The sequence below is a fragment of the Ahaetulla prasina genome, chromosome 3, assembly GCF_028640845.1.
Source record: "Ahaetulla prasina isolate Xishuangbanna chromosome 3, ASM2864084v1, whole genome shotgun sequence".
NCBI lineage: Eukaryota > Metazoa > Chordata > Lepidosauria > Squamata > Colubridae > Ahaetulla > Ahaetulla prasina.
Window position 1 is genome coordinate 230020851 of NC_080541.1, and position 275204 is coordinate 230296054.

The window sequence follows — 275204 nt, forward strand, 5'->3', positions numbered from 1 at the left end:
ACCACAACACCTTGTGTCCAGTTGTTCTGGTGTGCAATGCTCTATAATGTTGTTTGGAGGATAGAAGCTGAAACAATTTATGTTCAGCCTGATATTCGCTCAGCCTGTTGTAGTCCAACATCTGTAAATTGAGCCCGTGTCAACATCTGGCTCCATTTGCTAAAGCGAACCTGAAGTTGAAAGAAATACGATCCATCTGCACTGGGACACGTTTCCTTTCGATGTGGATCTCTGGCAAGGAAAGCTTTGGATTGCCCTGATGAGCTCATGCCGAAACCTGCTCCCAACCAGAGTGGATCAGGACTTCGGTGTCCGGATCCAAGTTTCAGGCGACAAAGTAAACAGCCTCCTAATTCAAGCCACAGCACGCACAAATTTGACCCAGGGCCTCATCTCAGAAGAGCTAAATAAAGGCCTGTCATTTTTTTGGCAAGGAACATCTGGCTCCGAATGGAGGAGCAAATCAAGAATAGACTTTATGTCCACTAAAGAGCTAAACATTAAATAGAATAACAGAATGACAGAGTTGGAAGGGATCTTCTAGTCCAGCCCCTGTTCAAGCAGAAAACATTACTGTATACAGGTAGCCCTTGACGTACAACAGTTCATTTAGTGACTGTTCAAAGTTACAACATCACTGAAAAATGTTATTTATGACCATTTTTCACCTGTCCCTTGCAGCGTCCCCATTGTCACGCAGTCAAGATCCAGACAGCTGGCGACTGACTCATATTTGTGACGGTTGCAGTGTTCCAGGGTCACGCAATCCCCTTTTGCAATCTTCTGACTAACAAAGTCAATGGGAAAACCAGATTCCTCGGACAACGACGTTACTAACTTCACAAGTGCCATGGTTCACTTAACAACGGTGGAAAGAAAGACTGTCAAATGGAGCAAAATTAATTCACTTAACGAATGTCCCACTGAGCAACAAGGCTCAATTGTGGTCATAGGTCAAGAACTCCCTGTAGCATTCTGGACAAATAGTTGTCCAATCTCTTCTTAAAAGCCTCCAGTTTTGGAGCAGCCACAACTTCCGAAGGGAAGCCCTTCCACTGGTTAATTGTTGTAACTTCCAGGAAGTTTCTCCTTAGTTCCAGGTTGTTTCTCCTCTTGGTTAGTTTCCATCTGTTGCTTCTTGTCCTGCCTTCGGGAGCTTTGGAGAATAATTTGACCCCCGCTTCTTTGGGGCAAGCCCTAAGATAATGGAACACTGCAATCATGTCTCCCCAGTCCTTCTTTTCATTAAATTAGACATACCCAGTTCTTGCAATCGTTCTTCATATGTTTTAGCCTCCAGTCCCCTAATCATCTTTGTTGCTCTTCTCTGCACTCTTTCTAGAGCCTCAACATCTTTTTTACATCGTGGTGACAAAACCTGGATGGACCAAACCTGGATTTCTTTGACCCACAGTCACAATGTTTTCGTGCTGACAGCTGACACTTTGAAAGAACGTTGTATAATCCTTGTGGCTAGGATCTGGCAGACAAAATAGGCTGATTTTCCAGGGGGGGCGGGGGCAGCTGGGTGGATCTGTCAGAGCAAAGCACCCACTCACCCACCCCCAACCAGATCGGGAGCATCGTGGCACACTTGAGATGTCGGAAGGAGATACGGAAAGTGTACGTAGCGGATGCCGGAGAAGGAATGTAGCCCCAAATATTGTTTTAAACTGAAGGCTGCTGTGAAAATTGTCCAAGAACAACAGCTTTAGGACAGAGGGACTCTGCTTGAGGTGAGCTGCTGCTGGAAGAGAGTGACAGATGCCCGCGGGAGATACGGTCGGCTTCTCGACAACGCCTAAATCTTGGCCCCGAGCGAGCCAAGATAAATTCCTCCTCCCCAAACAACCGACACCTGATTCCTCAGAGCATTTCCTTGTTCTCTAGAGAAGCACCCAGGGCTGCTGGTTCCTCCCTCGATTGCTGCAGAAAACCATTCTGCTTGGCAGCTCCTGTCTCTCTCCTTTGCAAGCCTTTAGACAGGCCAGCAGAGAAGGGGAAATTAGAAGAGAAGAGAAGAGAAGAGAAGAGAAGAGAAGAGAAGAGAAGAGAAGAGAAGAGAAGAGAAGAGAAGAGAAGAGAAGAGAAGAGAAGAGAAGAGAAGAGAAGAGAAGAGAAGAGAATAACAGAGTTGGAAGGGACCTTGGAGGTCTCCTAGTCCAGCCCCCTGCTTAGGCAGGAAACCCTATACTAATCTGGATAAATGGTTGTCCAATCTCTTCTTAAAAGCCTCCAGTTTTGGAGCACCCACAACCTCTGATGGCAAGCTGTTCCACTGGTTAATCCTTCTTACTGTCAGGAAATTTCTCCTTAGTTCCTTGGGGACTAAGTTATATAATATAACAACAGAGTTGGAAGGGACCTTGGAGGCCTTCTAGTCCAACCCCCTGCCCAGGCAGGAAACTCTACACCATTTCAGACAAATGGCTATCCAACATTTTCTTAAAAATTCCCAGTGTATCAAAATCAAAAGACCTCTTTCAATGACTTGGAAAACCATTATATTAAGCCAGCTTGTTCTTGAGAATTAGCTCATAATTTCTATTCCTTTTTAGATTGGAAATTACACCCAGCAGGCAGAACATATGGTAGATGCGTCTTGCAACTCTTGTTTGTTGCAACGGCTGATCAAAACTGATTCTGCAGCAGTTGCGGCTGCTGTTACCAAATGCTGAAACTTATGAGGGAGAGAAGCAACCTGGAATTAAGGAGAAATTTCTTGGAATCGAGGACAATTAATTGGAGGAACGGTGTTCCAACACTGGAGGTTTTTAAAAAGAGACTGGTATAGGGTCTCCTGCTTGAGCAGGGGGCTGGACTAGAAGACCTCCAAGGTCCCTTCTAGCTCTGTTATTTTATGTTCTGTATTTTCAGCTCAACGGCTTCATTTATATTTTAATCTGGTTACCTACATAAGTTGTGGGTTGTCCATCACTGGGGTTTTTTAAAAGAGATTGGACAGCCATTTGTCCGGAATGGCATAGGAGCAAAGGGTTGGCTTAGAAGATCTCTAAGGTCCCCCATCTCTATTATTCTCTTTTTCTCTTATATTTTCAAGACTAGAACTCGCTCATAATTTTTTCATAGCTGTTTCTCATCAGCCTTGCTGGAAATCAAATCAGGGGCGGTTGTGATATTCAAAAAGAGAAAAGACATGGTGTCTCCATTATTGTTCATTTTAGTGCTGCACGTTTTGAAGATAGAAAAAAACAAGGCGTGCAAAAATGAAAACTGAAACTGTTAAGTTTGGGTATTGACGAGGCAGGAGACCAGGTTAGTGGCAACAGCTCTTTAATATAGTGTGACCCAGCAAAACTCTGGAGAAAAACCTCTCCTTATATACACTTCAGCCAGAGGCTGCATCCAATCAGAAGCGAGATACTTCCCGCCTAAAACTCCCGCCAAAACTTACAGTAATACATTACACTCCTCCCCTCCCAGAAGGCACTTTGCCAATATTTGCATACTACTTCTCTACGTAGTCCTGCAGGTACGTGGGGCGTCTCCTGACTCTCCCGGACCTGCGCAGTTCACTTTCTGGAGTTGAGTCGAGCTTGCCGGAGGGGCTTTTCGTTCCTCTGAGCTCCTCCTCCCGGCCATCCGGCCCTGGATTATTCGCCGGCTCGGACCTGCTGTCCTCTAGAGGGACCTGAGGGTGTCGCTGGACCTCGCCTGGCTCAGATAAGTCTCTGTTTGGTTCTATGCTTTCTGTTTGTTCTCGGCTCCAGTCAGCTGTGGGGTTAATTAAATCATAGTCAGGGCTGGTCTCGCCTAATTCTGCCTTATCGCTCAATCTGTTTCTTAATTGATCTATGTGGCGCCTCCAAATTCTGCCATCGTCTATTTCCACTAGATAAGATTTTGGGCCCGTTTGTCTATGACTATCCCCTCTTCCAGCTTGGGCCGTCGCTGTAATTATGTGCCCACACTGAGTCTCCTATGTTTAATTCCCGGATTCTATCTGGTTTTGTTTTGAACCCGTCCTGCACGTAGTTCGGGTGTAGCCGGTCTAGCGGGCACCGTAGCTTCCGCCCCATTAATAGCTCGGCTGGGCTGCGGCCGGTGGCCACACAGGGGGTCCTGTGTTGGACGGTTAGGAATGCGTCGATCTGTGCCTGCCAATCGCCGGGGCCGCCGTGATAGCGCTTCTTTCGCACCGAACAAACCGTTCAGCAAGGCCGTTCGACGCAGGGTGGAACGGCGCTGAGAGGGCATGTCGGATGCCCTCTTCAGCCAGGTACCCTTCAAATAATGCTGCGGTGAACTGTGGGCCGTTATCGGACACGAGGGTGTCCGGTAGCCCGTGCGTGGCGAAAAGGTGTTTTAGTGCTGCAATGACAGCTCCCGCGGTTGTGGATTTCATTAAGATGATCTCCAGCCATTTGGAGAATGCATCCACCACAATTAGAAATGTTTGGCCGTGGAAGGGCGGCAAAATCAATGTGTATGCGGGACCAAGGGCCTTGGGGTTTCTCCCACTCCAACACTGGGGCCGTAGGTGGTAGTGGTCTGGATTCCTGACATACCTGGCATCGGCCAACCCTGTCACCGATTTCCCTGTCCATTAGGGGCCACCAAACATAGCTCCTGGCTAGCCTTCATCCTTACAATTCCTGGGTGACCCTCATGCAGTAGTTCCAGGACTTTTTCTCAGCTTCTCTGGAACTACCACCCTATCCCCCAGAGCAGGCACCCCTTGCACAGACAATTCCCTCTTTTCTTTAAAACTCTCTAAACAGTGCGCAGCGGGCCATCCCCTTTGAACCCAACCGATTACAGTTCTTAAAACAACGTCCCGGTAGGAGGCCCGAGCCACTTCCTGCGATGTGACTGGGCCAGAGTCCCAAGAGTCAATTAGTAGAACGGGGGCGCCCGGAGTAGGGTCCTCGATTTCCCCGGGCAATGGGCATCTGCTCAATCGTCCGCATGCCCCAGCTCTTTCCAGGTCGATGCTGCAGTTTGTAAGAGTAGGCGGCCAGAAAAATAGTCCATCTGGTCAGCCGGGGTGATAGTGCCACTGGCGTTGGGCGGTCGCCAGCCAGTAATCCCAATAGCGGTCTGTGGTCAGTGATAATTTCAAAGTCTCTCCCAAAAACGTATTCGTGAAATTTTTTCACCCCTGACACTATTGCGAGAGCCTCCCTATCTAGCTGGCTGTAATTCCTCTCAGCCGGGGACATTGTTCGTGAATAGAACGCTATAGGGGCTTCAGTGCCGTTTGGGAGTCTGTGGCTAAGTACAGCTCCTACTCCATAGGGGGACGCATCACAAACCAATACTAACGGCAGTCTGTTGTTGTATTGTATTAACAGGCTATCGCTTGATAGCAAACTTTTTACTGCCTCAAATGCCCTATTCTCTGACTTCCCCCACGACCAAACTGTGTTTTTTCCAAGCAATTTATGCAGCGGTTCAGCAACGGTTGCCTTGTCTTTTAAAAACACGGCGTAAAAGTTTACCAGACCCAGGAAAGCCTGGAGTTCTGTCTTGTTTTTGGGTGCTGGGGCTCTCTTTATCGCCTTGACTTTGCTCTCAGTGGGTGAATCCTTTTGTCTATTCTATAGCCCAAAAATTCAACAGATTCGACCCCTATCTGACACTTGCTTGCTTTGACTTTTAATCCTGCCGACCTAAAAATGGCCAAAACTTTCCTTAACCGCTTCCCCAGTTCTCTTAAATCTTCCCCTGATACCAACACATCATCGAAATAGTCGACTCGGTAACCCTTGTAGGAGCCGCTCCATCAAATTTTGGAATAGCCGCGGGGCCACACTCACCCCGAACTGTAACCGGGTGCACTTAAAGGCACCCCGGTGCGTTACAATGGTCTGGGCTTCAGCTGTGCTAGCATCTACGGGTAGCTGTTGGTACGCTTGTGCCAAGTCTAATTTGGCGAAAACTTGTCCGTGCCCTAGTGAGTGCAATAAGTGTTGCACTACTGGAACTGGGTAGGCGCTCTTTTGCAATGCTTTGTTCAAGGTAGCCTTGTAATCAGCGCAAATTCTTATGGACCCGTCTGGTTTTATAGGGTGACGATTGGCGTCTCCCATTTGGCATGGTCAACTGGCACTAGTATCCCTGGCTGACTAATTTATCTAACTCTTTGTCGATTTTAGGTTTGAGTGCAAAGGAACCCTCCTTGCCTTTAACCTAATGGGAGCTATTTGGGGTCTAAATTGAAGGAGATAGGGGTCCCTTGTACTTGCCTAAACGGTCCTCGAATCGTCTGAATTCCTCCATTAGGGCGTTTTGCAGGTTGCATCCGCTCCAGTGGACGCCAGTCACCCCATTCCCAACGCCCGAACCAGTCTAGCCCCAGCAAGCTTGGCAAGGTTCCTCGACTAACGTGATGGGCAGGGTCTTTTCGTATGTCCCGTACTTGACCTCGACGGTCGTTGTCCCTCGAACAGGGATGCGGTTGCCCTGGTAATCCTGCACCCGGGCCGTTGTTTCTGTAGCTTGCGCTTTGCGATGCGGCAAGGCTTTCACAAAAGTGTCCCAGGACATGATTGTGATAGCTGATCCTGTGTCTACTTCCAGTCGGCACGGTACGCCTTCAATTGTCGGGTTTGTGAAGATCTTTTCTTCGATGCGGGTAGCTGCGTGGTCTATGGTAACAGTCATTCGGTTTGACTTCGCTCTTTCTTTCCTGGCCAATCGCGGGTCGCCTCGCCGATCTCGCTCTGATTGGCTGGTTTGAAATTTCGGAATGTGGGGTTTGCATCTCTGACTCAGAGCCGCTCTGATTGGCCGATTTGAATTTTCGGCGGAAGGTTGGGGTGCTCGGCAGACTTGAGCCAGGTGCCCTTCCTTTCACACCGCAAATGGCGCCCTGAACTTACATCTTTGGCGCTGATGTCGCCCGCAACTTCCGCATTCCTCCGGGTCTTCCTTGTCGATTTTCCGGTGTAGTGGACTTCTTCCTCCTCTTCGCTGGTTGACTCACGATAGGTTTCTTCGTGGTGGACTGTGCTCGGCTTTGCGCCCGCCATCGGCGTGAGTCGCTTTTGTAAGGTGTCTGCTGCATGGTTGGACATCTCATGGGCTCTGGCTTCGTCCAGAGCGTTTGCCAATGTCAGGTTGCTCTTGGCTAGCAACCGTCTCCTCAAACGGATGTCTCTGACCCCCCGTATAAGTTGTTCCAGCAGCTCTTCGTCCAGATCGCGGTACTCGCAATGCTTGGAGGCTTGTCTCAGGGCTGCCATGTAGTCGCTGATAGACTTGCCTTCTTGTTGCCTGCGCTCCCCAAACTTGTACCGTCGAACGTATTTGGACGGGGCTGGTGCGTAGTGATTCTTCAGGAGGGTCTGAAGGGTCTGCCACGATACGGAGTGTAGCGGTGTTGGCTCCGCTAGGGCTTCTGCGACGGCGATGACTGCGGACCCACAGTGGCTTATGAAGTAAGCCCGTTTGCGGTTGTCGGAGACTCCCTGTAGCTCGTTTGCCTCCAGGAAACTTTCGAAACGGGTTATATATATTCCCCATGTCTCCTGGGCAGGGTCAAACGGAGTGGGTGGCGTGTAGCCGGTCATCGCTGCATTCGCCATCACCTTGCTGGGTTTGATTCTCGTAGTGAGTTCAGCTCTGTTCTGGTGCTCTGCCTCAATATCCCACCTTCGTCGCCAATGTTAAGTTTGGGTATTGACGAGGCAGGAGACCAGGTTAGTGGCAACAGCTCTTTAATATAGTGTGACCCAGCAAAACTCTGGAGAAAAACCTCTCCTTATATACACTTCAGCCAGAGGCTGCATCCAATCAGAAACGAGATACTTCCCGCCTAAAACTCCCGCCAAAACTTACAGTAATACATTACAGAAACTTATAAATCGGAAGCTTTTTGCCAATGATTGAGTTATATTTTGACAAGACCCGAAAGTGGTACGGAATGCTTGAGGGAGACGTTCAATGACTTTAAGAGTTTTAAAATAAACAAACGGAAAACAAGAATGCTGCTTAAGGATATGACTGCTCGAGACCATGAAATTTTGATGAAAAAAAAATAATCAGGTTTAAGGAAACCAAATCAGGAGCTTTGGAGAGTAAAAGAGGATGAATCTGCAAAGCGCACGGGGCTAAAATGCAAGCACAGGTAGTCCTTGACTTATGACCACAACTGAGCATCAAATTTCTGCTACTAAGTGAGACGAGTGTTAATTTTACAACCTTTCCTGCCACGGTTGTTAAGTGAATCTGGCTTTCCCCTTTGGCTTTGTTTGTCAGAAGGTCATCAAATGGGATCACGTGACACGCACACCCCAGGACACGACGACCGTCGTAAATATGAATCAGTTGCCAAGTGCCTGAATTTAGATCACATGACCATAGGGATGCTGCAGCGGTCGTAAGTGTGAAAAATGGCCATAAGTCACTTTTTACAGGGCTGTTGTAACTTTGAATGGTCAGTAAATGAGCTGTGTAAGTCAAGGACTACCCGGGAAGAATTTTGGTTATGGGATTGATTTAGAGGTATGGCAAAAATTATGGACATATAATTATAAAATGACAATGTCTACGGCATATGAAGAGAATCTGCATAAGATGTTTTACAGGTGGCATTTACCCCCGACAAGAATTGCCAGAATGTTTAAGGATAAATCCGAAAAATGTTGGAAATGTCATCAGATACCTGGATCATATTACCATATGTGGTGGACATGCGTGGAAGCTAAAAGATACTGGACTAAAATACACACATGGTTGGAAAAAATAATTTAAAAACATATAGATTTTAAACCAGAAGTTTTCTTATTAGGGATCACACCAGAAATATATAGTAGAGAATTGAAATATCTGATGGTGATTATTATAACAGCAGCCAGGATTGTGTTTGCTAAAAATTGGAAAAACGAGAAAATACCTTTGCAAAATGAAATTATTAGGAAAATAATGGAATGTGCAAAAATGAGTAAACTGACATTTGAAATTAGAGAGCAGGAAGAAAAGTTATGTTAGTAAAGATTAGAGGAAGACCGAGGAAGACTTAATGACCTCAAGGGCCCCCTTAGCTCTAGGGTTGCATTCAGTTCTAGGTCTGGGGCCAGGATGTCTTGGAGACCTCCAAGGGGACAAAAAAGTTTTTCTCAACCTCAGTAACTTTAGGACAAGGGTGGGGAACTTCAACTCCCAGAATACCTGAGCCAGCCATGAAGACTATGGCCCCTTTATGACTTGTGGACTTCAACTCCCAGAATTCCTGAGCCAGCCATGCTGCCATGCTGACTCAGGAATTCTGGGAGTTGAAGTCCACAAATCTTTAAGGGGCCATAGTTCCCCAACTCTTCTGTAGGAGGTTCAAAAACACTGAAACAGAAGGTGAGTTGAATAAAGTAGACCACTAGTCACTCCAGGATACCCCAGAAAAGGTTCAGAAAAGTGGATGGAAACTGGAGAAGGACTGGAACCCGTATCCAGGAAAAGGAGGAAGGCGGGACACTGTCCAAGAATCCTTGGTGAGAAGAAATGTGGGGAGAACAGCCACCTGGATGCAAGCCAGAAATCAGAAACAGCAGGATGTGGACAACTTCCTGACCTCGAGAGGCTCTCAAGGTGAAGGAAAACACAGCCAGCAGAATTGCATGAAGACATGAAGCTGAAGGCACCCAGCCAGGAAGAAGCTGTGTGACTGTGCGCCAGGGAGAAGGCCCTGAGTTAGTTTTGGGATGTAGACCAGAAGGCAGCTTTCCCGGTGTTGAGCACTTCCAGATGTTCTGGATGCCTGATCCTCTAAACCTCTGTCAGCCTGACCTGTTCTTGGAGGACATCTGATGGGGAATGGCTGGTGAGAGTGAAAGGATGAGGCTGTTCGGTTGGAGCCCTGATGTGTTGTAAATGTTGTACCTTGATGAAGGTATCTTTTCTTTTATGTACACTGAGAGCATCTGCACCAAGACAAATTCCTTGTGTGTCCAGTCACACTTGGCCAATAAAAAAATCTATTCTATTCTATTCTATTCAGGTGGGACTTTGGTGGCACCCTCCAAAGCCTACGTCTTGGCGAGATCACTCTTAAATGAAGCCAGTCAAGACCACTTCTGATCACCAAGGGCCAAGGCACCCCTCCCTGTAGGTGTCTTTGCAAAGCCACATGTTGGGCAAGACTGAATGGCTCCCAATTCCCCTTGGGCATGGAAGGGGAGAAGGTAGAAACTTGAATCCTAGAATTATCAAAACATACAATCCTAGGGCTGGAAGGGACCTTGGAGGTCTTCTAGCCCAATCCCCTGTTCCAGCAGGAGACCCTACACCATTTCTGACAAATGACAGTCCAATCCCTTCTTGAAAGCTTCCAGTGATGGAGCTCCCACAATTTCTGGAAGCAAGTTTTCCACTGTTAATTGTTTTTACTACTTAGGAAATTTCTCCTAAGTTCTAGTTTGCTTCTCTCCTTGATTCCATCCATTGCTTCTCGCCCTGCCTTTCAAGTGCCTTGGAAAATAGGTTGACCCTCTCTTCTTTGTGGCAGCCCCTCAACTACTGGAACACTGCTTTCATGTCACACGCACACACTCACACACATGCACACACACACACACACACACACACACAGAGTCCTTCTGTTCACTAGACCGCACTCAGTTGCATCCAGTTTTGGTCGCCACGATGTAAAAAAGACGTTGAGGCTCTAGAAAGAGTGCAGAGAAGAGCAACAAAGATGATTAGGGGACTGGAGGCTAAAACATATGAAGAACGGTTGCAGGAACTGGGTATGTCTAGTTTAAGGAAAAGAAGGACCAGGGGAGACATGATAGCAGTGTTTCAGTATTTGAGGAGTTGCCACAAAGAAGAGGGAGTCGGGCTGTTCTCCAAAGCACCTGAGGGCAGGACAAGAAGCAATGGGTGGAAACTGATCAAGGAGAGAAGCAACTTAGAACTAAGGAGAAATTTCCTGACAGTTAGAACAATTAATAAGTGGAACGACTTGCCTGCAGAAATTGTGAATTCTCTAACACTGGAAATTTTTAAGACAATTTTGGATAACCATCCTGTCTGAGATGGTCTAGGGTTTCCTGCCTGGGCAGGGGGTTGGACTAGAAGGCCTCCAAGGTCCCTTCCAACTCTGTTGTTATATATTATATATTATATATATATAGACTAGCCATGCCCAGTTCCTGCAACCATTCTTTATATGTTTTAGCCTTCAGTCCCCTCATCATCTTTGTTGCTCTTCTCTGCACTCTTTCTAGAGTCTCAACATCTTTTTTACATTGTGGTGACCAGAACTGGATGCAGGATTCAAAGTGTGGCCTTACATTATAAAGTGGTATTAACGCTTCACGTGATCTTGATTCTATCCCTCTGTTTATGCAGCCTAGGATTACATTGGCTTTTTTGGCAGCTGCTGCACACTGCTGGCTTATATTCAAATAATCGTCCACTAGGACTCCGAGATCCCTCTCACAGTTACTACTACTGAGCAGTTACAACTATTGAGCAAGGTACAACCTAGACTGTACGTCAGGGTTCCAAGTAATAACTCCATAGAACTCCGAGGCAGAACTCCAAGTTCCTCCAAGAAGAATTTTATTGGCGATAACATATTGGCAAAAAAAATGGTGAAAACCGACTCTGAAATTTCTTGAGGGTTTTCACCTGATTAAAAAGTGAAAGTTCCCCCTTTCCTCAAACAATCAGTCACATTGTCCCATCGAGGTGCTGGCTGGTCGCTTGGTGACTGGGCTCTTCCTCTCCCCAGCCACCTGTCAGAATGTCCTTGGTTCCCACAGGAAACTATATTTTTTTGGCTACAACCCCCCGTCTAACTATGTCCCCACCCCTCCCTATCCCTTCTTCACACTGTGACAACCCTGAAGCCTCCAAAATGGCCCCAGCCAGGGTCGCTTCAGAGCTGTACCTGTGCGTTTGATTTTTCTCGCCTAAATGTAGAACTTTGCCGCTTTCTTTCTAGGCTTCAGCATCCTTGAACCGGTCAGCTTCCCCTTCCCTGGACGGACGGCCTCGGCCATCCAGACCTGCCAGGTGAGGTCGTAGAGGAGGCCTCGGCCAAGCTGCCTCCGGAGAGGGAAGCCGTTGGTCAGCAACGGCGAGGGACAGCCAGCCACTGGACAAGGCAGAGACCGGACGCAGCCTCAGCTGCCAGAGCGAAAGCAAGCTGGGAAGACAGCATTTCTTCACTTCTCTTTCCCGCATCCTGGAACCGTCTTTATTTTTTAATATATATATATATATATATTTCTTTCTTCCTCTGCTTGGATCCGTTCGAGGACTTCCAGCCTCACATGCGATGCTGCCATGATTAATATTTCATTGCCTTTATGTGTAAGCTATCCAGGGAGTTGGTTTTGGGTTTCTGCCTTAAAGGCAGCTTGGAACGATCTTTTTAAAAAGTAGGAATAAATCAATGTCTGAGGTCATTTTCCGAAATTTGATCATCGTTTGTGTGTGTGTGTGTATGTTTGAATCTTGTTGCAAGCGAGGAAAGCTCTCCCCTCCATCCCATAGCGCTCCTCCTCCTCCTCCCCCCACAATTCTGCCCGACCCAAGCAAGCAATGCAGCATGACTGTCTTCACCGGCTTTACTACCATCCATCTTTCTCTCCTTTCGGCTAATAATAGCAAATACAAGGCCAGCTTAAGTCCAGAAACTGGCAGTTGAGTTGCAAAGATTGGTGCCGAAAGAAGCCGGGAATCTGGTTACGATCTTTTCACAAACGGGCACCAAAATGTCTCTTTCGAATGAAAGTTATTTCATGAAGAGGCGCAGGTCACCTTGGCCAATTGGGTGAACTGGTGGGCTCTGCAGGCACTCCTCCCCCCCCCCCCGCCCCCGCCCGACCTGATCAGTTGCCAGCAAAGAGGATCTTGGTTCTCAGGAGAAAGTCCTTTGTGGTGTCTATTTATTTATTTTTATTTATTTATTTATCTGTGTCACAACAGTATATATAAGCATAAGCATGAAAATAACTATATAATATATGAGCATATATATGAGCATAAGTATGTAATAACTATATTAATTGGATATAATGAAAGGAAACAATAGGACAGGAACAGTAGGCACACTTGTGCTCTTATGCACGCCCCTTACAGACCTCTTAGGAATGGGGTGAGGTCAATAGTAGACAGTTTTTGGTTAAAGCTTTGGGGATTTTGGGAAGAGACCACAGAGTCAGGTAGTGTGTTCCAAGTATTAATAACTCTGTTACAGAAGTCATATTTTCTGCAATCAAGATTGAAGCGGTTAACATTAAGTTTAAATCTATTGTTTGCTCTTGTATTGTTGTGATTGAAGCTGAAGTAGTCTTCAACAGGAAGGACATTGCAACAGATGATTCTATGAGTTAAACACAGGTCCTGTCGAAGGCGGCGGAGTTCTAAGTTTTCTAAATTCAAGATTTCAAGTCTGGTGGCATAAGGTATTTTGTTGTATTCAGAGGAGTGGAGAACTCTTCTTGTAAAATATTTCTGGACACGTTCAATTGTATTGCTGTCTGAAATGTGGTATGGGTTCCAGACAGGTGAGCTGTATTCAAGAATTGGTCTAGCAAATGTTTTATAAGCTCTGGTTAGCAGTGTAGTGTTTCTGGAGAAAAAGCTACGTTAAGATTAGGTTTACAACTCTTAAAGCCTTTTTTGCGATGTAGTTGCAGTGGGCTTTGGCACTTAGATCATTGGATATGAAGGTCTTTAACAGGGTGGGGGTCATCTGTAAGGTAATGTCCATCGAGTTTGTATTTAGTGTTCAGATTCTTTTTTCCAATGTGTAAGACAGAGCATTTGCTGGTTGAGATTTGGAGTTGCCAAGTTTTTGACCATTCTGACACAAAATCAAGGTCTTTTTGAAGGGTAGCTGTATTGTTGGTAGTGTTAAATAATTTGACATCGTCAGCGAAGAGAACACAATTACTTTTAATATGGTCGCAGAGATCATTAATGTATAATAAGCCTAGTAAGCCCTTCCAACCTCTGTCCCATCCCCCCCCCCGCCTTCCCTTCCCTTTCTGTGTGGCAGCTGAGGACAGAGAGATAGATGGCTGTGGCTGGGGTCAGTTCAAAGTTGACAATAAGATGATAAGATAAGACGACCTTTATTGTCACTTTTTTCTGTAAACAAACCGGCACACTTTTAAAAAATGAAATTTGGATGCTTGAAAAGAAGATAGATAGATAGATAGATAGATAGATAGATAGATAGATAGATAGATAGATAGATAGATAGATAGATAGATAGATAGATAGATAGATACAGATATACAGATACAGAGAGAGAGAGAGAGAGATTAGATAGAGATAGAGATGATATATAGATACACACACATATATAACCATTCACATATACTATATATATATGTACATAGATACACATAGATACACACAGATACACTATATGTATGTATATATTGTGTATATATATATATTGTGTGTACACAAGCATACAGACACAACACACATATATATTGTGTATATATATGTGTGTGTGTATGTGTTTATGTGTGTATGTGTATGTGTACCTGTGTATTCATATTCTTGTATATTTATATTTTTGTAATATTTAGTTTATATTATTTTATCTTTCATGTTGTAAGCCACCCAGAGTTACCCTGTAGTAATGTGGGAGGCCAAATAATTTTACAAATAAATTTAAAAATGGAGGTACGGAGGAGCGCTGGGCGTAAATTACAAGGAGTTCATTTCAAAAGGAAAAGGCTTTAAAGTATTAAGACCAAGGTACAATTGATTGATTAATTGATTGATTAAATTTAATTTGCCATCCACCTCACTGCAAGGAGACTCTGGGCAGCTTTACAATGAGAAGTTAGGATGCCAAATAAGCAAGGCAGGCAGTCCTCGTCTTACGACCAACAATAGGAACCAGAATTTCTGTGGCTAAGCAAGGCAGTCATTAAGCAAGTCGCCCCTGGTTTTACAACATTTTCCCCCACGGCTTGCTAAGCAAACCGCTGCAGTTGCTAAGTGAATCCTGCGGTCGTTAAGCGAATCTGGCTTCCTTCATTGACATTGACGGCTGGGAAGGTTGCAAATGGCGATTGGGTGACCTGGGACACTGCAACTCTCATCAATACCTGCCTGCTGCCAGGCCCCCAAATTTTGATCTGTGGGGAACGCTGCAGCAGTCGTAAGTGTTGTAGTAAATCTCTCTTTTTAGTACCGTTGCAACTTTAGTCACTAAACGAAGGTCTCAACGAAGATGTTGAGACTCTAGAAAGAGTGCAGAGAAGAGCAACAAAGATGATTAGGGGACTGGAGGCTAAAACATATGAAAAACGATTGCAGGAACTGAGTATGTCTAGTTTAAGGAAAAGAAGGACCAGGGGAGACATGATAGCAGTCTTCCAGTATCTCAGGGGCTGCCACAAAGAAGAGGGAGTCGGGCTGTTCTCCAAAGCACCTGAGGGTAGAACAAGAAGCAATGGGTGGAAACTGATCAAGGAAAGAAGCAACTTAGAACTAAGGAGAAATTTCCTGACAGTTAGAACAATTAATAAGTGGAACGACTTGCCTTCAGAAGTTGTGAATGCTCCAACACTGGAAATTTTTAAGAAAATGTTGGATAACCATCTGACTGAGATTGTGTAGGGTTTCCTGCCTGGGCAGGGGGTTGGACTAGAAGGCCTCCAAGGTCCCTTCCAACTCTGACGTTATGTTATGTTATGTTATGACTGTAAATCAATGAAGATTGAACGGGAGGGAATTAGCTGCGCCAAAACGGGAAAGAGACTTGGAGCACATCCAAAAATGAAATTTCAAGGCCACTCTGGTTATTTACGGAAGATTCTCGTCCTATCCCCTCCCTGCTTTTTTCCTCCCTTACTTGGAAATATTCAATGCCCAAAGGATCCAGCGAGCGCCTCCCTTGGTGTTTAATCTTGCGGAGGGATTACAATTCCACCATCGGGGAATGGAAGAGATTCTCAAGTCCAGCTCTCATTCAGGGCAGGGATCCACTAATGGGGTGCCAAGATCAAACCAGGCATCATTAGATCAATCGATCACCAAAGAGAAGGTTCTTGATAGGGTTGCTCTAGAGCGGTGTTGCTCTTCCTAGCTTTGCTGGCTGGGGAATTCTGGGAGTTGAAGTCCACAGGTGGGACGGGTGCCAAGGTTAAGAAACCCTGCTCTAGATATCCCAAAGGTGGTTTTTTTTTCCAAGAGGCAACTGGACTTGACTTCTTTTGAAGACATTTCGCTTCTCCTCCAAGAAGCTTCTTCAGCTCTGACCGGATGGTGGGGAAGGGAAGGATTTCTACTCCTTGCAGACAGCCGGTCATTTGCATCTTTTCAGAGAGTCGTTGAGGCCACTTGGAGGTTCATCTGTGTCCTCGGGGTCACCTGAGTGGCGCAAATAGTTTCTGTAGTCTGCAATTTTTCCTCTGGAAATCCATTCCTACTCCCACACTGTTCAAAGGATCTTCATCCCAAGTTGTATAGCTAACAGAGAGGGACTCCTTAGGGTGCCGTCCGCCAGGCAGTGCCGGCTGGCGACACCCAGAGGAAGGGCCTTCTCTGTGGGGGCTCCCACTCTCTGGAACGAGCTTCCCCCAGGACTGCGCCAGCTTCCCGACCTCCGAACCTTCCGCCGCGAGCTTAAGACACATCTATTTATTTGCGCAGGGCTAGCCTAGGGTTTTAGTTTTAAATTTAGTTTTAATGGGGTTTTATATTTTAGCGATGTTTTAATTTCGGCCTATTTAATAAGTTTTTTAATTGTTGTTTTTACTTGTATTTTTCTATGTTTTTAATTGGCTGTACACCGCCCTGAGTCCTTCGGGAGATAGGGCGGTATAAAAATTCGAATAAATAAATAAATAATTAATAAATAAAAGTTGAGTTGCCTCTGGAAAAAGCCCCTTTGGGGCAACCATGGCCTGGATGACTAAGAATCTCTACAGACTTCCTGCTCTAGATAGTTGTGAGTCAGAGGTTTATAGACGGTTGCTCAACCTAAGCTACTCAAGAACATAGAATACACAAGTTGGAAGGGACCTTGGAGATCCAACCCACTGCTCAAGCTGGAGACCTTATACCATTTCAGTCAAGTGACTGTCCAGTCTCTTCTTAAAAAGCCTCCAGTGATGGAGCACCCAGAACTTCTAGTGGCAAGCAGTTCCACTGGTTAATTGTCCTCACTGCCAGGAAGTTTCTCCTTAGTTCCAGGTTGCTTCTCTCCTTGATGAGTTTCCATCCGTTGTTTCTTGTCCTGCCTTCAGGTGCCTTGGAGAATAGGTGGACCCACTCTTCTTTTTGGCGGCCCCTCAAGAGCTGAGCACCCAAGACCTAAACCAATCAGTTCAGACACATTTCCAGTGAGTCAGTCAAAGTGATCTTGCAATCATTCATTTAGCAATGGCAAGAAAAAAAATAATTACCTACAACGGATCATAAATCACTGAGGACTGCCACGACATCCTCATAGTCACACAATCAACAGCTCAGAAGCCTGGACTTTACCCTGGTGTCAATTCAGCAGAGGGTGGTAGATCCAGTCCTGCCGATATACATTGACTGGCAAGCCTTCCTCTTCCTCCTTCCTCCTCCTCCTCCTCCACTCCACAACCTCCCTCCCTTCTAGCACCAATGATGTTAGAATGAGGTGATTGTAAGCAGGGATTGCTGGTCCAGGAAAGGACGTAACTGAGGTAGGTTTCCTCCCATGGAACTCACCTGTATTTCTGCCCCCTGGGGGGAAATGCCCAGCCAATGAAATCAGAAGAAGTAGGAAAACGGTATGCAAAATCTTCCCTAACAGAAAAGTGACATGTTGCAAATCTCACAAACATTGCAAGTTTAGACACTGGGAGGAGTTGTGGCTGGAAGCTTCCGCTCAGCGGAAGGACAGGTGCAGAAATACAGGTGAGCTCCCTGGGAGGAAAGCTACCTCAGTTATGTCCTTTCCTGGACCAACAATCCTTGCTCGCAGTCACCCATGCCTTAGTCACCACATCTTAACAACAGCACTACTAGAAGGGGGAGGGGGTTTGCGGAGAGAAGGAGGAAGAGGAAGAAGACAAATGGCTTAACTAGGGAACATCATCAGTGCTAGAAGGGAGGGGAATTTGAGTAGGAGTAGAAGTAGGAGTAGGAGTATGATTGTGATATCCTTGGGTGCCCTCTGTGATTGCTTTCTTGCAGATGTTCCATGACCTGAATATAACTTCATCAACACTAGAAGGTTGCGTAGAACTAAATTGGCTCATAAAACATCTGCAAGAGAACATCCAAGTTCAGAGGGCACCAAAGACTCCATAGCCCTCCTCCTCTTCCTCCTTCCTTCCTTCTCCACCTCCTCCCCTCCACATCCCCAACCCCCTTCTAGCATTGATGATGTCCCCTAGTTGGGTCATGGAACGTCTGCAAGGCAGCCACCCTGCTCAGAGAGCACCAGAAACCCCCTCATCTCAATCCTGACCTCCAAAAAATTATCTTCCATGGACGCCGACTTCCCAGCTCTTTCTTGGCAAGGTAAGGACGCCAACCTTCACACTTTGAGGGCAAGGTTTGCAGGACATTCCCAGGTCTTTCAGGACGGAGCCAGAGGTCCCCAGAGCTGAAAGTGTTTCGTGTTTTTCTGCCGGTGTTTTTTGGGGTCAACTTAGGGGCTGCAAGCAAGGCAGGACCCAGCTGTGGACTTTGGATCCCGAAGCGAAGCTCAGCGAGTCCCTTTGCCTGCTTCACATCGTGGCTTCTGAGTCATCCTCTCCAAGCCGGAATCTAAGTTCTACACGTCCGACTTCTATTGTTCCCAGATTTATGGGCTTTCCTGATGTTTTCCCCATTCAGGCCTTGCCAGCTGCTGTCCTCTCACCCTCTGGCAGCTATTCTTCCACTGGGCTTGTCCCCCTCTCGAATTAACAGCACAGCCACCCACCCCTCCCAGACATAACCTGTTACAACTTAAGTGCTAAACTGGCAGGAATGGGGGTGACTGTTTGGAAATCCCCTCCCTCTGACCCTGAATGCTTTTAAACACCCCTCCCTCCTACACACAAGACTTCCTGGCCCTGTTTCCCCCCCTCCTCTTTCATTGCCTTATCCTGCCTCAGTTTCCCTGCAGGCAGCTAGCAAAATGCTGGAGTGGCCCAGCTGAGGAGCTTCTGCATTAGCAGACTGCCTGCAACATGGAAGATGTTGCTTTAAAGCAGAAATCTTCAAATTTGGCAGCTTTAAGACTTGTTATATTCAGGTCACAGAACATCTGCAAGGAAGCTATCAAAGAGGGCACCAAGGATGTCACAATCATACTCCTACTCCTACTACTCCTATTACTACTCAAACTCCCCTCCCTTCTAGCCCTGGAGAATTCTGGGAGTTGAAGTCCACAAGTCTTAAAGCTGCCAAGTTTGAAGACCCCTGCTTTAAAGCTTTTGAAGGCTGATCTGATGCTGGGGGGAGGAGACTCCTCCCTCAACCCAAAGACCCCCCCAACCCTGGCCTGAAGCAGTAAGAAGCCCTCTCTGAATTGCTCTGTGCAAGAGGAAGAGGGAAGAGCCCTGTCTCACCAAAACAGCCAATTTTAGGCTAGAATACATGCAAGTAGTTAGAAAAGATGATAGGGAATCATGTAGATCTTAAACCTGAACTGTTTTTATTTTAACATTAGAAAAATTCAATAAGCAAAGTATATATTCAATATTGCACATAGCCTCATGGTGCGACCAGAACAATCTGGAACTGAACACACTCAAAACTGTAGATATGGTGGTAGACTTTAGGAGAAACCCTTCCATACTTCCACCTCTCACAATATTAGACAACACAGTATCAACAGTAGAGACCTTCAAATTTCTAGGTTCTATCATATCACGAGATCTAAAATGGACAGCTAACATCAAAAACATCACCAAAAAAGGACAACAAAGAATGTTTTTTCTTCGCCAACTCAGAAAGCTCAAACTGCCCAAGGAGCTACTGATCCAGTTCTACAGAGGAATTATTGATTCTGTTATCTGCACCTCTATAACTGTCTGGTTTGGTTCTGTAACCCAACAAGAAAGACACAGACTTCAGAGGATAATTAGAACTGCAGAAAAAACAATGGCTACCAACCTGCCTTCCATTGAGGACCTGTATACTACAAGAATCAAAAAGAGGGCTGTGAAAATATCTACAGATCCCTTGCATCCTGGACATAAACTGTTTCAACTCCTACCCTCAAAACGATGCTATAGAGCACTGCACACCAGAACAACTAGACACAAGAACAGTTTTTCCCCAAACGCCATCACTCTGCTAAACAAATAATTCTCTCAACATTGTCAAACTATTTACTAAATCTGCACTGTTATTAATCTTCTCATCGTTCCCATCACCAATCTCCTTCCACTTATGACTGTAACTTTGTTGCTGGTATCCTTATGATTTTGTTTCCTGGTTGCTTATTTGTACCCTATGACTATCATTAAGTGTTGTAAGTGATGAACGTATCTTTTCTTTTATGTACTCTGAGAGCATCTGCACCAAGACAAATTCCTTGTGTGTCCAATCACACTTGGCCAATAAAATTCTATTCTATTCTATTCTATTCTATTCTATTCTATTCTATTCTATTCTATTCTATTCTATTCTATAACAGCCGCGAAGATTATATTTGCACAATACTGGTGGGGAAGTGAAGAAATGCCGCGAGACAAAGAGACAATTAGGAAGATACTAGATTGTGCAGAAATGGACAGACTTACGCTGAAGGTTAAACAGAAATATGACACAGAATATGATCAAATGTGGACTTTATTTTTTCCAGCCGTTGGAAAAAAGAGGTGGAGATTAAGAATGTAATCCACATTATTTAAATCACCCAGACAACATGGTGTTTAACAAGCACTAACAAAATGTAAACAATAGAAAATTAATAAAATCTTTAAAAGAGAGAGAGAGAGAGACGCCAACCTTGGCCTGGGGACCCCCTCTCTGAATTGCTCTGTGCAAGAGGGAGGGGGAGGGGGAGGCCCCTCATCACACCAAAGCAAAAAAGGACCCTCGAAATGGCCCCAATCCCTTCATGGAAGCTTATCTGGGTCACTTGACCCAGGCTGGGGACTTTGAAGGAGGGTCACAAAGCAGGGTGGGGGGACATGGTGGCCCTGCCAGCACCCCAAAAGAGGTCTAGGACCACTTGCCACAATCAACTGGCCACGGCCAACTCTCTGTGGCCACGGGACAAAAGTTAAACCAATATCAAAGAATGGTAGACTGGAGCCATTCTTTCTGTCTGGAACCCATACCACATTTCTGATATCAGTACAATTGAGTGTGTCCAGAAATATTTTACAAGAAGAGTTCTCCACTCCTCTGAATATAACAAAATACCTTATACCAACAGACTTGAAATCTTGGGTTTAGAAAATTTAGAACTCCGCCGCCTACGACAGGACCTGAGTTTAACTCATAGAATCATCTATTGCAATGTCCTTCCTGTCAAAGACTACTTCAGCTTCAATTGCAACAATACACGAGTACACAATAGATTTAAGATTAATGTTAACCGCTTCAATCTTGATTGCAGAAAATATGACTTCAGTAACAGAGTTGCTAATGCTTGGAATGCACTACCTGACTCTGTGGTCTCTTCCCAAAATCCCCAAAGCTTTAACCAAAAACTATCTACCATTCACCTCACCCCATTCCTAAGAGGTCTGTAAGGGGCGTGCATAAGAGCACCAGCGTGCCTACCGTTCCTGTCCTATTGTTTCCTTTCGTTATATCCAATTAATATAGTTATTACATACTCATACTTATATATATATGCTTATATATTGTATAGCTATTTTCATGCTTATGCTTATATATACTGTTGTGACAAAATAAATAAAATAAAATAAAAAATAAATAAACCATCAAAGAAAAGGATGCCAAAGGAGAGACCAAATGAAATGTGAATGACAAAAATTAAAATAATTCTTTAATTGTTTTTCATAATTAAATTGAATTGTTGAATTGTCCCGTGGCGAGTTGGCACAAGAGATGTCGACCGAGGCAGTTGCTGCTGGCCTTTGGGGGAAGGCCAGGCCTGAAATGGTGTAGGGTCGTGATGGCGAATCTATGGCATGCACGCGGATACATTTGCACCGCTTTGGGCACTCAGTCTGGAAAATGTTAGCCATCATTGGTGTAAGGTCTCCTGCCTAAGCAGGGGGCTGGACTAGAAGACCTCCAAGGTCCCTTCCAACTCTGTTATTCTGCAAATGCCGACGCTTGTTCTGACCTTGAAGGCCTCCTGTGTCCATCTTGTAGGCTCTACGAGATAAACTGGCCTTTGGTCTGGTGGCAATGTCCTCCAGGGATGTTGGCTCCTCCTGCTCCACCGTTCAAAAGGCAGAATCTTTTGACCCAAGTTGGGGACTTGGAGAAGCCTCCTTTGGTAACACCATTCTAGATTTCTGCTCACCACCTTGGTTCTGGCTGAGAAGTTCAAAAGAACGTCTCCTCCACCAGGAAACCAGGAGAGAAGGAGAGCAAGAAACTCTTGGTGGCACGAGGGACACCCCCCCTCTTGGAGGAAAATTAACAATTAACCAGTGGAACAGAAGTTGCCACCAGAAGCTGTGGGTGCTCCATCATGGAGGTTTTTAAAGAAGAGACTGGGCAGTCATTTCTCTGAAATGGTATGGGGTTTCCTGCTTGAGCCGGGGGGTTGGACTAGAAGACCTCTAGGGTCCCTTCCAACCTGATTATTCTATGTTCTTGAATGTTCTTCACCCTGTGTCCTCCAAAGCACCAGAAAGCAAGACAAGAAGCAACGGATGGAAACTAATCAAGGAGAGAAGCAACCTGGAATTAAGGAGAAACTTCCTGACAGTGAAGACAATTAACCGGTGGAACCGCTTGCCACCAGAAGTCTTGGTTGCTTCATTTCTACAGAGGAATTATTGAGTCTGTCATTTGCACCTCTATAACTGTCTGGTTCAGTTCTGCAACCCAACAAGAAAAACACAGACTTCAGAGGATAATTAGAACTGCAGAAAAAATAATTGCTACCAACCTGCCTTCCATTGAGGACCTGTATACTGCACGAATCAAGAAGAGGGCCGTGAAAATATTTGCAGATCCCTCGCATCCTGGACATAAACTGTTTCAACTCCTACCCTCAAAACGACGCTATAGAGCACTGCACACCAGAACAACTAGACACAAGAACAGTTTTTCCCTGAAGGCCATCACTCTGCTAAACAAATAATTCCCTCAACACTGTCAGACTATTTACTGAATCTGCACTACTATTAATCGTTTCATAGTTCCCATCACCAATCTCTTTCCACTTATGACTGTATGACTATAACTTGTTGCTGGCAATCCTTATGATTTATATTGATATATTGACCATCAATTGTGTTGTAAATGTTGTACCTTGATGAACGTATCTTTTCTTTTATGTACACTGAGAGCATATGCACCAAGACAAATTCCTTGTGTGTCCAATCACACTTGGCCAATAAAATTCTATTCTATTCTATTCTATTACTGGAGGTTTTTAAGAAGAGACTAGACAACCATTTGTCTGAAATGCTTTGGTGTCTCCTGCCTGAGCAGGACTGTAAGACCTCCAAGCTCCCTTCCAGTTCTATTCTGATTGAGGAGAAGAAGGGACCCAGAAGGCTGGCATGTCCTATCTGTGGCTCTGCCACCCCACACTCAAGGCCCTGCTTTTCCTGTTCCTGTCTGGGTCTGGCTTGACTGTCTCTCCCTGATAAGCCTCTGGTGGGGCTTAGCCCTGGGCTTCCTGTGGGAAACTGAGGCACACACACCCTCTTTTCCAGCCCTTGTGCACAAGGACAAGCGCACCCCGAAGGACACCAGGAAACTCGAAAACCTTTCATGTTCCCAGGGAGGTGCAGAAGGCCTTCGTGCCAGCCAAGGCGTTGGCGTGGAGGGAGACGGACAGCTCCAATTCTCAGCCTTTGCTGCACCTGGGACCTGACCAGTAAAAGCCAGCTGGGGGTGCTCTTTCCCCAGGCAGGATCCACCCCCAGCCCGTCGCTCAAATTCCCCCTTCAACACCAGCCCACACCCCTGTCTAACTTAATGCAATTTCTTTTAAAGTGTGCATTTAATTTTTCCCGGAAACCTCCCTCCCCTGCCATTTTACCCCCTCCCAGTCTCCTATTTGTGATGATCTATCCACCCAGCCAAGGGGAGGGGAAGGGAATGACTATAAAGGGAGAGGGCTCCTGGGTCGGAGGTAACCTCGCAGCGTCTGGTGGCTCGTGAGTTGGCAAGGCAAGCAGCGGGAGAGCAGAGCGGAAGGCAGCTTCTCTGCAGGCACCATGGCAGAAGGTAAAAATAATAATAATAACAATAATAATAATCAGAAAGCCCCTGCTCAGGGACTTTGGGGATCTGGGGTTCCCTCCTGATTTTGCAACCTCCAACCCTCCAGAAAAACTTTGCAAAACTTTTTGAAAAAGTTTTGCAAAATGAAAAAAGAGAAAATGACATGGAGACTAAAACTTATGAAGGATTTGGCTTTGGCTAGTCTAGAGAAAAGAAGGACTAGGGGGATATGAATGCAGTCTTCCAGTATTTGAGGGGCTGCCCCAAAGAAAAGCAAGTCCAGCGATTTTCCAAAGCACCAGAAGGCAGGATGAGAAACAACGGAAGGAAACTAATTGGGGAGAAAAGCAATTTAGAACTAAGGAGAAACTTCCTAATCGTGAGAACAATTAATCAGTGGAACAGCTTGCCACCAGATGTTGTGGGTGCTCCAACACTGGAGGTTTGTGGGGAAAGACTGGACAGCCATTTGCCTGAAATGGATATAGAGGGGCTCCTGCTTGGGCAGAGAGCTGGACTAGAAGACCTCCAAGGTCCCTTCCAGTTCTATTCTGGCTGAAACTTGAGCACGACTGTTCCTCTAAAACTAATTTTGCACGAGTCCAACAGAGAAGTTTTGTTGACGCTCTTAAAGCATGGAGAAGTTTTCTTTCACGCTGCCCATTGGGCAAAACTGTCCCTTAAAGATCTCTGGGTATCTGAAAGCTTTCAAACCCACATCGGATTACTGGAGATGATTAATGCTGGCTGGATTTAGAAAATGGTGGGAAATGAACTGCAAAATAACCAGCCACTTTGGGGAAGAATAACTGTCTGGCCAAAGATTGACGGCGTTGGAGATTTTTCTGCATGTCACAAGTCTGTTTCATTTGTGCTTATAAGGAAAAAATATGTAAGGGTGGAAAAGTAGTATAGGGAGGAATCTTTAATTTTATTTATTTATATTTGATTTATTTGATTTCTATAGCCACCTTGGCTCAGGACTCTACGAACGGAGCTCGGAATGTTTTTATTTTATTTATCCTATTTCGAAACTGCCCATCTCCCTCACCTATTCCCATAGGATTTGCGAGACGTACTTCATAAAATGAAGTATATTTTTTATTTTGCTATTTCTGGGCACCCGGGCAATCAGAGTGCCTAGTGAAATGAAAAGCCCATTCGCTTTTAGCCAGACGTGGCGTGTACAAAAATGCATCTTGTCTGGTTTAATTTCAAAATTGCCAAAACAAACATGAGCTTGCAGGATTTTAAGACATAAATCATGAAAGGGCAATCTATGTATTTATTTAAGGACATTTGGAGTTAGTCCTTGAGTTACAACCTTCTGTTTAGGGACTGTTCGAAGTTACAGCAGCATTGAAAAAGGTGACTTGTGACTGTTTTTCACACTTACAACCGGTGCAGCATCCCCACGGTCACATGATCAAAATTCAGAGGCTCGGCTAGCTTAACAACCACAGTGATTCACTTAACAACGCTGGCAAGAAAGGTCACAAAATGAGGCAAAACTCAACTGTCTTGCTTAGCGATGGAAATCTGGTGCTCCATTGTGGTTGTAAGTCGAGGAATACTGGTGTATGGTCACTCAACTCATTCGCGGTGACTCTGGGCAGCTTAAAAAGGCAAAAAACCTCAACACAAAAAAACACAATAACTACCTAATAGACAGATTCCTTGTGCTTGCCAGCTGCTTTGCTTGCAACCTAACAACCTGAGTGTTGCTTTGCAAATCCGACCGTCTTCACCTTCCCTTCCATAAATCGTTTTTTGAAGCCACGACACCTTTTAAAAGCCCAGACCTGGCAGGCTCGTCCTCAGCCTCCAAAAATTTGTACACCCGGCTCTCTCCGTTTGCTTTTTTGCAGATAAAAAGCCCTTCTTTTTATGACCCACTGAAGCACATTACAACTTGTCGAGTGGTCAAAGAAACACGGCCGTTGTAACTTTTGCCTGCTCGATCCTTCCAAATTTGCTTACTTGGCCTAGATTCAGGTGTTTTGGCCGGGTGCCAAGGCGTAGGCGCAACTCAAGGGCGCTACGGGGATAATTTAAAAATAAAAGTGACAACGACAGAGCGGAAATGCTCTGGGTGCATCTGTTCTATTTTGGGTACCACATCCAGCGATGTGGAACTCCGAAATCTGGGCAGAGAATAATAATTTGAGGAGGGTCCCTCCTTTGCAATCTGCTGGTGCCATCAATCCAGCTCTTTTCCTGCCTGAAATAATGAGAGTTAGCAGCCAGCCATCCGTTAAGATGCAGCCAGCCCAAATTTACTCCTTTAGTAATCTTTAGAAATTGCTCCTTAGGAAGAGGGGGGGTGGGAAAGAGAAAGACTCTGCATGCTACAGATCCCAAAATTTAAAAAACAAACAAAAATAGGCAATCCTAAAAAGAGGAATAGGTGATCAAATCCTCAGCTGGGCAGGTACAAGCTGCTATGTTGGTCGGCGCCCAAATCAAAGGGCAGATGGTGTCTATCTGGTCTATTGACCCTGTGGGGAGAAGAAAGGAAGGAAGGAAGGAAGGAAGGAAGGAAGGAAGGAAGGAAGGAAGGAAGGAAGGAAGGAAGAGAAAGGACAAGAGGGAGGAAAGGAAAAGGAAGGAAGGAAGGAAGGAAGGAAGGAAGGAAGGAAGGAAGGGGCAAGAAGAAGGATGGAACAGAAAGGACAAGAGGGAGGAAAGGGGAAGGAAGGAAGGAAGGAAGGAAGGAAGGAAGGAAGGAAGGAAGGAAGGAAGGAAGGAAGGAAGGAAGGAAGGAAGAAAGAGAAAGGACAAGAGGGAGGAAAGGAAAAGGAAGAAAGGAAGGAAGGAAGGAAGAGAAAGGACAAGAGGGAGGAAAGGGAAAGGAAGGAAGGAAGGAAGGAAGGAAGGAAGGAAGGAAGGAAGGAAGGAAGGGGCAAGAAGAAGGATGGAACAGAAAGGACAAGAGGGAGGAAAGGAAAAGGAAGGAAGAAGGAAGGAAGAAGGAAGGAAGAAGAGAAAGGACAAGAGGAGGAAAGGAAGGAAGGAAGGAAGAAGGAAGGAAGAAGGAAGGAAGGAAGGAAGAAGGAAGGAAGGAAGGAAGGGGCAAGAAGAAGGATGGAACAGGAAGGAAGGAAGGAAGGAAGGAAGGAAGGAAGGAAGGCCACACTCTCTTAACCTCCCGGAAAGGGGTGAAAACATAGAGAAGGTAGGTAGGCAGGCAAGAAGGGAGGCGACAGGGAGGGATGAAGGAGAGAAGAAAGAAGAGAAAGGACAAGAGGGAGGAAAGGAAAAGGAAGGAAGAAGGAAGGAAGGAAGGGGCAAGAAGAAGGATGGAACAGGAAGGAAGGAAGGAAGGAAGGAAGGAAGGAAGGAAGGGAAAGGACAAGAGGGAGGAAAGGAAAAGGAAGAAAGGAAGGAAGGAAGGAAGGACAAGAGGAGGAAAGGAAGGAAGGAGGAAGGAAGAAGGAAGGAAGGAAGGAAGGAAGGAAGGAAGGAAGGAAGGAAGGAAGGAAGAAGAAGGAAGGAAGGAAGGAAGGAAGGAAGGAAGGAAGGAAGGAAGGAAGGAAGGAAGGGGCAAGAAGAAGGATGGAACAGAAAGGATAAGAGGGAGGAAAGGAAACGGAAGGAAGGAAGGAAGGAAGGGGCAAGAAGAAGGATGGAACAGAAAGGACAAGAGGGAGGAAAGGAAAAGGAAGGAAGGAAAGAAAGGAAGGAAAGAAGGAAGGAAGGAAGGAAGGAAGGAAGGAAGGAAGGAAGGAAGGAAGGAAGGAAGGAGGATGGAACAGAAAGGACAAGAGGGAGGAAAGGAAATGGAAGGAAGGAAGGAAAGAAGGCCACACTCTCTTAACCTCCCGGAAAGGGGTGAAAACATAGAGAAGGTAGGTAGGCAGGCAAGAAGGGAGGGCGACAGGGAGGGATGAAGGAGAGAAGAAAGAAAGAGAGAAAGGTAGGAATGAAGGCAGGGAGGAAGGCGGGAAATCAGGCAGGGAGGGAGGGAAAGAGGGAGGGAGGGGAAAAGAAAGGAAGGAAGGAAAAAAAGAAGGCAGGAAGGAAGGAAGGGGAGGGGATGGGAGGAAGAGAAAAAGAAAGGGAGGGAGGGAGGGAGGGAGGAGGGAGTCATGGGCCAGTTCCCTCATGCCAACCTTCCCCTACCTCCAATGTGCCAGGGTGCCAAAGGAGGTAGTCAGGACTGCCAGCCTTCCTTGCTTGCTATTCAAGTTTCTAAGATAAACAAGAGAATCATTAACAAACCTGAGAAGGGGTGGGAGGGGAACCGGGGGGGGGGTGAGCAGGGGAGGGGGTGGGTGGGACCGAGAAGGTATTTCTGCAGCGACCTGCTGGCCCCTCCCCTGAAAACCCCAACCTCCCCACCTCGGAAGGTGACTTTCCCTCACCGTCTCCTGTGCCAAAGGAAAGGGGGCGGCTACTTTCCAGGCGCCAGGTGACTGAAATCCACCTGTTAACCTGGTGAAGTCTTTGAAAGGCTTGTTCTTTGAGAATCCTTGGTGGTACAGTATGTTAAGGGTAATCTGGGTTCACAACCAAGATTGTGGACAGTTGAGCAGAGTGCCCTACGCATGAAAACGACTGAGACTGGTTGTATACAATAACAGTCACTTGCAGACAAACTGGGGTTTGATATTCCTTTACTTTTAGGGAAAAGGCAAAGTCATAGTCCAAAAACAATTCCAGGTCATACACATATAAAGCCAGTCAGGGATGTTACAAAGTCTTCTTACCAACGTAGACTTGCACAACAAACAAAGGTCTTCTTTCAGTTCGGCAAAACACAGTTCAATTCACAACAGTCAGTATCTTGAGGAATCAGTAACTAGCCATGATCAAGCAACGATCATAAAGCTCAAATATACAGTTGCAGCATGTCATCAGCTTACAATGCTGTAGCGTCCCTGTAGATTCCCCACAAGCCATAATTTAGTAGTCCTTTTATACATTGGCTACAGAGCTCAACCAATCAGGATGCTTGCATGATGCAGCACAGCCTTAAAGCAATATCAGGCCTTTCTACAAACATACATAGTTAGTTTATATATTGCCTGGCCAACTAGTTAGGCAAATAACAATTTCCTGACATAGTATATCACAGAAGTGAGTTCCCCCACCCGCCTCACATTTTGTAAATATTTGAGTTTATCTTTTCATGGAACAACACTGAAGAAATGACACTTGGCTACAATGTTATTTATTTATTTATTTTATTTGTCACAACAGTATATATAAGCATAAGCATGAAATAACTATACGATATATAAGCATAATATAATCATAAGTATGCAATAACTATATGAAATTGGATACAATCAAAGGGAACATTAGGACAGGAACGGTAGGCACGTTGGTGCTCTTATACAGCTTGTATAGCAGTGTAAAATGTGTGGTCCCCTCAAAATAACGCAACACACAGCCATTGATGTCTAAACTGCTGGCAACAAAAGTGAGTACACCCCTAAGTGACAATGGTTGCCACCAGTTTAGACATTAAGGGTTGTTTGTTGTGTTATTCTGAGGGGACCACACAGTTACACAGTTACAGCTTATATAGCACGAACTGCTATACAAGCTGTACACTCAGTACTTTACATTGTAGCCAAGTGTCATTTCTTCAGTGTTGTCCCATGAAAAGATATACTTAAATATTTACAAAATGTGATGGGGGGGGTTACTCACTTCTGTGACCTACTGTAGGTCTGTTTCGACCAGATCTTCCTGCCGATTCGACCTATCAGAACCTTGGAAACCACCGAGGGGATCTGTTGGGATGAAAGTTTAAAAAGTTTTAGTGGAAAAAACTTCTACGCTCCTTGCCTGGGGTGGGGTGGGGGGGTGTAACGAGGCCCAGGCCAGTGGGGTGTGGCTGATGGTTTGGGGATCTCAAGTTCAGTTGCAAGCTGGGAGGAAGATGCTGGAAACAACATGGAGGCTGATCGGAATGTTGGTTTAATGATGATCAGAGCCAACAGATGAACAACGGCTGAACAGATGGATGGATCTTTGTAATTTCAATAACTTTGAAGTTTGGCTTTTGTGCAATATGGGCTTTGTGTTCCTAAGAGGGTGTTGAGCAATTCCTATTGTGGTTAATAGCTTTTGTCCTGTGTTGGATCTTGAGTCAGGGGCTCCTTGTTCTAATCCTACCATTCTGCCTTTGTTAGCTGTCAAACTTTGCTGCAAGGAGTTTCGAAATATCCTGTCCTGAATGGGTTTCTGCCTGCAGTACTTGCTTTGCTTATGAATAGAGCCATCTAGGTAGTTGGTTTTCTCTTTCAATAAGCTCTTTATCTCCTTTTACGTGCTGGTGTCTACTGTGGGCTATTAAGAAAGACGTGGGGGCTGCTTCCTGCCTCTAAAAACATGTGTCTACATTTCTCTTTTAGGGAAATATAATATTCTGTCTTTTTTTAATATTTCCCAAAATGTTTCATTCTTCTGGGGTGGGGGGTGGGGGCTTCTCACAGGGAGCCCCTGGATAAAAGGCAGGAAAATGGGGAGAGAAGCATTGTCCAAGGCAGGGGTCGGCAACCTTAAATACTCAAAGAGCCACAAAGGTCCTAACCAGAAGTCCCCAGTTCAATTCTGGAGCCGACTGGAAGCCCGGTTCCCCCCATCATAGTGTTCTGTCCCCCCACCTCAGTCCGGGAGGCATGAGAAATGACTCAATTAGCCAGCAATTGAATCCACGGCAGCTATCAGCTCTGGCAGCAACCCAGCGAGCGTCTGCCAAGGTTTTTCTGTTATCTTTCTTGATGCCGGCGTGTCAACCAGGAAGTCAGGAATAAACAGCATTCCAGCTCAAGTTCTCTCTAGGCAGTTTGATTTGTTCATCACGAAGCAGTAGAGCAGCGCCTCCTGCTTTTATACCCTATGGGGTGTGGCTCCGTGATTCAGCACTTTCTAGGCCTGCCCCACCCCTGCTTCTGTTGTTCCCGCCTCTCTTGTCTACAAAACCTGGGATCTAACCAGGACTGATTGTCCTCAGCTGGGTCTGGAAGCATTGCCTGGGCGGGGGAGGGGGAGATACAGGAGACGGAGGCCTCGTCACCTCTTCCACCTGGCCTGCCTCTGGCTCCTGGAGCTGAGCCAGGGAAGCCGGCCCTGCAGAAGGGAGCCCTGACGGCCCTTCCCCCTCACTCTTTGAGTCACTCTCTGGCAGGGGGCCAGGCCCGGGGGGGTGGGGCCTGGAGCCACAACACATTGTCTCCTCCTAGTGTGGCATCCTTTGTTGACCGGAACTTGGTTCCCCCCACCATAGAGTCTCCTCCTAGCGCGGCGTCTTTCTTCCTCTACCTGTCCTAACCGGAAGCCCTATCAATTGTGGAGCCGACCGGCAACAGGGAGCTGCAGCAGAGGGAGGAAAGAGCCACATGCGGCTCCAGAGCCACAGGTTGCCGACCCCTGATCCAAGTGGATCCTAAAGGTACTTCTCAGGGGGTCGCACCCCTGGGAGACCCACAGATGATTGTCTCTATCACTTTTCCGCTACCTGGGTAGAGATTTCCCATTTTGGACAATCTAAAATTCTCAACCGGGCAATTTTAAGACTTCTGGGAGTTGAAATCCACCCGTCTTAAAGTTGCGCAGATTGAGACGCACAGATCTAAATAACCCCCATTTATACAGAACAAAATCAGGGCGTTCATCCAAACTCCATTTACTCAGCTGCCTGCCTCTAAATTATTATTTTTTTTTGTTCTGCTGTGTTTTACAGCTTTTACAAAATAAATAGTTTAAATAAAGAGTCGAATACGCGTATACGTTGGGATTTGTACAGATCAGAAGGCTGCCTGGGGCCACCCATCGTTCCTGGACCAGACAAGCCATATCCCAAAAGACTCAATAACAGAATAACAGAGTTGGAAGGGACCTTGGAGGTCTTCTAGTCCAACCCCCTGCTCTAGCAGGAGACCCTTATACCATTCCAGACAAATGGTTGTCCGATCTTTTCTTTAAAGTCTCCAGTGATGGAGGACCCACAACTTCTGGAAGCAAGCAGTTCCACTGGTTTATTGTTCTCACAGTCAGAAAATTTCTCCTTCATTCCAGGTTGCTTCTCTCCTTGATGTGTTTCCATCCGTTGCTTCTTGTCCTGCCTTCAGGTGCTTTGGAGAATAGCTTGACTCCCTCTTCTTTGAGGCAGCCCCTGAGACACTGGAAGACTGCTATCATGTCACCCCTAGTCCTTCTTTTCATTAAACTAGACATACCCAATGGCTAGATGTTGCTGGCCATTGAGCTGGATCAGCTGTCCAAGTGGATTGGATTTCATTTCCCATAATCCCCAGTTTGAACAACTGGACGGTTGAGTTGGTCTTATCTAGCAGGATCCATGGTTGCCTCACTAGGGACTAGATGACCTTCAAGTTCCCTTCCGCTTCTAGGTTTCTTACTCATCTGAGCAGAGTAACGAGTGGGCTGAAGGAGAGGTTGACCAGCCATTCATCTGGGAAGCTTTGGCTTGGGTTCTTACCCTCAGACATTGTACCTCTACAATGTCTTCTACTACAGGTAGTCCTCGATTTATGAACTCTAAATTGAGCCCAGGATCTTTGATGCCAAGACAAGTGAGCTTTGCCTCTTGACACCGTTGTTAAGTGAATCACTGCCATTGTTAATTTAGTAATACGGCTGTTGAGAGAATCAAGCTTTCCCCATTCACCTTGCTTGTCAGAAGGTCGCAAAAGGGGATCACATGACCCTGGGGGACCCTGCAGCGGTCATAAGGGTGAAAAATGGTCAGAAGTCACTTTTTTCAGTGCTGTTGTAACGGTCACTAAATGAACTGTTGTAAGTCAAGGACTACCTGTGCTTAAGATTCTTACTTATCTGAGTAGAATCCATGACTCAGACCAATGAGCAGGTTCAAGAAGAGGCTGAGCAGTAATCAAACTAGGGTGTTTTGCCTTGGGTTCCTAGCCTCCATAGGGTGTTAGACTAGATGGCCTCTAAGTTCCCATCTACTTCTAACATCCTTACTCATCTGAGCAGAATCCATGACTCAGATGGATGAGTAGGAGGATCCAGGAGAAGTTGAGCAGCTGTTCATCTGGGAAGCTTTGGCTTGGGTTCCTGCCTTCAGTAGGGGGTTAGTCTAGCTGACCTCTAGGACACCTCCCAGTCTTAGGAATCTTACTCATCTGAGCAGAATCCATGAATCAGACAGATGGGTGGGTTCAAGGAGAGGTTGAGCAGCCATTCGTCTGGGACATTCGGGCTTGGGTTCCTACCCTACCCTTAGACAAGACGACCTCCAGTCCCTTCCGGTGTTAGGATTCTTACTCATCCACGACCCTATGTCTTAAAATGCAGGAGGGAGGGAGAGAGAGAGAAAAGACAGAGAGAGAGAGAGAGAGAGGAAAGGAGAGAGAGACAGAAAGAAAGAGAGAAAGAGAGAGAGAGAGAGAAAGAGAGAGAGGAAAGAAGAGGGGGAAGGAAGAGAGAGAAAAGAGACAGAAAGAGAGAAAAGAGAGAAAGAGACTGAGAGAAAGAGAGAGAGGGAAAGAGAGAGAGAAAGAGAGAGAGAGAAAAGAGAGAGAGGAAAGGAGAGAGAGACAGAAAGAGAGAGAAAGAGAGAGAGAGAAAGAGAGAGAAAGAGAGAGAGAGAGAGAGAAAGAGAGAAAGAGAGAGAGAGAGAGAAAGAGAAAGAGAGAGAGAAAGAAAGAAAGAGAGAGAGAGAGAGGAAGAAGAGGGGAAGGAAGAGAGAGAAAGAGACAGAAAGAGAGAAAAGAGAGAAGGAGACTGAGAGAAAGAGAGAGGGAAAGAGAGAGAGAAAGAGAGAAAGTGAGAGAGAGAGAAAGCGAAAGAGAGAGAAAGAAAGAAAGAGAAAGTGGGAGAGAAAGAGAAAAGAAAAAGAGAAGGTGAGAGAAAATAAGAGTGTGTGTGTGTGTTTCTAAAAATGGCAAAACCTCCCAGCTGCTGGAGAGAAGAAGCATAGGGGGGGGCGTGGGGGGGGGGCTTCAGACCTCAACAATCCCACCGGGTGGCACAAGGGGCAGGGGGGCGAGGGAGGGAGGGAGGGAGGGAGAGAGTTGGGGGAGGCCTGGAGCTGCCAGGGGAAGAGATGGAGGGCCGCCCAGAAGCCCCCGCAGCCCATTTGGAGGCTGCAGCCAAAGTGCCAAGCTGGGTTTGTGTTCCTTGGCCACGCAAGGACATTCTTGGCCGGGGCCAAAGCACCTGCCCTCCCCCACTCCTCCTGCCCCTCCTGGGAACAGTTGTGGTCACAAGACGAGGACTGGCTGTACAAGCCCAGCAACTGCGGGAGCCTTCTGTGGTTATCCAGGGAAACTGGCCCTGCGACTACGGGTGTAACATGTAGCTCGGCCACAGCACTCTTGATTTGAGACCTCCAACCACCATTCAGCTGCAAATTTCTGTTGCTAAGTCAGACGGTTGTTAAGTGAGTTTTGCCTCATTTTATGGCCTTCTTGCAACATTTGTTAAGTGAATCACTGAAGTTAAGTTAGGAACACGGTGGTTAAGCGAATCTGGATTCTCCCATTGTCTTTGCTTGTCAGAAGGTCACAAAAGGGGATCACGTGACCCTGGGACATTGCGACCGTCATAAATACGAGTCAGTTGTCAACCATCTGAACTTTGATCACCTGACCATGGGAATGCTGCGTGCAACGGTCATAAGTGTGAAAAACAGTCCTGAGTCACTTTTTTCAGTGCTGTTATAACTTTGAACAGTCACTAAATGAACTGTTGTAAGTTAAGAACTACTTTCTAGACTCCTTAGACTTAGAATAACTTTATGGTCACTTTGAATGTCCACTAATCGGCATCCATTAAAATGAAATTTCGTTGCATCCAGCTCTCAAAAGGTCACCACCTCCAATAGACATGACATGAACATGACAAAATAAATGAAGAAGAGAAGAGAAGAGAAGAGAAGAGAAGAGAAGAGAAGAGAAGAGAAGAGAAGAGAAGGGGGTTGGACTAGAAGACCTCCAAGGTCCCTTCCAACTCTGTTATTATGTTATGCTACAAATAGAAGAAGAGAAATAGAAATAGAAAGAAGAAAAGAGAATATGTAATAGAGTAGAATAGAAGATAACTGATTGTAGAATAGAAGAGAAGAGAAGAGAAGAGAAATAGAAGAAAAATAGAAATAGAAAGAAGAGACAAGAATATGTAATAGAATAGAACAGAAGATAACTGATTGATAACTGAATAGAATAGAATAGAATAGAATAGAATAGAATAGAATAGAATAGAATAGAATAGAATAGAATAGAAACTTTATTGTCAGTTTGAATCAGAGGTGGGTTTCAGCAGATTCTGACAGTTCTGGAGAACTGGTATCAGAAATTTTGAGTAGTTTGGAGAACTGGCAAATACCACCTCTGACTGGCCCCATCCCCACCTATTCTCTGCCTCCCGAGTCCCAGCAGATCAGGAGGAAATGGGGATTTTGCAGTAACCTTCCCCTGCCACGCCCACCAAGCCACTCCATGCCCACCAAGCCATGCTCACAGAACTGGTAATAAAAAAAATTTGAATCCCATCACTGCTCTGAATGTCCACTAATCGGCATACATTAAAATGAAATTTCATCGCATAGAGCTCTCAAAGGATCTCCACCTCCAACATACATTAAATATGACAAAAATATAAATATTAACTAAATACAAAATGATGCATATGCATGTGTGTAACATGTAGCTCAGCCAGGGCTCTCTTGCTTTGAGGGCTGCAGACAAGAGTTTTATAAGGAGAAATGGGCAGGAAGGCAGTGTTGTGACCGAGGCCCAAGTAGTGATTACTAAACACAATTCAGTCCTCAACAAACTTATTTTATTAAAATAGCTGAGAATTAATTCATTCTCAGCTTTGTCCAAAACAAAATTCTTCATAACCAGTCCTTCGGCCTTATCACCAACCTTTGATGTCTTTGGCAACCTGCCAAAGGCTTTTCTTGGCAAAAACTCCGCAAAGTTCAAGGGACGCTGACAAGAAGCAATGGAATCAACGTTGCTTTTCCACAAAGAACCCAACGGCTCATTGCTGCTCTTTTAAGCCTTATGGGAGGGGCCAATCATCTTCTGGCCTTACTCCTGAGTTGTCCTTTTTGCTTTAGCTGCTCTTGCCTTCTGGCAGCTCTTCACATGTGTGCACTAGGAACAGGCTCCTCCTGTTCCTCTGCCTCTCTGCTGTCTTGCCTCTGGAGGCTCCGGAGTCTGCACATCGCTCACAGATGGCCCTGGCCCCATCTCTGCCTCTGATGCAGAGCCCTCGTCCGGGCCTTCCCCTGACTCCAGGACTGGCCCATTGTCCTCCCCAGCCTCCTCACTCTCTGACTCCATTGCCAGGTCCGCGGGCTGCTGGCAGACCACAACAGGCAGTGCGTGTTATGGGTCCCATCGATTCGGGATGTCCATGTGCTTTCTCTCGGATGGACCCTTTTTAAAGGAAGATTGTCCCCCTGAGGAACGGTCGACCCCACCTGATGCTCTTCCAGAAGGCCCTTAAAACACGGTGTTGTCACAAGTCTGAGGACCCCGAATTGAGATGGGCCTCCAGAAGTTGTGGGTGCTCCATCAATGGAGGTTTTCAAGAAGAGACTGGACAGCCTTTTGTCCTGAATGGGACAACTAGAATAGAATCATCTATTGCAATGTCCTTCCTGTAAAAGACTACTTCAGCTTCAATCACAATAATACAAGAGCAAACAATAGATTCAAACTTAATGTCAACCGCTTCAGACTTGATTGCAGAAAATATGACTTCTGTAACAGAGTTGTTAATTCTTGGAACTCATTACCTGACTCCATAGTCTCTACTCAAAATCCCAAAATCTTCAACCAAAAACTGTCTACTATTGACCTCGCCCCATTCCTAAGAGGACTATAAGGGGCGTGCATAAGAGCACAAAAGTGCCTACCGTTCCTGTCCTATTGTTCCTTTTCATTAAATCAAATTAACATAGTTATTGCATTCTTTTGCTTATATATATATTTTTCTTATATGATGTGTTGTTGTTTTATGTCGATGTTTGTATACTGTTGTGACAAAATGAAATAAAAAAAAAAACTTGCCACGGCCAACTCGCTGTAAAACAATTAACAATTCTATTTAATTACTTAAAATAAATAAAAAATATTTTAATTTTTGCCATGCACATTTGATTCTGTCTCTCCTTTTGCATCCTTCCTGTAATGATTCTATTCCACCCCCATTGGTCATGTGATCAAAATTCAAATGTGGTGTGTACTTATGACGGTCACAGCATCCCTCTGGCGACCGTCCAACAAGCAACCTCAATGGGGGGAGCCAGATTCACTGAACGACCGTGTGAGGCTAAGTTAACAACTGTAGGGGTCCGCTTAACAACCGTGGCAAGAAAGGTCATAAATAGTTGGCATAAATAGTTGATTTTAAATTGGGGTTTTAGAGATTTTAAACATTTGTAAATTTTTTAAATTTTTTAAATTATCGGCCATTTATTAATAGTTTCTTTTAATTTCTTTTAATTGTATATACTCTGTATTTTATTTCGGCTGTACACCGCCCTGAGTCCTTCGGGAGAAGGGCGGTATAAAAATCTAATAAAATAAATAAATAAATAAATAAAATGAGGGCAACATGTATTTAACGACGGTCTCACTTAGCAACAGAAATTTTGGGCTCCATTGTGGTCGTAAGTCAAGGAGTACCTGTATGTCAGACCCCCCTCCCCTTATATCTCTTTCACAATCTATGTGGTGTTAAATACGAACGACACATCACCTTATAAAACTCCTCTTTCAAATTATAATTCAGTGTAAATTTCAGTCCTTTGCTCTCCATATTCTCTTCTTGATCAAGCATGAGGTTATATCCAATTTTTTTTTATATCCATTTAATCAAACGATCTTTGACGTGTTCAACTCCCGTATTCCTTTTTCAACAGTCATTTATACATTTCAGCAACCACACACGTTCGTTGTCCCTAGTACATAAATCCAATTCAAAGACACTTATCTCATTCATAAAAACATAATTCTTCTTATCCAGTTTAAATCTGTCAACTTGCATAAGGAAAATGCATGGATCATACGTCCTTCTCTTCTCTTTTCTAGTTTTTAATTCAGGTAAAAATTAATTAATTGTTTGGCAGGTCTAGAGAAAAAAAGGACTCGGGGGGACAGGATAGATGTCTTCCAGTATTTGAGGGGCTGCCACAAAGCGGGGACTTATAATAATAATAACAGAGTTGGAAGGGGCCTTGGAGGTCTTCTAGTCCAACCCCCTTCCTAGGCAGGAAACCCTACACCACTTCAGACAAATGGTTATCCAATATCTTCTTTAAAACTTCCAGTGTTGGAGCATTCACAACTTCTGCAGGCAAGTCGTTCCACTGATTAATTGTTCTAACTGTCAGGACTTGTGGACTTCAATTCCCAGAATTTCTGAGAGTTGAAGTTCTCAAGGCTTAAAGTTCCAAGGTTGGACACTCCTAGCATAGGGTCTCCTGCTTGGGAAGGAGGTGGGACTAGATGACCTCCAAGATCCCTCCCAACTCTCTTATTCTGTTATTCTCCTTGAGTGCAAGTCAATCAATCCACATAGGTCAACTCGGTTTGTACCATTACAAGTTCTCTTCTATAAAAAAGTCTCCATGGTTGTTACCATAAAGAAATATTAGGAGTCAATCTTACTTTATATCTGAGTCTTCAGAGAAGGGCGGTATATAAATTTAAACAATAAATAAATAAATAAATAAATCTCTTCCCAAACTCCCGTCATGGCACAGCTGACAAAATGATTTTGAAAATCAATATTAACTTGACTTTGAATTACCAAACATGGCCACCAAATTTGCCTCAATTTATGTACAAGCAGTCCTTGACTTATGACTAACAGAGTAATAGCACTGGAAGGGCTCTTAGAGGTCTTCTAGTCCAACCCGAGCAGGAACCCTTATATGATTTATGGTCATATGTCAGGATGGTTGTAAAGCAAGTCAACACACAACCAGATCCCATTTAGAAATCTTTTTTGTGGCAGTTGCTTAAGCTAACGTGGCAGTTGTAATATGTGAATTTTACGTTTTTGTTAAGTAAATGCCATGGACGTTAAATGAATCCATTGTTCACTATGGGTATGGGGTTTTTTTTTGCCAGAAACTGGAAGTATAAATGCCAATTTCTGGCAAAAAAAAATAAATATTGTAAATCAAAAATTAAGCAATCAAATTTAATAATGATAACTGTTATTATTAATAATATTAAACAATCCTTCAACACAGGATGCTGCAAACAGTTGTAGATGCCATTTTTAGCTTCCTTGCGTGTTTAAGAAGCTTTCGGGGAGTCCGTCTTAACTTCAGTCGCTAAGCTGTCGTAAATCGAGGACTACCGTTGTTACACGCAGTGAAGTCCTCACACAAGAGGGGATGCCTCAGCGGCCTTCTGGCGATCTGAAGTTGCTCAAGGCTCCTAATTCATTGTCTGTTGGTTGTTGCTTTTTTAATTGCAAAGGAAGGGAAGATAACGCAGAAAAAATAATAATAAATCTGGTTTCTCTTCTGCATTCCCGCAGATCTTCAGTTAGAGACCTGGGACCTGAAATGCGAGGAAAACAACCAGGAGCACAAGACCTCCGAAATGGGCTCCCATCAGCTCTTCATACGCCGAGGACAGCCGTTCCGGATCACATTGAACTTCGCGGGCAGAGCGTACGAAGAAGGCGTGGACAAGCTCACCTTCATTACGGAAACAGGTGAGCGGAGGGCCTTGGTTGCCCTTTGGAGAGGGAGGGAGGGAGGAGGGGGGGGAAAACCTTCTGTGAGCTGGGATAGATCCCAACTCCCATCATCCACCAGAAGGAGGTAAAATCCATCTGTTTCAGTTGCAAGCTGGGAGAAAGACGCTGGAAACAACATGGAGGCCGATTGGAAAGAAAGTTTATTGATGAAGCAGAACCTCAGCATGCGGTTCTGGGGCAGCTGGGCAAATGGTTGAATGAGTGGATGGATCTTTATAGGTTTCTGTGACTTTGAAGTATGTACTGTTCTGGGGATTGTGTCTTTTGCTAAAATGGTGGTGGGTGGATCCTATTCTGTCCTCAAAGGTCACGTCCTGTCCTTCTTAATCCCATCACCCTGGAGGTGAAGATGATTAGAGGACTGGTGACTAAAATGTATGAAGAAAGGTTGCAGGAATTGTCTAGTTTAAGGGGGAAAAGGACTAGGGGTGACATGATAGCAATTCTCCAATATCTGGAGGGCTGCCACAGAGAAGAGGGGGGTCCACCTATTCTCCAAAGCACCAGAAGTCCTCCAGAATGTGGGATGCTCCATCACTAGAGGTTTTTAAGAAAAGACTGGACAGCCATTTGTCCAGGATGATATAGGTCTCCTGATTGAGCAAGGGGTTGGACTAGAAGACCTCCAAGGTCCCTTTCAACTCTGTTATTCTGTTAGATAAATAAATGAAATTCACTTTCAGCGGATACCTCCATACCGAACAGCCTGGACTAGACTCCTCTGAAGCTCTGCCGAGTGTTCCCAGCCTGAACCCCCACATTCTTCAGTGGGGCGGGAAGGGAGGAGGAAGGCTGCAGAGTGGGTGGGTGTGGCTGGGGGGTGGGGGCACGTGGTCTTTGGACTATGTTTTATCTCTTCCATCCAGGCAGCCTGTAGGCAGAGGAGGCTTCAAGGCAGGGAAACAAAGGCAGGAAGTTGTGTTACTGTTCTTTCCCACAATGTTCACTCCGTTGTGTTCCCAAACAAAGCAGCCCCTGCATTGGGCCTCCCTTGGGGACCAGGCCAGGGATGACCCAAACGCCAGGCCCCTTTCATCCGCTGCCCCCCTTGGAAAATCCCCCCTTTGCCAGCCCGGGAAGCCGCCTGTAGCCCCAAAGGGGGATTCTGCAATGGCTTGCTCTGTGTTAGGAGAGGGTGGGCTTTTGTGCCCAGCAAAGACGGGCACTGCCAGGATCCCCCCTCCTCAATCGGCAACAATTGGTACCAATAATAGAGAATATATGCATAACGTGTTTCCCAAAAAATAAGACCCTGTCTTATATTTTTTTGAGCCCTGAAATAAGCATTTGGCCTTATTGCCATGCGCTCAAAAGCCCAGTTGGTCTTATTATCAGGGGAGGTCTTATTTTGGGGGTAAACAGGGTAGCTCAGGGTTGAAATGAGGGGTCCTTGGTGCTCTCTGAGCTTGGTGATTTTCCTGCAGGGAACAAAAAATGCCAGGGACATAAACAATATTTATAGACTGTGCAAAAGAGATAATGGACTAGCCAAAAAGGGAACAAGGAGACCGCACACACACACACTCACACCAGCCCTTAACACCCAGATGAGCGAAATTAACTCCAAGATTAACATCAGACCCACAACCAAGAACTAAACAAAACCCCAATCAAAGAACTGCCAAAGAAGTTGACAGTAAACAGCCCAAGGAAAGAACCTCCAAGACCACCCCCAGTGTCGGGGGGCAGCTAGCAGGACGTAAATAGAGAGCAAACCCTACTCCCTACCAGCACTGATGTAACTTATTCGGGTCATGAAACATCTGCAAGAAAACCACCAAGTTCAGACAACATCAAAGACCCCACAGTTGTTCTCCTCCTTCTCCTCTTCCCTTCTAACATTGATGATGTTCCCTAGTTGGGTCATGAAACGTCTGCAAAAAAACCACCAAGTTCAGAGAGCACCGAGGACCCCACAGTTGTTGTTCTTCTCCTCCTCCTAGTTCCCTTCCACCTCTGTTATTCTGGATTTCTGCATCCCTTCCCTACCTGACTGGGTGGGATATTCCCAAAACCAAGGTTGCAATGTGATGGCGAAATGGTCTTGGGTGTCTCTTGTAAATCTGTTTCCACCCAGACGGCGGCCTTGAACAATTTCTCAACAGCTTTGAGGAGTTCCTACTTTGAAGTCACAGCCAGGAATGTCTGCGGAGGGAGGGGAGGTTAAAAAAAAAAAGGAGAAAATCAGTATCACAGAAACTAGCAGTAGTACCTAGAACAGAACGCGCAAACCGGCTGACACGCAAACAGATGCCCGCCCAGGCACCCCAGACCTCCAGAAACCCAATGACCAGCTGGGCAGTGCGCATCCGTGCCTCAGAAAACCAACGACTAACTGGCCGGCATGTATGCATGCGTTGAAAACCTGATGACCAACTGCCTGAGCTGGGGCAACAGTGCGCGTGCCTCCTCTGGCACACCTGCCGTAGGTTCCCCATTACAGACGTAGAATAACAGAATTGGAAGGGACCCTGTAGGTCATCTAGTCCAACCCGCTGCCCAAGCAGGAGACCCTACAGCATTTCTGACCGATGGCAGTCCAGTCTCTTCTTGAAAGCCTCCAGGGATGGAGCTCCCACAACTTTTTTTTTTATTATTATTATTATTATTATTATTATTATTATTATTATTATTATTATTATTATTATTATTATTTATTAGATTTCTATACCGCCCTTCTCCCGAAGGACTCAGGGCGGTGTACAGCCAGAATAAAAAACCCAAAAACAATACAATATACAATTAAAACAAAATTTAAAAACTTATTATACAATTTGGCCGAAAAACTTTAAAACATTTAAAATTCTAAAAACCCATTAAAATTCATATAAAATTTAGAAATATAAATTTAAAATACAACAAAATTTAAGCCAGCCCCGCGTGAATAAATAAATACGTTTTCAATTCGCGGCGAAAGGTCCGAAGGTCAGATTTTTGGCGTAAACCAGGGGGAAGTTCTTTCCAGAGGGTGGGAGCCCCCACAGAGAAGGATCTTCCCCTGGGGGGTCGCCAGCCGACACTGTTTGGTGGACGGCACCCTGAGAAGTCCCTCTCTGTGAGAGCGTACGGGTCGGTGGGAGGCATGAGGTAACAGCAGGCGGTCCCATAAGTACCCAAGCCCTAAGCCATGGAGCGCTTTAAAGGTAGTGACCAAAACCTTAAAGTGCACCCGAGAGACCACAGGCAGCCAGTGCAGTCTGCGCAGGAGTGGTGTTACGTGGGAGCTACGTGGAGCTCCCTCTATCACGCGCGCAGCTGCATTCTGGACTTCTAAAGGCAACTTCTGTTCCATTGGTTGATGGTTCTCACTGTCAGAAAATTCCTCCTTATTTCCAGGTTGAATCTCTCCTTGGTCAGTTTCCATCCATTATTCCTTGTCTGGCCTTCGGGTGCCTTGGCAAATAGCTTGACCCCCTTCCTCCTCTCTGTGGCAGCCCCTCAAATATTGGAAGACTGCGCTCATGTCACCCCTCTACTCCTTCTTTTCAGTAGACTAGTCATACCCAGCAGAGGTTTTTTTTATTTATTTATTTACATTTATATCCCGCCCTTCTCCGAAAACTCAGGGCGGCTTACACTATGTTAGCAATAGTCTTCATTCTATTTGTATATTTATATACAAAGTCAACTTATTGCCCCCAACAATCTGGGTCCTCATTTTACCTACCTTATAAAGGATGGAAGGCTGAGTCAACCTTGGGCCTGGTGGGACTAGAACCTGCAGTAATTGCAGGCTGCTGCTGTTAATAACAGACTGCATTAGCAGCCTGAGCCACAGAGGTGGGTTTCAGCACGTTCTGACCAGTTCTGGTCAGAACGTGGAAATTTTGAGTAGTTCGGAGAACCGGCAGTAAAAATTCTGACTGACCCCACCCCATCTATTCTCTGCCTCTCAAGTCCCAGCTGATCGGGACGAAATGGGGATTTTGCAATAACCTTCCCCTGGAATGGGGTGGGAATGGAGATTTTGCAGTATCCTTCCCCTGCCATGCCCACCAAGCCACACCCACAGAACCGGTAGTAAAAAATGTTGAAACCCACCACTGATACCCAGTTCCTGCAACTGTTCATCGTATGTTATATCTACCCTGTTTCCTCGAAAATAAGACACCCCCTGATAATAAGTCCAATTGGGCTTTTGAGAGCATGCACAAAAATAAGCCACCACCCCCAAAATATTTAAATGCAGAGCTGGAAATCTGGTAAGATGGCAAGAGGAGCCCCATCTTGCTCCATGTGCGCCAAATAATAAAAGCTCCCCGAAAATAAGGCCAAGCGCTTATTTCAGGGTTCAAAAAATATAAGACAGGGTCTTACTTTCGGGAAAAGACGGTATATTATTTTTTTAATATTTCTTTTTTAAAATAGAACAGAGATTTTGTCCCAAAGTTGCTCTTTTTCCAAAAGGACTTTATTGGAGTTTTTTTTTTCTTTGAAGACATCTCATCCAAGAAACTTCTTCAGAACTGAAGAAGCTTCTTGGATGAGAAGGGAAACATTTTCAAAGAAAACTTCAAGAAAGTCCATTTGCCTTTTGGAAAACAAAAAAAAAACCTTTATGATGGGTGGACTTCCACTCCCAAAATCTGGAGCATCCTGGGAGTTGAAGTCTACCCCTTAACTGGTTGGGGATTTCGGGGAATTGTAGTCCACCCATTTTAACTGGCTGGAGAATTATGGGAATTGTAGTTCCACCCATTTTAGCTGGCTGGGGAATTCTGGGAGTTGTAGTCCACCCTTTTTAACTGGCTGGGGGATTCTGGGAGTTGTAGTCCACCCATTTTAACTGGCTGGGGAATTCTGGGAATTGTAGTTCCACCCATTTTAACTGGCTGGGGGATTCTGGGAGTTGAAGTCCACCCTTTTTAAAGCAGCCCATCTTGAGAAACACTGCCCTACAGAAATTGGTTTTAAATCAGAAAGTTTAAAAAAGTCAAGGGGGCGGCACCCCCCACCTCCCCAAAGGAAAGAGGCATTGAGGATCGAGTTAGGGCAGCCACCAGGATATTTACGGACCCCAGTGGAATTTGTAACCGATGCAGCTGACGGAGGGACTGGGATCTGGGATGGGATCTGGGAAGACCCCCGTTTGCTTGGCCAGGTGTGACTGCCTTCCCCATCCTCACCCTCACCCTCCTGCATCTGGATGAAAGGGCCTCTGTCTCTCCGAAAGGCAGAGTCGGGGTCCCTGGCAAGCAAACCTGAAGGAGGGTCTCTCCCACCCCCCAACCGCCCATCCCTCCCGGCCTCTCATCACAAAGAGCCGGTGTTGCTGGGCTGGGTGGCTGGGAGTTGGCAGACCCCTCCCAGGAAGCAACACCTCTCTGCCCCCCCCCACCCCTCCACCTCCTTTGCAAGAATGAATGAGCCACTGTCTGAAGGGGGAGGGCCGCTCTCTCTGGGGGGGGAGGGGACAGGCTATTCCTGTAGCCCGTCCCCTCCCTCTGTGGGGGCGGCTGAATCAGTGTTTGGCCTCCCCAGCCAAGCAGGGGCCGAGACGGGTTCTCAGACTGCCAGTGGCCAGCTGGAGGGGGAGGCCCAATACGCCCTTCCTTCCCCCGCCAGGTTCCTGTGTGTGTTTTCAGCCACGGCTTCTGATGACTGCCTCTTGCCATGAAAGATGCCCATCCCTCTGGTCCCGCCGGATGGGCAGGGGGGCAGCGGGCAGGGCGAGCGGACGGCCTGTCCTGGCAGTGGCCTTCAGAGGGAAGGGCAGACTTTGCCCTTCTTTCGCAAGAAGGGAGGGAGGGAGGAGAGAAGGGGAGGGGAGGGGAGGGGAAGGAGGAAGGGAAGAGGGAAGGGAAGGGAAAAGGAAAAAGGAAAGGAAAGGAAAGGAAAGGAAAGGAAAGGAAAGGGGGGGAGAGAGAGAGAGACAGAAGGAGGAAGAGAAGGTGAAAGGAGGAGGAAGGGAAGAGGGAAGGGAAGGGAAAAGGAAAAAGGAAAGGAAAGGAAAGGAAAGGAAAGGAAAGGAAAGGGGGGGAGAGAGAGAGAGACAGAAGGAGGAAGAGAAGGTGAAAGGAGGGAGGGAAGCCGATGGAAGTTTACAGCCAGGATGGGGCAGGTTTTCAGCTCATTTGACCATCGGCCTAACCTTTAGGAGATACCAAAAGAGCTTGTACTAATGCAGCCCAGTCCAGGATGTGGGGTTGAGATGAGTGTACACAGAGAGAGAGAGAGAAACAGATAGACAGACAGATATGAACCTACACCGCAACAAATGGATGTAGTAGCCCTTCAGAATTCCCGCTGCTTTCCCAGAAGGTGGGCTTTCGGGTCAGGTTGCCCACTCCAAAAGAGAAGCCCAGCCCAGCAGCCCAGCTGTGGGTGCTTGCAAGCCTCTGGGCACCTGGGCTGCTGGGCACAGCCCCAAAGGTTTGTGAGGAGCTGTCCTGGGCAGTTTGAAGGGGAAGCCAAAGACCTGGGCAAGGAAAGGGCCGGGGACCGAGGAGAGATTGACATTAGCTCTCCTAAATTTGGGTTGCTGTCTCCTTGCTGGCTGGGGAATTCTGGGAGTTGAAGTCCACGCCTCTTCCCATGGCCACGTTAGAGAGAAACTGAGCTGGACTGCAGAGCAATAAATACAAAAGAGATGGAGCACATTTCCCCCTGAAGGGCCACCCTCTTCACAAGGGGGGGAAAAAGCCCTGAAACCCCCATACTCCCTCTTTGAAGAATAAGATCATGAACTCACCTGTGCCTTTCTTTTCTCTCTCTCTCTCCCCTTCATTCCTTCCTTTTCTCCTTCCCTCCATTCCTCCCTCTCTCCCTCTTTCTCTCCATCAATCCCTCCTTCCTTCCTTCTTCCCTTTACCTCAATAACCCCCTCCTTCCATCCTCCCGTCAATCCCTGCCTTCATCCCTTCTTCCCTCTTTTCCTCAATCCGTCCCTCCCTCCCTGCTTTCTTTCCTCTCTCTCTCCCTCCCTCCCTCCCTTCCGTAGGACCTTGCCCCATCGAGACCTCCGGGACCCTCTCCGCTTTCCCTCTCTCCTGCTCCCCGGAGGGCTCGGCCTGGAGTTCGACCGTGGATCAGCAGGACGGGCTGTCCGTGTCCGTCTCCATCTCCTCCCCTCCGGACGCCCGCATCGGCCGATACCGCCTGCTCCTAGATGCCTCCACCCAATATCAAGGCTCCAGCTTCAACCTGGGCGAGTTTGTCCTGCTCTTCAACCCCTGGTGTCCAGGTAGGTCTTCTCCCCAGCCGTGGGAGGAACCAATGAGGTCTTCTTCTGCTAAGCTAGGTCTGGGGGGGTCTATCTGAGCCTGGTCTGCCCAGATTTCTCCAACCTGATCGTTCCTGGTTGGATGAGGTTCTTCTGGGGTGCAGAACCAACACCTCTTGTGGGATCCGCCTTGGGAAAGGATGACCTACGCTGACTAGCAGCAACTTCCCAGGTTTCCTAAGTCCTTCCTGACGTTCAGGAACAGGAGGTCCTCGACTTATGACCACAATGGAGTCCCAAAATTTCCATGGCTAAGCAACAACATTGTTGAGTGAGTCTTTTACCGCTTTTCTTGCCACAGCTGTGAAGTGACTCACTTTGGTTGTTAAGCTGGTGACACGGTTGCTGAGTGACTTTGACTTTGCTTGTCAGAAGGTTACAAAAGGGGATCACGTAAATATGAGGCAGTTGCCAAGCATCTGAATTTTGATCATGTGACCGTGGGAATGCTGCAATGGTTGTAAGTGTGAAAAACAATCCTAAATTCTTTTTTTCCAGTGCTGTTATAGCTTTGGTCACTAAATGAACGGTTACAGGTCGAGGACTTATTTCTTTTCTTCCTACCTCCCTTCTTTTATTTATTTATTTATTATTTATTTATTTGATTTGATTTTTATACCGCCCTTCTCCCGAAGGACTCAGGGCGGTGTACAGGCATAATAAAACCGACAATACAATATACAAGTTTAAAATACGATTTAAAAAACTTATTTAAATTAGCCCAGTGATTAAAATTTACCATACTAAGACCCCGTTTAAAATTAATAAATTTAACATTAAAATCCCCATTTAAGCCAGCCCCGCGCGGATAAAAAGATGGGTCTTGAGTTCGCGACGAAATGTCCGAAGGTCAGGTATTTGGCGTAAACCCGGGGGAAGCTCGTTCCAGAGTGTGGGAGCCCCCACAGAGAAGGCCCTTCCCCTGGGGGCCGCCAGCCGACATTGTTTGGCGGACAGCACCCTGAGAAGTCCCTCTCTATGGGAGCGTACGGGTCTGTGGGAGGCGTGTGGTTATATTTTTCCTTCCTTGCTTCCTTCCTTCTTTTATATTTTTCTTTCCTTCCTTTCCTCCTTCCTTTTTTCCTTCCTTCTTTTATACTTTCTTTCTTTCTTTCTTTCTTTCTTTCTTTCTTTCTTTCTTTCTTTCTTTCTTTCTTTCTTTCTTTCCTTCCTTCCTTCCTTCCTTCCTTCCTTCCTTCCTTCCTTCCTTCCTGTACTGAGCCTGCAATCTCTGGCCTGCAAAGCAAATTCTTCACCATTGGTGGCCGAGCATATGGACCTGCTGGGCTCCCATTAACAAGTTTCATCATGTGATTCCGTTTCTTCTGGTCTAGAAAGTTGCCTGAGAAAGTTGACTAATTGTTGTGTACTTCGGAAACCATGGTTAGATAAACAAGATCTTAGGACCCAGCCCTTGTGAACGGAAGGTGCCATCTGCTAATTGCACATTGGCAGTTCCAAGTGAAGGCATCTCACATAACGAGAGAGATTTTCCCAGAGGCCAGGAAACATTTGCTAAAACGGAGGAATTACAACCAGTAGCTGCCTTGATGCACCTTTGTGAGTTTATTTTTCTTACCTGTCTTTTATGGGAAGGCAACTCCCAAGAGTAGCATCCAAGAAACACACTTTCCCTGAAAGTTCAGCTAATCCACCATTGGTGGCTTCCAGAGCACAGAACATAGTTATAACAGGGTGGGAGGTGACCTTGGAGCAGGGGTGAAATGCTCCTGGTTTGGTCCAGTTCACCCGAACCGGTAGTAAAAAATGAAAATGAAAAAAAAAAAGTTCTGATGATCTGGTGAGCGACGCCTCTCCAGAACCAGTAATAAAAATGCTTTTAAAAAGTAAAAAAAAAAGGCTCTGATAATCACAGCTGTGCTGTGCAATTGTCAGAGCTTTTTTCTTAACCTTTTAAAAGCATTTTTACAACCTATTCCAGTGAATAGGTTGTAAAAAAAATGCTTTTAAAAGTAAAAAAAAAAAAAGATTGCGCGCCACAGCTGATCACACCCCACCCCCACCCCAGGGCACTGTTCTAGTTACCCCAGGCCTCTTTTTGGTGTGCACTGTGCATGTGTGTGCACACTTCAGAGTTGTTGTGTGGCGTGCACACAGCACGCATTTGGTGTGCAGTGCGCATGCGCAGCTAGTAAACCGGTTCAGATTTCACCATTGCCTTGGAGATCTTCTAATCCAACCTCGTGCCAATGGCAGGAGATCAACTCCAAAGGGCTTTCGAACTGAGATATGAGGCTGCCATCGTCCTGTCCATAATTTGCCACTGAGTAAGATGGTGAAGAGGAACATGGGAGATATTTAGCCCCCTTATCCTGGGTCACTCAAACTCCCCTTTCTGTGTTCCCTGAAGACCCCAAAGATGTTGGCCCAGCAACTTCCAAGAGTCTTGGGGATTGGAGGTCCATTGTGCTTCAATCTCCAGATGAAGATGGTCTTCAGAAATCCAGAGAAGATGGCTGATCTCCTCTTGGGCAGGGCAGGCCAACAAGGATGAACCATATGATAAACAATTGAGGAGGCCAGTGGTTTCTAGTCTAAGGAAGAGAAGGTCCAGGAGTGATATGATAGTTATCTTCCATTACTTGAGGGGCTGTCACAAAGAAGAGGGGGTCAAAGTCCCTTTCAACTCTGTTATTCTGCAGTGACCAATATATTGGACTCAAATCTGACAAAGAGCCTTTTGAAAGAAAAATCTAAAATCTTAGGCGAAAGGACCGCCCTCCTCCCGGCCTCTCTTTCAACATAGCTTCGTGAAAGGGGACTTTTCGCCATGAATCATTCGCGGCAGCTGAGACCAAACATCGAAATAGCCCGAATGTTATCCCATATTTCTCGCTGAGCAAACAAACCTCGTCTCCGCATGTTGCTGGAATGTGCTGGCAGAGGCGGGCTGGACCGTCCCACCACGGAGGTCTAATTGACCTCTTGCAATGAGAAAACAAATACGATTAAAATATCTTAATTGCTTCAGCCCAATTTTCCCTTTTGTAAGGACGCCTGTTCCTTATTTGTTCACAGTGAATACTCATCCTCTAGAGCAGGGGTCTCCAACCTTGGCAACTTTAAGCCTGGCAGACTTCAACTCCCACAATTCCCCAGCTGGCTTTAAGCCTGGCGGACTTCAACTCCCAGAATTCTCCAGCCTGGCAGACTTCAACTCCCACAATTCCCCAGCCGGCTTTAAGCCTGGCGGACTTCAAGACTTCAACTCCCAGAATTCCCCAGCTGGCTTTAAGCCTGGTGGACTGCTGGCTGTGGAATTCTGGGAGTTGAAGTCCTCCAGGCTTAAAGTGGCCAAGGTTGGAGACCTCTGCTCTAGAGGGAAGAATTCAAACATTCGGGCCCTTGTCCTCCTTGTGATTATTTTTCACCTAAAGGCATGGAACAGAAAGTGCTTCCCCTGAGGTGTGTCTGTTCGGAAACCAAACATGAGTCAAGGAAAACAGGAGGACAAGAAAAGGGAAAAAGGCATCTTGTTCTGGGAAGTCGGGGTGGGGGGTGGGGGGTAAGGGGGAGGGGAATTGGGGGGGGTTTGGTAGAGATGGAGTGATGGTTAACGTACAGGGATTATTGAAGATGTATAAATATAATTAATGCAGGGTCGGGTCTGCCCAGTTACCACTTTAGAACGGTGGGGAGGGAGAAAAGAGAGAGTAGGAGGTAGGAAAGAGGAGAAGAGGAAGGAAGAGGGGTAGAAGAGGGAGAAGAGTGGAGGGTGGAGGGAGGAGAGGAGGTAGATAAGAGAAGGAGAGAAGGAGAGGAAGGTCTGGAAAGTAGAAGAAGGTAGAGGGAAGAGTGTTAAAAAGGGGGGTGGTGACTGGGCAAGCCCGACTAATTGTATATAACTGTACATTGGATGAATTATTTGATATGATTGTAAAAATAAAACTTTTTATAAAAAAAAAAAAAAGAAAAGGGAAAAAGGAGCGTTTTCATAGGAGAAGCAGCCTCGCCTTTTGATCAATTTTAATTCTGGCATTTTAATTCTAACGTTTAATTGTGTTTAATTTAATTAGAATTAAATTAGAGTTCACACATTAATTCTAATTAGACAATTTAACTAGAGTTAATATTTGGATTCTAATGTTCCGTTATTCGATATATTGAATATTAGAATTAATACTTTAATCCTAATGTTCTGTTATTCTATTATTCTGGTGTTTGTTTTTAATGTACATGTAGTCCTTGGCTCAGGGGTGCAATGGAGACCAAAATTTCCTTTGCTAAGCGATATAGTTGTTAAGTGAGCTTTGCCCTATCTTACAATCGTTCTTCTCGCTTCACCGTTGTTATGTGAATCACTGCAGTTGTTCAGTTAGAAAGCCGTTTGTTAAGTGAATCCGGCTTCCCCCATGGACTTTGGCTTGTCAAAGGTCACAAAAGGGGATCACGTGACCCCAGGGCATTGCAACCGTCATCAGTATGAGTCAGTTGCCAAGCATGTGAATTTTGATTGTGTCCATGGGGATATTGCAATCGTCATAAGTCAGAGGTGGGTTTCAGCAGGTTCTGACCAGTTCTGGAGAACCGGTAGCGGAAATTTTGAGTAGTTCAGAAAACCAGTAGTAAAAATTCTGACTGCCCCCCCCCATCTATTCTCTGCCTCCCAAGTCCCAGCTGATCGGGAGGGAATGGGGATTTTGCAGTAACTTTCCCCTGGAGTGGGGAGGGAATGGAGTTTTTGCAGTATCCTTCCCCTGCCCTGCCCACCTGGCCACACCCACCAAGCCAGGCCACGCCCACCTGGCCACGCCCACAGAACCGGTAGTAAAAAAAATTGAATCCCACCACTGTCATAGGTGTGAAAAACATTGCCGTTGTAACTCCCAACAGTCACTTAAACAAATTGTTGTACGTTAAAATGGCCTGCACCATTTTATATTTTAATAAGTACCACTATACCACCCTCTTTGAGAGAGATGGGTAGTTCAGAAAAATAGACAAATGCATAGATATGTATATGAAGTCCAGGGGGGTTGGACTAGAAGACCTCCAAGTCCCCTTCAACGTTGTCATCGAGTTACTCAAAAGACCTAGGGGTTCCAGCTCTGGCAGCTTGAGTGGGAAAAGATGAGGCTGGAAGGACATGAGGCTGGAAGGCTTCCAGGGCCCTCACGGAGGTCATTGCAGGCCATTCCCTGTTCCCTGGTTGAACCCTGTCCTGGTTTCCTGGACTCCGCCAGCCTTTGCCCTAAAGACCGGCCACATCAAGGGAAGGGAAGAGGAAGTCCCACTTGGCAGTGGTGGGATTTGGAGGAGCCAACAGCGCCTGATGGACTTCCGAGCTCTTCTTGCTGCTCTCCCAGGCAGATGGCAGGAAGACGGGGCAGAACTGCAGAGTTTGGGGAGGAGAACTTTATCGTGGGGGGTCAAGGCACAACTAGGGAATAGCATCAGTGCTAGAAGGGAGGGGAATTGGCAGAAAGGAGGAGGAGGAGGAGGAGGAGGAGGAAGACTGTGGGGTTCTTGGTGCCCTCTGTGCTTGGGGTTGGGTCTTGCAGACTTTTCATGACCGAACTAGGGATGTTTAAAATGGTGTCAAAATGAGAGTTCAGAACACAAAAGCTGACTAAAAGTAGTCCTCGATTTATGAGAGTTCCTTTAGTGACCATCCAAAGTTACAACGCCCCTGGAAAAAAATGACTTATAGTCAGTGGTGGGATTCAAATAATTTAACAACCGGTTCTCTGCCCTTACGACCAGCTGGGTAGGCATGGCTGGGTGGTCATGTGACCGTGTAGGCGTGGCCAACTCAACGTCACTCACGTCGATGGGCGCTTTGCCTTAGCTGTTACAATGTAATAAGGGTTAACCCAAGAGGCAGTTTCTGTAAGCAGGGCAATAAAGATGAGGCTAGAAACACCACCAGAATGTTTCCTTCCTTACAGGATTAGCCCTGGAAAGTGGGAAAAAACAAAATGAGATTTCTTCCAACCACCGGTTCTCCAACTGCTTAGAAAGTTAACAACCGGTTCTCCCGAATAAGTGCGAACTGGTTGAATCCCACCACTGCTTATAGTGTATCCTTACACTTACAACCTTTGCTGCATCCCTACAATCATTTGACCAAAATTGGGGTTCAAGACAACCAGCCTTTATTTAGGAGGGTTGCAGAGTCCTGGGTCATACGGTCACTGTTTGTGGCCTTCCCAGCTGGCTTCCATCAAGGGGGGGAAGCAGGATATCTTTACTGACTGTGTGATTCACTTAACAACTGCAATGATTTGCTTAATAACTGTGGCAAAAAAAAAAAAGCTCGTAATATCAGGCCTGATTCACTTAATGCCTTGCTTACCTGTGGAAATTCTGGTCCAGTTGTGGTCATACACTGAAGACTACCTGCAGCTCCTTGTTCTTTGACCAGTTTTCTGGAGGGATCCCTCATGTTTGGGAGCATATTTTCCTAGGTTGCCCCTCCATCCCCTTCCGTTCTGCCTCGTGAACAGAAAACCATCTCTTCTTAGTGGCAAGGATGGGTCATCATCAGAAGGTCTAAAGGACATTGTCAAAAAAAAAGTTCAAGCTGGAAGCCACAAGGATGTGATGGAGTCTCCACCGTCAGAGTTTCAATGGCATCATTTTAGCTGCCATCTTGACTTTTTTAACCTGCCCTGTGGACATCCCTGGGTTATCTTTTCCTTCTGGGGCCAGACTGAAGGCTACATATTATCCCTTTGTCCAAGTGTCCAAGGACAACTGAAGTCCGACTGACTTTCAAAACTCCATGGAGAACCTCAAGGGATGATCTCAATCAACCTTGACAACATGATGTTATTTGTCATATCAGGAGTCTGAGAAGAAGCTGCCCTCCCCTCCTTACGCAAGCCAATGAACCAACCACACACAGTTTTACTTCAAGGGGATTACTGATAAACTAATCAATTCCCATTATCCTCACCTTCCTGAAGCCTTTCTCCGCTGCTGATAAGAGAAAATATCTCTGTTTTGCCTGACAGCAAAGAATGAGCAAGCTCTATTTTCAGGAGAAGGCATCTGTCTTTCTTCATTCTTTGCTTCAAGGTGGTTTCTTTCAGGTTGGCCTTCCTCCGTGGGGCGTCCTTGGGATGTGGGCTGGATTGCCAGCTCCCGTGATACTCACCCTGGGGGAGGGGTGTGTGGATGGCCAGTGTTCTGGAAGACCAGCCCTTCAGGGAAGGTGGGCACAGAGGTTCTGCAGAAGTTCTCTTGTGACAGGGCTTCCTGCATCTGAGCTTCCTCTTTTTCAACAGAGGACTCTACGTACATGGAGAACAATGAGGACCGGGTTGAGTATGTCTTGACCCAACAAGGCCTGATCTACCAAGGATCGAAGGACTACATCATCTCCATCCCATGGAACTTTGGACAGGTGAGCTGTTCTCTTGTCCCACTGTGGGTGGGACTGCGTCTCCCAAAGGATATCTGTCAGCCCCACTAGGTCAGGTCCCTTCCATTAAACATGGCCACCAGATAGGACCACACTTTCTTTTTTTTTATTGTTTTTTTTTTCAAAAAAGTTTTATTTTAACATTCTTATCCAATAACATATCCAATAACATATTTAATGTACCCTCATATACAATTAATCGGGTCTGCCCGGTCACCACCCCCTTCCTTTTCCTTTTACTCTCCTTCTCTACCTTCTTCTACTTTCCATAACCATCCTCCCCCTCTCTTATCTACATCCTCTCCTCTTTCCTCCTACTCCTTTCTTCTCCCTCTTCCCCTCTTCCTTCCTTTCCTCCTCCTCCTCTTCTCTTTCCTCCTTCTCTCTTCTACTCCTTCTTTCCCTTCATTCTAAAGTAGTAGCCAGGCAGGGTAGGACCACACTTTCTGTGGTGGCCAGTCTCTTCTCAAGATCTGAAGCTTCCATAAAGACCTGGATTTTCTTCCAGGGACAAGGCTAGGAGTAAAGAGAACACCAAATGTGCATGCAGATGTGTTGTTGATGGGATGCCGTATGTGATGTTGTTGTGGGGTTTTCTGGATTTTGTTTATTTTGATTTTGTGAATGATGCGGGGAAGTCACCTAGGACTGTTGTGCATGAGAGAAATAGCCTTATAAGCATTCTAAATCAATCAATCTATCTATCAATATTTTAGGGATGGTCAAAAACCCCTTATGTATCTTCTCACCCATCTTGAAAGTTGACTATTTCATTTTGGTGTCATTTAGTTGAGGGGTGGTGAGGGGAAGGAGTAGAAGGGGTGTCGGTCTATCTCTCTATAATCTGTTGCTATAGATAGATAGATAGATAGATAGATAGATAGATAGATAGATAGATAGATAGATAGATGGATGGATGGATGGATGGATGGATGGATGGATGGATGGATGGATGGATGGATGGATGGATGGATGGATAGATAGATAGATAGATAGATAGATAGATAGATAGATAGATAGATAGATAGATAGATAGATAGAAAGAAAGAAAGAATTTTTTATTGGTCAAGTGTGATTGGACACACAAGGAATTTGTCTTTGGTGGCTATGCTCTCAGTGTTCATAAAAAAAAAAGATACAGTGATCAAGAATCATAAGATACTACACTTAATGAGGATATTTATTATAACTGGATATCTATCTGTCTGTCTGTCTGTCTATCTATCACTTATCTCTAGCTATCCATCCATCCATCCAATTTCTCTATCTCATCTAACTATCCCACCCACCCATCCATCATCTCTCTCTCTTTTTTAATTTTTTTTTATTTTATTTTAATACAAACACTTCAACTTTCATTAAACAGTGTGTCATCTGGCTACAAATATTTTGGGCAACAACAATTAAAATTTACAGCCATATTTAATATTTTATCTATTCTTAATGCTAATACCTAACATGCTTAGTATTATAACAATCCTCTTCTTAGCTTATTTAACTTTATTAAAACGTTTTCCATATTTCACTTCTCTGCTTTTTTTTCTAATTTTCATATTTGTTCTCTAACCATTGATAGAATAACTCCCATTTACAATAATAATCAGAATCTTCCTTTTCTTTAATTGCGAGTGTTAATCTATTTATTTCTAATATCTATTATCGTCTTAATAACATTCTCATCTATCATCTCATTCTCTTTCATCTCAATCATCAATCTATCATATCTATCCATCTCTCCTTCTCTCCCTCCCTCCCTCCCTCTTTCGCTCTCTCTCTCTCTCTCTCTCTCTCTCGTATTCTGGGTGGTGTACAAATAGACATAAAAACTATATATAAATATTGTAATAAAAATACTTAAAAACAAGAATAAAATAATGAAAACTCACCATTAAAAAAAAAAGGCCAGGCAGAGGCTTTCAGGGTACTAACCAAGCCCCTGCGCACCTCACACAAGGCTGCAGAGCCAGGTTTTCACTCCTTTTGAGAAGGCCAGGTGAGTTGGGGACGAGGGTGAAATCCAGCAGATTCTGGAGAATGGTAGCAGAAATTTTGAGCAGTTCAGAGAACCGGCAAATACCACCTTTGGCTGGCCCCAGAGTGGGGTGGGAATGGAGATTTTGCAGTATCCTTCCCCTGCCAGGCCCATCAAGCCACGCCCACCAAGCCAGACCATGCCCACCAAGCCACACCCACAGAACCAGTAGTGAAAAAAATTGGATTTCACCACTGGTCAGGAACCCCCTCACCTCTAATGGGGGGAATATTCCACAGGGCAGGGGCGACGGCAGAGAAGGCTCTCTTCCTGGATCCCCCCCCGAGTCTAAGTTTTTGAAGTGAGGGGGTCTGTAACATGCCCTCCCTGCCTGACCGGATGAGACGAGCTGATGTAATGGGACAAAAATGGCCCCCTAGATAGCCTGGTGCCATGCCATGGAGCGGGAGTCTCCAACCTTGGTAACTTTAAGACCTGTGGAATTCTGGGAGTTGAAGTCCACAGGTCTTAAAGTTGCCAAGATTGGAGACCCCTGCCATGGAGGGCTTTATAGGTCATAGCCAGCACCTTGAAGTGGACCTGGAAGCAATCTGGCACCCAATATAGTTTACGGAGCAGGTGGCTTATATTTGTTCTTCTCTGGGCTCACTTGCGTGGCTACATTCTGCACCAGCGGAAGCTTCCAGATACTCTTCAAGGGTAGCCCCACGTAGAGTGTGTTGCAGTAGCCAAGGCAGGAGATGACCAGGGCAAATCATGTGAAGCAGAAAAAAGATTCACCATTGCCTCGATTCCATTTCCAGGGAGTCCTTCTGTTCAGGAATCGCAGCGTTCCTGAATGCTCATTTCTCAAAACAAATTTATTTATTTGTAAAATGTATTGGCCGTCCATCTTACCGCAGGGCAGCTTTGTTAAAAAAAAAATATGAAGGCACCACTGCGTACCACAACACACAACCCTATTTTTAAACATTCACAACGAGGAAAGTCATTTAAAAATATATTTGGGTTTCCTTTTTGGGGGAGGGAAGAACATGTTGGTGGCATCTTGGCACCTAAGTAACCAACCAACCCAGCGATCCGTTGGGGAATTTGGCCATTTGTCAACACTGTCTCCAGGTTTCCACAAATGCTTGGTGGTGTTGACACTTTGCAGTGAACCTGACTAGAGCTCAGCAGCATTAGGAGTGTTCCAGAGGAGTGCCAACCCATCGTTCAAAAGCAGCCAAACGGGAATAGACAGGCAAGGGGAGAGACATGGCATGATTCCCAAAGATAGTTCTCAACAGCTTCCCAGGTTTGGGAGGTGATCCAGATCTCCAAGTTAGGAATCAGCTTGAAGACCAGGAAGATGTTGTGGGGATGGAGGAAGGACTTGGCTTGAAAAGACTCTGCTGTCCTCTTGCCCAAAGTCCAGTTGTACTCAGGGACTGGAGGAGGGGTCTCCAAACTTGGCAACTTTAAAACACCTGGACTTCAACTATCAGAATTTTCTTAGCCAGCAGTTTGGGGAGTTGAAGTCTACAGGTCTTAAAGATGCCAAGGTTGGCCATTTCTGGACTAGAGCAGGGGTCTCCAAACTTGGCAACTTTAAAACATGTGGACTTCAACTCCCAGAATTTCCCAGCCAGCATGGCTGCCTGGGGAATTCTTTTAGAATGAATGAGCTGGGGGGACCTTGGAGGTCTTCTAATCCAGCCTCTCTCTCAAGCAGGAGAAGCTATACTATTTCAGATAACTGACTGTCTAGGTGGAGTTTCTAGAGGCAAGTTGTTCCACTGGTTAATTGTCCTCATTGTTAGGAAGTTCCTCCTTAATTTTAGGTTGCTTCTCTCCTTGATGAGTTTCCATCCATCGTCCTAGATGAAGGCACTATGGAAAACAAGTTGACCTCCTCTTCTTAGTAGCAGCCCCTCAAATACTGGACTACTGCTATCATGTCTCCCCTAACCCTTCTTTTCTCTAGACTGGCCATACCCAGTTCCCGCAACCGTTCTTCATATGTTTTCGTCTCGAGGCCTTTGATCATCTTAGTTGCTCTTCTTTGCACTTTTTCCAAAGTCTCAGAATCTTTTTTGTAATGTGGGGACCAAAACTGGCTGCAGCGTTCCAGGTGTGGCCTTACTAAGGCTTTATAAAGCGGGACTAAGACTTCACGTGATCTTGATTCTATGCCTCTGTTTATTCTGGGAATTGAATTCTGGGAGTTGAAGTTTTACAGTTGCTACAGTTAACCATCCCTGGTCATATCTACTCTGCCTACAGTGGTAGATGTAGCAGAAAAAAACAAGGTTGTCAGAACGAGTCTATAACATTGATTGTTACGCTGTTTCAATCCTTTCACTATTGTTCACTTGTGCAGTATCCTGAGTTGTTGGGAGTAAGTGGTATATAAATTTAAGGGGCCGTGATAGCTCAGGCTGTTAGAAGCCTGTTATTAGAACACAGCAGCCTGCAATTACTGCAGGTTCGAGCCCGGCCCGAGGTTGACTCAGCCTTCCATCCTTTATAAGGTAGGTAAAATGAGGACCCAGATTGTTGGGGGGGCAATAAGTTGACTTTGTAAATATATACAAATAGAATGAGACTATTGCCTTACACACTGTAAGCCGCCCTGAGTCTTCGGAGAAGGGCGGGATATAAATGTAAATTAAAAAAGAAATTAATTCTGTGTCAGCCACATGTTCGGACTGGATTTCTTCTGATTTTTGTATTTTCTGATTTTTGTATTTTGGGATCTTCTCTAGCTCTTCTCTCCTATTCTGCTGTCTCTAGGTGGCTGCCACGTCCACCATCCAGATTTTTTGTCATTCTTACTGACAATTGTTAAGCCTGAGGTGCTTTATGTGGCAGGTGCCTATCTGTTTGAGTTCTACAATCCCAGAATAATTTAGCTTCTTCATTTTCTACAACTTTCTCTGATTTATGGCCGCACCAGTTCTTGCTTGCAAGCAAAGGATATTTCTTTCAGATCTTCCAGTGCACCATTGTTGCTATTTTGTCATGCCGTTGTTTGCAGTCAGCTTGGGTGATCTCCTAACAGCTACTAATCAGGCGGTCCATTTTTTCTTTGACTTCTTTGCAAAGACAGCATTATGCTGTCTGTTGCTGTCTTCTCAATTTCTGGCTTTGTATATATTTGTTGCTTGCTCCTGGGGAGGAGGGCTGTGGCAAATCTAGACAGCGTACTAAAAAGCAGAGACCTCACCCTGCCAACAAAAGTGCGTATAGTCAAGGCTAGGGTTTTCCCAGTTGTAATGTATGGCTGTGAAACTTGGACCATAAGGAAGGCTGAGCGCCAAAGAATTGAGGCCTTTGAACTATGATGCTGGAGAAGACTCCTTGGACTGCAAGGCGATCCAACCAGTCAGTCCTAGAGGAGATCAACCCTGACTGCTCTTTAGAAGGCCAGATCCTGAAGAGGAAACTGAAATACTTTGGCCACCTAATGAGAAGGAAGAACTCACTGGAGAAGAGCCTCATGCTGGGAAAGATTGAGGGCAAACGAAGAAGGGGACGACAGAGAACGAGGTGGCTGGATGGAGTCACTGAAGCAGTAGGCATGAGCTTAAATAGACTCCAGAGGATGGTAGAGGATAGGAAGGCCTGGAGGAAAGTTGTCCATGGGGTTGTGATGGGTTGGACACAACTTTGCAACTAACAACAACATACATTTGTTCTTAGGGCTTGCTCTTGTGCAGCCAAAATTCATCCCACCATCTCTTTCTTCAACTTTCCTGCTCTTTGCCATTGCCAGATCCTGTTAATATCTCTTTTCTCTGCTATTTTTTAAAGTACTGGCCATGTAATGCTTTGATTTCCCATGCCATCTTTCTCTTCATCGTTTCTTCTTTCTTATAGGCCTGTTCAATTTTGCCAGTACTCAGTAGACGCTTCTGTTCAACTAGTTTCCGTGCATCTTTTTCACTACCCTTTGGCTATTCTTCCAATGCCCCTTTTTTTCCTTCTTCAATCGTCTGATGTTCTTGCAACGTTCCACGCCCACCGATTTTGCTTGGTCAGTCGCTGCGAGGATGAAGGGCACGATTCATTGTCATTATTTTTCTGGTCTTCCTAGCCAGGGCTTTTAATTCTGCTTGAGTCCAGTCCACTATTCCAGCTGTGTTTCTAATGACTGGAACTTCCTAAGTATTAATTGCCTTGATGGTATTTCCTCCACTGAGTTTGGACTTTAAGATCTTCTTCGCTCTCTTGATCTAGTCACTTCTAAGCTCTTTCTTGACTTCACTGTGCTTGATGTTGTCAGCTTGAAGGAGGCCCAGGTACAAATATGATCATTTCATCCAGGCTTTTGATGTTATTTCCGTAGGGCATCTTGATTCCTTCAATTTTTACTATTTTTCCCTGTCGGATGGTAAGCATGGCGCATTTGTCCAGTCCAAATTCCATTGCAATATCTTGGCTGCATATACGGACAGTAATAGAATAGCAGAGTGGGAAGAGATCTTGTAGGCCCAAGCAGGAGACCTTACACCATTTCTGACCAATGGCAGCCCAGTCTCTTAACATATATAACATCAGAGTTGGAAGGGACCTTGGAGGCCTTCTAGTCCAACCCCCTGCCCAGGCAGGAAACCCTACACCATCTCAGTCAGATGGTTATCCAACATTTTCTTAAAAATTTCCAGTGTTGGAGCACTCACAACCCCTGCAGGCAAGTCGTTCCACTGATTAACTGTTCTAACTGTCAGGAAATTTCTCCTTAGTTCTAAGTTGCTTCTTTCCTTGATCAGTTTCCACCCATTGCTTCTTGTTCTACCCTCAGGTGCTCTGGAGAACAGCCCAACTCCCACTTCTCTGTGGCAGCCCCTGAGATATTGGAACACTGCTATCATGTCTCCCCTAGTCCTTCTTTTTGTTAAACTAGACATACCCAGTTCCTGCAACCGTTCTTCATATGTTTTATCCTCCAGTCCCCTAATCATCTTTGTTGCTCTTCTCTGCACTCTTTCTAGAGTCTCAACATCTTTTTTACATCGTGGCGACCAAAACTGGATGCAATATTCCAAGTGTGGCCTTACCAAGGCATTATAAAGTGGTACTAGCACTTCACGTGATCTTGATTCTATCCCTCTGTTTATGCAGCCCAGAACTGTGTTGGCTTTTTTAACAGCTGCTGCACACTGCTGGCTCATATCTAGATGGTTATCCTCTAGGACTCCAAGATCCCTCTCACAGGTACTACTATTGAGCAAGGTACCACATATACGGTACTGGTGCATTTTGTTTTTGGCCTAAATGTAGAACCTTACTTTTTCACTGTTGAATTTTATTTTGTTAGATAGCGCCCAATGTTCAAGTCTGTCAAGATCTTTCTGTAACTTGAGCCTATCTTCTGGAGTGTTGGCTATTCCTGCCAGCTTGCTGTCATCTGCAAATTTGATGAGTTCCCCATCTATCTCCTCGTCCAAGTCATTGATGAAGATGTTGAAGAGTACTGGGCCTAAAACAGAGCCTTGGGGTACTCCACTGCATACTTCCTCCATGTGGATGTAGTTCCGTTGAGGACTACACGTTGAGTGCGGTTGGTCAGCCAGTTACGAATCCATCTGGTGGTGGTGCTGTCTAACCCACATTTTTCTACTTTATCTAGTAGTAGGTTATGGTCTACTTTATCAAATGCTTTACTGAAGTCCAAGTAAATTATAACGACAGCATTCCTCTGGTCTACTAATTTTGTCATTTTGTCAAAGAATGCGATAAGATTAGTCTGGCATGATCTGTTTTGACAAACCCATGTTGGCTTTTGGTTATTACTTTGTTTGCTTCTAGGTGTTCGTGATTCGTTGCTTGATTATCTTTTCCAGAATCTTCCCGGTATTGAGGTCAGACTGATAGGTCTGTAGTTTCCTGGATCTGTTTTTTCCTTTTTGAAGATGGGAACTACATCAGCTCTTTTCCAGTCCTCTGGCAGCTCCTGTGCTCCAGGATCTTTGAAAGATATAGTTCAGTGGTTCTGAGATCACGCCTGCCAGTTCCTTCAGAACCTTGGGGTGTAATCCATCCGTCCTGGTGATTTGAACTGCCTAGGGTAGACAGGTGTTCACTTACCATTTTCTTCCCTATTTTAACTTGTGTTTTTAATCTGTTTTTTGTAGTGCTGTTTTTGATAGGTTGGATTGTTTTTTCCTTTTGTGTAAAGACAGATGCAAAATATGAGTTAAGTAGATCTGCTTTCTCCTTGTTGTTTGTCATCTTCTTGCCACTTTCTCCCAGCAATGGGCCAATTGTTTCCTTGACTTTTTTCTTGTTTTTAACATGTTGGAAGAAGCTTTTTATTATTTTTTACTTTTGTCGCTAGCCTTTGTTCATTGTGAGCCTTAGCTTTCCTCACTTCATCTTTACAGGCTCGGGCTATTTGCTGATATTCTGCCTTAGTTATTTGCCCCTCTTTCCACTTTTTATATTTGTCCTTTTTGTCTTTCAATTTGTCAGATAGTTCTTTATGCATCCATGCTGGTTTCTTTTGTGATCTACTATTTTTCTTCTTCATTGGTATTGTGTTAGACTGTGCTTTTATAATCTCACTTTTCAAAATTTCCCAAGCTTCTTGAGTTGTTTTCCCCCTGAGGATTCTCATCCATTGAATCCTTCTCAAGATCTCTCTAAGTTTATTGAAATTAGCTCTCTTAATAAATCACTAGAGATGTACTATGTTCCTTCTTGCTTCAAACGCTCTACCATCATCCCAGTGCCGAAGAAGCCCACCATCAAGGAACTAAATGACTACAGACCAGTTGCTCTAACATCTGTAGTCATGAAAACCTTTGAAAGGCTAGTGCTTTCCTACCTGAAAACCATCACGAATCCGCTTTTAGACCCCTTGCAATTTGCATACCGAGCAAATAGATCAACAGATGATGCTGTTAATATGGCTCTGCACTACATCCTACAACATCTTGAGTCTCCAAAGACCTATGCAAGGGTCCTTTTTGTAGACTTTAGTTCAGCATTCAATACCATCATTCCAGACATTCTTCTAACTAAGCTAAACCAGCTACAGGTACCGGAACAGACTTGTAAGTGGATCACAAGCTTCCTAACAAACAGGAAGCAGCAGGTGAAGCTAAGCAAGATCACATCAAATACCTGTACAATTAGCACAGGGTCCCCCCAGGGCTGTGTGCCCTCCCCACTTCTCTTCTCTCTGTATACCAATGACTGCATCTCCAATGATCCATTTGTTAAGCTACAGAAGTCCACAGATGACACAACAGTGATTGGTCTCATTCGAGACAATGACGAATCCGCATATAGAAGAGGTCGAACGACTAGCCTTGTGGTGCAACCAAAACAATCTGGAACTGAACACACTCAAAACCGTAGAAATGGTGGTAGATTTTAGGAAAAACCCTTCCATACTTCCACCTCTCACAATACTTGACAACACAGTATCAACAGTAGAAACCTTCAAAATTTCTGGGTTCTACCATATCGCAAAATCCCAAATGGGCAGCTAACATCAAAAACATCATTAAAAAAGGACAACAAAGAATGTTCTTTCTGCGACAACTCAGTAAGCTCAAACTGCCCAAGGAGCTGCTGATCCAGTTCTACAGAGGAATTATTGAGTCTGTCATTTGCACCTCTATAACTGTCTGGTTCGGTTCTGCAACCCAACAAGAAAAACACAGACTTCAGAGGATAATTAGAACTGCAGAAAAAATAATTGCTACCAACTTGCCTTCCATTGAGGACCTGGATACTGCACGAATCAAGAAGAGAGCCGTGAAAATATTTGCAGATCCCTCGCATCCTGGACATAAACTGTTTCAACTCCTACCCTCAAACGACGCTATAGAGCACTGCACACCAGAACAACTAGACACAAGAACAGTTTTTTCCCGAAGGCCATCACTCTGCTAAACAAATAATTCCCTCAACACTGTCAGACTATTTACTGAATCTGCACTACTATTAATCGTTTCATAGTTCCCATCACCAATCTCTTTCCACTTATGACTGTATGACTATAACTTGTTGCTGGCAATCCTTATGATTTATATTGATATATTGATCATCAATTGTGTTGTAAATGTTGTACCTTGATGAACGTATCTTTTCTTTTATGTACACTGAGAGCATATGCACCAAGACAAATTCCTTGTGTGTCCAATCACACTTGGCCAATAAAATTCTATTCTATTCTATTCTATTCTATTCTAAAGTCCAAGACTCTAGTTTGACTTTGTTCTACTACTTGTATTTGCTTAATGTTGAATTCCAATATTGCGTGGTCACTTGCCCCCAAGGTTCCTGTAGCTTCAACACCTTCTATCATTTCATCTCTGTTAGTGAGAATTAAGTCCAATATGGCTGATCCCCTTGTCGCCTTCTCTATTTTTTGGGAAACAAAGTTGTCTGCTAGGTTTGTTAGGAACCTGTTGGATCTTCCACTTGGTGCAGAGTTTGTTTCCCAGTTGATGTCAGGGTAGTTAAAATCTCCCATTACTACTGTGATGTGCTTCCTACATACCTTAGTTAGCTGACTAGCAAAAAGTTCATCTACTTCCTCTGTTTGGTTGGGTGGCCTATAGTATAGACCTATGGCAATATCGTTTTTCACCCCTTTTATATTGACCCAAATACATTCAAGATGATTTTCATCATTGTTGTGCTCTATTTCTGTAGAGATGTAGTTATTTCTTATATATAGTGCAACTCCACCTCCTCTTTTATTTGGTCTATTTCTTTTAAATAATTTATATCCCTCTAGCTGTATGTTCCATTTGTCAGTTTCATCCCACCAAGTTTCCGTAATGGCAACAATATCATATCTACCCTCATTTACTTGGATTTCTAATTCACCCTGTTTATTCCTCATACTCTGTGCATTGGTGTATAGACATTTGAGTCCATTTGGATTGATCTTGTGTTTACTGTCTACATAACCTGTGTTGACTGGCCCTACTTTCTTGCCGCCTGTTGGTTTAGTGCACATGGTATGGCACTCACTGTTAAATGCTTGGTTTTGCTTGATAGCATGGTTGATAGTCTTACCCATACAGACATCTATGTTACATGCACTGATAACCCTTTTAGTTTTCGATTGCTGGGGACAGAAATTTTCTATATCAGTTAATTCTCTGTCCCCACTGTTCGGTTTAAATGTTTATCCAGAAAATCTGTGAATGTATTGCTAAGTAACTCAGTCCCTTTCTTTGATGGATGCAATCCATCTCTTTTGTACAATTTTTCATTGGACCAGTTGCAGACATCATGACTAATAAAACCAAAGCCTTCCCTTTTACACCACTCCTTTAGCCACACATTAAACTCCACTACACGCTGGCCTTTACCTTTTTGTTCCTTATGTACTGGTAAAACCTCTGAAAAGTTAAGCCTACAACCTATGCTATTAAGTTCATACCCTAAGCTCTTCTTGAAAGCCTCCAGGGATGAAGCTCCCACAAGTTCCGAAGGCAACTTCTGTTCCATCGGTTGATGGTTCTCACTGTCAGAAAATGTCTCCTTATTTCCAGATTGAATCTCTCCTTGATCAGTTTCCACCCATTATTCCTTGTCTGGTCTTCAAAGGTGCTTTGGAAAACAGGTAGATCCCCCACTCCTCTCTGTGGCAGCCCCTCATGTTTTGGAAGACTGCTATCCTGTCTCCCCTGGGCTTTCTCTTCCCTAGACCAGCCAGGCCCAGTTTTTGAAACCGTTCATCTTATGTTTTATCCTCCAGTCCCCTCATCATCCTGGTTGCTCTTCTCTGCACTCTTTCTAGAGTCTCAACGTCTTTCCAAAACTGGATGCAGTATTCTAGGTGTGGCCTTACTAGGGCTTTATAGAGCGGTATCAGTACCTCCCTTGATCTTGATTGTATCCCTCTGTTCATGCAATTTAGGATTGCGTTGGCTTTTTTGGCTTTTTTGCCGCACACTATTGGCTCATATTTAGTTGGTTGTTCACTAAGATTCCAAGATCCTTCTCACAGTCATTGCTATTAAGCCTGGTTTCCCCCAGTTTATATGTGTTCTTTGGGTTTTTCTTGCCTAAGTGTAAGACTTGACTTTTCTCTACATTGAATTTCATTTTGTTGGATAGGGCCCAGTGTTCAAGTCTGTCAAGATCCATCTGGATCTTGAGCCTATCTTCTAGCACGGGGTCGGCAACCTTAAATACTCAAAGAGCCACAAAGGTCCTAACCAGAAACCCCCGTTCAATTCTGGAGCCAACTGGAAGTCAGGTTCCCCCACCATAGAGTCTCCTCTTACTGGAGCATCCTTTTTCCTCTACCTGTCCTAACCGGAAGCCCTATCAATTGTGGAGCTGACTAGCAACAGGGAGCTGCAGCAGAGGGATGAAAGAGCCGCATGCAGCTCCGGAGCCACGGGTTGCTGACCACTCTTCTAGGGTGTTGGCTATTCCTGCCAGCTTAGTATCATCTGCAAATTTGATGAGTTCTCCTTCTATTCCCTCATCTAAGTCATTTATGAAGATGTTGAAGAGTCCTGGGCTGCGATTCCATTTCAGGTGATGTTTTGCCATACAGTGCTCTTATTAGTTAGTTTCCATCCATTGTTTCATGGTGGCTGAGGGATTCTGGGAGTTGTAGTCCATTCATAGTGGCTGATGGATTCTGGGAGTTGTAGTCCATTCATGGTGGCTGATGGATTCTGGGAGTTGTAGTCCATTCATGGTGACTGATGGATTCTAGGAGTTGTAGTCCATTCATGGAGGCTGAGGGATTCTGGAAGTTGTAGTCCATTCATGGTGGCTGAGGGATTCTGGGAGTTGTAGTCCATTCATGGTGGCTGAGGGATTCTGGGAGTTGTAGTCCATTCATGGTGGCTGAGGGATTCTAGGAGTTGTAGTCCATTCATGGAGGCTGAGGGATTCTGGAAGTTGTAGTCCATTCATGGTGGCTGAGGGATTCTGGGAGTTGTAGTCCATTCATGGTGGCTGAGGGATTCTGGGAGTTGTAGTCCATTCGTGGTGGCTGAGGGATTCTGGAAGTTGTAGTCCACTCATGGTGGCTGAGGGATTCTGGAAGTTGTAGTCCACTCATGGTAGCTGAGGGATTCTGGGAGTTGTAGTCCACTCGTGGTGGCTGAGGGATTCTGGGAGTTGTAGTCCACTCATGGTGGCTGAGAGATTCTGGGAGTTGAAGTCCACACCTGATTTGATGGACTATAATTAGGTAGATCACAAGAGGGAAGGGGGCAGTGGTATCTGAGCCCGGATATCCCATGTGAGAGAAAGAGAGTGAAGACAGCCCCTCCTCAATAGTTCCCAGAATATATTGTAGATGCAGAGAGTTGAGTGTTTACTCTGGCACGATTTTGCCTAAAGGTGTGAAACAATAAAGAACTCAGCAGGGAAGAATTATAGCTTGTCATTCTTGCTTGAGGGCTTGAGAGCTGCCCAGATTTCCATCTGGTGCTGGAACAAAGGCAGAGTTTTTTCCTGCTTGTTCTATACTTTGACAGCAGTCCACAGTCCAACCTGAGCTGCTTCTCAGCCCATATTTTAAAAGCCGCTAAAACGATTCTCCAAGTTCTGAGAAATGACCAGTTTTTCCTGCTTTATCTGATCCAGAATCAGAAGTTATAAATTGCATTTCGCTTTGTCCTTTCTTTCAGCTTCCCTGGAGTATCCCTTTATTTGGGATATTCAGCTTCTTTAAAAAAAAAAAAACTCTGCCCCCTCCCCAGATGAAAGCAACGTAGCTTCCTGACTCACCAAAGTGAATCCAAAGCCAGGACTGGCTATTACTAGATGTTCTGTCCGACAGAAAGAGACACGCTGGTGTCCAGTGAAATTCCTCTTGTAAAAAGGTACATAAACTAAAAAAAAAAAAAAAGTGAGCATTTGTACATCCTTGCCAAGGTTTGAAGGAGGGAAAGAAGGAGTAGATTCATAACTGGGGTTTATGGCGAGTCTGAGGTTTGCAGCAGGAAGTTTAGATGTTCTTGGAGACATTTGGCTCTCAGTCCTGGTTTTTGAGGAAGGGCCGGTCATTTTTAAAAACCTGCCTATAATCTCGCATCTAAATCCCTCTCTTAAAACCCATCCCCAGCTAATAAAAAAAGGCACTGAAAGGGCCTTTCATGGCCAGAGATAATCCTACAAAGGGAACTTTGCTCTTTATTTATTTTGTCATTCACTCGGGTGACCTCTCAGTGAAAATGCTGAGGGGAGGAGGGAGAGAAGGAGAGGAGGAAAGGGGGAGGAGGAGGAGGAGGAGGAGGAGGAGGAAGAGGAAATGGAAGAAGAGGAAGAGGAGAAGGGAGGAGAACGGAGGAGGAGACCTCGATTCCCAGAGACAGGGTGGACTCTGAATCACCAGGGAACTGAAACCCAAGTTGAACCTATTTAAGGACAGAAAAATCCCACCAGGCTGAAGGACACTCAAAACTGTTTGCATTTGCCACACAAAGCCTACACAAATATGTGTTTCCTGAAGGATGAATCTCCCTGGAGACGTTGGTCACTGTGAAGATGGGCGGACATCAACGCCCAGAATTCCCCAGCCAGGTTTTTCCTCCTCCTTCTCTCCCCACTCCTCAAAGGAGATTCATGTTCAGTTCCCGAAGGACCTCTCACCTGGACCTCACCTGGCACCTGAGGACTTGCCAGGAGAAGAGTTGGGGGCCTGTTGGAGCTCCCCAGGTCTCCAGGCCTTCAGAAGCCATTTTGGTTCTTCTCCTCTGTCCCAAAACACCTCAAAAATGCTGACACCCCAAGAGCGGCTGCGTCAAGAGCTCACGTACCACATGGCAAACGTGGTCTGAACAAGAGAGCCATTCTCTCCTGCAGGAAATCCGCTTAGCACCATGTTGTCTTTTAGCTGTAGGGAACAAAAGACAGGTGGACTAATATTTTTCTTTCCTAACAAAAGACAACTTGACTTTGTGCCAGAGAGAACTTGCAGGGGAAGAGCAGAAGAAGAGCTGGTCTAAAGCTGGATCAGGCCAATTGCCCTTCTAACTGGATCCATCAGAACCAGAGAAGCCTAATTTTTATAAGTGTAGTAAAAAGGGTAAAATATGAGACAGATTATCTAACTGTGAGATGGATCTATAAGCACGCTCTACGTGAATCCAGTTCAGAATAAATCCCATCAATCTGACTGCACCTTAGTCTAGCGGGAACAACAGAGTAACAGAGTTGGAAGGGACCTTGGAGGGTCAGATGTGCCCGCCAGGTTTCCGAGCATTCCATCAGCCGAGAGCCCAGGGTAGGGGTGGTGGGGTGGCGGTTGTGATTAGAGAGAGTCTGGAGCCGAGGGAGACCACTGTGCCTCAGATTGCCGGGTGTGAATCCCTCTTTGTGAAGTGGGGCCATAGATGTCAGATGGGCTTGCTGGTCGCGTACCTGGCTCCTTGCTGCGTGACAGCTGCCCTGCCCGAGCTCCTGGAGGTGCTTGCTGGGGTGGCAGTTGAGACCCCCAGACTCTTAGTCATGGGGGACTTTAACTTGCCATCTACCGGCTCGTCATCGACAGCAGCTCGGGAGTTCACGGCTTCCATGACGGCCTTGGACCTGACTCAAGTAGTTGATGGCCCTACTCACACTGGGGGTGGTACACTGGATCTGATTTTTGTCTCTGGTCAGTGGTTGAGAGATCTGGACTTAAAGGAAATAGTCATTGAACCTTTGTCATGGTCAGATCACTCTCTCCTTCGCCTGGACTTTCTGACTGCCATCCAACACCGCAGGGAGACGGAGCCGATGCGTTGGTTCCGTCCCAGGCGCCTGATGGACCCGGAGAGGTTCCGGACGGAGCTTGGGCCACTTCCTGAGGGTCTGGCTCACGGCACGTCTGAGGAACTTGTTGCGGCCTGGGAACGGGCGCGGCGGGGCCTTAGACCGTGTCGTGCCTCTGCGACCTCTGACCCGGCGCGGGTCCCAACCGGCTCCTTGGTTCTCCGAGGAGCTGAGGGGATGAGCGCGGAGAAGACGCCTAGAGAGTTCTTGGAGGTCTAGCCGTTCAGAGGCTGATCGGACACTAGTTAAGTCCTATACTAGGGCTTACCTAGTGGCATTGAGGAAGCGAGGCGCTCGCCTCCTCCCTCATTGCGTCGGCAGATAACCGCCCAGCCCCCCTGTTTCGGGTGACTCGTTCCCTCCTTCACCAGGGGGAGCGGGATGACCCGTGCAGAGACGTGCTGAGGAGTTTAACAGTTATCTATACGATAAAATCGTTCAGCTTCGGGACGGGTTGGACCAAAATTGCGGTGACTCAGGTGAGACGTCCGAGGGTGGTCTTGGTGACGTTGTTTGGGATGAGTTTGACCCTGTGGCTCCCGAGGACATGGACAGGTTGTTGGGTAGGTTGAATGCCACCATGTGTTTACTGGACCCGTGCCCCTCCTGGCTGGTGCTGGCCACTCAGGAGGTGACACGAGGCTGGCTCCAGGCGATTACGACTGCTTCTTTGGTGGAGGGTGTCTTTCCGGCCGCCTTGAAAGAGGCGGTGGTGAGGCCCCTCCTCAAGAAGCCTTCCCTGGACCCGGCTGTTTTAGGTAATTATCGTCCGGTCTCCAACCTTCGCTTCGCGGCGAAGGTTGTAGAGAGTATGGTGGCATATCAGTTTCCCTTACACCTGGATGAAACTGTCTATCTAGACCCGTTCCAGTCCGGTTTCCGGCCCGGTTACAGCACGGAGACGGCTTTGGTCGCGTTGGTGGATGATCTCTGGAGGGCCAGGGATAGGGGTTGTTCCTCTGCCCTGGTCCTATTAGACCTCTCAGCGGCTTTCGATACCATCGACCATGGTATCCTGCTGCGCGGTTGGAGGATTGGGAGTGGGAGGCACCGTTTGTCGGTGGTTCTCCTCCTATCTCTCCGACTGATGCAGAGCGGTGTTGACAGGAGGGCAGAGGTCGGCCCAAGGCGCCTCACTGGTGGGGGGCCCCGGGGGTCGATCCTCTCGCCCTTCTGTTCAACATCTACAAGAAGCCGCTGGGTGAGATCATCAGTGGTTTCGGTGTGAGGTACCAGCTGTACGCGGATGACACCCAGCTGTACTTTTCCACGGACCACCCCAACGAAGCTATCAAGTGCTGTCCGGTGTCTGGAAGCCGTCGGGTCTGGATGGGGAGAAACAGGCTCAAGCTCAATCCCTCCAAGACAGAGTGGCTGTGGATGCGGCATCCCGGTACAGTCAGCTGAGTCCGGCTGACTGTCGGTGGCGAGTCATTGGCCCCGATGGAGAGGGTGCGCAACAGGCGTCCTCCTGGATGAGCGGCTGTCTCTAGAAGATCATTTGACGGCCGTCTCCAGGAGAGCTTTCTACCAGGTTCGCCTGGTGCGCCAGTTGCGCCTTTCTGACCGGGATGCCTATGCACGGTCACTCACGCACTCGTGACGTCTCGCCTGGATTACTGCAATGCTCTCTACATGGGGCTCCCCTTGAAGGGCATCCGGAGGCTGCAGTTAGTCCAGAATGCGGCTGCGCGGGTGATAGAGGGAGCCCCTCGTGGCTCCCATATGACACCTATCCTGCGCAGACTGCACTGGCTACCTGTGGCCTTCCGGGTGCGCTTCAAGGTTTTGGTGACCATCTTTAAAGCGCTCCATGGCATAGGGCCGGGTTACTTACGGGACCGCCTACTGCTACCGAATACCTCTCACCGACCCGTGCGCTCTCATAGAGAGGGACTCCTCAGGGTGCCGTCAGCTAGGCAATGTCGTCTGGCGGCGCCCAGGAGAAGGGCCTTCTCTGTGGGGGCTCCCACCCTCTGGAACGAACTACCCCCAGGACTTCGTCAGCTTCCGGACCTTCGGACCTTCCGCCGCGAGCTTAAAACACACTTATTTATTTGCGCAGGACTGAGTTAGATTTTAAATTTACGGGTTTTAAACTGGGTTTTATTTTTATATTTTTAAATTTTTGGCTTTTAGAATAAGTTTTTTAATTGTTTTTACTCTGTATTTATGTGTTTTTAAGTGCCTGTTAACCGCCCTGAGTCCCTCGGGAGATAGGGCGGTATACAAATATGATTAAATAAATAAATAAATAAATAAATAAATTCTAGTCCAACCCCCTCCTCGAGCAGGAGATCCTATTTCATTCCAGACAAATGGCTGTCCACTCTCTTCTCAAAAGCCTCCAATGATGGAGCACCCACAACTTCTGGAGGCAATTAATTCCACTAAATTAATTGTCCTCGCAGTCAGGATTTTTTTCCTTAATTCTCTGTTGGTTCCCTTCTGGATCAGTTTCCACCCATTGCTTCTTGTCCTGCCCTCAGGTGCCTTGGAGAATAGTTTGACTCCCTCTTCTTTGTGGCAGAGACACAAAGACCCTGAGATATTGGAACACTGCTATGACACCCCTAGTCCTTCTTTTAATTAAACTAGGCATACCGAGTTCCTGCAGCCGTTCTTCCTATGTTTTAACCTCCAGTCGCCTAATCCTCTTGGTTGCTCTTCTCTGCACTCTTTCTAGAGTCTCCACATCTTTTTTACATTAGGGTGACCAAAACTGAATGCAATATTCCAAGTGTGGCCTTACTAAGCCATTGTAAAGAGGTATTAACTCTTCACGTGATCTCGATTCTATCCCTCTGTAAACGCAGTTTCCATCCGTTGCTTCTTGTCTGACCTTCAGGTGTTTTGGAGACTAGGTTGTCTCCCTGTTCTTTGTGGCAGCCCCTCAAATCTTGGAAGACTGCTATAATCCACAAGGCTCCATCCTGGACCTTAGACCACTGAACATTTTTTGGAAGGGCTTGGAAGGACACACTAAGTCCGCAGATGACACAAGATTAGGAGGAATGACTAACACTTCCAGAAGAGATGGAGAAGGTTCAAAATATTGAGACAGACTTAAGAGGGATCTCAAACAAACAGAAAGAAAGTGAAGGCCCACATCTAGAGAGAAAGCCTGAATCTAGTGTGGGGAAACATGACTTGGCAGCTAGACATGGGAAAGGGGTTGGGTGTCCTTTTCAATTAGAATTTGAAACCCAGCCAGCCCTGGGATGCAGCTGCTAAGAAGGCCAGCCCTATTTTTAGATGTATCAACAAGCGGATAAAATCCAACACATGAGAAGGAATTGTCCTTCTCTACTTTATTATATTTTCCTTGACTTGGCTTTAGTATTCTGTTTTATTTTCTCAGAAGCATAGAAACATAGAATTGTAGGATGGATTAGTCCAGTGGTAAAATTCAATTTTTTTTTTACTACCGGTTCTGTGGGTGTGGCAGGGGAAGGATACTGTAAAATCTCCATTCCCACCCCACTCTAGGGCCAGCCAGAGGTAGCATTTGCCGGTTCTCCAAACTACTTCAAATTTCTGCTACCGGTTCTCCAGAACCTGCTGAATTTCACCCCTGGATTAGTCCAACCCCATGTCCAAGGCTGGAGTTTTTATAGCACCCCGGACAAATGGTTATCCAATCTTTTCTTGAACAACTATTTCATTTATTTTATATTTTATTTTATTATTTTATTTTATTTTATTGTTTACTGTATTATGGTTATGGTTATGGTTGTATTGTGTTGTGTTGTGTTGTGTTGTGTTTGTGTTGTTAATTTTACCACAGCCTTTGTTCAGGGGTGTTTTTGTGGCAACTTCTCTGTTTGGCCAACTTCCATTAGGACTTGACGCTACTTGGATGCCCATTAAAAAAAAAAAAATAGGTGGAGCTTTGATAAATAGCCTCCTCTCAGCCCCCATCTTGGAACATAGAATCTGGAAGGAAGGGAACTTGGAGGTCTTATAGTCCAACCCCCTTTCTAAGGCAGAAGTCCCATTCCACCCCAGTCCAAAGGACCTCCAGTTTATTTCTGGATACCTCCAGCGATGGAGCACCCACAACATCATGACTTTCTTGACCAAAGTTTTGGGGACATCCTTGGTCGGGGGCCCTTGCAGACTTCACCTTGGAGAGATCAGCGGAGCGTGCCAAGATCTCCAGCAGCGCCAATGGAGTTGGCACCTCCTGTCCTCCCACAGCCTCCCTCAGTCCGTGGTGGAGGAAGTGCCTCTGTTTCTGGCAACGTTTTTTGGACTTCATGGCCAGGAAGGGATTTTTGGGTGAGATTGGGTGGATCCTCCAGGTACATTCCAGGTGACTGAGAACAAAAGACATCTTGTTGTGGCTAATTGCTTACGAATTGCCAAATATTTTTCGAGTTCCGTCCTGCCCCCTCCGGAGGCCGCATAAAACTCTCTGTGTGTCTGAAAGGAAAACATCTGCCATCCTGGGCACAGAAAGGGCTTAAAAAGAAATGTATATTTTAGGTGATGGAGTTGAACGCTTGGCTGCCCTCGCTCTGAGCCCCGTTTAGAAAAACAGAGAATTAGAAAAAAGGGTTGGCTTCATACACAGACAGACAGATATAAATCGCACTTACAAAGCTGAGGCAAGCAGAATAACAGAATAAACAGAGCTGAAAGGGACCTTGGAGGTCTTCTAGTCCAGCCCTCTGCTCAAGCTGGAAACACTATACTATCCTGTCCAATCTCTTCTTAAAAACCTCCAGTGATGGAGCACCTGGTGGCAAGCAGTTCCACTGGTTAATTATCTTCACTGTTAGGAAGTTTCACTGTTCACTGTTTTCACTGTTAGGAAGTTAATTTCAGGTTGCTTCTCTCCTTGATGAGTTTCCATCCACTGTTTCTTTTTTTTTATTTTTTTTATTTTTTTTTTTTTTTTTATTGAAAGAGTTTTAAAAAAAACAAAAACATTTTCCCCCCCCTCCTCCCAAAAAAAAAAAAACAAAACATCCCCTCCCTCCCCACCCCGGCTTCCCGGGTCAATCACAAGTCCAATCCAAATAACCACATGCAAAGCTTTTCGTCTCCCAACCCCCTCCCCATTACATAAAATAACTTTCTAATTATTCAAAGGCAATCTGATATTTCTTAATCTGATATCTGTTTTGTAGATAATCAATCCATTTTTCCATTCAATTAAATATCTTTCCTGCGTATTGTCTTTTAAAAGCTGAGATTTTAGCCATCTCAGCCAAGTTAATAACTTTCAATATCCATTCTTCTATTGTAGGTATCTCTTCTTTCTTCCAGTATTGTCCAATCAACAGTCTTGCTGCTGTTATTAAGTTCAAAATCAGTTTAGTCTCAATCCCTGTACAATCCATTATAATTCCCAAAAGGAAAAATTGTGGCAGGAACTTTATCTTCTTCTTCAGTACATTTTGAATAATCCACCAAATTCTTATCCAAAAGACCTTAATTTTCTTGCAAGTCCACCAAATATGAAAATATGTAGCATCATCACAATCACACCTCCAACATTTCGCTTGGATATTAGGATACATACATGATAATTTTTTGGGATCTAAATGCCATCTATAAAACATCTTATAAAATTTTCCCTTAAATTCTGTGCTTGTGTAAACTTAACATTTCTAACCCAAATTTTCTCCCATGTTTCCAACATTATTGGTTCCTGAATATTCTGTGCCCATTTTATCATACAATCCTTTACCAAATCCTTTTCGAATCTATTTCAAGCAACACATTATACAATCTCTTTATATGCTCCTGGGTCTGATTTCTAATTTGCTTTATTAAATTTTCCTCCTTTGCATTATACCAATTTTTGATCTTCTTTCCATCTAGCACTTATTTGCCCATATTGAAACCAAGTATAATTCCTCCTTCTTCATTTAATACCTGTAATGATTTTAATTGCAATCTACCTCCTTCAGCATACAAAAGTTCTTTATATGTAATCATTTCCTGTTTCTGTTCTATATTTATATTCTCTATTGCATGTCTAGGGCTCGTATATAGGAATCTTATAATCTAATTTATAGGAATATTTATTCCAGACCATAAAGAGCACTTCTCAACACATGATTCTTAAAGCCCTATCCACTTTTTCCATAAAATAAATGCATGCCATCCATATAACAAGTCATAACCTTCTATATTCAAAATTCTTTCCTCTGTTAAGTTAAACCAGTCACTTATTACTGAGAGGTTACTGCTTCATAATATAGTTTAAAATTAGGCATTCTTAAACCACCTCTTTCCCGTGAATCCTGTATTATTTTCATTTAACCCTCGCCTTTTACCCTGCCATATAAATTTATTAATCCCACTCTGCCAATCTTCCAAATTTTATCCTTTTTAATTATAGGTATCATCTGGAACAGAAACAAAATCTAGGTAACACATTCATTTTAATAGCCATAATCCTTCCCAATAGGGATAACTGCAATTTCTTCCAGCCATTCATATCATTCTGAACTTTTGCCATAGCAAGTCATAATTATTCTTATAAAGTTTCTTGTTCGATGAGCTAATATAGACCCTAAATATTTAACCTTTTACTACCTCAAATCCTGTCATTTCCTCTAGTTTTGTTTCTGTTGTATAGACATATTTTTAATTATCACTTTTGTTTTTTTCTGATTTATTTTAAATCCTGATACCTTTCCATATTTATCAATTACTTCCAACAAAATCTACTTGAATTTATAGGATTCATTAACGTAACCACTACATCATCTGCAAAAGCTCTAACTTTGTACTCATATTGTCTAATCTTAATTCCTCTATTTTCATTAATTCTCGTATTTTATCTAATAATGGTTCCAGAGTCAAAACAAACAATAATGGTGATAAGGACATCCCTGTCTTGTTCCTTCGCAATCTTAATAACTTCTGTCAAACTACCATTTACTATAATCTGTGCTGTTTGCTCTCCATAAATCGCTTTAATTATTCTAATAAAACAGTCTCCAAATTGCATTTTCTCTATTAATTTAAATAAAAAATCCCAATGCAATCGATCAAAGGCTTTCTCTGCATCCAAAAAAATAAGTGCCGCTGAAGTATTCTTCTTTTCCAAATATTCCAATATATTAATAATCTGTCTAACATTATTCCTCATCTGCCTCCCTTTTATAAAACCAGATTGATCAGTATGAATTCTTTGTTGTAAAACTAACATTAATCTATTTGCTATTATTTTTACAAAAATCTTATAATCATTATTTAAAAGTGAAATCGGCCTATAGTTACCAGGTTTAGAGCAGTCTTGCTCCTCTTTCGGTATCAGTGAAATAAAAGATGTTTTCCATGACGGGGGTATTCCCACTCCTAATTGTATCTGATTAAATAATTCTTTAAGTGGGCCTAATATTTCATCCTGTGTTTGCTTTTTTTACACAAGAACTTAAAAAACATCAGATTCAATTCAGATGGGAGGTGCCAGTTGGACTGACACTATTCTATCAAGGAAGGAGATATAGAATTGACACGGTTTTAAAGGCAAAGGATTTTCTTTCTACAGTTTTGAAAGTCGAAATAGAAGTGATAGAAAAACTTCAAGAGACTCAAGAAGGCGTGGTGACCCAAGAGCCTTTATTGCTGCCAGTATTAGAGGAACCACAAGAGCAAAGGGTGACAAGAGGAGCCCTTAAGCGTAAAGAAGAGCAACAGTCTCAAAGTAAAGTCAGGATCCCATTATGGAAGCTGTGGGAGGAGCTAGACGGAAGATACCGGAGGAGGAGCTTCCGTTGTCTGCTTCAAAGCTTCAGGAGGCCAGTAATGGCAAATAGAATCTTGTCATGGAATGTTAATGGCTTGAATTCAGCTCAGAAAAGAAGGAAAATATTTCACTACTTGAAACAATTTAAAAATGATGTGATTTGTTTGCAAGAGACACATATAAAATTATCAGACCAAAAATATTTAATTAATTCAAAATTGGGTAACCATTTTGTTGCATCAGCTTTGGAAAAGAAGCATGGAATTGTTGTATATATCAGGAAGGATATACCAGCTAAGCTAATTGAGGCAGATATTCAAGGAAGATTTATTGCTATTGAACTTGTGATAGATGCAAAAGACTTTGTTGATAGGTATTTATGCACCTAATCAGCAACAAGAAAAGTTTTACAAAATGTTACATGAGAGGTTGACCCTCTGGGATTATAGTTCGTTTATTTTATTAGGAGACTGGAATGGAGTAATTGATACAAGAAGGATAAGAGAACCTCCTCCAAGAAGATACCTATACATGCAAAATTACCAAAATCTTTTTGAAATGATGGAAGACTTTGAGTTTAGAGATATATGGAGGTTACGGAATCCAGATGAGAGAGATTTTACTTTTTTCTGATAGGCATCAATCTTTTCACGCATTGATTTTATTTTAATTTCTAATGACTTGCTTTCTAGGGTGAAGAAAAGCGAAGATATTTCGAGGTGTTTAACTGACCATAGCCCAGTATGGATGGAATTATTACAAGGGAAAAAAGGTGGTAGAACATGGAGGTTGAATGAAAATCTGTTTAGATATGAGGATAATGTAACTTATTGTAAGAAACAGTTAAAAGAATTTTTTGATTTTAATATGTACAAAGGGACACCTAAAGGAACTGTGTGGGGAGCGAGCAAAGCGTTTATTAGAGGATATTGATTTTATTTGGACAACAGGCAAAGGAATAATAAACAAAAGCAGCGTAGATATTTGGAAGAAGAAATTCAAAGGAAGCAACAGTTATTAATTCAAAACCCACAAGATCATAAACTTAAAGAGGCTATAAAAATATTACAGAGTCAATTTAATATGTTAATGGCAGACCAGGTGGCAACGAATATACAATATGCTAAACATAATACTTTTTGTAATGCAAATAAACCTGGGAGATGGTTGGCATATAATTTAAGGAAGAAACAGAAAGCACGTGTCATACAAAAAATAGAATATAAAGGTAAAGAGACATATCAACAGGATAAAATTAAAAAGGCATTCTCAGAATTTTATACTGCACTATATGCAAAAGACAAAATATTGGATAGGGATATTTATGATTATTTGAAAGATTATAAGGTGAATATTCTAACATTAGAACAGAGGGAGGAGCTGAACCGGCCGATAGCTACTGGAGAAATAGTGGAGGCAATTAAACAATTAAAAATGGGGAAAACCCCTGGTACAGATGGTCTTACAGCAACTCCATCCACTGTTTCTTGTCCTGCCTTCAGGGGCTTTGGAGAATAGCTTGAAACACCCCTCCCCTTCTTTGTGCCAGCTCTTCAAATAAATTTAACAAATAAATAAATACACTTTTTAATTATTTATTTATTAGATATAGATAAGTGGGAAATAAATTTAACAAATATATACTGAATAGCAATTTTTATTTATTTATTAGATATAGATAGGTGGCAAATATAAATTTAACAAATAAATAAATACTGAATAGCAATTTTTAGTTATTTATTAGATTTGGATAGGTGGCTAATAAATTTAACAAACAAATATTGAATGGTGAATTTTATTTATTTATTAGATTTGGATAGGTGGCTAATAAATTTAACAAACAAATAAATATTGAATGGCAACTTTTATTTATTTATTGGATTTATTTGCCCTTGAGGGGACTCTGAGCGGCTTACAACATTAACATGAAAGCTATAAGACAGTAATCCATAAATATTTCTAAAAACAATAAAATGGATTTACAATCGACAGTAAAAATTACAGTTAAAAGAGGCAGAAGGAGGGAATGGGATGTGAAGAGGTGGAGGTGGGAAATAGGCCATGGCTTGTGACTGCTTGAAGGAGATTGGTGGTGGGGCAGGCCATCTTTTAGGGCCAAAGCTCCTGAGGTCTCCATGTGTTGGGCGCTGCGCACCAGAACGAGGCAGAGGACTCATGGCCATGTTCCTCCTCGTTCTCTGGCTATTTAGGGTTCAACTGCAAGGTAAGGACTCCATTGATGCGTTTGTGACTAGCTGAGGACCAAGAAACCACCAGATCTTTCTGTTGATGTCCACTAGCTCCATCTCACTTCTCTCATCTTCTTGCCTCCCCGGAATAGTTTGAAGAAGACATTTTGGCCATCTGCTTGCAGTTGCTGGACACCAACCCCAAATTCCTCCTCAATCAAGACAAGGACTGTTCTCGACGCAACAGCCCCGTCTACGTGAGCAGGGTGGTGAGCGCCATGGTAAGACCATAGACCAGGGGGAGTCAACCTTTTTATACCTACCGCCCACTTTTGTATCTCTGTTAGTAGTAAAATTTTCTAACCGCCCACCGGTTCCACAGTAATGCGCCGTTTATCATCATCTGCGCATGCCTCTTGCGCATCGTGGATGGGGGGGTCTCTGGCTACCAGCTCTGCTTGTCTGTTACAGCTGGGTGGTGTGGGGGGAGATGCGCGAGCTATTCTATTTATTTATTTTTTAATTTAATTTTGTCATAACAATATACACAAGCATAACACAAAAGATTATATAATATATAAACATATACAATATATGAGGAGAAATAAGGTAGTATAAGCATATATATATGTACGGAAAGAAACAATAGGACAGGAACGGTAAGCACGTTTGTGCTCTTATGCACGCCCCTTAGAGTTTATTTTGTTTATTCTGGGACGAGGCTCTTTTGTTTGCGGTCGCACTATGGCGCCATTTAGTTTAACTGAGTCTTCGGAGAAGGGTGGTATAAAAATTTGAAAAATAAATAAATAAAATAAATAAATAAATAAACTTACATAACGTGAACTAAACTTATGCGTGGGTGATACAAATAGTATATTTTCCGAAATTTAAATTGTCACGGGGAATTTTATGAAAACCTAATGAAAATGTTTTTAAATAATGCTATGATTTTTTTTAAAAAGTCAATTAAATTAAAAAAAAGGAAAGTGCTTCAGTATCGGCCAAAACCCCTCCCGCCCACCATGAAAGCTGCAACGCCCACTAGTGGGCCGTAGGGACCAGGTTGACTACCATTGCCATAGACTTTGGGCCTGCACTAAAGGAGACAGAACAGAATGGATTTCTGGGCCAGGTTTGACGGGCCCTTTTTTGACAGAGGAGATCAAATTCAGAAAGATCCCCCACCTTTCCTGATTTTGCCGAATTCCTCCTGCATTGAAATCAACAAGGTGGAAACTAATCAAGGAGAGAAGCAACTTAGAACTAAGGAGAAATTTCCTGACAGTTAGAACTATCAATAAGTGGAACGACTTGCCTGCAGAAGTTGTGAATGCCCCAACATTGGAAGTTTTTAAGAAAATGTTGGATAACCATCTGTCTGAGATGGTGTAGGGTTTCCTGCCTGGGCAGGGGGTTGGACTAGAAGGCCTCCAAGGTCCCTTCCAACTCTGTTGTTGTTATTGTTATTATTAAGGTTTAAAGTTTATCCAAGATCTAACAAGGTGGACCTACAAAAACTATTTTGTAAACTTGTTTTGTGGCAAACGTGTTGAGGGATCCATAGTGCTCTCTGAGCTTGGTTGTTTTCTTGCAGACATTTCATGACACAAACTGGGTAACATCACCAGAGCTAAAAGGGAGAGGGATTTGTTGTCAATTTACCCTACTCCCTATTAGAACTGATGATGCTACCTAGTTTGGTAATGAAAGGTCTATAAGAAAACATATAAGCTCAGAGAACACCAAGGACCCTTCAGTTCAACCCTGAGTTACAAATATTCTTTCTCTATCAAAACTTGTGTTGCTTCACACCAAGTGGTTGCTTCCTTGGCTGCAGGTGAACTGCAATGATGACAAAGGCATTCTCTTTGGACGTTGGGACAACCGCTATGACGATGGGGTCAGCCCCACGACCTGGAGTGGGAGTGTGGACATTCTTCGGAGGTGGCAGAAGTACGGATGCCAACCGGTTCGCTACGGGCAATGCTGGGTCTTCGCTGCAGTGGCCTGCACAGGTGAGAATCCATAACAGGTCGGGATGCTGCCCAGGTGGTCCACCATTATAGTGGTGCAGCTGGTTGGAGGGAAAAGTTCAAGAGATGTCCCAAAGGTGAGTTTTTCCGAAAGTCAACTGGACTTTCTTGGGGGTTTTTATTTGAAAACGTTTCGCTTCTCATCCAGAACAGAAGAAGCTTCTTGGATGAGAAGCAAAACGTTTTCAAAGTTGCCTTTGTCCAGTTGCCTTTTGAGAAAAATCGTCTTTGGGACAACCAGGACTTGGATGATGGAGAATCTTCACAGACAATAAGTTCAAGAGATGTTACATCCCAACAAATTAGGCAAGATAGACTCCAATACTATGTAGGTCAGGATTACTTTTTTTAAAAAAACAGTTTATTTATGCATTTTCAGTTTACATACATACGTGCATTGTGAACAGCATTTTGTCTGGATCCATTTGCTTACATAATAATAGTTTCCCAGCGCCTAATTTCTACTCTATTATCCATCCATTTGTAGAACAGCTCCCATGTTCGAAAATACTCTGTATCTTCTTTTTCTTTTATCTTTAACGTCAATCTGTCCATTTCTGCACACTCTAGTATTTTTTTTTTAATTACATCGTCTTCTGTAGGTGTTTTCTCATTTTTCCAATACTGTGCAAATACAATTCTTGCTGCTGTAGAGACATGTCATATTAAGTGTATGTTCCCTTCATCATACTTTTCTGGTACTATACCTAACAGAAATATTTGTTATAGGATAGGATAGGATAGGATAGGATAGGAGAGGAGAGGAGAGGAGAGGAGAGGAGAGGAGAGGAGAGGAGAGGAGAGGAGAGGATTGGATAGGATAGGATAGGATAGGATAGGAGAGGAGAGGAGAGGAGAGGAGAGGAGAGGAGAGGAGAAGAGAAGAAAAGAGAAGAGAAGAGAAGAGAAGAGAAGAGAAGAGAAGAGAAGAGAAGAGAAGAGAAGAGAAGAGAAGAGAAAGAAGAAAAAAGAATATGGAATAGAATAGAATAGAATGATTGGACACAGAAGGAATTTGTCTTTGGTGCATATGCTCTCAGTGTACACAAAGAAAAAATAAAGATATATTCTAACTTTAACATCTTTTCTAACTATGTATGCATTTTTGTCCGGTATTTCTTTGCTTTTACACATGTCCATCACATGTGATAATAAGTGCCCAGTGTCAGGATTGCTTTTATTGGAACAGGTTTACTAATCTTGTAAGTTTAAATGTGGTTCCCTTCTCTGAAAAATCTTCATGTGAACTTGGAAAGAGATTATCTGAGCTGTTTTCTCAGGTTCCTTTCTTGGCATCCGGACTTAAGACCTTCTTATCTGACCGTAGAGGTTCTTCAAGGCTCTTCCCTCTTCCTTTGATCAACTGGTGGGATTCCACAGAAATCAGGAACTGGATTTGCTTGGTGGATTGTGCTCATGGGGGGAGGGGTCAAAAAGTCAAGGTGGCAGCCATGCCTGTGGGATCAAAGCCTTACCTCCCTGTAAACAGGGACAGAGTTTCAACTCATCTGGTTGCAGCTAAACTCCTATAGGATCTCCTGCTTGTGCAGCGGGTTGGACTAGAAGACCTCGAAGGTCCCTTCCGACTCCGTATTCTGTAAAATCTGGATTTGTTTATTTTTTTTGGCCACCTTGTGGTTACTCCGTTCATCAGATAATTCTCTTTCTTACAATTTGAGTGCAAATAAATCTATACAGGAAGTCCTTAAATTTCAGCAGTTCATTTAGTGACTGTTCAAAGTGACAACGGCACACTACAACATTGCAGGGAAACAGAAGCTTCATGTAGAAATTGGCAGAGGGATGCAAGAAAGAGAAGCAGAGACTTCCTATAGAGACCACTCCATTCCTTCCCACCCCCCCACCGTCAAAATACCAGCCTCCCTGTAGAAATACCTGGGACCTGACATGTCGTTCAGCTTCCCAGGGTGAGTCCAGGGTCGGGGGAGTCTGCCAGGAGGCAGAAGTGATGCTGAATGTGGTGTTTCCTTCTCCCCCCCTGCCTAGTGCTCCGGTGCCTCGGGATCCCTACTCGCGTGGTGACCAACTATAACTCTGCCCACGACACCAATGGGAACTTGGTCATCGAGCAATATTTGGACGAGAACGGGAAGCTGCAGAGGGGAAACCGGGAGCTCATCTGGTGAGTGACAGGAGGGAGTGGGAAGGCTCCTCCTCCTCTTGTCAAAACGCACTCCCTTCTAGCACTGATGATGTTACCTAGTTGGGTCATGAAACATCTGCAGGGAAACAACCAGGCTCAGAGAACACCAAAGACCCCACAGTCTCCTCCTCCTCTCCTTCCTTCCTTCCTTCCTTCCTTCCTTCCTTCCTTCCTTCCTTCCTTCCTTCCTTCCTTCTTTCCTCCTCCTCGCCACTCCCTTCTAGCACTAATGATGTTCCCTAGTTGGGTCATGAAACATCTGCAAGAAGTCAACCAAGCTCAGAGAGCACCAAGACCCCACAGTCCACCTTCTTCCTTTCTTCCTTCCTTCTCATCCTCCTCACTCCCTCCTAGCACTGATGATGTTCCCTAGTTGGGTCATGAAACATCTGCAAGGAAACAGCCAGGCTCAGAGAACACCAAAGACCCCACAGTCTCCTCCTCCTCTCCTCTCCTCTCCTCTCCTCTCCTTCCTTCCTTCCTTCCTTCCTTCCTTCCTTCCTTCCTTCCTTCCTTCCTTCCTTCCTTCCTTTCTTCCTTCCTTCTTTCCTCCTCCTCGTCACTCCCTTCTAGCACTGATGATGTTCCCTAGTTGGGTCATGAAACATCTGCAAGGAAACAACCAGGCTCAGAGAACACCAAGACCCCACAGTCCTCCTCCTCTCCTCTCCTCTCTCCTCTCCTCCTTCCTTCTCATCCTCCTCACTCCTCCTAGCCCTGATGATGTTCCCTAGTTGGGTCATGAAACGTCTGCAAGAAAACAACCAGGCTCAGAGAGCACCAAGGACCCAACAGTCCTCCTCATCCTCCCCCTCTCCTCCTCCTCCTTCCCTTCTAGCACTGATGATGTTCCCTAGTTGGGTCATGAAACATCTGCAAGGAAACAACCAGGCTCAGAGAACACCAAAGACCCCACAGTTTCCTCCTCCTCCTCTCCTTCCTTCCTTCCTTCCTTCCTTCCTTCCTTCCTTCCTTCCTTCCTTCCTTCCTCCTCCTCCTCCTCCTCCTCCTCCTCCTCCTCCTCCTCACTCCCTCCTAGCACTGATGATGTTCCCTAGTTGGGTCATGAAATATCTGCAAGAAGTCAACCAAGCTCAGAGAGCACCAAGACCCCACAGTCCACCTCCTTCCTTCCTTCCTTCCTTCTCATCCTCCTCACTCCCTCCTAGCACTGATGATGTTCCCTAGTTGGGTCATGAAATGTCTGCAAGAAATCAACCCAGCTCAGAGAGCACCAGGGACCCCGAATCTTTTGATTGGCTAGCAAATACTAAAAGTCTCACCTACCACAGACCAACACAACTCCCCTCCCACAATCCTCAGTCCTAAAACTCATCCTTTTCTGCAGGAAGCCAAGCTCATAAACTGCCCCTGCATTTAAGGTCACAGAGTTGCTGGGCTCGCCTGTACAACTTCCCCTGTCCTGTCTGCACCGCAGGCGAGACAGGGTGACTCAGGCTTGGGACACCCAACTCCCTCTTCCCCCTTTCCCCCCTCCCTCTGCTCACTTCCTCTCTCCCTTTTCTTCATCCTCCCCCCCCACAAGGTTTTGCAGCTGCAGCCTTGAACTCAGCACCCCGTTTTTTCAAACTCCCCCCCCCAAACAGTCAGTGGCGACCCCCCTCAGTCGGAATGCAGAAAAGCATTAATTTTATTTTTCAGATCTCTGATTGCTAATCTCCCAGTCCACAGTTTTTAATTTCTCTTTCAAGAGTTGCGTAAGAGCCGGGGTGGGTTTGCCGTTCCCTCCCTAAGCAATGGAGGCTCTGTTTTTAATCCGCACATTTATTTATTTGGTTTTTGCCTTTTTCCTCTTCCCCAATCTGCATCTTCCCAGCATGACGCTTCCTCTACCACGGAATGGCCTTTCCCTGTCCCGGATAAGGTCCTTTCTCTCTAAACTTTTCCATGAAAATTTCAGGGCTTCTCGGAAATCAGTTTCCGTTGCTTTTTATTTTTATTTTTATAAACCAAGAAGCCTCAGGCAAAACGGATATCCCCAAGGGAGGCCTCTGGCTCTGATGTCCAGAGTTTGTTTGTTTGCTCGTTTGATTATAAGCAGTCCTCGACTTACGACGGCAATAGAGCCCAAAGTTTCCATGGCAAGCAAGGCAGTTTTTAACTGAGGTTTGCAAGCAAGAGTTTTAAAGTAGGTTTGCCCCATTTTAGGACCATTCTTGCCGCCATTGTTAAGTGAATCACTGCAGTTGTTCATTTAGTCACACGTTGTTAAGTGAATCTGGTTTCCGCCTGGACTTTGCTTGTCAGAAGGTCGCAAATGGGGATCACGTGTCCCTCGGACACAGCAACCGTCATAAATGTGAGTCAGTTGCCAAGCATTTCTTTCTTTCTTTTTTTATTTATTTCTTTTCGTCAAGCATGTATTTTATGACAGATACGAGTGTAAACATAATTATAAACACATGCAAAGGACACGAATAAAAGAAAACATCAGGACAGGGACGGTAGGCACGCTGGTGCGCTTATGCACGCCCCTTATTTCAATTTTTATTTCAACTTTTATCATGTGACCATGGAGATACTGCAATGGTCATAAGAGTGAAAAATGGTCATAAGTCACTTTTTTCAGTGCTGTTGTAAGTTCGAACGGTCACTAAATGAATGGCTGTAAGTCAAGAACTCTCTTGCATTCATATGCTTCCCGTTTCTCTATTCAAAGCCATCAAAAGCCCAAAAACGAAAACATTTAAGATGATCAGGAATTAGATGAAACTAGGAAGCAAGTCCACGAATGGTTTTTAACCTCCACCTCTTTCCCCTGATGCAAGAGGCTTACAAACTGAGCCATAGTCCGCTAATTAAAGTCACAAATTAGCTAGATTGTGAGAAAGAAGGATGGAAAACCACAGAGAAGCCGGTCTGACGTCCATAACCAAAGGCTGGGAAATAGGAAAAAGATACACGCATCGTGGTCCTCTTGCCCAGATCCTCCTGGGACTGGTGGCAGAATGACCTCATGGGGCGTGGGAGGTGCCATGACCGCCCTTGACCCCTCCAGGGGCCTTTGATCCTCCTGGTTTGGATCATTGACCGTCTTAATTGGGCTTTGCAGTTCCCTGGCAGAAGTTGGTGGGAACCGTGGGACTTCTCCAATCGCAACAAGAAGCGAAGGCTTAACTAGGACAATCCGGAGCTTCTGCGTGGCCACAACCTCCACCGCCTCCCAAAATTGTGCAATTTAAGATCATGAGGCACCAAGTTAAATTCCTTGTGTGTCCGATCACACTTGGCTAATAAAGAATTCTATTCTATTCTATTCTATTCTATTCTATTCTATTCTATTCTATTCTATTCTATTCTATTCTATTCTATTCTATTCTATTCTATTCTAATGATGATTATTATGGTTGATTGCACAGTCATCCAGATGTTCAGACTAGATTTGTCATTTTTGTCCAACCGTTGAGTCCTTCTCAAGGACTTGGGACAGACAGATGTGGCTGTCTGACGGGGTTAGGATGTGAGCTGTTTCAAGTCAAGCTGCCTTTTGCAATTGACTGATGGGGATTTGGTCAACGCTGATGGTGTTGTTGTTGTTGTTGTTCATTGCATAGCCAGCCAGATGTTCAGACTGGATTTGGCAGTTTTGTCCACCTCTCAAGTCCTTCCCAGCTAGGACCTGGAATAGGCAGATGTGGTCATTTGATGATGTTAGACGTAGAAGATAAGCTCTTCTGAGTACAGCTGCCTTTTGCAATTGACTAAAGGGAATTTTGTCAATGCCACTGGTGGTCAAGATATGCTCCAGATGTTTTAGAATTGTGTTGTGGCCCACCAGCAGCCAGCAGAGCTGGCAGCAGAGTCAGACAGGGAGGAGGTTGGGGAAGAACATGGGCCAGTCCTGGAGTCTGGGGAAGCTCGGATGAGGGCTCTGCGTTGGAGGCAGAGAGGGGGCCAAGGCCATCTGGTAGTTCTTTGCTGCCTCCAGAGTCTGACATCAGTGAGGCAGAAGAACAGTGGGAGCCTGTTCCCAGTGCGTGCATGTGCAGAGCTGCCAGGAGACAGGAACTATTAAGAAAACAAGGTCAACCTGGGAGTAAGGCTTGGAGATGATTGTCCCCTCCCATAAGACAGAAAAGAGAAGCGAACGGGACGTGAGCTTTTGCAGGAAGCAGTTAGTTCATCTGGTCGGGAAAAGCTGTGGAGAAGTTCTCTTTGCCTCTGTGCTAAGTTTGGCCTTGCCCTGCATGTGGCAATTAGTGCTCTGGCAGCATTCCAAGGGAGATAAGGTGGGTGTTTGTAAACATTCCCCTGCAAGACTGTTTGAGAAGCCTTTCGGACAGGGAATGACAATGATTCACAGCCGTATGAATAAAAGAGGTTTGCCGGGACTAAGTTTGTGCTGTTTACCTTTTAAGGAAGCCTAGGTTGGAGCAGGTTGCACCCAAGGCGCCTATCCCTACTGGAACTCCCTTAGCTTGCTCCTGCCATAGTCATTAATAACAGATAATCATGTTTTCAATCTTCATATGTTTGCAAAGTGTAAACACCTTTTCCAGCCCTGGTTCAACAGCTGCTGGCTGTGGTTGCTCAGCCAACCATCCTGAGTCGGGCAGACCATTTGTTACCACATGTCCAAAATTATTATTAGGGTTGATTACACAGCCAGGTGTTCAGACTGGATTCGGCATTTTATCCACCTTTCCCGTCCTTCCCAAGGACCTGGGTTAGCAGATGTGGCTTAATAATATTAAAGGTAGGATATAAAATGTCCCGAGTCAAACTGCCTTTTGTGTTGACTGATGGGGATTTTCTCAATACTGATGGTGTTCAAATGGTGTTCCAGATGTTTTAGGATTGAACTCAAAATGCCTATCCCTATTGGGACATTCTTTGCTTTCTTTGTTGTTCTGTTTCCATTTGTGGGTCTTTGTATTTTGTTATATTCTTCAGTTCTTTCTCTTCTACTCTGCTGTTTGCAGGTCCTGCCACATTCACTATCCAGAATTTTTTTGTCTTTCTTATCAACAGTTGTTAAGTCTGGGGTGTCTGAAGTTTTCATTTTTCCATGACTTTCTCTATTTTATAATCCCATCGGTTCTCACTTTGCAGGCAAAGGGTATTTCTTGCAGATCTTCTAGTGCACCATTGTTGCTACTTTGTTGTGCCGTTGTTTGTAGTCAGTCTGGGCGATCTTCGGGCAGCAGCTAACCAAATGGTTCCCTGTTTCTTCTGCTTCTTTGCTGTCTTCTTGCTGTCTTCTCAATTCTGGTTTTGTGTGCATTTGTTCCAGTGGTGGGTTTCAAAAATGTTTTCTACCAGTTCTGTGGGTGTAGCTTGGTGGGCGTGGCAGGGGAAGGATACTGTAAAATCTCCATTCCCACCCCACTCCAGGGAAGGTTGCTGCAAAATCCCCATTTCCTCCTGATCAGCTGGGACTTGGGAGACACAGAATAGATGGGGGTGGGGCCAGTCAGAATTTTTACTACCGCTTCTCCGAACTACTCAAAAGTTCCACTACTGGTTCTCCAGAACTAGTCAGAACCTGCTGAAACCCACCTCTGATTTGTTCTCAAGGCTTGGTTTTGTTATTATTATTATTATCATTATTTTGTCTTTATGGATACCAGAAGGAGGAGGAGCAGTACTTTCTGGCCTTTTCTTTCATATTTCCGATGAGAACAGTTTGTTCTGCAGATGGTGGAGAATGTGGAGTGTGTTATCACTGGGAGCCTGGTGGGCATTTCCACCCTGTATAAACCTCAGAAGGAATGTGGAGGAGGAGGAGGATATCCATGGATCTCCTCAATCATTCTTTCTCCTTTCTTTGGTCTCTCCTTCCCTTCTCGACCCAGGAATTATCATTGCTGGGTGGAATGTTGGATGACCCGTCCAGACCTCCCGAGCGGCTATGACGGCTGGCAAGCCTTGGATCCAACTCCGCAGGAAAAGAGTGAAGGTAAGCGATGGACAGGTTGCGTTACCAGGTCTCTCGCAAAGGCTAAGGGAGGATCTGGGATGGACAGACTGTTACTTGCCAAGTTCATACTTGCAGGTCCACACTTGGAATGTTGCATCCAGCTATGATTTCAAAAAAAGACATTGAGACTCTAGAAAGAGTGCAGAGGAGAGCAACCAAGATGATGAGGGGGCTGGAGGCTTAAAATACAAAGAACGGTTGCAGGAATTGGGGATGTCTAGTATAATGAAAAGAAAGAGGGACAGAATAACAGAGTTGGGATGTTGGACTAGATCAGGGGTCTCCAACCTTGGTCCCTTTCAGACTTGTGGACTTCAACTCCCAGAGTCCCTCAGCCAGCAAAGCTGGCTGAGGAACTCTGGGAGTTGAAGTCCACAAGTCTGAAAGGGACCAAGGTTGGAGACCCCTGGATTAGATGACCAACAAAGTCCCTTCAAACTCTAAGCTTCCCTTCAGAAGTTGTGGGAACTCCATCACTGGAGACTTTTAAGAAGAGACGGGACAGCCATTTGTCCGGGATGGCATAGGGTCTCCTGCCCCAGGAGGGGGTTGGACTAGCAGACCTCCAAGGTCCCTTCCAAGCCTGTCCTTCTACGTGCTATGTGCTCCCTTCCGCAGGAGTCTACTGCTGTGGGCCAACTCCGGTGAAAGCCGTCAAGGACAGGCAGCTGGATTTTAAGTACGATGTGAAGTTCGTGTTTGCCGAGGTCAACGCCGATGTGGCTTATCTGATGCTTCAGAGCGACATGTCCCGGAAGAAGACCACGCACCCCACCTTTGTGGGCAAGAAGATCAGCACCAAGAGTGTGGGGAAGGACACCAAGGAGGACATTACACACACCTACAAGTATCGTGAAGGTACTCGGAGGGGCCGTGGGGAAGCCGGGTGGGCACCTTTGAGCTCATCCCTGCAGGAAATAGAATAGAATAGAATAATAGAATAGAATAGAATAGAATAGAATAGAATAGAATAGAATAGAATAGAATAGAATAGAATAGAATAGAATAGAATAGAATTTTTATTGGCCAAGTGTGATTGGACACACAAGGAATTTGTCTTGGTGCATATGCTCTCAGTGTACATAAAAGAAAAGATACGTTCATCAAGGTACAACATTTACAACACATACAACAAATACGGCCATAATTGAGCCTGGAATGACAGTCATAACTCATGCCGATCCTTAAGTGGATCCCCACATGGATCAAAGGATGACCAGTTTATGTCCAGGATGCAAGGAGTCTGGACATAAACTGTTTCAACTCCTACCCTCAAAACGACGCTATAGAGTCCTGCACACCAGAACAACTAGACACAAGAACAGTTTTTTCCCGAAGGCCATCACTCTGCTAAACAAATAATTCCCTCAACACTGTCAGACTATTGACTAAATCTGCACTACTATTAATCTTCTCATCGTTCCCATCACCCATCTCTTTCCACTTATGACTGTATGACTGTAACTGTGTTGCTGGCAATCCTTATGATTTATATTGATATATTGACCATCAATTGTGTTGTAAATGTTGTACCTTGATGAACGTATCTTTTCTTTTATGTACACTGAGAGCATATGCACCAAGACAAATTCCTTGTGTGTCCAATCATACTTGGCCAATAAAATAAAAAAAATTCTATTCTTTGGGTGGTGGCCATTTAAGTGACCAAAGCCGTCATTAAGCAAATCCATTTGTCCACCACGGCTGTATTTCTTTTCGTTTTTGTTTGGCTGGAAAGAAAGGCCAGATTCTGGCAAAAACGTGAATTGCCGTCACAGGAACGAGGGGCACTGGAAACAGGCATAAGCACCGGTCAGTTGCCAAGCAATCATATGACCGTGGGAACCATCATCAGAACTTTGAATCTGCCTGCCTTGGATGTTGCCCTGGAGAGATCGGTTGTAACTTCGAATTGGCGCTGAGGAATTTGTCATAAATTGAGAACCAGCTGTTAATGGGCTCCTGTGTATGTTTAATGGAAGCCCAAATATTCAGAAATAATGAAGAAATGCCTAGGCCAGGGGTCTGCAAACTTGGCTCTTTTAAACTGGCTGAGGAACTCTGGGAGTTGAAGTCCACAAGTCTTAAAAGAGCCAAGTTTGCAGACCCCTGGCCTAGGGCAAGGTTTCTCAACTTCAGAGACTTTAAGATGCACGGACGTCAACTCCCAGGATTCCCCAGCCAGCAGAGACTTTCTCTGAGGTTGAGAAACATTGGTCTAGTAGTGCTTTTGTTCCATGTTTTGCACATCCACCATCAGTTGGCCGTCTGGAGCTCTTAAGCATGTGCAGAGTTTCAATAAAGGAGAATATTCGTTGCTCAGGGTTGAAACGCAGTGATGGACTTACCACCACAACTGAGCTCAAAATTTCCATTGCTAAGCAAGACGTTTGTCAAGTGAGTTTGGCCCCCGTTTTACGACCTACCTCGCCACTGTTATTAAGCAAATCACTTCCATTATTCAATTAGTGACCAGGTTGCTCAGCGAATCTGGCTTTCCCATTGACTTTGCTCATTAGAAGGTCCCAGAAGGGGATCAGGTCACCCCAGGACACTGTGACCATCATTAATATTAATTAATATTATTAATTAATTAGCATTTAATAATAATAATAAACTATCAGTTGTGGGATGCAGTGGCTCAGTGGCTAAGACGCTGAGCTTGTCAATCGAAAGGTCGGCAGTTCAGCGTTTTGAATCCCTAGTGCCGTGTAATGGGGTGAGCTCCCGTTACTTGTCCCAGCTTCTGCCAACCTAGCAGTTCGAAAGCAGGTAAAAAATGCAAGTAGCAAAATAGGGACCACCTTTGGTGGGAAGGTGACAGCGTTCCGTGCGCCTTTGACGTTGAGTCATGCTGGCCACATGACCACGGAGACGTCTTTGGACAGCGCTGGCTCTTCAGCTTTGAAACGGAGATGAGCACCGCCCTCTAGAGTCAGGAACGACTAGCACATATGTGCGAGGGGAACCTTTACCTTTAAATCATCAGTTGCGAAGCATCTGAATCTTGATCATGTAACCATGGGGAGGCTGCGACGGTCATAAAAACGGTCATAGGTCACTTTCCCCAGTGCTGTTGTAACTTCAAACAGTCACTAAACAAACTGTTGTAAGTCAAGGACTACTTGGACGTAATTTGAGCAATGAAACCTCTGCAACGAAACAGCCCAGCTCAGCCTGCAGAGTTTCTTTAGAAAGAAGTCGGGTTTGGGCAGCGTTTCCTCTTAGGCAGGTGGAGGGAGAGCAGCTGCCCTCTGGGTACCCCTCCCCCCTCCCCCAAAAAGAACATTTTCCAGGTTTCTTTGCTCCTGTTTTGGCTGCAGATTCGGAGGAGGAGAAGCCCGAGAAGGTCCAGGCCACGCAGGAGGAAGGTTTGGCCCTCAGGATCAAGGCTTCAGAGGGGATGAACAACGGGTGCGACTTCGACGTCTTTGTGGTCATCAACAACAACACGCCCGAGGAACGGCTCTGCCGGCTGAGGATTTCGGCCGCCACCACCAGCTACAACGGGGCGCTGGGCTCCGAATGCGGGTTCAAGGACCTGTTGAACGTCAAGCTGGATCCCAACGCAGGTAGTGTCAGAAGAAGAATTCAGGGTTCCAACTTCAACAGGGCGCAGGAATAAATCAAAATGAAATATCCAGACAACTGGGAGGAAAGGAAAATGATTTAGTCCTCAAAGTAAAGAGATTTGCCCAGGGTGTCAGCTGCAGAAAAATGGGGTTTCATAGGGGAGCTTGTCCTTGGTGTGGGTCTTGAGGGGTGTGGAAGTGGGTACGTGCTGGTTCTGGGGTGACCCTTGAGGGATGTGGGTAGGTGTTGAGGCAGAGAAGTTAATTATAGTAGTGGCCAAAATTGTGGAAACCTTTTGGGAAAAGTGTATTTTCTAAAACTAGCTAATAACACCACTTTTTTGGGGGGAGTAGTACCATAAAAGTATATATTGATGGAAAGATAATTTAATTAAGAATGTAATGCAATAACTTTTATGAAGGATTTGCTATTAGCAGTTACAGTATAAAGAAGAAAAGTGAAACACGTAGAAAAAACGAGATATACAAAAATGATCACCATGTCAGTTAATACTTAGTTGGGTAAACTTTAGCATGAATTACGGCCTTACAACGTCTTCCCATGGAATGAACCAAGTCTTTGAGTTCTGCAGCTGTTATCATGTGAAACCAAGATTGAATGATGGCTTCTATTAACTGGGTTTTATTACTGGGTCACTTCTGACTAACCAGTTTCTTTAGTCGGCTCCAGTGGTGGGATTCAGCCAGTTCGCACCACTTCGGGAGAACCGGTTGTTAACTTTCTGAGCAGTTTGGCAAACTGGTTGTTGGAAGAAATCATTAGGACAGAGAACCGGTTGTTAAATTGCTTGAATCCCACCACTGGTCGGCTCCATAAATTTTCAATTGGGTTAAGGTCTGGGCTATTCCCAGGCCATTCCAGCAGTGGAATAGGATCCTGAAACTCAAAAAAAAAAAGAAGTGGTGTTATTAGCCACCAAACCTCAAAAATACACTTTTTCCAAAAGGTTTCCACAATTTTGGCCACTACTGTAAGTCAAGAGAAGTGGATTAAGTCTCTCTGTTTGAACTGCAAGCATTCTAATTATGTTTACATTGTGTTAGCTGAGTTTTGTAGGTTTGCTTGTGAATGTTTGACATCAGTGTTTAATTCTCATGTTTGAGAAAGTTTAAAGGATTTCGGAGGCTGCTAATCAATAACTTTGTGGAGACCTGGGTTAATTGATGTATGATTTCCCCGTACAATATTTCTAACCCCATTATATGCATTCATAAATTCTTTCCACACTAGGCTTGTGCATGGGTTGGGCTGCAGGGTTGATGGTCGGGCTCGCTCGTCCATCATGCTGGGGACAGTGGGGGGGGAGGAGGGGGGAACAGGAGAGGCAAAGGAGAAGAATGTGGATCATGTCGGTCAGGATGCCTGTAGGCCTGATGGTGGATTTGGCTCCGATATCTGAGCGAACTTCACTTTGTGTGCCAAATGGGTTGCATTTTCATTCCAGTAAAGCTTTTGCACAGTTTTTTTTTTATTTTTTTTTATTTACATTTATATCCCGCCCTTCTCCGAAGACTCAGGGCGGCTTACAGTGTATAAGGCAATAGTCTCATTCTATTTGTATATTTATATACAAAGTCAACTTATTGCCCCCAACAATCTGGGTCCTCATTTTACTTACCTTATAAAGGATGGAAGGCTGAGTCAACCTTGGGCCGGGCTTGAACCTGCAGTAATTGCAGGCTGCTGTGTTCTAATAACAGGCTTCTTACAGCCTGAGCTATCACGGCCCTTGTTGTGCAGGCTCCTGACACATTACAGCAGAGTCGTGCAGCAGCTCCTTGGCAACCTTAAGGCTTGCGGACTTCAACTCCCAGAATTCCCCAGCCAACAAAACCTTCCAGAAATTCTCTGGCCTTTTGGGACTTAACTTGTTCTAGGTTGCTCACAGATTGCGTCCAATCTGGTTGTGCAGTTAAGTAGTTTTCATTGTGTCTTTTGAGTTGTAGTTGGCGTTTACAGATGCACTGCGATTCTGTTTGGTCTGCCTGTCTGTGCCTGGACTTCGACATTGGCAGGTTGCCTCCCTGCTGCGAATTTATTGTAGGGGCATCCTTGGAGACTGAGAAAAAGACATGATGGGGGGAGTAATGGATTGGTCAGCATCAGCACCTGCCCCAAACCTGCCCAAAACAGTAGAATTACAGAATAACAAGATTGGAAGGGACCTTAGAGGTCTTCTAGTCCAGCCCCCTGCTCAAGCAAGAGACCCTATACATTTCAGACAAATGGCTGTCCAGTCTTTTCTTAAAAACCTCCAGTGATGGAGCACCCACAACTTCTGCAGACAAGTTATTCCACTGATTAATTGTTCTAACTGTCAGAAAAATTCTCCTTAGTTCTAGGTTGCTTCTCGCCTTGATCAGTTTCCACCCGTTGCTTCTTGTTCTACCCTCAGGTGTTTTGGAGAATAGTTTGACTCCCTCTTCTTTGTGGCAACCCCTGAGATATTGGAACACAGCTATCATGTCTCCCCTAGTCCTTCTTTTCATTAAATTAGACATACCCAGTTCCTGCAGCCATTCATCGTATGTTTCAGCCTCCAGTCCCCTAATCATCTTTGTTGCTCTTCTCTGCACCTTTTCTAGAGTCTGAACATCATTTTTACATCGTGACGACTTTCATTTATTTATTTATTTATTTATTTCTCTCACTCACTCACAGAGAGAGAGAGGGGGAGAGAGAGAGAGAGAGAGAGAGAGAGAGAGAGAAAGAAAGAAAGAAAGAAAGAAAGAAAGAAAGAAAGAAAGAAAGAAAGAAAGAAAGAAAAAGAGAAAGTGTGTGTGAGAGAGAGAGAGAGAGAGAAAGTGAGAGAGAGAGAAAGAGAGAAAGAGAGAAAGAGAGAGAGAAACTGTGTGTGTGTGATTGAGTGAGAGAGAGAGAGAAAGTGAGAGAGAGAAAGAGAAAGTATGTGTGTGAGAGAGAGGGGGGAGGGGGAGGGAGAGAGAGACAGAGAGAAAGAGAAAGCAAGAGAAAAAGAAAGAAAAAGAGAAAGTGTGTGTGTGTGAGAGAGAGAGACAGAGACAGAAACACAGAGAGAGAGAAAAAGAGAAAGAAAGAAAGAAAGAAAGAAAGAAAGAAAGAAAGAAAGAAAGAAAGAAAGAAAGAAGGAGAAAGTATGTGTATATGTGAAGAGGGGAGGGAGAGAGAGGGAGAGAGAGAGATCTTTCCAGCTCTCCATATTGCAGGAATTTGTGCTCAGTTCCTGGGGAGCCACAGGGACAAAAAGACAAGCAATATACACCTTCTTAGGATGCTCAGGTATTCCTTCCTCTGGATAAAACTTGCACCTGAGGCCCAGATTCTGCAGAAACTTTTTGGAATCAAAAGCTGGAGGAACGAAGAGGGAGGCAAGGCTGGGCAAGGCCGATCCTTTGCTCTCTCTCCCTTTCTCTCCAGGAAAGTATGACCTGGTTTTTCCATAACTGAGAAGGGCTCCAAACCCCGCAAGGGGAGCTCAGATCTCTCCTGCGTGCTGCTATTTTTGGATTTAGGTAGAGCAGAAAAACTGCTCCAACCTCAGGTTGACCTCCCAGAATTAAATGCCTTGCATTTAAAACTCCTTCACAGCTGCTTTGAGGGAGCAGCAAACGTCGAACGGTTTGGCTCTCTGAAGATAGAAACCCCATGGAGCATTTTCTGATAGAAATCCGTGGGGTTTTGCTAGGGATTCTTAGACCTTCTTCCTCTCTACACCTTTCACAATCTTTTTATTTTTATTCTCTCGGTTTTATTGTGCAGCACCCAGAGTTCGTTTGGACTCCGGTGGTGTCTAAATTGACTCAATTGAATTAAATGACTGTGGTGGGAAAACAATTCTTAAGTGAATACCTGCATAGAACAGAACAGAATTCTTTATTGGCCAAGTGTGATTGGACACACAAGGAATTTGTCCTGATGCATAAGCTCTCAGTGTACATAAAAAGACAAGATCATCAAGAATCCTAAAGTGCAACACTTAATGATAGTCATAGGCTACAAATAAGCAATCAGGAAACAATCAATATCAATATCAATTGTAAGGATGCCAGCAACAAAGTTACTGTCATACAGTCATAAGTGGGAGGAAATGGGTGATGGGAACGATTAGAAGATTAATAGAAGTGCAGATTCAGTAAATAGTCTGACAGTGTTGAGGGAATTATTTATTTAGCAGAGTGATGGCATTTGGGGGGGAAAAACTGTTCTTGTGTCTAGTTGTTCTGTTGTGCAGTGCTCTATAGCGTCGTTTTGAGGGTAGGAGTTGAAACAGTTTATGTCCAGGTCTGTAAATATTTTCACGGCCCTCTTCTTGATTCGTGCAGTATACAGGTCCTCAATGGAAGGCAGGTTGGTAGCAATTATTTTTTCTGCAGTTCTAATTATCCTCTGAAGTCTGTGTTTTTCTTGTTGGGTTGCAGAACCGAACCAGACAGTTATAGAGGTGCAAATGAGAGACTAAATCATTCCTCTGTAGAACTGAATCAGCAGCTCCTTGGGCAGTTTGAGCTTTCTGACTTGAACACTCTTTGTTGTGCTTTTTTGATGATGTTTTTGATGTTACCTATGATCACGTGATTCTGGGAAGGTACAACTACATCAATGAATCGATGTGTAGACACTACTAGTCAGGCGCCCAAATTTGGATCATGTGACCTCAGGGAACGTTGCAATAGTCATAAGTGCAACGACCAGTCGTAAGTCACTTGTTTTAGTGCCATTGTAACTGCAAAAGGAATACTAAATGAATGGTCGTAAGTTGTGAATTATCTGCACGTTGTTTTAAAAAAATAATTGAGGGAGCACCCGGGGTCACTTTCTATGGGCGACATATAAATTTAATAAATAAATTAGGAAATAAAACATAAAAGATACACAGGTCTAACCATTAAAAAGAAACAGTATATAATATCATTGTTGGCTTTGTGTAAAAGTCCAACCTTGGGAACTTTAAAACTTGTGGACTTAAACTCCCAGAATCCTCTCGCCAACAAAGCTGGCTGGGGAATTCTGGGAGTTGAAGTCCACAGGTCTTAAAGGTTCCACAGTTGAACATCTCTGGTTTAAATAAAGCAAAGAACCCATCAATGAATCATAACAACCATTTCACAAATATACAATATACCAAAACTTAAAACGGCATGAAAGAAAATGTATCTCTATGAAACCCCAACGATACACGTTTCCAGAGTCAAAACAGAGCAGGATATCTGACGATGCTCCCTCCGTGTTTTCCTCTGCAGAAAGGATGGTCCCCTTGCGCATCCTTTACGAGAAATACGGCAGCTGCCTGACCCCGGACAACATGATCAAAGTCACGGCTGTCCTGCAGCAGGCAGAGAACCAGAAGATCCTCCTTGGGGTGCGGGACTTTCACATCAAGAACCCCGACGTCAAAATCCGGGTAGGGCACTTTTGGGGGGAGCTGGGCAGGGAGGGTCCCTTGTACGAGAGGAAGGGTAGGTGGGTGAGGGACTTCAGGCAGCTGGTGGGGGAGGGGCTGAAATAACCTTTGGGATGGTTCAGAGCTCTCCTCCATCCATCTATCCATCCATCCAACCATCCATCCATTTATTTTATTTTATTTATTTATTTATTTATGTTGTCACAACATCATATAAAAAGGATTATATAGTATATAAACATATATATGAGTTTATATATGTTTATATATAAACATATATAACCATCCATCCATCCAACCAACCAACTATCCATCCATCCATCTATCCATCCATCCATCCCTCCATCCATCCATCCCTCCATCTATCCAACCATTCAACCATCCATCCATCCAACCATCCATCCAATCATTATTTTGTCACAAAATCATATAAAAAGGATTATATAGTATATAAACATATATATGAGTTTATATATGTTTATATATAAACATATATAACTATCCATCCATCCAACCAACCAACCATCCATCCATCTATCCATCTAACTATTCAACCATCCATCTATCTATCCATCCATCCCTCCATCCCTCCATCTATCCAACCATCCATCCATCCATCCATCCATCCATCCATCCATCCATCCATCCATCCATCCATCCATCCATCCATCCATCTATACAACCATTCAACCATCCATCCAACCATCCATCCAATCATTATTTTGTCACAAAATCATATAAAAAGGATTATATAGTATATAAACATATATATGAGTTTATATATGTTTATATATAAACATATATAACTATCCATCCATCCAACCAACCAACCATCCATCCATCTATCCATCCATCCATCCCTCCATCTATCCAACCATCCATCCATCCATCCATCCATCCATCCATCCATCCATCCATCCATCCATCCATCCATCCATCCATCCATCTATACAACCATTCAACCATCCATCCATCCAACCATCCATCCATCCATCCAATCATCCATCTAACTATACATCCATCCAATCATCCATCCATATATCCATCTAACTATCCGTCTGTCCGTCCGTCCATCCATCAATCTAAAGAATTTTGTCTCTTTATCTTTATCACTCTATAAGTAACTGAAGGCAGCAAATATTATTATTATTATTATTATTATTATTATTATTATTATTATTATTATTATTATTATTATTATTATTATTATTATTATTATTAATTAGATTTCTAGACCGCCCTTCTCCCGAAGGACTCAGGGCGGTGTACAGCCTTATTAAAACACATAGGTACAACAATAAATTTAAAATACATTTAAAATGAAATATTTAACCGGCCATATTTAAAACTAAAAGCAGTCAAACGACCGATATAAAACCCTAAACTATAAAATTATAAATAAATTAATACAGTTTGAAATTCAATTAAAACTAAGTTAAACTAAAATATCAAATTAAAATAATATTTAGGCTAGTCCCGCCCGATTGAATAGCAGAGTCTTCAGTTCCCGCTTGAAGGTACGGAGGTCGGGAAGTTGGCGTAACCCAGGAGGTAACTCATTCCATAGGGTCGGTGCTGCCACAGAGAAGGCTCTCCCTCTGGGGGTCACCAACCGGCACTGTTTATATACCAAAATATACCAAATACTCTTTTTTTCCTTCCCTTTTCTCCCACAACAACAACCCTGTGAGGTGGGTTGGGCTGAAGGAGAGGACTGGCCCAAAGTCACCCAGCCAGTTATCATGCCTAAGCCAGAACTAGAACTCCCTGTCTCCTGGTGATTGGCTCAAGTTCACCCAGGTGGCTTTCATGCTTAGAGTGGGACTTGAACTCACTTTTTCCTGGTTTCTAGGCTGGGATCCCCTGATCAGGAGGCTGGGCTTTCTGAGACCCTCTTTTCTGCCCCAAACAAGAAGGGGGCCGCATTCGGAGACCCAGGATAGAATGGCTGGCGGGTGGAAGGGGGGACGAAGAAGAGCAGGTGTCTTGGCCACAACCTCATTCCTTTGATTGCTCTAGAGCAGGGGTCTCCAACCTTGGCAACTTTAAGCCTGGAGGACTTCAACTCCCAGAATGCCCCAGCCAGCAAAGCTAGAGATGAAGTCCTCCAGGGTTAAAGTTGCCAAGGTTGGAGTCCCCTGCTCTAGAGTAGGCCACGTCCTACTGGGTCTTCTCTGCTGTGCAGTCCCCCTGCTGCCCCCTAAGCCAGGGGTCTCCAACCTTGGCAACTTTAAGCCTGGAGGACTTCAACTCCCAGAATGCCCCAGCCAGCAAAGCTGGCTGAGGAATTCTGGGAGTTGAAGTCCACAAATCTTAAAGTTGCCAAGGTTGGAGACCCCTGCCCTAAGCAACCCCAACCAACCCCTGCTTCCAGCCTTTAGAGACCCCCATTTCCCCCCTCCCAATTTAGCTGTGTTTCTGCAACAGGCTTAACTGGGTTTGCCTGCAGAGATCAGGCCTTCCTCCAACGGTCGGGAAACGTGTCGCACAAACTCAACTCTACCTGCAGTCCCCGACTTACAAAGATCCGTTGAATGGCCATTCAAGCTTACAGCTGCACTGAAAAAAGTGACTTACGACCGCTCTTCACACACTTAACGACCAATTGCAGCATCCCCAAGGTCGCGTGATCCAAATTCGGATGTCATGTGTTCCCCTTTTGCGACCTTCGGACAAGCCGATGGGGAAGCCAGATTCCCTTAATCACCAAGTTACTAACGTAGCCAGTGCAATGATTCGTTTAACAACCGTGGCGAGGAAGGTTGTAAAAGGGGACGAAAGTCACTTAACAACTGTCTCGCTTAGTGTTCTGGACTTTGTGCGTGAAACTTTGATTTTGGTTTTTAACGATTAGATAAGTTTGTTGTTATAGAAACAGTTTATAGTATTATTGTAGAAGTTAAAAAGTTGTGGTACGATGGTATTGCAGGTAGTTTTCGAATTACGACCACAATGGAGCCCAACACTTCTGTTGCTAAGTGAGACATTTGTTAAGTGAGGTTTGCCCCAATTTCGACCTTTCTTGCCACCGTTGTTAAGTGAATCCCTGCAGTTGTTAAGTTAGTACGACGGTCATTAAGTGAATCTGGCTTCCCCGTTGCTTGTCAGAAGGTCACAAAAGGGGGATCACGTAGCCCCGAGACACTGCAACCGTCGTAAATAGGAGTCAGTTGCCAAGCATCTGAATTTTGATCCCGTGACCACCAGTATGCTGCAATGGTCGTAAGTATGAAAAACGGTCGTAAGTCATTTTTTCAGTGCTGTTGTAAATTTGAGCAGTCACTAAACGAACCATTGTAAATTGGGGACTACATGTATCCTATTCTACTACCCCTTTTTCCCCCAGACTTTTTCCTTCCCTTCCTTTCTCCCTCTCTTAGTTTCTTGCTATTTTCTTTTGTATGTTTGTATTTTATATTATAAATTGATTAAAAAAACAAATAAACTGTCTCACTTAGCAACAGCAAATCTGGGGCTCCAATTTGGTCTTAAGTTGAATTCGAACTGAGAGTGCTGCTTTCCCTCTTTCCGGCCTGCAGGTCCTGGGTGAGCCGATGCAGAAGCGCAAACTGGTGGCCGAGCTGACCCTAAGCAACCCCCTCCCCACCACCCTGACCGGCTGCGTCTTCACCATGGAGGGGGCCGGACTGACCGGGGGACAGAAGGTCCAGCAGCTGTAAGTGTGACCTCATAATGGAGGACTTCACTGGGGGTCCTGCTCGGAGTGGGGGCTGGACTGGATGACCTCATGGGGACCCGTCCAGATTTAAAAGTCACGTCGTAAAATCAGATGTGACTGGCTTCACAACTGGCCTCGTTTAGTTGTGGAAATTCGGGCCCCGACTGCGGTCCTTAGTCCAGGACCACCTCCTCAGGGAGTCCCCGACTTGCGACAGTTCATTTAGTGACCGTTCAAAGTCATAACGGCACTGGGGAAAAATTGACTTAGGATCGTTTTTCACACTTACGACCGCTGCAACATCCCCAGGGTCACATGATCAAAATTTGGTCACTTGGCAACTGACTCAGATTTACGACGGTCCCAGGGAACCACGTGACCCCATTTTGCGACCTTCTGACAAGCAAAGTCAGTGGGGGAGCCGGTTTCACTTAACAACCAAGATACTCGCTTAACAACTGCAATGATTCGCTTAACAAACTCACTTAGCAAATGTCTCACCAACATAAATTTTGAGCTTAATTGTGGTCATAAGTCGAGGACTATCTGTGTATGAGTAGAATACATTTTAAGCCAGGGGTCACCAACTTTTTGGACCTCAGGGACCACTACACTCATCATTTTAAATCCTGCGGACCACTAATATGAATTCTAAAAAAAAGATAAATAGTATTTAGTGCACTATAAAAATGCAAATAATTTTTCTGCGGACCAGCAAAATTTTCTCGTGGATCGGTTGGTCACTGCTGTTTTAAGTGGTGCTGAAGAACTGCAGGGAAGGCCACAGGAAGGACCGACCCCTCGGGGGCTCACGAGACTCTATTTCCACGGGCAGAAGGTGGCAGGGGCTTTCTTTTGGGGGGGGGTCTAGGCCAAAATCTCAGGACACCTCTCCCCCGCCCTCCTCCGAGAACGGAGGCCTGCGGTGGCCTTGGGACAGGAGTGTGCTAGAATCAGCAAAGGCAGCTGGCTCCCTCTGGGAAAATCATTCAAATTTAATAATAAAATAAAGTAAAAGAATACATAAAAGTATAGATAAAATAAAATAAAATTTAATAACATAATAAAATAAAATGTAATAAAATAAAACAATAAACAAAATAGAATAAAATAAAACTATAATACAAAATAGTAAAACATTAAATATAATGAACAATAAAATGAAATATTGAAATCAAACGATGAAAGAAAGGGAATGAAATAGAAACAAAGAAAATAAGATAAGCTAAAGAGGCAGAGCAGGAGACTCCCTGCCAGGAGAGAAATTTACCTCCTCCTCCTTCTTCTTAGCTGCTCCAGAACGCTTATTCCGCCCCCACCACGTTCCAGATGTTAAAGCTAAACATAAGCCCAATTAAGAGAGGCGAAAAGGACGAGCAGATGTTTGAAAATAAGCAATGGATGAGGGCAGCTGCCACAGAGCATGCAACGCAGGGGCTGCCTTTCTGTGGGTGGGTGGGTGTCACAAACGCACATGGAATTGCACCCATAACAGGCGGGCAGAGCAGCGGAACCCTTGACCCTCTGTGCAGACCCCACCCCAAAAGGATGGGAAGAGGCCTACGGACGATTCCCACCTAAGCTTCAAAGTCTTGGCTGCATTCGATCCGATTGACGAAGGACTGGTGGTGGCCCAGCCTCCTTCCCCAACAGGGCGCCCCCCCCCCGGGCACTGCATCGATCATCCTGGCTTGCATCCCCCAAAGTGTGGGATTTGGGGTGCAATGCAGGTTGGGGAGGCCAAGGGCAGAAGGATCTAGACCAGTGGTAGTCAACCTGGTCCCTACCGCCCACTGGGCTGTGGTGTGGCTCAGGCTGTAAGAAACCTGTTATTAAAACACAGCTGCCTGCAATTACTGCAGGTTCTAGTCCCACCAGGTCCAAGGTTGACTCAGCCTTCCATCCTTTATAAGGTAGGTAAAATGAGGACCCAGATTGTTGGGGGGGCAATAAGTTGACTTTGTAAATATACAAATAGAATGAGACTATTGCCTTACACACTGTAAGCCGACCTGAGTCTTCGGAGAAGGGCGGGATATAAATGTAAATAAATAAATAAATAAATAATAATAGTGGGCGTTCCAGCTTTCATGGTGGGTGGTAGGGGTTTAGTCCGATACTGAAGCAATTTCCTTTTTTTTTAATTTAATTGACTTTTTAAAAAATTTTCATAGCATTATTTAAAAACATTTTCATTTGGTTTTCATAAAATTCCCCGTGACAATTTAAATTTCTGAAAATATACTATTTGTATCGCCCGCGCATAAGTTTAGTTCACGTTACATAAGTGAAACTAAATGGCGCTATAGTGCGACCGCAAACAAAAGAGCCTCGTCCCAGAATAGCTCATGCATCTCCCCCCCACACCACCCAGCTGTAACAGACAAGCAGAGCTGGTAGCCGGTGCCCCCATCCCCAAACCCAATCCACGATGCGCGAGAGGCATGCGCAGATGACGATACACGGCGCATTACTGTGGAACTGGTGGGTGGTTAGAAAATTTTACTACTAACAGAGATACAAAAGTGGGCGGTAGGTATAAAAAGGTTGACTCCCCCTGGTCTAGAACAACTCAGCCTGGCCAACTCACCGCGGGAGAATTCAACGCTGTATTCATGGTTTCCTTCACAGCCACTTTTATTATGGATGGCCCCGTTTTTGTCAAAAATATTGTAATTTTCACATTGCTGGATTTGACTTTCTTTCTTTTATGATTATTGGCTGTAATTTCTGTTGAAATTAATGTATCTTTTGAACTGGTAGTCCTCGACTTACGACCACAACTGAGCACAACGTTCCTGTCGCTAAATGAAGCGTATGTTTTGTCCCATTTTACAACTTTTATTGCCATGGTTGTTTAGTGAATCACTGCGGTTGGTAAATCAGCCACATGGTTGTTAAGTGAGACCAGCTTCTTCCCCGTGGACTTTGCTCGTCAGAAGGTCGCAAACACGTGACCCCGGGATGCTCCAAACGTCATAAATACGAGTCAGTTGCCAAGCATCTGAATTTTGATCACGTGACCGTGGGCATGCAGTGACGGTCGTAAGTGTGAAACACCGCCTTAAGTCCCTTTTTTCAGTGACGTTGCAACTTTGGTCACTAAGTGAACTGTTGTTACGCCGAGGACTTCTTGTGTTCATTGAATTGCCCTGCAGAGGAATGGCCACCGAAAATTATTCCATCCTAAGGGGGAGAAGGAAGGATGTTGGAAGAAGACCGGGGGATCAGGGGGAACCCCCCAGCACCCCAAAGACTGAGTCGAGCACCCCCCTTGACCTATGCTTTTAGAATAGAAGAACAGAGTTGGAAGGGACCTTGGAGGCCTTCTAGTCCAACCCCCTGCCCAGGCAGGAAACCCTAAACCATCTCAGACAGATGGTTATCCAACATCTTCTTAAGAACTTCCAGTGTTGGAGCATTCACAACTTCTGGTGGCAAGCTGTTCCACTTATTGATTGTTCTAACTGTCGGGAAATTTCTGTTTTCTCTCCTGCTCCAGAGATACGTCCGTCGAACCTGGGGAGGAAGCGAAGGTGAGGGTCGACTTTGTACCTCAACAATCCGGCTTGCGGAAACTGGTGGTGGATTTCGAGAGCGACCAAATGAAGGGCGTGAAGGGCTACCGGAACGTCATCATCGCCCCCCAGCTCAAATAAAAGCAGGAGCCTTCCCCTCCCAGCCGAAAAAGCCAAACAACTCCAGGAGCCCCCCCCCCAGATGTCGGGGTCGGGGGTCTCTTCGCACCTGCATCCCCAGCTACACCCAGATGCTTCTCTGCTCCTACCACCACCAAAGACTGGCCCTTGGACGCTGACCCCCACCCCCACAGCTGGTTGGAGGGCACCCCCAAACACCCTAGACTTGACAGGCTGCCATTGGGGAGGGGGGGATGCAAGTCTCTACTCGGGATGTGCACGCAGGAGAACTTCCCCTTTGGGATGTGACTTCAAGGGGGTGTCATACCCTGCCTTGCCAGGGGTCCCACGACCCCCAGACTCCCTTTGTGTGGGTCCTTTTGATCCTATTAAGATGTTTCCCATCCATCCTGGTTACCTGAGATGGCTGGGGGGTGATTCAGGCTGAAGGGGAGGGCAGGGAGGATCCCACATTGGCAACTTTAAGACTTATGGACCTCAACTTTTAAGACTTGTGAACTTCAACTCCCAGAATTCTGGGAGTTGAAGTTCATAGGGTTGAAAGATGCCAAGGTTATTAGAAGATTCCTCTCTAACTGCTCTCCCAATCATCAGTAGTCTTTGAAAGCCTCCAGAGAAGGACCTGGAGACCTCCCCTAGGAGAAGACCATGTCAACCTTCTGCTTCCCCCATCTGGATGTCCCACCAGAAGCATCCAAGAATGAGAAGATCTCATGCCTTCCCCCCCCCCCCCAGCACAGCAGCCCATACAGGGGTGAGGTCAGTTGGATAAAACAATCGGCCTTGTCCATTTGGCTTTGTCATCTCCCTCTTCCCTTATTCCGCCACCCGCCCTCCGGCAAGCTTTGGCTACGATGGCACACTGCCGGAAATGAAAGAAGTCCACCGTTGCTTGCATGACTACACAATCCCTAAGGCACTCCGATGGCTTATTGTTTAGAGGACCTGTCTTTTCTCAGAGCATGAAACGCCTGGGTTTGCCTGCTGGACCATGGATGGATTTTTCCATCAGGACTTGATGGCTGATCTCTGATGGCCCTCAAGTACACTTCTGGCACCACTTCTTCGACCACAAAGTACCAGTCTTTGGAACCTCCGCAAATCATGTTCCCTGAAGCTGGGGTCTCCAACCTTGGTCCCTTTAAGACTTGTGGACTTCAACTCCCAGAGTCCCTCAGCCAGCAAAACTGGCTGAGGAACTCTGGGAGTTGAAGTCCACAAGTCTTAAAGGGACCAAGGTTGGAGACCCCTGCCCTGAAGCAACCTGGTTATAGAGCATGTTTCTCCACCTCGGCCGCTTGAAGATGGGAGGACGTCAACTGCTAGCATTCCACAGCCAGCAGAATTCTGGGAGCTGAAGTCCACCCGTCTTCAAGTGCCCATGTTAGACAAAATGCTTAGCAAGATAGCAAGATCTCAAGAATGGTGTTTTACATTACTCCACCCCCTACTTGGAAGAAGATGGAAAATTCTTGATTATTTTTTTTTGACAATTGTGGGTCTCCTGGGGTGAGGGGTACGTATTTGGGTCCCTCAGCACTTGGGAGGGATCTACCATAGTTCAGGAATTGAGCAGGAAAAGAAGGCGGCTTAATCGTGGCTGGAGAGCATCTAAACCTTCACCAAACTGCCTACCAGAAAGTATTTTTGAAAGAAGGAAGGTGGTCCATCCACTGCTGGGGCTCCTCTCTGAGACCCATGGAGGGGCTTCCTTTCTCGAAAAGCACCAAAGGTAATAAAAAAAGTCTTCCAGGCAGACAACAAACCCAAGGAGGTTACAGTAAACTGCCTTCAAAAAGAAGCCAGCATTAAGTTGTTGGCAGTAGGTCAACCTACCTTGACCACCTTCAGAGTTTTTCGCAAGAAACATCTTGAAGATGGGTGGACTTCAATTCCCAGAATTCCCCTTCCAGCAAATCCTGGGAGAGGAACTCCACTCATCAAGTGACCAAATTTGAAAAACGCTGGGTTGGAAAGATAGCAAGATCCCAGGGACCTACTGGACTCCAGTGGCTCTCTGCTACCAATCGCCATGCTGGGTGGGGAACATGGAACGTGAGAAGAAAAGGGGTAGAGATGTGGAAAGGAAGATTCTGCCTCCTTGCACACTCACAAACCATTTCTGGACAAGATCAGACTGGCTTTTTTGGGGAGCCAGTAGTCACTTGCCTAAGGTGTGGCTTATTGTGAATGCCAGATGTTTGGGCTCCTGTGCTTTTCCAGCTGTGTTAATGGTTCTCAGTCAACTCAGCATGTTTTGGCGCCCTTATCAAGGAAGGTGCTTGGCAACCATGCCCCAACACACCCAGAGATGGGCAAGACAAGCACAAATGAAGGATGGATGGATGGATGGATGGATGGGCAAAGGAGGTCAGGGATGGGGGGCCAACTAAGAAGGACCAGTTGGGAGGGTCCAGATCAGCCTTTTTCAGCTGGGTTGGTCTATAGCAGGGGTGTCAAACTCAAGGCCCAGGGGCCGCATCCGGCCCATGTGGTGCTTAGATCTGGCCCACACGACTGCCATAGAAACAGTAAAGGACCGGCCAGTGGTGCCTCTGCCAGCAAAAACGGAGCTCGGGTGGGCCCTCCTAGGCTTTGTTTTCAGCCACCATGGCTTGCCCGAGCTCTGTTTTCACTGGCAGAGGGTGGCAGGAGGCTGTCACAGCTGAAAATGGAGCTCGGGAGCCCCTTTTCGCTGGCAGAGTGCTTGGGCCACCACAGACGCCCCAACACGTGTGTTGTCAATCTGGCCACACCCACCCTGGCTCCCCCCTCCCCGAGGTCAAACACAACTCTGATGCGGCCCTCAGTGAAATTGAGTTTAACACCTCCGGTCTAAAGGATGAGTAGAGGAGGAAGTCAGGGACAGTTGACCAACTAAGAAGGACCAGTTGAGAAGATCCAGACCAGCCTTTTCCAGCTGTGGTGGTCTACAGGATGAGTAGAGGAGGTCAGGAACAGTTGGTCAACTAAGAAAGACCAGTTGAGAAGATCCAGACCAGTTTTTTTCCAGCTGTGATGGTCTAGAGAATGAGTAGAGGAGGTCAGGAACACTTGGCCAATTAAAAAAGATCAATTGAGAAGATCCAGACCAGGCTGTTCCAGCTCTGGTGGTTTACAGGTTGCGTAGAGGCGGTCAGGAACAGTTGGCCAACTGAGAAGGACCCCTTGGGAAGCCTTTTCCAGCTGTGGTGGTCTACAGCTAGTCTTATCGGTTGGATTGGGGGAGAATGAGCCCAGGCCAGGCCAGCTGGATTGTATCAAGTGGGGGATGAGCCTCTATGTCTCCACCTCTTCCAAGCTTCCAGGGAACATGATGTCCCTTCTTTCTTGGGGGTTGGTAGCGTCCAACCATGTTACCTTTTGACCTGAACTCTGGTGCTTTCCACAGAGCAAGCTCGGCTGGAGGCGCTGGCTTCCAAGTCCCTTGGCTGCTGCCCAGTCACACCCTGCTTAGGACATATTTGCAAACCCAACCTGAGAGCCTTCGCAAACACACTTAAGAGAGACAAGAGACAGATATAGTTTATAAGCCATTAAAAGGTTTTTTTAAAAAAATCTTGTCAGATGTTTATTTGCATTGCAATTCTTCTGGGGCTGATCAAATGACGGAGAGCTGATGGGAATTTATTTTGCAATCACTCAATAAAAAGTTTATTTTTCACCTTGCAATTGTTTAGGTTTCTTTTGTGCAGCCGATACTTAACTGGCTCTCTGCTGTCAACGGCCACGCTGGGCGGGGAGGCTGGGCACCGTCATCCAGCAGCATTATCCCTGAAAGGACCCCTCCTCATTTTCAAGGGCATTCTGCGGCCATCCAGTTGCCGTGGCCCTTCTGAACTGTAGCTGTAGAATAAAATATTGGTGGCTCGGTTTTGAACTGTGGGATCCTTGGTGCTCTCTGAGCTTAGTAGGTTTTTGTGCAGACTTTTCATCGACTCGACTAGGGAACATCATCAGTGCTAGAAGGGAGTGTGGTTTGTGGAAAGGAGGAGGAGGAGGAGGAGGAGGGGGACTGTGTGGCCCTTGGTGCACTCTGAGCTTAGGAGGTTTTTGTACAGACGTTTCATGACCCGACTAGGGAGCATCATCAGTGCTAGAAGGGAGATGGGTTTGCAGAGTAGAGAAGAAGGACGATGATATGGACTGTGAGGTCCTCGGTGGTCTCTAAGCTTCGTTGTTTTCTTAGAGATGTTCCATGACCCAAATAGGTGATATCTCCACAGCACTTAATGAAACATTGCAAGGAAACAACCAAGCTCAGAGAGCCTCAAGGACCTCACAGTCCTCCTCCTCCTCTCTGCAAAGCCCTTTTAATACTGATGATGTTACCTTGTTAGATAATGAAACATCTTCAAGAAAATAACAAAGCTCAGAGAGCACCAAGGATCCCATAATTAAACCTTGGCCTTCCAGGTCCTTTTAGATCTGGAGGATAGAGAGAGTAAATACTAAAACGCGGTGGGTTTTCCCAACCTGCTGATATTTAATTCAGTTTTGCCATGGTTGGTTGGTTTGGAAAGACCAGGCCTTCCCAGTTACTCTTGCTTTAATCAATGTTATATAAGCCACCTGATGGTTGACCTCTGTTCCCCAAAAAAGCTGGGGTGAGGGGGTGGAGGACACCAATTCCAGTCAAGGTGGAGGGACAAGGAGACTCCTATTTCAGCAAAGGGAAGCTGTTGGAAAAAACTCAACCTGCGTGCCAAGAGGCTGCTGGCTGAAGGGGGTTTAAAGCAGGGCTCTCCAACTTTGATCCCTTTAAGACTTGTGGACTTCAATTCCCAGAGTCCCTCAGCCAGCAAAGCCAGGCAAGAGAGGGCAACCCGAGCTGTGGTTGGGGGAAGACATGACATTGAACCCAGTTCAGGTCACCAGGATATAGAAAAAAGATGTGGAGACTCTAGAAAAGAGGGCAGAGAACAGCAACCAGGATGATGAGGGGACTGAAGGATGAAATATATGAAGAACAGCTGCAGGAACTGGGCCTGTCTAGTCTAGTGAAGAGAAGGACCAGGGGAGACAGGATAGCATCTTCCAATATCTGAGGGGCTGCCACAGAGAGGAGGAAGGGGGTCAAGCTATTTTCCAAGGCACCCGAAGCCCAGAGAAGGAAGAATGGCTGGAAACTGATCAAGGAGAGATTCAACCTGGAAATAAGGAGGAATTTTCTGACAGGGAGAACAATCAACCAGTGGAACGGAAGTCGCCTTCCGAAGTTGTGGGAGCTTCATCACTGGAAGAGATTGGACTGCCATCGGTCAGAAATGGTGTAGGGTCTCCTGCTTGGGTGGGGGGCTGGACTAGAAGACCTCCAGGGTCCCTTCCAGCTCTATTCTATTCTAATTTAGGGGATTGAAGGCTAAAACATATAAAGAACATTTGCAGGAATTGGATATGTCTAGTTTAATGAAAATAAGGACTAGGGATGACACGATAGCAGGGTTCCAATATTTGAGGGGCTGCCACAAAGAGGGGATCAACCTATTCCCCAAAGCAGCAGAAGGAAGAACAAGAAGCAACGGATGGAAACTAATCAAGGACAGAAGCAACCTGGAATTAAAGAGAAACTTCCTGACAATTAGAAGAATTAACCAGTGGAATGACTTCCTTCCAGAGGTTGTGAGGGCTGCGTCACTGGAGGCTTTTAAGAAGAGACCAGACCGCCTCCTGTCCAGAATGCTCTGAGTAGGGGGTTGGACTCACGCTGTTGAGCTAATCAGTTTTCCTTCCCAGAACTTCAGGGGGTCAGTCCTGACGATGGACGATAGTCTCCCGCTGGTCACTTTTGCCAGCTGGTGCAGGGAGCTCTACCTGGGGCCACGGTGGTAACTGGCAGGGGGCATCCTTGGGCTCTCGAGGGGTTGCAGAAACCAAGGAATTGGGGGCAACGATCTCTCAACTCACCCAACCCCACCAATGCTGTACATTATCCCCTGGTGCCCCCTTTTTCCCTCCTATTATCTCTCTTTCTTTCTCTTCCCTCTCCCACTCCCTCCATTTCTTTCTCTCCCTCCATTTTTCTCCCTTTCTCTCCCCTTCCCCCCTCCCTATTTATTTCTTTCTCTCCCACTCCTTGCTCTTTCTCTTTCCTTCCCCCTTTCTTTCTCTCTCTCCCCATTTCTTTCTCCCTCTCCCTTTGTCTCCCCTTCTTTCTTTCTTTCTTTTTCTTTCTTTCTTTCTTTCTTTCTTTCTTTCTTTCTTTCTTTCTTTCTTTTCTTTCTTTTCTTTCTTTTCTTTCTGTCTTTTTCTCTTTCTGTCTCATCCTTGCTATTCCCTTATCTGAAATTCAGTGGGCTGTGTTTTGAACACTTGGAGGAACCGTTGGCCTGGCTCCTATCTAGCTGGGAGGAAATGCTGCACAACACACCCCTCTTCAGATAAAGAAAGTTAATTTAGACCTCCTATCTTTGCTGGGTAGCTTTTTTGTTTTAAGGGTGCCACTTAAAAAACAAAACCGTGCAAATTCCAGTCTAGCCGAAGGGGAGGAAATAGGGAGGAGTCATTTAGTTCAAGTTTGTTGACCTGAAACCCCTTCCTCCAGGCTCTGGGCCTGGGGTCCCCCTGGGGAACATGCTGGCTGTGAGAAAGAAGTTGCCTGTCGTGGCTTGCATGACAGCCCTTCAATGGGGGCTGACCACTGCCTTGGCTAGTCGCTGCACTCTGGCCACTGGGCCAGCCAGATTCCCCATTTGTAGGTTCTCCTGACTGGCTGCACCACAACAAGCGTGGGCTTCACCCTTGCACCCCCTGCCCTCATCCTGGCATGTACAGGCACCAGTCAAGGCAGCAATTCACATTTGTAGGGCCCACCCTTGTCACACTGCAGCGACTTATTCAGACGTCCACACACGTTTGTACCTTAGGATTCTACCATTGACCTGACCCCATTCCTAAGAGGACTATAAGGGGCGTGCACAAGAGCACAAACGTGCCTACCGTTCCTGTCCTGATGTTTCCTTTCATTATATCAAATTATTACATACTTTTGCTCATATATATGTTTATATTTATTTTTTATTTTCATATTATATGATATTCTGTTGATTTATGTTGATGCTTGTGTATACTGTTGTGACAAAATAAAATAAAATAAAAAAGAATGTATCTTCTCTTTTTATGTACACTGAGAGCATCTGCACCAAAGACCAATTCCTTGTGTCGAATCATACTTGGCTTATTCCATTCCATTGCATTCCAGTCTATTCTATTCTATTCCTATGCTATGCTATTCTATTCTAATTTTCTGTCATAAAAATATAAATGCAGTGGAGTCCTTGGTGCTCTCTGAGCTTGGCTGTTTTCTTGCAGGCGTTTTATGACCCAACTAGGCTACATCATCAGTGCTAGTCCTCCTCTTCCTCTTTTCTGCAAACCCCCTTCCTTCTAGCCCTGATGATGACAATGATGATGCCTGGTTAGGTAATGAAACATCTGCAAGGAAAAAAAAACTAATCTGAGAGAGCATCAAGGGCACCATGCAGTCCTCCCCCCCCCACCTTCTAGCCCTGACAGTGATCTAATTGGGTCAAGAAACATCTGCAGCCAAGCTCACCCCCCAGGTCAACCCTGAGCTGAAAATATTCTCTTTGGGACAGCGCCTGAAGCTCTGTACTGGGTCAGCTTGACCCTCCCTCCCAGCCCATAAATAATCCTGATGTTCTTCTTCAGACCTCCTTTCCATTGGAACTCCTCCTCCTCCTCCTCCTCCTCTTCCGTGCTGGGTAGCTGAACCTTGAGTTTTTTGGCCCAGCCTCTGCCTCGCCTCTTCAAAGCCAAGGGTGGGTGGGTGAAAAACCCTATTGGGCAGGCTTTCCTGGAGCCACCAGCTTGCCTGGTCCACTTCTTGCTCATAGCTTTTGAACCTCATGAAGAAGACACCATCCAACCAGGTGGGAGGAGGAGGAGGAGGAGGAGGAGGAGGACCGTGCAATTCCTGGTGATCTCTGAGCTTGGTTGTTTTCTTGCAGATGTTTCATTACCCAACTCGGTAACATCATCAGTGCTAGAAGGGAGTGGGGGTTTACACTAACGTTCCCTAGCTGGGTCATGAAATGTCTGTAAAAGAACCAACTCAGAGAACAGCAAGGGAAACCCCCCCCCCGGTTTTCCTCCTCCTCCTCTTTTCCTGTTTCTCCTCCTATCTCCACAAACCTCCCTTCCCTCTAGCACTCATGATGTTACCTAGTTGGGTCATGAAATATCTGCAAGGAAACAGCCAAGTTCAGAGAGCACCAAGGACCCAGCAGTTCCCCTCCTCTTCCTCCACTTCCCCACAACTCCCCTCCCTTCTAACACTGATGATGCTACCTAGTTGGGTCATGAAATATCTGCAAAAAAAAACCCCAAGGTCAGAGAGTACCAAGGTCCCCTCATTTCAACCCTGAGCTACAAATATTCTCCTTTAATGATTTGGCTGGGTCTGCTCCATGAAGCCACTGAGCGGGGTTTCCAAGCCACAGTGGCTTGGGTGCAGACAACGTGGTCAGCCAAAAGTATTTTTGTACAGCCCTTTGTGTCCCACACCAGCCAAAAAAGGAGGCAAGGAAGTCAGCACAGGGCCACAGGAACCTCAAAGATATAAAACCAAGAGAGAAGGGGGGGGGCAGAGAAAAGGAGGTGTGGGGATGGGGGAGAGAATGCCAAATCTTAACTAGTAGTTCCAGAATGAAGCACCCAGCTAATCGATGCCCAAATAGGTTTTACTTTGTTCTAAACGCCATTTTTAATCTGTGTTTTTATTCATGTGTTTATGTCGTTTTATTATGCTATTGTAAACCAAACAGAACCACGTAAGAGAGATGGGAGATGTAGAAAGTTGATAGATAGATAGATAGATAGATAGATAGATAGATAGATAGATAGATAGATAGATAGATAGATAGATACGCGCACACAGATAGGTAGATAGGCAATAGATAAAGATAAACAGATATACAGTAGATTAGATGATAGAAATGAAAGACAGATAGATATGATAGATGAGAGAGAGAGAGAGAGAGAGAGAGAGAGAGAGAGAGAGAGAGAGAGAGAGAGGATAGACAGACAGACAGACAGATAAATCTGCTGCAGGCAGCTGGAATGGGGATCAAATAGGATCTGTTTCTACTCTGCAATGGGGCAAACCAGGATTTCAATCTTACATCGATTCACCTTAGGACCATATAAAAGAAAATTAAAAAAAAACACCCTAAAATACAAAGGCTCCTCAACTAACCAGTTCACTTGGTTACCAAGTTAAAACGGCACTGAAATATCGTTTTACAACCAGTGCAGCACCCCCATGGTCACGTGGTCAAAGTTTTAAACAATTGGCCAATGACTCACATTTATGACGGTTGCAGTGTCCTTGGGGGGGGGGTGTCACGTGATCCCCTTTGGCGACCTTCTGAGAAGCAAAGTCAGTGGGGGACCCAGAATTCACTTAACAACGGTGGCAAGAAAGGTCATAAAATGGAGCAAAAATCACTTAACAAATGTCTTGCTTAGCAACAAGTCTGGGGCTCCATTGTGGCTTTAAGTCGAGGACTGCCTGCAAAGGACCTAATGCCGGGATAAAATAGATTAAAAAACCCATAGCAATTAAATATCTGCAGTGTGCAAGGAAAGGTAAGTTTTGGGAGGGCAGGGATAGCGGTCTCTGATCGAGTCAATCTCACACCTCACTTAATGACGGCAATAACTTAATGGTCAGGGTCCATTATGGTCGTAACTCAAGGACTACGTGTGCTGATCCATCTTCCACCAGTATAAAAGCTGTCAGTATAAGACCATCCAAAAACTGAATTTCAAAGTTTAGATCGGGGTGCCCATTCTTGGTAACTTGTGGACTTCCAACTCCCAGAATTCCCCAGGCTCTTCTTCAAAACCTCCAGTGTTGGAGCACCCACAACTTCTGGTGGCCAGCTGTTCCACTGGTTAATTGTCCTCATTGCTAGGAAATTTCTCCTTAGTTCCAGGTTGCTTCTCCCCTTGGTTAGTTTCCATCCGTTGCTGCTTCTGCTGCCCTTGGGGGCTTTGGAGAATAGGGGGACCCCCCCTCTTCTTTTTGGCAGCCCCTCAAATATTGGAAGATGTCATGTCGTCACCCCCTCCTCCTTTTCATTAGACTAGCTATACCTAGTTCCCACAACAGTTCATTATATGTTATACCTATATTACTTTTAGGAGTATTTCCCCCTTTTTCTTCTTTTTTTAAAACAGAGCAGATATTTTGTCCCAAAGTTGCTCTTTTTCCAAAAGGAACCGGACTTTCTTGGGTGTTTTTTCTTCTTCTTTGAAGACATTTCTCTTCTCATTCAAGAAATGTCTTCAGAACCAAAGAAGCTTCTTGGATGAGAAGGGAAACATTTTCAAAGAAAATATCAAGGAAGTCCATTTGCCTTTTTTTGGGGGAAAAAAAAACCCTTTATGATGGGTGGACTTCCACTCCCAAAACCTGGGGCACCCTGGCAGTTGAAGTCTACCTCTTAGTTGGCTCAGGAATTCTGGGAGTTGAAGTCCATAGGTCTTTAAGTTGCCAAAGTTAAATATTCTTGCTTTAGATTTTGAAAACTTATTAATTCATCTCCAGGGTCTATTTGGCTCCAGGAGGGAAAAAAAAAAAGAACGCAAGGAAGCGGCTTCTTGCCCACCGAATGACACCCTCTTTATTCAAAAATATATTTATGAGACATTTCAGAATATACCGCGGCTAAAAGGACAGCCTGTCCCTCTAAATCTCTAAATTGATTCATGTACAGGATTAAGAAAATGCCTCGGGGACGGATCAGATCTGAGCCAAAAAGACCACACAGTGCAGAGGTTGGGGGAGGGGTCTTGTCACAGGTCCTGCCTCGACCTCGAAAATCAAGTGGATTTCAAATGACTGTAAAACCAAGGATGGAATAATCCGGGGTGGGGGGGTAGGGGGGTTGGAAGTGGGAACGCTGCGATTCGGATACGCTCGGTTGCACATCTGCGTGCACAAGGGGAGGGGGGCTGCTGGTGGGCTCTACGAAGGGGATCAGCCCTACTTGCTTCCAGACTCAAAGACCACTGGAAGTTGTGCCTTCTCTACCAAATTGGGCCGAGCGGACGGAGAACGTGGAACTCGCGGCCCAAAGCGGCCACCCTGAGAAAGGGATTTGGGTGGGTGGGTGGGGGAGGGACTCCCAATCCTTCCATGCCAGGAGAGTAAAGGGATTTGATCAAAAGTCTTCTAAAGCAGAGGATCTCTAACCTTGGCCACTTTAACACTGGTGGACTCCAACTCCCAGAATTCCTCAGCCGGCCATGCTTGGATTTTTTTTTTCCTGTCACTCCTTAGAGCTGAGATTGCAGAGGAAAGGATTACAAGAGAGTAAGCAAGGGGGCTATGCATGAAAAGGAATGCATTAGTCCCAGGGAATGCAGGGAGTTGAAGTCCATGAGTGTTAAAAGTCACCAGGGTTGGAGAACCTTCACTCTAAAGAAGAGGTGAGAGGATGACACCTATGGCCACCAAATATGCGAAAAAGAGCAGAAAAGCCCCCCTCCCCGTCCTCGGTGGGGGATCTCATGGCGCAATGAATGCTTGCATTTCTATGTTAGCTGTGTTGCAAAATGGAAAGCACCCGCATGCAGGGGATAGTCTGACCTGGGGGGTGGGGGAGATCCAGGGCCATGGGCTCTGTTGCAAGGGGGCCGCAGAAAATGTACCCACTGACTATTCCTGTCCTTCCCGCAGACTGGGAAGGGGATTAACTGGGAAGCTTCACAGCTCTGGAGATGAAGAGGAAGGGAGATGCTTTACTAAAGCCCATCAATTTGAATCTTCCACGCTTACCTCTGTTTAATGCTGAGGAAGGAGAGACCTGGGAAAGTGGGGAAGGGGAGCAGGAGGGGCTTTCACCGATCCTCCCCCCCCCCCAGGTCCCAGGGCTGAAAGCAGGGGAAGGGGCCACCCGAGCTGATTTGGGGGAGGGGGGAGGTGATCTGGGGGTCCCAGTGAAGCGGGGAAGAAGCTCCCCTGGGCTGATCCCTCAAGCAGCTGCCCCTGCCATTCCTGACTCACAGGTTCCCACACCACCACCACAAAAAAAAAATCGACACTGACCCACCCCTCAAAACAATCCAGTTTTTGTTTTGTTTTTTGTCAAATACAGGAGAAGAAAAATAAAACCAACACAGAGCTCAAAAATTCTTCAAAGGCCCTGGGCACACATGATTTGTGACCCCCGGAAATGCCCAGAATTTTCCTCCAGAAAGACGCCTTCGGCTCCTCTCCCCAAAACAAGAGGCGATGCCCTTCAGTGCCCACCTCCCTTCCCGCCACCCCCCTCCGGTCACCTGGCTGGGCACCAGCCAAGATGGAGATGGAGATGGGCGCATGGCGGGTCCTCTGCCCGTCCCTTCTGAGCTCAGCTTCCTGCGAGGATCCCTCATCCTGACGAAAGGGGTCTGGTACCAGTGCTGGGACAGGTGGGCAGCAAGGCAGACCCTCTCCCCCCCCCTTTTTGTATCCTAGTCAGTAGAGAAAAGGTCCCCGGCAGAGGGGAGGGGCGCCAGCCCGCCTGTGACATTGGGCAGCAGCGACAGGTCCGGCAGGCTCTGGATGTGAGACTTCAGCTCTTTGCGCACCTGGGTGACTCGGGCCAGTTTCTGCTTGTATTCCTGCAAAGGGGGGAAGAGGGAGAAAGAGGGAGAGGAAATTCATTCATTTACTTATCTTATTTATTCTCTCACATTTCTGAACTTTGGTGGAAGTTCTGAACTGCCTCAAAAAAGAGACTCTTTAGCGGTGTGCGCTCAAACATCAGAATGCAAAAACGGTCCCTAAAAATCAAAACATTTTGTTTTTTGTTAACCAGACAGGCTTCTTGTTATAGAAATGGTTTGTACGTGCTGCTGTGTAAAAGCCGACTGCTGTGGTGGTAATGTTGTCATCTTCTCCTGTGCTAAAGAGAGTCCGAAATCAGTGCCTTTATTTTCTTTGTATTTTATATTTTGAAAAACCAATAAAATCATATATAAGTAAGACTTTAAAAAAAAATCAAAATCAAAACATAAGCCCCAAAAGGTGCTTTTTTTCCCTCCCCCGAAAGGCAACTGGATTCTTGTTTTTCCTTGAAGATGTTTCGCTCCTTGTCCAGGAAGCTTCTTTAGTGCTGAATGAGTTCTTCATTGGATAAGTTACTTGGATGAGGAAGGAAACATCTTGGTCTTAATAAACTTTGGTCCAGTTGCCTTGATTTAAACTTTTAAGACAGGGTCCCCAACCCTCCCCCCCTGTGGGTCTGTTAACCGGCACCGGACCACGGCATGCCTGAAACCAGGCCACGGAAGCCCCATCCATGGGATGCAGGCAGCAGACGGAAACCTGGCTCCCTCTGGTCCATGGAAAAAACTCTCTCCGCGGAGGAACTGGTCTGTGGTGCCCAAAAGTTTTTAAGACACTGAAGGACGGTCATCTCTCAGCCACATCCACCTGACCCCCCCAGAGAGGGGAGGCAGAAGCTGTTACAGGTCTCCCCTCTGGTGGGACCAAGATGAAGGGCCTTCTCCGTGGTGGCTCCTTCCACAGAACATCATCCCTGCTAAGATAAGGACGGGCCCCGCCTTCGCTCTCTTTTGAAAGGCCCCGAAGACGGGATTCCGCCAGCGAGTCTGGAGACCACAGGTGGCATTCAGCCAATTCGGACCAATTCGCTCGAACCAGTAGCAGAGATCGCAGCTGGGCCTACCCACCCGCCACGGTGCTATGCTGTCCTATTTAGCCACGTTTTCAAGGCTGGGCGCATGTGCAGAAGGCGCATGTGCACGGTGAACTGGTGGTAAGACTGTCTGAAACCCACTGGAGACCCCAGGGAGATACGGAGCCCAATCAAGGGGTTGGTGGGACTGTTGTCACCAGGAGGAGGGGAGGAGGTCATTGAGTTTTGTGCTTTCCAGGTTTGTTTGTTTTTTTTAATTTATTTACATTTATATCCGGCCCTTCTCCGAAGACTCAGGACGGCTTACATTGTGTAAGGCAATAGTCTCATTCTATTTGTATATTTATATACAAAGTCAACTTATTGCCCCCCCAACAATCTGGGTCCTCATTTTACCTACCTTATAAAGGATGGAAGGCTGAGTCAACCTTGGGCCGGGCTTGAACCTGCAGTAATTGCAGGCTACTGTGTTCTAATAACAGGCTTCTAACAGCCTGAGCTATTCCGGCCCTTTTACTTCTCTAACACGCCTGGAGTTACCATGAGAGAATTGGGCAGCCACTTGAATTGTCTTAATCAATAAATACATAAAGCTGTAAAATGCACCCCCAAGCACAGCACTCTCAAACCACAGCACAGATGTGGCTGCCACACAGAAGAGTCGTGAAACCCCCTCCCCCCCCCCAGCTTTCTGAAGGAAGGCCTCACGCTGGCCCCAAAGAAGCCACGGCTCCAGGAAGCTCTGATCTGCCCTCTTAGCACAGCTATGGGGATGTTAAGAGGAGAGATGGGGCAGCCGCAAAAGACCTGCACAAGCAATGCCTCCAGAAGAGAGAGAGAAACAGGACAGGAAAAGGAAGGGAGGAAGGGAGAAAGGAAGGAAGGAAAGAAGGAAGGAAGGGAGGAAGGGAGGAAGGAAGGAGGAAGGGAGAAAGGAAGGAAGGAAAGAAGGAAGGAAGGGAGGAAGGGAGGAAGGAAGGAGGAAGGGAGGGAGGGAGAAGGAAAGAAAGAGAGAGAGAAGGAAGGAGGAAAAGGAAAGGAAAGGAAAGGAAAGGAAAGGAAGGATAGTAGCAAAAGGAAGATAGATAGGATCATCTATTTCTTAAAATTAGCAGCATAACATACAGATAAATCACTAATAAAATAGGGCAGTATAAAGTGGTTGCTTTTGTGAAATAAATGTCTCTAAGAAGCATTTATCCCTAAGAGAGAGTGAGACACACACAAACAGGCTGCCTGTGGGCTAAAATATGTCTATTAATGGCAGCTTTTAAACTATTTATAACCCTTGCAGCTGAAAGAGTTCCCAAGTCATCTGCCCATTCTATTTTGGCTGCGGCAGGGAGCCTGGGAGGTGGCAAAGGTAGGGAAGAGAATGGCAGGGGTTCGGACTCAATGTTTTCCAACACACACACACACACACTCAGAGGGCCTTTTCTGTTCCTCTGCACATCTCTCTCTGTAAGGCCCCGACTCGGTTTGAGGGAGGAGGAAAGAGTTAATAGCTGATTTATTTGGGACGGAGGAAACCCTCTGGAGATTCTCAACCCTCCAGGCCACGGTTCTCCCAAAGGTGCTTTTTTCCTTTCTTTCAAAAGGACTTTGTTTTTGCTTTTTCTTAGCAAATGAGAAGCTTCAGAACTGAAGAAGCTTCTCGGATGTGAAGCGAAACATCTTCAAGGAAAAAAGCAAAGCTCAGTTGCCTTTGGGGAAAAATGCCCCTTTGGACTCTCTGATCATCCTGGTGGGGAAAAAAGGATGATACAGCTGAGATTACACATTATTCTCTTTCTAGCCAGGAGCCAAGTCCCAAAGCTAAGATGGAGGCTGCCCTAGGACGGGGAGGGGAGGGGAGGGGAGGGGAGAAAGGAAGGAGGGAGGGAGGAAAAGGAAGGGGATGCAATTTATTGCTCTTCCATGTCCCAAATCCGAGAGGACGAGGGGTAAATCAGGCAGGAGGAGGAGAACTGATCTAAGGCATCTGAAATAATAGCAAGGCTTCACCTGTAAGAGCCCCAGTCAGCAGCTTCCCCCGGGGGGTTTAAGGGAGACCCTCGCCTTCTTCCTCCTCATCTCATAAAGGCCTTGTTCTTAATCTCGGCAACTTTAAGATAGGCAGAGTTCAACTCCCAGAATCCCCCAGCCATCTCTCTCTCTCTCTCCTTCCTTCCTTCCTTCCTTCCTTCCTTCCTTCCTTCCTTCCAAAGGGAAATGACACGAAGTCTTTACCCTCAAGCAAAACGTGCTAGGAGCTTCTCTGCAATTCTTCAGCTACAAGGAACTCTTGTCTTATGACCATAATTGAGCTCCACATTTCTGTTGCTAAGTGAGACGTTCCTTAAGTGGGTTTTGCCCCATTTTACGACTTTTCTTGCCACAGTTAAGGGAGTCACTGCGGTTGTTAAGTGAATCTGGCTTCCCCATGGACTTTGCTTGTCAGAAGGTCGCAAAAGCGGATCAGGGGTCCCCTGGGGACACTGCGACCGTTGTCAATACGAGTCAAGTTACCAAGCACCTGAATTTTGATCACCTGACTATGGGGAAGTTGCAGCGGTCGTTAAGTGTGGAAAACAGCCGCAAGTCACTTTTTTTCAGTGCTGCTGCAACTTCAAACGGTCACTAAACAAACGGTTGTAAATCGAGGGACTAACCGTACAGGGGAAAGCAGGGGAATCCCATAGAAGCCACCATGGGAACCCATGAGAAATGCACAGCTCTGTTCGGAGGACCTCTCTTCCCCCAGGTCCTCTGCATAGCTGGAAACACGCAGGAGAACAGAGTTTGTCAGAACCAAGGCTTCCATTGGTATCAGCCCTCTGATCTCGTCCCAAGGAGATCTGCGAAATTCCCAACCCCACAAAACACAGAGATGACTGGAAACCCCGAGCGGCACTGGTCCACCAACGGATTCCTCCCCCCCTCCCCGGCTCTGCTGGAATAGTCGGTCTCCATCCGCAAGAGATTTCAAAATCCCCTTAAAAGGAAGCAACTTCAAGCGAAGATGCAGCCGGACCCAGAAATTAATTTCGGCTTGTAAAGGCCCCGCGGAGAGGAGAGGAGAGGAGCGTCTGAGAAACGCAGGGGTCACCCCTGGGGCTTAGGTCCAGCGTTAACTGGCAAGGGAATTTCAGCTTTTTAAAGAGTCTATGAAAAAACAATGGCCCCCCTCCAACAAAATGAAAATTAATAGCACTACTATCAGATTGCCTTTGAATAATTAGGATGTATTATTTTAGAATGTTATGGGGGAGGTTAGGAAATGAAGAGACTCGGATGAGGCTAATTGGGTTAGAAGGGAAAATCTTAGTCTATGTTTGGTTTATGTGTAATAGTACCTTGTGATTGACCCGGGAAGCCGGGGGAGGGGGGAAGGGAGGGGGAAGGGGTTTTGAGGGGGGGGGAAAAGGGGGAAAAATGTTTGTTTGTTTTCTAAAACTTTTTCAGTAAAAAAGAAAGAAAAAAAATGAATAGCACTAGCAACAGCCCTTGCTATATATGCACTTCTATACTGCTTCACCGTGCTTTCCAGCCCACTCTAAGCGGTTTACAGACTCAGCCTATGGCCCCCAACAATCTGGGTCCTCGTTTTATCAACCCTAGAAAGGTAGAAGGAGGAGTCAACCTTTAGGAAGAAGGAAGGAAGGAAGGAAGGAAGGAAGGAAGGAAGGAAGGAAGGAAGGAAGGAAGGAAGGAAGGAAGGAAGGAAGGAAGGAAGGTGGCAATAGCACTTAGACTTATATACCGCTTCACAGTGCTTTACAGCCCTCTCTAAGGATCTGGATTTTGATCAGGTGACTGAGGGGAGCCTGCAACAGTCGTAAGTGTGAAAAACGATCCCAAGTCACCTTTTTCAGTGCTGTTGTAACTTTGAGCAGGCACTAAACGAACTGTTGTAAATCAAGGACTACCTGTGCTCAACTGAGCCCAGCATTATGGTCTTTAGCTTACAGCCATCGTAATGCAGTAGACCTTGACTTACATCATTACATTACTACATCAAAAGGGAGTCCAGAATTTCAGTCGTTTAGTTGCAGCTCTCGTAAAACGAGGCCCCTTTCCATGCGATCCCGGCTCTCTGCATTGCAATCGTTATGCGGAGCACGGGCTGCCTGAGGGGCTGGGAGAGGCCCTGGGTTGCTGGAGGAATGGTCGTAAGTCAAGGAGCCTGCAGTGGGCTGTGAGCATCTCACATTCTTCTTGATCTGGCTGCAACAGAGAGTGAATAAATCCCTGCTTCGTTTTTTCCAGCAGGTCCTTTCGAACCTTCCAAAAGGGAGCCCGTTACCCTTCACTTTCTCTCTCTGTGGTTTACATGGATGCCTTTCTAGCCCCGCCCCCCCACTTTTGGACAGACCCACCCACCCACCTACCCAGCTGGGAGCGAGTTCAGGCGTGACTCACGCCTGGGAAAAGAGGTCCCAGTCAGAGGGGCTCAAGAGTTCAGGACCATTTCAGGCCTCCCGGGTCAAGAAACATGATGAATCCATGCAGGCGCTTTATGGGAATCACACGGATTTGCAATCGGCGTGGGCCAAGGAATGGCCAAGTCAGCAGCAACCTCTAAATTTGAATTTTAACAATTAAATCGCCAGCCCCAGCCCCAGCGAGAGGAGAATTAACTACCCGTGTTTCCCGAAAATAAGACCCGGTCTTATTTATTTTCTTTTGGCCCCCAAAATAAGCACTAGGGCTTATTTTTGGAGAAACACGATTTCAGGGTGATCAACCCGGCTGGGCACCCTGACCCCCGGAGCGCGCACAAGAGGCGGCAAGCACATGGGGACCGACAGCAGCTGCAGCCCATTGGTCCCTTGGTCGACGCACTCTGGGGCTGCCTAGAGAGGAAGGCAGGAGATCCCGATAGATGCGAAGCTGATAGACGTGAAGATGAGCCTCCCGTGGCTGCCTGCCGTCCGGCCCACCGCCGATCAGCTTTCCCGCGGCCCATGCGGCGTGTTCGGATTGCCTGCCTTCCTCCCGCACCTCTGTCTCTGTCTGCTGCCGGTAAGATGAGCCTCCTGCAGCCAGCCGCCACTCCGGCCCACCACCGCTCGGTTTTTCCACAGCACGTCCAGATCGCCTGCCTCCTCCCCCCTGCCTCTGCTTCCGCCTGCTGCTTGCGCAGGTACTCAGCTCACCTGTGCTGCAGGGGCTGTGGCTGCTGCCGGATACCGTCAGCCCATGTGTGTTCGCCCACCCTCCCTTCACTAGGGTTTATTTTTGGGGTAGGGCTTATGTTAAGTGTACATGTTAAAAAATCAGGCTGGGGCTTAATTTCGGGGTAGGTTGTATTTTTGGGGAAACAGGGTATTTTAATAACTGGATAGCTGGAGAATTACTTGGGAACATTTGAAACGTAGACAACGGACGGCAGAAAAAGAGCCAGGGGTCCCCCGAGTTTGAGTTTATTCTTTTCAAATTCTGGTCAGAGGATGGGCCTGCGCTTATCCCAGGCATGTTTAAACTCGGATAATAAGGAGCCGCTATCTCTGCTGGAAGTTGGCTCCAAGCTTCCCCTTTCCGTGAAGTCCTGTTTTGTAAGATCTGGGACGATCACAAGCCAGCGATCCAGATGTTTCCCTTATATGGTCAGGTATTAAGCACTCTTGACAAAATTAATGTCTGCTGTACGCTCATCTCATAACAGATGTTTCTGGTGCAGGTACAGGCAGTCCTCGATTTATGGCCGCAATTCAGCACAAAATTTCTGTGGTTCAGCGAGACATTTGTTAAGTGAGTTTTGCCCTGGTTCACGACTTTCCTCGCCACGTTTGTTAAGTGAATCATTGCAGTCGATGAGTCAATTTTTTTTTTTTTGTTTGTTTACATTTATACCCCGCCCTTCTCCGAAGACTCAGGGCGGCTTACAGTGTATAAGGCAATAGTCTCATTCTATTTGTATATTTTTACAAAGTCAACTTATTGCCCCCCCAACAATCTGGGTCCTCATTTTACCTACCTTATAAAGGGTGGAAGGCTGAGTCAACCTTGGGCCGGGCTCGAACCTGCAGTAATTGCAGGCTACTGTGTTCTTAATAACAGGCTTTTACCAGCGTGAGCTAAACCGGCCCAAATAACCTGGTTGTTGAGTGGATGTGGCTTCCCCTTGACTTTGCTTGGCCAAAGGTCATAAAAGGGGATTATGTGACCCCCAGGGCGGTGCAACCGTCGTAAATAGGAGTCGTTGGCCAAGTGTCTGAGTTTTGATCATGTGATCATCATGGGGATGCTGCAACGGTCATAAGTGTGAAAAATGGTCATAAGTCACATTTTCAGTGCTGTTGTAACTTTCAACAGTCACTAAAATGAACGGTTGTAAGTTGAGGACTACCTCCTTGATTTACAGCCATTTGTTCCAACTTATGACGGCACTGAAAAAAGTGACTTATGACCGGTTCTCACACGGAGGACGGCGGCCGCATCCGCTGTCACATGATCAAAATTCATGCACTTGACAACTGGCATGTACAGGCGGTCCTCGACTTACAACGGTTCATTTAGTGACCATTCAAAGTTACGACGGCACTGAAAAAAAGTGACTTGTGACCGTTTTTCACACTTACCTTTGCAGCATCCCCCAGGGTCAAAATTCAGAAACTTTCTTTGGCAACTGGTTCATATTTATGACGGTTACAGTGTCCGTGTGTGTGTGTGTGTGTACGTGTGTGGTGTGATCCCCTTTTGCGACCACCTGATAAGTTAAGACCGTGGGGAAGCCACATTCACTTAACAATTGTGGCAAGAAAGGACGTAAGATGTAACTTAACAAATGTCTCGCTTAGCAACAAAAATTTGGGCCCGTGGTCATGAGCCGAGGGCTACCTGTCGTTTCCCAAATGGCAACCAGAGGCCAAATGAGGTCACCTGTCTGCCTGCAAAGTTCTGCACAAGGATTGGGTGGGGAAGGAGGGAAGGTGGACTGAGGGAGAAGAAGAAAGGAAGGATTGTCCCTCCTCCGGGTCACCTGGCTACGTCCCTCAAGAACTATGGCAACTTGAGGGCCCGTGGACTTCAATTCCCAGAATTCCTGAGTCAGGCATGTGTAGTCATACCCCACTCCGTGTCAAGGGCCTCTGGTGGCTCAGACTGCTAAGACAGTCTGTTATTAACAGCAGCTGCCTGCAATTACTGCAGGTTCAAGCCCCACCAGGCCCAAGGTTGACTCAGCCTTCCATCCTTTATAAGGGAGGTAAAATGAGGACCCAGATTGTTGGGGGCAATAAAAGTTGACTTTGTATATAATATACAAATGGATGAAGACTATTGTTTAGCACAATGTAAGCCGCCCTGACTCTGCGGAGAAGGGCGGGATATAAATGCAAATAAAAAAAAAAGGATGCAGTTGTAGGGGTGCTGATCTATTAAGTATCCGGGGGTGGAGATAACCAACAATCTGAACTGGTCGCTCCGCATGTCATCCTTAGTGACGCATGCAAACCAGCGTCTGCATTTCCTGCATTGGATGAAAAGAGCACACTTTTGTCCTTCTCTCCTGGCCACTTTTTACAGAGGCACGATTGAGAGCGTATTATTATTATTATTATTATTATTATTATTATTATTATTATTATTATTATTATTATTATTATTATTATTATTATTATTATTATTATTATTATTTGCATTTATATCCCGCCCTTCTCCAAAGACTCAGGGCGGCTTACACTGTGTCAAGCAATAGTCTTCATCCATTTGTATATTATATACAAAGTCAACTTATTGCCCCCAACAATCTGGTTTTAAGCAACTGGATCCCTGTTTGGTTTGGTGGCGGCAGCAGCGCCACAGATAGAAAGTCCCTACAGAGAGTGGTGAGGACAGTGGAGAGGATTATAGGAAGCTCGCTTCCCATCATTCAGGATACTGCTTATAAGTGCTATGTGCTTAGAGCTCAAAGCCTTGTTAGAGACCCACACACCCACTTCACGGTCTGGGAGGAGGTTTCGAGATATTTCTAGCAGGACTACCAGATTCTGTAAGAGCTTTGTTCCCTAGGCCATCCGTCTGGGAAACTCGCAAGATTCATTTCTCTTGCCGTGTACATGTATACATCCAAACTAGACTGTGCTGTCTTTCTGTGTCATATAACATAGGTGGGTATATGCATAATTTTGTATTTATTTATTTATGTCATGTCTGTGTAGTGTATATTGAAAGTGGGAGCTGTATGCAATGAAATTTCATTTTAATGAATACCGATTACTGTACATTCAAAGTGACAGCAAAGTTATTGTTCTGTTCTGTTCTATTTTCTATTCCTTTCCATTCCCATTCCCAATTCCATTCCATTCTCTATTTTATTCCATTCCATTCTATTCTACGCTATGCTATGCTACGCTGGCTCAGGCATTCTGGGAGTTGGAAGTCCATAGGTCCCAAAGTCATGATGGGGGCCCACAACTGCTCTCAAGAGTGTTCGCTGAAGCCCTGGCAGTTTGCCAAGGACGACACCACTCCTGACAGAGGGCCGCGCAAGCAGGACAATGGAAGACCTTCCCGTGTCTGCTCCAATGTGCCACGGAGGTCAGGCCTGTTTCGGAGCAATGACCCAGGTGATGTCCTGTCCTGCTTGTCCTAGAGAAGTCTCCCAAGAAGTCAGTTGCAACCCCTTCCCCCAGGAGCTTCTGCAAGGGGTGGGGAGGCTGGGCAACGCACCCCACCCCGAGGTCACCCAGGCCTGGATCTCTGACAGGCCACAAGAGAGAGAGAGAGAGAGAGAGAGAGAGAGAGAGAGAGAGAGAGAGAGAGAGAGAGAGAGAGCGAGAGCTTGGGCCATCCATCAGCCCTCAGATGGAGATCAACAGCTCCTAGGTCTGGAGGTGGCTGATGAGGAAGAGTAAGAACAGCTGGGTCCCAAGCCATATGCGTGGATGTGCAGAAGGCAGTGGAGAGGAGAGCAGTGGAAATCTATAGGCCGGTCCTTGGGACGGAAGAGCCACTGCTGCTAGCGAAGCCCCGCCCTATCTCTGGGGGTAAAAGGCAGGGGGCGGAGATGAATAGACGTGGCAGACAACTGTTCATCTCCTGGCTGGACAGACTTCTTAGCCTGCGGTGAGAGAGAAACGCTCCTCATAAAGGAAGCATTGCTTCAACTACAGAGGGTTTGTCGTCTTTGGGGAGCTGGGTCAGAACAGCCAAGCTCACCTCTAGCTTCTTCTCCTTCTCCGTCAGCGCATCCTTCTGGGTCTGCGTGTATTCAATCAGCATGCGTGCCAGCTGGCGCCGGTCTTCGAGTTCTGCGGCTAGCCGCCCGTTGTATTCTGCCAGCAGCAAACAGGCCTCGTCCACCGTCTTCGACAGCCGCTCCGCTGCCTCTTTGTCTGCGCACAGAAGCGGTAAGCGTGTTACGGGGAGGCCACGCTAACCCCTTCCGCGTTGCTGACAAGCAGCGGCCGTCCTTCTCTAGACACCAACAACCACACAGTACAGGTAGTCCTCAACTTACGAGAGCCCAAAATTTAGGATGCTAAATGAGACACTGGTTCAGTGAGTTTTGCCCCGTTGCCCTAATTGGTGGTGGTGGTTGTTATTGTTTGCTGGAAATTGGCAAGAAAGCATGATAAATTGCAATTACATGATGGCAGAACAACACAACCAGTTGCGAATGGGAACCAGCTGCCAAGCGTCCCAATTGTGATCATGTGATCCTGGAGGGTGCGGGGTGTGTGTGTGTTTGCAACAGTTTTTGACAGTAAACATGAGTTTAGGCTGTGGCTTCTTCAAGGGCCATTGTAATTCCAAACTGTCAATAAACAAATGGTGGTTGAGGAATTATACCTGGGGTGGGGAATTTTTTTTTTTTTTAACATTTATATTCCGCCCTTCTCCAAAGACTCAGGGTGGCTTACATTGTGTAAGGCAATTATGGTCCTTTTATGACTTGAGCCAGGAATTCTGGGAGTTGAAGTCCACAAGAAATTTAATTAATAAATAAAACAAGTGTTAGAGGGGCCACGATTCTCTACCTCTGACTTTTCCCCTTCCCCTTCCCACTGAAACTCTTACACACCATCCAGAACAGGGGTCTCCAACCCTGGTCCCTTTAAGACTTGTGGACTTCAACTCCCAGAGTTCCTCAGCCAGCTTTGCTCTGGGAGTTGAAATCCACAAGTCTTAAAGGGACCAGGGTTGGAGACCCCTGACCCAGAACCCTTCCAAGTTTATTTAGGTTTCTCTCGGCTTGTTCTGTCTATGTCCCCCCGAGCCGGCCCTGCTGCCAGAAAGTGACTTGGACAGTGAGGGGGAAGGGCCGTCAGGACTTCCCTGGCTCAGCTCCAGGAGCCAGAAGCAGGCCAGGTGGAGGAGATAACGAGGCCTCCATCCCCTGACTCTTCCCCACCCCAGGCCACACCTGCAGACCCAGCTGACAGCAATCAGGCTTGGCTGGACCCTAGGTTTCGTAGGCAGGAGGAGGGAACAGAAGCAGGGGAGGGGCAGGCCTAGGAAGTGCTGAGTCATGGAGCCACACCTCACAGGATATAAAAGGCAGCGAGGAGCTGGTGTGTCTCTTTGTAACAGGCAAATCCACTGATTGACTAGAGCTGAAGGTTGTGACTCACCAGCGTCGTGGAAGATAACGAGGGCTCTTGGCAGACGCTGGCTCTTTTGCCGCCAGAGCTGATAGTGCCAGCTAATTAATCATTCAGACAGAGGCGGAGGAGGACGGAACACAGCCGACTGGCTCCGGCCTTCGGATCAGAGGCTCACCTGTGATTTTCTCCAGCAGGGACACATCCTGAACCTCCTGGGGAAGAGAAGCAATCTTCTGCCGCACTGTGGCATCGCCCGAGGCTGCGTTCTCCAAGTCTTGCAGGGCTTTGATCAAGTCCTCTGCCTGCCCAGGGGAGACAGAACAAGATGGCCACTGTGGCTTCCCCAGGGACACCCCAGCACTCTGCTTCTGGCCCCTCTCCCCCAAAGCTCTCCCCACCCGCAGGCCCTCCGAGTCAGGAGGAAGAAAGGGGCCCTGGACACAGGTGGTCCGCTGTTTGGCTGATGTCATCCAGAGTCCCCTAAGCTGCCCGAGCAGGTAACAGAGTAATAAAGATGGAAGGGACCTTGGAGGGTTTCTAGTCCAACACTTTGCTCAACCAGGGGTCTCCAAAATTTAAGACTTGTGGACTTTAATTGCCAGAATTCTGGGAGTCTTTTTCTTTCTTGTTCTCCTTCTTTCTCGCTTTTCTTCCTTCCCTTCCATCTGTCTATTTTCTTCCTTCCTTCCCTTTCTTTCCCCTACCTTCCTTCCTTCCTCTCTCTCTCTCTTTTGAATTTTGGGAGTTGAAGTCCACAAGTCTTAAAGCTGCCAAGTTTGGAGACCCCTGCCCTATACCATTCCAGAAAAATGGCCGTCTTGAAGACCCCCCCATTATGGACCACCCACAACTTCCGGAGGCAGGCTGTTCCCCTGGTTAACAGTTCTCCCTGTCAGGAAGGGGACAGCCCTCTCTCTCCCTGCATACTTACCTGCCCAGGTGACACTCAGCCAAGCTCCATCAGCTTGGAAGGGATGGCTAGGTCGACACTCGCTAAAACCTTCCTCTAAGGAACCAGGGTAGCAGCTCGGTTTAAAAATGCAACTTAGAGTTTCCTTGATTGCTTCTTTGGGACCGACTCAGCTCACAACCAAAATCGGGACCAGAATTTCCATGGCTCAACAAGGTGGCTCTTAAGTGAGTCATGCCAAGCTTGGTGGCTTTTTGCCATAATTGTTATTCATTTATTCCATCCCGACTATTATTTTTATAAATAACTCAAGGTGGCCAACATAATTAATATTCTTCCTTCCTCCTCCTCTACTCCCCACAACAACCCTGTGAGGTGGGCCGGGCTGGGCTGAGAGAGGGACCGGCCCAAAGTCACCCAGCTGGCTTTTGGGGCTATATCAGGACTAGAATTCACGGCCTCCTGGCTTTCTTTTTCATTAAGTGAATCACCAAAGTTGTTAAGTGAATCCTATGGTCATTAAGTGAGCCCAGCTTCCCCACTGGTTTGCTTGTCGGAAGCTGGCTGGGAAGGTCACAAAGGGTGACCCCGTGCAAACATCCTTAATACATGCCAGCGGCCTGAATTTGGATCGTGGGGTTATGGGAAGACGTTGCAATGGTTGGAAATGTAAGGACTGATCGTTAAGTCACTTTTTTACAGCACCACTGTAGCTCTAAAGAAGTGGTGCCGTGGCCTAGAGGTGGAGCTCTCGCCTCACAATCAGGAGGCTGTGAGTTCGATCCTAGGTAGAGGCAGATATTTCTCTCTCTGAGAATATATCTGCTGAATAGAAGTCTGCATTGGTGACAGGAAGGGCATCCGGCTCTCTGCTAGCTCCATTCAGTTGCCCCAATTCTACCCCGATGCAAGGGATCACAGGGTTTTTAGAAGAAGTTTGTAGCTCTAAACAAATGGTTTGTAAGTTGAGACTACTTGTAGACATGAAAGGCAAGGGGGAAACACCCCTCCCCCCCGCCATCCAGTGTTGTAATATTTAAACAAGGGCTACCAAGGATCGTGATGACCTGCTCAATTCCTGTCTCAAAAATTCTGAACATTCGACCCATTTGGCAAGCTCTGAGAGCGCCTCCGCCAGCCTGCTGTCCTGGAGCGCTGGTTCCTCTCCCAGAGTTCAAAGGCTGTGTTTCTACAGGGGGAAAGCCAGGACTTTTGGGGGTGGGGGTACCAGATGCGGGTCTTGAAAGTTCAAAGGAAGACCGGTGCTTTCCAGAGATCTTCTCCTTCCTTCGCGTGGTATTCCTTTGAAGCCCGACATCTGCAACTCCTCAGTGGAATACATGGAATTTAAGGCCACGGCTCCATCCCAGGAAGGCTAAGAGGCCCCTCCAAGAGGGAGCGGGATAAAGCTGCTTTTCTGCTGAATGGAAGGCTGCCTTTCAAGTCCTTTGCCCTCTGAAGAGAGACGGGCCACAAGACCCCCGGCGAGGGGAGGGGGGCCACGTTAAAGACTCTGCAAGGTGCTGCAGATTTGCCAGGGAATGCAGGGCAGGTAGCCAGGCAGCCAAGCAACCCGGAGATAACTGGGCTTATCTGGCCAGGTCTCGAAATTCCGGCCTCTGTTATTTTGGAGAAATTCCAGGGATGAGATTCCGCTGCTGCCCTCACTGCTCGCCCAGGTGGCAGCTGCCCACAATTGGCCTCCTGGAACCCATTTGGCCCTTGCGAAGCGGCCCCTCCCCGAAGGCCTGGAGGACCTCGCAGCAGGCGGTCCAGGTGCTCAGCAGAAGGGAAAGGAGAACCTGCTTCCCAGTATCCGCCTCACACCTTATGCTGGTTTATAATGGAGACCTACACTGGTCTGTCTCTAATCACCTCCCTTCTCTCTCCCTATCTCGCTATCAAGTCCCTCTCGCTCGCTCGCTCTGTGTCTCCTCTACCAATGTAGCTATGGATCTATTTCTATAGTGGTGGGATTCAAATTTTTTTACTATCGGTTCTGTGGGTGTGGCTGGGTGGGCGTGGCAGGGGAAGGTTACTGCAAAATCCCCATTCCCTCCCCACCCCACTAACCTGCTTTCCAGCTCCATTCTCCTATGCAAGGCAACAAAAGACGACCCAACCAATCAGCTGGGCCTCCGGAGGCAGAGAATAGATGGGGGCTGGGCCAGCCAGAGGTGGTATTTACGGTTCTCCGAACTACTCAAAATTTCCGCTACCAGTTCTCCAGAACTGGTCAGAACCTGCTGAAACCCACCTCTGCATTTCTATCTATCATCTTATCTAATCACATAGGAAAGATGGATGGCATAAAAAATCTTATCAAAAAATAAAACCTACCTCCTACCTCTCTATTTCTATCACTATTTCTCTCTCTCTCACACACACACATTCTATCATCTATCTATCTCTGATCTCTGTATCTATCTTTATCATCTATCTATCATCTATGTCTATCTTTATCATCTATCTATCATCTATCTCTATCTTTATCATCTCTACCGTTAATTTCCTACCTCTACTGACTGACTGACTATCTACCTGTTTCCCTGAAAATAAGACCCTGTCTTGTATTTTTTTTGAACCCTGAAATAAGCGCTTGGCCTTATTTTCGGGGAGGTCTTACTATTTTGGGGCGCGTGGAGCAAGATGGGGCTCCTTTTGCTGTCTTATCTGATTTCTAGCTCTGCGTTTAAATATTTTCATGGCGGGCTTATTTTCGAGCCTGACTGGGCTTATTATCAGGGGAGGTTTTATTTTCAGGGAAACAGGGTATCTATTTTATTTATCTATCTCCATTTAGCTTTAATTTACCATCTCTCTCTCTCTCTAAATACCTACCCTGTCTATGTAGAGTGTGGAGAGATGTCATGCAATAAGCCTTCAATGAAGGGCCAGGGGGCTTTGAGCAAATAAAACACTTTCTCCTCAGCCCACTGCCTTCCAGGGGTCTCCAGCCAACTCCTCTTGTTCCCCATCAGCCTCAAGGCCCAACCCTGGCTAAGAATGATGGGCACGGGAGTCCAACCACCCAGGGGGCAGGGGAAAGGAAGGAAAGGAAGGCGATCCATTTGTCCGTCCTGCCACGTGTGTTAAGGGCTCCCCCTTGTGGCTGCTTGTGGCTCTTTCTCCCAGAGGGGCTGCCCTCTGGCCAGCATACCAGAAGGGGCCCGGCGTTGGCGTCCTGTGGGGAGTAACTGCCAGGGTAGTCGTCGTCCTCCTCTTCCTGCATCTGCTGAAATGTCCTCTTCAGGGACTTCTTCTCCTCTGTAACTGAGAAGGGAAAGAGGAGGTTCGTCTTTGCAACATGAAAACAGGCATAGTGGAAAAGGAAGCAAGTCGACCTCCAACCGTTCCTTGCCCATGGGGCTGGGGGGCTTGCAAGGTAACCGATTACCCAGAACAATGCATACCCCATCCCAAAATAAGCTGTTTCTCTTCCTCTGGGATCCCTTCAACACCGCATTAAACACACACACACATACACACACACACACACACACGGGGGGTGGGGGAGCGAGAGAGAGCAAACCTGCAGCTGCAAAGGCTCCCCTTATAACCAAGCCTGGTACGGGTGTCCTGCCCGTTATACAAGCAGATTTCAGGCATATTCTGTGTCCCCACCCCCCAGATGAGCGGGTCTCCTTTTGCCCGGAGTTCACGTAAGGTGTAAAACCATAAACAGATCGATAAATGATAACTCTCCTCGCCATAGGAGATCAGAAAGCTCCCAGAGCTAAGAGTCCAGACCAGGTAAGATCAAAGAGAGGCCCCTGCCCAACCGCGTCAAACCAACCGCTGGGACTTCACCTCCCTGGTCAGAGCCACCTGCATAAGTGTGCACAGGACACGCAGCCGGTCAGGGGTGGGTGGTGGGAGAGACAAAGAGAGGAAGGAACGGCAGCCTTGAACTCCTCATTTCAGCTCAGGGTTCACCCGAGAGGGAAAGAACAGAAGGACCTCAACGTTCCTAATGCTCGAAACCCATTTTGCAATCCTGCTTGGCATAATTGGAAAATGGTGGGGAAAGGAAGGATTTACAGATGATTCCAACTTAGAACTGAGAAAAAATTTCCTAACAGAACAATTTACCAGTGGAACTGCTTGCCTCCAGAAGTTGTGGACGCTCCATCACTGGACGTTTTCAAGAAGAGACTGGACAACCATTTGTCTGAAATGGTATCTAGGGTCTCCTCCTTGAGCGGGGGGTTGGACTAGAAGACCTCCAAGGTCCCTTCCAACTCTGTTATTCCATTCCATTCCATTCCTGGCTGTAGCTACCTGTGATTCCTCCCCCCCCCAAAATGGGGGACACAACAGGTGCTGGCCATTCCAGTGAGCCTTCTGGTCATTATTCAAAGCCTCAGATTAGGCAGGATGCCACATCATCCTCCCCACCCACCCCCCAAATAAACCACCCAACCCTGCATGAGAACTTATATGCTTTTGGGCAGGTGTCAAGGTAGAGGCAGATGGCTGGCAGCTGTAGGAGAAGGGATGCCAGGAACCAGGCCTGGCAGAGAAGCCGCCGCAGCTGGCAGCACCGAGGGAAGACGAAGCACAAGCTGGCCAGGGAGCATCTGCTGCCACCTTCTACAAAAGGATTCGGTGTTCCTGGCTGCCTTCCACAGGCTCCGGAAGCAGGCAGCTTCGCCTTTCACCCAGCAAGCAGGCCATTCTCTCTCGAGCATCGCTGGAGGCACCGTGGAGGAGAAAACATCTGCAAAGGGTTCTTACACATCTCAGGTCCAAGCACGTGTCCTTCTGGACCAACCTGGTGTCCCATCCGCCGCCTCCCCCCCCAAAGTTCCCAGTCCTTGCTCGATTGCAAAGGGAATTCTAACCCAAGCAGACCCTCATGCCAGGTTGCTGTGCTGCTTTCGGATGGAGACTGGCTGAAGGTCAAATGACAGCCGAGAAGTGATATCCCCTGTCAAGTGTCCATCACTGATCTAGTCACATCCCCAAAACCGTGATTAGTTCTTTCTTATCTGCAAAGACGTCCTTTCCTGCCTGCGCTTGAAATGATATTGAGATGCACGAAAAATGTAGAATCCTAGGGCTGGAAGGGACCTTGGAGGCTGTCTAGTCCAACCCCCGGCCCAAGGCCCAAGGCAGGAAACCTTATACCATTCCGGACACAGGCTGTCCAGTCTTTTCTTTAAAAACCTCCCATCACTTCTGGTGGCAAGTTGTTCCACTGGTTAATCGTTCTCACCGTTAGGAATTTTCTCTCTAATTCCAGCTTGCTTCTTTCCTTGATGAGTTTCCATCCGTTGCTTCTTGTCTTGCCTTCTGGTGCTTTGGAGAACAGGTGGAGCCCCCCTCTTCTCTGTGACAGCCCCTGAAATATTGGAAGGCTGCTATCATGTCTCCCTTAGTCCTTCTGTTCATTAGTCTTAAGAAGTTAGGAACCATCTTACAGCCCTGGGAGTCTCTGATTTACCCAAGCAGACTCTCTCTGGCCTGCAGGGGAGGGGGGCACCTGGACCTACATGAGGTGGGTTGCACAGACAACAAAAGCAAGATTGGTTCCTGGGTCCCAACCAACCAGAGAGGGGGTTTGCCTAGAACGAGGCCTTCTCACAAGGGGCCAGCATCCCTCAGCACATCCTGGCCTAGGAGGCAACTGGACTCTTAACTCCTTTCACGTGAAAATTATTACAAGTTTCCCCATCCTTTTTTTCCATCTAAACTGGGCGGGAAACCCCTCTTGGGGCTTCTTTTAACCACTCAGGATTTAACCCTTGGAATGCCGGCTGATTTCTAGCTCCCTTCTTGGCCATGGCAGTGCTGCCTCTCGGGACCCAGAAAGCCATCCAAGATGTCATATGCAGGTAGCCCTCGCATCCAGGACATAAACTGTTTCAACTCCTACCCTCAAAAGGACGCTATAGAGCACTGCACACCAGAACAACTAGACACAAGAACAGTTTTTCCCCGAAGGCCATCACTCTGCTAAACAAATAATCCCCTCAACACTGTCAGACTATTTACTGAATCTGCACTACTATTAATCGTTTCATAGTTCCCATCACCAATCTCTTTCCATTTATGACTGTATGACTATAACTTGTTGCTGGCAATCCTTATGATTTATATTGATATATTGATCATCAGTTGTGTTGTAAATGTTGTACCTTGATGAACGTATCTTTTCTTTTATGTACACTGAGAGCATATGCACCAAGACAAATTCCTTGTGTGTCCAATCACACTTGGCCAATAAAAAATTCTATTCTATTCTATTCTATTTACAACGTTCACATTTAGTGAACAAAGTTGCAATGAAAAAAAAATGTGATTTAGGATTGTTTTTCACAGTTAGGAGCTTTGCAGCATCTCCAGGATCCTGGGATCAAAATTCAGAAGCTTGGCAGCTGGTTCATATTTATGACCGTTGCTGCATCTCAGGGTCACGTGACCCCCTTACTGTGACCTTCGGACAAGCAAAGTCAGTGAGGAAGCATAGGAACAACGGCGTCACTAAGTGAACTCCAGTGATTTACTTAAGAAACAAGGCAAAAGGAGTCATAAAACGGGGCAGAGCTCACTTAACAAATGTCTCACTTAGACCCTAAGAAACTATCGTGTATGTATCCAGATATGCAAGCGAAATGCTGGAGATGTGACTGTGATGACCCTACATATTTTCATATTTGGTGGACTTGTAAGAATATTAAGGCTTTTTGGATAAGAATTTGGTGGATTTTACAAAATGTTTTGAAAAAGAAGATAAAGTTCGCCAACTTCCTGACCTTCGAACCTTCCGCCGCAAGCTTAAGACACATCTATTTAGCTGCGCAGGACTGGACTAGAATTTTTAAATTTTTAAATGTTTACATTTTAAATCTGGTTTTAATGGGGTTTTATTATTTATATCTCTATTTTACTTACGGGACCGCCTGCTGTCACCGACCCGTGCGCTCTCACAGAGAGGGACTCCTCAGGGTGCCGTCGGCTAGGCAGTGCCGTCTGGCGACACCCAGGGGAAGGGCCTTCTCTGTGGGGGCTCCCACCCTCTGGAACGAACTCCCCCCAGGACTTCGTCAACTTCCGGACCTCCGAACCTTTCGTCGCGAGCTCAAAACACACCTATTTATTTGCGCGGGGCTGGGTTAGTTTTTAAATTTATTGGTTTTATAGGGTTTTTTAGTATTTATATTGTTTTTATCAATCTGGCTATTGAATAAGTTTTTTATGTCTGATTTTAAATTGTATTTATATGTCTGTTTTTAATTGCCTGTGAACCGCCCTGAGTCCCTAGGGAGATAGGGCGGTATATAAATTTGAACAAACAAATAAATAAATAAATAAATTTTAAATATTCGGCCTATGTAATAAGTTTTTTAAATTAATGTTTTACTCTGTATATATATATGTTTTTATATGGCTGTAAACCGCCCTGAGTCCCTAGGGAGATAGGGCGGTATAAAAGTGTGAATAATAAATAAATAAATAAGTTCCTGCCGCAATTTTTTCTGCTGGGAATTATCACGGACTGTACAGTAATTGAGACTAAACTGATTTTAAATCTAATAACAGCGGCAAGATTACTGATAGGGCAGTATTGGAAGAAAAAAGAAGTACCTACAATAGGAGAATGGATATTGAAAGTTGCCAATTTGACTGAGATGGCGAAAATATCAGCCTTTTTGAAAGACAATACGCAAGAAAGATACTTAAAGGAATGGAAAAAAAGGATTGACTATATTCAAAGTAGATATCAGACTAAGAGTTATCAGACTGCCTTTGAATGATTAGGATGCATTATTTTTGATTGCTTTGGGGGAGGTTAGGAATTGATGAGAATTTTAGGAGTATAACTGAGTTAGGAGGGAAAATTTTTTAGCGTATGTTTGTTTTATTTTTAACTATACCTTGTGTTTGTTCTGGGAAGTCGGGGAGGGGATTCTGAAGGAGGGGAGGGGCTAGGGGAGAGGGAACGGGGGAAAGTTTTGTAAAACTTTTTCAATTAAAAAACAAAAAAAACAACAACTACTGTCTCACTTGACAACAGAAATGTTGGGCTCCATCGTGGTCGTAAGCCGAGGACTACCTGTACTACAATCCAAAAGGAAACCGGGTTCCAGGTTTGGCACCACTGCACAGCACACTCAGCCGAGCGCCTTCAGGACTTGGGCTGCTTCCCTTGCACACTCAGCAATGCCACCAGAGAGACCCACGAATGCCGCGATGGCACCCCTGAGAGCCATCTCTCCAGGCATGTGAGCCGTCACCCATTGCTCTACCAGGTTCCGGCACGCCAACCACCTGATCTTCACGCGTGTGGGAGCGCTAGAAACCGGAAGAGAAGTCGCCCGGTGTGCATGCGGGTCTGGGAAGATGACTTTCCGGTTTCCAATGTGCGCACCGGCCACCTGGTCTTCCGGTTTCTGGCACGCATGAAGACTAACTGACCGGTGCGCATGCCAGAAACCGGAAGATCATAGTCCCGGCACACGCATGCGCTCTGGGCGGCTGCTCTTCCAGTTTCCGGTGCTCGCGCTCCTGTTTCGGCACTCAGTACCGAAAAGGTTCACCAACACTGCAGTAATGTGTTTGAAGTCTGCGGACCCCTGACCCTCTTTCCTGAAGGAGCCAGCCCTTCTTTCATGATACAACCCCAATTGAGACCACAATTCCCGCTGCTGTTGAGTGAGCTTTGCCCCATTTCACAGCCTTTCTTGACACCGTTGTTAAGTGAATCATTGTGGCTAAGTTAGCATCGTGGTTGTTAAGTGAATCTGGATTCCCCACGGACTTTGTTTGTCAGGAGGTCGCCAAGGAGGATCACGTGATCCCAGGATAATGCGACCGTCATAAATGTGAGTCAGTTGCCAAGCCTCTGGATCACATGATCACAGGGAGGTTGCAACGGTCATAATTGTGAAAAACGGTCATAAGTCACTCACGTACCAAACAAACGGAAGTGTGAAAAGTGTTGTTGCAGCTTCGAACGGTCACTAAACGAACTGTTCTCGGTCGAGGTCTACCTGCAATCTGGAAAATGACTTTGGGTTGAATTTATATTTACCGGCAAAGAAATAAAGAGAGACCAGTATAGATCTATTTCAAGCTATTTAGCTCTCGTCAGCTAGCCGGGTTCGAATCCCAGAAGGGGATGGCTAGCTGACGAGAGTTAAATAGCTTGAAATAGATCAATATACTAGTCTCCCTTTATTTCTTTGTCGGTAAATATAAATTCAACCCAAAAGTAGTTTGTCACGGAAGCAACTGCCTGCGAAGACCCCTGGATTGGGGCTGACTGGTCGCCCTGATAGACCGGTCCCACCAAAGGAAAAAACTCTGGACCTACCTTTGGGTTGGGGGCTATTGGAGTCCTCCATGGACAGTTTCAGCTGCTGTATGAACTCCCCGCCATACACGCTCCTCTCCTGCCAGATGTTCAGCAGCCGTTCCAAGGGCTTCTTGCATCCCTCGTCTGCCTCCCTGGAAAGTGGGGGGGAAAGGGCAAAGCTTAAAAAGCAGGAACAGGAAACGGGGATGCCAGTGGCAAAGGGTACCATAGAGTCCTAGGGCTGGAAGGGACCTTGGAGGTCTTGAAGCCCGAAACCCCCCCCCCTCACACCCATGGGTGTGGGTGCCTACTCTACTCATCTTCCACACTGACTGTCAACTCCGAAGCTGACCTGGCTGAGGCCATCTTGGAGGCTTCAGTGTTGCCACACTGGAGCTGAGGGAGAGGGAGGGAGGGAGGGAGGGAGGGGGGGAATAGAGATAGCTGGGGTTTTGTAGCCAAAACAAAATAATTTCCCCTGAGAACCAAGGACATTCCCATCTTGATTGGACTGTGGGACTAACTGTTTGGAGAAGGGGGGAAAACGATTACTTTTAATTAGGTGAAAACCGTGGGAACCTTTAGAGTCGGTTTTCACCAGCCTATGCCAATAGATCTCCAATAAAAGTATTCTTTGAGAAGTCTACCTGGCTCGGAGTTATGTTTGCTATGGGTGTATTACTTGGAACCAGGACACCCTTGTGAGGGGCACAATGGCTAGGAAGTCTCCACCAGCCAAGAGAAGTGGCCTTGGTACAGCTGCTTTTATTCATTTATTTAGCGTATGACAAATTCAACATATAGGTACTCCTCGGCTTTACGGCTATAATTGAGTCTCTTGCTAAGCGAGAAAAGTGAGTTTTGCCCCCATTTTAAGACTTTTCCCACCACTTTTGTTAAGTGAATCACCGCAGTTCTTAAATTAGTAACAGGTCTGTTAAGTGAACCTGGCTTCCCCATTGACTTTGCTTGTCAGGAGGTCACAAAAGGGGATCTTGTGAACCCGGGACACTGTGACCATCATAAATATGAGTCAGTTGCCAGGTGTAGAATAGAATAGAATAGAATTTTTTATTGGCCAAGTGTGATTGGACACACAAGGAATTTGTCTTGGTGCATATGCTCTCAGTGTACATAAAAGAAAAGATACGTTCATCAAGGTACAACATTTACAACACAATTGATGGTCAATATATCAATATAAATCATAAGGATTGCCAGCAACAAGTTATAGTCATACAGTCATAAGTGGAAAGAGATTGGTGATGGGAACGATGAGAAGATTAATAGTAGTGCAGATTCAGTAAATAGTCTGACAGTGTTGAGGGAATTATTTGTTTAGCAGAGTGATGGCCTTCGGGAAAAAACTGTTCTTGTGTCTAGTTGTTCTGGTGTGCAGTGCTCTATAGCGTCGTTTTGAGGGTAGGAGTTGAAACAGTTTATGTCCAGGATGCGAGGGATCTGCAAATATTTTCACGGCCCTCTTCTTGATTCGTGCAGTATACAGGTCCTCAATGGAAGGCAAGTTGGTAGCAATTATTTTTTCTGCAGTTCTAATTATCCTCTGAAGTCTGTGTTTTTCTTGTTGGGTTGCAGAACCGAACCAGACAGTTATAGAGGTGCAAATGACAGGCTCAATAATTCCTCTGTAGAATTGGATCAGCAACTCCTTGGGCAGTTTGAGCTTTCTGAGTTGGCGCAGAAAGAATATTCTTTGTTGTCCTTTTTTAATGATGTTTTTGATGTTTACTGTCCATTTGAGATCTTGCGATATGATAGAACCCAGAAATTTGAAGGTTTCTACTGTTGATACTGAACTGTCTGAAAATACTGTCAGAATTTTGAACAAGTGACGCCCATGTGATCATGCTGCAATGGTCGTTAAGTGTGAAAACTGGTTCTAAGTTACTTTCTTGAGTGCCATTGTAACTTCAAACAGTCACTAAATGGACATAAGTCGAAATGTAGTGCATTCCGCATATGTCCACCTGCTAGGATTGAGAGACCTCTGGCATTTTTGAAAGAATAAGTGCTTTCAAACCTGCAAGGCTCTCTAATCAGCTGGGAAAGAAATTAAATACAGGCAGCCCTCGACTTACTACAGCTTGTTGAATGACCGTTCAAAGTTACAATGGCACTGACAAAAGGGACTTAGGACCGTTTTTCACACTTACGACATCATCCCCATGGTCACGCAATCAAAATTCGGACGCTTGGCAACTGATTCCCATTTACGACCGTTGCTGTGTTGCGAGGCTCACGTGATCCCCTTTGGTGACCTTCGGACAAGCAAGGTCAACGGGCAAGCCGGATTCACTTAACGACCGTGTGACTCACTTAACAACTGAAGGGATTCGCTTAACAACCGTGGTGCTAACTTAACAGCTGCAGGGACTCGTGAAAAATACGGCAGGAAATGTCTATAAAATGGGGCTAAGCTCACTCAACAAATGTCTCGTTTAGGAGCAGCAATTTTGGCCTCCATTGTGGTCGTAAGTTGAGGACCCAAAAGCACGCAGCCCTCTTCCCCACCCCAGACTCTTCCCGATGCCTTGGGCAACGTCCATCCTCAGCCCAAGTGGCCTGCAATTCACACACATCTGGAGGGCGCCCGCTTGGGGAAGCGCCTTCCGGAACCTGCTTTTCCTAATCTTTTTTGCGCTCTACACAGCGTCCTTCTTGAAGGCGGAAGGCCTTCTCTAAATAATGTCACGCAGTCTTTAACTAGCTCGTAATATATTAGCTGCCAGGAAAGAACACGGAGCCGCTCGGTTTATAGCTTGCCCCACAGTGAGGGAACAGTCACCCAGTGACAGATGGAACGAGCCAAGCAGAAAGACAATCTGGAAAGGAGAGAGAGAGAGAGAGAAGGAGAGAAAAAGAAAAATATCTGATAAATCCCCAACACTTGGGATGCTGACCTCACTTAAAAGCCTGTTCAGATACAGCAGAGGCCTGCGGAATAACTAACAACTACACAAAACTGCCAACTGGGATCTGAAGGAGGCGTACGGATATTTTTAAAGGGGATTATTGACGCTGCCAACCGGCCGGCTGCTGTTCTGGATTCCCCAAACGTACCAAGCAGGAGGCAAATTTGCTGGGATCTGAAAATATCTGGCGGTGTGCGGAAAGGGGAAACGCCAGGAAATCGAAGCAAGGTTGTGCGAAGCAAGGCCTTTCGTGACGCCTGGCCATTGTGTGGGCATGAGAGGCTTTAGCAGCTGTGTGTCGATTTGCTGTCTTCCAGTGGAGTCTCAACTGTGTGTTTTTTTCCCCCTACTCTCTTGCAATTTGCACATGGATTTCTTTGCATCATAAAGAATGAAGCTATAAATACTCCGTGACATCATCTGAACAAGCAGCGGCCCACTGCGCTTTTCCCAGGAAAAGAATTTCAACTGGGATGCAGTCACTCACCATCTAAACTAGAACTCACCCTCTCCTGGTGATTGGCCCAAAGTCACTCAGCCGGCTTTCATGCCTAAGGCGGGACTAGAACCCCCGTATCTCCTAGCTTCTAGGCCAGCATCTTAACCACTTTGAAAATAATTGACTGAAGGAAGGAAAAGGACTTTAATTTAAAATGTAGAAAACAGAGAAAGATGGGAAACGCAGCAGCAGAAAAAGACCTAGTGGCACGTTAAGTTTGCCATTTGAATTTTTTAATTCTAATTTTTTTAAATTCCTGTTGCCTACTGGACAAGTGTTTATCCCAAGTACACACAAGTACAGTGGTACCTTGGGACTCGACTGCTTTGAAACTCACTCAATTTGGTGCTCAATGCATAATGCATTTTTGACGTGAAAATGTTGTGCTGGTGTTCACTGTTTATTTGGTACTCAACGCAAAAGTTAGAACTGCCTTGTGACTCACTCCATGATTCCTTATGGGAGAAATTTGATTGGTACTTGACATTTTTGGTACTCACTGTGCCTCCCGGAACCAATTAACGATGAGAACCGAGGTACCGGTGTATCCTTAAACTCAGTTACTGACGATTGACTCACTGTGACCTGTTGTCTGAAGTGGTACAGGGTCTCTCCTGCCTGAGCAGGAGGGTGGACTAGAAGACCTCCAAGGTTCCTTCCAACCCTGTTGGAATTCTGTTACCTGCGTTGGAAGAAGGTGGTTCCAAGCGTCCGCCGCTGTTTCTGGGAAGCCATCCTTTCTAACATGGCTGCTGAACTTCCCCTCCCATTTTGCTCTAGTCAGGTGCATCTTGTGAGACCCTGTGCGGAGAGCACACACACACACACACACACACACACACACACACACACAAAAACACCAAAACCTGCCATCTTACAATGTCATTGCTGTCTGACAGAAGGTGGCAAATTCCAGGAGGAACAGAGCAAGACCACCTATACACACACACACACACTGAGCAAGCCCTTCCCATCTCTACTACAGCAGGGACAAAAGGGCATTTCAGAGGAAGATCAAATTGGTATCCCTTCTGGACACATAGTCCAAGTTTTATGGAAAACACCACAGGACACAAATGTCCTTGGAGATTCTCCATCATCCAGGTCCTGGTTGTCCCAAAGGTGCTTTTTTCAGGAGGCAAGTGGACTTTCTTTTTCTTTCAAAACGTTTCGCTTCTCATCCAAGAATCTTTTTCCGCTCTGACTGGATGGTGGGGATGTCTTCAACCGTGAAGAGACACAGGACAGAAAACATCCTGCAGCCAAGAAGGCTCCACATCCATTTGCAATCTTCAGGTGACCCAGAAGACACAGGTAAACCTCCAAGTGGCCTCAACGACTCTCGAAAAGGATGCAAATGACCAGCTGTCTGCAAGGAACATAAACCCTTCCCTTCCCCACCATCCAGTCAGAGCTGAAGAAGATTCTGGGATGAGAAGGAAAACCTCTTCAAAGAAAAAGTTGCCTCTTGAAAAAAAAACACACACAGAACAGACAAGGAAGGAAGGAAGGAAGGAAGGAAGGAAGGAAGGAAGGAAGGAAGGAAGGAAGGAAGGAAGGAAGGCAGGCAGGCGTTGTACCTACCTGGCCACGTGTGAAAAAGCATCCACGAGCACCGATTCGAATTCCTTCGTAAACTCGGGTCCCTTCTTTTTACTGTTCTGGATGACATCGTTCGCCAAGTATAGGAAAGTCAGTTTCCTACTTGATTTGGCTGGCAAAGGAAAGAAAAAAGAAATATTTAGACAAAGTGGCATTGGAACCACCTCTCAGATTTTCATATTTGCATGTATTTGGAAGCTGGGCTACACACACACACACACACACACACACAAAGGCGTATTGATCTCCTGCCTGGAATCTGATAAAGGAAACGGCCTAGAATCCATCCATATTGAGGGGAGAGAAAAAGAATCTCATAAAGGGACTGCCTGGTGGCTTTGATTTAAACAAGGTCTCTGAAGGGAATGGCAAATCTGTATGCGAATATGACCATTACAGAGAGTCAAGAACGTCGTACGACCTCCTTTAAAACAGCAAAGTTTAAAGGCAAAAGGAAATGAAAAAAAAGCCAACCTGATGTCATAACAGTATTTATTTATTTATGATATTTATACGCTGCCCAAATCTGTAAGCACGAATGTTTAAAACCACAATTATGAGAACGGCGGGTTGTCCTTCAGTTTGCAATCCTTCATTTCCTGACCTTTCAAAGTTACAACAGCAGTGGGGGGGGGGGGAAGTGATTTACAAACACTCCTCACACGTACAACCACTGCGGCCATCCCCAGGGTCACATCATCAGAATTCAGGCGTTTGCTTGGCAAGGCTGCGGTGTCACAGGATCCCCATTTGCAACCCTGTCAGCAAAGCCAGATTCGCTTCATGACAATATGATTCACTTAACAACTCGCTTAAAAACCCCTCTAACATCTCTGAGGACCATCTGTAATGAACCCGGGGCCCCTGGAATACGAGGGATTTTGTTTTGTTTCTGAAGCCAAGCAGGATAGGAACCGAGGGGGGGAGGGGAAGGGCATCTTAGTGGGTGGGGGCTGCCACAAAGAAGGCCTGTCACCCAGTCTGTGCCCATACATTTTTCCTTGGAGGGTGGGGGAATGCCTGTTAACTGACCGTGTCTCCATAGCCTAACCCAGTGGTGGGATTCAAATAATTTAACAACCGGTTCTTTGCCCTAATGATTTCTTCCAACAACCAGTTCACCAAACTGCTCAGAACAGGGATCTCCAACCTTGGCAACTTTAAGCCTGGAGGACTTCAACTCTCAGAATTCCCCAGCCAGCTTTGCTTTGCCAAGGTTGGAGACTCCTGGCTCAGAAAGTTAACAAACAGTTCTCCCAAAGTGGTACAAACTGGCTGAATCCCACCACTGGCCTAACCCAGTGTTTCTCAAATTTAAGCATCTTTAAGAGGTTTGGAATTTAACTCCCAGAATTCCCCAGCCAGCGTTGCTGGCTGATGCCAAATCCTTGTGTTTGGCCGGCTGTATCAACAGAGAGAGAGAATCAAGATTACAAGAAGTGATACTACCATTTTTTAATACTTTGGTAAGACCATCCTTGGAATATTTGCATCCAGTTTTGGTCGCCACAATAAATGATGTTAAGACTCTGGAAAGAGTGCAGAGAAGAGCAACAAAGAGGACGAGGGGACTGGAGGCTAAAAAGGAGGAAGGATTCGGATATGTCTCTTGTCATAGCAGTCTTCCACTGTTTGAGGGGCTGCAACAGAAATGAGGGGGGGCAACGTATTCTCCAAAGCACCTGAAGGCAAGAGAAGAAGCAATGGGTGGAAGCTAAGCAAGGAGAGAAACAGTCTGGAACTAAGGAGAAATTTCCTGACAGTGAGAACAATTAACCAGTGGAATACTTTGCCACTGTTGTTGTGGCTGCTCCACCACTGGAGGCTTTTAGGAAAAGACATTTGTCCAGAATGGCAGAGGGCAGTGAAGGTTAACTTTTGTTGGTGCCAAGTGCCCAAAGCGCAAGCAAAGTGCATGCCCGGACTCCCAAAATGCAATGCGATGATAGCACCCCCACGCACATGCACCCCACCCCCGCACATGTGTGCCCGTCCCCATGCATACGCCCTCCTCGTGCAGTCCCCCGTGCATTCCCCCTGGGCCCTCCACTCATGCGCCCCCCCCCCCAGCATCCTGTTTTGGCTTCCAGGTTGGTGCAGGAGGCCTTCCAGGCCCAAAACAGGATGCGGGGCGGGGGGGGGGTGCGCACGCAAACCCCCAAAATGCAATGCAAGCGCCCCCTGCACATGTGCCACACACCCCACAAATGCGCAGCAGAGACCCCAAGACCAGCTGGCCAGCAGGAGCCACGTACACACGCGTGGTAGAGCCGGCATGCCAGGCGACATGGTTCCATGTGCCACTTCAGGCACGCCAGCCATAGGTTCGCCATCACGGGCAGAGGGTCTGTTGTTCAAGCAGGCGGTTGGACTAGAAGACCTCCAAGGTGCCTTCCAACTCTGCTATTCTAACATTACCACTGAGGGGTCCTAACCCCAAAAATCGCCATGGAATTTCTAGAAGCTTAGCAGGCTGACAAATCAGCCATCAACAGACACACAGACATTAACAACGTCTACAGACGATGCAAGAGGCCACCAACCAGCCCAAAAGAGGAGAAAAAGGCACCATCCACCTCCCCACCCATCAGCAATCGGTACTCAGATCACCATACATGAACTCCAAAGTCAACTTCAGACCAACAGTCAAATAAGCAGTATCCCAATCAAGAAACTGCCAAAGAAGCCAACAGACAGGCAAGCCACTAGAATAGGGGTGTCAAACTCAAGGCCCGGGGGGGCTGGATCAGGCCCGCGGTGCCTCTGCCAGAGAAAACGGAGCTCGGGAGAGCCACACAGGGCCCTCACCAGCTCCGTTTTCAGCTGCGACGGCCTCCTGCAACCTTCTGGCGTGGAAAAACGGAGCTCGGGAGGGCCACGTGTGAACTCCCAAGCTCCGTTTTCGCTGGCAGAGGGTTGCAGGAGGCCGTCTCAGCCAAAACGGAGCTCGGGAGCCCATTTTTGCTGGCAGAGCACTCGAACCACCATCACTGGCGCCCCGGCACGAGTGACGTTGAGCTACCCAACCCCCCCCCCGGTCCCCCCCAGGTCAAACACAACCCTCTGTAGAAGTTATTTATTTTTTCCCCTTTAAAACAAACATTTCATCGTTCATTAGTCAATGTGTCATCTGAGTACAATTTTTTTGTGTCATAATAATTATAACTTACCACTGAATTCTTTATATACATCTTATTTTGACATTACAACTTAACATACAGTCACGAACATACAGGCCGAAAGTGTTGGCACCCCAGAAATTTTTCCAGAAAATCAAGTATTTCTCACAGAAAAGTATTGCAGTAACACATGTTTTGCTATACACATGTTTATTCCCTTTGTGTGTATTGGAACAAAACAAAAGAAGGCAGGTAAAAAAACAAATTGGATATAATGTCACACAAAAACTCCAAAAATGGGCTGGACAAAATTATTGGCACCCTTTCAAAACTATGGATAAATAAGATTGTTTCAGGCATGTGATGCTCCTTTAAACTCACCTGGGGCAAGTCACAGGTGTGGGCAATATAAAAATCACATCTGAAAGCAGATAAAAAGGAGAGAAGTTCACTTAGTCTTTGCATTGTGTGTCTGTGTGTGCCACATTAAGCATGGACAACAGAAAGAGGAGAACTGTCTGAGGACTTGAGAACCAAAATTGTGGAAAAATATCAACAATCTCAAGGTTACAAGTCCATCTCCAAAGATCTAGCTTTGCCTTTGTCCACAGTGCGCAACATTATCAAGAAGTTTGCAACCCATGGCACTGTAGCTAATCTCCCTGGGTGTGGACGGAAGAGAAAAATTGATGAAAGGTTGCAACGCAGGATAGTCCGGATGGTGGATAAGTAGCCCCAAACAAGTTCCAAAGAAATTCAAGCTGTCCTGCAGGCTCAGGGAGCATCAGTGTCAGCGCGAACTATCTGTCGACATTTAAATGAAATGAAACGCTATGGCAGGATACCCAGGAGGACCCCACTGCTGACACAGAAACATAAAAAAGCAAGATTACAATTTGCCAAAATGTACTTGGGCAAGCCAAAATCCTTCTGGGAAAACATCTTGTGGACAGATGAGACCAAGATAGAGCTTTTTGGTAAAGCACATCATTCTACTGTTTACCGAAAATGGAATGAGGCCTACAAAGAAAAGAACACAGTACCTACAGTGAAATATGGTGGAGGTTCAATGATGTTTTGGGGTTGTTTTGCTGCCTCTGGCACTGGGTGCCTTGACTGTGTGCAAGGCATCATGAAATCTGAGGATTACCAAAGGATTTTGGGTCGCACTGTAGAGCCCAGTGTCAGAAAGCTGGGTTTGCGTCCGAGATCTTGGGTCTTCCAGCAGGACAATGACCCCAAACATACATCAAAAAGCACCCAGAAATGGATGGCAACAAAGCGCTGGAGAGTTCTGAAGTGGCCAGCAATGAGTCCAGATCTAAATCCCATTGAACACCTGTGGAGAGATCTTAAAATTGCTGTTGGGAAAAGGCGCCCTTCCAATAAGAGAGACCTGGAGCAGTTTGCAAAGGAAGAGTGGTCCAAAATTCCGGGTGAGAGGTGTAAGAAACTTATTGATGGTTATAGGAAGCGACTGATTTCAGTTATTTTTTTCCAAAGGGTTTGCAACCAAATATTAAGTTAAGGATGCCAATAATTTTGTCTAGCCCATTTTTGGAGTTTTGTGTGACATTATGTCCAATTTGCTTTTTTTCCCTGCCTTTTTTTGTTTTGTTCCAATACACACAAAGGGAATAAACATGTGTATAGCAAAACATGTGTTACTGCAATACTTTTCTGTGAGAAATACTTGGTTTTCTGGAAAAATTTCTGGGGTGCCAACATTTTCGGCCATGATTGTATCTCCTGATATAACATTTCTCTTCCTAAATTATTTAATTTTATACTTTTTATCCACATTCATTTTTTAACCAATGATAAAATAACCCCCGTGTATTATAATAATCAGATTCTTCCTTTCCTTTAATTGCTAGAGTTAATCTATTCATTTCTGCACAATCTCTGATGCGGCCCTCAATGAAACCGAGTTTGACACACACACACACCCCATCCCCTGCACTAGAATATAAATTGACAGCAAATCACACTCCCTTCTAGCACTGACGATGTTCCCTAGTTGGGTCATGAAATGTCTGCAAGAAAACCATCAAGCTCAGAGAGCACCAAGGACCCAGAGTCTGCTTCCTCCTCCTCCTCCTCTTTTCCACAAAACCTCCTCCCTTCTAACACTGATGATGTTACCTAGCTGGGTCATGAAACGCCTGCAAGAAAACATCCAAACTCATAGAGCACCGAGGCCCCCACTGTTCAACCCTGAGCCACAAATCTTCTTTAAAATCACCACTCTCGGAAACTTGCCTTTTTTTGCTAAAGAAAAGCCTTGGATTCTTCCTGGCCCTTTTTAAAAAAAAAAAAAAAATAGATTGGAGCTCCAGGTAGGGAGAACTAGCAATGATCAAAGCTGCGCTTTGCTGTGCTTGTAGCTGGAGCCTGGGAATTGCAGCATCTGGGCTGCGTTCTTTTAACAGTGGCCGCTCTTTGTAACACGGACACACACAGGGTGTTAAATCTTTTAAAAGCCGACCATGCAGGTTAACAGACAAGGATGGGGTGGGGGTGGGGCTGCTCTTCAGCACCCTAAAGGCAGTTGGAGCAGAAAGAGAGAGAGAGAGAGAGAGAGCTGCAGGGGAGCCACTGCAGGAGCCGACTGGTGTGGTGAATTCACAAGGACGCCATTCAAGCGGAGGAGGAGCTCAGCACAAGCTTGGCACTTGGCAGGGCGGAAACCAGCCAAAATGCACAGCTGAGGACGGCCTGGTTAAAAAAAACCAGGTTGGCATACTTGCAGGTCCACAAGAGTGGCAAGATGGGTGGCTAACACATTTTACAATAAACAAACAAACAAAGATATAACAGGATAAATAGAGTTGGAAGGGACCTTGTGGGTCATCTAGTCCAACCCCCCATCCATGCACTATTTCTGACAGATAGCATAAAAAATAAAAAATAAATAAAAATAAATAAATAATAAAATAAAATGCAGAAAGCTTGTTCCCTTTACTCTTGTACAGGAAGTCCTCGACTTACAGACATTCATTTAGTGACCAGTCAGAAGTGAAAAAAATGAGTTATGACTGGTTTTCACACTTACAACCGCTGCAGCATCCCCACAGTCATGTGATCAAAATTTGGACGCTTGGCAACCGATTCACATTTACGACGGTTGCAGTGTCCCGGGGTCACGCGGTCCCCTTTGGAGACCTTCTGACGAGCAAAGTCAACGGAGAAAGCCAGATTCATTTAATAACCGCGTTACCAACTTAATAATTGTGGTGACTCACTTAACAACGGTGTCAGGAAAGGTCGCACAACGGGACAAAACTCACTTAGCAACTGACTCGCCTAGCGATAGAAATTCTGGGCCCAATTGTGGTCGCTAAGTCGAGGACTACCGGTAAAAGCATCTTAAGGAAGAATCTGGGGTAACCATTGGCAGGCTGCACCCAACACCCACGGCCCTTTGTGCCAGCGGCAAACCCCACCTGGCAGAACAAGAGAGAGAAGCTTCAAGCCGTGGCCCCTCTCGGCTTCCCTTTTAGGCTTGACCAGCTCAGCACAAGGAGCTCAGAAGAACCGGGCTGGTCCTTGCCAGGCACCACTTGGCGCATTTAAGGACCAGAAAGTCCAGAGTGCGAGCCAGCCTCCTCCCTCAACGCAAACATCGGCCACAAAGGGCCCCAGATGGGCCCAGAGCAGAGGTTTTGAGGTGTCAGGACTGAATGCTGCGTTCCAGAAAGGATGCCTGTACACAGAAATTGGATTGCATTATATCTAGAACTAGCTAGATCAAAGAATAAGAACAGTCAACTCTTGAGCTGAAGACTACCCCACAAGGCAGGTTGTGTAGCGAAGAACTAATATTTGTTGCTGGGGGCCTTGGTGCTCTCTGAGCTTATTTACTCAACTAGAAGGGAGGGAGGGTGGGTTGGAGGAGGAGGAGGAGGAGGAGGATTGGGGGCTCCTTATTGCCCTTTGACCTTGGCTGTTTCCTTGCAGACGTCTCATGACGCACTAGGGAACACCATCAGTGTTAAGTGTCACCCCTCCTCCCCTCTGCAAAACCCTCTTTCTTCTAGCGCTGACGTTACCCAGTTGGGCAAGGAAATGTCTGCAAGAAAACCACCAACTCAGAAAGCACCAAGGACTTTACAGTCATCCTCCTCCCCCCTCCCTTCTAGCCCTGATGATGTTGCCTAGTTGGGTCATGAAACGTCTGCAAGAAAAGAACCCAGCTCAGAGCACCAAGCGGTCCACAGTTCAACCCTGAGCAACTAATATCCCCTTCTTTTGGTCTGTATTTATGCTGGCTTTGCTTTGGGACAGTGCCTGAAGCTCTGCACTGGGTCAGCCTGACCCTCCCTGCCTGCCTGCCTGCCTTTCTATGAATAATCCTGATGTCCGTCTGCAGCCAGCCTGGCCTTCTTCCCATTGATTCTCCTTCCCCTCTTCTGACCACAACCCTTCGGTGCTGTCTGGGGGAGCCTCGAGTTTTTGGCCCGGCTTCTTCAAAGCTGGGGGCCGAGGAGGTTGGGGAAGAAGCCCCATTGGGCAGGCTTTCCTGGACCCACCAGCTCACCTGGTCCACTTCTCACTCGTGCATCTGATTCTCCAGAGGAGGCCACCATCAGCCCCACATTTGAAGCAGCAGAAAGGGACTAGAACAACAAAATGAATTGGGAGGGACCTTGGAGGTCTTCTAGTCCAGCCCCCTACTCTAGCAGGAGACCCTATAGCATTTCAAAACAAACGGTTCTCCAGCCTCTTCTTAAAGGGGGCCTCTGGAAGGCTCTAGGACAATTCCCCATGGCCAACTCGCTGTAGGACAGGAGTTACACTAAAATCAAAGAAAAGGCGGAAGAGAATAATGAAAGAACGAATGCAGGAGGAGGGAGAGAATGAAATGTGAAAGGCAAAAATGAAATGATTTTAAATAATTAAGTCGAATTGTTAAATTGTCTTTTGGTGAGTTGGCCATGGGGAGAGTTGTCCCATTCCCCAGCAAAGCGCCCAAACGCAGCACCTGCTTGGGGTTAAGGATTGAGGGTCGGCCAGGGGAAAGGTGCCCATTGGATCCTCTTCAGAAGGGGTCCCTGGTGCTCTCTGAGCTTGGTGGATTTCTTCCAAATGCTTCATGACCCAACTAGGGAACATCTTCAGTACTAGAAACCAGTTGTCAGGGTTCCAAGGAACACCCCCAACGAAATAAAGCTCTGAGCTTGAGGTTCCTCAGAGTTCCAATTTATTAGAGATGTCATGTTGGCACAGCTGGGAAAACCCAAAACTGAAAGTTTCCAGGTTTTCCACACCCAGTTGACCGTTCACAGCCCAGCCCCACATCCACAAGTTCATCACATTGTCCAATCAACTCTTCACACTCAATTGAGTACAATCTTCAGGCAGTCTCCTGGATGTCCTTGAATATGGAATGTTGTTATGACTAACTTTCTACCACTCCAACAACAACCCCCTCCCAACTTTCCCAGCTAAAATATGTGGCAGTTAAGAAGCAAAAAGAAAATTGCCTTCCAAAACTGATACCAGTAGGGTTTGCAAGGAGGAGGAAGAGAGGAGAGGAGGAAGAGGAAGAGAAGGAGTGCGGGGGTCCTTGATGCTCTCTGTGCTTGGTGGTTTTCTTGCAGACATTTCATGACCCAACTAGGCAACATCTTCACTGCCAGAAGGGAGGGGGGGTTTGCACTCATGACTACCTTGGGAAATGGACTACCTGCAAGCTCAGAGGGTACCAAGGACCCCTCAAAGAACCAATCCACATATTAGCAGGGCTTCTCCAACTGTATAATATCACAAAAAAGTACCCAGTGGGGGAAAACAACATCACCATCCAGGCAAATGGAGCTGCTCCTTTCCCCAGATATAGAGCCAGACAAGCGTCCCTGAGCCGGCTTCTTTTGCTAGCTCCCACTTCTATGCCAGCTGCAAGAATAGAATAGAATAGAATAGAATATTTTTATTTATAGACCGCCCTTCTCCCGAAGGACTCAGGGCGGTGTACAGCAAGGACTGACTGGCACCAAGCAGCAGAGCCAGGTGAAAGGTTATCAGCCCGCAGCCACACCATGACTGGTCAAAAGGAGGTTTATCTCCTAGAACAGCTGAAGCCAGAGAAAAGTGCAACCGAGGCTCTTGGGAGGGAGAGGCCGGTTTGGGCACCAAGGTTTCTCCCACTTCAACGGAGTCAGCTGAGGGAAGAAGACTAAGAAAGCTTCATTTCTGCCAAAATGCTCCAGGGGATTCAGGAATCAGAGGTTGGCAAAGTCAATAGTATTACGTAGTCATTTACTGATCAGCCTCTGGCCCCTTGAGAGGTTTCCATGTCAAAAACAAGACCTAAAACCCAGTTCATGGACTTACTGGAAGATTTAGGGAGTTAAAAACTACCACCATGAATATCATGATGGAGAAAGAAAATATCTCTCTTAACGACATCAATTTAATAGCTGCCAAACGCCAGGTCTTCCGTTTTTAAAATAAAGCAGGCAGCTTATTCGGGGGGGGGGGGGGTTGGGGTTGGGCTGTTGTGGTTCTGTTTTTATGTTTTGCAGTTGTTCAGATTATACTAATGGATAGGGCCCTAATATTATAGTATTAGCAGCCCGCTTCTCTAACAGTGTCTATGGAGATTCTCTATCATCCAGGACATGGTTGCCCCAAAGGTGTTTTTTTTTTTCAAAAAGCAACCGGACTTTGTTTTTCCGTCAAGACGTTTCGCTTCTCGTTCAAGTGAAGAAGCTTCTTGAAAAAAACACCTTTGCCACACCTGTCTGACAGTTCTTTGCTCCTTGGGTGGGCAGAACCGCACCGAATGCAGAGTGCCCCAGCCAAACTACAGGATCAGGAGATCAGATAGACCTATGGAGTCCTGGCTCCTCTCTTTGAGTTGGTGGTTTTCTTGCAGATGTTCCATGAGCCAACTATGCTGACGATGTCACCCAGCTGGGTCATGAAACGTCTGCAAGAAAAACCACAAAGCTGAGACGGACTGCACAAGTTCAACCCTGAGCGGCAGACATTCTCTTCTACTGCTATCAGAACTCCACCTGTTTTATGGATGTGGAAAATCAACTGCCTCAGTTGTCTTGTTGTCATACACAGTATCAACAGTAGAAACCTTCAAATTTCTAGGTTCTATCATATCGTGAGTTCTAAAATGGACAGCTAACATCAAAAACATCATCAAAAAATGACAACAAAGAATGTTCTTTCTGCTCCAACTCAGTAAGCTCAAACTGCCCAAGGAGCTGCTGATCCAGTTCTACAGAGGAATTATTGAGTCTGTCATCTGCACCTCTATAACTGTCTGGTTCGGTTCTGCAACCCAACAAGAAAAACACAGACTTCAGAGGATAATTAGAACTGCAGAAAAAACAATGGCTACCAACCTGCCTTCCATTGAGGACCTGTATACTGCACAAATCAAGAGGGCCGTGAAAATACTTGCAGATCCCTCGCATCCTGGACATAAACTCCTACCCTCAAAACGACGCTATAGAGCACTGCACACCAGAACAACTAGACACAAGAACAGTTTTTTTCCGAAGGCCATCACTCTGCTAAACAAATAATTCCCTCAACACTGTCAAACTATTTACTAAATCTGCACTATTAATCTTCTCATCGTTTTCATCACCAATCTCTTTCCACTTATGACTGTATGACTAACTTTTTGTTGCTATCATTAAGGGTTAAATTGCAACCTATGACCATCATTTGTGTTGTAAATGTTGTACCTTTGATGAAGGTTTTTTTTCTTTTCTTTTTCTTTTCTTTTATGTATGTTGAGAGCATATGCACCAAAACAAATTGCTTGTGTATCCAATCACACTTGGCCAATAAATTCTATTCTATTCTATTCTATTCTATTCTATTCTATTCTATTCTATTCTATTCTATTCTATTCTATTCTATTCTATTCTATACCACTGCCCAAGGTCACAGGGTTGCAGTTGGATGGCCTAATAAATCCATGAAAGAAATAAAACTGCAGAATCTCCAGGAAAAAAAAAGGAAAGAATTCTTTATCTCAAGAACTCCGCAGGTTCCAACAGAAAGATGCCACCTAATGGGTCCCAACCCCTTCAGTGTTCACAGGTGCACCTGCCCTTGATCAACGCACCTGAGAGCAAAACCATGGTCTGGGGCAGACGGTTACAGAATATATACACTGGACGTACTGGAGGCTGAGCAAGCACATTTCAAGGTTGTTGTTTTTTATCCTTCTACATTTGTCCCTACTGTGGCGGCGCTGAAAAATCTCACACTTCACTCTTTATTCTATAGTGGAACTGGTGCTTGTGCTGCCTTCATTTCTGGGACTCTCTAAATAAAGACACAGGATATATCCCCCTATATCCGTATTATTTCCATATACATGCACCAGGGAGATCAAGGAGCTTTACTGGTTTTCTGCAAGCTTGAAACTTAAAGTCTGTGGAGATTCTCAGCCATCCGGGTCATGGGTGTCCTAAAGGAAATTTTTCAGGAAGCAAATGGACTTTCTTTTTTTTTCTTTTGAAGACGTTTTGCTTCTCATCCAAGAAGCTTCTTCAGCTCTGACAGGATAGCGGGGGATGGTTCAACGGACCCTCTAAAAGAAGCAAATGACCAGCTGTCTGCAAGGAATAGAAATCCTTCCCTTCCCCACTGTCTGGTCAGAGCTGAAGAAGCTTCTTGGATGAGAAGCGAAATGTCTTCAAAAGAAAAAACAAGAAAGTCCAGTTGCCTCCTGAAAAAGCACCTTTGGGACAAGCTTGAAAGATAGAATAACTTTATTGTCACTTTGAATGCACACTCATTGGCATCCATTAAACTGAAATTTTGTTGCATACAGCTCTCAAAGGGTCCTCCAATATACACCACACATAACATGACAAAATAAATAAATACAAAATTATGTATATACCCACTTATATTATATGACACAGAGAAAGAACACAGGCTAGCTTCTAAAGCCAAGCTGTTTCAGAGGGGCTTCCCATAATTTGAATTTTTTGCCTTCATTCTTTATTCTCGTAGCGTTGCTGTTTTGCGTGTGGGGAGCTTCTTCTCTATGGACTTTCCCATGTCGGCCACTGAGCGCCATTTTTTATTGTGGCAGCATACAAATATGCTTAAAGGAGCGGTTCTCAACCTGTGGGTCGGGACCCCATTGGGGGTCAAATGATGATTTGCCAGGGGTCACCTAAGACCATCAGAAATATGGGAAGTATACTTGTGAGTTGAAGAATCGCGCTCCAATGATTGACTTCACAAGCCAGCTGCAGGATCTTCAAATTGCAAGCTGAATTTCGGCTTCAGGCGCGATGAATTAAAAAAGAGAGAAATCTTTGCTCTGATGTCTCCCTCTCAAGCCAGCTGCAATCACTCCCAATCGCTAGCCTAATCTGGCTTCAGGCGCGATAAACTTGATAGGGGAGGAGTCTCCGCTTTAATGCCTCCGTCCTCAAGGCAATCACAAGCAGTTCAGATCGCTAGCCAAGACGGCTTCAGGCGCGATCAATTCAAAACAAAAATAATTTTATGGTTGGGGTCACCACATCGTGGGGAATTGTATTAAAGGGGTCGCAGCACTATAAAGATTGAGAACCACTGGCTTAAAGGAACAAAATAAATAGGTGAAACAAAGAGGAATCCACTCTCTATAAAAGAAAACTTGCATCATAGTTTCTCTGAGGTCTAAACACATATACAGGTAGTCCTCAACTTACAACAGTTCATTTAGTGACTGTTCAAATTTACAACAGCACTGAAAAAAGTGACTTATGACTATTTTTCACATGTACAACCTTTGCAGCATCCCCATGGTGACGTCATTTACATACGTTTACATACAAATGCTTGACAACTCCTATTTATGACGGTTGCAGTGGTCCTGGGGTCACGTAATTCCCTTTTGCGACCTTCTGAAGAGCGAAGTCCATAGGGGAAACCAGATTCTATTAACGACCGGGTTACTTGTTTAACAACTGCAGTGAGTCACTTAACAAATGTGGCAAGAAAAGTCGTAAAACAGGGCAAACAAATTGAACAAATTTCTCACTTAGCAACATAAATTCTGGGCTCAATTGTGGCCGTAAGTCGAAGACTACCTGTATTATGTCCTACTTGAAAAAGGGGCTTATGACCCAGATCAGAAATTCTGATGGGCAACTCCCTGCAGTCGCATGACCAAACTTTGGTAACTGCCACATTTACAGCCATTTACAGCATCTTGTGGTCATGTGACCCTGTTTTGTGACAGCGTTTATTTCCGTTTTTCAGCTAAACCAGAGGTTCCCAATCTTTTTCGGTTTGCGGCTTCCATAACACTTCGGATGTTTTCCGCGGCTCCCTTAATAGGTACATCCGATTTTTTTTTTAATTTTTGTCTTTTTAAGGATTTGGAAATCTACTTTTTAGATCGTTAAGGTTAGGTTAATTGAAAAATAAATTAAATACGAGCTTTAAATTCACAATTTATTGAACATCGTTTAATGATTTAAAATTATTAATGGGATGGATGGGCTTGTTGTTCGCTGCACAACTTCTCAAATCTTGGAATAAAATTGGAAATAGCGACTCTCATTTCTTGCTCGACGTTAATTTTTGAGCGATATTTACTTTTTATTACCGCGACTGCCGAAAACCCAGCTTCGCACAAATAGGACGTTGCAAAAGGAATTAATATTCTTAGGGCTTTGCAACTAAGCAGTGGGTATTCCTCTTTACTGATATCCAAAAATCAGAAAGTTCCATGCTAACAAATTTTAACTTCAATGTTGTGTCGCAAGACAACTCAATAAGAGATTCTTCTTCTGTAGAGGTAAATTCTGATGGAGCTTTGGCTCTAAATGGGTCTTGAATCCAAGTAAATTTTTCAATGTTATCTGCTTCAAAGTATTTTTGAACCATTTGATAAGCTGAGATAAATGATCTTCAAAAAGAGATTTTAAATTGCAAGACAAACTGATTTCATTGGAGGTTAAAAACTGGTGCAACAAGGGAAAGCAATCATTAAGATCATCTTCATTAATTTTTAGTTTCCATAGCTGTAATTTTTTTCTGAAAGCTGAAATCTTTTCTGTTAACTTTAAAATGTGCATATTGCCTCCTTGTAAAGAGAGATTCAACACATTCAACTTTTCAAAGATATCACATAGGTATGCGAGTTTAATCAAAAAGTCTGTTTCTACAAAGTGTTTGGCATACTCATGTTTTTCTTCTTCAAGGAAAGTGTATATTTCTTGCCGTAATTGGAACGTACGAGACAATACACCCCCGCGAGAAAGCCATCGTGAGTGGCAGTAGTACAACAAAGATGTGTATTCACCTCCCATATCTTCACACATTCTTTTAAAAAATCTTGCTTTTAGTGGCCGTGTTTTATATAGTTTACTATATTTACCACACGATCTAAAACTATATTTAGTGGAGGACTTATATACTTTGATGCAAGTGCTTCTTTGTGAATGATGCAATGGGTCCAAACTGAATCTGGAGCTTTGTTTCGAATAAGCGCCTGCAATCCTCCATAAGAGCCGGACATCGAACGACCACCGTCAGTACAGACGCCAACGCACTTTGTCCAGTCTAAATTATTTTCAACCATAAATATATTCAGGATCTCGAACAAATCCTGAGCCTTTGTACTTCCAGTAATACTTTTACAAAAGAGAAGGTCCTCAACGATTGAATTACCATCTAAGAACCGTACGTAACAAATCAAGTGTGCGCCCTTATTATTGTCTGTGGCCTCATCGAGTTGCAGTCCATATTCACTTCCTTTTAATTTTTCAATTAATTGTGCATTGAGATCCTCCCCCATGTGCTGAATTCTGCGACTGATTGTATTGTTAGACAAATGGACATTTGAAAGTAGTTTCACGACTCACCAATCATAATGTTCACTAAATCTACAGCAGCCGGTAGAATGAGTTGCTCAGCAATAGTATGGGGCTTTTACACTTAGCAACTCTATATGCACCTTTGTATGATGCTAGCAAAGCATTATTTGGTATTGACATATGTTTATAAATGCTGCCTTTTTGTTGTTTTAATTCCATTAACTTTCTTTTTAAAAAGTTGTGAGGTTTACCAACAAAGTTAGAATGGTTGGTTTCTAAATGTCGTTTTAACTTACTTGAAGCATACATTCCGTGCCAAAACTTTCATGCACAATACACACTGTGGTCTCTCTTTATCATTTTATTTATTGATGTAAAGCCAAAATCCAAGTAACTGTCGCCATATTTACGACGCCGCTTCTCTGAACCCTTGCCACTAGTTTGTGGAACTTAGTCTATAGATTTAGCACTATCTTGATTATTCAAGTTTAATAAGAATTTGTCCATTTTAGGGTGATCAGAAAAATAGCTTTTGAAAAGTAACTTAACCACCACACTATTAAGTTAGCCCAACAAACAAAAACTTATGCGAGCACTGAGAAGGTGATAACAAACGAATAGAAATCTGACTTGTAACTGCGCATGCGCACTAGACGTTTCAGAAATGGCGCATCAGCGTTAGACCCAGCGGGCGCAGATATTGAATATTTCGCGGCGCCCTTATGACGATAGCGCGGCTCCCTGGGGAGCCGCGGCTCACACTTTGGGAATCACTGAGCTAAACCATGTCATTTGGTTTCGCTTAATGACCAGAGCTCTCACTTAACAATCATGATGTTCACTTATGACCCCAGCATTCACTTAATGACCGCCACAAAAAAAAATGGTAAAATAGAGCAATCCCACGATCCCGACCTGTTTTACAACCATTACAATTTATGATCGAAATTTGGAAAGCTCCTTTACAGTCATAATTAGAGGACTACCTTCAATGAATGATTGTGTGTTATACAGAACTGGAGAAAAATCGCGTACCTTGACAGAATATTTAAGGAAGTGGGAAATTCAACATCCAATGTTCATGAACAGAGGTTGAAAGAAGCAAAAATAGCAGTGTCTCCCTCCGCGTGTGTGCTTTTGATTGCGTTGTTAGGTGCAAATGAGAGTTGGGAGAAAAGCTGAATGCAGAATAGGCTACTTAGGGGAGGCAGGGCACGGAAGAGAACAAAGGATGGGGCCAAGAATAAATGGGACCTGAGCGAAAGAGGGAATTCAAAAGTAGCCCATTGAGACGGTGGCCTGGCCATAAGCGGAGAGGGACTGAGAATGGAGTGCTTTAATTGAGGGCTGCAAGGAACGGAAGGAGTGAGAAAGGAGGAAGAGAGAGAGAGAGAGAGAGAGGGAGAGAGAAGGCAATGCAGGACAGTGGTGGGTAGACAGGAGCCAAAGGAGGAGGATTGACAAGAGTGGCAAAGCATAGAAAGATGGGGTACGAATTAGCTTTGATTTCCTAACTTTATTTCATGTCTTTTGGTTCGGGGTCCTGGCTTCTTGTTCTGTTTTTGGCTGGTGCCACCTGGTCAGTGCTGACTCTGAGCGACCACAAAGGACGGAGGCGGGCAACTAGAATAGAATAACAGAGTTGGAAGGGACCTTGGAGGTCTTCTAGTCCAACCCCCTGCTTAGGCAGGAGATCCTATGCCATTTCAGACCAGTGGCTGTCCAATCACTTCTTCAAAATCTCCAGTGTTGGAGCATTTACAACTTCTGGAGGCAAGTAGTTCCACTGATTAATTGTTCTGACTGTCAGGAAATTCCTCCTTAGGTTCTAGGTTGCTTCTCTAGAAGGTAGCTATGGCAACTTTACCACCTGTGCTTTCCACCTGCCAGAACTCCTGAGCCAGAAGGGTTCTCCAGCTCTTCCAACGGGGCACCCAACAGCTTGCTGGTGTGGGAAATTTTGTATCAAAATATAGGCTGTTCTTTGTGCTGTTCCCAGCTTCCCTGAAAACAGTAACATAACCTACAATGGGCTGAGAATCAGCGTCTCTGTTAGATCAGTCAAGCTGAATCTAGGTTAATCAAGTGAAAATAGCAAACGGGAGAAAATCTTTTACTCAAACTTCCTCAAATAAGTTACGCAGACCTAATCCACATAGCAAAGGACAAGGCCTACTAAACACAAATAGTTTATATTAAATTGGTCACCCAACGGAACCGAATGTTCACAAAAATGAATGTCATACATCCATGCCCCTCAAAGATCACCCTAGAATCACATGTCTGTTCTTCCACATCTGGGACAAAACAGTGTCTCTGTACCCCAGAGTCTCAAGCCCCTTTGCAGCTGCCACCCTGGGCACCCCCCCCCCGCTTTGGTTTTTGGCATAAATATTTCTCCTTTCCTCACAGCTGTCTGGATTTCATTTTCATTTATTACTGCTCAACCCCGACTTGAGCTGGAACCCCAAATTATTCTTCTGACACTCTTCTTCTTCTCTTTCCTTCCCCTTTGGACTTCTTAAAGTCTTCACTTTGATTGGCCGTGCCATCATGTCACTCTTGACTCTGGGTGACCCCATTTATTTATTTATTTATTTATTTATTTATTCGTATTTTTATACCGCCCTATCTCCCTAAGGACTCAGGGCGGTGTACAGCCATATAAAAACACACAAATATACAAAATAAAAACATTCAACTAAAAAACTTATTATAAAGGCCAAATATTTAAAATAAGATATAAATAGTAAAACCCAATTTAAAACCAAAGCTAAAATTTAGTCATTTAAAAATTTAAAACCCTAGTCCAGTCCTGCGCAAATGAATAGATGTGTCTTAAGCTCGCGGCAGAAGGTCCGAAGGTCAGGAAGTTGACGAAGACCTGGGGGAAGCTCGTTCCAGAGGGTGGGGGCCCCCACAGAAAAGGCCCTTCCCCTGGGCGTCGCCAGTCGGCACTGCCTGGCCGACGGCACCCTGAGGAGTCCCTCCCTGTGAGAGCGCACGGGTCGGTGGGAGGCATTCGGTGGCAGCAGACGGTCCCGTAAGTAACCCGGCCCTATGCCATGGAGCGCTTTGAAGATCATTACCAAAACCTTGAAGCGCACCCGGAAAACCACAGACAGCCAGTGCAGTCTGCGCAGGAGAGGTGTTACATGGGAGCCACGAGGGGCTCCCTCTATCACCCGCGCAGCCGCATTCTGAACTAACTGGAGCCTCGGGGTGCACCTCAAGGGGAGCCCCATGTAGAGAGCATTGCAGTAATCCATAGATCAGGGACAGAGGAACTCTGGGAGTTGAAGTCCACAAGCCTTACAGTTGCCAAGGTTGGAGACCCTCTGCCATAGTTAGGCCTTTCCCAATCCCCAGACCTAATCCTGGCTGTGGATGCCGGCATCCCGGTACAGTCAGCTGAGTCCACGGCTGACTGTTGGGGGTGAGTCATTGGCCCCGATGAAGAGGGTGCGCAACTTAGGCGTCCTCCTGGATGAACGGCTGTCTTTTGAAGATCATTTGGCGGCCGTCTCCAGGAGAGCTTTCCACCAGGTTCGCCTGGTGCGCCAGTTGCGCCCCTTTCTAGACCGGGATGCCTTATGCACGGTCACTCACACCCTCGTGACGTCTCGTCTGGATTACTGCAATGCTCTCTACATGGGGCTCCCCTTGAGGGGCATCCGGAGGCTTCAGTTAGTCCAGAATACGGCTGCGCGGGTGATAGAGGGAGCCCCTCGTGGCTCCCGTGTGACACCTATCCTGCGCAGACTGCACTGGCTACCTGTGGCCTTCCGGGTGCGCTTCAAGGTTTTGGTGACCATCTTTAAAGCGCTCCATGGCATAGGGCCGGGCTATTTACGGGACCGCCTACTGCTACCGAATACCTCTCACCGACCCGTGCGCTCTCACAGAGAGGGACTCCTCAGGGTGCCGTCAGCTAGGCAGTGCCGTCTGGCGACACCCAGGGGAAGGGCCTTCTCTGTGGGGGCTCCCACCCTCTGGAACGAACTTCCCCCAGGACTCCGTCAACTTCCGGACCTCCGAACCTTTCGTCGTGAGCTTAAAACACACTTATTCATTTGCGCAGGACTGGATTAGTTTTTAAATTTATATTGGTTTTAAATGGGTTTTTATTATTTATATTGCTTTTTAATTCGGCTTTGTAGAATAAGTTTTTTAAATGTGGTTTTAGTGTGTATTTACCGTATATACTCGAGTATAAGCCGAGTTTTTCGGCACGTTTTTTGTGCTGAAAAACGCCCCCTCGGCTTATACTCGAGTCTACCCTTGCAGAGCCGACCCAGGGAGAGGGTTTTTTGCCCTCGGGAACAGCTGGGCCGGCAGGACGAGGCCAAATGCTGCCGGAATGCTTTGCCAGATGGCCGGCTCGTTTTGGGGCGGCGGCTGGCCTCCGGCGTTTTCTTCCGCCGCTTTTTGATGGCGGCGGCGGTCGGCGGAGGGGGCGGGGGGCGGAGGGGGCGTTCGACATTTTCGCCCCCCTCTCACTCGTCCTCCTCTTGCCCGCGGTGGGGGCGGAGGCGTTGTCACCTCGCCTCCTCTCCAGCCGAAATTGAGTGCGGCGGCAGTGGGGGTGGGTGGGTGGGGAGGCCGCCGTGAGTGCCGGCTGGGGAGCCCGAGCCAATCCCGGCTCCCCAGCCGGCACTTCACGGCGGCCTCCCTGCCGCCGCACTCAATTTCGCCGGAGAGGAGGGCGAGAGTGACAAACAAATAGAGTTCTTCGCTTGGCGTTTGTCACCTCGCCCTCCTCTCCAGCCGAAATTGAGTGCGAGCGGCAGTGGGGGTGGGGAGGCCGCCGTGAGTGCCGGCTGGGGAGCCCGGATTGGCTCCTGGCCCCCAGCCGGCACTTCACGCGGCCTCCCTGCCGCCGCACTCAATTTCGCCGGAGAGGAGGGCGAGGGTGACAACGCCTCCGCCCACCGCGGGCAAGAGGAGGACGAGTGAGAGGGGCGAAATGTCGAACGCCCCTCCGCCTCCGCCGACCACCGCCGCCGCCGCCATCAAAAGCGGCGGAAGAAAACGCCGAGGCCAGCCGCCGCCCAAAACGAGCCGGCCGAGCTGGCAAAGCATGCCGGCACTTCAATCCCGGCTCCCCAGCCGGCACTTCACGGCGGCCTCCCCACCCACCCACCCACCCCCACTGCCGCCGCACTCAATTTCGCTGGAGAGGACGGCGAGTGTGTCAAACGCCAAGGGGCGAGAAGAACTCTTTTATTTGTTTGTCACTCGCCTCCTCTTACTCGTCCTCCTCTCGCCTCGGAGGGGCGGAGGGGCGTTGTCACGAATACATCCCAATAAAATGCAAAGGTTTCAAAGCATGTTTTGGAAAAGCAGCGAGGATGGGGAGAATGCTGCCTTGAATGTGAAAAGAAACGTGGAAAACTCCAACTACAGTATAAAAAAAACATTTGCACTCAGTACTTTTTATTTTATTTTATTTTTGCCAAGTTTTCCTAGGGTTTTTTCCCTATGGAAATTGGGGAGGTGGGGAGAAAGAGGTGAAAAGAAAAGCCTCTTGGAAAGCGGAGAAATACGGCAAGAACAAAACAATTTCTCCCCGAGAGGGGGCAGGAGGAGGAGGAGGAGGAGAGATGGGGCATTGCAAGCTAGGGTGGGAAGAAGGAGGAGGAAGAAGAAGGAGGCAAAAGAAACCGACCTCGCGCAGATCAGCAAATTAGCTTTCCTTCTCCAAACCAATTTTTTAAAAAACCCGTTCTACCCAGAGCAAATGGCAAATAAGCAGCCCGTTTTGAGTCTGATTATTGTTTCATGTGGTTGCCCTCTCTGATCTCCTTGTACATGACAAGGCACCTCTAACCCAGCGCTTTGTGTTTGTTATTGGTAATTCTCCTCTCCTTCTTCCATTGGAGTCCTCTCCTTCCTTTCCGAACGGGCGGGCGATTTACCTTCTCTGCCTCTTTTATTTTCCTGGAGGTGGAGGTGTATTCCTAAGGATGCCTTCAGTGCTGGGGAAGGAGCCGATCCATGGAGGGAGGGGGCGACGCTGCCGAGAAGCCGCTGCTTACAGAGAGCGAAAGAGCCAGGAGACCTTGGCATAGGTGGGCGGCTGGTGTAAGGCAGGGCAGAACCTTCGACCCGCAAGGATCCCGGGAGGTGGGGGACGAAGAGAGGCAGAGAAGGAGGAGGAGGAAGGAAAAGAAAAGAAAAGGGGAGTGAAAATAAGAGCAGTCCGAGCAATAAATAAATATTGCTGGGCTGCTTTCCAAAAATCCTCAGCACGGAACTAAAAGTTGCAAGTGTTTTGTGAGTTCAAACAGTCCCTTCCAGACTAACACGTTTCATTAAAAGATACAAAGTTTGGTAAACTGAAGCTCGCTCTGTCCAATGCAAAAAAATCATCATCATCATATAATAATAATAATAATAATGATAATAATAATAATAATAATAATGATGATAATGATAATAATGATAATGATAATGATAATGATAATAATGATAATGATAATAATAATAATAATAATAATGATGATGATAATAATGATAATAATGATAATGATAATAATAATAATAATAATAATAATAATAATGATGATGATGATGATGATGATGATAATGATAATGATAATGATAATGATAATGATAATAATAATAATAATAATAATAATAATAATAATAATAATAATAATATTCAGCCGTGCTTCGCTTTGATGGCAGCCTGACGTAAAATGGGGGGCAGGGGGATACATACACGGTTAGGGAAAAATAACAAAACAATGTTTTGGGCTCAATTGCAGTCTTAAATTGAGGACTACCGGTACTTGCAATTTGAACCTTATTGGACACTTCATTCCTGGAGGGTTTTTAAAGAACAGACTGGACAATCCTTTGTCTGAAACAGTATAGGATCTCTTGCTTGAGGAGTGGGGACTGGACTAGAAGATCACTGTTAGTTTGGGATATGTTCAGAGCCCACACATCTGATGACATAAAAAAATTGGCAAAGTCATCTCAAGTCACTTTGGCCGTTATTCCAGGTGGGCTTACATCTGTATTGCAGCCCCTAGATGTCAGTTTAAATAAACCTTTCAAGGACCATGTGCGAAGGATGTGGCATGAATGGATGACATCTGGTCAAGCTCGTCTGACAAAAGTTGGAAATCTGAGAAAGCCAGACATAGAACTAATAGCACAGTGGGTTCGTGATGCATGGGAAGATATTCCAGAGGACATGGTGCAACGTGCCTTCAAGAAATGTGGCATTAGTAATGCTATGGATGGCAGTGAAGACAGCGCATTGTATGAGAGTGACAGCAGTGATGATGACGACTGTGAACTCAGTGATGACGACAACGTATATGCGGATAACATCACAGAAGCTGAAGTAGCTGAAGCTCTGTTTGGACAAACAGATGATGAGGAGGAGAACTCCAGTTTTGAGGGATTTTAGCTCTCGTTAGCTTGGTTGCTGTTACTTTTAAAGATACTGTATTTTTGATACCATATTCTTTTTGGGGACCCCCTTTTGCACTTTTATTGTTTTTCGTTCAAATAAATATTCATGTTATTTTACTTGGCTCTATCTTTATTTTTTACATTGACCAGTAGCTGCCTCATTTCCCACCCTCGGCTTATACTCGAGTCAATAGTTTTTCCCAGTTTTTGTGGTAAAATTAGGTACCTCGGCTTATATTCGGATCGGCTTATACTCGAGTATATACGGTATATGTCTTTTACTTGCCTGTGAACCGCCCTGAGTCCCTCGGGAGATAGGGCGGTATATAAATGTGATTAATAAATAAATAAATAAATAAATCCCTTACTGCAATTCCACCTATGACTGGTCTCCCCCTTCTTCGCCCTTCCACCTCTGGTTACACCCCAAGGAAAAAAGACGTCTTTATGCTTGTGTGGATCTCCCCTCTTCCCCAATCAGGTTAAGGCACCTTTTTTTCTGAATGCTCCAATGCTGAAAGGCCATTAGAGGACACAGGTACTCTTCGAATTACAACCATTTGTTTAGTGACCATTCAAAGTTACAACAGCACTGAAAAGAGCGACCAGTTAGGACCAATCTTCACACTTAGGCATCTGCGTGATCACGTGATCAAAATTCAGACACGTGGTAACTGACCCATATTTATGATGCTCGCAGTGTCCTGGGGTCACGTGATCCCCTTTTGTGACCACCTCACAAGCAAACTCCATGGGGAAACCAGATTCACTTAACAACCCAGTCACTAATTTAACAACTGAAGGGATTCGCTTAGACTTAGAATAACTTTCTTGTCACTTTGAATGCAGGCTAATCAGTATCCATTAAAATGAAATTTTGTTGCGTACAGCTCTCAAAGGGTCACCACCTCCAATATACACTACATAGCCACGACATAATAAATGGGAGAGAAACGAATCTTGCAAGTTTGCCAGACGGATGGCATAGGGAACAAAGCCATTCCAGAATGTGGTAGTCTTGCCAGAAATAACAACTTAAAAACTGGAGCAAAAGTTGTAAAGTGGAGCAAAATTCACTTTAAAAATGTCTCACTTAACAATGGAAATTTTGGGCTCAGCCGTGGTCGTAAGTCGAGGACTACAATTGTCTGGGGTTCAAAAATGGGTTTGCAGGTGGCTCCAAGGCCCCAGAGTTACATTTCTGTGTATTACTTACTGAGGGCAGGATAAGAAGCAATGGATGGAAACCAATCAAGAAGACAAGCAACCTAGAACTAAGGAGAAATTTCCTGACACTGAGAACAATCAATCAGTGGAACTGCTTGCCACCAGAAGTTGTGGGTGCTCCATCACTGGAGGATTTAAAGAAGAGACTGGACAGCCGTTTATCTGGGACGGTATAGGGTTGGACTAGAAGACCTCCAAGGTCCCTTCCAACTCTGTTATTCTCATTCTATTACTTGTATGTTTTCCCCATGAAACATTTTCACAGCTACCCAACTAAGAAGCTTCTTGGATGAGAAGCGAAACGTCTTCAAGGGAAAAAAGTCCAGTTGCCACTTGAACAAAAAAAAGCCACTTTGAGAAGCTTTGTAGACAATGATGTTACGGACCAACAAATTACACACGGGTCACGTGACCAAACATGGCAACAGCTTATATATTCACAATGGTTGTGGCTTCCCGAGATCACGTGACCACCATCTGCAAGCTTCCCGGACTCCTTCCAACAAGCAAAGGCAGCGGGGGAAGCTGGATTTACTTAACGACCACACGATTCACTCAACAGCCGCAGCGATTTGCGTCACAATCACGGCAAAAAGGGTTCGTCCAACCAGGTGTGACTCGCTTCGCTGCCTTGCTTAGCAACGTAAATTCTGGGTCTGGCTATGGTCAAAAATCAAGAAGTGTCTATACAGGTAATCCTCGACTTGTGACCACAATTGAGCCTAAAATTTATGCTGCCAAGCGAGAGGTTTGTTAACTGACTTTTACCCCATTTTATGACTTTTTTTGGTCACAATTGCTAAGCGAATCGCTGCAGTTCTTAAATGAGTAACACAGTCATTAAGAGAATACGGGCGACTCAGGGCGGTTCACAGCCAATAAAAACAACAGAAAACATAGAATACATATAAAACAGCTAAAAAAAGAATAGAAAACTTATTCAATTGATGGCCTAAAACTTTTAAATACAAATTTAAAACCCCTGATTTAAAACCCCAATTTAAAGCTATGTTCACGCTAGTCCTGCTCTTCGAAACAAGGACGTCTTCAGCTCGCGGCGGTTCACCCACCGACGTCAGAAGATCGCAAAAGGGGATCACGTGTCCCTGAAACACTGTGACCGACCGTAATAAATGTGAGTCAGTTTTTAAGCATCCTAATGTAAATCACATGACCCTGGTCATAAGTGTGAGAAATGGACATAAGTCTCTTTTCTCAATGCCTTTGTAGCTTTGAAGGGTCACTAAATGAACTGTTGTAAGTCGAGGACTACCTGTAAAGGAGAAACTCAGGCCTGGGGAACTGAAGCAACCAAGGAGACCCGAACTTTGTCGTGGGTCCAGGGATTCCTCGGTTTCTGACCGCAATTGAGCCAAAATTTCCGTGGCTAAGCGAGACAGTTGTTAAGTGAGTTTTGCCCCATTTTTGCAACCTTTCTTGCCACAGTGGTAAAGCGAATCACTCTAGCTGTTGAGATAACAATGCGGTCGTTAAGTGAATCCGGCTTCCCCTTTGACTTTGCATGTGAGGTCGCAAAAGGGGGATCATATGACCCACCCACACAGCAACCGTCATGAGTCCATTGCCAAGCATCCGAATTTGAATCCCATGACGGGGGAGGGGGGGGAACCCTACAACCGTCATAAGTGCGAGGACTGGCCACGAGACACCTTTTTCCCCAGTGCTGTTGTAACTTGAGACGGGTCACTAAGCGGACCCTTGTAAATCGAGGACTACCTGCATCCGAACGAGGCCTGGCGACCATCATAGAGATGGAGCCCCTCAGAGCCTCCCTTCCCAAGTTCCCCCATATATAGGCCTCTCCTCCCCCCACCTCAGCCCCCTCCCCGCCACGCTACGAAGCCCCTCGGGACCAGAAGGCGGCCGGTTGCCCTCCTCCACGCCGAGGGAGGCTGGCCGGGGATGACGGGCCTGGCGGTGGGTGCCGGCTCACGGTCCCCGGCGCTTTTACGCGGCGCTTGCGGCTCGCTGGCCTCCCTCACCCTTGCGGAGCTCTCGGTGCCAGACGACGACGATGGGCCCGGCGTGCTTGCGGTGGTGGATGAGCCACAGGCTCAGCGTCTGCACGCTCTGCTGAGAGTTGCTGAGCTCCGACAGCTTCCGCTCCAGCGCCGACTCCGAGAACGACGACATGGCGGGATTTCACCCGACCCGACCCGGCCTGGCCTGGCTGGACCGGGCCCCCGGCCTCAGGGGCGACCAACCGCCACAAAATGGCCGCCCGCCCTTTCACCCCGGCGCCGCCTAAGGTCAGAGGGCGACATGCTACGGGTCGCCGGAAGGGTCAGCGCCGAGAGGAGGGGCGAGTTGCCAAGTGACCGCGGGGAGCTCGAGGGCGCCGATGGTGACGCCTGCGCAGTCCGCTCCGGGGAAAAGGACGCCGCGCCTGTGCAGTCGGCGCCGCGCGCTCTCGCCGGCTGCCGGGCGGAAAGCTCCGGGCATGCGCGGGCGGGCGTTCGCGCAGGCGCCTTGAGCGTCGGGCAAGGTAAGGGGGCACGTTTTCCCCTCAGGTCGTCCGAGCGGGGTCCGGCTTTGTCGGCCAGGGGACCCGGCCGAAGCCGCTGGCCTGTCGGTTCTCCGCTGAGGGACCCTGCCTGGCCCGGGCTCCCGTGGTAGGCCGGGAAAGCCCAGCCGGCGGAGGCCTTTCCTCTGGGGGAGCCCCTGTTGGGTTGGGAAGCGCCTTTCTGAGGAGATTCCCGGGCTCTGAGGCAAAGCTCCGGGCCTAGGAGGGGCCTCTGGGGGCTACTTAAGTCAGGAGTTCAAATCCTGCCCCAGGGACGGAAGCCGGCTGGCCAGTCCCCCTTCTCAGCCCAGCCCCGCCCAGCCCACCTCACAGGGGTGTTGTTGAGTGGAAAACAGGAGAGGAGTCTAGGTAGTCCTCAACTTACGACCACACTTGAGCCCAAAACTTCCCTTGCTGAGCAAAGTCAGTTGTTCAGTGGGCTTTGTCCCATTTTGCGACCACTCTGGCCACAGTCGTTAAGTGAATCCCTGCAGTCATTAAACGAGTCGTGCGGTCCTTAAGCGAATCTGGCTTCCCCCATTGACTTTACTTGTTGGGAGCCATCTGGGAAGGTTACAAAGGGCGACTCCGTAACCCTGGGACAATGCGGCCGTCATAAATACGAACCAGTTGCCAAACGCCTGAAATTTTGATCACATGACCCCTCGGGATGCTGTAAAAGTTAGTGTGACACCTGTCACTTTTAAGTCACTTTTTTCAGGGACATTGTAACATTGCAACGGTCACTAAAGGAATGGTTGTAAGTCGAGGACTGCTTGAATTAGCTACGTTCACTGCCGTGAGATTTATGAAAATAATATAGTCTAGGGTGCAGCTGAGCCTGGACAGTCACTTGTCTGAAATGTTATATAGGTTCTCCTGCTTTTTTTAAATTTTTTTTATTTACATTTATATCCCGCCGTTCTCCGAAGACTCAGGGCAGCTTACATTGTGTAAGGCAATAGTCTCATCCTATTTGTATATTTATATACAGTCAACTTATTGCCGCCCCAACAATCTGGGTCCTCATTTTACCTACCTTATAAAGGATGGAAGGCTGAGTCAACCTTGGGCCTGGTGGGACTCGAGCCTGCAGTAATTGCAAGCAGCTGTGTTTAATAACAGGCTTCTTACAGCCTGAGCCACCCACGGCCCAAGGGGCTGGGATAGAAGACCTCCAAGTCCGTTCCAGCTCCTATTCCTATTCCATTCTATTTTCTATCCTTTCCTTTCCTACTCTAGCCCTACCCCATGGATATAACTAAATAAATACAAATGTCCTTTTCTTTGGTTGGCAGGAAGATGGAGGTCAAATGAGCCTGAGAGCGGAGCAGCAGCAGTCATGGCTATTTTCGACACCCCCCAGGAGGCCTTCGGAGCCCTCCGCCCTGCCTGCGTCCAGCTGACCAAGGCCCAGACGGTGGAGAACGTGGAGCGCCTCCAGTCCCAGCTGCGGGTGGTCAGCGACTCGGCCCTGCAGGAGCTCCAGGAATACGTCCTTTTCCCTTTGAGATTCACTCTCAAGACCCCCGAGCCGAAGCGGGAGGGTGTGGTCCGAAGTGTGGTGCAGTGCATCGGCTTCGTGCTTTCGTCCACATGCGTGAAGAAGGCAGATCTCCTCCTGGAGCTGTTCTCCGAGCTCTGTGTCTGCCTGGCGTCTCCCTCCAACCCATCCCAGCTGGCCCCGTTGTCAGAGGAACTGAAGCAAGACGTGGCCCAGGCTCTGCTCGCTTTGCTCCACTCCGCTTACGGAGATGTTCTTCTGTCTCTCTACCAGCCCTCCAGCCTTCCCCAGCTGGGCTTTGCCGTGTCCCTGCTCTTGGCCCTTGCAGAACAGGAAAAAGCCCGGCAGCTTAAGATCACGGCCTTGCGGTGTCTGCAGGCTCTCCTTCTGCAGTGTGACTGCTCAGAGGATCACCAGTCCCTGGAGAAAGAAGAGATGAGGCAATGCGGAGATCTCTTTGCCTCCTTCCTCCCTGGGATCTCCATTGCTCTGTCCAAGATTATTGCAGCAGACGTGAAGCAAGGTCACGCCGTTACAGTCTCAGCCATCAAACTCTTCTCTAGGGTCATCAGTCTGGTGATGGCCGATGAACAGCTAGCACAGATCCCACCGGAGAGGAAGAAACCAGCCTTGGAACAGAGTAAAATACAGGAGCTGGTGGTCCACCGAGACGCAGCCTGGACGAGAAACACCACCTCCAAACTCTCCATCCTTATCAAGAAGGTGGCTGGATCTGGGTCTGTTCATCCCCACTGGAAGGTACGAAGGGAGCTGGTGGAAATGGCCCGTCTCCTCCTGACAACATGTGGGCGATCTTTGGTGGACTCGGCCGGACAGTTGTTAAAAGCCTTAGTTGGCCTTGTGAATGATGAGAGCCCCGAGGTCCAGCGTCCGAGCGAGAGGGCGTTGAAGGATATCGCTGCGCAGGAGAGAGTGGCCGGGAATAGGCTCCTGGCCGATATCCTGTCTGAGGATCTTCACTCTCTGGCCACTGCTCTGCCCCGCTTAATGACCTCCCAGAACGACCAAGGCAAGATGGCGACTTTAAACCTGGTCCTTGGATACCTGAAGCTCTTGGGCCCAAAGGTGAGTGTGGTTCTCCACTCTGCCTCCCACCTTCAGCGTCTGTCCAAGGCCCTGATGCAAGTCCTGGAGCTGGAGGTGAAGGATGTGAAGGTTGTGGAGGAGAGGAGCTGTGTCCCTGAAGCTTTTCCTCAGCCTTCGCTGGGCAGCCTCCAGAGGAAGTACTTCCGCTTCTTCACAGACGACCGGATTTTTTCCCTCCTGCAGCAGATTTGCCGGGCTCTGGGCACTTACGGGAATCTCTACTTGCTTGTGGATCACTTCATGGACCTGTACAGGGAATCCATTATGTACCGGAAGCAAGCTGCAATGGTTGTCAATGAACTGATTGCTGGAGCCGCAGGGCAGGAGGCACAGAACACTTTGCTGAGCTCCGAGGATCTCGTGGGGATCGTAACTTCCGTGCTAGAAGAATATGTGGACTCAGGAAACTGGCATTTGGTCACCAGCTTGGAGGTCCAAGAGTCCTGGGCTGAATCGGCAGCCACAGATTCCAGAGCTCTTGCTGTTACGTACGGAGCAGCTCACGGACCTCTGGTATCCCCAGATTCAAGCCCCACCATCCACTGTATGAACAGCAACATTTGGCAGGTCTGCATCCAACTGGAAGGGATCAGCACCTTTGCCTCTGCCCTGGGGAAGGACTTCCGTTTGCTCTTAATCTCCGCTTTGTATCCTGTGCTGGAAAAGGCCGGGGACGGCACGCTCCTGGTCAGCCAGACTGCAAAGGGGACCCTGGTCAACATCTGCCAGGCCTGTGGCTACCTCTCCGTCCCTGAACTCCTCAGGCAGAATGCCGATTACCTGGCGAACGGGGTCTCCTTGCACCTGAGGCACCCGGCCGATGAGCCCCATGCCTTGCGGGTCCTGGAGGCCATGCTCCGACACTCGGATGCCGGGGGGGCCTCCTTGGTGGAGGACCTGGTTGAAGACGTTTTGGACAGACTGGATCAGTGTCACAGTGAACGGGCATCTTCGTTCCTAGGGGCTCTACGGACCCTGATGGCCTCACTAGGTAACTACGAACAAAAGGTTGGGAAGTGTTTTCTGAATGCCTGTGCTTCAGAACCTGCTGGTGGTTGTGCTTGGCTGCTGGTTTTGCCCTTGAGATAAACTTACGTTTCCAGCCCTAGTAGAATTTAGAGCATTTAGACTTCTATTCACAGTGCTTTTTACAGCCCCCCTCTAAGCGGTTTACAGAGCCAGCCTCTTGCCCCCAACAATCTGGGTCCTCATTTTACCCGCCTTGGAAAGATGGAAGGCTGAGTCGACCTTGAGCCTGGTGAGATTCGAACTGCCCAATTGCAGGCAGCCAGCAGTCAGCAGAAGGAGCCTGCAGTACTGCACTCTAACCACTGTGCCACCACGGCTGTAGTAGTAGCCTCCAGATCTGTTGGACTTCAATTCCTATGTTCCCTAGCCAACGGGGGTAGTCCTCAACTTACAAGTGGTTGCTTAATGTTTAAAGTTACGACCAAATTAAAAATAAATAAATATACTTGCCACCTCTCCAAAGAGTATAGAACTGCCATACTACCCTCTTGGGTCACCTGATCGCATTTTGGGCATTTGTCAGTTAGCAACCGGTTGCAGTGTCCCGTGGCTACATGATAGCATTTTGTGACTTATTTATATATATTTTTGCCATTTTCCAGCTAAAAATTGCCCATTGAATAAGCTGGATTCAGAGTTATAGCCATGTGATTTGCTTAACAACTTATGTGGTTCAGTTATTGAGTTACCGGTTATTGACCATCATACGAATGGACATAAATTCAAGTCAGATGGCATTCTGGCTTGACTTATGACTGCAGCAACCTACGACCAAAATTCCCTCTATTTTGGGTCATAAGTTGAGGACTTCCTGTATGCTTTTTGGTTGCACTGGAATCCACCACCTGCAAGGTATTGGGAACGGCAAACCAAGGGAGCAGTTAAGCCTGCTTTTCGGTTTGAGTTAAGTAGATCAGGTTAGGAGAGATGGTTTGGTGTAGTGGATGGGTGTTGTCCAAATTTGGCAACTTGTGGACTTCAATTGCCAGAATTCAACCCAGCCAGCATGAGGGTTGGGTGGTTTATTGGTTGAAGATTGGTCAATCTTCAACCAATAAACCAATATTGGTACCACAAAATCCTTTTTCACCTGGGTGAGGTCATCCACTGGTTTAGGGTTCGAATCAACAGTACAATGATGACACCCAGTTATATCTTTCAACTCCAGGCCAGCCAAGCAAGGCTGGTGAGGTTCTGCCCCAGTGCCACAAACATAGATGGGTTTCCATGGTTGCCATCTCCAACTCACTCCTACCAAGACTGGATGACTGGGTGTTTGGACTGCCCAGATCTGGAGATATTTGACCTTGAATAGGATGACACTGGACCCACAACTCCTGGTTCCCAAGCAGGTGGCCACTGTGGCCAGGAAGACTTTTGCACAGCTTCATCTGGTGCACAAGTTGTGCCATTCCCAGATCAGGAACCCTTCAGACAGTCATCTCAGAGGTGTTGTTCCCCCCCCCACCTCAAAAAAAAAAGGCAACTGGACTTTCTTGGTGTTTTTCTTTGAAAAATGTTTCACTTCTCATCCAAGAAGCTTCTTCAGAATTGTAGATGAATTAATAAATTAAGCTAGGCAAGCAAATAAATACGCTTCACAGTTCTGAAGAAGCTTCTTGGATGAGAAGTGAAATGTTTTCAAAGAAAAACACCAAGAAAGTCCAGTTGACTTTTGGGGGAGGACCACCTTTGGGACCATGACCTGGATGACGGAGAATCTCCATAGACTGGGTGTCGGTTGCTATCTCGAAGGCCCTTTGTAACAGAGGGCCTACTTACTTGAGGGACCACCGCCTCCCATAGCATCTGCCTGGTCAATTTAATTTGCAAGGCTGGGGCTCTCCTCATTCCTTCTGTTAAACAAAGCCATCTATCCTTACCCCAGAAACCCCACTTCTCTGTAGCAGCTGCCGGCCCTCCGGAATGAGGTTCCCCCCAGATTCGAGCAGCCCCCACCTTACTGGTGTTTCAAAGGGCCCTGAACCCCTGGCTGTTTGCAAAGGTGATTGAAGCCCTCTTTGCTTTTTTTTCTTCATTCCCATCTGGAATTGTTATCTCTCCCGTTGCTGTTCTTTTTCTGTGTGCCGTTTTCTTAAATGTTTTCACATTTTGTAAACTGCCCAGAGTCCCTGAGAGTCAGATGGTGTATAAAATTATTATTATCATCATCTGCACTAGACCAGAAAACGAGCAGCTGCTAACTACAAGCTTCAAGCTATGTGTGTGTTCGAGAGAGGAGAAGGGGTGGGGGGGGCTCTATATCAGTCTTGCACCTTTTTGTCCAGCCTGACAGTCTTTATATTCTGAGCGCAGGTTGTTCCTTGGCAGAATTAAGCTTGACATCCATGCATTTTTATTTGTTTTAATGATCACATTTCTACACCACCCACCTCACGTACATGACTGACAGTTTTACAAATAAAAACAGAATACCAGAGTTGGAAGGGACCTCAGAGGTCTTCTAGACCAAGCCCCTGTTCAAGCAGAAGACCTTATACCATTTCAGACAAGTGCCTATCCTGCTGCCTCTTAAAAACATCCACCGATAGAGCACCGACACTGGTTAATTGTTCTCACTACCAGGAAATTTCTCCTTATTTCTAGGTTTGTTCTCTCTTTGATTGGTTTCCATCTGTTGCTTCTTGTCCGGCCTTCAGGGGCTTTGGAGAACAGGCAGACCCCCCCTCCTTAGAGATTGGACCTTAAATATTGGATAAGTCATATAAAGAGAGACCCAGATTAAAAGGGCAGAAGGGGCAGCCTCAAGCCACCAACCTCCCCCAAGGCTGCCTGCCACTCTTGGACCCCATGCCAGTAGAGTGGGGCTGCCTCACCTCTGGAGCAAGAAGTTCCATAGGGCAGAGGCAGCGTCTGTTCTTCTAATGGAACTGTCTCTGTTCCTTCTGTTTATATCTGACCTTGGTGCTTGCAGCCCTCACCCAAGGATGGTGTTTAGAGTGCTTTTTATCACCAATTCATCTCTGAGCCAGGTTTGAGCTTTTGAAACAGGGAGCTAATTGAATTGAGAGATTTCCTTCAATTGGCGGCCTTACTCACATAACTGCAGGTCAGACGGAAAGCCATTGTGTCTTCCTTCACTGTGGGAGAAAAGCATCGGCCTGCCTACCCCTAAGCTCTCTTCACCAGATTTACTTAGGCTTAGATCCTCCCGTGTTATGTGGCAAATCGGGCAGCAAGGGGTCTCTGGCATTTCCCAGGTGATGTTTAGAGTCTTTAAGTCTTCCCTGAACGTTCTTCACCATGTATTGCAAGAGCTTCCCCTTGGACTCTCGTGTGTGTGTGTGTGTGTGTGTGTGTCCATCCATCCCCATTGCCACCTTGGGGATTCAGTTGTGCTCCTTTTAGAGAATATGACCTGCAAGTTGGAATCTTCTGCATGTGACAGTGTGATGTAGTTTGCAGGAGAAACTCTTCTGGAGCACTTTGGTCAAAATAGCAAATCTTCAGCATTCGGCAAAGGCATCTCTATGTTGGAAGACGGCGAGTCTCTTGTTAATCCTTGCTGATGCCTTCCAAGTCCCGCTGGCATAATTGGCTGTCAGGATCACTGTAAAGGCGAGCAAAGGGAGTTTAAGTTTCGGTGGATGGAAGCTAATCAAGGAGAGAAGCAACCTAGAACTAATTTCCTGAAAGTGAGAACAATTAATCAGTGGAACGGCTCTCCTGAAGGGTTGCGGATGCTCCAGCACTGGAAATTTTTAAGAGGAGATTTGTCTGAAATGGTATAGAGTTTCCTGCCTGAGAGCAGGGGGTTGGACTAGGAAGATCTCTGACGTCCCTCCCAACTCTGTTATTCTGATACAGAGGACAAGGACTAGATTGTATTCATCCAAAGGTTTTCCCCAGAGGTTGGTCTGAAATTCTCACCGTTGCCCATCCTGTCTTGGATCCAGGAGGCCCAACTGCATTTTCCTCCTCTTGGCAGCTTCCTGGTTTGGGCCAGAGCAGCAAACTCACCACAAGCCGGAAAGTGGTTCCTCCTGCCCGCAGGCACCGAGGCCAACCAACCTGCCCACTGCAGCTGAAATGGAAGAGTTCTTCTTGGCATATGTGAAGCAGAAGCAGATTGCAGAGGGGGATGTCGAAGAGGAGGAGGAAGGTTGGTAGAGCTGTAAAGGTCTTGGCCTGGGGTTAGACAGGAGGATGAGCAATGCCCACTCATGGAGTGGCTGAATTAGTAGTGCCTGGTCTCAGCACCCACAGCTCTTGGGCTGGCAAAGCAAGTTTCCCTTTTGCCCTCTGGCTGTGCCCACAGCTGTGGCCTCTTGCCTCCCCAGAGGATCCTGCAGTGCAGCCCGAAGCACCGGAAGGGTCTCCTGAGGCAGAGAGGTCGTTGCCCTTGCAGGCCAAGATGGCGAAAGATGTCCTGGAGAGAGCCATCCATTTGCTCCCCAGCAAGAGCCTCGCAGTGCGACTGAAGGTAAGGGCGGCCATGCCATCGACGCAACCAGCCGTCCTCTGATGCTGCCAAGCCCTCAAGGGCCCTGTCCCCCCAGTGGGAGCAAACCGCCCTTGGCTTTGGCTAGTGCGGAGTGACCTCCCCCTCCACCTGCTCAGGTGTCTTAAGATCCCACCCCAAGTTGTTAACCAGAAAACCAGGTGTAGCTTGGTGGGAATGAGGAGACGGAGTCCAGATCTCTCATGATAAACCCATTTATTTACCTGACCAAAGGTGGGTCCTCCATGAGGTTGGAAGGACCCCGAATGCAGTGTGAAGGAAGTATGTATAGATTTCTTGTTTTTACTTAGTTACATAAGAAGAAGCCCGCACACGACAGATAAGGAGTGGAAGTTATAAAAATACTCATGTTTGCTTTCTGTGGTTTTGAACACATATTTAACCCACAGGCTTGTGGTTTCCTATGGGACTTTCCACAACTCCAAAGCCTGAATGTTCTTTCTTTCATTTCATCGTATGGACCTTTTAACTGGTCATCAGTTATCAGAACCTGGTCCACAAGAGTGACTCAGGAGAACCTGATCTTGGGAAGGAGAAGGCAGGCAGAACATCAAAGCTACCCTTATCCCAAGTCTAGTCCCAGCCATTGAAGCCCCTCATAGAGCTGTCTTCATCTTTCCCTGCTGCATAAGGTTCTCATTGAATTGGAGGAGGAGGACAACGGTTGGCTGCTCCATGGCCTTCAACTAAGGCATAATATGACTCTCCCATTTTCCTCCTTGTTTGGTCTTTGCTTCAATCTGTTACTGACTCAAAGTACCATAGATCGTGGGGTCCTTGGTGCTCTCTGAGCTTGGCTGTTTTCTTGCAGATGTTTCACGACCCAACTAGGGAACATAGTCAGTGCTAGAGTTGGGTTTGCAGAGAGGAAGAGGAGGACTGTGGGGTTCTTGGTGCTCTCTGAGCTTTGTTGTTGAAAGCATTTCATGACCCAAGTAGGGAACATCATCGGTGCTGGAAGGGAGTGGGGCTTGTGCAGTGTAGAAGAGGAGGAGAACTTGTGGGGTCCTTGGTGCTCTCTGAGCTTGGCTGTGTTCTTGCAGACATTTCATGACCCAACTAGGGAGCATCATCAGTGCTAAAAGGGAGTCGGATTCGTGGAGAGGAGGACTTGTTGGGTCCTTGAGATTGGTTGATTTCTTGGCAGAGTTTTCACGATCCAACTAGGGAACATTATCCGTGCTAGAAGGGATAATAAACAGTGCAAACCCCATTCCTTTCTAGCATTGATGATGCGGCCCACCATAGTTGGGTAATGAAACGTCTGCAAGCAAACTAAGCTCAGAGACCACTAAGGAGCCCACATTTCAACCCTGAACCACAAATATTCTGTTCGTACATTACGAATTAGAGACCCAAGCCTCCATTTCCCCAACATCACCGTTAGTCTCCCTTAATCCTGGCATGTTCATCTTCTGACTCTGAGGCATCTCCTGATAGGCCCTCGAAGTCCTCGAACTCGGTGTGACAGTCCTTGGTCCACATGAAAACGTGCTCCTCCCACTGGCACATCAGGCGTGGCCTGCTCTCGTTTGCCGCTTGGTTAACGACGACCCCTTGGCTGTTCTCAGGGCCTTTAAGGTAAGGCGAATCTACGTGTCCCATTATAACCTTGAAGGATCCAATCTGGGTTGGTCTTTCGGGCTCGTGATGGAGCCCATCCTCAGGGAACTTTTCTCTCTCCCTCTACTTTCTGTCTGGGAGGAAGGAGGAAACGAGCCCAGAGAACAGGGAAGTGATTCACAGAACCCCGGAAAAGGTTTTCTTTTCATTTAATTTAGTTTAATTTGCTGCATTAACCTTCTATAGTTATCTTTTTTAATTGTTGCACATCTGGCTCTTAGGTAAATTCCCAAATATTTTACTTTCTTAACTACCTGAAGGTTTATTTTCTTTTGTCAGCTCATTTTTCTGTTTCTCTGTAAGGTTTTTAGCTATGGTTAGATGATACAGGTAGAAATTAAAAATTGGAAGAATGCCATTATATACAAGTAAAGAATGTTATTACTACTATTATTATGTATTTGCAAATTGGCTCAGACAATACACCACTTATTAAGCACTTCTATATGTTAAAGAAAAATGTATAAATAAAAACTAAAAAGCAGAACCAAGCCCGGAAAAGAGCTCCCTCCTTCAGTTCACTTCAGTTCAGACAGGGGAGGAGTGACCAGCTGCTGGGCTTTTTGGCAGGTGCTGTGCACTCTCGGAGCCCACAGTGGGGATTTCCTAAGGAGCCGCTTCTCCAAAGATGTCTTGCCAAAGCTGGCGGCCTCCCTTGTCGCCCAGGCCCCCACCAGCGCCCACGCTGGGCCTGTCTACAGCTACACCCTGGCCTTCAAACTGCAGCTGGCTGTGCTCCAGGGCCTCGGGTCCCTCTGCCAGGCTCTGGATCTGGGTGAGTAGCGGGAACGCCACGCAACGCTCCTGGTGGTGTTCCATGCTGGGGTTCCTGGCCTAGGCAGTTCATGCTGTTGCTTTTCCCCGATTCCTCCTCCCTCCACTTTCCTGGCAGCCCTCCCCTTCTGCTGCTGTCTCCCTGCCAGAGAAGGTGGGCTGAATAATAAATATATCCGGTGGAGCAGGGGTCTCCAACCTTGGCAGCTTTGCTAGCTGAGGAATTCTGGGAGCTGAAGTTTACAAGTCTTAAAGTTGCCAAGGTTGGAGGCCCCTGAAGTAGAGGAGTGATGTTGATCCAGCTCTCTCTCTCTCTTTCTTCCGTTATGATGTGTAGGTAGTGCCCCATCCCAGGGAGTTCAGCCCTTGCTGGCAAAGCCACCACAGGTAGTCCTCAACTTAAGACAGTTTGTTTAGTGACCAAAGCTATGATGCCACTGAAAAAAGTGAATTATGATTCTTTTTCACACTTGCAACCGTTGAAGCATCCCCCACGGTCACGTGATCAGAATTCGGACGCTTGGCCATTGACTCATATTAATGACGGTCTCGGCGTCCTTCTGACAAGCAAAGTCAATGGGGGGAGTCAGATTCAGTTAACAAATGCATGACTGACTTAACGACTGCAGTTACTCACTTAACAACTCTGGCAACAAAGGTTGTAAAACGGAGCCAAACTCGCTTGGCAACTGTCTGGCTTAATAGAATAAATTTGGGGCTCAATTGTGATCGTAAGTCGAGGACCGCCTGCAGTTGACTCCGAGGAGGGCCTGGCATTTGCCCCGTGACCCTCCCTGCATTTCTGTCGCTGGCCTGGCTCCCTAGGGGGATACGGAGGGTGGGAGGGGCAGGTGCAAGGGGGCCGTGGCTGAGCGCCCATCTTAACTCTTTTCTGCAGGTGAGAACGACCTGAGTACGGTGGTGGATGCCTGCCTGCCCTACCTCAGCACCAGGCAGCCTGGGAGGCTGCAAGAAGCTGCTCGCAGGTAAGACAGGTGTCCTCATAAGCTGCAGGGCCTCAAGGCTACCATAGGAACAGCTTTCCTGGCTTGCGGCTCATTCTCCAGCCTCCGGGGCTCCCCTCTCGTACAGGGCTGTCCATTCCTTGGAGGCCCACACTGATCTCTTTCTAGATCTCTTGCAAGATTAAATTTAAAAAAAAGCATTATGTGGCACTGTTTCTCCAGGCAGCCATGGGAAATTCGGGGAAACTGAAATTCACAAATCCAAAAGTTGCCAAGGTTGAGAAATGTAGAGGGCTCAGGCAAGTGATCCAAGGCGGGTTGCAGGAATAATTTAAAAAGTCAAGTCCACAGATCTAGATCAGGGGATTCCAAACTTGGCCACTTTAAGGCTTGTGGACTTCAGCTCACAGAATTCCCCAGCAAGCATAATTCCATCCTCCGGTGGCCTAGAGGTAGGAGGCTGTGAGTTCAATCCTAGGTAGAGGCAGATATTTCTCTCTCTGGGCACACTGAGAATATATCTGCTGAATAAAACTCCGTATTGGCGACAGGAAGGGCATCCGGCCATTAAGAACACTCTGCTAGCTCCATTCAGTTGCCCAGACTCCACCATGCAAGGCATTATGGGGTTGTTAAATGAAGATGATGATTCTGGTCCTAAGTCAGTTGCCAAGCATCCAAATTTTGATGACACAACCATGGAGATGCTGTGACGGTCATTAAATGTGAAAAACAGTCATTACTCGTGTCGGCGCCATTGTAATTTTGAGTGGTCAGTAAACGAATGATCGTAAGTGGAGGGATAACTCCCCAAAGGCTCCCATATCCTTCTGGTGGAGACAGCTGTGCAGATGGCAATCACCCTGCCGCCCTGCTTGACCCCCTCTGAGACATCGGGGCACAGCAGCCGATTGAGCCAGTGGAAGCCCCTTGCGTGTCCACAGCTGCCCCCCTGTTCAGCGAGGGTCTCTTCCAGGCTTGGCAGGCGTGAGTGAGCCGCAGCCCCTGGCTAAGCGAAGGCATGCTGGAATCGATCACGCCTAACCGAACAAAGCAAACGCCATCAGAAGCACATGCTGGGTTCTCTTTCACACACACACACACACACACCCCGGAATCTTTCGCCATGGAAACACAGGTTGCCTGGAAACTGCCAGAGTCGTTATTTTAAAAGAATACAGAAAGTGGCCAAGGCAAGGTTCTCTTTTTAAGCTTCAGAGGCCTGCAGGCCAATTGAAAGAGAGGTTGATCTCTGACCCCAGCAAGCATCAGCCCTTCCTTGATCTCATCAGTGAGTTTCACTCCTCTGGATGCCCCAGCCGGGTGGGTGGGTGGGAGGCAGGATTTGAACCTCAGCAGCTGCGCAGGGCAGATGGAACGGCTGACCTTCAGAAGTTGTGGGTGCTCCAACAATGGAGGCTTCAGAGAAGATATTGGACACCATTTGTCTGGAATGGTTGAGGGCAGGGATCTCCAACCTTGGTCCCTTTAAAACTTGTGGACTTCAACTCCCAGCAAAGCTGGCTGAGGAACTCTGGGACTTGAAGTCCACAAGTCTTAAAGGGGCCAAGGTTGGAGACCCCTGGTTTAGGGTCTTGAGCAGGGGTTTGGACTAGAAGACCTCCAAGATTCCTCCCAGCTCTGTTATTCAGTTAAGCAACTTGAAGACATGTGGACTTCAACTCCCAGGATTCCCCAGCCAGCCTAGGGCAGTGTTTCTCAGCCATGGCAACTTGAAGACTTGGGGAGAATGCATTTTGTTTCTCTCCTTCCCTGGGTTCAAGGATGGTACCTGCCTGCTTGCTGGAAGCACACAACGTTCCTCTTGAGGGAAGGGATTTTTGTCAGGGGGAGCAGGAGGAGGAGGAGACTACTGTTGGGAGTCTACGGTAAAGGGGCTCACAAGAATCAATTGTTTAGTGTCCGTCTCGGACATCTTTGCAAGGTGTAAGTTTGGCACCCCTTCATCTATGCTAGAGCAGTATTTTTCAACATTGGGAGCTTCAAGAGGGATGGAATTCAAAGCCAGCTTTGCAATAAAAAAAAAGATGAATAACTATTTGTTTCCAAGTTGACACATAATTGTCCATGAATAAATCCTTACTATTTGCCCTGAAGATTCCTAAATATTTCATATTTTTCACAGTAAAATCTGTGTACAAATTGTTTTGCATCTTCTGTCCATATACACCTCTTAGTTCTCTCTTCATTAATTTGATTGCCTAACACTGAAGCCTATTGTTATATAAGTCCCATCAATGCTATTACAGGGGCTCTAATAGCAATAGCAATATCACTTATATACCACTTCCTATTGCTGTATAGCCCTCTCTGACTGGTTTACAGAGTCAGCATCTTACTCCCAACAATCCGGCTCCTCATTTTTACCAACCTCACAGGGGTGAAATGCTCCCGGGTTGGACCGGATCACCCAATCTGGTAGCGATGGTGGCGGGTGGTTCGGAGAACCGGTAGCAAAAATCCCTGCCCCCCCGCCCCCGCCCCTGCCGAGTCATGTGCTCATCAGAGGTTTTTGTTTTGTTTTTTAAAGCATTTTTTTCTTCGGCCGAAAAAATGCTTTTAAAAGTTAAAAAAAAGCCGCTGATGATTGTGCGGCTCAGCTGGGATCGTCAGAGCCTTTTAAAAGCATTTTTTCTACAACCTCTTTGGGGGGCCTTCCCGCCCACCAAGCCATGCCCACAGAACCAGTAGTAACAAATTTTTCATTTCACCCCTGCAACCTCAGATAGATGGAAAGTTGAGTCAATCTTGAAATTGTCAGGATGGAACTTCGGGCAGTCAGCAGAATTAGCCTGCCATACTTCATTCTAATTACTGTACCACCAGGGCTCAGGAAAGGAGGGAGGGGAGGGGAGAAAGGAAGGAAGGAAGATATTGCAATAGAAATAGCAGTTATATATCACTCCATAGTGATTTACACTACTTTCCAAGCACTTTACAAAGTCAGCATCTTACTTCCAACAATCTGGGTCCTCATTTTTACCAACCTGGGAAGGCTGAGTCGACCTTGAGCCACTCAGGATCAAACTGCTGGCAGTGAGCAGAGTTTGCCTGCAATATTGCCTTCTAATCACTGCACCACCATGGCTCAGTTAAGCTGTTCCAAAGGTGTTTTTTTCAGGAGGCAATTGGACTTTCTTTTGAAGATGTTTCGCTTCTCATCCAAGAAGCTTCTTCAGCTCTGACTAGATGGTGGGGAAGGGAAGGATTTATACTCCTTGCAGACAGCTGCTCATTTGCATCCTTTTAGAAGGTTATTGAAGCACTTGGAGGTTTACCTGTGTCCTCAGGGTCACCTGAGTGGTGCAAATGGTTCCTGTAGTCTCCAATTTTTTTCCTCAGGAAATCCATTCCTACTCTCACAACATTTGAAGGGTGTTCATCCCAAATTGTGTAGCTAAAAGTCTGTCGAGATTCTCAGCCATCCATGTCACGGTTGTCCCAAAAGTGCTTTCTCTGGAGGCAACTAGACTTTCTTGAAGAAACTTCTTGGATGAGAAGCGAAATGTCTTCAAAAGGAAAAAACAAATACAAAGTCCAGCTGCCTCCTGAAAAAGCCCCTTCAGGACAACCATGACCTGGATGACAGAATCTGCACAGACTGCTAAGCTGTTTCTGTCTGTAACATTCTGGGCCCCTTCCAATTGGCCAGGCGTCAAGACGTGTCTGAAATGGGGCCTTACCACTCTAAGGGTTCTAGATAGCCAAGATGGCAGAGACATTGTCTTAGAGCTGCAGCCATGCCAGCATTGCAGAACCAGGCAGGCTGGCTGTGTCTTCTGTACAAGACTTTTATGTTGCAGAAATAAGCCCTAAAAATGATTGAGAGGGTGGGCTGCAAGAGGAAGTATTTTTTGCAGGGGAAGAGACTCAAAACGCAGGAGCCAAATCACAACTAATAACTTTCGTGAGCTGCTTGCTGGCATTTCCCGGTGACCTCAAGATAATGCAGCGCAGCCAATTTCATGTCACTTCAATTTTTGTGGACGTGGTTGACAGAAAAAGTCAGCTGATGTTAAGTAGAACAATAACTGGCCCTGTTTCAAGGGTGGGCTTTCTACCAAGGGTGGGCTGAAAGGAGCCACCCAGTACAGGTAGTTCTCGACTTACAACAGTTCATTGAGTGGCCGTTCAAAGTTACAACGGCACTGAAAAATTGACTTATGACCATTTTTTCGCCCTTCATGACTGTTGTGGCATCCCCACGGTCACGTGATCAAAATTCGGACTCTTGGCAACTGGCTCCTATTTATGACAGTCGCAGCTTCCCAGGGTCACGTGACCCCCTTTTGGGACCTCCTGACAAGCCAAGTCAATGGGGAAGCCAGATTCACTTCACAGCCCTGGGAAGAGAGCTGGTAAAATGGACAAAACTCACTTAACAAGTCACTTAGCCATGTAAATTTTGGGCCCAGTTGTGGTCGTAAATCAAGGGTTACCTGTATGCAGAAGAGGTCCAGGTAAAATTGGGCCCAGAGCAGAGCAGGTGGGATTCCGCTTCGTGTGTCTAGATTGCAAAGCAGCCCATCCGAATTTCCATCCGACAGCCGCATCGATCGGGCTGTAGCAGCCTGACAGGGAAACATCTTCCGTGCTCTCCGGTTGTCCAACCAATTTAACAGAAAGAAATCTATCTGGCAGGAATCACCAGGAGCAACCCGATTGAAAACAGGCGTCCTAGGATAGAGAGGTTGGGAGGGGGGGCGTTTGATGGATTGATGAGGCGCCATTGAGTTGTTTTTGATCCCCGATGACCACATAAGTGAATTTTCTCCACCGTGATCTGTCCTTTACCTCCTCTTGTTCTTTTTTTAGATCTTCTAGCTGTTGGGGGTTAGGGGCAGCTCTCCTAAGAGAAAAGTTAGAGATGGGGAGCTCTGCTTCTTTTGCCACAGGGACACGAGGCGGTGTCCTTTTTTGCAAATCAGGCTTCCTCTGAAGCAAAAAATCCATACGGCAATTTTCATGGTTTGAAAATGTTTCCCTGCCAGGGCAGCTGGGAGAGAATAGGAAAAAGGAGGGAGGAATGGAGGAAGGAAGGAGAGCTCTGAGGAAAGGAGGAAAGAAAGAAAAGGGAGGGAGGGAGGAGAGATCTGAGGGGGGAAGAAAGGAAATGGGAGGAAGGAGAGATCTGAGGAAGGAAGGAAAGAAAAGAGGGAGGAAAGGGAGTAAGGAAGAGATCTGAGGGAGGAAAGAAAGAAGAGGGAGGGAAGGATGGAGAAAGGAAAGGAGAGGGAGGGAGGAAGGAAGATGGGAATCAAAAGGGAGGGAAGGAGGAAAGGAAAGAAGGAAGAAAGGAGGAGCAGGGTGACAGGAAGAGAGGGGGGGGGACTTCTCTACATTTAAGTGCTGTGCATTCTTACAGTATTTTTTAGTGAATTGTGCTTGTTTCCCTTCTCCTGTGGCCTTAGCCAGCTGCTAGATTTATAGACCTTAGAGGGCTTTAACTGTCTCCCTTTGTCCTTCCTTAATTTACACGGATGTTACTTTTCTCTACATGCTCTCTCATTCGTGGCAGCTTAAAAATCCTTCAAGCCGCTTTTCACTTTAAAGAGGAGGGGAAGAGGGATAAATGAGTCTTGCCGGAGCCTCCGGGAAGTCCAGCTTTGGTAATCTTGTCTCTGCTTTTAATGGGTGTCGTCCAACTGGAGTGAGTGTTGAAGAAGCAGAAAGTGCCCTAAAAACCAGATCCTGGGGACAGCATTGAAAGGGGTGGGGTTTGAAACCCAGAGGAGAGAAGATTCAGGGGAAGGCGATAGCAGTCAGGATCAGAATAGAACTGGAAGGGACCTTGGAGGTTTTCTAGTCCAGCCCTCTGCTCAAGCAGGAGATCCTATAACATTTCAGACAAGTGAGCGTTCAGTCTCTTCTTAAAAACCTCCAGTGATGGAGCACCCACAATGTCTGGTGGCAAGCAGTTCCACTGGTTAATTGTCCTCACTGTTAGGACAATTAACCAATGGAACAGCTTCAGAGGTGGGTTTCAGCAGGTTCTGACCAGTTCTGGAGAACCGGTAGCGGAAATTTTGAGTAGTTCGGGAAACCTGTAAATACCACCTCTTGACTGGCCCCGCCCCCATCTATTCTCTGCCTCCTGATCAGGAGGAAATGGGGATTTTGCAGTAGCCTTCCCCTGCCACGCCCACCAAGCCACGCCCACAGAACCGGCAGTAAAATATTTTGAATCCCACTACTGAACAGCTTGCCTTCAGTCTTTAAATCAGAGGTCTCCAACCTGGGCAACTTTCAGCCTGGCGGACTTCAACTCCCAGAATTCCCCAGCCAGCAAAGGAGTTAAAGTCAGGTTGGAGACCTCTGCTTTAAATTATGGAGCAGTGGAGCAAGTGCACTTTTCTCTGGCTCCAGACTGGAACCAGTGAGTTCGCAGGAAAACAGATTTCAGCCAGGGGGTTAGGTGAAGTAGGGCCAGAGATGGGGTGCTGTTCTGCACAGGAGGTGTTGAACGGAGGCTGGAGGACCGTGAGGGAGAGGATGCTGAGACTCACCTGGCCCTGGTGGGTCCTGTCTCAACTTGGCCCTTTAAGCAAGGACGAACCTTGCTGAGAAAGGTATAGTTTACCAAAGGCCAAGTGAACGACAGTCAAGCAAAGCCAGAACTGAAGTTCGTGCACCAAATCCCTAAGTATAACTTTCCCCCACCCAGGCTCTTCCCATTCCTTGTTCCCTCCCCTCCCCACTCACCCAATCAGTTTCAAAGAAGATGTTTTTGAAACTGTCCTGCAACTGCTTTTTCCTCCTGGGGAAACAACCTTGAAGTCCCGTCTCTGAGAAGCAGGCTTCTTTCCCCCCAAGCATTCACCCTCCCTTGCCCCCTTCCCCTAAAGTCCGTGACAGACTGGTACTGAACAATGGCACAGGGTAGGCGTAAGGTGGCAGTTCTGGCAGAAATGCTAGTTTTGTAGGTTTGGCTGCTCTGTTCCATGGCTACCAAAACATAATCTTGCAGCTCAGGGAGAAAAGTCAGAGGTGAAGAACTGAAGCTAAAAAAAATCAAAAGCTCCTTAAGCCACCTGACCTTGTTTGTACACACCCTTGAGGGGTGAGTGGAGGTTTCCCTCAGACATGGACTCAAAAACTTAATGATGCGCGTTGGGTTTGCGCAAGATAATGGAGCCACACAATCAAGCTTAGCATGCTTAGACAATAAATTATTTATTTATTTATTTAGCGTACGGCATTTACTGAGGTTACTGAGTCATGCAATCACTGATAATATAAATATAAGTTTAAATAAAGCATCAGCAAATACACACACACACACACATATATTGTAGATAATATATGTGTAGATAATACAGGGTAAATATTAAAGTCCAAGGCCCAGAAACCAGAAAGAGGGGTGTGTGTTGCCCATGTGTTAGAGCTGGGCCCCGGCCTTGCTTGCCATCGCCAGCCCTTAGCCTGCATCTTTTCTCTCCTCCTGCTTTTGCAGTGTTTTCCTTCGCCTGATGGAGGTCGATCCAGATGCCATCTGGTTCTTCCTCTGCAGCATCTGGTGCCCCAGAAACCTGGAGGCCCCCCACCCCTGCCTGCGCCCTGTGAAACTAGCGGGGAGCGAGAAGACGCGGAACGAGTTCACGGACAACGTGCAGAGCCTCTTGGACCAGCTGGGCAGTTGAGGGCGAGGGAGGAGCGCCCGGGCACACTCACGCTGTGGAGGTAGGAGGCTTGGCAAAGGCCCCTCTGGGTAGAAGGGGAAGGGATGGTGGGCTGCCAGTTCAACTGGCAGAGTCGAGCTGGAGAAGATTCCCTTTCCTCCCCACATCATAATCCTGAGCAGTCATGCCTGAAGGATGTTGGGACTTCTTGCTGCGCAATTTTGAGCAATTTAGGAGAATATTTGTGGGTCAGGGTTGAAATGAGGGGTTCTTGGTGCTCTCTGAGCTTGTTGGTTTTCTTGGAGACGTTTCATCACCCAACTAGGGAGCATCATCAGTTCCTCCATCCCCTTCTTTCCCCATGTTGGAAAAGGTGCCTGGTGCCTGGTGGCCAGTCAGATGTCATTTTAAGATGCCAGGTGCACTTCTGCACCTGGCAGGTGAGGTTTTTTCACATCTTTTGGGCTACAGCTGCAGAACAGGCAGACATACTTGTGGGTTGGTAGAAGTCGGGAGCAGAGAACTTCGATTTTGCTTCAGGGTCTTGATTAAAGCTTCTCAACCTTGGCTGCTTGAAGACGTGTGGACTTCCAACTCCCAGAATTCTCTGCCTCTAATGTGTAGCCCCATTGTGGCCTGCTTACTCTCTTGTAATCCCTTCCTCTGCAATCTCTCCATTTTAGGGGCTCAGAGGAAAAAACAGGCATGGCTGTCTGGGGAATTCTGTGAGTTGAAGTCCAGCCATCTTCAAGCGTCCAAAGTTGAGAAAACACTGTTCTAGATTATCTAAAGCAGAAAATGAGTCAGTAGCAGACTACATTTGGTAAACAACCTGGCCTTAAGCTATGAACAGAATTGTAACATCTAGATCAAGGGTCCCCAAAGTTGGCAGCTTTAAGACTTGCGGACTTCAACTCCCAGAATTTCTCAGGGAGCCATGCCTGGGTTTTTCCCCCCACTCCCACTTCCTAGAGCGGAGAGATTGCAGAGGAAGGGATCACAAGGGAGTAAACAGGCCACTGTGGGGTTACATATGAAAAGGAATGCACTAGTGTCAGGGAATTCTGGGTGTTGAAGTCCACAAGTCTTAAAAGTTGCCACGTTTGAAAGACCCCTGATCTAGATCATGAGAAGGTTGCTCCTCACTGATTGGAGGAATGATGATTGGTCCTGAACTATGTAAATTTATGTCCCTAATCCAAGTCCGTCCATCCATTCATCCATCTTTCTGTCCCTCTCTTCCTTTCTTCCTGTCTGTATCTATCCTTCATTTGCCGTCTAGGTCAAAGACCCCAGGGGTTCCCTAAGCAAACCTTTCCAGCACCGAGAGAAGCCACTGCCTGCAGCCGGCCCCCTCCTCTCTTTTCCAAATGCTCTTTGAAAAATATATTTTTAATTCTTAATCTTCCTGTCTTCAGCGAGCGATTGTTTCATGGGACGGAGGCCACCACGGAGAAGGGCAGTTTCCAGATTTCTGAACGTCCACAGGTCCGGCCGAATCTGCCTGGAGCCAAGGAACTTTGGGACATCTAGAACCCAAATCGTGAAGGGTGCTGGCAGACGATACCTGGAACCTGATTGGTCCATATGTTGTCGGGAGGCTGCAATTTGCCCTTTTGGGTCTGCGTGGTTCTCTGGTCTCACAACAAGCCACAAAACAGAGAGACCTGGTGCTAATCCTGGCTGGGCCCAGGATGGAGACCGGACTCCCAGGTGGCTCCGTATCCTAGTTTGCCCCATGTTCCTGGTTGGCCGCATGTATTAAGAGGCAGGTGGGGGAACAGAAGACCCCAAACTTCCTGCCCTGCTTTCTCCCCAGTGCCAAAATTTGAGCCGGGGGGAGGGAGGGGACTCCCTGAAAGTTTGCAGCATTCGGCTTCCGCTTTGCAGACAAAGAGCCGAACTTAATATGCAGAGCACCAGCTGGGAATTAAGCAGGCAGCGTGGAAATGCCATTTGCCTCTTCTGACCGTTATGTGGCTTCAGAGAAAAGCAATTTGCTCCGCCTGTAATAAAGCCGAGGTGATAACGAAGCTCTTGAGCCTTGTGTCTGCCTAGCACATGCATGTGTGTACACACACACACACACACACACACCCTCCTTCCCTCTCATCTCCACCAGACACTGCCTGCATGGGGGGGGCGGGGTTATAGGAAATTGGTTCTCTTATGGGTCAGGTGCCTCTTTGTTAATTTCAGAAAATTTATATAGCCGCCTACTGGCTCACAGCAATTCTAGACAATAAAAAAAAAACAATGTGGAAAAAATAAAAATAATTTTTTAAAAATGGTAAAATGAAAATAAAATAAGAACCCCACCCCACCCCACCCCCGTCCTCCAATCAGCCATCGTAGGGGCTCCAACCCACTCTGGCTTCTCTGCTGGCAAAACCACATTTAATGTGGGGTGTTTGGGGGGGGGAGGGGACACAGGAGGCTTAGTCCATTCCAGCCAATCGGCCTTCAGTTTGGGGAGCAGTCCTGGGGGGGCTGCTGAAGCCCCCTCTAGCCCCTCTGCCAGCCAGTGGATTTCCAGAGGCCGCCCCTTTGCTGCAGGGACCTGGGCTCTCTCTTTACGGTTGAAAGATAAATGGCAGGGCTTTATCAATTAGGAGACCTCCCTAGGAGACTTCAGGAGAGTTTTGGGGAGGGGGGAAACAACACACACACACACACACACACACAGCTGCAGCCTGGGTCAGGGTTCATGGTCACTGTCCATTGGAATGATGTCCACAATTGACATCATTCCAGGCGGCTCCGAGTGCCTTTGCTTCCTGGGCTCTCTGGAAAGGCAGAACTGGGCTCTCTGGAAAGGCAGAACTGGGGGGCAACCCCTCAACAAAACCCAATTCGCCTGCATTTCCTCTCTGGCTCATCCATAAAGGAAGGGAGGGGATAGAAGGGGGGGCGGGCAGCCCCCTCCCCTCCTTGGGAGCCGGGAGGAATTGACCCCCCCACCTCCATGGGTCTGTCAATGGAGATCCAGGGGGAAAGAATGACCAGGGCTCCAGATCGTAGCTGGGCAGACGCCACCCGCCCGCCCGCTGTTCTCCCCTCCCCAACCTGGAGTTGCTGCCGTGGTGCGTATGTCATTTGTGACAAGACAATCAGGCCACTTACAGGGTTCTGCACCATTTAACCTTGTATCCCGTTGTACGCTGGCTGGGGGGGGCGGGGAGAGAAAAGAGGCTCCGTGCATTTGTCTGCGGCCTCTTCGGAGCGCAGCGGAGATGCGGCGCCTGGCGAGACGCCCCCTCCTCTCCTCCCCGGCCGGCCGGCCAGCCTTCCCGCTGGATTGACCCTGTTCTGGGGGAGGGGGAGGAAAGGGCCCTGGGACTGTCTCTCTTAGAGCCTTCCAGGATGGGGGGGTCGGAACCCAGGTGGGCCTGAGCTCCATGGGTCCTTCCCCTTCCCCCAAATCGGTTTCACTGGAGAACCTCGGCCTAGGGTGGATGTAACCCCCTTGTTAGCTCCTCCCTCCCTCCCTCCCTCCTTTCATTCTTTCTTTTTCTCCCCTCAGTTCCCATTCCCTTCCCTTCTTCATCTATTCTCTTCTCATCCCTTCCCTTCCCTTCCCTCTCCCTTTTCTTCCCTTCCCCTCTTCATCTATTCTCATCCCTTCCCTTCTTCATCTATGCCCTTCCCTTTATCTATTCCGTTCTCATCCCAGGCCTTCTTCATCTATTCCCTTCCCTTTCCCTTCCCTTCTTCATCTTTCTTTCTTGTCCCTTCCCTTCCCTGCTCCTCCCCTCCCTTCCCCTCTTCATCTATTCCCTTCTCATCCCATCCCTTCCTTCCCCCTCCCTCCCCTCCCCTCTCCATTCCCTTCCACTCTTCATCTATTCCCTTCTCATCCCCTCCCTCCCTCCTTCCCCATCCCTTCCCTCTCCCTTTTCTTCCCTTCCCCTCTTCATCTATCACCTTCTCATGGGGGGGGGGGCACCAGCTGATCCTTTCCCAGGACTGTTCGGCTGCCCATCCGAGTTCCAGTCATTGAGTGGCTTTAGTAAAGCAGATTTTTCTGTATCGGTTCTTATTACCTGCGGGTGAGTTGGGGGCTGTAGCGAGGACGGGCACTGAACCTGCTATTGTAGCTTAGCAGGTGAGCTGTGAATTGTGTTTTCATTAGCCAAGAAAAGCAGCTTTTCTCCCCCTGGAGTGCTTAGCTGCTGTGGAAATGGATTCTTTCACTGCTGTGCTGGTGGGCAGGAATCGTAGACACCCAGCTTCAGGGCATCTGCCGGCTTCCGATTATTCTGTCTGGCCTGGTTGGTTCCAGACACGGACACGGAATGGATCGATGCCTGGGAGAGGCCGGGAGAAGTTCCCAATGGCTAAGCTAAACCACGGAGTGGAGAAAATAGCCGTAGCACTCAGACTTAGATACCGCCTGACAGTCCTTTCCAGGCCTCTCTGAGCGGTTTACGGAGTCAGCCTCTTGCCCCCAGCAATCGGGGTCCTCATTTTACCCACCTCGGAAGGACGGAAGGCTGAGTCGACCTTGAGCCGGTCAGGATCGAACTGCTGGCAGTCGGAAGAATTAACTTACAATATTGCATTCTAATCACTGCTCCACCAATGCTCAGCAGCACCAAAGCTCTGCAGGGCTGTTACGCAAACTACAGGTACTCCTCAACTTACGACCACAATTGAGCCCCAAATTTCTGTTGCCAAATGAGACATTTGTTAAGTGACTTTTGCTCCATATTACAACCTTTCTTGTAACCGTTGTTAAGTGAATCACTACCATTGTGTTAGTGTCATGGTTGTTAAGTGAATCTGGCTTCCCACATCGATTTTGCTTCTCAGAAGGTCATAAAAGGGGATCGCCCGAGCCCGGGGACAGCGCAACTGTCATAAAAATAATCAGTTGCCAACATCCGAACTTCTATCACGTGACCCTGGCAGATGCTGCAATGGTCATAAAGTGTGAAAAATGGTCATAAGTCCCTTTTTTCACTCCCGTCACTAAATGAACTGTTGTAAGTGGAGGATTACCTGTACTTGGCAAAGTCTGAGTAAATGACTGGAAGAACATTTTGCCATGAGATCTGGGTTCCAGTTGATTGTGGCGTTTGGGGGGGGGAAGAGTGTGTAGTGTGAGCTTTGCCACTGGTGATTTGGACCTCCGCCCGGCCTGGCCTGGACCACCTCTGTGTAAAGGACTGTGTGGATGACCTTGGGGGAAGGGGAAGAGACGCTGCTTAGGAAACAACCAGAGAAGAGAAGGAGGAGCCCTCGGTTGCTTAATAGTCGGGGGATAATGTAGAAGGAGTGGCGAACTTGGAGTCGGAGTCAAGAGAGGACTCAGCCTAGAATCAATAGTAGCTGCAAACTCTGGTCGGAAAACTAACCAAGGAGAGAAGCAACCTGAAACTATGGAGAAACTTCCTAACAGTGAGGACAATTAACCTTTGGAACAGCTGGCCTCCAGAAATTGTGGGCGCTCCATCACTGGAGACTTTTAAGAGGAGATTGGACAACCATTTGCCTGGAATGGCATAGGTTCTCCTGCTTGAGCAGGGGGCTGGACTAGAAGACCTCCAATGTCCCTTCCAGCTCATTTATTTATTATTTTATTTATTATTTGCATTTCTATACTGCCCTTCTCCGAAGATTCATTCTACTCTCTTCTAAACCCCTCTTGAATACTATTGACCCCTATCTAACACCAAAGCAGTGCTGACCTTAAGCCTGGATTCTTGCGCATAGGCAGGAAGAAGGAATAAATCAGTTTAATTGGAACTTCACCTGTGGTTCTGGTCTTCTGCTCCTGACTGGGATCCACCCTAATGGATCAAGCAGTTACAAGGGGCAGCAGTATATATATTTTTAGACTTACAAGACGGATGCCAAACCTTCTAGGTAAACCAGACAGGAAACAGGACCACATGAAGTTAATTCTACTTTTATGTAAGGCTGCATTGACAGAATCTTGTCATTCGGAAAGTACAAATCTCCCATTGTCCCTTTTACAATCTGAGAAATGAGGGAGGGGGTCCTTTCTGAGGGCCTTTCTCCACCTGTTACGCAGCCGCTGTCTTATTGTATACTTGGCATCTCTTTCCCGAAGGTCATTACACAATCCACCGCACTCTGTTGTCGTGTGTATGGGTATGTACGGGTAACTGAAATAATTCCTCTTGGACACGAAGGGAGCTGTAACAGAATACCAGAGTTGGAAGGGACCATGGAGGTCTTCTAGTCCAACCCTCTGCTCAGGCAGGAGACCCTAGGCCATTCTAGGCAAATGGCTATCCAATCTCTTCTTGAAAACCTCCAGCGATGGAGCTCCCACAACTTCTGGAGGCAAGTCCTTCCACTGGTTAATTGTTCTCCCCATTAGGAAATTTCTCCTTAATTCCAAGTTGCTTCTCTCCTTCATTAGCTTCCACCTGTTGATTTTTGACCTGCCTTTCGGTGCTTTGGAGAATAATTCGACCCCCCTCTACTCTGTGGCAGCCCCTCAATTATTGAAAGATCCTATCCTGTCCCCGTTAGTCCTTCTCTTCATTAGTCTCTAGGACTTAAGGAACCATCTTATCCAAGCTAACTGTTATCTGGCCTGGGGAAGGGACATAATTAACCCAAATGCACTGAGATGGACTAGGTCCCTTCCAGATCTGATCTGTTCTATTCTATTCTATTCTATTCTATTCTATTCTATTCTATTCTATTCTATTCTATTCTATTCTATTCTCTATTCTTCACTTTTCTACACTTCTCTTCTCTTCTCTTCTCTTCTCTACTCTACTCTACTCTACTCTACTCTACTCTACTCTACTCTACTCCTACTCCTACTCCTACTCCTACTCCTATTCCTATTCCTATTCTAGATTCCTGACATTTTTCTAGCCCTCACCCCTCTTCCTCCATCATCCAGAAAGCCCCCACCCCCCAAAAAATACCATTTTGTGTCCAGGCAGGCTTTTAATTAATGTTTGCTTAGGGATATCGATGGATTTTGTTTTGTTCTGTTTTGTTTAATCCAGGAGGTTGGGCGTTTGGTTCCTCTCTTCCCCATTTTTATTCGTTTGGCTGGCCGTATTGATTTTTGTTTTACGGTGCTTATCTCTGTCCACTGCCTGGAAGGTGGGGAGGGGGGTGATGGGAAACAAAGGTGGGTGTTTATTAATTAATAAAAGATGCCGCTGGCGACCAGGAGCTGGACTTAAAGGGGTCTCAGCCTTCAGGGACCAAAACATCAGATCTGCACCTGTGTGTGTGTGACATAGATATTGTTCTGCATTGTTATTATTTTCGCGGGATGCCATTAGGACCCTTACGGTACCTCCCTCCCCCTTCCTGGTGGACCCCTCTGCTATCTTTTCCTTTGGCATGGAACTACATCATTTGAAGCACAGGAACACCCAAGGTGTGTTGTTTATGCGGTGTCGCCACACACATCAAGGTGCTACTCTGGCCTTTAAACTTACCAGTAGGTGCTGCTTTTGGGGACCGAAGGACCCGCTCCAATGTGGAGGGGGGTGAAGGGTCTTAAGCCCCACTCCTTTGGCAAGACAGAGTAAAGCTAAGATAGCTCATGATGCTCAAAGATCCAGCAAAATGAACTAACATTCAGAGGAGAATCTGAATTCAAACTTTAAATGTTTTTTTTCCCCAGAATGGAAATGGGAGTTTCGCTGCCATCAGGCATTGCAGAGATATAGCATGGCTATCTTTAGAGAAAAAAAATACCAAACTGATGACCGGAGAACAAACTGTAATCAAGACCAGTCATTTACTTTTTACATTCTCTCACTGGTTTTAACGCAAAAGTATTCTGGGTTTTAACCAACGTTTCACTTAATGACGGTTGAGTGCAGAAAAGTCTTGCCTATCCTGAAAGCAGAAATATTGTTTTAGACTTGCCCCTATTATCTATCCTGTGTGTTCAACTGAAGATCTATTGTTTTTAATAAGAAGAATATACCTTTTTGGTGTTTTTTTAAACAACCCAGGACAGAGAACTCTACGCTCTGCCATTCCCACCAGGTCTGGCTGGGGATGATGGGAGCCGCAACTGAAGAATTTACTGGAAAGGTTCAACCTTGGCTATGCATCTCTGTTCTACCTCCTGATAGGACGTTGAAAAATGAAATTTGCCCCACCAGCATTTCTCAGTCTTGGCCACTTGAAGTGGGGTGGACTTCAACTCCCAGAATTCCCCAGCCGGCAAAGGAATTCTGGGAGTTGAAGTCCACCACTCTTCAAATCACCAACTGGTCCTTTGCTGTTTCCAGGGTGGCCCCACCGGCCAGATCTAAGCAACCCATGGGCCGGATCCGGACCCCGGGCCTTGAGTTTGACACCCCTGCCCTACCCCATTTCTGACAAATGGCAGTCCAGTCTCTTCTTAAAAGCCTCCAGAGATGAAGATCCCACAACTTCTGAAGGCAACTTCTGCTCCATTGATGGATTGTTCTCACTGTCAGAAAATTCCTCCTTATTTCTAGGTTGAATCTCTCCTTGATCAGTTTCCATCCATTATTCCTTCTCTGGCCTTTGGGTGCTTTGGAAAACAGCTTGACCCTCTTCCTCCTCTCTGTGGCAGCCCCTCAAATACTGGAAGATGCTATCCTGTCTCCCCTGGTCCTTCTCTTCACTAGACCAGCCAGGCCTAGTTCCTGCAAATATTCATCGTAATATTTCATCCTCCAGTCACCTAATCATCCTGGTTGCTCTTCTCTGCACTTTTTCTAGAGTCTCAACATCTTTTTTATAGTGTGGTGACCCAAATTGGATGCAGGACTCTAGGTGTGGTCCTACTAAGGCTTTATAGAGTGCTATTAGTACCTCCCTTGATCTTGATTGTGTCCCTCTGTTAATGCAGTTTAGCATTGGATTTTTTGGCGGCTGCTCCACGCTGCTGTTACATGTTGAGTCCTCGCCTTACACATCTGAGACTAGAATTTTTCTGTTGCTAAGTAAGGCAGTTGTTCAGAGAGCCGGGCCAGATTTTATGATCTCTTTTTTTGCCCTGGTTGTTAAGTGAATCGCATGGTTTTTCAGCAGATCTGGGTTCCTGCATGGCCTTGGCTTGTCGGGAGTCAGCTGGGAAGGTCACGAAAGGTGATCACATGACCCCAAAAGAATAATGGTCCCTGGCCATGTCCAGAGTGCTTCCAGGCACCCATTCGCTGCCCTGCCTCTGACATTGATTTTGCAGGGCTCCCGAAGGGACAGCGGTGAGGGCTTGGAGGTTTCAGGAGAAAAGGAGACCACAAAACAATCTCCGCTTAAAATATCTTTTATTCATTTCAGCTGGTTACAAACTACTTCACACAGTGCCTGGGTGCTTTGTAGCCTGTCTGACGCCGCCTTCTCCCCCCCACCCCACCCCACCCCTGCCAGCTTCCATGCTTAACAGTCAGTGCAGCATTTTGGGGGGCTCCCTTGGGGTGGTCACTTGGATGGATCTCCTGGCCTGCGGGGTGCTTGCCTAGCTGCCTCGTAAAAAGTTGGAGCCAAGTGTTCTTGCTTCAGGAAACAACAGCCATTAGAGTTTCCCAACCTTAGCAACTTTAAGACGGGTGGATTTCAGCTCCCAGAATTCCCCAGCCAGTTATGCTGGCTGGGGAATTCTGGGAGTTGAAGTCCACCCTAATGTAGACATAACCCCTCCATAGAAATATGTACATGGGGTGTAGAAGGGAGGAAGAAGAGGCGGGCTGATAGAATCAAACCAACCATGATTGTCTGTTCGGGGTCAGCCCCTCTCCCCAGTTGCCAGAAAGAGTGCCCCCCCCTATAAAGCCAGGCAAAAGGACCCCAAGCAAAACAAAATTTCCTTGAAGACTTCCTTAAAGCGGGGAGGGAATCCACTGCACCCCTCAATCGTCTTTCCCACCCAAAGAAATACCTACGAGAAGGGCAGGGGTCCTCAAATCGTTCCCAAGGCTTATGCTCTTTGCAGCCATGCCCGGGACCCCACCCCCAAATAGAAGCGGACCCCAAATCTGAGCTTCTGAATCGGCGTCTCCCAGTGATGGTTTTTGTTGTTTTTTTGTAAAAACGAATAAAATAAACCCTCGGAATACAAAGCAGTCCTGAAAATTTGGCCCCACCCCCGAAAGAAAAAATGCCCCCCTCCCCTCCCTTTTTTGTCCCCCACTCCTTTCGTCTGAAACATCCCTTCTCCAGGGACCGGGTGCCGCCTGGGTTTATTTATTTCTCTCTCTCTCTCTCGGTCTCTCTTTTGGAATAGAAACACGTCACAGGTATATTAATAATAATTATAATAATAAGATGGGAAGAAGCATAAATATTTCTTTTAAAAAAAGCACAAGCAATTATGAAACTCCAAGGCAGGCTCTAGGGCTGAGCTCACACAACATGCTAACCCTCCCCGCAGTGGGACGAGATCCACGGGTCTCCACGGGGCAGCTGCGCACAAGACACGGAGCGACGGAAATTCTAAGGAAGCCGAACACCTACCAGCATGTTGTGTGAATGCAGCCGGGATGAAGCCCCCGTCCCGCAGAAGATGATCTGGGGCGGGGCGGGGGGGCGGGGGGCGCCTTCCCAGCCCACAGACCTCCCCCACCCCCAATTTTTCCCATCCCTCTCCCCCCCACCCTCCGCCGTCTCTTGGCTTCCTGCTTGGCTTCGGAGGGAGACCCCTCAACGCGCGCCCACCCAGCTCGGGGATGTAGGCGGGGAGCCTCGGGGCTTATTTACAGGCGAGGGGCGCGCAGTTGCGCCAGTTCAGCTGCGAGCGATCCTCCGCAGCAAGTTCGTGGTTGCCGCTCCAGGTGAGCGGGGTCTAGGAGGGGAGCCCTCCCCCGGTCCAGGAGAGCCGGGCGGGGAAGGGGGCGCGGAGATGGAGACCCTCTCCCTGCGGGGCGCAGCTCCTCCGCGCAGCTCGGGCGGTCCGGTCCGGGCTCCGGGGGTGGGCGGGGGTCTCTAGCGGGCGCAGGCGGGGGCTTCTTCGTCCAGCGAGCGCTTCTTCAGCTCCTTGGCCAGGCGGGGCGGGTGGGGCGGGCGGGGGGCGGCCGGCCTGCCGCGCTCGGGGGTCTGCCCGGCGGCCAGGAGCAGCAGCTGCGTGTCTTGCAGGGGGCGGCCGCCGGCCGGGGGGGCGCCGTCCTCGGCTTCCACCCGTAGGTACGCCTTGACTTTGTGGTGCCGCGCCTGCCGGTCGCTGAAATCGATCACGCGGCACTCGTAGGTCCCTTCGTCGGCCGGCTTGACCCGCGAGAGGCGCAGCTTGTGCGAGATGTTGCTGCCCGCCACCTTCACCACCTGTGGGCACAGAGAGCAGAGCAGAAAGGTCGAGGGTGGGTGCCAGGGACGGGAGTTGGGATAGATGACCTCCCACGTCCCCTCCGCCGCGTGCTTTCTGATCTTAAGGCAGAGGTTTAGGCAAAACAATAGATGCACTCTACATAGACTTCTGCAAAGCTTTTGACTCAGTAGTACACGATAAACTTCTCCTAAAACTAAAATCCTATGGCATTTCAAGACCCCTTCACAATTGGATATCTGTTTTTCTGTCTAACAGACAACAAGTGGTTAAAATTGGTAATGCTCTCATCAAATCCTGTTCCTGTCAAGAGTGGGTTCCTCAAGGTAGCGTTCTTGGACCAACCCTCTTTATACTTTACATAAATGATCTTTGTGACCATATCTCAAGTAACTGTGTTCTCTTTGCTGACGATGTCAAACTATTTAACACCACAGACAACACTTCTATCATTCAAAAAGACCTTGATCATCTAACCGCTTGGTCTAAAATTTGGCAACTACAAATCTCAACCAGCAAATGCTCAGTCTTACATATTGGAAAAAAGAACCCAAACACTAAGTACATGCTTGATGGACATTACCTTACAGATGACCCCCCCACCCTGTCAAAGACCTTGGCGTTTTCATATCTAATGATCCAAGTGCCAAAGCTCACTGGAACTACATAGCAAAAAAGGCTCTAGGAGTTGTTAACCTAATCTTACGTAGCTTCTTCTCCAGAAACACTACACTACTGACCACAGCATATAAAACATTTGCTAGGCCAATTCTTGATTACAGCTCGCCTGTCTGGAATCCATACCACATTTCTGACATCAATACAATTGAACGTGTCCAGAAATATTTTACAAGAAGAGTTCTTCACTCCTCTGAATACAACAAAATACCTTATGCCACCAGACTTGAAATCCTGGGCTTGGAAAACTTGGAACTCTGTCGCCTTCGACAGGACCTGTGTTTAACTCATAGAATCATCTATTGTAATGTCCTTCCTGTTAAAGACTACTTCAGCTTCAACTGCAATAACACAAGAGCTACCAATAGATTTAAATTTAATGTCAACCACTCCAATTTGGATTGCAGAAAATATGACTTCTGTAACAGAGTTATCTGTGCTTGGAATGCATTACCTGACTCTGTGGTCTCTTCTCATAACCCCAAAAGCTTTAGCCAAAAACTATCTACTGTTGACCTCACCCCATTCCTAAGAGGACCATAAGGGGCGTGCATAAGAGCACAAACGTGCCTACCATTCCTGTCCTATTGTTTCTTTTCATATATATATATATATACTTATATTTCCTTGTTTCTCCTCATGTATATGTTTATATATTATATAATCTTTTTGTGTGATGCTTGTGTATATTGTTATGACAAAATTAAATAAATAAATAAAAATAAAAAGGTTGCCGTCCCCCACCCATCCCTCCCTCGGGCTTGCTGCGCTTGGATGCTGCCTCGCAGGGAGATGGGGAGCAACGAAATAGAAAATAAAGAGAACAACAATAACAACAACAATAATGCCATTTGGATGACCACTTCGTCGTGAGCTAAAAACATATTTATTCATTCAAGCAGGACTGGCATAAATAGTTGATTTTAAATTGGGGTTTTATTAATATTTTAAATTTTTAAATCTTTTTAATTATCAGCCGTTTAGTAATAGTTTTATTTTAAATTCTTTTAATTGTATATATTCTGTATTTTATTTTGGCTGTACACCGCCCGGAGTCCTTCGGGAGAAGGGCGGTATAAAAATTTAATAAAATAAAATAAAATAAATAAATAAATAAATAAATAAATAAATAAATAAATAAATAAATAAATAACTTGGGTGCCCAGAACTCTAGTTTAGGCAGGAAGTTGGAAGATGAAGCTGCCCACCTACAGGCAGAGAAAGCAGAGCAGAAGAGGGGGGTGTTCTCTCTCTCTCTCTCTCCCTCTGTGTGTGTGTATGTGTGTGTGTGTGTGTGTGTGTGTGAGAGAGAGAGAGAGAGAGAAGGCCTCCCTGTGCAGGCTGGGATAGGTGACCTCCAAGGTCCCTTCCATCCCTATTCTATGATCCTAAGAAAAGCCTGTTTGATCCAGATGCCAGGCTAGAAACCAGATGACAATGAGTTCCAGTCCCGCCCTAGGCATGAAAGCCGGCTGGGTGACTTTGGGCCAACCACCAGAAGTTGGTGAGTTCGAGTTCTGCCTTCACCATAGAAAACCATTGGGCCAGTCCCTCTCTCCCAGCCCAGCCCACCTTACAGGGTTGTTGTAGTAGGGGAAAATACAGCAACCCAGCTGGTCGCAGGCACCCTGGGCTGTTGGCTGTTTGCAAAGTCGCTTGGCAGCTGCCAAGGAAAGAAAAAAAAGGCGGGGGGGGGGAGGAAAATTCCGTGTTTTTTGCATTTGGCTTCGAAGGCCATCCGAAGGAAGGGAACCCCATGTCTCACTTGATGCGTTTGTGACTTTGCCAAGAATTGTGTCACCACCTTTTTCCTCTTTTGCAAAATGATATTTATGGATCCCGGTGACTGAGGCAAGAGGCCCCTACACAAACACACACACACACACCTCGGAAGAAAGCCTAGCACACACATGGGGGTGGGGGGGATAATTTACTGTTTTAAGCCCCCTTCAGCATTCCTTAGGCAGGGAAATGCACACATCATGCACACCTTTCCTGGGCCTCCCAGGCTTGCTTGCAATCTACCCTCACACACAAAATTCCTGCCAACATGCACAGAACTGGCATCATTGCACAAAACGACAACCTTGTAAACCCCACCAGCTCTGTACATTCCAGGAACATTTGGGGGTGGGGGCGGGGTGGGAGGTCAGAGCAGAGGAAAAAGGCACAGATGTCCACTTTTGGTGTATAGCTGACAGCTTCCTGGCAGAGATGCGGTGTGTGTGTGTGTGGGGGGGAATGATGTTTATCTCTTTAAACGGCCAGTTCAGGGGTGTTTGCAAGACAAACACAAACACCTCAAAAAAAAAATCAAGGTACTGCCATATGGATTGTTTTGACCGCAGCCTGAGGACACCCCTGCCAGCCACCATTATGTGAGAAAAGTTTGATTTTCTGTGCAATGTATCCCAACATTGGACCAACAATGGTCAGCTTAGCACATCGAAGATAGAAGAACAGGGTTGGAAGGGGCCTCAGAGGTCTTCTAGTCCAACCTCCTGCTCCAGCAGGAGACCTCACACCACTCTGGACAAGTGGCTGTCCAGTCTCTTCATAAAAACTTCCAGTGTTGGAGCACCCACAAGTTCCGGAGGCAAGCTATTCTGAATAATAGAATAACAGAGTTGGAAGGGACCTTGGAGGTCTTCTAGTCCAACCCCCTGCTCCAGCAGGAAGCCCGATACCATTGTGAGCAAGTGGCTGTCCGGTCTCTCTTAAAAAACCTCCCGTGTTGGAGTTCTCACAACTTCTGGAACATAGAACGTAGCAATAAAGGAGAATATTTGTAGCTCAGGGTTGAAACGACGGGTCCTTGATGGCCTCTGAGCTTGGTGGTTTTCTTGCAGACATTCCATTAGCCAAACTAGGTAACATCATCAGTGCTACCTGGTTAGGGTAATGAGACATCTGCAAGAGAACAAGCAAGCTCAGAGGGCGCCAAGGACCCCACGTAGAACATAGAGTAATAGATGGGAAGGGACCTTAGAGGTCTTCTAGTCCAACCCCCTGCTCAGGCAGGAGTCTCTATACCATTTCAGACAAATGGTTGTCCAATCTCTTTTGAAAGCCTCCAGTGATGCCCCCACAATTTCTGAAGGCTTATTCCATTGGTTGATTGCTCTCACTGTAAAGAAATTTCTATTTATTTATTTATTTATTTATTTATTTATTTTATTTTATTTTTCGTATTTTTATACCGCCCTTCTCCGAGGACTCAGGGCGGTGTACAGCATAGATAAAATATAGATATCAAAATTTTTTAAAATACAATAATTCATTAAAAAACTGATTCAATAAGCTGAATATTAAAATTACTGAGTAAAAGTTACTAAATAAATTAAACCCCTTAAAAACCCCACTAAAAAACCCTCAAATTTAAAATTTATCATTAGGCCAGCCCTGCTTGGTGAAAGAAGAAGGTTTTGAGCTCGCGCTTAAAGGTCCGAAGATCAGGGAGAAGTCCCACAGGTAGATCATTCCACAGGGCCGGAGCCCCCACAGAGAACGCTCTTCCTTACTCAGAATCACAGCATAACAGAGTTGGAAGGGACCTTAGAGGTCTTTTAGTCCAACCCAAACAGGAGAGCCTAGGCCCTGCACCATGTTGAACAAATGGTTGCCCAGTCTCTTCTTAACCTCCAGTGATGGGAGCGCACACAACTTCCAGAGGTCCAGAGAACAAACCTCACCAAACTGGAGAAAAGGACAAAGAAAGCCAGAGACAACCCTCTGCACCCCCCCCCCCACAACCAGCCTTTGCCCCTCCCCTGGCCCTCCCCTTGCCACCCCACTTACCACCCCCTCCCCAGTTCCTATCCATCAAGGAGATATGGAAGGGGGTCTCCCCCAGGCAGGGCACTGAAGTCCATGTCTGCGGCTCACGCGAGCTAATTAGCTTTCCTAGCAAATGGTTTTGCTGTTGGAATTTATCACCTAATGAAATTTAAGACTTGCTCACTAGCTGCAGATGCTGTTCCGGGGCCAGGTCCATAAATCAGGTTTATTACCTGCCCTGAAGCCACTGCCTCTCTTCCTCATAATCACAGCATGTGGGAAGGGTCCCCACCGCCTTTCTGTAGGCGGAAATCTTCCCTTGTTTAAAGAGTGGGCCAAGGTCACAGGAAAAAGCTCCCCTTCCTACAAAGGACGAAGGTGGAAGAGGAAGGCCGGATGGAAAAGGCTCAGAAAAGAGGCACTGGAGAATTTCTGGAGAGCCAGAAGATTTTGGGAATGGTCGAGCCACCCTTCAGGGCTCTGTTCCCAACCCCCCAATCTGTTTTCTAAAACCAATAGCTCTGTTGAAGTCTTGGACTTCCCCAAGCTGGGGCTGAACGTGGCTGGCTGGGGAATTCTGGGAGCTGAAGTCCTTACATCTTAAGGTATATAATATAATATAACAACAGAATCGGAAGGGACCTTGGAGGCCTTCTAGTCCAACCCTCTGCCCAGGCAGGAAACCCTACACCATCTCAGTCAGATGGTTATCCAACATTTTCTTAAAAATTTCCAGTGTTGGAGCATTCACAACTTCTGCAGGCAAGTCGTTCCACTTATGAATAGAATAGAATAGAATTTATTTATTGGCCAAGTGTGATTGGACACACAAGGAATTTGTCTTGGTGCATATGCTCTCAGTGTACATAAAAGAAAAGATACGTTCATCAAGGTACAACATTTACAACACAAATGATGGTCAATATATCAATATAAATCATAAGGATTAATTGTTCTAACTGTCAGGAAATTTCTCCTTAGTTCTAAGTTGCTTCTTTCTTTGATCAGTTTCCACCCATTGCTTCTTGTTCTACCCTCAGGTGCTTTGGAGAATAGCTTGACTCCCTCTTAAGGTGGCCTAGGTTGCAACACTAAGTTTAGAAGAACGGCTCAAGATCCAGAAGGACATTGACAGACTTAAATACTGGACCCTATCTGACAAAATAAAATTCAGTGGTGAGAAGGTGTTACACTTAGGGCAGGAAAAATTAAATGCACAGGTATAGTGTAGGTCAGTGAGGGCGAACCTGTAGCACCCGTGCCAGATGTGGCATGCAGAGCCCTCTCTATGGGCACACGCACCATTGCCCCAGCTCAGCCAGTTGGTTGTTGGGTTTCTGGCGCTCTGGCAGGCATGTGCCCTCCAGTTTGGGCACTCTATGGCTAAAAGGTTCACCATCACTGGTGTAGATGGTACCTGGCTCAACAGAAGCAACTTCGAGAAGGATCTTGGCATCCTACCTAGTTGATAATCATTTAAATGGGAGCCAGCCGTGTGCAGCAGCTGCCCAAAAAGCCAACACAGTTCTGGGCTGCATAAACAGAGGGAGAGAGTCAAGATCACGTGAAGTCTTAATACCACTTTATAAGGCCTTGGTAAGGTCACACTTGGAATACGGCATCCAATTCTGGTCACCACAATGCAAAAAAGATGTTGAGACTCTGGAAAGAGTGCAGAGAAGAGCAACCAAGAGGATTAGGGGACTGGAGGCTAAAAGATATGACGGATGGTTGCAAGAGTTGAATATATTAATGAAAAGAAGGACTAAGGGTGAGAATAGAATAGAATAGAATAGAATAGAATAGAATAGAATAGAATAGAATAGAATTAGAATAGAATTCTTTATTAGCCGAGTGTGATTGGACACACAAAGGATTTGTCTTTGGTGCATATGCTCACAGCGTACATAAAAGAAAAAATACGTTCATCAAGAATCATAAGGTACAACACTTAATGATAGTCATAGGATGCAAATAAGCGTTATAAATGAGTACAAATGAGAGCAGTCTTCCAATATTTGAGGGGCTGCCACAAAGAAGAGGGGGTCAAGCTATTCTCCAAGGCACCTGAAGGCAGGAGAAGAAGCAACGGATAGAAACTAATCAAGGAGAGAAGCAACCTGAAACTATGGAGAAACTTCCCAACAGTGAGGACAATTAACCAGTGGAACAGCTGGCCACCAGAAGTTGTGGGTGCTCCATCACTGGAGTTTTTTAAGAAGAGACTATACAGCAATTTGTTGGAATGGTCTAGGGTCTCCTGCTTGAGCAAGAGGTTGGACCAGGGGTGAAATTTTCCTGGTTCAGACGGGATCAGCCGATCCGGTAGTGATGGCGGTGGGTGCTTCAGAGAACCGGTAGCAAAAATCCCTGCCCACCCAATCGCCCGCTTGCCCGCTTCTTTTAAAAAATGCTTTTAAAAGGTAAAACAAAAGGCTCTGACAACTGTTTGCTTCAGTGGTGGGATTCAGCCGGTTCAGGCAAACTGGTTGTTAAATTGCTGGTTGGCCCCACTCACCCCGCCCCTTCCAGGAATCCCCCCCACACCCCATTTCAGCTCCCAGGGGGGTGCAGGAAGCCAAGTGCTGCCTATCACACACCCCTGGCCATGCCCACCATGGCCACGCCCACCCAGCCAGTCAGTAGGGCAGAGAACCGGTTGTTAAATTATTTGAATCCCACCACTGGTTTGCTTCCATTCTCACAGAATACAGTTAGTCCTCGACATATATATATATATATTTGTTTTCTGAGGTTTTCACGGGTGTTTGTATATAGGTCTTTGGTTGTTCGGGTTTTTCCCCGCGTAAAATTGGAAGTGTCTTGGCGACGTTTCGACGAAGTCTCATTCGTCATCTTCAGGCTTCAGCTTCGTGCTTCTGGGAGCAATGTGTGATTGCAGCTGTTTCTTCCTTTTAACTGCTAGTGGAGGTTTGAACTGATTGGGTGGGAGCTTGGCTGTGCTCTGATTGGATGGGGGGAGGTTTGTGCTCTGATTGGATGGGGGTGTGTCCTGTTTGGGTGGGGGCTTGGTTGTGCTCAGATTAGTCCGAGTTGCAGGGGGATTTGAGCTGGTGAGCTGCATTGCTGTTGTTTGTACATATATATATATATGTATTATATATATATATATGTATATGTATATAGGTCTTTGGTTGTTCGGGTTTTCTCCCGTGTGAAATTGGAAGTGTCTTGGCGACGTTTCGACGAAGTCTCATTCGTCATCTTCAGGCTTCAGCTTCGTGCTTCTGGGAGCAATGTGATCGCTCCCAGAAGCACGGTTGAAGCCTGAAGATGACGAATGAGACTTCGTCGAAACGTTGCCAAGACACTTCCAATTTTACACGGGAGAAAACCCGAACAACCAAAGACCTACATACAAACACCCGTGAAAACCTCAGAAAACAAATATATATATATATATATAAAATATATATAAAGTTCATTGTCATTATACGTATATACACAGTATATCCATACAACGAAATTCACATAACACTCAGAGACCAGCGCAAGACACATGACAATCCCCAGACACACCGCCACCCATTAAAAATTCCCCACCGCTTACAAACGTTTGTTTAGTGGCCGTTCCAAGCCACAACAGCACTGAAGAAAGTGATTTATGACTGTTTTCCCACACTTACGTCCATTGCATTGCAACATCCCCCAGGGTCACGTGATCAAAATTCAGATGCTTGGCAATATGGTTCATATTTATGACGGTTGCAGTGTCCCGGAGGGAGGGGGGGGGTCACATGATCCCCTTTTGTGACCTTCTGACGAGCAAAGTCCACGGGGAAGCCCAGGTTCAATTAACAACCGTTTGACTATCTTAACGACTGCAGTGATTCGCTTAACAATGGTGGTGAGAAAGGTCGCAAAATGGAGCAAAACTCCTTTAACAAATGTCTCGCTTAGCAACAGCTCAACCGAGATTCGTAAGTCGAGGACCGCCTGTGCAGAATAACAGAGTTGGAAGGGGCCTTGGAGGTCATCTAGTCCAACCCCCTGCTCAAGGCAGGAGAGGCAGGAGACTTCATCCCATCACTGTCAAATGTTTGCCCCATCCTTTTTTTTTTTTTTTCGTTTTGGAAAATCTCCAATGATGCAGCACTCACAACTTCACACCTGGCATTAACCCTCTGGCGTTTGTTTAATGACGGCCACACACACAAAAAAATGTCAAATCAGACATGGTCCTGCAGTGACCCGCTTAGCAACTGGAATGCCCTTCTCAATGGCGATTGTGAGACGAGGACAACCTCTGCAATTGATTTGTGTGCCTTCCTTTGGTCTGAAGCAGGGGTCTCCAACCTTGTCAATTTTATTTGTGGACTTGTGGACTTCAATTCCCAGAATTCTCAGCTTTGCTGGCTGAGGAATTCTGGGAGTTGAAGTCCGCAAGTCTTAAAGTTGCCAAGGTTGGAGAGCCCTGGTCTGAAGGGCCCTGACTAGAGAATTCTGGGACTCGAAGTCCATACTTCTTAAGCCTCGTTGCGATTTAAAAGAATCTGGGCCTGATTAGCTGGTATTAAAATAACATCATGTCAGAAGCGAAGCGCTCTTAAAATATTCTTCTATATTTATCCTGGGCAAAAACCCGCTGCTGAAATGAGCAGGAAAATAATTGCAAAAGCTTTCAGTGCCCCCCCCCCTTGTCAGAGTAGAGCACGGAGGGAGCCTTTAGAGGGCAGGTGAAAAACGTGTATTTTCTTAACTAATTAGCTGACTCCATTCCCGTGAGTTTCTCTGCCTCAAAATCTGCAAAGGGGAAGAGAAGAAGGTAACCAGGGTACAAACAGAGCTAGGATTCAGCCGCAGATGCTGCATTAGTTCTCTTTATGAGACAAGCCAGCCTCAGGCATTATCGCAGTGTTCTTCAACTCCGGCTACTTGAAGATGGATGGACTTCAGAATTCCCCAGACAGCATGCATGGACTTCAACACCCAGAATTCCCTGACAGATGCATTCCTTTTGATGTGTATCCCCATTGTGGCCTACTTGCTCTCTTGCAATCCCTTTCTCTACAATCTCTCCCCTGTAGAGGATAGGGGAGGAAAAATAGACATGGCTGACTGGGAATTCTGGGAGTTGAAGTCCACCCACTTCCAAGTGGCCGAGATTGAAAAACAGTGGTCAAGAAGAATTACTTGATTCTTTCTGATCTTTGGACCCCATCGATTAACACAGCTCTCTCCTGGAATGCCTAATCAGGGCCCATCATCCCCTGCCCAGGGAAGAACCTTTTCCAACTGAGCCTCACAAGAGGCCGATTCAGCCAGGCGAGTCCTGAGGAATAAATTTTCAGGTTTTTAGTCCGGCCTGATCATTGCTGGCTAAACCTATCTGGCTCCATAAAGATGAAAGATGGACCATTTTTATGAGTCTCTCCTCCACCAGTTTTCTTCTTCTTCTCAGAACCAGGAGAAGGTCCTCAAAGTTCATGGCCCCCCAGGAGCACCTGCTTCTTCTGGCCCTGAAGGCGGTCACCCTTCCACGCATCCAAGGACACCTTTTGGATGGTGCCACCCAAAAGAAGCATAAAAACTGCAGCCAACATCCTTTCCTGAACCTTTCAGGTGGCTCAAGAGACTCTGGAGCTTTTGCTGCTTCAGATCAGGTTTCTCAGCCTTGGCCATTAATGATGGGTGGACTTCAGCTCCCAGAATTCCCCAGGCAGCCAAGCTGGATGGGTACCAGGGGTGAAATCCAGCAGGTTCTGACAGGTTCTGGAGAACCGGTAGCGGAAATTTTAAGTAGTTCAGAGAACCGGCAAATGCCACCTCTGGCTGGCCCCAGAATGGGGTGGGAATGGGGATTTTGCAGTATCCTTCCCCTGCCATGCCCACCAAGCCCCACCCACCAAGCCACGCTTAAAGAACCAGTAGTAAAAATAATTCTACCACTGGTGTGTGTGGAATTCTGAGAGTTGAAGTCCACCCATCTTTAAGTGACAAGGATGAGAATCATTGCTATAACTTTGGTTCATTCCAAACCAGAGTTTATTTTCACCGAGAACTGAAGTGAACTCTAGTTTGTAATGAACCAAAGTTGGTCAGATGCTGGACGCAGAACAACTGATAACCTCCAGATTTTTGCCAGTCTTTGCAAGTGCTGTTGCCGGGGTCTCATTTTTCTTCCTTGCTCTACAAGAACTCCACCCCTCTTTTTGCTGGCCTCAGCAATGGTCCTCCTGCGTTGATTGATGGCTCCCTTCCCCTCTCCAAGGCCTTGGCATTTTCTGACACTTGGCTGGGGACTTCTGGGAGTCCGTCTAGCTCAGAGGTCTTCAAACTTGGCTGGCAGCTTTAAGACTTGTGGACTTCAATCATAGATGGCTGGAGAATTCTGGGACTTGAAGTTTGAAGACCTCTGGTCTAGCTTCAGGTTGCCAAGGTGGAGAAACACTGCACTGAGGCTGGCTTGTCTAAGAGGGAGAGTTAATGTGACATTTAGGCAATGCTTTAGAGACCAAGCAGGCTGAATTTCATGTGAAATGTTATAGGGTTTCCTGCTTGAGCAGGGGGTTGGACTAGAAGACCTCCAAGGTCCCTTCCAACTCTGTTAGTCTGTATTCCATTATTCTGCTAAGGCTTTCTATCCCAAAAGAAGTTCCCTGTGGTGCCAAGGACTGTGCTGGCAGGGAATTCAAGGGGATTTTGGAAGACCAGGGTGCCCTAGAATGTTCCATGCAATACAATAGTTGTGTTCTCTAAGGAAATACAAGAAGAGAAATGCTATTCCAATATATCTACAGCCAGTTTGGTCTGGTGATTTAGGCACCAGCCTAGAAAGGAAGAGGCCATGAGTTCAAATCTGGTTTGGTAGCTTTGAGCCAATCACCAGGAGATAGTGAGTTCTAGTCCCACCTTATTCACGAAAGCTGGTTGGATGACTTTGGGCCAATCAACAGGAGACGGTAAGTTCTAGTTCTGCCTTAGTCATGAAAGCTGGTTGGGTGACTTTGTGCCAATCCCCAGGAGATGGTGAGTTCTAGTTCTGCCTTATACATGACTTTGGGCCAGTTTCTCTCTTTCTCACCCCAATCAACCTCACCTGATTGTTGTTGTGGGGAAAACAGGAAGAAAAAGATCTACTGGATACATTCGCCACCTTGAGTTATTTGTAAAAATAATAAAGACAGGATACAAATAAACAAACGAACAAATAAATAAACTCCAAATAAACTAGGCAAAGGGTCCTCCCAGCCGGGACTTCAATTCTTCATTTGGTAAGAAAAAAGGCGCAGCTTCCTGAATTCCCAAGGGGCAACGAATCTTAGAGCATGCATTATGCAAATTGCATCATTTGCATCGTGAATTAATCATGTTTGCTTTGACAAATGGGGTGCTAAGCAGGAAGCCAATTCCGGGCAGGACCGGAGGGCTCCTGCCCCGACAATGCTGTGCCCAGGTGGGGAGAGTTTGCGTGGCATTCCTGGCACACACAGCCCCATCCATCCGAGCAAAGGAAAGACAAAGCAAAGCAGGAGATCTTGGCATATGCAATTTATTTCAGGCGCTGTCCTTGCTCTGCCAAGGCTCAGCGCTCGGGCACAACAGCAGCGGCAGCTGTGGAGACAGCTGGGCCTTGAAGCCAGATCTCCAGGAAAGCTGAAAATGCCCAGCCCGGATTATTGGGTTGCAGCGGTCCTGGTGGGACAAAAGGGGGTGCAGCCAGCAGGGAGCACAAGGGGACACTGATACCACCCAGGCATTGTCTGAGCTGAAGAAAAAAGAGATTGCCCCCCCCCCCGAATCAAAGAGGCTCTAGGACAATTCCCCACGGCCAACTCGCTGTAGGACAAGAGTTACACTAAAATCAAAGAAACGGCGGGAGAGAATAATGAAAAAACGGATGCAGGAGGAGGGAGAGAATGAAATGTGAAAGGCAAAAATGAAATGATTTTAAATAATTAAGTCGAATTGTTAAATTCAATATGTATGTTTATAAACATACACAGTATGTTTATACTGTGATTTTTACTTGGCTGTACACCGCCCTGAGTCCTTCGGGAGAAGGGCGGTATAAAAATTGAATAAAATAAATAAATAAATAAATAAATTGTCTTTTGGTGAGTTGGCCAAGGGGAGTAGTTGTCCCATTCCCCAGCAAAGCACCCAAACGCAGCACCTGCTTGGAGTTAAGGATTGAGGGTCGGCCAGGGGAAAGGTGCCCATTGGATCCTCTTCAGAAGGGGTCCCTGGTGCTCTCTGAGCTTGGTGGATTTCTTCCAAATGCTTCATGACCCAACTAGGGAACATCTTCAGTACTACAAACCAGTGGGGCTTGCAAGGAGGGGGAGGAGAGGAGAGGAGGAAGAGGAAGAGAAGGAGTGTGGGGGTCCCTGGTGCTCTCTGTGCTTGGTGGATTTCTTCCAAATGCTTCATGACCCAACTAGGGAACATCTTCAGTACTAGAAACCAGTGGGGCTTGCAAGGAAGAGGAGGGGGAGAGGAGAGGAGGAAGAGGAAGAGAAGGAGTGTGGGGTCCCTGGTGCTCTCTGAGCTTGGATTTCTTCCAAATGCTTCATGACCCAACTAGGGAACATCTTCAGTACTAGAAACCAGTGGGGCTTGCAAGGAAGAGGAGGGGGAGAGGAGAGGAGGAAGAGAAGGAGTGGGGTCCCTGGTGCTCTCTGTGCTTGGTGGATTTCTTCCAAATGCTTCATGACCCAACTAGGGAACATCTTCAGTACTAGAAACCAGTGGGGCTTGCAAGGAAGAGGAGGGGGGGAGAGGAGAGGAGGAAGAGGAAGAGAAGGAGTGTGGGGGTCCCTGGTGCTCTCTGAGCTTGGCGGATTTCTTCCAAATGCTTCATGACCCAACTAGGGAACATCTTCAGTACTAGAAACCAGTGGGGCTTGCAAGGAAGAGGAGGGGGGGAGAGGAGAGGAGGAAGAGGAAGAGAAGGAGTGTGGGGGTCCCTGGTGCTCTCTGTGCTTGGTGGATTTCTTCCAAATGCTTCATGACCCAACTAGGGAACATCTTCAGTACTACAAACCAGTGGGGCTTGCAAGGAGGGGGAGGAGAGGAGAGGAGGAAGAGGAAGAGGAAGAGAAGGAGTGTGGGGGTCCCTGGTGCTCTCTGTGCTTGGTGGATTTCTTCCAAATGCTTCATGACCCAACTAGGGAACATCATCAGTACTAGAAGCCAGTGGGACTTGCAAGGAAGAGGAGGGGGGGAGAGGAGAGGAGGAAGAAAAAGAAGACCAAAAGGAAGAGGAAGAGAAGTTTGTGTGGTGTCTTTAGTGCTCTCTGTGCTTGGTGGTTTTCTTGCAGACCTTTAATGACCCAACTAGGTAACATCATCAGTGCTAGTAAGGAGTGCAGTTTGCTGTCAGTTTTATATTCTGGCGGCTTGCCCTGTCAGTGTTGGTGGAGGTGATCTTGGGGGTCCTTTGGCTGGACTGTTTACTGTTCCCTTGTTTGGTGGTTCCTTGATTTGGGGTCCTGTTTACTTCTTGATGGTGGCTCTGACGCTAATCTTGGAGTTAAAATTTCTGCTCATCCGGTGGCCGGTTGGTGAGTGGAGGGGTGTTTTGATCTTTCTGTTCCCTGGCTGGGTTTGGGGATTGCCTCTTTTGCTCTGGTATGTAGTAACAGTATGTAGAAATGTTAATAGGTATATATTGCAAGTGCGGGTATGATAGCCATGCGCCGAGTAAATTGAATAAAATCTCTGAACTGAAAGCACAAGAAGGCCACAATGAATTGGAGAAAAAGAAAAACCTCTAACGACATAATTTGGATTGGTGTGTGTCTGTGTGTGTCTGTGTTGGAAAAAGCCATGCCACTCTTTCCCGAGCCCTCTTCGGAGCCCGCCGAGCCTCTGATCGCAGGGGAGCTCCACAAACCTTCTTTAAGCCACGTTTCATCTGAGCCAGGGGAGCCGCGAATCCCGCGTGGTCTTTGGAGTCGGGAAGGGCTGCAATCTGCCGCCTCCGTGGCTTGAAAGAGGCACTTCAGAGGCGTCCCCACGGGGGCGGGGGCGGGGGCGGTGGGTAGAAAAAAGAGAGAAGCTGGAGGCGGAAGGGCGCTGACTGGGGCTTGAAGTCGCTCCGCGTGGAATAAACCTCAGAAAATTAGACTCTGCTGGGCCGGCAGTTCACAGAGACCGAGGAGCCGTGGGAAGTCGAAGCTCGGATAGCTCTTTCCAACCCCCCCCCCCTCCCATCCCACGAGGGAGACGAGGATATTCAGCCTTTGCAGACGCCTCCGAGACTTCCTGCAGGAGTCTTGGGAGGAAGGGGGGGGCTGGAGGGCGCGTCTCCCACCCCCCAGCCCGCCCCACAATCTGCTAGAGAAAGTTCCCTCTCCGGAGCCCGCAGTTAAGTTGGGACGAAGGGGAGGGGGCACCAGAAAGGGCGATGTTACCTAGTTGGGTAATGCCAAAGGTGTTTTTGCCAAAAGGCAACTGGATTCCGTTTTCTCCTTGAAGGCGTTTCACTCCTCATCCCAGAAGATTCTTCAGTTCTGACTGAATGGTGGAGGATGGAAGGATTTATATTCCTTGCAGCCATCTTGGTCGTTAGAAGGCTGAAGGTCGGTGGTTAGCTCTCTGAATCATTTGAAGACAGACTAACAGGGCTGGAAGGGTCCTTTGAGGTCTTCTAGTCCAACCCCCTGCTCAGGCAGGGAACCCTCTACCATGTCAGACAAATTGCTGTCCAGTCTTTTCTTGAAAACCTCCCGTGATGAAGCTCCCACATCTTCTGAAGGGAAGCCGTGTCTCTGGTTAATTGTTCTTTCCTTTCCCCACCATTCAGTCAGAACCGAAGAAGCTTCTTGGATGAGAAGTGGAACCTCTTCAAGGAAACAACAACAAAAGCACCGTTGGGACAATCATGACTGAGAATCTCCATCTTCATCCACATCTGGTTGATTAAGGTCATGAAACGTCTGTAAGAAAACAGTCAAGCACAGAGAGCATCAAGGAACCTATAGTCCTTCTCTGCCGCTGCCGCCACCTCCTCCTCCTCTTTCCAAACCTCTCCCTTCTAGCTCTGATGATGTTCCCTAGTTGGGTCATGAAACGTCTGCAAGAAAACAGCCAAGTACAGAGAGCACCAAGGAGCCCACAGTCCTCCTCCTCCTCCTCCTCCTCCTCCTCCTCCTCTTCCCAAACCCCCCTCCCTTCTAGCTCTGATGATCAGTCGCCTTCGACAAGACCTAAGTTTAACTCATAGAATCATCTATTGTAATGTCCTTCCTGTCAAAGACTACTTCAGCTTTAATTGCAATAATACAAGAGCAACCAATAGATTTAAACTTAATGTAAACCGCTTTAATCTAGATTGCAGAAAATATGACTTCTGTAACAGAATCATCAGTGCTTGGAATACTTTACCTGACTCTGTGGTCTCTTCCCATAATCCCAAAAGCTTTAACCAAAAACTTTCTACTATTGACCTCACCCCATTCCTAAGAGGACCATAAGGGGCGTGCATAAGCGCACAAACGTGCCTACCGTTCCTGTCCTATTGTTTTTCTTTTCTTCTTCCTATATATGTTTACATGGTTATATACTATATAATCTTTTTGTATGATGTTGTGACAAAAATAAATAAATAAAAATAAATAAATGTTCCCTAGTTGGGTCATAAAACGACTGCAAGAAAACAACCACTAAGCTCAGAGAGCCCCAAGGAGCCCACAGTCCTCTGCCACCTCCTCCTCTCCTTGCAGACCCTCCTCCCTCCTAGCACTGAGGATGTTATCTAGTTTGGGTGATGAAAAGTCTGCAGAAAAACCACCCAGCTCAGAGAGCAGCCGGGGCCGCTCACTGATATTTCACCTGGGTTAAAAAATGTAATAAAAAATGAACGTTACCAAGATCTACATTCCGATATCAACGTCTCGAGGCCATCTGACCATCGGAGCGCAGCGTCGTTGATGAGAAAGAAATCCGATCCTGGACCGGTACAGCCGGTCACGATCTGATCTACGGTTTGGCGTGGGACCCCCGCAGTCCCACGAGGAGAGGGTGCCAGAGACACCCCCCCCCTTATTCAGTGAATTCTGCCGGCTGGGGTGCGAATCCTATTCAGGATTGCTACACATCCAGAGACGCTAAGAAACGAGTCTCGTTTTCACCCATTTCATCCCCCGGCAGCCTCAAGGCCATCCGTCAAGGCAGCGCCGACCGATCCCTGCACTGAATAGGCGGAGGGGGGGGGGTCCAGGCCCTCGAGGACCCTTCCTCACCCGCCCCCGAGACGCTGCGCGAGAAGTATGGCTTGGCAGTCCCAGGGCCCGGGAGTCTCTAAATCTTCCCCCGTCAGAATCAATGAGCTGAATTAACGGCCGGCGCCGTCATTTTAGCTTCAAAGAGCGATTGCTCAATCCAGAGGGGGAGTCGAGGGTGCCCACTCCCCTGCCGGAGAAGGCCAAGGGCGAGGCACACACAGACGCCCAACCGGGGGGGGGGGTGTCGCGCTTTGGTGCAGTGGGGAAGAGGTCCCGGAGAGGGACCTGGGGTGGGGAGGCGATTCCAGGGGGAGGGCGAGCAGGGACAGAAACTGGGGCCCTCCCGGGCGCCCCCTCCAGGGAAAAAGGCGGGAGGGGCCAGAGGGAGGGGCGCTTCCTGGAAGGACGGTGGGGAGGGGTCTCTCTCGAAAAGCGCGAACAGCTTTTTCTCTATTCTGGAAGCAGCTGGAAGCGGCTGAGAATTTGGGGCGCAGAAGCTCCAGACTCCCCTTTCCTTTCCTTTCCCGTTCCCCGCCCCCTCCCTGGTCCTACCCACCCCACCCCACCCCCCTTGGTCGCAGCCCGACATTGCCCGAGAGGCAGGCGAGGGGCTGCGGCGTCTTGATTTAAAGCCTTCCCCCCAAAAAAAGTCATTATCGGGGGGGAAAACAAACAAACAAACAAACTCACGCTTATTTTCGTGGCGTCTTTCCCGATTTCTTCCTGCGGAGATGCTTTTAGCTGTCGGAAGGGAGGAAGGGGGGAGAGAAGAAGAAGAAGAAGAAGAGAGAAGCCATTAGTTCAGCTTGGAGAAAGGCGGCCTGGGGGCGCGGGGTGGGGGTAGGGGAAACCCATCAAACCTCTTGGCATCTTGACCTTTAAGGCACGCTTCAGAGGCAAGGCTGGAGGGAAGGGAGGGAGAGCGAAGATTAAGGGGAGGGGGAGAGAGGGACGCTCAGCCCTGCAAACTGAGTGAGGCTGGAAGGAGGGGATAGGTGGGTGGGTGGGAGGCAGCCCAGATCTCCCAGCCATTTCTGCAATGTTTCCAGGGCTCAACTGGCTGTGAGGATGGGCTCCACCCCCCCCAGTGATGAATAACAAAATAATTGAGTTGGAAAGGAACCTTAGGGGGCTTCTAGGCCAACCCCCCTCCCCCCCAAAGCAGGAGACTCTACACCATTTCTGACAAATGTCTCTTCTTAAAATCCTCCAGGGATGGAGCACGGATAACTTCTGGTGGCTTCTGGTGGCAGGCAGGTCGTTCCACTTATTTATTTATTTATTTATTTATTTATTTATTTATTTATTTATTTATTTATTTATTTATTTCATTTTGTCACAACAGTATACACAAACATTGTCATAGATAAAAACAACACATCATGAATGAAATATATATATATATAAGTAAAAGTATGCAACAGCTATGTTAATTTGATATAATGAAGGGAACAATAGGACAGGAACGGTAGGCACTTTTGTGCTCTTATGCACGCCCCTTATAGTCCTCTTAGGAATGGGGTGACAGTTCAATAGAAGACAGTTTTTGGTTGAAGATTTTGGGATTTTGAGAAGAGACCACAGAGTCAGGTAGTGAGTTCCAAGCGTTAACAACTCTGTTACAGAAGTCATATTTTCTGCAATCAAGTTTGAAGCGGTTGACATTAAGTTTGAATCTATTGTTTGCTCTTGTATTATTGCGATTGAAGCTGAAGTAGTCTTTTACAGGAAGGATATTATTCTATCAGGAAAGTTCTCCTTAGTTCCAGGTTGCTTCTTTCCTTGATGAGTTTCCATCCATTGTTTCTTGTTCTACCCTCAGGTGCTTTGGAGAATAGCTTGCCTTTTCATCCCCTTGTGACAAAGCCAGAAAGGTTGGGTACCAGAGCTTCAACTGCTTTTAATGTTGTAAACCGCCCAGAATCTCCCCACAGCGAGACGGATGGCAAACAAATGTAATAAATAAAACCATTAAGAATAGCGCCCACTTCTCTCTCTCCTTTTTGCCAAGACTGGCAATGCCAGGCTGCTCTGGGCATTCTCAACATTCCTTTTTCCTTTCCCTCCACTGCACAAGAAGGCGAAGGATGGAGAGGGAGAATTTGGTCGCTGGCGTTTGTTCTCTGAGCTTGCTGTTCAGTTTCCGAATGTTTCATCACCAGGCTAGGTAACATCATCAGCCAAACTTCAGTTGAAGCATGGTGAAATATGAACCGGTTTAATATCGGTTCGCTGGCTGCGCATTTGCACAGGGCACAGCAAAAGGAGACATGGGATAAGTAGAACAGCACACAGGGTGGGGGAGGGGTGATCAGCTATGGAGAGCGATCTTTTTTTTTACTTTTAAAAGCATTTTTTTTTACAACCTATTAGGCCAAAGAGGTTGTCAAAAAAATTTTTTTAAAGTGAAAAAAAGCCTCTGACGATCGCATGGCTCAGCTTGGCATGGGCGGAGGGGGGGGAGCAGGGATTTTTGCTACCGGTTCTCTGAACCACCCGCCGCCATCGCTACCAGATCAGCCAATCCGGTCTGAACTGGGAGCATTTCACCCCTGAGTTGAAGAGTCTTGTTTTCAGTTCTCTTCTGCTTTTATAGGTCTGGTGTGGTCAATTGGTCACATGACCGAGTGGTCACGCCATGTGAGGGTCATCTGGTGATAAGGTCCCTTTGGTTGGAGGTCATGTGAGTCAGCTGGGGCTCATTGCCTTCGTTGGTTGGTCGCTCAATTGATCCGTCTTCTTATAGACTTGTCGTCGTGTCCCACTCCTCCTCTGATGGCCGGGTCGGGGAAGTCTGTATCAAGCATGGCCACGAAGCCTCTGCAGCTTTGCCAAAGTCCTGTCAGAGTTCTCAGGGCAGGCAGGAATCCAAGTTGTGACTTCAGCAATCCAAATTAGACTTTGCCTGACTCAAGGAATGCCAGAAAGCAGATCCTTTATATAGGCCATGGGGTGTGGCTCCATGACTCAGCACTTATCCAGGCCTGCCCCTCCCTTCCTTTTGCTGACGTCGCCTCTCCATTCTCTGGAAGCGGGGATCCGTCCACTGTAAATTTCCTTCCTCCGGATCTGCTGCCGGCAATTCTAGCTCGTGGCTGGCTTCGTGCTCACACGCTGTAGGGAGGTTTGTTTGCTCAGTCTGTCCGGGCATGGTGCCAGGGCTGGGGGCTGGAGGCATGACAGGCCATTCTTCTTCACTATCAGTCTCTGGCTCAGATAGCAGGAGATGGGAGGGGCCCGGCTGAGGAGAGGAGGGCGGGTGAGGCACAACACTTGTAGGCTGGTTGCAGATCAATATGTTTATTGATTGACCCATTCATTGACTACCAGGCTTTGATAGATTCACGGGTGTGGTGTGTAGTGGCATGACCAATAATTCTGGTTCGGTCCCAGTTGAACTGCTGTTGTTTGGTGTCGATGAGAGCCGAGATCAGGGATTTCAGGAAGAACCTTCCCATAATCCTAGAGTCACGTCTAATGATTGGGCTTTATAAGCCACAAACATGGAATCATCTGAAATTATTTCTAAATTTTTTTGTGGGGGAGTTAAATCTGTCATTTTCGAGACTGGCAATCCTCAACATAAGATCGAAAATCACGCAAGGAGTTCCTGCAAAGGAGCTGGTGGTGCGGGGGGCCAGCCCTTCTCTTGGCCCTCACCCACTTGGGGGTGCAGCTGCACGACGGCCAAATGGAGGGAGCAAAACAACCTCAGCTTCTCTGAGAGATGTGTGTAATTTGCCACGTCCCACTTTCTGATCTCAGCGGGATTATTCCTGACCTCCGAGCATCAGCTGATGGGACAGCAGGGAGAAATGACTGAAGGGCTGGGAGGAGCTGCAGAAAATGCAATTATATCATCCGTGATTAGCTAAGTGGTGGTGGGGGGAGGGTATCTCAGCATTGAGATGCGGAGAATGGAGAGCAGAGCAAGGAAGGGGAGGAGGAGGGGGACTGTGGGGGGCTTCATGCTCACTGAGTTTGCTTGCAGACATTTCATGACCCAACTAGGGAACATCGTCAGTGCTAGAAGGGAGGGGGGTCTGTGGAGAGGAGGAGGAGGACGGGAGTAGAAGGAACAGGAAGAACAGGTGTAGGAGTGTGAGGTCCTTAGTCTTGGTGGACCTGGGTGTTTTCTTGCAGATGTTTCATGACCCAACTAGGGACGTCATCAGTGCTAGAAGGGAGTGGGGTTTGTGGAGAGGAGGAGGAGGAGGAGGAAGAGTAGAAGGAGCAGGAGGAACAGGAGGACTGGAGGGTCCTTGGTGCTCTCTGAGCTTGGTGGATTTCTTGCAGATGTTTCCTGACCCAACTAGGGAATGTCATCAGTGCTAGAAGGGAGGGAAGGTCTGTGGAGAGGAGGAGGAGGACGGGAGTAGAAGGAACAGGAAGAACAGGTGTAGGAGTGTGAGGTCCTTAGTCTTGGTGGACCTGGGTGTTTTCTTGCAGATGTTTCATGACCCAACTAGGGACGTCATCAGTGCTAGAAGGGAGTGGGGTTTGTGGAGAGGAGGAGGAGGAGGAGGAAGAGTAGAAGGAACAGGAAGAACAGGTGTAGGAGTGTGAGGTCCTTAGTCTTGGTGGACCTGGGTGTTTCCTTGCAGATGTTTCATGACCCAACTAGGGACGTCATCAGTGCTAGAAGGGAGTGGGGTTTGTGGAGAGGAGGAGGAGGAGGAGGAAGAGTAGAAGGAGCAGGAGGAACAGGAGGACTGGAGGGTCCTTGGTGCTCTCTGAGCTTGGTGGATTTCTTGCAGATGTTTCCTGACCCAACTAGGGAATGTCATCAGTGCTAGAAGGGAGGGGAGGGTTTGTGGAGTGGAATGGAGGAGGAAAAGGAGGAGGGGGGAGTCTGAAAATACCAAGGCCTCAGAGGAGGGAAGGGAGGCATCAAATAAGGCAGGAGGACATCTGCTGAGTCCAGCGAAAAGGGGGGTGCAGCTCATGGGAAGAAAAATGACTCTGGCAATTCTCCCAGAGGCTGACATCAATTTGGGGGTTCTCAGATGCTCTGCATCCAGCATCTGACCAACTCTGGTGCATTCCAAAGTAGAGTTTGCATTCAGCTCTTGGTTAAAGCCGTGTTTGTCCTCCTTGCCTGCCCCCTCCCCCTGGAAGATGAGTGGACTTCATCTCCCAGAATTCCGTACCTAGGCTGCCTGGGGAATTCTGGGAGCTGAAGTCCACCCATCATTAATGGCCAAGGCTGAGAAACCTGATCTGAAGCAGCAAAAACTCCAGAGTCTCTTGAGCCACCTGAAAGGTTCAGGAAAGGATGTTGGCTGCAGTTTTTATGCTTCTTCTGGGTGGCACCATCCCAAAGGTGTCCTTGGATGCGTGGAAGGGTGACCACCTTCAGGGCCAGAAGAAGCAGGTGTTCCTGGGGGGGCCCATGAACTTTGAGGACCTTCTCCTGGTTCTGAGAAGAAGAAGAAGAAAACTGGCGGAGGAGAGACTCATAAAAATGATCCATCTTTCATCTTTATGGAGCCAGACAGGCTTAGCCAGCAATGATCAGGCCGGACTAAAAACCTGAAAATTTATTCCTCAGGACTCGCGTGGCTGAATCGGCCTCTTGTGAGGCTCAGTTGGAAAAGGTTCTTCCCTGGGCAGGGGATGATGGGCCCTGATTAGGCAGAACAAGAAGCAAAGGATGGAAACTAATCAAGGAGAGAAGCAACTTAGAAATAAGGAGTAATTTCCTGACAGTGAGAACCATTAACCAGTGGAATGGCTTCCCTCCGGAGGTTGTAAGTGCTCCATCACTGGGGGTTTTAAAGAAGAGATTGGACAACCATTTGTCTGGAATGCTATAGGGTCTCCTGTTTGAACAAGGGGTTGGACTAGAAGGCCTCCAAGGTCCCTTCCAACTCTGGTATTCTGTTCCTCTCTTATTCTTTATTATGGTATTCTGTTGTTCTGATTAGGCATCGTAAGAGGACAGCTGTGTTAGTGGAAAGATCAGATCCAAAGATCAGAGGGAGTCAAGAAATTCTTCTAGGCCAATGTTTTTCCAATCTTAGCAACTTGAAGTTGGGTGGACGTCAACTCCCAGAATTGAAGTCCGCCCGTCTTCAAGTTGCCAAGTTTGAAAGACATTTGTTAGAAGACATTCCTGCTGTCCCCTGCTTGGTCTATCGCAAAAGGACGGCCCACCGGTTTTTGAAACGATAAGAGTGATGAGCAAAAGAGCACGGATCAGTCAGGAAGCATCTCATGATGGGTTCACTTGATTTTGGACCTCGGTTTGCAGGTGTCTGGTGTCTTTCTCCAGCTTCTCTGCAGGTAGCATCCCTGCTGGCTTGGACCAACATGGGCTCTGCCTTTTATATATGGAGGACCAGAACCACCTGGCTGTGATGGGTGCCCTCCGTCAGGTGGACGAAAGACCCTAACCCGGGGGTCCCCAAACTTGGCCACTTTAAGACTTGTGGAATTCAACTCCCAGAATTCTCCAGCCAGCTATTCTGGGAGTTGAAGTCCACAAGTCTTAAAGTGGCCAAGTTTGAAGACCTTTGCTCTAACTATTTCAGACTTATCTTGCAAGACAGGAAACATGACCCAATGAACTCTTTCTACTCTGTTGGAAGACTCCCTTTGCAGAAGTCTGAAAGTACAAATGTCTCACCATCTCCTATACAGGTAGTTTTCCTCTTATAACAGTTCATTTCGTGACCATTCAAAGCTACAATGGCATTAAAAAAAGTGACTTCACAATTAGGACCGTTACGTGATCAAAATTCAGATGCTTGGGCCTCTGGTGGCTCAACAGACTAAGCAGTCTGTTATTAACACAGCTGCCTGCAATTACTGCAAGTTCTAGTCCCACCAGGCCCAAGGTTGACTCAGCCTTCCATCCTTTATAAGGTTGGTAAAATGAGGACCCAGATTGTTGGGGGGGGCAATAAAAGTTGACTTTGTATATAATATACAAATAGGATGAAGACTATTGCTTGACATAGTGTAAGCCGCCCTGAGTCTTCGGATAAGGGTGGGATATAAATGCAAATTAAAAAAAAAAAACTGACTCCCATTTATGACGCTTGCAGTGTCCTGGGGTCGTGTGATCCCCTTTTGCGACCTACTGACAGGGAAAGAGAACGGGGAAACCAGATTCACTTAACAACCGTGTTTCTAATTTAAGAACTGCAGTGATTCACTTAACCACTGTGGCACGGAAGGTTGTAAAATGGAGCAAAACTCATTTAACAAATGTCTCGCTTAGCGATGTCAATATTGGGCTCAGTTGTGGTCGTACGTTGAGGACTGCCTGGAGAGGCTGAGAAACCAGGGTCTCCTTTGGCAAACCCGTTATTTATTCATAGAATTTATTGGCTGCCCATCTTACCCTAAGGTCACTCTGGGAGGCTTATAGTCATAAAAGTATCTATACACGTACAGTTAAAATTATAATTAAAATCAGCATTAAATCACAAAGACACTCGGCTGGGCAGGGGCAGAGTGGGGGGAGGTGGGATCCGTTGTCCCTCGATCAACCCCCTCCGATGGGCTCTTTCCCCCCCCCCCCACTGGGCTCCCAACCAAACTGGCAGAGCCACATCCTTAGGGTCCAGCTACAGGTAGGGAGAGGCAGTCGGGGGAGAGGGGGCAGCAGTACCTGGTTGGAGTCCCAGTTCTCCTTCTCCGTCCAGTCCTTATGGGTGCGCACGTACCACCACTGGATCTCCAGCGAGTAGGAAGGGGAGCTGCTGCCGCGGAAGGAGCAGGCCATCTCCACATCATCACCAGCCCGGGCGGTCATGTCGTGAGGGGTCTCTGTGAAAAAGGCTACAAAGGGAAACCAAGATGCCCGTTAGGGGGCAATTGGAGATGGGATGCTCAATCAATCAATCCGAATACAGCGGGAATGGGACCTAGGAGGTCTTCTTGTCCAACCTCTGGTGGCTCAGACTGGTAAGACAGTCTGTTATTAACACAGCTGCTTGCAATTACTGCAGGCTCGAATCCCACCAGGCCCAAGGTTGACTCAGCCTTCTATCCTTTATAAGGGAGGTAAAATGAGGACCCAGATTGTTGGGGGCAAATAAAGTTGACTTTGTATATAATATACAAATGGATGAAGACTATTGCTTGACACAGTGTAAGCCGCCCTGAGTCTTCGGAGAAGGGCGGGATACAAATGCAAAAATAAATAAATAAATAAATAAATAAAACCCTCTGATCAAGCAGGAGACCCTAGAGACCAGAGGTGAAATGCTCCTAGTTCAGACCGGATCACCCAACCCGGTAGCGATGGCGGCGGGTGGTTCGGAGAACCGTAGCAAAAATCCCTGCCCCCAACCCCCCATGCCCAGCTGAGCCGCGCGATCATCAGAGGTTTTCTTTTACTTTTAAAAGCATTTTTTTTCTTCGGCCGAAAAAATGCTTTTAAAAGTCAAAAAAAAAAAAGCCTCTGGTGATCGGAGGCTCAGCTGGGATTGTCCGAACCCTTTCAAAGCATTTTTTCTACAAGCTCTTCGGCCGAAGAGCTTGTAGAAAAAATGCTTTTAAAAGTAAAAAAAAAAAAAAGTTGGCCACGCCCACCCACACACACACCAAGCCACACCCACAGAACCGGTAGTAACAAATTTTTACATTTCCCCCCTGCCCTAGATCATTTTAGATAAATGGCTGTCTAGCTTTTCCTTCAAAACCTGCAGTGATGGAGCAGCCCCGATTTCTGGAGGCGAGCAGTTCCATTGGTTCATTGTCCTCCCTGTTAGGAAGTTTCTCCTCAATTCCAGGTTCCTTCTCTCCTTGATTAGTTTCCACCCGTTGTTTTCTCGTCCTGCCTTCAGGGGCTTTGGAGAATAACCTGTCCCCCTTTTCTTTGGGGCAGCCCCACAAATACTGGAAGACTGCTATCACCTTCCTCCTAGTCCTCTTCTTCAATACTGTAAACTAGCCGTACTCAATTGCTGCAACCGTTCTTCATATGTTTTAGTCTCCGGGCCTTTAATCCTCTTAGTTGCTCTTCTCTGCACTTTTTCCAAAGTCTCAACATCTTTTTTGTAACGTGGGGACCAAAACTGGATGCAGGATTCCAGGTGTGGCCTTACTGAGGCTTTATAAAGCAGGAGAATCTAGTGCGATTTTAGAGCATCCCAGCTGCCAGGGCTGAAGTGCAGTTCAAGGACCCCCCCCATCCTTATCTTCCTGAAATCATAAGGTGGGAGTAAGGCTTGGACTGGGGTCCCTTTTGGGGTGTTTCCCTCTCCCCTCCTTTTTCCTTTCCTCAAACAATAAAAAAAAACAACCCCAGAGCTGTCAGTCACTTCCCAGTCCTTCAGCTAATTAGCCATCTTCTTTCAAATGATTAATCAATTAGCCAATTAAAATAAATACTACAGTAGCTCAGGGTTGGTGTTATCTGGAGACTATACAATTAAGATGGCAATTGCTCTTGACTAAATAACACAGACAAGCCAGCATTGTTGGGGAAATCATTTCGTCGGGCAGGGATTGTCAGAAATTGGTCCCGCGATCCCATCGGCGTGCCTGGCTCTGCCGGCCGGCGAACGGCCTCAGCTCTGGCCCGAAGAGGCTCAAGAACAGACTGGGAAGAAACGAAATAAAAATGGCTTTGCCGCCACCACCAACTCCTAAAGACAACTAGTGTTTGCACAACGAGTATAGGAGAAGAGAAGGCAGAGACAGGAGGTGGAGTTAAGCAAATCATTAGCCCGGAGTCCTTGCATTCCCACAAACCGTCTTACTCTAATTCCTCTGTTGACTTTTATTTAGTGCCAATTATTGCTGACCATTACTCAACTAGATTCTTGTTTATAGGCGTGAGCAATAAATCAGTTTAACTAGGAACTCAATGCGAGGTCCAATTTTCCTGCCTGACAATGAGTTAACGGAGCTAAATTCGCACAACCAACTCGGTCTGGTTAATGCTCATTTTTCATGACTCCGGAGTGGTGCAAACTCGCCTCCTTTGGTTAATTTCAGAGCGGGTGATGTTGGCTTGGCTCCAGGAAGTGGTGCCACCGACGAACATGGGTTAAAAGAGGTTGTCTGAAGGCAGCCACGTAATTGGGGGAGGGAGAGGCATTTAGGAATTTCTCCTGTAGAAACAGGGCAGGGTACTGATTATATACAGTAACTGGGGTCACCATTCTGCCCTTCTATCAATTTTTCACACACATACACACACACACACACACACCCCTCAATGGATGTTTGTGGTTCAGGCCATCAAACCGACCCATTGCCCTCTTACACAATGGAATACTTACAACCAAGTCCTCCACCTACAACCATTCCTTTTAGTGACCGTTCAAGTTATAACAGCACTGAGAAAAGTGACTTATGACCGTTTTTCACACTTACGACCGTTGCAGCCTCCCCGTGGTCACATGATCCAAATTCAGAGGCTGGGCAACTGACTCATATTTATGACGGTCGCAGTATCCTGGGGGTGTGTGTGTCTCACGATCCCCTTTGGAGACCTTCTGATGAGCAAAGTCAATGGGGAAGCCAAATTCACTTAACAACCGTGTGACTGACTTAACTTTATGACTCACTTAAGAACAGTGGCAAGAAAGGTTGTAAAATGGAGCAAAATTCCATGAACGACTGTCTCACTCAGCAACGGAAATGCTAGAATCAGTTGTGGTCGTAAGTCGAGAACTACCAGTATTTGTCTGTCTGTTCATTTATCTGAAATGGTGTAGGGTGTAGGCAGGGGGCTGGACTAGAAGACCTTCAAGGTCCCTTCCAACTGTTATTCTACTCTACTCTACTCTACTCCACTCCACTCCACTCCACTCCACTCCATTCCATTCCATTCCATTCCATTCCATTCCATTCCATTCTATTCCTGTTCTGTTCTATTCAATTCTATTTTCTTCTATTTTCTTCTCTTGTCTTCTAAATTCTTCATTCTTCCATTCCATTCCATTCCATTCCATTCCATTCCATTCCATTCTATTCTATTCTATTCTATTCCTGTTCTGTTCTGTTCTGTTCTGTTCGATTCTATTTTCTTCTATTTTCTTCTCTTGTCTTCTAAATTCTTCATTCTTCCATTCCATTCCATTCCATTCCATTCCATTCCATTCCATTCCATTCCATTCTATTCTATTCTATTCTATTCTATTCCTGTTCTGTTCTGTTCTGTTCTGTTCGATTCTATTTTCTTCTATTTTCTTCTCTTGTCTTCTAAATTCTTCATTCTTCCATTCCATTCCATTCCATTCCATTCCATTCCATTCCATTCTATTCTATTCTATTCTATTCTATTCCTGTTCTATTCTATTCTATTCTATTCTATTCTATTCTATTCTATTCTATTCTCCAGGAGGAATAGATTCTGAGACTAAGAATAGCTAATTTTGATTCTTGGAATGTTAACATTGTTTTCATGTTTTCTTTTTATTCAATTTCTAGGGAGTCAGTGATGCAGTTATGCAGCCCCAAACCTGCTCCCTGCACGCAGCCCTCCGAATCCTAACAGCATCTTCAGACAGAGGGGCGGCATTTTTCCACAGGACTTTTTGGACGCTCATAACAACAGAATAAGAGAGTTGGAAGGGACTCTAGAGGTCTTCTAGTCCAACTCTCTGCTTGAGCAGAGGAACTTAAACCAGGGGTGTCCAACCTTAGAACTTAGAACCCATACTGGCTGAGGAATTCTGGGATTTGGAGTCCACGAGTCTTAAAGTTCCCAAGGCTCGGCACCCTTATGCTATACTATTCCAGACAAATGACTGTCCAAAGCCTTCAGTGATGGAGCAACCACAACTTCTGGTGGCAAGTCATTCCACTGGTTAATTGTTCTCACTGTCAGGAAGTTTCTCCTTAGTTCTAGGTTGCTTCTCTCCTTGATTAGTTTCCAGCCATTGCTTCTTGTCCTGCCCTCAGAGTTGGTAGGAACCTTAGAGGTCTTCTAGTCTGACCCCTTGCTCAAGAAGGAGACCCTATAGTGCCATTTCAGACAAGTGGCTGTCCAGTCTCTTCTTAAAAACCTCCAGGGATGGAGCACCCACGCCGTCTGAAGACAAGCCTGGCTAATGGTTCTCACTGTCAGGAAATTCTAGGTTGGCCCAGCCTTAAGAGCCGCAGGAAAGGCAGGAGCATCGTTTGCACAACCCAGCCAAGTGCCACCAGTTTTATCCAAGCATCCCACGTCTCCCTGGTGACCGACATCCCTCATCCTGGGGGGGTGCTTGTGGTGGTGGTGGGGGAAGGCCGGGGTCCCGCTGGCTGGACCCAGGAGCTGCAGCCTCCCCGGAGTCTCTTGATCAGGCCAAGTAGCGAATTAGCATCAAGCTTGACAGAAAAGCTAATACCCTTAATATGTCTTTGTCCCCTGGAGCCGGAGAAATCTCAGACAGTTATCGCTTTCCTTTAATCCATCTTAACAGGGCGCAGTGGAAAATACAGTGCGAGGGGCTTAATGAGGCCGGCCCCGTCTCCTGGCTGGTTTTACAAGATAATTTCTCTCTCTCTCTTGCTCTCTCTGAAGAAATCTTTTGCCTGGAAATCCATGCAAGTCCCTGACCGATGGGGAACACGCAAAACACACACACACACACACACACACACACACACACACACACACACACACACCCCTTCCAGGGTCTGGGGCTGCAGGAGCAGAAGAGAATGACAGTGTTGGGAGGGACCTTGGAGGTCTTCTAGTCCAACCCGCTGCTCAAGCAGGAGACCGGTTTCAGACAAGTGGCTGTCCAGTCTCTTCTTAAAAACCTCTAGTGATGGAGCGCCCACAACTTTTCTGGTGGCAACAGTTCCACTGGTTAATTGTCCTCACTGTTAGGAAGTTTCACCTTAATTCCAGGTTGCTTCTCTCCTTGATTAGTTTCCATCTGTTGATTCTTCTGCTGCCTTCTGGTGCTTTGGAGAATAAACTGACCCCCTCTTCTTTGGGGCAGCCCCTCAAATACTGAACACTGCTATCCTGTCCTCCCTGGTCCTTCTTTTCTCTAGACTGGCCAAACCCAAAATCCTGCGACCGTCCTTCCTATGTTTTAGTCTCCAGGCCTTTGATCACCCTAGTTGCTCTTCTTTGCACTTTTTCCAAAGCCTCAACCTCTTTTTTTGCAACGTGGTGACCAAAACTGGACGCAGGATTCCAGGTGTGGGGTTATGAAGCGGTGCTACTTCATGTGGTTTTGATTTTATGCCTCTGATTACACAACCAAGGATTGTATTTGCTTTTTTGGCTGCTGTAAAAGTACATTTTTCCCCTGCCCCCCCCTTTGCAGCTCAAGCAACTAGGGAGGGTCCCTCCTTAGATGTTTGCCAGGCCTTCATTCCTGCTGCGGACTCAGCTGCCTCTTCTCTGATCATTGCCTAGTCTGTATCTTTTCCTTCTGTCTCCCCCAAACCTCCTTCCCAGTGAGGGGGCTGGCCCTGACCAGACCCCTCCACCCCCAGTAGGTTTTCTCTTATAGGGGAAGCGTTCCTCCTTCCAGCAGTGTGTGTGTGTGTAGCCAAGTGCCCAACCTCTCCCCCTACCCTGAGGTTGAACGGCTTCTAGGGCACCCTAAGAAGGGGTCAAAGGAGGCAGGTTTGCACAATCGATGCCTAATCCTTTTTAAGTGCCTTGCATGTGTTGTGGGTTTTGTCTTGCATAGAACACACACACACACACACACAAGGGCAGGGTTTGGATTAGAGGATTGTGCCTGCCGTGGTGACTTTTTTTGAGCTACCCTCCCTATAGACACCCCCAAACAGATTGCAACCAACTGAAAGGGTTGGGCTAGCCCAGGGGTCTGCAAACTTGGCTCTTTTAAGGCTTGTGGACTTCAACTCCCAGAGTTCCTCAGCCAGCTTTGCTGGCTGAGGGACTCTGGGAGTTGAAGTCCACAAGCCTTAAAAGAGCCAAGTTTGCAGACCCCTGGACTAAGTAGGTTCCCCCATTAATCAGGGTACCTGTATCTGGTCTTTTAAAGGCTATTTAAACCAGAGGTCACCCCTCCCCCCTCCTCCCAGCTACAGACCTGGCCTCAAGAGGGATGAAAGCAGGACAAGCACCCCAAAATCCCCAGCCTGGACAGAGCGGTCATTGGCTAAGAGCCCTGCTGGCTGGGAATTCTGGGCGGCGTAGTCCCAACATAGCCGTGTGTTTTATTTGTTCAAATACGGGCTCTTGGCACGAAAAGGCATGTTGAAGAGAGACAAAAGGCCCCATCTGTCTGTCTCTATGTTGGGGAGGGGTCTTCTCCAAGCCCCCCACTCACCCACCCACCCAACACAGAGGGTTCTCTCTACCGCACCCCCTCCTTTCCTCACGCCCAGCTGCTCAGGAGAAGCTGTTTTAATTATCCTGTTTAAGGAGCCCGCTTGCCCCCCCCTTCCACTGCAGCATGGGCCTGAAGGACTCCAAAGACAATTAAGACCCCAGAAAATCTGCCCCCCCCACCTTTTCCCGATCAACTTTAATTGGGGAGCCACGATCTTAATTAACCTCTGAGCTTATCCTTGGAAAAAGCCACAATGCCCAGATGCACAGAGGTTTCCCTAGATATGTGGGGTGGGGGAAGCAGGGGGAGTTAGGAAAACCCTTTCTCCTGCAAAGTGTGCCCACCCCCCCTCTGGGAGGGCCACGGGTGGGTGGGGGGGCAAGGTATCTGGACAAGGAGGCATTCAGGGCTATGTCTTGCCAGGTTTTTCTGCAATAGCCCTGAACATGCAGCCATCTCAGAATAGCTGAGATCACCCCCCCACCCCACAAGTGGGGACAGCAGACTTTGGCCTCCCCACACCTGCATGCTTCTCGGGTTCTCCCCCACCCCAGAAAAAAAAGCCTAAAGCGTGTAGATGATAGGAAATCGGTTTGGGGTACCCCTCCCCTGCAGAAGATGGTAAGTGGGGAATGGGTTTCAACTCTGCCTGTTTGAAAATAGGGAGCGGTAAAGGGGTGTGTGTGTGTGTATGTGTGTTTGTGTTTTGTGTCCATTGTGCCCGCAAACTCCCCCCCCCCACACTTTTCTGGAAAAAACATTTCTTTAGCACAGCATTTCTCAACCATGGTCGCTTGAAGAGGAATAGACTTCAACTCCCAGAATTCTCCAGTCAACCATGACTGGTTTCCCCCCACCCTTCTTACTCCCTTAGAAAGGGAGAGATTGCAGAGGAAGGGATTACAAGAGAGTAAGCAGGCCACACTGGGGACGTGGATGAAAAGGAATGTGTTAGTGCCAGGGAATTTTGGGAGTTGAAGTCCACCCCTCTTCAAGGTGGCAAAGGTTGAGAAACACTGCTCTTAAAATATGTATATAAGGGGGTGCCAAACTACTACTTCTTGCAAAGATGCCCAAGAGGCACAGAAAACAATTGATTCTAGTGATTCTTGTGATTCTTTGCCACAGACTCCCTACCTGCCTTCCATTGAGGACCTGTATACTGCACAAATCAAGAAGAGGACCCTGAAAATATTTACAGACCGCTCACATCCTGGACATAAACTGTTTCAACTCCTACCCTCAAAACGACGCTATAGAGCACTGCACACCAGAACAACTAGACACAAGAACAGTTTTTTCCCGAAGGCCATCACTCTGCTAAACAAATAATTCACTCAACTATGTCAAACTATTTACTAAATCTGCACTACTATTAATCTTCTCATCCTTCCCATCACCCATCTCTTTCCACTTACGACTGTATGACTGTAACTTTGTTGCTGGCAATCCTTATGATTTATATTGATATATTGACCATCATTTGTGTTGTAAATGTTGTACCTTGATGAAAGTATCTTTTCTTTTATGTACATTGAGAGCATATGCACCAAGACAAATTCCTTGTGTATCCAATCACACTTGGCTAATAAAGAATTCTATTCTATTCTATTCTTCTCCTCCCCCCTCCCCTTACAAAATCCCTTTTCCCTCAAAAGGGATGATGGGTGCTCCGAGCAAACAGGCAGGTATCACCCTTGAACACAGGGGAGAAGCAAAATGCATTGTCTCCGGGTTAGACTAGATGATCTTTGGGGGACCCTCCCAGCTCTGCAAACCTATAGGGCTGCTGAGAACAGCCGCCCCAAACAGGCAGGGGAGGAGACCCCCCCCACCGCTCTCCTCTGTCTGATGTCCTCTTATTTTTCTAGTTACAGCCTTTTTACACAATTTCTTCCCCCACCCCTTTATCCAACTGCCTAATTAAATCGTCGGCTTCTAATATCCTCACCTAAAGTTTTTTTTTTTGCCTGCGTTGGATTTTCTGCAAATATGCAAAAAAACGGAATTACCCTGGACATTCCATTTGACACTTAACACAACACAATATTAATTAGCAGCATTTGCTGTTTCTTCAAAAAAAAAAAAACTAGGGATGTGAAAACAATAGGAAATTGGTGCTGAACATAATCGCAGCTGCTTAGGAGTAAAATAACATTTTTTACATCCTCACGGCGTAGTTAGAACACCTGCACCTCTACAGATTTTGCTTTTTAAAATTCTATTTTTTAAAAAAAAAAAATTCCCTGCCTCCAGGTCCTTTATCTATTTCTTGATCTTACGCGTGACGTGAATTTCCTAGCTCTAGGAATGTCTAGAGGGGGGGAGGGTGGTCAAAAAAGTCCAAACGATTGGAGCTCAGCTTTCGTTCATATGCTTTGCAAGGGATAAAAGGTTAGAGCTTCAGTTGCCGCCTGTGGCCACGATCATTTTCAACCCCTTCCCCTCCCTGTCGGAATAGACATAATTGCAAAACCAAGAAACCCCCTCCCCAAATTGGATTAGGGGAAAAAACCCGCACAGCATAAACCAAAGCAAATGGCAATTTAGAGGGTACCACATTTCAAATCAGAATTTGATTCTTTTCTGCTGGAAGAACTGTTTCCCATCAATTAGAATCTGATTCCTGATCAATAGGTACAAATTCAATTTAACACTGGATTCCCCCGTTGGCACACGTGGTGTCATTTTTCTCCGGCATTAAAAAAATGTATTGACTACTCTGCCTCCGATCCATATTTGCAACAGACTGTAAAAGTTTAGAAACTGTAAGCAACCATTTTTGCCTGCTGTTCTGTCTCTCCTTTCCTCATTCTTCAGCCTTCCTTCTTTTAAACTTAATAACGTTTCATACCCAAAGTGAGAAGAAAGTGGATTTTATAGAATCAGGGGTCTAATCCTGAATGGAAACCTTTCCCCGCTTAATGCATTTTGCAAAAAGGATTCGGCTCGGCTTCAAATATATTCAGTCATTTATTTTTTATTTTTTTCTCATACGATGATTGGGGCTCATCAGTTCAAACCTTTAGGAACATCTGATTAAATGCAGATTATCTCGGAAGAACAGAGTTGGAAGGGACCTTGGAGGTCTTCTAGTCCAACCCCCTGCCTAGGCAGGGAACTCTAAATGAGGAGGAACTCCCACAATTCAGAATCAAGGAAATATCTTTAATAAAACATTTACATTAAACTTAAAATGGTGGTTTGAGTCTTTTTAAAATATATATATATATAAATATATATATATTTATATATATATATATATAAATATATATATAGGTCTTTGGTTGTTCGGGTTTTCTCCCGTGTAAAATTGGAAGTGTCTTGGCGACGTTTCGACGAAGTCTCATTCGTCATCTTCAGGCTTCAGCTTCGTGCTTCTGGGAGCAATGTGTGATCGCAGCTGTTTCTTCCTTTTAACTGCTAGTGGGGATTTGATATATATATATATATATGATATATAATTATATATATATATATATATATATATATATATATATATATATATATATATATATATATATATAAAATTGGAAGTGTCTTGGCGACGTTTCGACGAAGTCTCATTCGTCATCTTCAGGCTTCAGCTTCGTGCTTCTGGGAGCAATATATATATAAATGGGGAAATGATTCAAGATCTGAACAGACACCATGTACAACCATTCATTACATGATCGTTCAAACCTACGACACTGAGAAAAGTGACTTATGACCGTTTTTCACACTTATGACGGTTGCAGCCTCCCCAGGGTCACGTGATCCAAAATTCAGACCCTTGGCTACTGACTCATATTTATGACGGTCGCAGTGTCCCGGGGTCATTGATCCCCTTTTGTGACCTTCTGATAAGCAAAGTCAATGGGGGGAGCTGGATTCACTTAATAACGGAACAACTGCAGTGAACGACTGCGGTGAGAAAAGTCATGAAACGGGGGCAAATGTCTCACTTAACAAATATCTCACCTAGCAACAGAAATTTTGGGCTCAAAATTATATGGTCTCCCTGTATAATCATCACACTGGTCCTTTCGGCACATAATTTCTTAAAAATGCAATCCAGCCAGTCTTTGTGAACTGACCACCAAAATGTTCTATTTCTGGCATTTAATGCGCTGCTAAAATTGCACCGTATAAATCCGGCCCTTTCTCTAGCCGGGTTTTGTCGGCACTATAAGCAAATTGATACACGTTACCTCCCCCCCCAATTAATCATTCCGTTTGCTAAAGAGAGTCAACAATCCTTCATAATGAATCCTCCAATTGGTTTATTGTCCGTATTTTCTACAGCTTATAAAACGATGTTCCACAAGAAATAGATTAGATTCGTGATTAGGAAACACTGAAAGAATAAAATGCCATGTTCATTATTAGCTTTTTTTTTTTTTTTTTTGGTATTTAAACATCGCTCTGCCTGAAAAAATTAACATAGCAGGAAACAGATTTGAAAAATCCTGCAGAGATGAGTTTGCCTGCCTTCCCTCTCTCTCTTTCTCATTCTTTCTCTCTCACACACTCTCTCTTTCTCTCTTTCTCTTTCTCTTTCTCCCTCTCTCTTTCTCTCCCTATCTTTTTCTTTCTTTCTCTCTCACACACACACACTCTTTTTCTCTCTCTTTTCTCTGTTTCTCTCTTTCTTTCTCCCTCTCTTTTTATCTTTTTCTTTCTCTCACACACACTCTCTTTCTCTCTCTTTTTCTTTCTCACTCTCTTTCCCCCCTCTCTCTTTCATTCTCTTTCTCCCACTTTGTCCCCCTCCCTTTCTCTTTTTCTTTCTTTCTCTCACTCTCTTTTTCTCTTTCTCTGTTTCTCTTCTTTTCTCTCTGTTTCTCTTTCTCTCTCTTGCTGTGTGTGTGTTTGTCAAAGTAACGTGGCAGCATTGAATTTTGTTTTAGAAAACTCAGCCTTCCAATTAACTGAATTCGTATATGAATTCATACAAACTCCTCTGTAGTCTATTGTTTCTTCTATTTTATTTTTTAAACTAACCTTGGGAAGTAGACTTCTTTTTAAACACCGTATTTTAATTTTGTTGTATTTGCTTGGTTTTTGAAAAAAAAAAGAAGAACAAAGAGAAGCACTTAACATGACCTCAGTCTTAGGGGAAACCAACATTACTGAATGGAGAGATTTTCAGATGCTCTACAAAGGACTTCCTCAACCTGGGCCACTTGAAGACAGATGGACTTCAACTCCCAGATTTCCCCAGCCAGCAAAGCTAGCCAAAAATAGAGCAATAATAGAAAATATTCATCAACCAAAGCTATCAATGATTTTGAAAAAATCACTAGTTTTGTTGCAAAGAAAAAATAAACCAAATCATTATTCTACAAATGACTTCGGTAAGTCCAAAAATGCTTCTGATTAATATTCACCCAAGTCTTCCACTTCAGAGAATGTAGTTTCAATCTCCTTCCAATTTTTGCTCTCTCGGAGTCAAGCAAAGAGGCATCTCCCCTGCCTGGACTTCCCCAATCTGGTGTCCACCAGTACCTGCCTTTCCCAGAGGGCCTGGCCACCACGGCCATGGTCTATCTTGGCTGAGGTGGTGTGGCTGCTGCCATCAAATGTGATCTGTTGAGACAGTGAAACCTTCCAGATTGTCTTTGCTCCAGCCAGGTCACCATAGATGGTTACCTAGAGATGACCTTGTAGAAACTCTGCGGAGGTGGTATCAACAATATGAGCCTCAACACTGATGTCAGCCAAATCAGGAAACAAAAGATGACCAGAACTCTACTGATGCATCCAATAGATGTTATCGAGTTCTTGGAAGCCTGTTCCCTTCCTCTTGTACCTTAGGATGGGGCCAATCTGGGTGTCTCCCAAAAGTTTTCTTTGCTTCTTGGTCTTCAAGCCTGTTGGCGTTCTTGTGGGACTCGAAACTGTCTCTGCATAGTTTCCTCAAGGGCATCTCTCCAGCATAAGGCAAGATGAATTCAGCCCAGGGAAGGCCAGCAGGAGTCAAGAGACATCCCATCACCATCCATGGAGAGAAGCCGAGGGCCACTTGAAAGAACAGGTAACAAGAATAACAGAGTTGGAAGGGACTTTGGAGGTCTTCTAGTCCAGCCCTCTGCTCAGGCAGGAGGAGCCCTCATTTCAGACAACTGGTTGTCCAATCTCTTCTTAAAAACTTCCAGTGTTGGAGCATTCACAACTTCTGGAGGCAAGTTGTTCCACTGATTAATTGTTCTCCGTGTCAGGAAATTTCTCCTCATTTCCAGGTTGAATCTCTCCTTGTTCAGTTTCCATCCATTGTTCCTTGTCAGGCTTTCAGGTGCTTTGGCCCCCTCCTCTCTGGGGCAGCCCTTCAAATATTGGAAGATGCTGTCCTGTCTCCCCTGGTCCTTCTCTTCACTAGACTAGCCAGGCCCAGTTCCTGCAACCATTCATCGTATGTTTTATCCTCCAGTCCAGGGGTGAAATTCAGCCAGTCCTATCCAGCTTGAGCAAACCGGTAGCGGCTGTGGGAGGTTCTGCCTCCATTTTTTTGCGACAATTTTCTTTGCGCATGGGCTGACGATGGCGCGTGTGTGGAGTGTGCAAATTTGCAAACCAGGAGGGAAGGTAAGTGAATTTCATTCCTGCTCCAGTCCCCTCATCATCCTGGTTGCTCTTCTCGGTACTCTTTCTAGAGTCTCAATATCTTTTTTTTACATTGTGGTGACCAAAAGTGCATGCTGGATTCCAGGTGTGGTCTTACCACTCTACTGTCTCGGTCGCTTTTTCTCTTTTTCCTCCTTCAATAGAATTGTTCCAGTTTGGAAGGTTACAAATTGGCTCATTTGGAAAAGAGGTTAGCCTTCCTGCACCCGAGTAAGGTTGGAATCGATTGTCTACCTCAGTGGTGAAATCCAATTTTTTTTTACTACCGGTTCTGGTGGGCATGGCAGGGGAAGGATATTGCAAAATCCCATTCCCACCCCAATCCAAGGGAAGGTGTTGTGACTCGTCCTCCCTCCTCTCCTCAGCCTGGCCCCTCCTGTCTCCAACCGGGCCTTTTATCAGACTCCAAGTCTGATAATGAAGATGAACGGCCTGTCATGACTCCAGCCCCCAGCCCTGGCCCCATGCCTGGAGAGGATTCAAGGAGCGAAAGGAGAAGCCCAATAAACCTCACTCATACAGTGTGTGTTCCTTTGGCTCAGCCGTCAGAGCAGGAAGCCAGCCAGGTGGTGGAATTACCCGGGCCTACTCCCTCTGACCCCTCCCTTTCCCAGATGCTGACAGCAGATCCAGCTGAAGACAATTCAGTGTGGGAGGACCCTCGCTTCCGGAGATCTGAGAGGCGACACCGGCAGAAGGAAGGGTGGGGCAGGTCTGGATAAATGCTGAGTCATGGAGCCACACCCCACAGCCTATATAAAGGGCCTGCTTTTGGCATTCCAACCTTGAGTCAAGCAAAGTCTTATCTAGTTTGCTGATATCGGACTCTATCGCTGAAGTCACAACTTGGACTCCTGCCTGCCCTGATAAACCTCGAAGGAACTTGGCAAGCTGCAAAGGCTTTGTTGCCAAGTTTGTTACGGACTTCCTTGACTCATTCGTCGGAGTGGGAGTGGGACACGACAGGAAGGATTCTGCAAAATCCCCATTCCTACCCCACTCCAGAGGAAGGATACTGCAAAATCCCCATTCCCTCCCCATTCCCGGGGGAAGTATATTGCAAAATATCCATTCCTACCCCATTCTTTGGTGCCAGCCAGAGGTGGTATCTGCCGGTTCTCTGAACTGCTCAAAATTTCCGCAACCGGTTCTCCAGAACCTGTCAGAACCTGCTGGATTTCACCCCTGGTTCACCTCCATAGGAAAAGCTTAAAGTCCCTTTTTAAAATTCCAGGTGTTTGCAGGGGGGGGCCTGCGCTGATCCGTTTTAAGCCTGTTCAAATGCCATCTCTCTTGCAGGCCTCAAAAAAACCCCTTCCTCATTTTGGAGTATAGCAAACACCGATTCCGTTTCTGTTTGTGTGTGTGTGTTTGTGTGTGTGTAGGTCACTCTGCACAGCCTGCATACCAGAACGATAGGTTTATCTCCCGCTCAGTCAACAAACCAACAGAAACCCATTTCTGAAACAGCACGAAATGGGCAGATTTCACGGGGCAGAAAGTGGGCACTTTTTGGCTTCCCTCGCCAGCCTTTTAATGAAGTTAAAAAAGAACCTGGTCATTTGGATTTTCCTGCCCCCGTGTGAAAGATATATTTTAACTTCCCGAGCATTTATCTTCTTCACCATCATCTGTTATTACTGTCCCTACATGGTTATTATTCGTTCAACCCTCCTGCCTTTCTGCCAACGGAGGAGCTTCGGGGCGTGAAGACTCCAAAGCGAAAATAGAATAAAATTGCATCGGTAGAAATGCAGATGAATCCAGCTACGTTTTTGTCCTGGGCTGGAGAATGGCAGCTTGTCTGTTCTTTGTTGTTTTGCCCCAGGAAATTGGCAAACCGCCCCTTGGCACCCTGCTACTGGAGCAGGAAGACCCTCAAATTGGCATCTCTGTCCTGAGGGTCAGAGAGGAGCCTGTGGTTGCCCACTGCCCCTCAGAGCCCTCCAGACACTGGGACAAGCTAGCCTGAGGTCACTGCATGATCACAAAAGGGCTAAGGCTGACCCTCCGCCTCTACATTTCTTGGAATATTATCTGATTGTTGCAAGAATAAGTGGCCAGAAATGGGAGATTCCTGCATTAGAGGCAGAACACAATAAATTAGTTAGCTTGAACTCTGTGCATGGTTGTTTGCTGCTGAGATCCTTCCCCCAGGATGCACAATCGGCATTCTGGCCTCCCAAAACACCACCTGCCTTAACCTCCCTCCCAGACAGCACCAAGGACCCCAGAGTCCTCCTCCCCCCAAAGCCCCCCCCTTCTAGTATTGATGGTGTAACCTAGATAGGCCAGGAAAATCTGCAAGAAAACCACCAAGGTCAGAGAGCACCAAGGAGCCCACAGTCCTCTCTTTCCCCCTGCCTTCTCTTCTTCTTCCTCTTTGCAACCCCCATCTCTTGTAGCACTGATGATGTTACCTAGTTGGGTCATGAAATGTCTGCAAGAAAACAGCCAAGCTCAGAGAGCAACAAGGACCCCCACAGCCTCTGGGCTCACCTTTTCTTTTTCTCTCACTCTTTGTGGCCCCCCCCCCCCGTCAAAGACAAAATGCAGCCTCCTCCCCCTCTTTCTGACAGGCCTGCAGGAGGATCATTCAGAAAGCTTAGGAAGAAAGGCAGGCTGGGCCAGCCAGTGCTGTGACCATGTAAACCAACAAATATAACTCCCAAGATGGGTTTCTCCCTTTGCAGGAAGGGCTGCCCGCCAGCTTCTCTGCTACTCCAGCCTCTGCCTGGAAAATGTTGCATTTCCCAGAGAAAAAAAACAACAAGCTGCAGCCTCTTTAAATATTAATTCGCCGCTTAACCTTTATTCAATATTTGCAAAAGCTGTGTAGATCATTCAATCACTGAGGCAGCCCTGGCGATGCAGGACCCGGGCTGGGCTTGTGGAGAATTGATTGCTGGCAAGGAGCAAAGGTACCAGCAGGGCTGGCTCTGCAAACGGGAAGCTGCCCCTCCGCAGCTTGGCTCTCTCCTCCTCCTCCTCCTCCTCCTCCTCCTCCTCTGGATCTGCAGGCTGGGGAGGAGACCGTTCCGTAATAATAGAGTAACTAAGTTGGAAGGGCCCTCAGAGGTCTTCTAGTCCAACCCCCTGCCCAAGCAGGAGACCCTATATACCACTCCAGACAAATGGCTGTCCAGTCTCTTCTTGAAAACGTCCAGTGATGGGGCCCCCACAATGTCTGAATGCAAGCTTTTCCACTGGAGAATGTTCTCATTAACATGAAATTTCTCCTTAGTTCTAAGTTGCTTCTCTCCTTGATGAGTTTCCATCTGTTGCTTCTTGTCCTGCCTTCAGGGGCTTTGGAGAACAGCTTGACTCTTTCTTCTTTGTGGCAGCCCCTCAAATACTGGAAGAAGCTATTGTGTCCCCCCCCCCTTTTTCTTTCTCAGGCTAATTGATGGCCAGGGTTGTGTCCTCAACAGCCACAGTGGGGACAGCTGCTGTTTCCCAGCAGAGGAGGGCCAAGGGAGGGTCCCGGGCAGCCCTGAGTAGAGGGGATCGGTACCCCAAGGCTGGGACAACCCTGGGCCACTCTGCCGATCTCCCCTTCTGCCCGTCCCCAGAGGAAGGTGGGCGCTTCTGACTTTCTTCCTCACAGCTGGGCCCTGGGAATCTCCCAAAAGTCCTCCAGGCAGAAGGAGGAGGAGGAGAAGGAGGAAGGAAGGAAGATGGAGACAGGAGAAGGAGAAGGGAGGAGGAGAAGGAGAAGGAGAAGGAGAAGGAGGAGGCAGGAGGAGGAAGTAAGATGGAGACAGGAGAAGAAGGAGAAGGAGAAAGAGGAGGAAGGAGGAGGAGAAGGAAGAGGAGGAGGAAGGAAGATGGAGACAGGAGGAGGAGGAGGAGGCAGGAGGAGGAAGTAAGATGGAGACAGGAGAAGGAGGAGGAGGAGGAGGAGGAGAAGGAGAAAGAGAAGGAGGAGGAGGAGGAGAAGGAAGAGGAAGAGGGGAAAGAGAAGGAGAGAGGAGGACAAAGAGAGAAAGACGTTTTGGAAAGTCATTTTGGTGAAAAATTGGGGTGAGGCCTCGTCCTGCTAGCCTTCTGTGGCCAGAAGGGAGGCTCTTGAGAAGAAGAGGGTGGATTGCAAGGGGTTTGTAGCATCAAACAAACAAAGGCCTGCATAAAATTATCGCTGCCACCAAACCCCAAAATGTCTCCTTTCAGAAGCAGCTTCTCTGAGCCGCCATGGAGAGAGAGGAGGCTGCCCTTCTTTGGCAGGTATGCTGCCTGCAGGGTGGGAATGTTTCAGGCGTTCCAAGAGGCTCCCGGAAGAGAGCGCAACTCTGTCTGGTGGGAAGGGAGGGCTTCCCATCACCCCCCCTCCCCTCTTCCCGCTTCTGGCCATTGGTGGGTCTTTAGGCAACACCGCGTCCCCCCACCCCCAAACAGGGCAATTTAAGTGGTTTCCTAGTTTCTATGGAGCAGCCTTGCAGGTGAATGCAGGATCTTCCCTCCCTCCCTCCCTCCCATCCATCCATCCATCCATCTATCCATCCTGCCTTCTGCCCATCTGTTCCCTCCCTCCCTCCCTCCCTCCTCCCTTCCATCCATCCATCCATCCATCCATCCATCCATCCATCCATCCATCTATCCTGCCTTCTTGACTTCTGCCCATCTGTTCCCTCCCTCCCTCCCTCCCTCCCTCCTCCCTTCCATCCATCCATCCATCCATCCATCCATCCATCCATCCATCCATCCATCTATCCTGCCTTCTTGACTTCTGCCCATCTGTTCCCTCCCTCCCTCTCTCCCTCCCTCCTCCCTTCCATCCATCCATCCATCCATCCATCCATCCATCCATCCATCCATCCATCCATCCATCCATCTATCCTGCCTTCTTGATTTCTGCCCATCTGTTCCCTCCCTCCCTCTCTCCCTCCCTCCTCCCTTCCATCCATCCATCCATCCATCCTGCCTTCTTGCCTTCTGCCCATCTGTTCCTTCCCCCCTCCCTCTCTCCCTCTCTCCTCCTCCTCCCTCCTTCCTTCCTTCCATCCCTCTTGCCTTCATCAGTGATCCTAATTTGGTGGAATAATGAGGACTAGCACTACTGGCCCAAGCTTCCAGAGGACCCTAGAAAACCATTGTGAAAGAGCATCAGCCTTCCCACCCAGACCTCCCTCTGCCAGCCCCCAGGGTTCTCTCTCCCACCATCTTAATAGCCTTCTGGGTAGGGGTCCTGCTTTGAAGCCCTCCCTCCCTCCGAGAGAACCAGGATAGGGAAAAAGTCTTCCTGGAACGAAAAGCGAAGAAATGAAAGTAGGCAGAGAGCACAGAAAACACCTGCCGGGACAGCTGAAGCTCTGCAAAAGAGCTGCAGATTCAGGACAGCTCAGCCAACTGCAGCTATGGGCCAAGAAGCCAGAGACAAAGAGAAGGAGAGAAAGAGAGACAGAAAGAGAAAGAGAGAAGAGAAAGAGAGAGAAAGGGGGAGAGAGAAAAAGAGAAAGAGAGAGGAAGAGAGAGAGAGGAGACAGAGAAAGAGAGAGGAAGGAGGAGAGAGAAAGAGAGAAAGGGGGGGAGAGAAAAAGAGAAAGAGAAAGGGAGAGCGAGAGAGAGAGAGAGGGAGAGAGGGAGAGAGAGAGAGAGAGAAAGAGACACACAGAGAGGCTCAGGCTCAATCCCTCCAAGACAGAGTGGCTGTGGATGCCGGCATCCCGGTACAGTCAGCTAAATCCGCAGCTGACCATCGGTGGCGAGTCATTGGCCCCGATGGAGAGGGTGCGCAACTTGGGCGTCCTCCTGGATGAACGGCTGTCTTTTGAAGATCATTTGGCGGCCGTCTCCAGGAGAGCTTTTTACCAGGTTCGCCTGGTGCGCCAGTTGCGCCCCTTTCTAGACCGGGATGCCCTATGCACGGTCACTCACGCCCTCGTGACATCTCGCCTAGATTACTGCAATGCTCTCTACATGGGGCTCCCCTTGAAGGGCATCCGGAGACTGCAGTTAGTCCAGAATGCGGCTGCGCGGGTGATAGAGGGAGCCCCTCGTGGCTCCCGTATAACACCCATCCTGCGCAGACTGCACTGGCTACCTGTGGCCTTCCGGGTGCGCTTCAAGGTTTTGGTGACCACCTTTAAAGCGCTCCATGGCATAGGGCCGGGCTATTTACGGGACCGCCTACTGCTACCGAATACCTCTCACCGACCCGTGCGCTCTCACAGAGAGGGACTCTTCAGGGTGCCGTCAGTGAGGCAGTGTCGTCTGGCGACACCCAGGGGAAGGGCCTTCTCTGCGGGGGCTCCCGCCCTCTGGAACGAGCTCCCCCCAGGACTTCGCCAACTCTCGGACCTTAGAACCTTCCGTCGTGAACTTAAAACACACCTATTCAGGTGCGCAGGACTGGATTAGATTTTTTAGCTTCTAAATTTTAAATTTTAAATTTTATACTGATTTTAATTGGTTTTCTTATTTTTAGTTCAATTGGCCGGTTAAATATTTCATTTTAAAATTATTTTAAATTCATTGTTTATCTATGTATTTTAATATGGCTGTACTCCGCCCTGAGTCCTTCGGGAGAAGGGCGGTCTAGAAATTTGATTAATAAATAAAAATAAATAAGAGAGAGACCCAAAGTCTGTGCAAGAGGAGAGGAAAGAGAGGCAGCTGACCTGTTTAGCCTCGGCTGGCGTCTCCCCCTCTCTACCTCCCAGGCGCCTGGGGTGGGTGGGGGGCTTCTGTCTTTGGACTCCCAGCTTCTGAGGAGCTCTGGTCCACCTGCCAAGTGGCAAAGACCACCTGTGGTGCCCCCAGGCAAGGACTGAAGGCCATTTCCATCCACAGCCCTTCAGATCCCCTCCCTTCCCCACTCCCTGGAAATGCTGCCACCAGGCCCCCCAGCTGGGCAACCTATTTCTCCCCCCAGCCCGGTGTTAGCGGATCCTGTCCCTGCGCCTGCAGCTAAATTTGGCTGCCATGGAACCAGAGGCTCCCCCACGCCCCCTCCCTCCTCCCCATCACCTCCTCTTCCCAAAAGAAGCACCATGAGGTCTGAGTACATAAGCGGGTTTTTTGGCATGGATTTGAATTCCATTTACCGTAGATCAGTGCAAGGGACCAGAAGGACACCACAAACTGATCACAATTCCTTCTTTATTGCTGATCGCCTGTTTACAAGAATCTCACCAGACTGGCTGCCTTCTCGTGGGAACAGCCAGATGAGGCCTTCAGGGTCTTTGTATTGTTTTGGGTGGAGGGGTGGTGCATTTGCATTGCTTTGTGCTCTCTAAAGATGCCTGCCTCTTCACTCCCCCCACTCCTCCTCCTCAAATTGTAGTGGGAGATTCCACCACAAACCATTAGAAAACACAGCAACAACAAAATTGACCAGTGGAACAGAAGTTGCCTTCAGAAATTGCAGGTGCTCCATCACTGGAGATTTTTAAGAAGAGACTGGACAGCCACCTGTCTGAAATGGTAGAGGGTCTCCTGCCTGAGCAGGGGGCTGTATGTAAGTGTGCACACTCACATTTGCAAACCAGTAGTGAAGGTAAGGAATACCACTCCTGCTCCTAGCATCTTCTCTTCCCTAGACCAGTCAGGCCCAGTTCCTGCAACCGTTCTTCGTATGTTTTAGCCTCCAGGCCCCTCATCATCCTGGTTGCTCTTCTCTGCACTCTTTCTAGAGTCTCAACATCTTTTTTTATAGTGTGGTGACCAAAACTGGATGCAGGACTCTAGACTGAAAAGGTTTTCCTCTTCTATCAAATGAACAAAATTCTGGCAAGTTTCTTGGGTAGCGCAAGGGAGATAAAGAGATGCTGGCTTTTAAAGGAAATGAAAGACGAGGCAAGTCCAATGTCTGACTTCAAGAAAGCCGATTTTAATCAGCTCAGAGCAGGGATAAGCAAGGCTCAACCATGGGCGATGCTACAGGCAGTCTTCAAGTTATGACCCTAATTGGGAGCGGAATTACCATGGCTAATGCCCCATCCACGTTTTACAACTTTCTTTGCCCTGGTTGTGAAGCAAATTTCTGCAGTCATTCAGTGAATCACAATGGTCGTTAAGCAAACCCAAATTCTCCCATTGACTTTGCTTGTTGGAAGCCGGCTGGGAAGTTTGCAAATGGAGCTCATGTGAACCCCAGATGCTGCAACGCTCATAAATACATGCGGAATGTATTTATTTATTTATTGTTTCAATTTGTATTCTCCCAAAGGACTCAGGGCGGTTTACAGCCAAAGTAAAGACAGTTAGTACAATTTTTAGGACCAGTTTATGCCAACCACCTGAATGTGTGGATGCAGCGAAGGTCATAAGCATGAGGACTGGTCATAAGTCCCTGTTTTCAACGTTGTTGTAACTTTGAATGGTCACTAAATGAAAGTTTGTATATCAAGAAGTATCTGTAATGAGGAAAGAAACTCAAGAGCAGAGCCACGAAGGTGATCAGGGGGCTGGAGGCTAAAACATACAAGGAAAAGTTGCAGGAATTGGGTCTGTCTAGTTTAACGAAGACTCCTGGCACAAGAATTCTGCTTCCCCTGTGGAGGAGGAGGAGGAGGAAGAACGGGGTGAGATGGATTTAATGAAAAGAAGAACTCGGGGTGACATGATAGCAGTCTTCCAATATTTCAGGGGTTACCCAAAGAAGAGGGGGGGGGGGGTTTCCACCTATTCTCCAAAGCATTAGAATGAAAGACAAGAAGCAACGGGAGGAAACTAATCAAGGAGAGAAGCAACCTAGAACTCAGGAGAAATTTCCTGACAGTTAGAACAATGAATCAGTGGAACAACTTGCCTGCAGAAGTTGTAGGTTCTCCATCACTGGAGGCTTTTAAGAAGAGATTGGACAACCATTTGTCTGGAATTGTACAGGATCTCCTGCATGGACAGTGGTTTGGTCTAGAATAGGGGTCTCCAACCTTGGCAACTTGAAGACTTGTGGACTTCAACTCTCAGAATTCCTCAGCCAGCAAATCTTCAAGCTGCTAAGGTTGGAGACCCCTGGTCTAGAAGGGACCCTCCAAGGTCCCTTCCAACTGTGTTATTGGGTTCTGTTACAAAAGGGAAGTCTTGAGAGTCCAAGGGTAATCAGTTCCGAGGTAGAAGGAAGATTGGGGACATCAGAAGAAGCCGATGGAGATACAACCAAAGCTTCATGAAGACCCAGAAGGCCACCAATGGAGAAGAGCCGGTTGACAGGAGGAAGGTAGAGCGACAGCAGGGCAGAACTGCAAGAGAGGTCAACTGAGATTGACCAAAGGGGCCATGAAGGTCACTAGAAGGTCGGGGACCCCTGACAAGAAGGATGTTTTCACACGTGTTCGGAAGAAAAGGACCAGCTGTTCAAAACAAAGGCAGCAAAATATTCGCAGGTAACCAGGAAAAGGCCTGAGCTACGCAGCTTCTATTTTATTTCCATCTTCTCCAACAAAAGCCTTGCTGTCCCCTCAGGGGAATTGTGAATGGCAAGATAAAGAGATGGGATGAGATGTTAGAGGGACACCATCAGGAAACGTTTCCTCTTTCGCTACCTGGAGAAATTCAAGCCAGCCTTTCGGAGGAGTGACTAAGCAGGCATCAACCACCGCTGCAAGTATAATATAATATAATATAACAACAGAGTTGGAAGGGACCTTGGAGGCCTTCTAGTCCAACCCCCGGCCCAGGCAGGAAACCCTACACCATCTCAGTCAGATGGTTATCCAACATTTTCTTAAAAGTTTCCAGTGTTGGAGCATTCACAACTTCTGCAGGCAAGTCGTTCCACTGATTAATTGTTCTAACTGTCAGGAAATTTCTCCTTAGTTCTAAGTTGCTTCTTTCCTTGATCAGTTTCCACCCATTGCTTCTTGTCCTGCCTTCAGGGGCTTTGGAGAACAGCCCGACTCCCTCTTCTTTGTGGTAACCCCTGAGATATTGGAAGACTGCTATCATGTCACCCCTAAATCCTTCTCTTCATCAAACTAGACATACCCAGTTCCTGCAACCGTTCTTCATATGTTTTAGCCTCCAGTCCCCTAATCCCCTAATCAAGTGATGGGGAACCCCACAGATTGGAGCAAGAAGAGCTGAAGGCATCCCCCCCCTTCCTCTCTGATCCAAGGGTCACATGAATAGCCCTCTCCCTAAGGATGAAGACCCCCCTTCCTTGTTACAGGGCAGAGGGAGGTGTGACATTCAGCGGTATCCTTCTTCAACTGACCCCATCCCTTGGTCTAATATCTAAGGGGCTGCCCCAAAGAAGAGGGGGGGGGTCACCTGTTTTCCAAAACTCCTCAAGGTAAGACAAGAAGCAACGGATGGAAAATAATCAAGGAGAGAAGCAACTTGGAACTGAGGAGGAATTTCCTGACAGTGAGGACAATTGACCAGTGGAACAGCCCACCACCAGAAGTTGTGAATGCTCCAACACTGGAAGTTTTTAAGACGATGTTGGATAACCATGTGTCTGAAGAGGTGTAGGGTTTCCTGCCTAGGAAGGGGGTTGGACTAGAAGACCTCCAAGGTCCCTTCCAACTCTGTTATTCTATGTTCTAATGTAGAGAAAGACTAGGGAAGACATGATAGCAGTCTTCCAATATTTGAGGGGCTATCCAAGAGAAGAGGGGATCAATGTATTCCCCCAAAGCACCAGAGGGCAGGACAAGAAACAATAGGTGGGAACTAATCAAGAAGAGAAGCCACCTGGAATTAAGGAGAAGTTTCTTGACTGTGAGAAAAATAAACCAGTGGAACTGCTTGCAACCAGAACTTGAAGACACTGAGGGTCTTCAAGAAGAGATTGGACAACCATGGTCTAGGGTTTCCTGCTTGAGAAGAAGGTAAGACAAGAAGACCTCAAGTTCCCTTCCAACTCTGTTATTCTATTCTATTCTGTTCTGTTCTGTTCTGTTCTGTTCTGTCCTATCCCATCCCATCCCATCCCATCCCATTCCATATTTTCTATTCTATTCTATTCTATTCTATTCTATTCTATTCTATTCCATTCCATTCCATTCCATTCCATTCCATTCCATTCCATTCCATTCCACTCCACTCCACTCCACTCCACTCTCTATTCTATTCTATTCTATTCTATTCTATTCTATTCTATTCTATTCTATTCTATTCTATTCTATTCTATTCTATTCCATTCCATTCCATTCCATTCCATTCCATACCACTCCACTCCACTCCACTCTCTATTCTATTCTATTCTATTCTATTCTATTCTATTCTATTCTATTCTATTCCATTCCATTCCATTCCATTCCATTCCATTCCATTCCATTCCATTCCATATTTTCTGTTCTGTTCTCTACCTCGGCTGTTTTGCACCAACACACCGGAGGGATGCCCACCACTGAACCCGAGTCCTGCCGCATGAAAACCCACCCTCTGCAATGGAGCTGCGGCCCTCCGGTGCTGCACCGCTTGCCTTCAGCGGAGCATTTCTAAAATTAGCCTCCAAACTGGAGCAGGCACGATGTGTCGTCTTGCAGCTGAGTGGCATCTCCATCGATTGCGCTTGCCCGGTCCTTGGGTGGAAGGAACTCTGCCCCAAACCGGGATTGAGACGCGAGCGGGGATGTGTGCCAAGATCCCAGTCTCTGCAGGGCTGGTGGCTGCACAGCTTCCCCGTCTGCACCCGGAAAATGCCCGATAGGTTAAAGCCATTTCCTGCTGCTACCATGGATTTCTCCTGCCCATTAAGCCCGGTGGGGGGGAGGGCGGGGGGAGAGGATTTGGAGCAACGTTTTGGAAGCGTCTCCCAGACATAGAAGGCGCTCTTTCCAAGTTGCAGTTCACACAAAACGGGTTGCATCACGGAAGACGTTGGTGCCTTCGAAAAGAAGTGGTGAAAATGGAGGCTGGGTTTTTAATGACGCTTGAAGTTATACCGGCCCTGAAAACAGTGACTTACGACCAGACCTCGCACTTGTGACCATCGCAACATCCCCGGAGTCATCCCAACCGTGGTTTTCCAAAAGGCAACCGGGCTTCCTTTGTTTTTCCTTGAAGACGTTTCGCTTCTCATCCAAGAAGCTTCTTTGGTTCTGACTGAACGGCGGCGGATGGAAGGATTTATATTCCTTGCGGTCATCTGGTCGTTAGCGCTCTCTCTGAGAGTCCCTGAGGCCACTTGGAGTTGACGCCACCTGTCTCCTGTTTACAACAGAGTCTTTTCAGCAGTTGCAAGAAGCAGTTGCTCTCCCATTTGCACTATTCAGGTCACCCTGAGGGCACAGATAAAAGGAGGAGGGGGAGGAGGAGGAGGAGGAGTGTGGGGTCCTTGGTCCTTGGTTGTTTCCTTGCAGACGTTTCATGACCCGATTAGGGAACATTATCAGTGTTAGAAGGGAGTATAGTTTGTGGAAAGGAGGAGGAGGAGGAGGAGGAGGAGGAGGAGGAGGAGGAGGAGGAGGAGGAGGAAGACAACTGTGGGGTCCTCGGTGCTCTCTGAGCTTGGTTGTTTCCTTGCAGACATTTCATGACCCAACTAGGGAACATCATCAGTGCTAGAAGAGGGTCTGCATTGTTTTTCTACTGGCTGCCTGGCATCCCCCTCCCCGCCTCCCGCAGCCCTTCTGGCCAGCAACCAGCAGGACTACAGCTCTCCTCAGCCACCACCTGGCCATCCTTGTTCTGCCTTCCGGAAACAGCTTCCGGCAATTCTGCAGGTGCCCTTTTCAATGAACGGAGCAGGCTTGGCAGCCACGGCAAACGTGCGGAATGCCAAGAGTGGTGGGTGGCTGGATGGCTGGGAGTGGCTCCTGACCTTCTTGCTCTCCTCTTATCCCCAGTTTGCACTGCCAATTCGTGTGCAAAACCAGGAAAAATTCAGTTCAGCAACTAACCATCTAGAAGAACTGAATAACGTAAGACCAGGATACCAGAGCTGGAAGGGACCTTGGAGGTCTTCTAGGCCAACCTCCTACTCAAGGCAGCAGACCTTGTACCATTTCAGACAAATGGCTGTCTGGTCGCGTCTTTAAAACCTCCAGTGATGGAGCACCCACAACTCCTGGTGGCAAGCTGTTCCACTGGTTAATGGTTCTCACTATGAGGAAGTTTCTCCTTAATTCCAGGTTGCTTCTCTCCATGGTTAGTTTCCAACCATTATTCCTTGACCGATCTTCCAGTGCCTTGGAAAACAGCTTGACACCCCCCTCCTCTTTGTGGCAGCCCCTTCAATCTTGGAAGGCTGCTATCCTGTCTCCCCTGGTCCTTCTCCTCACTAGACTAGCCAGGCCCAGTTCCTGCTACCGTTCTTCCTATGTTTTAGCCTCCAGTCCCCTCATCATCCTGGTTGCTCTACTCTGCACTCTTTCCAGAGTCTAGAGTTCACCTTGAATCCTGCCCACTGTTTCCAGCATCCTGCAGTGCCAGTCCTGAGGGGGGGCATGCAAGGCAGGAGGTCATTTATGGCCCTGCTGAAGACACACTGATGCGAAATCGATCAAACAAATAAACAAACAAATACTGTAATTTTAACGGGGTTATAAATGCAGAAGGAGCCGCCAGGGGGTGACCATCTATTTCCAAGGCAACTGATCACAATTGAGCCCCCATTTCCAATTGCAAAGCAAGACATTTGTTAAGTGAATTTTGCCCCGTTTTGCAACCTCTCTTGCAGTTGCTAAGTGAATCACTGCAGATGGTAAAACCAGCTTCCCCATTGACTTTGCTTGTCAGAAGGTCTCCAAAGGGGATCACGTGATCCCAGGACTCTGCAACCGTCATAAATACGAGTCAGTGGCCAAGGGCCTGGCTTTTGATCAGGTGACCACAGGCATGGTTTTAAGTGTGAAAAACGGTCACAAGTCACTTTTTTTCATTGCCTTTGTAACTTTGAATAGTCACTAAATGAACAGGTAAAAGTCAAGGACTCAGCTCCCACCTTCCACGGTCAGAGGTTAGGAGTCCAGCAGACCAGGCTGGGGGAAAGTGGTACCAAAATTGCAGCCCTACAATTCGCACAGTGACACCATGGGGCGAATGATCCCTACTGGCACGAGGGGAGGGGGCTGAGCTCCTGTCCTAGATCTGGTAGAGCGAAAGGCCCCCACATCCCCTGGGACGACAGAAACCTGGTTTGCAAGATGTTCAAATCTCAAACTGCGGTTTCTGAGCTGAACTCGGAGCAATGGGTCCATTTGGATATTTTGCTGCTCCCGAGTAATCCACACTGGCCGGTTTCTCACAATTGTTGTTCAGGGTAGCGAAACTGATGCTTTTATAAAATGCTCTGTAGAGAAGAGACATTTAAAAAGGAGATGAGGTTGAACATGCGAGTGCCAAGGCACCACTTTACTCTCTCTTTTTTTTTGAATGTAGCAGGGGTCTCCAAACTTGGTAACTTTAAGGCTTGTGGACTACAACTCCCAGAATTGAAGATTTGAGCAAAGCTGGCTGGGAGTTGTAGTCCACAAGGCTTAAATTCTAGAACTACAACTCCCAGAGCAAAGCTGCCTGAGGAATTCTGGGAGTTGTAGTCCACAAAGTTGCCACATTTGGAGATCTCTGCTCTGTAGATTTGTGTCTTGGCATGATGGAATGGGGATAGAAGCCGGGGCAACTTCCCCTGAAACGGTTGAGAGGGTGGAAACTTGTCTGTCCTCCGTGAAGCCCCCCTGAAGTTCCCAACTTTCAGTATTTGTGGGGCTGCCCCAAAGAAGAGGGAGTCAAGCTACTCTCCAAAGCACCCGAAGGCAGGAGAAGAAGCAACGGGAGGAAGCTAATCAAGGAAAGAAGTGGAATTAAGCAGCAATTTCCTGATAGTTAGAATAATTAACCAGTGGAACTGCTTGCCACCAGAATTTGTGAGTGCTCCATCACTGGAGGTTAAGAAGAGATTGGACATCCATTTGTCTGAAAAGGTATAGAGTCTCCTGCTTGAGGAAAGGGTTGGACTAGAAGACCTCCAAGGTCCCTTCCAGCTCTATTCTGCCACAAGCCTCCACCCCTTTGCAGCTGCTTTGACTGTATGCTTGTGGCCGCCCTCCTGCCCTGACTGGCACGGCCCCACCCTCACCCCAGGACATTTACAGTCCGGTTTCTCTTGTACCCCAAATTTCTTGGCCTTCCTTCTGCCTGCACCACATTGCTCATTGATCCATTCCAACATTTCGCGTCTGTATCTACATTTCCTACTTAAAATTCCTTGAGAAGCTGCCAAATGAAGAGATTAGACCTGACCCGAAATTGGGAGCTTGCAAAAAACATCCCCATCATTGCAGCAAACTCCCGGAGCCTCCCGGCAACGGTTCACACCTTCCTTCTGAAAACTAAAATCCATTCAAGGGAAAATGGGGAAATATCCCTATTGCCAAGGCAACCAAGCTGGCGTTCCGGTGCCAAGTCGAGTAGCCCGAACAACGCATGGATGCCCTCGTGGGAGTGGGACCCCTGTGTAACAGCTGGCTCAGCCCCAGCACACAGGGCAATTTGAAGGACAAAGAAGGTCCCCCAGGAACTCCGAGGGACGGTGACATCACCACAGGCCAGAGCAGGCTCTAGGCCGCCCTGAGCTCATCCAGGACCGAAGATTAGCTGGGATCAACAACAGAGCCTCCCCAAAAAAATTTGCAAAAACCCAGAGCCAAAACAGCTGCAGTAGGAGAGGTTGTGGGTGGGAAGAGAGAAGGAAACGGCCATGAAGAATGTGAATTAGAGGATAGGATAGAGAGGAGAGGATAGGATATAAAATACAGAAGATATAATAATATAGAACAGAATTTAACAGAATATAGAATAGCATAGAATTGAGAATAGAATAGAATAGAATAGAATAGAATAGAATAGAATAGAATAGAATAGAATAGAATAGAATAGAATAGAATAGAATGGAATGGAATGGAATGGAGAGGACCCAAGACTGGAAGCCCTATACCTGTGATGGTGAACCTAGGGCACGTGTGCCAGAGGTGGCATGCAGAGCCCTCTCTATGGGCATGGGCATTTTCACCAGCTGCTCTTCTCATTTCAACCAGCTGCTCTTTGCAGACACCAGAGCACCGGAAAAAGGCCTGAAAACAGCCCAAAAAACAGCCTGAAAATGACTGAGAAAACGGCCTGAAAACGGTCCAAAAAACAGTCATGTGCAGGCCCGCCAGCTGGTCTTTGAGTTTCCGGTGCTCCAGCACATGGACGCGCGTTCCGGTTTGGGCCCTGTGCCCTGAAAAGGTTCACCATCACTGCCCTACAGCGTCCTGTATAAATAGCTGTCCAACCCCCAGCGATGGAGCACCCACAATGTCTGGGGCCCAGTCCTTCCACTGACTCTCTGTGCAGACTCTCCATCATTCATTCATTCATTCATTCATTCATTCATTCATTCATTCATTCATTCGTCATTCTCACGTCAGCTTCCCTCCAAAGTTACTTCAGAATCAGATATTGCAGGAGGGGCAGTTGTGGGGGGGTCCTGGTGACAACCGAGAGACGATGGGTGTTAGTCCCCTCTTAGTCACCTAGCCAGCCGGGTGTCTCGGGGCTGTCATTCTCTCTCAGCCCGAGGAAAAAAGCAGCCCGGAGAACCGCAGGGACATGTCTAGGACGTTGCCAGGACTCAACCCTGATAGACGCAGAGAAGTATTACAGGGTTTTTATGCCACTCCGATCTGTCAGTTCTGAGCAGCCGACAAAATCTCAGGGCAGGAATGAAGGTGGAAGCAGAGGATGCCGCAAAACAACGAAAGACCAGTAAACTCCGCTACAGGTTCAGGGCCCTGTGGTTTATCTCCCCCTCCTCCTTTAGTGCCCCCCACCCCCAGAAGCCAGATCTCCCTGACTCTCTAAATACCCACTGAGAAAGGTCTGGATTTACACACACACACATACACCCACCCCATTCCAGAGGAGTGGACCATAAATCTATCCATCCATCCATTCCCCCCTCCCTCTCTCTCCCTCTCATCATTATCTCTATCAACATGCTCTCTCTCTCTCTCATCTATCTATCTATCTATCTATCTATCTATCTATCTATCTATCTATCTATCTATCTATCTATCTATCTATCTATCATCTGTCTGTCTGTCTGTCTGTCTGTCTGTCTGTCTATCTAGCTAATCTATCTGTTTATCTATCTCTATCTATCTATCTCTCACCTATCTATCTATCTATCTATCTATCTATCTATCTATCTATCTATCTATCTATCTATCTAATCTATCTGTTTATCTATCTCTATCTATCTATCAGCTATCTATCTATCTATCTATCTATCTATCTATCTATCTATCTATCTATCTATCTATCTATCTATCTATCTATCTATCTATCTATCTATTATCTGTCTGTCTGTCTGTTTATCTATCTCTATCTATCTATCAGCTATCTATCTATCTAGTTTATCTATCTCTATCTATCTATCTCTCACCTATCTATCTATCTATTATCTATCTATCTATCTATCTATCTATCTATCTATCTATCTATCTATCTATCTATCTATCTATCTATCTATCTATCTGCCTGTCTGTCTATCTAGCTAATCTATCTGTTTAGCTATCTCTATCTATCTATCTCTCACCTATCTATCTATCTATCTATCTATCATCTATCTATCTATCTATCTAATCTATCTGTTTATCTATCTATCTCTATCTATCATCTATCTCTATATCATATCTATCTATCTATCTATCTATCCATCCATCCATCCATCTATCTTGTATCTCTCTCTCTCTAATCATCTATCTATCTATCTATCTATCTATCTATCTATCTATCTATCTATCTATCTATCTATCTATCTATCCATCCATCCATCCATCCATCTATCTTGTATCTCTCTCTCTCTCTCTTATCATCTACCTATCTATCTATCATGTATCTATCACCACAATGCGTATTGTCTCTAGCCCATTGCACTCCACCCCTGTGCCCTGCTTACTCATACTTAGCAACGCCCACACTGCCCCACATTAGAAGACAGCAATGCCAGCTATGGTCAAGGATGCTGAACTACAAGCTCCCCCCTCTTCACCAGGACAATGTCCAGCCCATCACAGGACTGAAGTCCCCTGGGGTCCCTCAAGACCTCCCCAGTTTAACCCTGAGAATGGCTGGTGAGAGGGAGGGTCCTCCAAGGGAGCTTCTTGTGGCCTGACCCTTGGGGATCCCTCTGCCAAGCCACCTGGCTCTGTCTGGCCAAAACTGAAGAGAATTGGGTGGGTACCGGAAGGAAGGCCTCTGTCCTCTATCGGTGGGGATGGAAAGATCCCCCTTGTTGCGATTGTGGTGCCGATATGAAAACTATCAAACACATTGTGCAAGATTGCCCCACGATGTGCGTTTGCTGGTTCCCTAGAAGATCTGCAGGAAGCAGCGTCTGAGGCCATCGCCCGGAGAGCTGAACTGAACTGGACATCCAGTTAGGAAGCCACTGCCGAACCTCCCCCACCCCCGAGGTGTTTCGTATGTAACAACATGAAACGTGTGTATATGTGCTTAGTTCTCTTTGTCATGTTTTCGTCACATGATAAATATATAAATAATAGCATGCACATATACACACAGGGAGAGAAGAAAGAGAAAGAAGCAGAAAAGGAGAGAGAGGAATGAGAAAGAAAAAGCGAGACAGAGACAGACAGAGAGAAAGAGAAAGAGAGAAAGAGAAAAAGAGGGAGGGAGGGAGAGAGAGAGAGAGAGATGACTTCAGAAGTGCCCAATATGAACCATCATGATCTCACCTGGATTTATAAATCTGAAATGCTGTAGTCTTTGCAGTGCTTCTCTTAAAAATAGTAATACGTTAGTCTGTTTAAAAACACAGCAAACTACGTGATGGAGGCCGCCAATAAGGGGGTCGCAGCCTCCAAGGTCCCTTCCAACTTTATTATTCTGCTCCCCCCACTCTCCCCCCCCCTGCCCCGCCAACCCGGCCTCCTGTGCTGGTACATAAACATCTCTCTCTCTCTCTCTCTCTGTGTGTGTGTAAAACAGGCTGTTTTGTAAAAGGGGCTCCTTTTCTGGGCAAAGGTGGATGGTTTGAACCCGCCTCCCACTCTGGCTGTTGCAAAAAAAGCAGAGGCATCCCTGAGAAGGGGAGAAGTTGGCAGCTCTGATGTTCTTTGGGAAGGCTAAGAATAGAGCTCCACCCAGGAAAGCCATAATTACTCGCTGCTCTGGAAGACGAAGACAAGCTGTTCCTAGCGAAAGCAGGGATACGGCGAGGAGGGGGGGGGGAAATCCCCCTCCCCAAATTCTCCAGGTCTGGTCTTGCAACACACAGACACACACAGAGAGAAAGACACTCGCCTCGTCCTCCTGTGCGTACAAATGCTGAGATGTTGCGGAAACTGTAGCAGCCCTTGAGATGGAGAAGCATCTCCACACACATACAAAAAAATACAACGCGTGTGCACACACTCACACAGAGCTCTGCCTTGTGGTTGTAGCACAAAGCGGATTGCGGGAGGAGATACATCCAACCGTTTTTTTGGAGGTGGGGGGGGGGGATGCACCATTTGGAAAAACACCAAGTCCTGCAGCTCATAACACCGATCCTGTCCCTGGAAGGCAAAATCCTGAAACTGCATCTCACTTATTTGGGTTGGGTTGTGTGGGGGGAATTCACCGGATGAAGCATTTATGTGGATGTTGGAGAGACTTACAGATACACATTAACTGAGTTGGAAGGGACCTTGTAGGTCATCTAGCCCAACCCTCTGCTTAAACAGGAGACCCTACACCATTTCTGAAAGATGGCAGTCCAGTCTCTTCTTGAAAGCTTCCAGGGATGAAGCTCCCACCACTTATTTATTTATTTATTTATTTATTTATTTATTTATTTATTTATTTATTTATTTATTTATTTATTTATTTATTTATTATTTATTAATTCGATTTCTCCCGAAGGACTCAGGGCGGTTTACAGCCAAAATAAAACAACATTAGCAAAAATTAAAACCTTTTTAAAAACTGATTCTAAATTTGGCCACAATAAATTAAAACTATCCTAAAAATCCCCACATTTAAAATTACATTAGGCCAGCCCCGCATGGTGGAACAAAAAGGTCTTAAGCTCCCGTTTAAAGGTCCAGAGGTCAGGGAGTTGATGCAACCCCAGAGGCAGCTCATTCCAAAGAGCAGGAGCCCCCACAGAGAAGGCCCTCCCCCTGGGGGTCGCCAGTCGGCCACTTCTGAAGACAACTTCTGTTCCATCGGTTGATGGTTCTCCCTGTCAGAAAATTCCTCCTTATTTCTAGGTTGAATCTCTCCTTGTTCAGTTTCCATCCATTCTTCCTTCTCTGGCCTTCAGGTGCCTTGGAAAATAGCTTGACCCCCTTCCTCCTCTCTGTGGCAGCCCCTCAAGTATGGAAGGCTGCTACGATGTCTCCCTTGGTCCTTCTCTTCACTAGACTAGCCAGGCCCAGACCAGGCCACCTGGCTCAGAGAAGCACCAAGAGTCAGACACAACTGAACGGAGAACATCACCATGGCCCCTGTTCACATCCATGCACCAAGCGATGGGTTGAAATGAAGAAAAGAATGTTCTGGAACGCCATTCCATCCTCATGCCAATACAGATTTAAACTGTTAAAGGAATTGTCTCCTTTCCTTCATCCTGTGACAGCCGCCCCTGCTTGGTCAGTTAGAAAAGAAAGGCTGTGAGGTCCATGGTTAGCCAAAGGTAGACTCTCCGGAAGCCAAGCAGTTACAGAAGAAGCGAAGCTGGATCTGAGGTTTTCCCACCCAAAGTATATGGTTCATTCTCCCCTCCCCACCCCCACCCTTACCAAGAAGTGTCCAATTAGATGCTAACAAATTGAACAGAACAGAACAACAGTGCTTGGAATATCAGATATCAGAATAACAGAATCATCAGTGCTTGGAATACTTTACCTGACTCTGTGGTCTCTTCCCATAATCCCAAAAGCTTTAACCAAAAACTTTCTACTATTGACCTCACCCCATTCCTAAGAGGACCATAAGGGGCGTGCATAAGCGCACAAACGTGCCTACCGTTCCTGTCCTATTGTTTTTCTTTTCTTCTTCATATATAAATATATATATATATATATATATATATATATATATATATAAATATATATATATATATATATATATATATATATATATATATATATATATACCTCCTAATATTTACTCATATATATGTTTATATACTATATAATCTTTCTGTATGATGTTGTGACAAAATAAATAAAATAAAATAAATAAATAAATAAAACAACTGAGTTGGAAGGGACATTGAAGGTCTTCTAGTCCAACCCCCTGCTCAGACAGGAAACCATTTCAGACAAATGGCTGTCCAGTCTCTTCTTAAAAACCTCCACTGATGGAGCATCTGCAGCTTCTGAAGGCAAACCGTTCCACTGGTTAATTGTCCTCATTGTTAGGACGTTTCTCTTTAATTCCAGGTTGCTTCTCTCCTTGATGAGTTTCCATCCGTTGTTTCTTGTCCTGCCTTCAGGGGCTTTGGATAACAGAACAGAGTTGGGAGGGACCTTGGAGGCCTTCTAACCAAACCTCCTGCTCAACCAGGAGACCCTATCCCATTCTGGACAAATGGCCGTCCAGTCTCTTCTTAAAAACTTCCAGTGATGGAGCACCCAAAAACTCTGGAGTCAAGTAATTCCACTGGTTTATTGTCCTCACTGTCAGGAAATTTCTCCTTAGTTCTAGGTTGCTTCTCTCCTTGATGAGTTTCCATCCGCTGCTTCTTGTCCTGCCTTCAGGGGCTTTGGAGAATAGCTGGACTCCCTCTTCTTTTTGGCAGCCCCACAAATATTAGAAGACACTATCATGCCATCCCTAGTCCTTCTCTTCACTAGACTTGACATACTTCATTTCTTTCATTGATTAAATGTGTGATTAACAGGAGGGGCATCCATGAAAAATGAAAACCCAGCAGAGATTGCTGGGGGAGCTCTGCTGGATAGGGAGCTTCCTTGCCCAGAGGCTCCACGGGAAGTGGCTGACCAACCAGCTCCCCTCTTTGGGAGCCCTTTGGTCAAATTCTCTAATCAGAGCCTGCTTGGACTGGAAGGCTCTTACTGAGGAGCAACTGAGCAGGTCGGGGCCAGGCTGGCATTTACAAGAAGCCTGCAGTGCGAGAAAGAGTGGTTGAAGGTCTTCACTTGGGGGGAAAAGGGGAAGAGTGGGGGAAGGGGAAAGAGAAGGAGGAGGAGGAGGGGAAGGAAAAGGAGGAGAAGAAGAGTTATGTAGAAGGAGGAGAAGGAGAATGGCAGTGGTGGTGGCGGTAGAGGAGGGAAAGGAGAAAGGGAAGGAGAAGGAAGGAAGATGGAGACAGGAGGAGGAGAAAGAGAAGGGGTGGTGGTGGTGAAGGAGGAAGAGGAGGAGGCAAAGGAGAAAGGGAAGGAGAAAGAAGGAAGATGGAGACAGGAGAAGAAGGAGAAAGAGAAGTGGAGGTGGTGGTGAAGGAGGAGGAGGAGGAGGAGGAGGAGGAGGAGAAGGAGAAGGAAGGAAGATGGAGACAGGAGAAAGAGAAGGGGTGGAGGAGGAGGAAGAGGAGGGAAAGAAGAAAGGGTAGGAGAAGGAAGGAAGATGGAGACAGGAGAAGGAGGAGAAAGAAAAGGGGGTGGTGGTGAAGGAGGAGGAGGAGGAAGAGGAAGAGGGGGGGCCCTGGACCCTGCAGTGTGAACTGCCCCTGGGACATGAGACAGCCAGGCAGGGTGCTTGCTGCCCACAGAGACCAGGGAGGGTCTGGGGCTGCCTGTACTTGCCTGGGTGCCATGCACAATCTGGGGCTTGTAGGACCCCCGAGGGGAAGTGGGGCAGGAAGGCCTCCTGGTCCTTGCCGACTCTGGCCAAATCACGAACCAGGTGCAATTCTTCAGAACTGGCAAATGAGGCTGAGCAGCTGAGAGATTCCGGGTCCTTTTCTGGGGAAGGGCAGGGGGAGAAAGAGCCTCCGATTCTCAGAAATGTCAGCTGGACCTCCCCCTCCCCAACATGGGCAGGCAGGCTGCTGCTTTGTGGTTTAGGGTTTTTTTGGGGGGGGGGCGCGGGGGAACTGCAACAAAAGCAATGCAACAAAACACGTAGAATACAAAGGTCATCGTGTGGGGGTGATGGATTCGATTTCTCCCAAGGCACCAACGTGATTTTGTAAAAGGTGAAGCAAAAACTTAAGACATCTCTAGGTGTTGCATTTCACACAGTAAAACCCCTCTGCTGGAAATGGCTTAGGCGTGATTTGCACCCAACTCCAGCGACCTGGAGGCCTTAAGGACCTCCGAAAAAGAGGGAAGGGGTCTCCAGCCTCCTTTGACACCTTCTGTCCGCCAGTATCTTGCTCAGCAGTCTGAAGGTGCAACCTCGGATATTCTTTGCAGCATTTAATAAAGGAGGAAAAACCGTTTTACATAACAGTTCAGCCGACCGGCTCTTTTTAAGTCAAGTGCGCAGGGTTTTTCGGGGAGGGGGGAAGGAAGGGGGGAGCAGCTGATATTTATCGACTGGATGATTGACATCAGAAATAGAAGAGATCTCACAGGGAGAGAAAAAAATATTTTTTCCCCTATTTAAATCCCCATTAAAATTTTGCTTTTCTTTTCTGTTGGAAACTTCCTTGCTTAATTCGCTTTCTGCCCAATGAAAGGATCCAGAAGATTTTCCTGTATCAGAGAAGAGGCGAAGTGACTGTATATCAGTCCTATTGTTTCATTTCAAATGTTGTGCCTTTCCTTATTCCAAATGGTTTTCAAATGGATGGAGGATATATACAGGATATAGGCATATAGATGGTGCACATGATAGATGTCGATAGATATATAGACAGAGATGATAGACTGTATGCAGTAATATAGAGAGAGATTTATTTTAAGCCATCTAGAATCTCTCCTTCTACTTCTGCTTCTCCTCCTTCTCTTCCCCCTTCTCCTTCCTCTCTTTCTCTTTCTCCTCTTTCTCCTTCCCCTTCTCCTTCTCCTCCTCCTCCTCCTCCACTGAATAACATAGTGATTAGATAGATAGATGATAGATAGATAGATGATAGATAGATAGATATAGATTTTCTGTTTGAAAGCCATCTACAGTTATTGAAAGTGAGGTGGAGGGCCATGCAAATCTATAAATAAAAGATACATATAGATCAGGGGTGTCAAACTCAAGGCCTGCGGGCTGGATCTGGCTTGTGGGGTGCTTAAATCTGGCCCGTGGGCCCAGCCAGGAAATAGCAAAGGACCAGCCTGCTGTGCCTCTGGCAGCCAAAATGGGGAGCGGGGAAGGCCGCACCCCATTTTGGCTGCCAAAGTGTTGCAGGTGGCCATCCCGGCTGAAAACGGGATGCAGGGAGGGGGGGGGCTGCACCCCGTTTTGGCCACAGGGTGCTGCAGGAAGCTTCCATCCGTCCCCCGGCTGGCCCATGGAGCAGAACTACAATGCTGATCTGGCCCTCAAAGAATTCCAGTATGACACCCCTGATATAGAGGATAGAAATAGAGATGATATATAAAGGATACAGATATTCTTCAGGGTTCATTTTGAGAAGCAGCTCAAACTGCGTCATGCCAACTGCCTGGATCCCGCATCTTGTTTGGGGGGGGGGCAACATGCAGACTCTGTAAAGTGCTCAGAGGGGGCTGTGAAGCGGCCTATAAGTCTAAGGGCTGGTGCTAGTAACTATCTTCAGAGAATACCTTGCAGCGTCCTGGGAGGCTTGCAAAACAAGTGAATGCAGAAAGAGGCATGATGGGATCCTCCCTATGTGGGGGAGGGCCTCTCCCTGGAGAAGGAAGAGAGAGCAGGTGCTCCCCCCTCCTCCATAGGTCACAGCACCCCTTTCCTTGGCTCTCTTTGCCCTGGTTAAGGGTCGAATGGAAAGAGCTTGAAATCGCTGCTTGGCAATGGGGAGCTCCTTCTAAGGGAGGGGTCGGTGTGTCTGAGCACTTGGTCTCCAAAGCCTGAAATTGAAAGTTGTTCTTTTAATTCTAGTTCTACTCCAGAGTAGGGATCAAGGGAGGGGCATTTCTGGCTCCCCAACTCTCCCGGGGGATCTGAGAAATGGGCCCACACGTTTGCAAACCACTCATACTGAGTTGCCTTGATTTCAATACTTCACCTCATAGGAGGTTGTAGACTTTGGTGTGTGTGTGTGTGTGTGTGTGTGTGTGTGTGTTTATGTGCATGTGTAGCAGGGGAGGGCTGGAGGTCGCTTTTAATGTTATGCTTCTTTCTGACTCTTTTAAGTGTCAGTCAGAGGAAATAGGGTCTCTGTGCTCAGCCCAGCATCTTGTTTCCTATCCAGGTTTGTCTTAGAATGCATGTCTGGGAAAGAACAGGCCCAGTTCAAACCAGCTTTCCTTCCACTCCAAAATAATCCTTTGTACAAATAAGCAGCCATCCGGTGTCACCGTTCCGGAATTGCATTGGCAGAAAATGAGGGGCTTTGCAAATCACAACGTATTTCACCCTTGGGAGTTAACCATCCTGGGTCCCTCCCCACGCCTGGCAGGCCGGCACATTCACGGCCATCGCTTTCCAGGGCCGAACGGAGAACCAGCCTGCAGCAGAGGGGACTCCAGGAACAAGAAGAAGCCCCTGCAGACACAGATGTCCCTGACACATTCATCCCCCCCTCCTCTTAGAAAGACGTTTAGGAATGGACAGAATTGAGAAATTAGAAATTGGGAAAATACTATTATGTATGTCTTACATTTAATATATTATTCTATTATATACTAGAATATATGTAATAATAATAATAATAATAATAATAATAATAATAATAATAATAATAATAATAATAATAATAATAATAATAATAATAATAATAATATTTTAATTTGTATACCGCCCTTCTCCCGAAGGACTCAGGGCGGTGAACAGGCAGATAAAATACAAAACATACACAATAATTAAAACAACCCTTAAAAAACTGATTTAAACTTGCCCAGAAATTTAAAATAACAATACACCCCATAAAATTACCAAAATTTAAAACCCATCATCCAATTAAAATTTTAAAGGTAAAATCAAGCTAGTCCAGCCATACGAAATAAATAGGTTTTAAGTTCGCGGCGAAATTGATAGCAAATTGATAGCAAATTGAAATTGATAAGCAAATTGATCCAGACAATAAAGCACTTATGTATGTTCAGGGAAAATATGTCAATAAAATGTTTTTTAAAAAAAGAAGGGGAATGGACAGAATTTGTTCATTGACCCTCCTGAAGGGTTCCTTGGTCAATCTCTCCAGATTTGGGAGGGATCCCTCCTTCCTATCTTTGAACGCAGAGGCTCCTGAGCTGAATCTGTTCCTTTTTAGGCTGTTTGCCCACCCCCACTCGCCTCCCACCCCCTCTCACCTCCCACCTCTTCCCTGCCCATCCATCCTTGGCACTTCATACTTGGCAGGTATTGAATTCAGCCTCTGACTGTCTGAGCAGTGAGTCCTTGCCCCGCTGCATTGTTCCTGACCCTGCTGGGCCCCGAAATTGAGTTCACACAAGCGACTTAGTCTTCTAACATGGATAGTTCAACCTGCCTTCCTCCTTTCCGCAGGCTACGACATCTACACCAATTCCTCAGGTCAGAAAAGGGTTTATTTGTTTGGGGACGACATCCTGTGTGAACATAACTGCCCAGTGAATCCAGCCAATAGACCCTGTTTCCCCGAAAATAAGTCCTAGCATGATTTTTCAGGATGCTCGTAATATAAGCCCTACCCCCAAAATAAGCCCCAGTTAAGATTGTCAGCCAGATGGATGAATTTAGTACTGTATTCCCTCCCCCCCCACACACACAAAATAAGATCTAACCAGAAAATAAGCTCTAATGCGTCTTTTGGGGCAAAAATTAATATAAGGGCTGGTCTTATTTTCGGGGAAACAGGGTAACATTTCCCCTTTGGGACTGTTCTCTCCCAAGCCGATGTGTGGTGAGAAAAAGCCAAGTTGCTTCAGCCTCTGGCAAAGACCTTCACTTAAGGCCAACTGAGATTGTTGATAGGAACAGAAGATAATATCTGTAGCTCGGGGTTGAACCTTTTGGGTCTTTGGTGCTACCTGAGCTTGGTGGTTTTCTTGCAGATATTTCATGACCCAACTAGGGAGCATCATCGGTGGTGAAAGGAACTGAAGTTTGCAGAGGGGGAGGGAGGGAGGGAGGGGAGGGGGAGGACTGTGGGCTCTTTGGCGCTTTCAGAGCTTGGCGGTTTTCTTGCAGACGTTTCATTACCAAACTAGGTGACATCATCAGGGGTAGGGTTAAGTTGAGAGATGACAGGCCAAAGGCATCCATCACTTAGAACCACAGACAAGTTTCCATCCCACCTCCAAAATTCTCCTTCTCTTGCACCCTCCTCCACGGACCAAGCCCCGGTCATCTAAACAGCCACAGAGGCCATTCTCATCCAATCGGCGTTTCCCTTCCTTCCGGATACCCAGAAGCAAATAAATAAAGCAAGCAAGCAAACAAAGAAAGAAAGAAAGAAAGAAAGAAGCCTCCCAGTTACTCCACACCCTCCGGGGCCTCGTGAATCAATGGTGCCGCTGCGATTGAGCGGGACGCTGCAGGAGTGCCGGCCGGGAGACGAAGGCGTTGCAACGTCTCGGCGCTCCTCGGTGCCCCCTACCCGAGCCCAACTCCCGCCTCCTCTCTAAGCAGCCCCCGAGAAAGGGGTCTCCAGGTCGACTGAAGAAGGGAAGGCTGGGAGAGTCCTGGAGGAGCCCCCGAAAAGTTGGCGCATCCGGGAGGCCGCCGCGGCCTGCAGCATTAGACAAGAATGCGAATTTTTTCCCCCGCCGGAGCTGCCGCGCCGCCACCGCCGGAGAGGGACATAGTTCTAAACAGGCGGAGGTTGGGCGCTCTGCCCTCTCGCTCGCTCGCTCCTTCGCTCTCCTGGCACCGGAGGCTTCTGGACCCTCGGGGGGCGGGGGGGGGGCTAAGTGACCCACCGGTTGCTAATCCGGCTTCTTTCTCTGCCAGGAGGCTCTGGTGCAAGGGGCCAAAGACCAGGAGAAGCCACAAGGGATGGGGAGGAAGAGTGGGGTGACACCAGCACCCAGCCCGTCGCTTCTGCTCTTCCGTTTTAGGCCAGCCTTGTCCCCTTCGCGCCAGTTTTCCCTTCCCATCGCTTTGTCCCAGAGACGCGTCCGAAGAGACAAATGACCACAAATGACCACATTCTCACACAGAAGAAGAAGGAGGAGGAGGAGGGGGGGGAGGAGGAGGAGGAGGAGGAGGAGAAAAAAGTCCCACCCCGTTCCTTGGAAGCCCATCTGAAGAGGGTCAGCGAGGGGCTCTCCCCACCGACCCTCGCCAAGAGCTCCTGGCAGCCCAGAGGCTCTTTGTGGGCAAAGCCCACCGCCCCTGACCTCTGGAGCCGCCCTATCCACGCCACTTGCTCTAAAAGCCGGGGAAGATGGGCGGTGGGCAAAGGGGCTCCTGGCCAGACTACCCGGTCCTGAAACGGGGCGTCCAAGGACTTTGCCTTGCCTGGGAGACCGGGAAAATGGGAAAGACCCCCCCCCGCTTTAACATTTGCACACAAAGAACGGAAGAGCTGTTCAGAAACCCGGGGAGGGGAGGGGAGGGGAGGGAGGAAATTGGAGACGCCTGCCGAAAAATCGGGCGGAGACTCCCAGCCCCTCCAGGCAGGAACCGGAGGCTGGGCTGCTGATCCCCCCGAGGCAGCGCAGAGGGGCGAGGGGCGCTTGCAGCTCCCCAGCAGCACCTGCCTCGTTCCCGGTGTCCTCCCTCCGCAAACTCCGCCCAGGAGGGGGCCGCCTTGCAAGTGACCCTAGCAGCCCCCGGCCGCTCCCGAAGACAAAGCGAGTGAGGGGGGAGCGCTTCTCTCTCCCCCGCCCCCCATCCCGGGAACATGGCCCGCTCCCTCTCCGGCAGCACGACGGAACCCCATTCTCAGCCGCAACCGGGACCGGAGATGCCGGCCAGCTGAGCGGACGGGCGGGCGGGCGGGCGGGCGGCTCCCCCGACGAGGCACCGGGCGCACGCCAGGCCAAGCCGTCTCCCGCGGCACCCCGGCGCCCCCACCCGTCCGCGGGGAGCCGCCGAGAGCTCAGCCCACCCGGGCCACGCCGACCGCGGTCGCGAAACCTCTCCCAGGGCTGGAAGGGCTCCTGGCAAGAATCCCCGACACGGAGGGGACCCCTGGGAATGGGGAGCCGGGCCCCGCATGACAGCCGGCCGGGCGAATGTTCGTGGAGGGCTGGGGCGACCCACCCCTTCCTTTCACAGTCCTCTCCCCGCCGCGCTCCCGACTCACCGTTGCCCGAAATCTGGTTCTCCCACTGCGGAGGTCGCGAAGCGGCGCCGAGCTGCAGGTAGAGCCCCAGCGAGTGGCAGAGCGCCAGGGTCAGGCCGAAGGCGCCCCCCATCCTGCTCCCCTGCTTGGCTGCCTTTCACATCAGGGGGGCGCCGAGCCGAGCAGCTGCCGCCCGCGTCCCCAGTCCGCGCCGCCGCCGCTGCCGCTGCCGCCGCCGCCTGCTCCTTCGCTCGCCAGCCCGAGACTGCGGGACTCTTCCCTACGGCGGAGGGCGCCTCCGTGCCGCGGCTGTCACTCTCTTGCTCTATCCGTCTCCCACGCGCGCGCGCTCCCGCTCTCTTGAGCGCCGGCGGAGGGATTCGGAGCAGAGCTTGATTGATCGCTAAAGTTTCTCCGAAGGGACCTTTTAGAAGCCCCGGCGGGCGGTTGGGCGGGCGGGCGGGGGAGGGGACAGCCTGGCCTGCCTGCCCATGGGCGGAGGGGAGGGGGAGAAGGCCGGGATCGAGCAGGTCTCCCCCTCCTCCCTTTTTGAAGGGGGGCGCGAGTGGGGCTTTCCAGTCTGCGAATAGAGGTGGCTGAATCTGGCTCCCCACCTTCCAGCAAGGGGAGGGAGGGCTGCCGTGCTTTTTTTCTGGGGACCCCGCGGGGAAGCCGGCTCAGTCCCGCCCGCGGGGTGGGCGTTGTGGGGAGAGGAAGCCCAGCTTCCCTGGCCGCTGTTTTGCTGGAGCCCGCGGGCGCCGCTTTGGGTCTGGAGCCCTTTGCTGGGCGCGCGCCCGACCATGAGCCTCGATGAGTTGCACGCCACCCCCGTCTGCGCCCGGGCGGCCGTTAAGCGAAGCGCCTCCGCGGCCGCCTTTCCACCCGGGACGGACTCGCCAGTTCAGCACCTCGACCGCGGACAGCGCCCGGAGCCCGCTCGCTCCCTTACTCGCAACGCCCGCCCGCATCGGGATGGCTGCCTTCCCACGGCTGCTGCCGAATGCGTGACTGAGCTCAGCAGCTCTCTTAGGACCGCTGGACAGACCGAGCCGAACCCCCCCCCTCCCACGTTTGGCTTCCCTTGAAGCCCCTCAAGGTCTAAGCCAAGATCATGGGGAGCAAGGGCTGGGAATGGGCCCCAGGTGGAGGGGAGCCTTCGCTGTAACTAAGAGAGTTGCTACTGCCAAAATGTGCCTCCATGTTTTCTCCAGCAGCTGATATTCGTAGCCCAATTTATGCCAGGCCAAAATTCTGCCTGACCCAGATGGATGATCTCTCGCCCTGCCAGGGTTTCTGTGGTTGGGTGCAGGACCCTGTGACCCTGCAGCCCACCAGAGAAACCCTGGCATGGTGGAGAGAGGTCCTTCATTTGGCTCAGGCAGAATTTTGGCCTGGCATAAATTGGGCTAGGAATGTGGAGTTGGTAGTAGTAACTGGGTAGTAACTGGCCCAGATAGCTTGATGTGCAGCAGCTGTGAGGCTCCCCCTGGAGAGGGGCAGACCCAGTGCTGGGGGTGCTGTCAATCAGCTGTCTCTGCACCCCAAAATGTCATGGTTCACTCCTGAACCCCATCCAGGCTGGAGAAAAACTCTGGACAACTGTGGTTGGTCAGCAAGGAAGATGCCAAGCCAAGGTCTCTTAGCTCTGGTCATTGCCTGTCCTTTGCCACTTTGGGGTGAATGGGCACATCTGCAGCCTCTTGCCACAAGGACCCTTGTCCTCCACTGTCCCAAGTCAAGGCCTCTGGTCACTCTGAAGCCCAGCAGCCCATTTCCTGCTCTTTCGCCCAGGACCTCTTGCGACCTTAGGTGGAGGCCACAGAGAATGAGGAAGAACAGGTAATCCTGGACTTACGACCATTCGTTTAGTGACGCTTCAAAGTTTCAACAGCCCTGAGAAAAGTAACTTATGACCAGTTTTCACCTTTACGACCGTTGCAGCATCCCCAGGGTCACGTGATCAAAATTCCAATGCTTATCAACTGATTCGTGTTTATGACGGTTGCCGTGTCCCGGGGTCACGTGATCCCCTTTTGCGACCTTCAGACAAGCAGTCCATGGGGAAGCCAGATTTACTTAACGACCCTGCTAATAACTTCACAATGGCAGTGATTCACTTAACAACGGTGGCAAAAAAGGTGGTTGAGTGAGGCAAACTTCACTTAACGAGTGTCTTGCTTAGCAATGGAAATTTTAGACACAGTTGTGCTCGTAAGTCGAGGACTACCTGCTGGGCAGATCCAACAGAGACTGACACTGTCTCCCCAAACAGGAGCCCCTTCCCAATTGCGTGGGACCCCGTCTTCCTGCAAAGGGGGTGCTCTTGGCTTCCATCATAATTGATGAAGATCCAGAGAACCAATTTGTGACATTGCCCACTTTGCTCACGTGGATCCAAAGCACCCTCTCCTCAGAAGGAACTCTGCTCAGGGGGAGACCCCCTTCCTGGGGGGCTGGAAGAGGCTGGCAAAGCAGGCACCGCCTGGGTCTCTTTTGGACATCGGAGGTCCCCAGCCACTAGGGAGGCCAGCCTCTGCCCATCTATCCCCAGCAGGCCACGATTATTCAGCCTAGGTGTGAAAGAACTGCCCAGGGCTGGGTCTCAAGGACTTAATTTGGGAGGGGGAGAGGCTGGCTCAGCCATCAGCGGTCTTGCATTCCAAGGATGTTTTTTTCCCCACTGCCCTAAAGAGGTGCCACCTCCCGCCCCATGGCTTCCTTGGCAGCACTGTCAGTAGTAACTGCTCTAAGATCCACTCTTTTAATCCAGAATCAATAGCAAATTTCATTTAAAAATAAATTAAAGGCGGCATTGGAAATCCTTCACCGTGTGAGGGGGAGGGGGCAGCTGTATGTGGAGGGCCCCTTCACCCATCCATCACTGCCAGGAGGAGGGGAGGGACTCCCGAGTGGCACAGATTCATGGGAGAGGCTTTTACACCAGCCAGTTGGCTCTTAACCCCAGTCAGTTCAGGGAAAGAGGCAGAATGGTGGGCATTGAACCCCATGTCAGGGTCTCCAGATAAACCCATCAGCTAAAAAAAATAAATCTTATCTTTTAACATAGAAGGCTATGAGCATCTCCTGGCACAAGCTAACATTTCACAGGCTAGCCAAAGCACCAATCTCAACAGACTTGAACAAGGGACCCTGGCAACGACATGAAATCTAATGTGGAGAAAAGCCAGGTTTTACAGATTAGATTGAGACCTGCCTCAGAACCAGGAACTGCAAGAGGCAATTTGGAGTCCTAGTGGACGATCCCTTAAACGTGAGTCAGCCAAGTGTGGCAGCAGCCAAAAAAGCCAATACAATTCCTTGGTTGTACAAACAGAGGCATAGAATCAAAATCACGGGAAGTATCAGTACCACTTTATAAAGGCCACACCTAGAACCCTGCATCCAGTTTTGGTCACCACATTACAGAAAAGAGGTTGAGACTCTGGAAAGAGTGCAGAGAAGAGCAACAAAGAGGATTAGGGAGCTGGAGGCTAAAACATATGAAGAACGGTTGCAGGAACTGGGGATGGCTAGTTTAATGAAAAGAAGGACTAGGGAGGACATGATAGTAATCTTCCAATATTTCAGGAGCTGCCACAAAGAAGAGGGGGACAAATTATTCTCCAAAGCCCCAGAAGGCAAGAAAAAGAAACAATGGATGGAAACTGATCAAGGAGAGAAGCAACCTGGAATTAAAGAGAAACTTCCCTAACAGCGAGGACAATCAACCAGTGGAACAGAAGTTGCCTTCAGAAGTTGTAGGAGCTCCATCACTGGAGGCTTTAAAGAAAAGACCGGACAGCCACTTGTCTGAAGTGGTCCAGGGTCTCCTGCTTGAGCAGTGGGTTGGACTAGAAAGCCTCCAAGGTTCCTTCTAGTTCTATTCTGAATTGAGTGATCTCCCAGTAGGGGCACAAGACATGTGAGTTCTAGTCCCACCTTAGGCATGAAAGATGGCTGGGTGACTTTGGGCCAACCACCAGGAGATGGTGAGTTCTAGTTCTGCCTTAAGCATGAAAAGTGGCTGGGTGATTTTGGACTAGAAGACTTCCAAGGTCCCTTCCAATTCTGTTATTCAATCCCTGTCTCTCAGCACATCCCACCTCACAGGTTTGTTGTCTTGGGGAAAAATACAGGTAGTCCTTAACTTACAACCATTCATTTAGTGACCGTTTTAAGTTATAACAGCGTTGGAAAAAGTGACTTACGTCTGGTCCTCACACAATTGTCACAGCATTCCCATGTGATCAGAATTCTGATGTTCAGCCACTGGTTTGCATTTACGAAGGCCGCTTGTCTAAAAACTTGGCAGCTCCAAATCTCAACCAGCAAATGCTCAGTCTTACATATAGGAAAAAAGAACCCAAAAATACTAGATGGACATTACCTTACAGATGACCCCCACTCTGTTAAAGACCTTGAAGTTTTCATGTCAAATGATTTAAGTGCCAAAGCCCACTGCAAATACATAGCAAAAAAGGCTCTAAGAGTTGTAAACCTAACCTTGCGTAGCTTCTTTTCCAAAAACACCACACTACTAACCAGAGCATATAAAACATTTGCTAGACCAATTCTAGAATACAGCTCACCTATCTGGAACCCTCACCACATTTCTGACATCAATACAATTGAACGTGTCCAGAAATATTTTACAAGAAGAGTTCTCCATTCCTCTAAAAACAACAAAATACCTTATCTCACCAGACTTGAAATCCTAGGCTTAGAAAACTTGGAACTCCGTTGCCTTCGACAAGACCTAAGTTTAACTCACAGAATCATCTATTGTAATGTCCTTCCTGTCAAAGACTACTTCAGCTTTAATTGCAATAATACTAGAGCAACCAATAGATTTAAACTTAATGTCAACCGCTTTAATCTAGATTGCAGAAAATATGACTTCTGTAACAGAATCATCAGTGCTTGGAATACTTTACCTGACTCTGTGGTCTCTTCCCATAATCCCAAAAGCTTTAACCAAAAACTTTCTACTATTGACCTCACCCCATTCCTAAGAGGACCATAAGGGGCGTGCATAAGCGCACAAACGTGCCTACCGTTCCTGTCCTATTGTTTTTCTTTTCTTCTTCCTATATATATATGCTTATACCTCCTTATATTTACTCATATATGTGTTTATATACTATATAATCTTTTTGTATGATACCTACATATATTGTTGTGACAAAATAAATAAATAAATAAAATAAATGAAGTTACGTGATTCCCATTGGCGACCTTTCCAGCCAGCTTCCGACAAGCGAAGTCAATGGAGGGAAGCCTGATTCTCTTAACGACCAGATGATTCACTTAATGGCAGCAATTCGTTTAACAACTGGGACCAAAAAGGTCATAACATGGAGTGTGCCTCAGTCAACAATTGACTTGCTTAGCCATGGAAATTCTAGACCGAACTGTTGTCATAAAACACAGGCAAGTACAAAAATGTTGCGTGTCACCTTTTGAATCCAGAGCAGCCAACAAGATCTGTCCTTGATGTGGGCTGGCAGTGTATAATGATACAGAGAGTGTCCACTCCGAAGCTGACCTGGCCGAGGCCGTCTTGGAGGCTTCAGTGTTGCCACACTGGAGCTGAGGGAGAGGGAGGGAGGGAGGGGGGGGAATAGAGATAGCTGGGGTTTTGTAGCCAAAACAAAATAGTTTTCCCTGAGAACCAAGGACATTCCCATCTTTTTTTTTTTTTTTGGAGTTTTCTTTTGTTGGCAAAATTTTTTTATTTTCCATAATAGTTCCCACAATTTAACCAGTGTACAATACAATCACTTATACAACAATCAATCCTATACTCAAATTATGCTAATCCGGGCTGCTCGACCGCCACTCCCTCCCTTAATCCTTTCTACCCTTCTCATCCTTCTTCAACTTTCCCCACCATCCTTCTCCTCACTTTCCTACTTCCCCGCCTCTTTCCCACTTCTCACTACCATCCTTTCTAACCCTCTTATCTTCTCCTCCTTCTTCTCCTCCTATCCTTTCTTCTCCCTCCCTT

At 46.9% G+C, this 275204-nt stretch overlaps 4 protein-coding genes across 10 annotated transcripts; 2 read left to right on the forward strand and 2 right to left on the reverse strand.

Annotated features, from left to right (window-relative positions):
* The first annotated feature begins 24069 nt into the window (after positions 1-24069).
* Positions 24070-110342, forward strand: TGM2 (transglutaminase 2). Its single transcript, XM_058177180.1, has 13 exons — positions 24070-24249; positions 39754-39933; positions 46919-47161; positions 54451-54569; positions 80370-80498; positions 82058-82235; positions 84261-84396; positions 90234-90337; positions 90977-91216; positions 93682-93930; positions 99172-99332; positions 102872-103008; positions 106514-110342. Exons 1-13 carry the CDS (start codon positions 24240-24242, stop codon positions 106668-106670), a joined length of 2043 nt encoding a protein of 680 aa, XP_058033163.1. The 5' UTR covers positions 24070-24239; the 3' UTR covers positions 106671-110342.
* Positions 110343-118752: 8410 nt separating this feature from the next.
* On the reverse strand, positions 118753-171978 carry RPRD1B (regulation of nuclear pre-mRNA domain containing 1B). 2 transcript variants are annotated; one of them, XM_058177181.1, is made up of 8 exons: positions 171702-171978; positions 146103-146232; positions 141105-141238; positions 137004-137129; positions 134946-135058; positions 131051-131177; positions 129488-129663; positions 118753-119303 (listed from the first exon to the last, which is right to left on the reverse strand). In XM_058177181.1, the coding sequence occupies exons 1-8, from the start codon at positions 171850-171852 to the stop codon at positions 119154-119156; spliced, it is 1107 nt and encodes a 368-aa protein (XP_058033164.1). In that variant the 5' UTR covers positions 171853-171978; the 3' UTR covers positions 118753-119153. The 2 variants fall into 2 exon arrangements, with proteins under 2 accessions (XP_058033164.1, XP_058033166.1); XM_058177183.1 differs by lacking the exon at positions 137004-137129 and having other exon boundaries at positions 171702-171975.
* Positions 171979-171981: 3 nt separating this feature from the next.
* On the forward strand, positions 171982-193395 carry TTI1 (TELO2 interacting protein 1). 5 transcript variants are annotated; one of them, XM_058177179.1, is made up of 9 exons: positions 171982-172204; positions 173521-175824; positions 179812-179985; positions 180164-180306; positions 181786-181926; positions 182539-182743; positions 183641-183728; positions 191182-191408; positions 192630-193394. In XM_058177179.1, exons 1-8 carry the CDS (start codon positions 171982-171984, stop codon positions 191366-191368), a joined length of 3465 nt encoding a protein of 1154 aa, XP_058033162.1. In that variant the 3' UTR covers positions 191369-191408; positions 192630-193394. The 5 variants fall into 5 exon arrangements, with proteins under 5 accessions (XP_058033162.1, XP_058033158.1, XP_058033159.1 ...); XM_058177175.1 differs by having other exon boundaries at positions 192766-193394; XM_058177178.1 differs by lacking the exon at positions 171982-172204 and adding an exon at positions 172208-172331 and having other exon boundaries at positions 192630-193395.
* Positions 193396-201955: 8560 nt separating this feature from the next.
* Positions 201956-227000, reverse strand: VSTM2L (V-set and transmembrane domain containing 2 like). 2 transcript variants are annotated; one of them, XM_058177487.1, is made up of 3 exons: positions 226857-227000; positions 219929-219979; positions 201956-202591 (listed from the first exon to the last, which is right to left on the reverse strand). In XM_058177487.1, the coding sequence occupies exons 1-3, from the start codon at positions 226998-227000 to the stop codon at positions 202256-202258; spliced, it is 531 nt and encodes a 176-aa protein (XP_058033470.1). In that variant the 3' UTR covers positions 201956-202255. The 2 variants fall into 2 exon arrangements, 1 of the variants encoding a protein (XP_058033470.1); XR_009154473.1 differs by lacking the exons at positions 219929-219979; positions 226857-227000 and adding an exon at positions 218882-219114 and having other exon boundaries at positions 202460-202591.
* Positions 227001-275204: the final 48204 nt, after the last annotated feature.

Excerpts from the sequence above, each read along its gene's own strand:
- TGM2 (XM_058177180.1), top strand. Across the intron at positions 54,570-80,369 it reads TCCCATGGAACTTTGGACAG|TTTGAAGAAGACATTTTGGC; the intron begins GTGAGCTGTTCT and ends TCCCCGGAATAG. Across the intron at positions 80,499-82,057 it reads GCAGGGTGGTGAGCGCCATG|GTGAACTGCAATGATGACAA; the intron begins GTAAGACCATAG and ends CCTTGGCTGCAG.
- VSTM2L (XM_058177487.1), bottom strand. The coding sequence starts at position 227,000 with ATGACCGCCCGGGCTGGTGATGATGTGGAGATGGCCTGCTCCTTCCGC. Across the intron at positions 219,980-226,856 it reads AGAACTGGGACTCCAACCAG|CTAAAAGCATCTCCGCAGGA; the intron begins GTACTGCTGCCC and ends CCCTTCCGACAG. Across the intron at positions 202,592-219,928 it reads AAGACGCCACGAAAATAAGC|GTGGTGAAGGTGGCGGGCAG; the intron begins GTGAGTTTGTTT and ends CTGTGCCCACAG.
- TTI1 (XM_058177179.1), top strand. The coding sequence starts at position 171,982 with ATGCTACGGGTCGCCGGAAGGGTCAGCGCCGAGAGGAGGGGCGAGTTG. Across the intron at positions 175,825-179,811 it reads GACCCTGATGGCCTCACTAG|CTTCCTGGTTTGGGCCAGAG; the intron begins GTAACTACGAAC and ends TCCTCTTGGCAG. Across the intron at positions 181,927-182,538 it reads CTGTTCTCAGGGCCTTTAAG|GTGCTGTGCACTCTCGGAGC; the intron begins GTAAGGCGAATC and ends GCTTTTTGGCAG.
- RPRD1B (XM_058177181.1), bottom strand. The coding sequence starts at position 171,852 with ATGTCGTCGTTCTCGGAGTCGGCGCTGGAGCGGAAGCTGTCGGAGCTC. Across the intron at positions 135,059-137,003 it reads TAGAGAGAAAATTCCTAACG|TTACAGAGGAGAAGAAGTCC; the intron begins GTGAGAACGATT and ends TTCCCTTCTCAG. Across the intron at positions 129,664-131,050 it reads CCTGCTGGAGAAAATCACAG|ACAAAGAGGCAGCGGAGCGG; the intron begins GTGAGCCTCTGA and ends TTCTGTGCGCAG.